We start from the raw sequence: 277204 nt of genomic DNA, 5'->3' as shown, positions 1-277204 counted from the left end.
CCAGGAGTTTCCTGACGCTTGAGCTGAGGACACCATTACCACACTGGCCTGTGATTAGATTACAGTGTTAGTAATGCCATTTGAGTCTCAAGTGTGGGAGCTAGAAAGTGGATTCCCTCTGGTTGCTGTGAGCTTCTATCTCCAAATTAACTGTCTCGTGTCCTTCAGTATGAGCTTCATGAGTAAGGGGGCCCTTTGCCCTGAAACAGATTCCACTTTCAGTAAGTCCGTGGAGACATTGCTACCTTTCCATCGGCAGGGTGTGCGAAGCTCCTGCTGATCAATAATAGCTTACGGGAAATACACAACCAGTAATCTCAAATTCTAGAAACAAAAAAACTGGAAAAAGTTCCTGTTTTCTTTTCCTTTTCGATAAATCTTTTGATACGGTTCAATGAAATGTAAAATGTTAACCACATTTTTGATAAAAAGCAAATTATGCATAAAAGGGCACTTAATGGAATAAGATAACATTTTTAACTGAATATTCATCTGACTATAAAGATATTCATCATGGAATAGCATCACGGGCCTTAGTACTGTTTTCTCACAGCAATGCAGTGTTTTCTCCAGCTAATCTATTTTTTACCTAAAGCCTATAGACATGAATGTTTGTTCCTTTGCAAATTCTAAATTTCCCTGCCGGCTCAATGTGTACCCCAAATCAAGACTGCACAGAGTTAAGTGGATAGAAGGAGGATACAAAGATCCTTTACAAAACACAAAGTACAGCTTTTAGCTTTATCACAGGGGCAGTCACACTACTTCCTAAGTTCTAGTTTATTAGTTTGCAACGTAAACAAGATTATGTCATTCATGACTTATGATGTTCAAGGACTCTATATTTTAAAGAGATTTTATAACATCTGTGAACATAAATTTTTAAGTTTTGCTAATATTCCATTTTTGTTTTTTTATGAGGCTAACCTTTGAATCTCTATCTAAAGCATAGTTGTTACTGTTTTTAGTCATGCTACATTTTATGTTTACAAATATAGATTCATTTAATTGAAATTTTATTTTTGTTTTTATTGTGTTTCACCAATTGAAACGTTTTATAACAACTCTATTCAAAGGCCGGAATGTTTTTTTTTTTTTTCTTTTTAAAATTAGCAAAAGAGACACATTGTGTACGAGATTACATTTGGGTCATTACTTCCTGTAATACATAGCTTAGACTGGCAGCAGATAACGTCAACCTTACTTTTGTTGCACAACGGGATCCGTGCACGTCTGTATTCTTGTGAGAAAATCTGCTGACGTTTGATTGACACATTGTATTTGCTCATGCTAATGCACAAAGACTTGTATGCATTATGTTTGGCATTATGTTTGGCTTCACATTGCCAAGAGAGGAGGAGAAAAATTGAATTTGAGGTATTCAAAACACACACACATACGCGCACACACAAATGGCAACTTGAGGAATCGATTTGAAGTCATTCAGATTTATCCTCCTCTATTTGGCTGCCAGTAATCTCGTGCTGTGTCTCTGTGCAATGTTGAAGATAAGAAAGCCTGTCATCCCTGTTATGTTCTGTGTTTTTGAGCACAGTTCCACGCTCCACCAAAACATCACGGGGTGGATTTTTACCCATCTCAGTTCCTCCGTCCAGCTTTCTCTGGTCTTGTAATGAACATGCTGACAGTCCAATTAGCATGAAGTCTTTTTTGGTGGTACACTCCAGCGACATGCCTCTGCAGCTGTCCCGCTGTGATAGCACACTGCACCCCATTTAAGGATCACAGCACAGGCACTGAAACACGTACAGCCCTATGAAGGTAAACAGGATGCTCCGCTTTCTGGACTTTGTGATGTCTGGGTATTTCTTGCAACTTTTAAACTTTCTTCAATGCAAGTTAAAAAGATGGGTTAAAACATGTAAACATTTGCTTTAATGTGAGGAATACTTGTTTAATATGCAGAGCAGGTGCATCTCAGTAGATTGGAATATAGAAAAGTGGATTTATTTATTCCTTTAATTCATTAAACAAAATTAAACTCTTGTAATATACATTTCACAAAAAAAGTGGTGCATTTCAATTTTGTTTCTGTTATTTTGATGATTACAGCTTACATTTAAACTGAATTTAAATTTCTAAGCGAATCAGATTACATAGCATCAATAAAAATGCATTTTAAATTCTGAGATGTTGATCTATTGAAAGCTCTGCCTATGTTCTGCTCAGTAAAGGCACTCAATACTTGGTCAGGATTCCTGTTGTCTCTTGTCCTCCTTTTGGCAGTGCTTGATAAATTCTGTACAGGGTTTAGTTCAGATCCAAGGCAAATACAGTATGATCATTAAAACAGATATTGGTACTTTGGTTATGTGGCCAGGTACCTCATCCTAATGGGAAAGATCCATAAAGCTCTATAAAGAGGCACAGACACCAGCATGACTCTTTATATCACCACTGACTGTGGGCACTTCACATTGGACCTTAAACAGATCTGGTTTTATGCCGTGTCTGGGACCTTGGAATGCAGTTACTTTAATTTAAAAAGAGAATCTTGGACTTTTGAGCAACAGTCCAGCCTGTTTTCTGCTTGGCCCTGAAAGGACACTTCTGACATCTCTTGTTCTGTAGTGGGCTGTCACCAGGAGTCTTGTAGTCCATTAACACAGACACAAACTCTTGTCTCTTGAAGTTCTGAGTCCAGTCTGAACCTCCCCCAAACTCTCGATTGGGCTTTGCTTTACCGTCTTCTCAAGGCTATACTTATTCCTGTTGCTTGTGCACTTTTTTCTACCAGGATATTTTCCTTCTACTCAACTTTCCATTAAAATGCTAGGACATACCAGTCTGTGAACATCCATATTCTTCTGCAATGAAATTTGGTGGCTTACATTTTCTTGTGGAGGGCGTCAATGACCGTCTGTCGCCTTGACAACTCTCCTAGCATATTTAGCTTTAAGCCACAATCATCAAAATTAAGAAACATAATTTCTTTAAACATTATGTGAGTTTTACTTTTTGAACTGAATCACTGAAATAAACTAAATTATTTACAGTAAAATTGATTATTTTTTGTGCAATCATTAAGATGGAGTTTTCAGACATTGGTTAATGTTTTTTTTTTTAACACATACTTTCCAACGTCTGTCAGTCCAGAGTGCATTTATGGACTGAAATTAATTTCCTGAACACTTATCCTCTCTTCTCCTAACCACTGGTTATGAAATCTTTGCACTATTTTCTGCTGAACTCTACTTCACATCAAGCTCTGAAAAAAAGTCTTCTTATTGCTATAAATGATTTATGTTACAGGAGCTAGAGGAATTTAAGCCACCACATTTTGGTCGAATAATTGGAAGTAAGTCTTCACAACAAGAGCCTTGTAAGTGGACCATCTTTTAGGTCTGCACCTGAGTAATTATGCTGCAGGTGAGGCAAGTAAGGAAAATCGGTCTCGTTTTAATTGAGTCCCTCTGAGTAAACGGGGAGAAGTTCACCCATCACTCAAACACATGGCTCCTATTTTTAAACACACACACACAACCACAATGGAGAGGCCTCTGCTTAATAGGCTCCCATGGGTCATAATGTTATTGTTGATTTCCATGCAGAAGACGCAAGGACTAACATAATCAAATTTGTGTGCAAACATGCACAGACAGACTCTGCACGCACGCATGAATGAATGCATGAATGCTGCCTGCAGAAGGATCTCTCTCTCTCTCTCTCACACACACACACACACATGCACACGCCCACATATTTCACACCTATAAACATTCACAACATCCAGACACTCAACCACATTCTTTTACTGCTTGTTTGAAATGCTTCTGTACACCTGAATATGAACCCAATTCTCTGTCAATGAGAGTGCAAATACTTCAGTTCTGTTTGAATTATTTAAAAAGTGCTTCTTTCCAAACTGTCCCACTTGTGGTACTTTGAACGGTTTGCTTTTACTAAGGCAATGCATTTCTTATGGACATAAAATGATTAATTACAGGTTTTACTTTCTTTATTCTGACCACTCACTTTGTGGATAAAAAGACCCTAATAGATTTTAAAAACAAGAGTGCTTCACCTTCAATTTATGCTAAATTTTACTTTTCATGTTTTATGTAGTCATGTACACGATTCTTGTAGAGTTTTTTTTTGATACTGTTGAGGTTGTTGCATTGGGAACACCATTGTCCAGTTAAACATCATCAAGGCAAAGGAAGCTATGAAGAAAGGTCATAAAAGTGTAATCTAACGTGGGCCATAAATGAACCGGTGCAAATGCTCCTCACATCCCTCCTAATGTGAAAAGTTCAGTCTGCATTTAAAGGAAGCGTCACTGATTTTACAGATAAAGGTAAAAGCTAAACCAAACACAAAAAATTGAACTTCAATTTTACTTGATTTCATAAAAGTAAAATATATTCATCAACACTGGTAATATTGAAAGCCCATCAGACCTTTTAATTTCATTTAATAATGTTGCATGCTAAGCCTGAGAGCTCTCTAATCACTGGAAGGAAAGAGTAAGTGTGTCATTTGCAGCTACTTTCTGGCTTTCTTTGTTCTTGAAAGGTCACTTGTGGTCACTGGAGGATTTTAAAGGTCAGTGCTCAAAAAGACAATGCTACTCAGTGACACTTTAGCAGAGTTTGATTTAACTCCTGTCGAGTGTTACTTCTAAATTCCAATTTAATTATTTTGGTGAAGGATATTCAAATCTAAAGTCAAAAGAAAATACAAAAAGCAGGACAAAAGTATTTTTTTCTATTTGTTAAATGGGGAGTGCACTTACCCAGAGATTATTATTTTTTATTTTAGTTTTGGCATGTTGGTATAATCCGTTTGACGGTGAATAATTTATGAGATTTCACTCTCTCAGTGGTTTAAAGATTACAGTACTACAAACTGTAAAAAAGGAAATATTCTGCTGCTGGTACCCTGCCTTGGTGGGTACTAATGAGCTACAGAGCTGGTACGTTTTGATTTAAAGTAAACCTTGAATCATTATTTTTTTTTTTTGACCTTTTGAAAAATGTGGTAAAATATGGATGGAAGCAGATTGTCTGTTCTGCAATTAAAATATGGGAAACATTTTAAAAAATGAGTTGAGCTTTTGTTTTATTCTTATTTCCAGTTTTGTACAAACAAGATGTTCATGAAACATTTGATTTTGTAAGTATTTTACAGAATTGAAAGTAGTGTTTATTAATACTAGCTGTCCTTATGAAACAAGCAGATAGTTGAATGCATTAAACCAATTAAACAATAAAGTTGTTCAAATCAATATGTGGTGTATTGACACCTCAGAGGCTCTACAGTAACGTAGTCTGATTTAAATACCAAAATGTAAGGAAAGCAGCAGACAACTTGTTATGACTTGCAGCTGCCAGACCAAATTGTGAAATTCCTAACAGAGTTAAGTGAAAGTGCACAGAATGTAATGTTGGATAAATAGTCTGGGCAGCAGAACCATTAGCTAACCATACTACTGCTTCTGCCTGTTTGTCCCCTGGATAACAGGATGGATTTTTCACAGCTGCGGAAAAGACAAGCAGCATGTACATCTCGAAGTAAAACACTGCCGGGTTTTTTGTTTCACACCATCTCCACGGAAACCTTTCTGAATTCAGCTGCATTTCTCAGGTCGCCAGTGAGATCTGTATGCTGAGGCCAGCATGAATAGCAAACGTAGAACTGGAATCAGTAATGAAGGTGGTGGAAACTGCCATCCGTCGATCACTGCACAGGATTGGTTACTAGCATAGAGAATGAACACAGTCTAGTGACCAAGGAGCCTCTGTGATTTGATTTTCAAGTCGTCCTGCTGTTTTGGTGCCACGAGACGGGTTGGAAGCTGCTCCAAGTGCTGTTTGAATTCTTACATCTAAATAAAATCTGTGCTTAACATCCTCCAAACAAGAGGTTGATTCATTATATGTATTTTACCATCTGTGACATGGAAATTAATATTATAAGATATTAGAAGGATTGTTTCACCTTGACCTCTGACCACCACTAGCAGACAAGGCAGGTGAAGCGTCTTGAGCAGGAGCTGACTGCAGGACAAAGTAGTACCAACGTCACCACCCTGGTCCCGTACACATCCACTGTAGGCAATGGACAAGTGGCTGATTTTAAAAATGAAGACATAAGTTACTGATTTTCTGCCATCATTTACTGGAGAATAGAGTTGGAACATGGGGAAATGAGAAATAAGCTCATTAATATGCACTTTTCTTGGTTTTCTTGTCAAACGCACATTATGCTGTAAAATCAACCTTTAAATGTGCATTTTAACACCATCTTTCAAATTGCCTAAAAGGTCAAACAGTGCAAAATTTAAAATGGACTGATGGGAAGTAAAAAAAATTATTAGAGTACAACCTTAAAAATGAATAGTGTTTCTCATCAGATTAAACATCATATTAAAAGAGGCTCTTGTTAAATTTAATTCCTGATTTAAACAAATGTCTGTAGAGGTAACCACAAGTACTTGCAGAATATTTTGACCACATTCTTTAAATTCTCCTCCGACCTCTCTCCAATTTGCATGTCCCTCCGACCGAAAGAAAATCTGGTGATCATTTTTCTCCGCTCAAACTGTTTTTGCAGGCATCGGGAGGGTAATAAAACACTTCTAAGGCTTGCCTGCGGTCTTGTCATTAGTATTCATCTCGCTGAAAGATTGAAAGGAGTTTGTTCTGGACAATAAAATTACCCCTCGACTTTTCTTTTATTTTGCGCCTGGAGGAAGGTACTTTGGAACACCTTTTGATTTAGAGGGCAGCTATGAACACTTCCAGCTACTGCACACGTACAAGGTATCAGGTCAGGATTGTTTTTGGGAAAGAAGCAGCAAATTTGATCCTAAATAGTTGATGCTCTAACACTGCAGTACCACTTACTATAAAATACAAATTTTTCTGCCCCTGTATGTCATGTTTCAAATATTTAGCAATGCCTTTCATAATATTGTTTCAAGATGCCACCTTAAATAGACATTAACAACTTTTATTTGAGACAAGCATTAGTGTTTGTATTAATTAAAATCTTCACTTGCAGGAAACACTGCACCTGTTTCATTTAATGTTAGTGAGAAACATTGCTTGATTTTCATTTTTATTATGCATTCAGGAGACAACAGCTTCCTAAATTTTAAAGTCATGACTACGTCCTTTGAACAAATTGCTTCTGGACATCCAATACTTATGAAGTACATAAATTATTGGAAGTACAACCTTACTTCCAATAAGGCATGCTTGTCAGATTAAAAATACCTCTTGAATTTAACCTTTAACCAGGTATTAAACATGCTTGTCATAAAGGTCATATTTCTTTAGAAATAAATTAGAAATATTTTTAATGGGTCTGATGTAATATTATAATCTTAGATTTTGTGTTCATATTAGTTATGAACACAAAATCTAAGTGGAAAATCATCATAATTACACAGAAATAAAGGCTTGAAAACATCAGTGTGTAGTAATCTATTTAATGTGTTTCACTGAGTTACTGAAATAAATGAACTTTTCAATAATATTCTTGTTTATTGAGGTGCACCTGCACATGGATGTCAATTTTGAGTCTTGCTTGAGATTGTCAGGTTACATTTGGTCAATACTTTGACTAAACCATTCATAAATAAATACGCTTTGGTCTAAACCAATCCATTAGATCACCAGCTGTATGTGTAAGTTGTTTTTTTTTTTCAAGGATTACCTGGTGTTCATCCATCTTTCTATCAACTTTGACTAGCTTTCTTGCACTGGCTGAAGACAAACAGTCTTTACATGATGATATGCAGAGCTGTTTTTCCACACAGCACATAATGCTTTCCAGTTTGATCAAATACTTCAGCAACTTTCTTCAGTATGTTGCTGTGTCAGTCTGTGTGTAATGTTCGACATAATGTGTTTGAGATTTTGGAATTGGGTTTTCAACTTTTCGGCTATGTTCTAATTCATTGAAAAAGTCTCCTCAGTGAAGTTGCTTCTAATGTGATGAAAAGTGGAAACGTTCAGAGTGTATGAATACTTTTGTAAGAAACTGTATTTAGTCTCATTTTCTCCAGCTTGTCTACTGATTGTAAAAGAAAAAAAAAAACTAAATTAAATATTTTTATTTCTCCCTCACTGCCTATTTGTGTAAATTGGATTTAGTGTACAAACTGAGTTGATTCTCTCTTCTAAATATGATGTTTTTTGGGGTTTTCTTTTTTTACAAATCAGACAGAATGATGTGTTGATTAGGTAATTACGAAATTACACAGTAAATCAAGTTCTTTCTGACAAATTTTAGCCATTTTCTCTTTTGCAATGCCAGCTTTGCAGAAGACGGAAATTGCCAAATTTCATGCTTATTTCACCATATGGCAGTTCAAAACTAAACATCACATTCCCACTGTAAGACGAGCTCAAGCTGTGGGAGAGACAGGATGTGCTGCAGGTCTGCTTGGTGTCAAATCTAAAGCTGTGCCTTCCTTATCACCATGCATCCTAACTAATGCACATTTTAAGTTTTGAGTAAAGTTTGAGGGAGGTTTTGAACCTCCCCTTCTGTCTGTGTCATCAAATGTAACGATATGATGATTTCTCGAGAATCATCAGATACTCTGACGTTCTAATTGCACGTCTGAACTTTTCGCAAAAAAAATGAAACCTTGCTGTTAGTATCGGTGCTGCTGCTTCTCTTGTTTCAACTCACGTTCTCTGAGGAGGAAATTAAAGTCTGCAGAAGCCTGTGCAAACCAATCAGGGCAGAACTGAACACCATAGCTGATAACTGCATAATGGACACACGCAAGCTACACGCGCACAAACACAAAAGGAAGGCTTACCCCATTGGCAGCTGCTTAGATCTGGGCCAGGCGAGGCCTTGGAGGTGGAGTGAAGCAGGAAAGATGGTGCGACAGCAGATCGTAAATGTGGAGGGACCTCAGGGGTGATGTCAATGGGTAGTTGTGTGTAATAGAATAAAGAGAGATGGAAAAAAGAGACCTCACAGGGTGTAAAAAGAAGATGAACTTTATGGAGCCCCTTCAGCTAATAAACAAACCCACATTAGAAGTTTCTTTTAGCAGATGTCGCATTCTAGAAACTAATTCAGTGACTATAAAGAGAACCTCCTAACACGAGGTCGTGACCTTCTAATTTTTGCATCTAAAATTTGTTGATAATGCATAATTGCTGATTCCATTTCGAAACGCAAACATTTTGTATCGATGACATTGGTTTCCATATGCATGCAAATATACACAACTGAAATCATATATTTATGTACACTACATAAGAAGACATTTTTTTCTTTGCCCAAATTTTTCTCATTTGCTAATTGACAGGAAAAAAAATACATATAAATATGTAAATATACACATATCTACATATGTGTATACATGTTTTACATCCTATGTTACATTTGTTGTTAAAACAAGTTCTAAAGTATGCCTCCAGTTTACTCAAATGTTGTGCAATTACAAAGCAATTACATATTTATGAAGGCCTTCCCTAATTGTTTGAAGGCTTGTTAAATATAATGAGTGCAAACCTCTGAATTTGTGGAAAGTAAACGTCTAAAAATATCTTTCTGCTTATTCTGCTTATTAAAAGTCTATTTTCGGACTTTTGAAAAACAGACTGGTATAAAATAAGGATAGTGTTCCCTGATTCATTGAGGAGGAAAAAATGCTGCAATTGTTTATACTGTGTATGCAAATCCCTGGTTTCAGCTGTAATTGTATCTCCTAATGCTAAATCTGAGTTTGCTGCACATTTTCACCAGCTTGGGAGTTTTGAAATGCTAAATTGCTCGCAGCCATGAGGAGGCTTGTAGCTTTAGGGCTACAAATGTTCTCACACGATGCTGGAGCATGTCTGGTTTGCTTACAGCATCGGAAATGTGCAACAGAAGTTAAACATTAGATGTTTGCTTTGAGTTTAGCAGAAGGCCCTGCTCCGTCCCACAGTGATGACACATCTTTAATAAATATTTATAGAGGGCACTAGGGGATATTAAAAAACATGACATGCTAAGGTGGATTTTATTCCCAAGCAGATAGAGATCTGTGTAGAGTTAGGAAATGAGGTGATAGGATGGAGGTAAGGCAGCCATTTGTTTGGTGATGGCAGACCAACAGATGACTTTTACAAGGACAAGTTTGACAGACATGTCTTTCAAAGTCTACGTGTAGGTAGTGCTAAGCAACCAACATGCAACAGTGCTAAGGGTAATTCAAGGATAATCACATTTTACTGAAGGTAAGGGAAAATATCCAGAGGAGTACAGACTCACGATGTATGTATGTATGTATGTATGTATGTATGTATGTGTGTATGCGTGTATGTGTGTATGTGTGTATGTGTGTATGCGTGTGTGTGTGTGTGTGTGTGTGTGTGCGTGTGTGTGCGTGCGTGTGTGGGTGTGTGTGTGTGTGTGTGTGTGCGTGTGTGTGAAGGTGTGTGTGTGTGTGTGAAGGTGTGTGTGTTTATGTACGGACAGTGTCCAGCAAAAGTGTTCATGCACCTTAAAACATGTTTTTAGACATCACTTTACAACCACAAATGTCAATGCAATACCCAGTGCAATTAATTGCTTTCCAAAGTCAACTAATACTTGAATTAAGTCTTTGCATAATTATCATCTCAGTTAAAAGCCAACTGATTTGGAAGGCCTAGAAGATTTGTTGGAGAAGATTAGCACACAGAATTAAGCCTAAGATAGACATCAGACTACACATGAAGAAAGTTGTGAATTTTGAAGCAGTGTTGGGTTATAAAACAATATCCCAAGCTTTGAACATGTCACTGAGCACACCATCCATCATCTGCAAAAGGAAGGATGATGGCACAACTGCAAACCTGTAAAGACATGGCTGTCCGCTTTAATGGACAGACTGGACAAGAAAAGCTTTCATCAGTGATGCAGTGATGTGGTCCTTTGTAACTATTGAGGATCTGCAGAAATCCACAGTTTAGTGGGAGACATGATATCTTTTCCTGTAGCAGGATATACTACAGAACTTTAGCTTCTAAATGAGAAAATAGCCCCTGTTCTTTTGCCACAGAAGATATATTTACCACTGAATATTTTTGCTAAATGTTATTTAACAACATTTCCTATTAAAGGGGAAAGTGCTGTTCTGTGTCCTTTATTTTAAACAGCCTATGATAAGGAGACAGATGGACTAACCATTAAGCTGCATCGCCTTGCCTTATATTTTCTAAATACTTTGTCTAATCTATTTTCTGTTGTAGCAACTATTTATGTTTACATCCTAAGATGGGAAAAAATATGTCATACAAACACGTAATACAGATTAAATATACAAGTAAATAACTTATGTTAAATAAATAATGGATAATAATACAGCAAAAGAAAGCTACATAAATTTAGCAGCAGATGATATAATCAACCAGTGAGCTTTTTACCATTAGGTTTTTAATTTTGACAACTTTCAGGGTAAAATTCCATTCAACATTTGAATATTTTTAAAAGCTAAATCGAAAGGCATATTTCTGCATAAGTCAAGCTTTTAAATTGAAAACTATGCATATGTTACTTTCTGACCACTAACACTTATCTGCTATGGTAAAAACATTATGCAAATATATTCAGTGTTTTTAAGAGTATTTATGCTTTTAATGTGCTTTTAGGTTACAGTGTCTGCTAAACACGGTTGGCAGTTCAATGTGGGACCCCTTCATCTGCAAACAGGGAAAATGTTGACGCAGCAATATAAGATCTCAACTGCACTAACACAGCAAACCCGATGTCAAACCACATCTTCAGCTAGACACTAAATGTGCAGAGCGGAGCGGAGTGTACCTTTAATGATGTGCATGATTCAGAGTTTTACCCGGGCATCTACCTTCCATCAGCAGCCAAGACTCAGAACACTCTGCTCCTATTAAAGGGGAAAGTGCTGTTCTGTGTCCTTTATTTTGAAATCAGTGCACAAGTGTTGTCTGCACTTTCTGTAATTGGACTAAGAGTAAGTTTAATTACCGATTAAAAAGTGTGAGATAAAACTAGTTAATGTATCGACGATGTTCCTGTTAAGCATTTCATTTTACAGAAATTGATGAATTTAATGCTCATCTTGTATTTCCTCAACTGAAGGGTTAAGGCAAGAACACCTGTAATCCTTTCAGTCTGTTCCACTGACTTTTATTTTGGTGCACCAGATTAAAAGGGGGTCGAATACTTTTACACACAGGATGTCTTTCAGATTTTTCGGAACAAAACATAGATTTTAGCATTCCAGGTAAATTTTTGAGTAACCTACAGAAATTGGTATGAACAGAAAAACATGAAACGGCATGGGTTAATAGAAAATATCCCCTAATGTGCTTCTAATTTTCCTATTTCCCTTGAGTTCAGTCCATAATGTCTCACCGCTTGAAGCAGCTTTGGTTTCAGAGACTTTATGGTGATGCGTGGTGTTGAATAGCACTTATTATGACCCTGCAGGGTTCATTAAAATTAAGATGCAGCTCTGATTATGTTCAACATCTGCTTCATATTAGAAGATTTGCTCCGAGGTCACAAATCCCTGGGGATATGATCTCCCCCGATGCAAAGAAGACATTGGGCCATCAGAGATGGATTAATTAAGGCCTTTGCTCCACAACATGCAGGCTTAAATAACACCTAATTTTCATAATTGAGGATTTTAATATTCCGCCTGCAGTTTAGTACTGACAGGTGATGCATGCTTGTTTAAGGGAAGAGTCTCCTGATTCCCTCAGGGCTTTCCCTATAGTAGTGCCATTTTTCTTATTTATTTATTTACTTTATTTCTAGTACCCTTTACCAGAGTGGTATAAATGCATAGGTATCAAACTAGTTCACGTTTATCTACAGCTCATGGTATGACACTTATCTCTAAAGATATCTTCATCTTTTACTCAAAGACATCTTTTGATTTCCTCCAAGAAATGTGTTCAATGTGGAGGATCACATGTAAAAGCTCTTAGTAATCTGTGTGAGAAGCTGACTGACAGAACCAGCAGTTAAGTACTTTATCAGAGATCTTCTGAGGGGTGTTTCCCTCATTGATAGTTTCTCACATGTAGTGGACATCTCCTCCTTGCCATTAATCAAAGCATATCAGAGAAACGTCTCTGAAGTTTGGGGACGTTAAATACAAGTCATCCATCACATTACGGTAGGCCTTCATAAGGGAGAGATGTGGACATTTTTCTTGTCAGATGTGCGTATGATCTATATGCAAAGTCAGGTTCTTCTCACACGTGATTATTTTGGGAAGGTTTCCCAGCAATAGAGCAGCAGATGAAAGGCTGAGGGCAGAATGCATGAAAGGTTTCTGCAGAATCAAGAGCATATGGGTAGAAGAAAGAAAAACAAAAAGGTAGAGAATAGAAAAGAGACAGAAGGGAAATCAGGTAATGTGAAGACAGGGTTACTCAGAGATAACGACTGATACATTATTGTAGTGACTAAATTTGGCTTATGGGCTAAGAAGGAATCAGTCTAAGTCCTGAGTGACAAGCAAAGGAGAGTATTATTAACAACCAGTGAGAGGAAACCTGACGTGTTTTAAATGGCCTTCTAATGCTGCTCATTCGTCTGTGTGTCTTTGCGTGTACTTGGGCAAATAACCAAACTGTAATCATCTAACCTAAATTCAAAACAAATTTTATTTCTCTGTTATTTCTGCTTATTAGTCTGTTTCTTCTAGCTGGGCTCTTAAAATGAACAGTTCAGCATTGGTTCCTATGGCAGCCATTGAGTGAGACACTGGCAACATCCAGAACAGGTTGCCAGTTCATCACATTGAAACAGAGAGGTGGATTGGACAAACAACAAACGGCACACACACACGCACACGCCTACGCACACACACACCCACACACACACACACACAGTCACATCCAAGGACAAATTAAAAAGGTCAATTAACATACATTTTCAGGCTCTGAGAGGAAGCCAAAGCACCCAGAGAGAAGCCACACATGCATCAAGAGTACATGCAAACTCTGTGCAGAGACCCTGGACTGGATATGAACTCAGTACCCTTTTGTTGCAAGAAAGTGGACACACCTTTGTGTCAACACAAATATATAACATACTCTTACTGCTGCTATTTAAAACAGAAAAACAACAATGATTGTGCTACTGTTGCTAAAGTATTATTTTGGTTTCTATTGTTACAATAATGTTTTTCTTAGGACCACTCACCAAATTGTGTTAAAAAGTTTAAAAGTGCTTACTGCTACTTTCAGAGTAGCACAAGGAAACCAAACTGAAATGAATCAGCTGGGCTTTCTGTTCATGTAGCCAGTTTACAATTGACATGCTGTGTGAAGGTTTGCCAACTATAGTTTTTAGTTGCTTTACTTCATGGTTGCCACAGCAACCTGTTTCCGTGGTGATGAGAGTTATTTTCTTATCACCACAGTTGCACTTATTTTGTTTCTTGTGGCAACATAAATGTTTAAGCAGCTGCTTTCAGTTTCCTGACTTGCAGTGCACAGCAGAAGGCCTAAAATGAAACGTTGCTGTTGTTTTGAAACTGTAGCATTTGAAATCCCCCAGATGTTCATGAGTTCAAGATTACTGCACATATCTATATAAGACATAATTTAGGGTTAGGGTTATTATTAGTGCTGTCAATCGATTAAAAAGTCGTAATAATATTTGTCACACTTTAGCACTCTGATTAATAATGGCTCATTATTATGCTTACTGTAGGTCTGACCCCTAAGCCTGACCATGCTTGATAAGTCAAATGGTTTTTAGATGTTTGTTTTTGCACAGACCCTTCACATTCAATGAGGCGCTCCTTGCTCATCTTTTCAATCATGTTTGCAACTCTGCATTGATGACTCCAGTACAGATTGTGCTTGTGGACGGTGCTGCTTTGAACTAAGTGACCCTCTGTGGGAGAGAGGCTTCCAGGTCTTTAAGATGCTGTGATTAATCTGAATTATCTTATAATTAACACATTAAACTTTTTTAACCTGCTAATGCTGACAGCCCTACTTTTTCCACACAAAAATACTCCTTAAAGTTTGGGTATGGAACTTTTATAAAAAATAAATATATGCTTTTTTCCATATTTATAACTGTATAGTATGAGACAGATCATCTGTGATATTGAGCTCCTTCGCCTTCATCCATTACTCCCAGTACTAACTGCAGAATTACACAGCTCGTCAGAAACAACTAATCAAAGTCAGGAGGAGGGGTCTTGGAGGTGTCAATCATCCTTGTGTAAGTGCTGCAGCTCCTGTCCATGAGCAGAGGCAGTCATGAATAGCTAGCATGACCACTGATGATGATGGCAGAAAAACAGTTTTCCTGGAACAGTAAGTTGTTTCTCTGTCATTAGCACATTTAGCAGCGTGTTCAAAAGGGGTATGAAGACGTTGAACTTATTTAATCATAGAACTCCATGCTGTAGATCACGACATAAATAATCTTCCCATTTCCTCTTTCTTTCTAAATATAAAAAAGTTCCTAAGCCAGATGTAAACTATCGTAGTTATCAAAAAAAAAGGTAATTTTAATTTTTGTTAGGCTGTATGAGAAAGATATTATTAGTTATTAATCATAAGTGTGGTGTGTGAGAACCTTAGATTCTATAAAACATAAAATTTTCAAGTCTAAAAGTGAACTTAATGCCTCTAAATGAGAACTAAGGATTTGGAATAGTGAGAACGCTGATGTGGAAAAACTTAGGAAGTGAGGTGGGAAAACTCAAGTTGACTATTTTGTCTATTTAGCATCAAGCTGTGGCCTCATAAGGAGAGACATACATGCTAGACACAGATAATGAGTGAAGTATTCAGACACTTTGTAAAAAAACCCTCACAGTCACTCATCAACACAGCTGTCAAAAAATAACAATGCCAGCTTATGCAGGAGAACCAGACACGCACACAGTTGTGTTGGTGAAAAACACTACAAACTAAATGTGTGGTACAGACTCGACTCAATAAATCAAGATATTTTTGAATAGTTGATCCATTTCAAAAACTCAATTCACAAACTGAAACACATTATAAAGATCACTGTTTAAAAGCTTTATTTTCTGCTAATTATAATAATTTCCTCAGAAAGCAAACACTTGCACCCCCATCCCTACTGCGTTGCTGTCTTTTTCTGTGATTTTTTTCCTGTTGCTACAGTTGATGTTTCACCATGTTTCAGTCATGTTGTAAGGTTTACCTGCTTTAGCTATGAGTAACACCATGTTCATTTACAGTGCTAAAAGTATGAACTATTCTCTGTTGCGACTAAAATTGATTTAGCCTCCTGTAAAGAAAAGAAAAAACAGAAAAACTCACAGGGCAACCAACCTTGTGGCAGTCGGGCGTCTGCAGATGAACTCCCTAAAAATCCCAGCTTTTATTCTTTATTTTTATTATTATTTATGTTGCTTGACTCAGACTCTGTCTCCTCTCTCACCGTAGCTATCTAGACTTTGGCATGGGCTTGGTGAAGTTGACTAAATGTTTGCAGATTTTTAACAGTGTTTTTATTTCCTCATACTATACAGCTATGGCATCCACAGGGCAAACATGTATGAAAAGCCCTGGTTTAAATGGTTCCATTGAAAGTAATTGGTAACTGATGTAATTCAGCTATGACAAAATGCATAACTAATCACTGGTGTTTTTAAACGTCGCTGATGAATGTTTACTACAAATTCTTCTGAATATTCATTTTCATTTCTGTAGATATGTTCTGCTGCCATGAAGAACTAATCCACTGGCTCCAGTTAAAAATATGATTGATTGATTGATTGATGGATGGATTGATTAAATATTCTATCAAGACTTGCTTGCATAACTACCCACACTTACAACTTTGAGTTAAAAGGTCATATTCTTGGCAAGCACCCTGCAACTATTGAAAATTTTTCACATTTTCTAATTATTCAATTAACCTAACATAAATAAAAAATAATAATAAAATGAAACCTAATATAACACATTATGTTTTTTGTCATTTTAAAGAATTGACCATTTTATGATTGGCTGAACTCAAGCTGGCTATCTTTAATGTAAGGAGTATGTTTTTTTTTTCTCTTTTCTGTATTGCTTTGCTATCCATGTTCATCTTGCTCCCCCTCTCTTTCTTTAAATGCTGACAGTGCCACTAAGGTTTATCATCTGGATTGCCTTTAAAAGCTCCTTACATATCCTGGAAAATGATTTAGTACTTATAAATCTGTAAGTGAAAGTGTGAGGATATGTCTAAGTCTGCAAAGTGACTAATACAGGGTTAAGAGGGTCATTAGTGAAAAGTGATTTTGACACCTCATCAGCAAAAGAAATGTTGCCTTGTTCATTGCTCTTTATCTATGTCTCCTCTTCACTTCTTCATTCACACCGTTGCTTCCATTATGTTGAATAGATTCTCAAAATCGGGGTTATTTTTACACTCTGTGTGGAAGATCATAGTGTTGGGAAGCAAAACGGGAGAGAACACAGTAAAAAATATGATTTTCTCTTCTGTTGAACACGAGAGGAGGAAAAAAAAAACTTGTATGTTTTTGCATGACTAAAGAATTCATATTTTGTTTCTGTTGTGTGATTTTAAGCATTTTTTTCACTCCAGCTGAAGGAAAATACATAGTTAATGTATTTTAGTTAACTCATAATTTTTCTCCTTGTTCTTTAATTTACTAATTTAATATAATTGTGTTGCTTTAAAACAAAGTTGAACTCATTTCTGCTATTGCTACCTAAGTAGAAAATACAACTGTTGTAATGCTGTCTAATTATTTATTTTTCTGGGATAATCACCTGGTGAATTTTTTCAGTGGTTCATATTACAGAATATTATATGTATTCAATTTTGACTTTCATAACAGAGTGAAATATAAAGTGAGTCACTTTCTTTATTTCATTAAAAGGACTTCTATCTGTACGAACGTTGAAACAAAATATTTTAGATGTTTTTAAAAACAACCCTGATCTGTAGCAAATGAGGCAGACTGGGCTTCCCACAGAGCACTTTTAAAGCACTTTGGATGGTGCCAGTTTGCTAAATCTCCAAAGGTAGTGCACTCGAAAAACATGTCACCTGACTTTTTGCTCTCATTGGATGATTTGCTATATAAATCTTCATTTTATGGATTCAGATTTGAGCCGAAGACTTTCTCCACTTTCGTTGTGTTTGGCCATTAGTGTTGCTGGATTTGATGTAACATCATCACTCTTTGGCAACTTTCAGCTGTGATCTCGGCTCCTTTACGATTATTTTTTTCTCTCTTACATTCAACTTAAGAAACAACTTTTTTTTTTCTATTTTTTTTTTTTTATCATGTTTGATTTTTAAGCTTTTTCTTGGTGCATTTTATTGCTTCCACCGTGGCATGTTTCCTTCATGGTGAACTGTTGACTTTTTTCCACATTAACCTTTTGCGGGGCTTAACAGAAGTAAAAAGCACAACTTGAAAGTGTCTTGTCTTCTGCATGCTGGCGAGGCAACATAAAGCAGGATTTGATTTGGCTGAACTGTTGCTGTAATTGATGGCTGTAAACTAAAGTGCGATTTCACAGGAGCTCCAGGGTGTTTTCTGGCACTGAAATGCACATTATCAGTGTCAGTGTGTAAGTAATGTTAGTCAGCGGTATAAAGTTTTAAGGTCACTCAGTTCTGTAATGCTGCTTTGAAGACGTCGCCGTTTTTAACAGTTTTTGAAAGAGAACATTTGGTCCTCTTTGAAAGTGAGCTTGTTATTAAAGCAGAAAATTAACAATTTGCTTGAATGTCTTCACAGAAAACACTACAAAATCAGGTGTTATTGGCAGGGGGGAAAAGTAGACACAAAGCTCTACTGGGACCTTATTTCTCCAAACCTACTTTTCCTTTTAGAGTCCTACTGAAATTTTCAGTACTAAAAATGTTATGGCCTCTTTTGGCAACAGTTAAGTACATGTTGATGCAACTGAAGATAAATTATATATTTTTTCAATCAAAGAAAACTGATTGAAAAAAGCTACAAGACTATTATGTACAGTCATGAACATTTTTGTTCATGAACATTTTTGTTCCTCCTCAAAAAAAATCAAATTATCCAGCCCTCTTTCTTGCTGCTTTGTTCTCCTTTTCCTCGATGTTCTCTTTCTTAAAAAAATAAAAGAACAAAATTCAATGAGCTATAATTTTCATCCATTCATTCTTTTGAATGTGCTGCTCAGTTGACATTTTGCTTCTACAGATGAAATCAGAAGCTGCTCTATATTTTTGTCCATCTACCCACCTTCCCCAGCTTGTTAAAATCTGTCTCCATTTGTCCAAGTCGTCCCCCCCCCCATCATTTAAGAGGCTAAGGCAGAACGCAAACATAATCTGAACAGTAATCAAAGACATCAACCCATTCAGTTCATTTTTATTACTTTTTTAAATGCAACATTAGTTTGTTGTGGAAAAAAGTGGCCATGTAATGTTACTTTGACCTCACTCTGAAGCTGGAACTGAACATGCTGGTTTTTCTTGAGATCAACAACAAAAACCGTTTGATTCATCACTTCATCTGAAGAAGAAGGCCCAGCATTGGTGGAAAAAGAGACACGAGGACTGCCTCTTTTGAAGCTACAAAATGCTTCCGTCAGCTTACAAGTAAGCACTGAAAACAATGAACATAATTTTTTTTACCGTATTTACATATGCTTAAACATGTAAGCTTGTTGCTTGTTAAGAAATATTTATAATTATGCAGAAATTGAGTTGCATTCAGGGTGGATTTTAATGATAAAGTCTTTAACATTTATCCAATATTAATTGCTGTCATGATGTAAATGTGACTAAAAACAACAAAAATAAATGTGGCATGATGTTTGAAAAGACACAATGTTAGGTCAGATTAATAAAATAATTTTTTAAAGATTTTTTTCTATTGATGTATTTCCATACATTCCTACTTATTTAATATTAGTACTTTTTAGCCACCACATTGTGAGCTCACTCCCTTGAATGAAAACTTAATGAGCAAACAGGTTGTAGTGGAACAGATTAAATCTTTTATTAATTGAATAAATGCACATATGCACATTTATGTATGAATTTTAGTTATGTTATTGGTTCTATATTAACAGTTTATTGTTATTTAAAATGGTTGCTTATTATTATTATGCCTTTTTAAGAAAAACTAAAGCAAAACTTTAAATAACATATAACTATAGCTGATCAAATTCATCTGAAAAATAACTGATATTTAGATTTAGGAGACTATTACATGGTTTGATGACCATAGCAAAAAAAAAAAAGTATTTGGGTTAAAAGGAAACAATATTTTATTAATCAATCAATGGAAATAATTCACAACAAAGAAAACTATGAGGCAAAATAAATCAGCAAATTGTTAGTGAAGGGTAGTCATGTATGCGTGTATGGATATTGTGCTAAAGCATCTTATGATGTTCTGCTCAAAACCAACCAATGGGGAGAGACAAGCGCTCTCTCAGCCAAAAGAAAAGGTACGTAACACTTTTATAGATGCAGAGACAGGCCCATGTGACCCAACCTGTCTGAAGGTCTGCTTTCCATTTCTGCAGCATAGATCTAGATAAGACATATGCTAATACATTGGACCCAACTGCCACGAGGCAAAAACACTGAGACGCGTCTTTAATCGAGTAAATGTGCTTCTTTACATAGTCTTCCACTTTGAATTTATTTTTCATTCAATTTATTCAAATAAAAACACATCCAAAAGTGGGATTTGTCTCACGACTACTTTCAGCTCACATTTGGGTTGTCACTGACTTGTCAAGTTACATTTAAAGTGAGTTTTGTGGAGAACGTTTGAAGATTAGATTATTGTAATTGAGATTCTACATTTCTCACTGTGTGGATGTGTTTGTCTCATATCTATTCTGGATTCACCTGATCTCTTACCCACCAACAGTTAGAAATTGGTACCTGCCTTCCAACAATCCTTCATAGTAATAAGTAGGTGTTGAAAAATGGATGGGTGAATAGATATTTAGGCACACATTTGGCAGTAAAAAAAAAAAAAAAAAAAACTTAAGAAAATATTTATGGAGTTGATTCAGTTACACATACATCTGTGAGAGAAAGTTGACAGATGACACCATGTTAAAGAACAATTACTTTTGCTCATGCAGCCAGTCTGAACTCAATTCATGCCTGAGCTTAATTTCATCTGACTGAGGGCATATACAGCAAGAAAGCAGAGTATTATTACTAGGTGTCTTTCTGGCAGGAAATGACACATTCATCCTTAAAACTTTTTGTAATTAGGCTTGTTTCACTGTCGACAAGTTTAATGAGACCAAAATAATACAAAAGCAGTGCTGGAAAGGAACAGCAAAAACAAAGCCGTCTTCACATCACAGCTTGCTAAACCATGGCTTGATTTGATCCCTGTAAAAGTATTTTTATTTTAATATTACTGATTATGATTGTTGCTATCAGCCTGAAAATAATCAAACTTCAGAGAGGAAACAAGACTTTTGAATTTCTTTAAGTTATTTGTCAGATGTTTCTTTAAGGCTGGTCTTTCTGCACAAATTAACTTCCATGTTCACTACTGTACTGAAAGCAAGTTCTAAATGTTATTGGTGATAACTTTTAATTGGAAGTGGTTGTTTTCAAATGATGGATCTGTTAAAGGGCCTGTTGATTCAACCCAGATTCCTCTGTCATTTAAAGCAGCAATTGCAGGTGCAATAGTCTGTGAAAAAGCTAAAGTTACCTTTTTCAAACGGATAAACATCTAAAGCACAACAACATATCCACCAACAAGTGAATATGTTATGTTATGCAAAGTTTAATTTATTTGTGAATGGATTTACCTTGTCATAATCCAACACTCTAGTTTTGCTCCTTCTTTCCAAACGATTTCAAGCTCAGTCAAATTGGATTAAGTACATCAGCGAAAGAGAGAGTTTAAAGTTTTGCCACAGATTCTCAATCTGATTTAACCATCTAAACTTTGACTGGACCATTGATTTGAAAAAGCTTTTCTCCTGTATAACTACCCCTTTCAATCTAAGAGTCCACTAATTCAGAGACTTTCAGAAGCACATGGCAAACATTGTGTGAAACAATGCATTAATCACTAAACAATATGTTGCACATTGAATTCAGCAGCCAAGACTATATGACCTTCCAATCCATATTTAAACTCCCTGAACACAACTTGCATACCAACTAGATGAATAATTAAATACCATACTTCATAAATTACCTCAACCCACTCGACACGTCTCTGCCTCTGCTGCTACGACACTTTATGCTGAGCAGACAACATTGTCACCAATCGAAAGCTGAGTCTCCACAGACTTCAACAATACGTGTCACACTGCTCTACAACAAAGAATCAGGAAGATGGAAGCCAGGGAATAACAACAGAAAGCGTTTCGATAAACAACACAAAATTTCTCTTTCCTTTGCTGCTTTGCCATGAAAAATGTTTTTGTCGATAAACAACACTTTTCTGTCGTGGGTGTACAATTTTTGAGCAGACAACAAAAGTTGTGTGGATGTGTGTGTGAATGGGTGAATGACTGAGTGTAGTGTAAAGCGCTTTGGGGCCCTCTGGATTTGATGAAGTTCTGGCCATTTGCCCTTTAAATGCTTAGTGTCAAGGTTGTTGTATTGCTATAAGGTGATCCTCTGCCAGTCTTAAGTCTTTTCCAGCTACTAAGAGATTCTCTTCTGGCAATGGTCTGTATTTGGTGTCCGAGTGAGAGGATGTTAAACCCGAATGACTGTGACGTAGACATGGACCAAGATGTACTGTTGTAACCAACAGGGCACCACTAAGTTTTGGTGAACTACTGCAGAATTAAACAAATTTACACCAAAATGACACAATTTGGATGGTAACAGAAGGTGTGTGTGGGGGCATGGTAAAGGACATTATGTATTTTCCAGGCATAGTGCCACTTTATAGCACAATCAAAGAAGCGTGCTAGCTTTAGTGAAGTGCATATCAAAAACAACTTGAAAGAAATTTGACTTCACATCACGGCCGTATCCAATGGCTTGAAATTAGCCTCTGTCTCTTTAAAAATTCCTGACCTTTCTGACACTCCTCCTTCAGCAAGTCATCACAATACTCCTCCATGCTGTTTGCTAATTGCTGTTGCTGAGAGAGAGTTCAAAAAAAGACAATTTTACATAATAACCACCCTTTAAGAATCAATTCATACAACTTACCTAAAAAATAAAAGTTTAATTTGGGTTTAGTTACACTTTAGCTATGTACCATTTGGGTTAGACTGTCATAAAATGTGGAAAAGTTTAAAGGGTATGAATGCTTTCTCAAGGTACCGTATGTAAAGCAGTTATAAATTGCTACAGAACGTCTAAGATTTGACATGGCCTGTTTCCATTTAATTTAGAGACTGTCTGTGGTGCTAGCAACTAACGTTGGTTGAAATTTAGCGGAAATTGATTTATTATGCTGTACAAATACACAGCATAGATGAATGATAAAGAGGATTCCGAGTGCATATTTTCCCAACGGGGATTCACTTCTGTCACTGACATATTAATCATTTCAGGGGGAAGAGTGACAGCCTGCGTGTTCCATGAATTAATAAACGCATTGCTGTACAGCAAAACTTTCCGATTAAACTAAATAAGGTCATAACTCAGCCACCTTTTTTGAAAGAAGCTGTGCATGCTCTGTGCACAAATTAAACATACACACACAGACTGACACACATCCACAAAAAAGATTTTTACAGTACTGTGGCTTTTCATGTGTGTGGTAAGAAAATAGCTTAGAGTTAATACTTATTATTCAGAAACAGTCGGGTGGTGTTGAGCACAGTGGTAAGCCCATTCTTTAATAAACAGCACACTGCTGAGTTAAGTCATATCACAGTAACTGTTTATGTAGTGTGTCTTTCAGTGCATGAACTCAATGCACAAAGGCATATGGGAACAACAGAATTAATGTTTTTGGTACCTAAAGTGAAATGAAGACATTTCATCTCATTGTCTTATTAGGCTGAAACTATTGATAGGTTTTTATCAAAGTCTTTATTGATGCATGGTGACTTCAGTCTATGTAATAAATTTTGAACTTTATCAACTTTTCTTAGAATAAGAGTGAAATGAAATACTCAAAATGATCTATTTTAAAATACTAAAAAACTGAAATGCATAAAAAAGGTGTAATTCTATTACAATAAAATTATGTTTAGTGCAAATATAAAAAATTTTCAGTTCAGGTTGGGATGTTAATCTTTTACTAAAAGTTGTCTCTTTAAGCACACATGGAGCATACTGTCCACGTTAGCAAGTCAAGTCAGTATAATCCAGCTATTACATCTAGAGTCTGTTAAAGGAGAAGAGTTTTTCTTATTAAAATGTATATTTAAAACTGAATATTGATGGAGATCTTCTGATATAAGCCTCTACAATTTGTTTAAGATAGGATAATTGCAAAAACCTCACAGTCTTCAGTACTTTGGTTGTAGTGACCAATCAAGATCCACAAAAGGGTCATTTAGGTGTTTATTTTTAAAAACTGTTGGGTAAATTGTATTATTGGTATTATCAAATTATTTGTTGTTCATGTAGTCTTATAGTTATATCTTTATAATGCTTTACTTATATGCTTTTACTTCATTTTAATTTTAGTATAAAGAATATTTCTGTGTATTGAATAACTTTGATTCCTTCCTGAGAGAAAGCAGTGACAACCGCTTCCAGCAGAGTTTGCGGCCCGGCCGGAAACTCTGCTCTCCTTGACCTGTTAGATAGCAACAAAGCCGTCACCGTGAAGACATACAACTTGTTCTGCTCGACGCCATGCCTGGAACAGAAGAATCTAGTGTGTAGATAACATGTGTCTAGATAGTGATTGTCATTAGCGCTGCAACTATGTGATGATTTGTTTTCCCCGCCCTTTGAGAGTTGCAGCGCTCAATGTGATAGGGATCCTAAATGCAATAAAAGAGAGGAGCAGGCATATGTGATTTCAGAGCGGTAGGAGATTGTAACTGAAAGCACATCTCTGTCCGTTCTCCTCGCGAGTACAAAGAATCCATCTCTCTTGTCTTTCTTGTGTTTAATTAATTTTGTCTTTGATAGGTGTTTGAACCTGACAAAAACTTTCCCTAATAAAACTAAATTTTCTCAATACTTTCAGGATGTATTTCATAGTAAAGTGTGGGGGAAAACTGTGATCATTAATTAATATATTTAAAAAAAAAAAAAACAACATAATGTTTGATAATTTTACCTCAATCATCTTTCTTGTTTTCTTCAGGTGAGAAAAATATTGTTTAATAAATATTCAAAAGTTGTGAACATTAAATGCACATTGTCTGGGTGATATGATGATTTCTGGACAGTTTGCAAAAGACATGGGTCATACTGGGGTGACTGGATTAATACTGGTGGGTTACCGGTTCAAACATTTCCTCTATCCTTTTCACTCATCATGTCCTTGGATGAGACACCTTATCTACAAGGAAGCTCCCCTCCATCCATTGAGTGTGTGCGTGAATGGATGTAAAGCCCTTTGTATAGATTAGATAAAGCACTGTAACAAGTACAGGTCACTTACCATAATATGTATCATAATGTGATCATTGAAAAGTTCTGTCTGAGAAAAAGTATGTAGCCTTGAACCCCTTCATTTCATGCTTTTCCTTAGTCTAGAAGATATAAAAAAATATTTTAAGTAGGACATAACTGTTAACCCACAACAGAAGTGTGCATGTGTGTGTGTGTGTGTTTGTGTGTAACTTTTACTCTACAAGTCGAGGTGAGCCTGTTTTACTGTAAATAAGCATTAAAAGATCAATAGGTTCTTTGAATTGCATGTACTGAAGTACAGCATTCACAGGATGACATAAAAACAGAAAGTATGGATTCAACAAAAGAGTCTCACAATTTTTAACACAACATTCAACAGTAGTTTCTTAGCAACACCATGGCAGCAGCACAAAAACTGGACTCCTGCTTTTTCACTCACAAGCAGCGTGGCTCTTTACAGAGACAGCAGTGTTTAGTCAGCCGCCAGAGATGATGCCACTTACGAATCCCTTCAGGTCTGCAACATCTGGCTTTTATTGACCTATGTCCTGACGCACTGGCAGAAACCTGTGCCATAACATCTGTTTAAAGGTGACCCTGACCCCTGTGTAGCACCTTGGTGTAGACTTGTACCTTGCTCTCGACATAGATCATTACCTCTGGCCAAACCAGAGGGGGTAACGTGAGCGAACACTGACACACGAGGAGTTAGAGCTCTGCTCAAAACAACAGCTTCATTCTGACCTTTAGTGTAACCTCTGAAAAACTTTTTGTGCCATTTTATTCTTACAGCAGTAAGAATAAAATGTCCGTCATTAGGTTCACCTATTGTTTCAATGCAAGTTTTTGGCACCATATAGAATAATAGCATCTTTTTTTTTCTTTTTTTTTTCCAAATAAACTTTCACGTAGATAAAATTTGTTAAAATATGCTAATGATTTAGAGGAATACTGTTATGAGAGCTCTGATGACACAGAGGCCAACTCCTCTCAACCCTAAATAGTTTGAATGGTTAACTTATAATTATGGTTTTGTTTGACAAACCACAGTCATTTGGCCAGCCTTCTGCTGCTGTTTATCAGGAAGCTTTTTACCGGGCAACCTCTTGAGACCATGCCTTCCCTCTACAGCTACATCATCCATCTCATCTTCAGTAAATCCTAGGTCTGCTAAAAGGTTCCCACCTCGAGGGCACAGGACGCAGCTTTGCCAGCTGCCCAAAGTAACGTCACAGTTTTTAATTTTCATTTAGAGATACAATCTAGTGGGAAATCCGCTTGAATCTAATACCTGTGCCACATTATCTTGTTTGCATTTCATTAGCATACATTGCTTTAAATAAATATTGCTAATGTTTTTCCTATTTCAAAATTGAATATGTAGCTTATATACTTTGATCTCCACTCCACGTTTTTCATACAGAAGAGTTACCCACCTCTGCAAACTGAAGGCTTAGAGTGGCTCTAAGGGCAGTAAAATCGGACTATTCACCTTAGTTAAATAAGCACTTGGTGGGACTTATAAAGCTTTGAATTGTAATTCCAGTCAGATAGTTCATTCAGTTTGGGGTAGAAAAAAATAAACATAGGTGTTACAAAAAAAAGTAAGTTGCTCAGTAGAGCACAGGATACAATCTCAGAGAGATTGTATTTATATGCTATCAATTCAAGGTTTAATTGTCATACATTCAACAATTCTGCAAATAATAACTACTAGACTTGCGATGTATTCAACATGAGAGTATTTTGATGAAACCCAAAGTTTCGGTGTGGATGAGGGCATAACCAGAAACAAATGAAGATGGGAAAAAAAAAAAAACCTTCTGCGTATATTGAAGATAAAATAAAGTATGAGGTAAAGCAAGCCAAGTGTGTAAGGGTTTTGGTTTCAGAGCGATAAAATAACAACATCAGTGTTTCACTCCAAGACAACAGATGACCATTTACAGCTTCGCAAATATAGAGACAGAATGCCTGAGTGGAAAACACTGATGCTTCCAAGAGATACTATTGAATCAGAGCAAGTATTTTGGTGAGAATGTAAATTTCAAACACAAAATAACTACTTGTTGAGTACACGCAGAGAGCACATTAAATCCACCCACCAAAGAAAGTGTGTCACTGCAGCCTGCTTATTCTGAATATTCAGTGAGTAATCAGCAGATAAGAATGTGGCCTAATGCTTGCAGCATCCACCATTTAAAGCTGTCCTACTCATAAAAGGAAGCAAGTAATTACAGCTGATTGCTCATAAAGCACTAGAACATAACTCATATCACAGTAAATTACTTTTAGTTTGAGGGAAATAAAGGTTTAACTAGCTAAACAAAGAATCATATTGTTTGTAACTCATGATTTTACAGGGAAGAGAGATGATCAAAAAGTGACTGTCTGGTCAAGGGTAGAAGACAACATGCTTTCCAAAAGTGTTTACAACATATTTTAACATGTTGTCATTTCACAACTACAATCCTCAACGTATCATATTCTGGAAATGAAAGGCACCCACAAAGTTGTGCATAGACGCAAAGAGCAAGAAAAACAGTGTATGACTTACAATTTTATTTTATTTATTTTACAAGTTCAGTTAGTATTTAGCCCACTGAGTCAATAATATGTGGAGCCACATTTTGGCTAAATGACACCTGCACGACCTTTGGGGTTATGTTCTGCAAGCAGTACAAATCTAGAAAATAAAATATTTATCCATTCTACATTTCATAAAAGCATAACCTTATTCAGATTGGATGGTGTTTATGACAAAAGTTTTTTGAACTTTTGCCCCAGATTCTGAATTGGACTAAAGTCTCAACTATAAGGGAGCCATTCTGATACATGGTTGTATCTTTATAGTTTTTGCTGCTGATAAAACTGAGGAGAAATCTTCCATGTTGCCATCAATATATGTCAATTTGTAGAGTTTGTTCAGCAAACCATAATGATTGTAATAAGATGTTTGTAGCACAGGCTTTCAGAGTAGATGCTGAGCGCGGGTAGGGTCTGTGTCTCTTTTTAACTGCCCTGTCTTCAGATACGGCCATGAAAAAAAAAACAAAATGCAAAGAAAATGAAATCTCCTCTGATGGACTGTAATACCGTCGCAACAACTTAATGAGGCAGCACCATTTTCAACCTCTTCGCCACTTCCACACCGCCACATTCCTGGACACACACACACCCATATATATGAAGCACACACAATTCACCGCCACTGTGCATCATTTGGAGCTTTGCCCTAAAATGCGGGCTAGAATGGACAGACTCGAGGCCTTTTATATGCCCCATTAGCTGTGCTGCACATATAAATTAGCAGAATCACGGCAACCATGGCAGCGTGCTGCCAAAGGCAGACTTATGCTTTGCAGTCCTCCATAAAGCTCACATTCCACCACGATAGACTGAAACACTGATGTCTCGCATAAAACAAGCTGCTTTGGACAGCCGCGCGGTGATGGCTTGGCACTGTTATGGCGCTGTTATGACTTTAGCTGTGCTATTAGTTGAGTTCTGAGTCGGACATGAAACACAGCTGTGCTGTTTTAGTCTGCAAGCTTTAATGGATGTGTTCTGCCACATAAAATGAGCAATGGAAAACTTCTGCCACTGTTTGTTAACTTTTCAGAGTTGTCTTATTCAGTTTAACCAGGCGATTGCTGTTTAACTAGTTGGAACCCCAAATGTTTCCGTTCTTTAAACTTGCTGTTGTTGTCTGTGCGGTTTCTAATGAATGTGGAAAGAAAGCGGGAGAAATAACCATCATGGTTTTTGATGAGGAATGATGAAATGCCAGATGTAAGATTACACCCAGTTACACAAGCTGGGGGTGCAGAACCCAGCTCAAGTTAACTCCAAAGATGGATGGATGAAACACAAGGCGTAAGTTGGGCTGCTGCAGAAGCTGGTAGGAGAAGTAATCCCCTGGTTACATGCCTACATCGCTAACAATCAGGTGACTGAATTACAAAGCACCCTTCATGCACCAGACAGTCCTGAAGAATATTACTGCAACCTGGTTCTAATGTGTGGATGCATTTATTCACTTATGAGAAGTTACTGTCAATACTAGTTATTGTAAATCTACATTAAAATCTAAATTGCAGGTCCAGCACACTTCAAAAAATTTTTAACGAGAGCACAGGAGGTTTAGATTTAGATTATTTTTCTGCAGAGTCTATATTGTATAAGACTGCAGATAAGGATCATTCCAAGCAATCTGGTTTATTGGTGACTCTCACACTTTCTAAAAGTAGAATGGGAGACAGATCTTTTAAGTATCAAATCAGCTCCCAGTGTAATTTCTATGTCTACTTTTTCCAGCTGCAACCTGAGTGATATTTTTATGTATAATTTAGAATAATTTATGTATAATTTGTGTGGTGTGTTACAAATATGCACAAATCTTTATCTACATTCTGCTAATGTTGAAAAAATATAATTTTGCAGTTGCAGCGTTTCCGTTAAATAAGAAATTGAATGAAAATTATACGTGACTAAACTTAATCACATGATAAGTCATTAAACATTATGGAAGTGATGAATGTAAACAATTACATGACATATATTCATAACTCAGCCATATTGCTAGAAACTTTTTACCAATCAGCCATCAGAGGAGATGTCGGCGTCTTGTTCAGGTATTGGAGCATCAAACCTCTTATACTTGGGAATATGTATGCAGCCTTTTGGGGAAATTGTAGTTGGCGATTATACAGATTCTGTGTCATTAGACTTATAGCTAGTAGTTCTGTCTCATTAGACTTTATGAACTGTGTGAGGCTGCCAGAGTTCTGGTGGAGCCGTCTGCATTCTCTAAACCCTCCCACCCAAAACACTCCATCATCCTTCCACATCATCCTGTTGTTGTCTTTGTTGTTTCTGCCAGTAGTAACATCCAGCATGTGATTCATGTGAAAAAAGTGATTCCGCTGCAGTTTTTCAAAATACATCTTTTTCAATACAACAGAAAAACCACCTCACAGCACAACATTTTTTTTAAAATTGAAAAACAGGATTTTTTTTTTGTTTCTAAGTTGGCAACTTGTTTAGGCAAATATGTTTTCATAAATTCAGTTTGCACAATGTTATGGTTAAAGGAAACACAATTTTTGTGTTTCTGGTGGATTTCTTAAGGATTTTTTATTGAACCAAGAAGCTTGAAAAAAACCCATTTTCATTGACATTTGAAATAACTTAATTGCATGAATAATGTGCTTAATATGCAGCGAGTGCTACAAAACATCAACAAGGCTGGAAATATGAGTATTAAACAGAATGTCATAAAGTCAGATGCATAAGGCTATTACTAAGACACAATGGCAATAGCTTTGGACATATAATGTTGTAAAATACTTATTAGAATATAATGAAAGAAGTTTTTCTTTTAGAAAAAAGAAAAACAAATTCTTTCTAAAAGACGTTTCTAGAAAAACAAAAACAAATAAAGGGGTATAGTTTATCCCTTTTGTTAAAGAGGAATGGAGAAATGTATTTTTGTATTTGTATGCTTTGTATTTATGTATTTATTTTGTAATATAGCTATATTTTCAGATAAAATTTGCATTAAAGACAGCCAATCTTATTTTTTTTGGTCCAACTTAGTTAGTTTGGCACGTATAAATATAAAGTCTTTCCGGGAAATTTGTATTATGTCTAAAACATATCAAATCCCCATGTTAGAGGATGCAGCTGGGATTTTTGAACCCGGCGTTCTGTCTTCTTTGAGCTGATAGGCACCGCTGCTGGGGATCTTTACAATGCAGACAAAAACACAGATGGTGTTCTAGGACTGAGAAATCAGCACGCCTCTTCTACTGGAAGGAGAAGAATCATGCAACATACTTTTCATCTCTTTGTTGATGTTCCAACCATCACGGTGTGCAATTCTGCCAAACTGAAGGAGGGACAAGATCAGGATGTTTCCTGACAACATCTATAAAACAAATCACCGATAATGATGATTATCATTACTATATTAGTAGTACCACCATTTCATGTCTTTATATTCAGAGATTTTGTTTGTAATTTGAATTCTTGGCATGTACCAATCAGGTGTGGAATTAGGCAACGTGAAAAAACAATGGGTTATCTCTGTTCTGTGGTCTGTGAAATATACTAGACAGCAAGTAGAAACTGTGTTAGAAGCAATAAAAATTGGTCAAACAAAAGGAAAGTTTTACACATTTGACAAGGGCCAAATTGTGACGACCAATCAACTGAGTCAGACATTTCCAAGCTGCAGCTTCTGAGGGCTTTTTCCTGTCTGCAGTGCTTAGTGTCTATGAAAAGCGGTCCAAAGGAAGGTGTTGACTTGGCTTCTAAATCATCCAGATTTCAATTCAATGCAGCATCTGCTGGATGTGCTCTGCAAACAAATCCAATCCATGGAGGCCCCTCCTGGACTGAAGGGATCTGCCGCTTGGTGCCAGATCCCACAGCTCACCTTCCCACTGGTAGAGTCCATGTCTCAGTGATTCAGGGCCGTTACACCAGCATAAGTTTGACCAACACACTATGATTCAGGAAGTTACATGTTACACCTGACTGGTCTATAATCTAAAATAGACCAGAATAAAATAATTTCTCAAACCTCATGATTAAACTATTCATAGTTTTGCTCACATCAACACCACTGATGAGAGCTGTTTATAATTGTAGGATTCAGAAATTATGAGCGACGTTATCATGTCCTTTTACAATCTGTTGCAATTCGTAAAACATGACATTCTAGTCTTTCCCTCTATTATTGCATTTTTAATTTGAAGCAGAAAACGACCACAGAAAAATACTTAAATTCACAATTAATGAGCTCTCAGTTGTCTAAAAGAAAGAGAATATGCCTAATAGCAGGTGAATTAAATTAGAATTATATGTCTTTTGATCTGTGTAGCAGTGGCGTATAAGGCATATAGAAATATATCAACTAGAATGTTTTTAGAATCCATTTCTTCAGGACATTCTTCACAGATGAAGGGACTGCTCTGAAGATATGACTCCTTTAATATGAACACGTTACTGTTTCTGTCTGAATTTTACTGGTGCTGCTCTGCAGGAAACTATTTGTGTTCATGTAAAAATGAAGATATCAGAATAACCGACTCAGATGAATCTCATGAACAAAGAAAAATGGCAAATAATGAATGGAGCATTTCAGATTATTTAAAAAAATAATGCAGGAGGAGAAACCAATTTTGTTAAAATGCTATTTCCTTGTTTAAAATTTTTTATGAAAGGCTTGCCTGCACAAAGGCATGCCTGATGAAAATTGAGTGGAATTGCGTAAAAAGGCAGTGGAAAGACTAATGGCACACTGCTCAAAATATATTAAAAAAAAAGCACCATAAAAGGAACTGGTCTAAACATTGTTTTAGCTTCTTAAAGTAAAAAAAAAAGAAGTTCTTTCAGACTAAAGTTAATATACATCAAGGTGTTTTTTCCCTCTTGCTGATGGCATCTTGGAGAGCAAACAGCTCACAGTGCATATGGAGCTATATATGGGTGAGAATGAGGACACACATGGTCAGCAAATTTACCAGACATCAAAGTCAGTATGCATCCCTTCTGTCAGCCTCCAAAGGGAACGTACCAGCAAGGTAAATGGGGATTATGGTATACTGGATTCTGTAGTAGAGGGAGAGGAGAGGACAAAAAGCAAGAAAAAAACCCCCAACAAGTTGAGTTAAATCCACCTAATGTAGCAAAAGAAGCATTAGAATAATAATTTGACTAAATATATGCATGAACAGAAAAGTGGCTCTGACAGAAGAAGCTGAGGATAGGAAGAGTAGATCATCTTCGCATATGGATTTGCATATGGAGCGGCTGCTCCCTTCACCAGTGATCCGGCTCTCTCTGAACAGGTGTGAGGCAGGAGGCTTTGGGACGATCAGCAAGAGACGGTGAGTTAGAGTTGTGTGCATTGCCACCAATCATCTCAAGCTCCATGTTCAACAGCCCTAAACACCAGAGATAAACTATCAGATGTATGTTATTTCTCAAGGAGAACCATCTGCATACTTGTGTCTTTGCCCCATTCTAATGAAATTCTGCTTTTGGTCTCATAAAATTAAATGGAAGGGAAGGAAAGATGCTGTAGTGGGTGTAGAGTCAACAACAGTGACTTTAAATCTGCAGTAATTAAAATCCCACTTAAAACTTTTCAAATATTGTCAATGTACAGCCACAATTAAAATTTTACATAACAGGACAATACAAAAGTGTTGTCCTGTTATAGTTGTGAATAGCTGTGAAGCATAAGAAGATTATTCATAGTTTTGTAAAAAAAAAAAAAAAAAAGTTGGGCTATGTCTCTAGCAGCTCTCCACACCTACAGACAAAAGACCTTCCCCATTCTTCTTCACAAAATAGTTCAAGTTCAGGCAGATTGGATAAAGAGCATATGTGAACATCAAAGTTCATGTTTTTGGGATGGGGATGTTGTGTTCATAGTGAAACAGGGTGATTAGTTTTATTATTCACATTTAAATGAATGTTAATTATTACTCTTCTGAACTTTCAGAAAGACCTTTTCATTTGTTGTTGTACATTTATTGATAGAACATCTTAAATTTAAATAAAAAGCTCACAAACTAACAATAACTGTGAATTAAAATCTTTCTTTAGAGCTACTATTACTTTAAATTTAGTCGCCATGAGACTTAAGGTGGACACATTCTTAACCATATTTAATCAGAAACACAATTGTTACAGAATTTAATGTAATGATTCATAAAAATATTTTGGCTAGTGTTTACTGATTAAAGTCATTTGTGAGATTCATTGCTCGAACTATCTAAGAATTGGTTCATAACATGAAATCTTCAGTCCATTAAGGCAGGTTTTCCTCAGGAAAAAAAAATTTGTTCAGGCAGGTTATGCAGCCGGCAGTTGCTTAAATGGGTGGGTTAAAATCATTTATGCAAAATAGTTTTTCCATGGAAACCATTTCTTTTTCTGCAGTCTTTCTTGGGCCGCCTGTGCCAGTTCAAGAAACCAGCTCAATTGATTGAGAGGTAATTGAGTTTTTCACTGACCCCCTCCCTTTCCATCAGTGGAGGAATCATACTTCAGCTGCAAAACTGCAACCCTCTCCAGGCTACATTTATTCCTGACAGATGGGCTGATTGCAGCTGCTTTCTTCAATCTAACATGACATCTTATTGCTATTACCTAATTCTCCCCCTGCCATCATCTTTTGACTTCCTGAAAATGCTGGATGGCTCTTCCTTCTGTCTTTCAAGCTTGGGTGCATCATCCCTTTCTCACTCTCTCCATACCTGCTTTTATGTGCTTCATCCTTCCCAAAATGTATGCACATTCTTCACTCTCTTCATGCACGTGAGTGTGAGGATGCAAAGGGTGTGTCCCTCTGCCACTATCAGAGAAAGTCACCTCAAATCAACAAAGTGAATCTGATCAAGAGTAATGGATTTAAAGTGTTTACTTCATTGCAACATTTTAATCTGGTATTAAACATTTTCTAATATCGAACTCTAAAGGAATGGTGCCAAAATGCAAGTTTAATTTTTCTCTATTATATCAAGCATTGAATAGAAATGTTCTTCTGAACTAAAGAATCTATGAATTTGTTCCTTTTTTCAATTTGACTATGAAAATTAATTAAACTCAAACTTCAGTGATAGTCTTCTTTATTAACAGGGAACTATGTGAAAGTGTTCTCACACTTTTCCATGGAAACCATTTCTTTTTCTGCAGTCTTTCTTGGGCCGCCTGTGCCAGTTCAAGGAAACCCAAGGACAATTTAGAGGCACCAATTAATCTGACAGTCATGTTTATTGCAGCTTGGGAGGAAGCCGGAGAGAACATACAGAGAAACCCTGGGGGATTCAAACCCGGGATCTTCTTGCTGCAAGGCAACAGGGCTACATAATTTTATACAGTTTGGTTTGTATTGTAAATGAAAACAAGTGTACGCTTATTTTCACTGTTAATCTAAAAGAGTCATTAAAGACTCTTTTCAGCCTCGCTGACCTTTGTTCTTGTCCTGTACACGTTTAATTTCCTGAGACCATTTAAGTACCTTTATATCCTGCTTGTTTCAGGTAAAGCTGTTTTCACAGGAGTGTTATTGTGTAGACAGTCAACAAATATGGGAAGACACTCCCAAGTCGTCTAAAGACTGCACATGGTAAACTGAACGCCAACACATCGGGGCCACAGAGCCCAGGCATGCAGTTGAAACACAACATGAATTATTCCTCTGAATAAAAAATATGAGCACGCTTCTGTGCATGTGTTGGTGTTTTTGCTGGCGTGTTCCTGGGGATAGCGTGTGTGTCTGTCTGTGTGTGCACGCATGCAGGACTCCTCATGAGGACAATTCCAATGTTTCCAAAGTATAAATAGCTGCAGTGCACCATCACAGCTTCTTTCCTTTATCAATAAAACCTACAAGAACTTTAAGTGGTAAATTGTGACTTTAACAAAAGTTATCAAAAAGACTAATAAAAATGTGTTCAATGACAGCAAGGTGACAGAATTACTGAAGAATCACTGAATAATTTTATTAACATTGTGGTAATCTTAAACAAATACATGGTGCCAGCATACAGGGACGAGTAGAGTGATAGGTGCTCACATGTCCCCATTTCAAAACAGGAAACCACCAAAAAAAGAAAGAAAAAAGAAAAGAAATCCTAAATGAAATATATTCCTGAGATGCAAAAGAAACAAAACTGATACAAATCATAACAGCACATCACTACATGCGATTGTGTCACACGTGATCAATGCGGCAATATAGAAACGGGGCTGATTGATGTCTGCATTGATATTTCAGGAGGAACAAAGAGCTGGACTGAAGGTAAACTGTACAGCAAAGGCATGTGGAGAGCAGAGAGGGCCTGGAAACTGTGTCAAAACAAAATCCTGAATTATTTAAAACAAGAGTCAAAACAGCAGATTCTTACCCAGAACAGATATCATTTTCCCCATCAACGTTTAGTGACTTGATAACATTTTTCATTAATATCAACATTCAATATGCTGCTTACGAGTCAAATCTACATAAGACTGAGGACTTTGAGGAAGAGAATGTAATTGGGTTTGCTCCAGTAACAGTGCAATATTTTTAAAGGGATAGTTCAGATTTTCATGTGTTGTTCTGTGAAATTATTATTAGTGCTAGTTCCCCTACCTGCAGCAGACAGACGTCTGTCTTCTGGTGTTCTGCTAAAAGTTAAGTTAAAATTAAAACTTAAACTTTTAACAGATTAGACTAATTTATTAGACCTCACACTGAACATGCTCTTGTCTGTTGGACACACATATTATTTTAGCAATTAGTAATGATTACACCAATATAATGTCAGTGTCGCAACAGACACTGACAAAATAGAGACAATACTGTGAAATTGCATCTAATTAGTATGCACTGATAAAGGACTGTATCTTATTAATATGAACGAAATGTAAATTTTGGGTGATCTTAAATAGCTAAAACATGCTGTGGGACTAAATGTTGTCCTTCCTTCCATTGGTCTGAAAACTTATTTGCTTCCATTAAGACTGCCAACGACGTCTATCTGGTACAGGTATGGGAGCTATCACTGATAGTAACATCCACAAACATCTCTTCAAAAAAGCCAAATTACCCTTTAAAAACACATTAGCTTTTATCCAACGTATAAAAGAAGCAAGTAGGCAGGAAGCGGATACAGATAAATAATAAAGAGCTAGCTCATTTATCATGACGTCCAGTTTTTCAGGCTGTTTTCTTCACAAAACACAATTCTGCATCTGCTCTTTAATAGAAAGTAACTTGTTCTTTTCTGGTGTATTTTACAAACCCACACAGAAACAGACAAACATTATTCTGCTCCAGGTTTGATTATTTGACAGATAATTCTCAACTGCTAGATAAAATAATGCTGGGATAACTCATCTAATTCTTTAACTTCAGGCAAACAGCTTTTTTGTACCTGTCTGTAAATCTGTGCAGGCTATAGACCACATGACCTGTAGCAAAAGAGGTAAAAAGGGTGTTTTTTGCAAATTTGCACTGGTGTGTAGATGTCCCAGCCAACGTGAAAATTGCTCATACAATTGCGAGCAATTTCCTGCCAAAATTGCAGCCAGGATTGTGCTGCTTAATCTGCATAAATGCACAACCTCACCCGCACCAAGCACACCTTCAGCAGAAGAAAACAGGGTTGCTATAAAGGAAATTGGAGAACCAAAAATGAAAAAAATAGCCTGCCACTTAAAGAACATGGCATTGCAATCGTACAAGTTTGTGATTTTAATAATGGAGTTTTAAACCCATAAAATTGCTTACCAAACCAATATAAAATGGGTAATTAGTTTTTTTTAAAGCTTAGTTTCTTCAACTAACATTAAACATGAAAAAATGAAGCAGAAATTAAAAAAAGGAACAGCTACAATTGGGTCTGCATAATAAAGGAGTGAACGGTGTCATGAGCTAAGCTGTTAGAAAAATAATAAAAAAAACCCATCAAAACAAAATTGAACAAGATTTAAGTTTGGTCTATTGATTATAAAAAGCCATTGCAATAAATCAACTCAATACTTTCATTTCAAACCAAATATTTACAGTTGGTTTCTAAGGAAAAAAACCCCCCCACACACACATTTTAACATTTACTAAGAAATATCCATCAAATTGTAAAGGCCAGAGTGCATAATTCAGTAAATGGCACCTTTTCTTTTCCAATGCCAACACCAACTCATCACTGCAGACCTTTTGTTAAATATCATGTCCTAACTTTTCTCATTTCTAAGATGGGTACACAGATGAAATGCAAGAGAAAATTTATTATATCTAAATAATTTCTTCTGCAAAAAATGGCAGATAACCGCAAGAGCTTTTTAAATCAAAGTTAAATTTGTTAATAGTGTGGTGAAAGTTGAAGTGCACAAACTCATAAAACAACAAAATTGTGGTAATTAACAAGACCTAAAAAAAATATTTATCCCTACATACACTGTGACAAGAAAATATTATGCTGATATTGATTTAAGGATTTCTCACATGTGATTCTCTCCAGTTATGAAGTCCAACATTGTCGTACAGAGCAAGACAGTTTGCCATTCAACCATGTTTGCATAAAGTTGTTAACTGGCCATGAAACTGGAGACAGCAGGGCCTACTTTTTTATTGCCCTTGATAATAATTTGTTTCATCCAAGTAGATTACTGCTGTTGGTTTTTATCACACTTTTACAGGAGACTAAGTCAGCCAAATTCCTTTAAAACAATACAAAAACAGAATGGATGGATGAAAAGAAATAGTATCCCCATAACATTATACCAGCAGCAGTCGGAACTGTTGATGCAAGGCAGAATAGGTCTATGGTTTTCATGTTGTTTGATGCAATTCTGATCCGACCATCCCAATATTGCAATTGAAATTGAGATTCGCTGGACCAGGCAATCCAATCTCCCATTGTCCAATTTTGGTGAAGCTGTGATTTCTAGCCTCAGTTTTGAGCTCTTAGCTGACAGGAGTGGCACCTAGTGTGGGATTCTGCTGCTGTAGTTCATCTGTTCAAAGTTTGAAGCTCAACATGTTGAGTGTTCAGAGATATCATTCTGCATTCCTTTATTGGGATGGGTGGTTATTTGGGCAACTTTTGCCTTTCTACTATAGCAAATTAGTCTGTCCATTCATTTCTAAGCACTGATATCAACGAGATCTTTCAGCACACAAATGATACTATTTGCAAGTCCTTTTCAAAATATTCAGCAAGTTGAGTATGACAATCTCTGTAGATCAACAATTTCTATAATACTTAGACCAGCCTGTCTGACACCAGCAACCAACCCACGTTCAAACTAATTAAAGTTTTCTTACTCATTTTGATGCAAGTTTTGTACTTCAAAAAGACGTCTTCACAACGTAAAGACATCTAAGTGTTTAAAAGTGTTGCCATGTGATATATGTGGTGTTTGTGTTAACTAAATAAACAAGTATGCCTAATAAAGTGGTCCATGAGTATCATTATTCTTTGCCACCAACATAAAGGTAATATTTTAGCTGATTCCTCTAGAAAAATGTGGTAGTTTTAATTTTGGGCAATGGGTATATAGGCAATTATATATTTTCTTTTCTTATTATGTATAAATAGCCTTTTTAACATCAATTTGTGCCAATATTTATATGACGTATCATTAAACTTGATTGTTATTGTAATATTTTATTCTTCAGACCTCCAGGACCAAAACAAGTTAAGTTTAATGTACTTTTGTTGTGATTCTCTGGTCAATAACTTTAGTTTAAATAAATTAAAAGTTAAAACAAGAACAAAAATCATGCTAATGTGTAGTACCAAAGTGTTGTTCTTACACATTATGTACATGCTTTGCACAAAAACAAAACATAATTTTTTAAAAGTCTTCTTATAAATGAAATTAATAGTGGCAAATATACATTTGAAGGAATACATGAGTCAGCAATTTTTTTTTTACAGTCAACCACATTTTAGCAGACACAATATATAACAGGGAGTGGGATACAGTTTAAACCAACAATATTAGATTTTTTTAATATAAAAAAAAATACTTAGCTTACATTTTCAAATAGATGCACTTTCATCTTTCCGTTACCTTTTAGATTAAAAGAACCGTTCCCAAGGCAATTTAGTTGTTGGCAAAGGAACACAGGAACTCATTCTGTCAAATTTTGTGCTTTTCTGTTTGCCTCCAGTTTTTACATTTTGGAAATGGGACCCAAGCAGATCTATTAGCCAGCACTCTCAACATTTCTCTCCAATTTCATTTTTTTTACTTTAAGACCTCATGGAACGGCACTGTGACTGACTAAATGGGAAATAAAAAGACTGACTAATGCAGTTTAAGTTTGCTCTTCAAAAACTGGTGAAACATAGCTTGTACAGTGGCAGTCCAAACTTCATTATCAGTTACCTACTAAGAACTGATAATGTTCTTCAGTTTTCCATAAGGATAAATTTGAAGGATATGAGCAAAAGAACGCTTGTTTTAGAGGATAAGCTACAAGGCCAGCTGACCTCACTGACAGAATGAGGAAGCAAGTAATGGGCGTGCATGACGATGGAGGCGTTACTACTTTTTCCTGCAACACATTGTCTCCTATATTACAGGATTTATTATTTACAAGTGAAAGGCTGCTGTCTTTTTGTTTTTGATCAACTTTATAGTACAATCTTTGAATCCAATGGGACGAACTAGCAAACTAGTAGTAGCCATCTTTAAACCAAAAGACAAAATGTTTGATCACCAAAACTTCTACTCTGAAGATGTGAATATTTGAATTGAAACCTGTTATGAAACGATTGGGGCATCAATTGTTTGAGGTATAACAACACCTCAAACAATTGATATGATCCTTTTAACACCAAGACACACTGCTACGCTTTTATTTTGCTATTACAGAAACTTTAAATTGTTCACTGTATATTTCATGAGGCCTTTTAAGCTGCAAAATGACTTTATTATGATATGAGCAGAAAGTAAATTATTAAAATGTGAAAAGTTAGAAAGAATTTCAGTACAATTTTTACAGATTTTGAGACGTGGAGATTTCTTTCTGTACATCTGAACCATTAATGTAAAACACAGACTACTGTAAGCTGTCCCGATAGGGTTTAAAATGTTTCACTAAACCGCTGTCTGCATGGTGCAGGGATGTACAGAGTAAAGTACACTGGGACAGCAGATTTAGCAAATAGCCTCATCTACTCTTTCAAATATTTTTGGTGGGTCTTTGCTCTAAACAACACTGCACTAACCTTTATTACTCCTACCCTAATAGTGAAAATCATATTATACACTTATCTGACGGACCTTGCAACAGTGTTACACAAAACCTTTGTCTTATCTTACAAGGGTCCACTGCTTAATTACAAGATTATTCAGAGGGGATGGAGAGGTTGGGAGCAGTGGTTCATCTAAAAGTATCATAATCAGTGTGATAGACACGTATAAGGCGTAAACAGCACAGATCATTCAAATAAAAAAAAGGATGCAATGTCTAATTAAAAGCTGTGAACTGAGCAATGAAATGAGCTACATATAGTATTTACATTGCTACTGACAGGCGACACATGAAGGCATTGAAAGAAGTTCGATGGCGTCTGTATTTTTAGGCACCGTGTTGACGTGAGATATGTGAGGGGGGCATGAGATACAACGTGTGGCAGCGTGTCTGCTTGGTGGGAAACAGGAAAAAGGGTGAACAAGAGGTCATAAGCAGCCATGGCAGAGATATAGATTTCCAGGAGTTCGTGTCACTAGACGAGCAAAGACGTGAGAATGAGTAGAGCTTCAGGAGCAGCATCAAACTGCATGAGGAAGATTAAAAAAAAAAAAAATCTCCCACAAAGGAAAAAAACCCCAAAAAAACAAAAACGGTAAAAAATGTAATACGGGAAATTGCTGAACCAGAGGACATAATAATAATAAAAAGCTCGGGGAACATCTCTGCCTGCGGGCTGTGTTGACTCAAAGGGGGCAGTGGCCACAGGTGAAGACGAAAGTGGGGGAGAGAGAGAGACTATAAGAAACAGAGGGACTAAAAGAAAAGGTAGAGAGCAGCACAGCTCCCTAGGCAGTCTAAATGAAGTATTCCTTCTTTTCCTCTGCGTGTGCGTGGTTGCCTTCAGCGTTGATGATGGCTGTGTCGGCATCAGGCGCGTCGTCCGCTCCTTTGGCTTCGTTCGTCAAGTATGTTCCTGCAGAAGTCGGGGAAAAAAACAAACCCATCTCAAGGAAAACAAATACTGGGCAGCCCTGCGTGGCGTTGGCTGCCTGGGGCAGACAGCACATCTGAAGACAACATCAGTGATGCTACATTATTCATAGACAGAGTGATGAGAAGCTGGGATAGTGTGGTGAATGTGAGTAAAGCCTTCTGCAGACACAACCCAAAAGCATCAACAAACACGCAGGCCATTGTCAGACTGACGGGACTTAAAATACAGCGATGCTGTGCTCAGGGCCAAACGTTTTAGCATTGCTGCTGACAAATTCTGACCATCACCTTTACATTTTAGATAAGTACTCTCCCTGTGATTTCTTTTAGTCGAGTTTGTGCATGTGCTCCGAATGAAATTCATTTTTTGGGTGAAGTTGCAAAAATATGAAATTATTTGCATTTGTTGCAATAAAAAATTTACTTAGATGAAAAAAAAAAACTACACTACTCTTAAAATTATTACAATAAAACTAATTGATGCAATATAAAAGTATTGCAATTGATTTATTTGTTATGCATTATTATGTTTAATTGTTGGCTCAATTTTGGATTAATATAATTTGGGATTAATTAATACTAATTAGTAATAACATATAGACCATCTACATGTTATTACCCCTTTTTAAGCTTATTGTTATTCATTGACACACACAGACATGTCGACTTAGAGTGCCTAGTAAATGTACTAATGTTCACTATTTACTAATCTGGTAATCTCTGAAGAATGTTGGTTGTTCTGGAATACATTTATTTGGATCAGTGGTTGCAACTGTAGTAGGAATCTGTTTTATAACCGGAAGGTTGCCAGTTCAACCCCCCACTTTGTCTGTTTCAGTCGTTGTGTCCTTTGACAAGACACTTCAACCACCTTACTTGCTGGTGGTGGTCAGAGGGCCTGCTGGCAGCCTCGCCTCTGTCAGACCGCCCCAGGGCAGCTGTGGCTACAGTGTAGTAGCTTCCCACCATCTGAGTGTGAATGTGTGAATGACTCAATGTAGTCTAAAGTGATTTGACTAACCATTTAAGAGTTTCCGATAGGAAAAATCCATGACACACTTTTAAGATTTTCATTTTTTTTAAAGTTTTGAAAAACCATATATCATTTTACGTCCATTTCAGTATTTTATCTTTTGCATAAATTCACAATTAAATATAAAACTTTCGGCATTCAATTACAAGGCGACTAAATGTGGAAACATTCAGCTCAAATCAAAGTCATATACATAACATTTCCCAAGTGTGCAAAACACGTTCTATCCTAATCCAGCGGTAACTTTGAAAAGAAAGAAGAGCTGCAGTCTAATATTTGACAAGTAGAGCATGCGCCACTGATTCAGTGGGCCTTGAGGCCTTGCCCGTTGTGGTTTTACCTTTATGCCTGGCCAGGTATCTTCCCAGAACAATGATTAAACACAAGGTGACAAAGACCACTACAGCCACCACTCCTCCAATCAAGGCATGGTCGGTGCCGTGCTGCCCCAGCGCATTGGGATCTGAGGAGACAGGGGAGAAAGAAACAAAGAGAGACAATCGAGGTGTTGGTTAGTGAGGTGAAGGAGAGAGCACAGGGGAACAACAAAAGACAGACAGCACAAACCAGAGAGCAAAGAGAAGAAAGAAGATTATTTCCAGTTTGTTCCTGCCTTAACGGTTGTTCCTAGCTGCTGTCATTCCTTCCCTCTTACACTTCATGCATTCAGAGCAGAGAGCCTGTGAAAACTCTCCGAGAATAATAAAACAGAGAAGACGAGAGATGGACATCACACTGACACGAGAAGAATAGGACTGCGATGACAGTCATCTGGCAAAATGAATAAAAAAAAGAAAATGTATAAGGGACTTGGTTTAAAGATGTAAATTATTTAGCACCTCCCCTACTGAGTTGCAGGGGCACTCAGCCAATCAGGGCAACAGCAGAGAAAAAAAATGTTATACAGTAAATAAATCATTACACAAAAAAGTAGGGAAGATCAATCTTTTCTTCAGTTCTTGGAGAGAGGGAATTAATGCTAGGGAAAAGAATTAGATGTCAGAGAGTTAATACAGGTCCCCAGCTGCTGGAAAGCAGCAGAATGATAGAAAAAAACTAAAGTTATAAAAAAAGGAATAATCTTCCTGCTTTGCCCAGTGCAAAAACCCATAAATGTTTTTTTTTTTCTGTTTCTTAACAAAAGGTTACTCACATTATCATTTCTGGCTGCTTTTTACACAAAATCTAGTTTCTTCCATCCTTTTATAAGCCTGGATCTGGGAGAGCATCCAGTGTTGATGTGGAGAAGCAGACGACGCAACTTGGAGCTTTCAGCCTCTAAACTCAGGATTTTGTTTTTCAGTCATGATTAAAACCTAACGACCATAGAGGAATGTATAAAATTGAAAGGTTTCCTTTCTGTTTAGCTCAGCTCTTTCTTCACCATGACAGATTGGAGCGGTCTCTGAATAACTACAGAGGAAGTCCCAACTTGTCTATACATCTCCCGAGACATCCTAAAATCAGAAATACTTGCACTGTCCCATGATCCTGAAGGAGCACTTAAGTATCAATACTGGATCTAGAGGAGCAGTCTCTCATCCCTGGCAATGTCGCGCTTACAAAAAAAGAAAGAACAGTAGATACACAGTCATGACTGGAATGGTCAGGACAAAAACCACACCTCTCCTCCTGAACGTGAGATTTGACAGTCTGCTGGGGCCGCGGTCTAACATCCAAGAGCATGTTTTTCCAGGAAGGAAAACTGATCCATTGAGGGATGAGAAACACACTCTTCTGTCACATTTCTAAATAAAAAAAAAAAAAAAAGATTTTGTTTTTTAAAGGTATGAAATTTGACACTAACAGCTTTAGAGAAAGATATCTTCTTTATAAACCTTTGGAAAAAAATAATGTGACAGGGACAGCTGTTCTGCGGTGAGACTGTATTATTTGTTTTGATCCATAACACCTAAAAGATTACAGTGACATTCACTAAGCTGCTCTTTGCAGGAGTAATGGCGTCCTTTAAATACCCCGGAGATTTTGCATGTGTTCCTGAAAGTGCATGATACTTTATGGCAGCTAAAACGTGGCATTGCCTGACCAGAAAATAGCAGATACACAGAGAGAGGACTTATCCACACAGCACACGTCGTATGTTGACTATTTCTCTTCAGTATTCCACTTTTCATTCTGTCTGCCCATGAGGCCAAATTGAACAGCTGGCTTGCTCTCGCTTCATAAGTCTCCACGGTCTGAGTGACCAGGCCGTCACACTTCGCCGCCTCCGAGTGGACAAACACAAAGTCATACAGGCCGACACACACGCTCATAGACACGGACGTGAGCAGCATAGCTTCACTGTGCTGCGGTTCTTCTTGGTTGGTGGAGCAGAGAGTAGAGGAATTTTCCCCTGGCAGGACCCAGCAGGATGAGGACAGAGGCGTTTAGTTACCCACGCAGTTTTGTCTTTTATTCTCTTTCTGTCAGGCTTCTCCCTGTATTTTTAACCATTAAACACACACTCCCTTGACTGCTGATCCTCTGGCCGACTGTTGGATCCCCAGATATTCTTTAAGAAGTGAAAGGCTTTTGTTTCTTACATTAGGTCGCCTGATCATTGTATGTAATGCAGTTGATGCTTTGATTATTTTCAGAAATATAGGAATGTTATACTAGATTTTTATTGTTGTAAATGTGGTCTATTCCACATATTTTCTCATCTGCATACAAATCAGTGATTGTTCATTCTCATGGGCTTGAAGCGCTGCCAAATGAATCACACTCATGAATTTCTTGGAGACTTTTTGAAGAGTTCTTCACAAACGTGAATAAGTTGTGTAAAAACTTCAGCAGCTCCGCAGGAGGTCGCTCTGTCTGATAAAACGCTTTAAGGGATAGCACTTGAATAAGTTTCAACTTTAGCAGAAGGCAAGAAACTTGGGTGGGGGGGGAAAGATGATGAAATATGGGAAACAACTGAACAGCTTTCTCCTTTGGAGGGCCGGTCTCAGCCAGAATGTGACCTACTAATGTATCGTCAGGTTCATTTCACATTAAATTGTGAGTTTTTTTCAATACCTCTCGAAAAACTCCACAACATAATCTTGAAATTATTGAACTGCACAATGAGGCTCTCTCACCACGGCATTGCACTATTTGAGACGGCATTGAGTTTTATTTTTACAAGTTAAAGATTTAAAATTGCAAAATGGTGATTTTTAAAACCACATGATCAGTAGTATAATGATGGTTAGAGTTAGGATTAAACCACGTTTTCCTTTACTTCCGTTCTCGTTTCCAGCATTAAAATGACCCCACCACCTCAGCTTTGCCGCAATGATACATGTTCATCCAACTTGCCAAATGCATAATTGGCAAGCAGGATTTACTGCAAGTCCCCTTAAAATGACCTTTGTGGTTTCACTGAAATTCTGATGGTAACTGTGATACGGAATAAACTGCAGTTGAAATATTTGGCCTACCAACACTAAACAAACCGGGAGAGAGAGCGAATACTGACTCATAACTTAAAACCAAGTCAAGACATCCAAATATTTTGTGGGAGTCTAAATCAGTGCTCTGGATATCACCTCTTTTCAGATATACTTCAACAAATCATTAAAAAAAGGTTATGTTAATAAAAAAGTTAAACAGGTGAATTTCAATAAGACAGACCATATTTATTTTTTATTGTCATATTTTTAACTTCTGTGCTTTATGTACAATTTAGCATATGCTGTCAATATTATGTTTTATTATTTTACATTAATGTTGGGGTTGGGGTTTTGCTTACAGCCCAGGTCATTTCTGGTAAGCTTCATAGCACTGAACTGCATACATACATCACGGTAAAACATTAGCATCTGGGTATAATTTATAACTTTAACAGAATCCAAGGCTCCAACAAGCAATTTTTTCTCGACAACCATGGGTCCACATCCTCTGTACGAAGCAAAACATAGAACAAGGAGCTGGTTTTTACCAGGCTAACTTATGTCTGGTTTGAAAAACACACAAAAATGCTGTTAAACAAGCACTGGTTGAGGAACTGTGTCTTTATTCAGTTTGGAAACCAAAACGGATGGACAAGAAGACAAAGCATTCTTATTTGAGCCAAGAAGGAGGATGATAGAAAGGATCTTCCATACACAGTTATACATTTTGCAGGCCCACAAAGACATTATTATTTAATAAGGGCATATACATCCTTCTCTGTATGATTTAATATGAGAGCGTGGCAGAGCAAACTCTTCTTTTAATATTTATAGAACCCTCCTTGTCGCATAGCTGTGTGAGTCTGGATTGTTTAATAAATTAAAAGGGTTAAAGTTTTCTATAAACCACTGCTGGGTCAAATGGGACCAAAGGTGCTCCTGTTAAATTATCACAATAATTCTTCACATTCACAGAAGAAAATGCCGAACTGCTTTAGTGTGTTTAAGGAAAGTGATGGCTTGAACTTGAATTGAGATTTTACAATGAGATTAATAATGAATATTATTTGTTCATTTTAAAGTAATGAAAATGAATCTATCCACTAGGTAGTCAGCTATTTTTTTTCTTTTTTAATTTATTGTTGATTAAAACATAATCCACATAGGATTTTCTCAACCTTATCTGAGGGGACTGAGCGTATTTTCTATGCAGTGTGTGACTGTTCAAACCTTAAGGTAGAAAATTATTTGCATTTTGCAAAAATTAAAATTTATTTCGTCAAATGATTAAGACCACTGTAGCATTGCTTACAATAAACCACTTTTATTAATAATGAGTATTTATATCAGATTACAGTTCAAACTGTAGGAAGTTAAAGCTTTAGTAAAGAAAAAGACTGAAATCAAAAGTACAGCAGACGCCCAATTTCCTACAGTTGGTCTCAAAGTCATGTTCATCAAAGCTCTCGTCAATCTATTTTGGTGCTGTGCCATTCAATGATTTATAAACTGACAGAAGTATTTTAAAGTCTATTTTCTGAGCTACAGGGAGCCAGTGGAAGGACTTTAAAGCTGGGGTGATGTGCTCTGTCTCCCTGGTTTTAGTGCAGCAGTATTCTGGATCAGCTGCAGCTGTGTGATTGCCTTATTAGGCAGCCCTGTGAACACACTAACACAGTAATCAATGTGACTAAAGACAACTGCATGCATGGATTTCTCTAGATCTTGCTGGGGCGTTCGTCCTTTAATCCTGGAAATGTTCTTCAGATGACAGAAGGCTGACTTTGTACACCTAAAGCATCAGGGAGTCCTTCTTAAATGGCCAGGATACTCTAAATCAAACACGTCTAATACCAAACACTTCTTTCAGTAGGAACCTTCCATACATCACAGGAGATGTTTGCCATCGAGTAAAGTCACAAGATCTCCTGTGATTTCAATGACTCCAACCTCTAGCCCTATCTTTCATCTGCACTCATCTTTTATATGAACAGTGGGGAGTTATCAGACACTGCACTCATTAATCCATCATATTAGTATGTTTTACACAAAGCACATCTTTGTCACTTCATCTCTCTTCCCATCATTAGCTTTACATTTACTTAATATTAAAATTCCTTCCCTGCAGGCACCCTTTCTTATCTCTGGTGATGTTTTTTTTTTTACATTCTCCGTTTTAGATGCAGCAATATGAAGGAATGGCTTTTGGTTGCTCCCATCAATAAAGCAGCACTTGTGCCCTTGTGTCTATGGTGTGAGTCAGTCATACTTTAAAGGTGTCTTTTAACAGGATGTTATAAATTTGCTGTGGGGGAACTGTGATTGTTTCTTTCCTCTGAATATGTGAAAAAGAAAAAAAAATATCTTAATCTTTTCTGCTAATATGAAACCCTTGATGTTTTTATGAGATGATCATTCCTGGAAATCCTTAGAAAAAAGATCTGAGGAGGATTAAACCAGAACTTCACTGATTTAATCATGTCAAATTGTGGAACACCTACGGCAGCCCCAAATTGTTTGATAATTGTTAAAAAATAAAATGTTCTTGTATTTATCTGCGTGCTGTTCAACACAGTAGCTTTGAAACTTTCAAACAAATACTTGATCTGGCAACTAAAATAATAATACGTATATATTCTGCCATGACTTATTTTTTTAGGAAGCTGCAGTAGCTCTAATAAATATGTAGCGTCAGAAGCATCTGCACCTAAATTATCACTGAATCGTTTTTGTTTTTTCTTCAGTTATTTAGTACAATAGTGAAACTTGTCAGTAGTACATATCAATGATTAATTTTCGGTTATTCTGATTATGGATTTCTTTGTACCCCAGTCAGTGGACCGTGTTGTGTAATGCCAGTAACTCCAAAAAACAATGCAATTTTCCTATGAACCTAAAACTTAAGTGGGCTCAGGAATGGTGCAGTATGTGTTGCAACATTATAAAAAGGTCTGTATGTTATTATTATTTACTATAGAATGAAACAGTGATGGTCTTTTTTTTAATGTAAGGTTGTGTGAAGTTTTTATGAGCAGTCAGTGCTGTGTCTGCTATCAGAGCACTTCCATTTTGAAAGGGTGGGACTGAATGGCTTTCTGAGGTAACGGGCTACTCAAAACAGAACAGAACAGAACACAGACGGTAAAATAATAAATATTTTACCATCTATCTGTTATAAACCAATAGCAGTCAGAGAAAATGTTATAGTATTGATTTTCTTTCCCTTAACTTCTTCAGTTAAGCCTCAGACTGGCTTTTGTATTGATGCTATATTTTTTCAACCAGAAGGTGTAAGTTGTTTGATCGTCAGATATTCGCAGCTAAGAATGTGGGATGTCTGCAGCTCCTCTGGACGGACCTGAGGCTCTCGGGTGTAACTCTGAATAACGTTCACCTGACCTCGTCAATTTATGTGAACTGCTAAGCCTTGGTAGTGTTGCAGACTGTAGTGTAACTGTAGCCACAAACATTTAGCATGCTGTCACCATTAGGTTCCATACTGCTTTTATATGTTAGCAGCTCATTTAGCTCTATTTAGTTAAATGTCCAGCAAGTTTGATTAAAATGTAATTGCAGTGTGGTATTACATGCTAAGGCAGTCAAGTGGTTTGTTTGGCATTTCTCTGAAATCACACCAAAAATGGAAAAATGGGTAGGATATCTTTTTAAGGTCAACATTTACCAGTGTACCTAGAGAGAGAAAAGTGAAGAAATATGCAACAAATTTAACAGGAAATCAAAGCACAGTTATCTGCTCTTTATAAAAATATAATTTTTGAGAAGAGGATATATTAAATGAGTATTTCACAGTTAAATGTGGCACTCATAATTTATTCAGTGATTTTAAAGTTAAAGAGAAAACCAGAACAGATCGCTCTGAAAGATGCCTTATACTTATTTTGCAGCAGTCTAAAATATTATATTATCATTTACAGAGAAAGGCTGAAAGGGGTGGCTAGAAGTACATGTAAAACACCAAGAGATGCTTTAAAGGCAAGACTCAGTTTACGAGAGAGAGGCGTAAAAGAGGCAGCATTTCCAAAACCCTTGTGCATTATTGCTCTCTGTGTCAGAGTGGATTAATTAGATCCAAAGAACAAATTACCTCAGCTAATCATTCAATAAACCCTGCATTTGGACACTGGATTGAATATTTAACGTCTTCTTCTTTGTTTTCTTTTTGGAGAAAAAAAGGATTTGTGGTAAGCAGAGTAAGTCCTGCATCATAAATAATGATAGACTTACTAAATCTAAAGAATCTATTAAAACAACTTGATGTCTATGAATACATAATTTCTCAATAAACAGCAATAAAATACAATATAGTAACAGAGGATGACGGTTCTAAGACAGTGCTTTTCCTATTTTTATAACATTATGGGACTTTTGCTAAAATTACATATTAACTATTCTAGTAATTCATTGTTACAAAAGTAGTGACATAAATTTAGCCATTTTTATGACTAAAAATGACTTGTGCACACATTGCACAGTGGTGAAAGACCAAAGAAAAATATAGGATTCAATTGAACTGATCTTACTAGAAGCAATCCTAAGTAAATGTTCTAATTGTGTATTTTAGTCTAACTGGCTCATATCAGGTGGTTAATTTGCTGAAGGATGGGCTGTGCTATCTAGCCTACATTCTGATGCTTAACTCACCTGAGGCTCTCGCCTCTCAGCATGCCAACTTTACTTTTGAAAAAGCATTACCTGAAATAGCGACAATAATGACAGTAACAGAAGTGCTCTTTATGTTTTCACACAATTACTTTCAAACTGCAGACTTTCTATGCTGTAAACAAAAGAACCGTGAAGGACACTGGTATAGTGGACAAGCAGGTAAGGGAAGGGAGAGCGCCAAACAACTGCTCTGTGCATTCGGCAGAAACTCCACTTACTCCAAACCTGTCTCTGGAATCTTATTGAAGATACTTCAGACTACAACCATTTTGTAGTGGACATTTTTTTTTTATAGTTTTGAAGCTGCGACTTAAGCAATTCTTCTACAGCTAATTGGTGTAAATACTCTATACCGTTACCAGTCCTTACCTAGTTTGTAACACTTGTGCCATGCATGACTAGACAGAAGATTTATAATGTAGTTTATTTAATAAAATAGCAATGTGTACTCTAGACTTGTCATAAAGAAAAGGTATACTAAAACGATTTCTGTTGTAACATGGTGCTGTAGAGAAAATAAAATTAACTTCAACCTTCAAGGAAGGGCAAGGGGTGCCGTAGGGGTAGTGGGGAGATAATATGATGGTAGGAGAAACAGGGTCAGAGCTGCAATAACTTCAGGCTGACTTTATTGCTGCTGCTCTTCAGATATTTCTATCAAACACTATGCTGCAACTGAAGCGGCTGTATGGCTCACGGAAAAGAACCCTACAGCTGGTTTTGAAGAAATATTTTATCTTCAACAGTCTCACAGGGAAAGAACATAAGTGAAGCATGACAAAGAGGTCCATGCACGTGAAATAAGCTATTGTGTCTTTATGAATCCTCCAAAATGTGTCCTTTGCAACTGAAATTTAATTAAACCAAAGGTTGTGAGTAATTCATAAAACTAGCCTTAGCTTCTAATGATTTTGCCTTTTCGACTCAACACTTTACTACAAGTGTTGCTGTAACTCTTCCCCAGAGCGAGCTAAAGTGACAGGTCATCAATAAGCCGGCCAACAATAAGTGAAAGAACCTTTGCATTACGTTTTAATTTCTCCTGTGGTTCATGGTTTTTATGTCTAAAGAGCAGAGAAACAGGAAAGAATGAATGGTCAGCACTGTTCAATATTTCACCGTTTCACTACTGAACACAACCACTAACCAGCTGCCCCAGATGCTTGCCCTCAAGGAAATATTTCCTTTGCTCATCACACAATCTAACCTTTGTGCTCCATTTTAAAACAGGATCAATAGCAATAGAATAAAGCTGTTAGAAAATCCCTCCAAGGAATGAAAATTGTCCCTTTCCTTATTGAGTTTTCACAAAAGGTTTGTTCTCATGTTCTCAATCTTAAAAAAGCTTTAAGGTAAATGTGAGGCTAAAGCTATAAAAATAAACCCAGGGAAACTTATTAATTTTTTTTTCATACCACAAGAGTAGATTTATGCTAAAATTCATACAGTTTATTCCTAAATTTGTATAAAAATAATATTGATAATAATAAATAATTTTTTAATAATTATTTTAGCCTCAAGTTTAAGCTCCTTTATTTATTTTTTTACATTTTGCTCAGTGTTTTGAGGCAGACCATCTAAGCTTGGCAGGTCATAACTTTAAAACCTGCCTTGTTTTGAGGTGTTACCATTTAAACGTCGCTTTCAGGATAGAATCCCCTGTAAAAGAAAGATGCTCAGGGGCTAATCTTAACTATTAAACCCTGACTGAACTCTTGGGGTTTATCCTCAGTCTAGCTTCAGTGTGTACTCACTCATTTCAACTTCAGTCGAAGAGGAACTCCTCCCAATGTTTAGTGCTTCGGATTACCCTTAGAGAAAGGCATGGTCCTGAGTAGATAACTCTGGCAGCCTACGTTTGCATTTCTATATTTTTAGCTTGAGCTCCTCTTGGGGAACAACTACTGGGCTCAGAAAACGTACTCTGCAAGGCTTTAGATGGGTATTATTTTAGATTTTTTTTCCTCCACAGGCCCAGACATTGGGGCATGAATAATAGCTACCTTCTCAGTAGTTGGTCCTTTTTCCACAGCAATAAAAGGCTACAGGGACTGAGGTTGGCCGCGCGAACACAGATCGTGGGAAGTGAATGGTAAATATTTTAAGCACAAGAGAAACCCTTGTGCATGATTCAACCTTTGAGCTTTAAGGTTGAAGCTAATTCACAAGCCACAAAGAAAGAATTTGGTAAATTTTAGAGAACTGCTGGTAGGGAAGAGAATGTGCATCTGTGTCTGTATGTAAGTGTGTGTTCATGGAAGGGAAGGTCTGATTATACTACATGGACCTGATACTTAGAGAAAGAGTTATTGTAGCTATTAAGGCTGGCCAGGCTATTGAAGCAGTGTGAGTCTTGGCCATACCTGCCAGCACCTCATTAATAAAATGAATCACATGCTGCAGCTATGCATCAGCCCTTGCAGTATCCAGCTCAGATGAAAAGAGGTGTATCTGTCAAACTGTTTACATTACAGTAGATCCACTCTAAGGGTCAAAAACAATTAGAATTTGTACAATAGGGTCTGATTTTGTAAAAGTCGGTTTTCCATTGGGGATAATGAATTCAGTGTTTAAAATGTGTGTAGTTTGACAAGAAAGTGGTCTCCATTAAATGGAACATATACATTTATAAGTTACACTGATATGATTAATTTTAGTTTAACTTGTGCATTTATTACATTCAGTTTTAAAGATATTAATAGAATCAGTTAAATTGGACTGTTTATATCTTAAAATAGTTTGTTTTACCCTTAAGGGAATACATCTTGATTATTTCAAAATTTACTTTTCGTAGGGCTTTAGGCTTATAGCCCAGAGGTGCAGAACTATGCTAAAGGTTAAATGAGGGGGATTAAAAGTGAGATAACCAAACTTGTTCTTTCTGTCCGCTCTTTAGCTTATGTCTTACTGTCAGTTCATGTCTTATTATATTCTTGAGCTCAAGTTAATAATTAAAGTTCATCTGCTTAGACATTTGTCTATGAACTTACATTTGGATCCTATTTTTATTTTTTTTACTATTAATGAATTACAATTTCAGTTTCTTAGCTTTTGAGTTATCTTTTTAAGTTCATTTTCATTGATTTACATAGCCCAAAATCTTAAAAAAATGTCTTTCTAAGAGACTTAACAGATGCCTTTTTCCTAAATGTCTATTTACAACAGTGAATATTTGGCATAAAAACACAAATCACCTAATATTTAAATCACAATTTTCCAACAATTTTGTGCTTTAGAAAATTTTTCTTTTTAACATTTGAGTATTGGATTAAGGCAAAAAAAAAATAATGAATACTTGTTTTGGAGCTATTGATGTCCCTCACATTTTCTGATGCAAAAATGCTTCATTCTTTGATTTGGGTCATCTTGTACTTTTTGTTGAAAGAGCAAGTCTGGCATAAATAGAGCATTAAAAAGAAAATGGAACTCCTAAAAGAGCTTCTCAGAATATGCTAATATTCTACATAAAGCCAATAGAGTTAGAGAATTAATGTGTATTTTCTCCGCACAGCCGGTTGACTTTATTAAGAAGACAAAACATCATGGGGGTTTGTATCGCTCCTCAGATGTTTGGTTTCATCCCAAGGCTGTGAAAATAAGTGGTAATAAATCAAGTAGACACATGAAGACAGATAGAGTGGTATCCTGTGACTGAAAATGCCGCATAGAATTCCGAAATGTAGATTCCCATAAGATACAACTGAAAAGCTCGACATTCCTTGTGTCCCTGAACTACCTAAACAGACATCAGAGAAGAAACCAAAGAACACCGGTGATGAACATCCAACATTGTGCTGGAAGCCAGTTATCAAACAAGATCTTCAGAGAGATGAAGGGTAGGCAGAGGAGACAACAGAGAAAGCTGCAACAAAGGAAAACGTAGAGAAAATGTGGAGGGGGACTCAAGCGTCCTGTGAGACTTACAAGATGGTAATTTACAGAAAGGAGTAAAATTATTCTGCAATTGTGGATCTGGAACAGTAAAAGTAAGGGCAGATTAATCTTAATAGTGGAAAGAAAAAAACCCCCGAACATCTGCAATAAAAAAAAAATCAGTTTAGGAACACGGAAAAAAAAATTGATTAAATGTCTTGAGAAAAAAAAGCTAAACATACATGATAGAAATACCTTGTGTAAAAATGTGTTTACATTTTCAGTTAAACGCATCTGTAAAACCCTTAAAAACCACAAGTAAGATAAAATTAGTTAGATTATTGTAATTATACCTCAGATGCAACTTTCCATTCATGTCAACATTTGGTTATGGCATTTGGCTAAAGGAGTGACATTCTCACTGCAGTTTTCAATTTCCTTTCCTGTTTTTTTGCTTAATACAATTTATGTGGGATGCAGCAATGCAAAAACATCCCAAATCCCAGCAATGTCTTACAACCTCTCTTAGGGAATGCATTGCAGGGCTTCCAGTAAGAATTTTGCTTTGGCACCCAAAATAACTCTTCTGGCTCTTTGAAATTTAGAACAGTTTTTAATACCGTTTAAATAAATTAAACTAATTTTAGTAATAATGGACTTCAGTCATATTAAACAAATCAGAATGTGCAATAAAAATTTAGGCTGCAATTCAAATGCACCTCACACATTATCAAAAGGAATCCTGCCACTTTATTTAGCAATGAGGGGGAAGGAACTGGAGAAGCAGAAGAAATTGCAAGAAGTGCATCATAGAGTTTATAATACCTTTATGCAATAATTGCAACACAAGGTTCCTTATGCTTGGTGTGATCAGCTCCCAGATATCGCTGAATACTATGTAAATTTTGTGCATATGATTTCTGCTTATTGTTCTTCCTGAGACATACACATAACACCATGCAAGATTAAAATCAAACAAAATATCACAGTTACTGTGCAGGAAGGTACGGCTCTGTGATTTCTACACAGACTCTTGTCATTGGCATCCACTAATGGTACTGATAAAATGATTAAAGTGCTAGAGGTATTGTTCCCACTACAAAGAGGATTAAAGTTACGATGCAGGTGCAGAAGCTATATTTACAGAGAAATTAAACAGGTTTTGAGGAAATACTGACAATCAAAGATATCACCAACGATGTTAGGATTGTGGAAGAATGGCTGGGAAAGCAGCTGTGAAAGCAAATACTATGACTGCAACATAACGATTGACTTTTTACTGGAATTCGTTTTTTCAGATTTGCCCTGTTCCAGCTGTACTCAAATCACCACAAAGGTCATGGATACTGTCTGAATCTGGTGTAAAGCAGGATTTAGAACCTCTTGATTTTCCAGGGAGAAACAATAGTATTCCACAAAATCTCACTTAAACTCTTGTTGCTTTGATGCTTCAGGGTCCAGAAGCACATCAGAGTTTGAAATACCAAATGGAAAGTCGGTGAACTTGGTGGATTTTATGTTCTTGTATCACCATTGGGAAAAAAAAAACAACAACTCACAACTTCTTTTAAACTCTAGAAAATTAAACATGTCAAAGGTTTAAGGCAACAACTTGAAGAGAAAAAATAAAAGATGCAAGCGTAAAGTAGAGAAGTAGCATGCTGAGGGGGTAGTGGTGATATGTGGGGTGTTACTGTACCTCTGCTGCCAGTGACTGTGGGGTCTGAGGCGTGGGTGCTTAACTGAACAGTAGGATCTGGAGGGATGGGATGTAGGGGGGGTGTGGTGGATGGAGGCAAGGTGGTGGGAGCGTCTGGTGAAGGGCACAGACAGACATACACAAAAATAATACAACAACAACAAATGAATTCACACAAAGAAGTGATGTTTGGGACAACGGGGACAGTTCAGCATTTGTGACGTCTCTTTGTCTGACTTACAGCTCGTAATAGTTAGACTATTTAAAATGTGACTCAAACTAGTCGCACATGTTTACTATTACATGTTTTATTGGTTATTTCAGGGACAAAGAGAACAAACATTCAATGGGAGTAAGTCAAAGTTGTGCAACTTGTAGCATACCCTGTGGTGATATTGGGAAATGTTTGTTCACCCGCTAAATAATTTTTTTGCATATGTGAGGCCAGTAAATTTCTGAACATAGATCTAGAAATGAATGTACAAATGTGAACAACTGAAAATGTGGAAGATAATTAAGTGTCCCACACAGGGCTTTGCAAAACCATTGACTCTTTTAAACGTTTTTGCATTTGATTACACCATTACTGCACTCCTCTATGCATTTGAATTTCATATAATATACGAACACAAACATCACATATTATTGTGAGGAATAAGTACCAGTCAAATTCCATTAACAAATGAAAGCAGTTATGTGAAACTTTGTGTTCATGGATCATAGAAAATCCAGTACAATCTTTATTTATTCTTTGACAAAATATAGTAAACTTCAAGTTGTAAAATACCTATGCAAGGCACTGTATGTACAATATAGAAAAGGTGGAACCTTTAGTATTTTAAGGGTTATGAAAAAAATAACCACAACTCAGATTCTTGGGAAAACTAAAACGTTACCACTTAAAACTTTTATCTCTGCTTCAGGGTGCTACAGCTTCATATGTGGTGTAATGTGCAGAGTGAATCACATGATCTGCAACTTGTTCCTAACAGGAGAAAATGGAAGTGTTACACTTACCCATGTTACAACCATCTCTGGTCTCCTTACTAAGCAAAACAAATGAACTCCATAAATAACTATTTTACTACAGGCCAAGGATATTTCCTGCCTGTTTATGTGAATGTTTATTTCACTGATCTATGTACTATTTTGGGTATATCATTGGTAGTTCTGCTCTTAATGTGGATTTATTGTTCTATGATGATACGTGTGTAATCTTTTGTACTAAAACGTTTGTGTAAATATTCTATGTAAAGATTTTTTGAACAGTCACAAAGGTTCGAAATATAAAAAGATAAAAGAGCAAAGTTTTAGTCAGAACCTTATCTGCAAGAACTCAGTAGGGTCTCCAAGCCTGTAGAAGAGCATATGTGCTGACTTGGCATTTGCACATTAAAAATACTTATGCAAAATCTCATTATTACAGCAAAAGATGCAGTGATGTAACTTTGCTTAGATCATCAAATCATCACAAGTGAACAATCTGGTTAATTTTAGTCAAAACCAATGATCTTTACTTTTCTACTTCTATTTGTTTACTCTGTTAGAAGTAACCCTAGCATCTACATTTATTTAAAGTGAAAAAGACAAAACATGTGCATGTGCATGTTCACTGCAAATTGTCTTTGCAGTCATTTTAAATAGTTTCTTTAAATGTGGGTCTCTCTTTGTAATAGCAATAGAACAGAAATAACCTTGAATTGAATCCACTAATGCTGTCTATGTCTCTGGAGACAGAAAGTTAAATTCCACCAAATGAAGACATTAATTTGACAAAAGATCTGTGCCAATTACACATTTTCAAGGGTGCTTTCAGAAGAGGTGAGCGGGTCATCATTATCGCGCTCTGTTTCAGATTTCATGCTAGGAAGTGTTTCTCGCTGTCAGTCGCTCAGGCCAAAGAGAAAAAGGGACTGAAACATTGTGTGACCAAGTTAATGAGGTTACACTACCACCTTGGCTTTAATGTTTATGTCACTCTGCATTTTATGGTGAACCAGAGGCTTTTAATTGGCTGTAGTCGTCTTTCTCAGGGCAAACCGTCCTCTGTGTCTTGGTGACATTTGATCGTGACTCACAGAGCAGCTAACTGCATGTCTGCAGGAAATGGGTAGGAGAGAAAACGTCTCCCCCTTGGAGCAGGACCATTAAAAAGGTATTTTTCAAGAATTATGGAGGCAGTTGTAAAAGGCTAAAAGGTGTGCTAATCACTAATGAAGGGTAGAAACAGGCTTGGTGCCATTTCAGGCGAAGAAGTAATGAATCTGAAGAGGCTTCTCTGACCCTGCTGTATCCAATAGCCTTTTTTGTCCGGCAGAATTTGTCAGTTTAATATCATCTGCGTCATTATGTGCATTGGTTGTTCTAGCTTTTAGCTTCAGCTGGCATTTAAAGGAATTGTTAGGCACAGACACATAACCATGGTGTGTGAAAAGCCCATTAATTAGGAGATGCAACATTTATTCTATTAGTCAAAAAATGAATAAAAGGGTTTGTGGAAGAAGTTGATGAATGGTAATTTGAAGTCTTGAAAAATAGTCAAACCAGTGATAATATTCATACCTAATTTGCATGTATTCGTTCATTTTTGTTAATGAGATAAGTTTCATTCAAATGTATTTCTCTTAATCTATCTGAAGTCTTTTTGTAAAAGCCACACTACATATTGCTTTATCATGAAGGATTTAAATATGAAAAAGGTGAAAAATATTAGATGGTATGTCTAATAAGCCAGGCTTGATCCTAATTTGTGGCTCTAAATGCATAAATAGGCCATTTAGCTAATTATGGCAGCAACAGACTTGTAATTAACGTTATTGCATTTGAAATGATCTGTAAAAAAATATCACACAGCATTTACAAGAAAAATGCTAATTTCTATATTTGCAATTAATTTGCTACATTAACAGTAGATTCAAATTATAGCTAGAAACATTGCCAATTACTTGTATGATATGATTTAGCTTTTTCTGCAGCAGCATTGACGGTGAGAAGCTAGATTTTCAAGCTGCATGACACCAACATGCTGTTCAATGGGCCATTGACATTAATAAAACTTCCTGGATGGAAACTGCAACATTGTTGTTTACTGATGAGGCTGTCTGCAGAAAGGTGTGGCACTCTATTACAGTTTCACAAAAGCAAGATGGAGGACGAGGGGAAGAGTGGGGAGCCCCGGCAGGTAGAGGAGTGAGGTGTACTGAAGTGGGAGTGGTGTCACCAGGTAGTCTGCACCTGGGTGACATGAAAACGAATGGTATGCAATGATCTGTTATAAATGCAAGATTGTTAGTGGGTTGTTGGACAAATTTAACGTGACAAAATTACAATTTTAGCATGAAATACAATACTATACGTTTGGATTCTATCGCAACAAATAATCACGTTTTATTGATTATTTAAAACCGCATCCATCCATTTTCTGTTCACTCTGGTCCCTAATGGGGTCAGGAGGGTTGCTGGTTTCTATCTCCAGCTACGTTCTGGGCGAGAGGCGGGGTCACCCTGGACAGGTCGCCAGTCTGTTGCAGTATTTAAAACTTAACCACTGAAAAGATGACTTCAGTTTACAATATAAATCGGTAAAACCTAAAAAAAAAATCAAAAGCATTTTCACCCTTATGGTCAAAATTTGGCCACATCCATTTGCAGTTGGGTCAGCGACTGGTTCACACTATCAAAATATGTGCAGACTGTCTCAGATTGGAAATTGTAGGTAAAATTGGTTAAAGAATCGTCTGATGTCTCTCTAACTTTAGTACTTTTGTTATTTGTTCAATGAGTTAATTCATTTAGGTCTTGCGAAATTTTCTTTTCAAGCTACAGCTCATTTTTTTCTGTTTGTTAAACTTTTTGGAGAGCTTTTTTAGAAAATGTGCTAACTTTAGTCATTCTGATAATGTCCTTTACGTGGGAAAATGTGATTTGATCAGCCCTGACCAGTGACCAGCTTTTATCCTCAGTCTTACCTTTTGCTCTTCCTTTCACAAGCTGAAAGCCTGTGAAATTGACATAATATATGTCAAGTTAGATAAGCATAACTCAACATATATTATGTTTTTCTTGTTTTTAATTCAGATAAATCTTTGAGATAAAGCAAATGTAACATCCTTGGATCAATATACCAACATTCATGTAATCTGTTATCGCTCTGCTAATAAACGTTTCTTTTTGCCAATCATTCCAAGCTGTCAAATGTCTCCAAAGCTCAGTTGTCACTGCTCTGCTTGTACTCTTTTGTATTTTTTATTATTTAATACCAGGAGACAAATGGCAGAGCAGGAACAGAAGGGAGAAAGAACTATCTGTTTTTCCTGACACTGAGTCGCTTTATCCTCCACCTCCTCTGGCGTTACTAGGAATTACTTATCATGATATTCTTGACAACGCAGCACTAAATTCTGCCTCCCTCACACATTTCCCTTTAGGTATGCGTGCGTGCCTGTGTGTGTGTGTGTGTGAGAGAGAGAGAGAGACAGAGAGAGAGAGAGACTGTGTGGAGGATCTGGGACAAAGGTTTATTTAAGGAAAAGCACTGGTGGCGTTTGTGGCACCTGAGGCCTATATTTTCCTTGTGAAGGATGGCACCCCTAATCACTTTTTGCAGTTATACACTATGCAGATCAGGAGGCATTATAATCCTGTTTATGCAACTCTTTTTCCACTATTCATATGGAGCATAAATGGAATCCAAGGAGTCATTTTGTAGGTTGTAGTATTTAACCTATTTGTTTTTGAGTAAGTTTAAGTAGCTCTACCTGATAAAGATAACTCTGTACCTTAATTTTTGTCTATTTCAACTCACCATACACATAGAGAACATATTCAGCACTGCTGGCCCCAAGATGGTTGCTGGCTTCACAGCGGTAGGTCCCGTTGTCTGTCTTGTTGAGTGAAGTAAAGGTGAGTTCCCTCCCCTCGACAATTATCCTGTCAAGGTCAGGAAGATCCCCACCGTCCTTCGTCCACATCACAGGATCCGGTCTGTTATTTGAGAAATTTTTTTTTTTTTGAAAAAGGTCAAACTCACTTCAAGAATGAAGAATATAATAAAGCATAGAAAACTAAAACAATGGAGAGCAGAAAACACTTACGATGGGTTTCCTCTGGAGAAACACTCCAGCTTTAAGTACTGGCCCTCCTGAGGGACAGTCGTTGATTTGATGATTTCCACACGAGGAGCATCTAGGATGGACAGGAAGAGTTTCAACTAATGGTAAGTAGTAATGGGACACATTAATATTTGTAAAACCATTCTCTCTTGCAATTATCCTACAGCTAACATTAGGATAAGGATTAGTGGACAAATGATCCTCCCTTCAAGACAAATTTATTTTATTTATTTTTAGATATCTCTAATTCTAAGAGAGGAACAATTCTAATATTTTTTTTATAAGAAATGGCACCTCATTTAGTACCAAGTTTTTCATGCAATAAACTCCAAATGCAAAGTTTATTATGCCTTTTTATGACTTGTGTATCATTACATCCTTCACACCAACAACACTGTGCAATCCTCATTACTGAACATGTTGCTGATGTTCAAAACAGCTAAATTTATGGAAAAAAAATGAATCATTATTAATTTAAAATGTTTCTATCACAGACTATATCTACATGTATCTATCTAAATTTAGCACACAATTTTGTGCTATCCTCTATTGCTATTTTCATTTTATTTTCACATTATGTCCAGATAATGCTCTTTTGTTTGCGCTTGATAGCGCAAACAAAAACACATGATAGCATGTGTTTTGGACATATACTCACAGTGGACCTCCAGCACTTCGGTGGCCTGCTGGGGTGCCTGTGCGAGTGCAACATGGTCTACTCTGCAGGTGTAGGCCACGCCGTCATCATTTCTGTCCACGTGTAGCTGCAGAGAACTCCGCACCGTAAAAGTCTTCCCACTCGCACTCACCTCTTTGGCACCTATGAAGAGAAAACAATGGGAGAATGTCACCCGAGCAAAAGTTAAAGTTTACGGCTAATTATCATTTGTCTTGTTTACATCCTTTCTGCACCTTCAGGACACCCAAGCATAACGGTGTTCTTATAAAAATTGTGGTATCATAAAGCTCAAGCAGATGGGAAAAGGAAAAAAAAAGTCTTACTGAACTTTGGTTTATGTATCTGCATCAACATGAACACTTACCGCTGTGAGGAACTGACAAAAAGGTCAACAGTTACCACTACACGAAAATATTCACAAGCATTTTGAGCTCATGTGGGTTCAAATATCAATGTTGTGTTGGGTCACTTTTTTTGGCTGCATACCCTACAACCAAAATACACATGAAAGGAAAAATGAATAGTGCTTTTTGACTACACAAACTCCTATTAACCACCTCTATTTGTGCATCCCACGGAATCAATCTGAGGTTAATCTCAAACTGTTTAATACCTCTTCTCAACTTTCTATTTCTGCACACTTGACTCCGTCAAGCCCAACAGGGTCAAAAACTCAAATGTTTGTCTTTCAGCAAACTACCACCTATTACAACTATTCATCTAATCAGCTCCTTGGCAGAGCAATCCTCACAACACCTGCTTCTAACGCTGTACAAAAACTGCTGATCCACATTTTTGTGTTCATTTGCGATGCAATCAAAAAGCTTCCTCCAGTCATTTGCATAATGTCCTCAAGTTTTGTTTGTTTATCAAGTAATCATTTCAACTTTCTACTTCATGTGACTCTAAAAATACAGCAGAATAGATAAACGTGTGATTAAAAAAGTTTAATGAGTTTGATTAGGTCATCCTGAAGTCCCTTCTATGTGACTTGGGGTCAGACATTTGTTTCCTAGAGACTATTGATTTTTGTTTCCATATCAAAATTTCTTCAAGCTTTATTTACTTCACAATAATTTATGTAGTTTAGTTGTTTTTTCTTTGTGGAAAATTTAAGTTCAGAACTTCTTAAACAGCCCCAGATCTATTTGATACTATTGCCATCAGTTTCAATCCATTTTAGGCCAGCAAAAGCATTTAAAAGCATTAAAGGGAGTTTTGAATTAGTTGAACACGAGCCATATAAAACTGTGTTTAGATATCAGCATTTTATGCATTAAGTACATCCTTAATATTTTTCAATTTATCAAAGTGTTGCTGAAGTTACTGTGACAGAATGATAAGTATGAGGGGAAAAAGAGATGTATTCAGAAAAGAAATGTGAAATTATTCAATCACGCTTTTTACCTTTATACCTAACTATATCAGGACAAAACAACAAAAGGTCCAGGAACTCAAAAGATTAAGCACTGTACATGTATCAAGCATAGGAAAATAAATGCAATTCAAAATGTCACATTCTGTAATTTAAATTAAGGTCAAATTGACATTTTAGTAGGGTTGAAACATGATCTAATGCAATTTACCAAGCAATAATGCCTTATCCAGTCACTGTCATCATACAGTTGACAAAAAAAAAAAGAAACATGTACCAGTTTTTTTTCACTGTCCAAAGTTAAATCAGGCCAAATTTCTCCTGTTTGAGTGAAGCTAGAATAATCAAAATTATTTCCATTTGCTAAATGTCACAATAACGAGAGAAAGACGAATTAATGTCTTCTAAATCAGAACTTGACATAGAGAAGTATACAGCCAAGAGGTTGTAAAGTGATGTAAAGATGGAGCAGGGAGTTTTGAATTGGAATTGAATTGGATTTAATCTGAAAATATGAACAAGTGCACGCTACAGGTCCCTCGCCTTTGCTCTCTGCAGCACTACAGCTGTCCCTCCACAGTTGAGAACGTAAACTGTTAGTTTTCATGTAACAGTAGGTTCCTTATCTGTCATTAGTACAGCTGCAGCACACTGGCAATATTCAGCTTGAATGGCAATACGCACCATGTAGTTGAAGGGTGCGGGCAATAAAATCTGTTGGGTTGCCAAAACGAGGCTGCATAAACACCAAGAAAGCCTTCACCACCTTAACCGTCCTGTTGTCCTCGGGTCAAAATGACCCGTCACTGTGTTAAAACTCCCCAAAGATCCACTAAATGTTATTTTAGGACAACAGGAGGGTTAACAAGTTTGTGTAATTGATTTGGGTTCTCAGAAGAAAGACAGAAACAGTGACACAATGACAAATTATTTGAAAGTACAGTGAGACTACCATAGTTGAATAGTAATGCTGAATTTGGCATCTGCTATAAAGAGCTATTTCACAGCTTTTCAAAGAATTTAGACTGAATTATGTCAAGTCCAGTTAAAAATAGAAAATATTTAGACCAATGATCTTACACCGTTTTACCAAATGGGCCAAAATCATCAAGCTAAAACAGAAAAATAATTTTATTTTAAAATATCTAAGATTTATTTTTGCAACTTTCAATAATTAAAGTAAATATTTGCTGCATGTGTTGTGCATTTCTTACAATGACCATGTGTTTGTGCCTTCTAAAGAGGCCATTTATGCTCTGTGTCCTTACACTGCTTAGCTGCTCCACTTTCCCAGCATCCCTCCTTACTGTCTATTCTACCTCTAAATTCTGCCAATCAACTTTTCTGTTGAGCCACTTCCACCAACTGAGGCTATAAGAATGGCTCCCCAAGAGATGAATGACTGACAGGTCTGCAGAGTTAGCAACATCCATTCAATCAACAACTGACAGTGAATATGGATGGATTTCTTTATAAAGACTAAACTGAAACATATTATTTTTTAACTCAATGAAGGTATCAGAGGAGCAAACAATTTCCATCCAGTTTTATTCGTAATACTTGCTCAATAGAAGCTGTTTCTGTCTTTTCGTCTTTCTGCCAGACTGACTTGACTTTATTTTTCTTGCCCAAATTCATATATTTTTAAAGCAACACGTCGAGCTTGTTTTTTTTTCCTGTTGCTTTTTGTTCCTCCATACTTGCAAGGAATCTCTTACATTTGTTTTCTGTGTGATGTTTCAAATTGACTGCCACAGCATGGTATGATTCAAAAAGACAAGCATAAAACTGACAAACTTTCGTCTTTTAAAACCATCAGCTGAAAAGATACATTTTTACGTAAGCTTAAGTGAGACATTATTATAGTACATATACCTACGTAAACTCAAACAGACAAACTGTGTGTACAAAGGTGTCTGCAGATATTAGTTTAATTGGTCTAAAAATACAATATCCTAACACATTTTTAACACAGCCAAGACTGAAAAGGCTCTGGCATGCCAATCAAAAAATGTCTGCATATATATATATATATATATATATATATATATATATATATATATATATATATATATATATATATATATATATATATATATATATATATATACAGCTCTGGAAAAATTAAGAGTCCGCTGCACTGAACAACATTGAAAACCTCCTGGTTATTCCACCAAATATTGATTCCTGAACTCTTTCTTAGTTATTGAAACATTAATATTGTTGTTTCTTAATGAATATGAACTCTTTGCGTTTTTGGAGGTCTGCATCTTTTTTATTATTTTGACCATTCTTCACTTTCTGCAAATAAATACTAAATGTTTGCTTGGAATTTGGGAGACATATTGTCAGTAGTTCATAGAATAAAAGAACAATGTTCATTTTACTCAAACAAACCTTTAAAGTGTAAGATCAGAGAAAATTTTTATTATTCTACTGCTAATGTTACCAGTGTAGCACTTTGGTCACTTTGTTGTGTGTAAGAGTGCAACACAAATAATGATTAATTGATAGAATAATAGTATTCTGTAGTTTTTGACCTTATTCCCATAAACAGACTAGATGCTGTGAAATGTACAGAAATGGCTCAGAAATGCTTGTTAAACGTTATCAGTGAAGACAGCTTGTTGCTGCATGTCAAATCTCTTATTAAAAAAAAGTTGAAGACAGAAAGTAAGTTCTTAAAATACTGCTTATTATCTGTAGGCCCAAGGAAATTAACATTTTCCAAGGCAAGGTAGAAAACTGGCTCTTGATCTACTGAATCCAATTATAATTTATTTTTTCAGGGGGAAATCATGAACCATTTGTCCTTGGAGCTAAAAAACACAGTACAGTTTAAACGCAGGCTTTAGATAACTTGCATAATGAGGAAGAAAGCAGGTTCTTCTCTATATAACACACTTTTTATCATATACGAAACTGAAAACCACCCTCAGCACAAAAAATATTTTTACCAAGAAAAAGTACTGCAGAGCTGTAACATAAATCTAACATAATTAAACTCTGAGACATAAACTATTAAATATGCTAAACACGTCTACAATAATCATCTTATTTTACATTATAAAATAAAATAAATAATAAGCACTATTTGGAAATGTCTTCTCATTTTTCAGTTTAAGCATCACTCAGTTTTCATTATTTTAAGTACTTTGAAAATCCATAAATAATTTTTTAACAGCTGCACAGATTTTCAAAAAATATCCACATGTAATACGTAACTAGTAATTTTGGAAAAATAAAGAAAATGTTAAAGTATTCTACAAAAAAAATAGAAAGGGGTATACAGTTCTGCAATATTCACCTGTGGTCTGACAGAAAAAGAGGTAATAGTTGGCAGGGACTGCGGCATGCTGATCTGTGGGTGGAAGCCCTGCACCACTAGTTTGAGCCAAGGCAAGCTTGGAGGATTAGGAATGGAAATGACAGGCGTAAAATGAGAGAATTTGACCCTTTTATTCCATTTCACAGGAGAGAAGGACAACCCAAGAATAGAAAATGGTCTGGAGGGGAGCAACAAAACAACAGAGACCGTGGCTGTCTCCCAGGGAGGGGGAGAAATCATTGACAACAAACGACCGTGCTGACTAATCCTGGCAGCAGGGGTCTGAAGGCTGACTCAACATACCCTTAACTGCATCTCAGCTGAGACTGGAAATCATTAGCTCAAGAAAAACCAATAGAAAGAAATACCTATCCATTTTTACAGATCAGACAAATTTTGCTCAGTCAAAGATAACTAGAGTCAATTAAAAAAAATATTGCAGCTTTTAAATAATGTTTTGATTTATAAGAGGACATGTAATTGCTCCCTGAACCTAATAACTGTTTGTGACTCCTTTGGGGGCACCAATTGTCTTACATAGGTCTTTTAGCAAGAAAGATATGCGAAGATGAGAAAGTAATAAGTGTTAATAAAACTAAAATTATTGAACCACTTAGTTACATAATTTCTCTGACTATATTGTAATAGTGAAATCTTACCCCACTTTGCTCCTACTTGCCAACTCATGTATAACATCAGTGAAGTAACTTTTACCCTCCTTACCATCTCATCCCTTTCATAAGTCACTTCAAGGCAGCAAACAGGCATAATCATGGACAACTCGAACATTTAAATAAGAAATATTTCAACTTTAAATAAGAAATGGACATTTAGGGTAGAGATAATCTAAATGTCCAAATGGATTATTTGTATGCAGAGCTTAAAGCCATATTGGTAATATACAAGTAACATGTATGTTGCAGTCTAAGCAGTTCTTCCTATTTTGCTATTTTAATATATTTGATATCCTGATATTGTGATGAAAATAAATTCAGATTCTCTGAGCAGACATACTTTAAACTGTCATATCTCACAAGTCATGAATCATCTGAAAAGGAGGAAACATGAGAATAACAGAAACAGGTTGCTTTGAGAAAAAATGCTCAGCCATTAAAAAAAAAATTAATATATCTTTAAAATAATTATAAATCAAATAATTGGATAGAAAAATGTGCACATGAGCACAAAATGGACAAAATGACAATGTATAGTGGCAAAGTGACCTGTTGCCTGCTGGAATCACCTTTCCTCATGCTGTTCTCTTCAGTCTTTATGAAAGCACTGTAAATGCCATTCTTCTATCTTTTCGTTCCCACTAGACCAGGAGTCTGCAACCTGTGGGTCCAGAGTCTCACGTGGCTCTGTGGGCCTTTCACAGTGGCTTCAAACAAGTCTTACCAAAAATAAATACAACAACAAAAATTAACAAAATCGGACCACAAATTATGTGTCAAGTAATCTGCATTTAAATTTGCCCTGAAATAAGAAATTAAACAGTTTACTTTCCCTAAAATGTTTTATACCTTTCACAGTTTTTTCATGGGTCACGTGGGTTTTGTGGTTTTAGACAAATTTTACTTAGAAGGTGTGAGAGCAAAAATGTCTCTTTGGACTGAAAATTTTGCTGAATCCTGCACTAAACCATATTCCTGGATTAGGTTTGAATTTAGCTAAAGATTCAGCGAGATTTTATTGCTTACTTAACTTGGAAATAGGAATTATATAAGTGTTAAAATTTCTTTCATTACATTTATTTCAATGAGACATTGTATGTACTGTATGCATGGATTTTAATAAACCAACTATGTAAGTTTTAGATTGGAATGAACCATTAATCTGTCTAGATTAATGTGACTTGCTTCTCAACAACAGTGGCAGCTGGGATTGCACCTCAAGAAGATATGGAGGATAATTACATTACATTCATTTTCTAATGAAAGTGCCCTAGCATGGATTTTTACTGTGATATTGCACTATTTAGCTAAACTGGAGTTTGTGGTAGATGCACATTTAATTTGAGATTATTCAGAACCAAAGTAAATAAGTACTGTTGTAAATCCACCACCCTTTTGTAGCAGTTCAGAGAGTCTGCTTTTCTAACAGATGACTAAGAGAAGTGAGTGCTGTTGGATGTTAGGAGAGTCTTTATCAGTGGCTAGCAGCCCTGTGTCATAATGTCCTCGCTGACATGACACTCCCCAAGCATTCACAGCTAAGACGTATCGGCTGTGGATTCATGAGGATGACTTTCCACTCCAAAAGGAGAGGGGCGGTCGGTCTTGGCGCGTTGGCATTTAAAATGGAGACAGGTGGCCCACCTCCACAATGTTTCCCGTAACGTGCATAGACAGTGTGCTGTTGAAGTCCTACCCCCATCTACTTCTGTGCTCAAGGCTATGCCAGTTAACCTGTTCGCACTTTATGGTGACAGAAAAAGAGATGAATCAGAAATACTTGTAAGAAGTCGTATTTACTCAAAGTTACATGCAATTAATACAACCAAAAAAAACACCTTAGGATGCCTTTGATGTTCTGGTTTATTATTTTTGCATCTGACTATAATAAGTTTTTCACATTACAAACATCACTTTGAAGATTTTTATTGGAATGTTATCTAATAGTGGATCAGAAAATAATGAAAGACTGCTAAGTTGAACGAAAACTATGCATAACTTACTCAAAAGGGTGCTAGGCATTTGTTTTCATCCCCATTTAGTCTAAAACTCCTGAATAAAAATGCATTCAACATCCCACAAAACTTGGTCAAGAAAGACACGATTGAAGGAGAGCCTTAAGAAGTATTATTTAGTTTTGCACAATCCAAATATAAAACTTCTAGTCACTGTGAATCATGATGATAGCAGCATAATGCTAGGAAGACTTTTCTCAAACATCTTTTGTCTGTAGGACATATTTATCAAGAGATTAAATGTTCGCTTATTGTATTTTGTCAAATTGACGCAGACTCTTAAAGATAAGATGGAAAATGTTATAGAATATAAATTTTTAAGTTTTACCACAGAATCTCAATTGAATTGGGGTTTTAACTTTGACCAGGCCATTTTTAGACATGATTATGCTTTGATCTAAATTAGGGGTGCCCAAATCCTCAAGATCAACTATTCTGCAACTTGTAGATTGCTCCCTTCTCTAACACGGCTGAATCAAATGGCTCATCAGAATCTTTAATCTCTGCAGAGGCCTTGTAGTGATTGATTCATTTGATTCAGATGTGTGAAAACAGAGACAGTAGATCTCGAGGACTGGATTTAAAAAAAAAATCTAAATCAGGGGTGTCAAACTCCAGTCCTCAAGGGCCGCTGTCCTGCAACTTTTAGATGTGCCTCTGCTGCACCACCTGAATAGAATAATTAGGTCATTAGCAAGGCTCTGGAGAACTGATCTACACAAGGAGGAGGTACTTAAGCCATTTCATTCCAGTGTTTTGTACCAGAGGTACATCTAAAAACTGCAGGACAGCGGCCCTTGAGGACTGGAGTTTGTCACCAGTGATCTAAATCATCCCACTGTAGAATGAAAATATATCACACTCCTGATGTTTTTCTGGTGAAATATTTCCAAAATCACATATCTTACTCTTCTTATGCCAGAACGCGCTATTTTGCTTTCTTCCATCATGTAAACTCGCAAACAAACTTCAAACATTCAAGTTTATGGCTGTGCAAAATGCAAAATGTAAAAAAGTTCCTTGGGTGAAAATACTCTCACAAGCAGCTGAATCCACTTAACATCAAAATAGGCCAAACAAATTTCAGTAAATCTGATATTGATCAACTGGGCATGCTTATTTGTGGTACACGTGTAACAGGATAGAAAGGGTGAACATGTATTTTTGTGACTGTATGTTTTATTCATGCCGCTGTGACTTGCAGGAGGCATCTTGAAATTACATCTTTAATGGTCATTGATCTGTTACGACCCAGGGAGCCGGGTAGTATAAATGTAATCCCAACACAGACTTTTTTAAATAGTGTTCAAACAAGGTTGTCAAATACCGCCAAACTGGCTGTATCTCACTTTTAACTAGAAAACTTCTTTAAATTCCCAAACCCGATTCTTATTTTTAGTTTTCGCAATGTCACTCATATTATCAACCATTTTCTTCCACGGACACTCCAGGAGCCTTCTCCTTTACACTTTCCTCAATTGGTCGTTCTGGGGTGAGTTTTAGAATAATGATGGCCTCCTTATTCTGCTCTTACCCACAGCTGTCCAGGGCAATTACCCATAAATGAAGAAATACGCAGCACTATTTCAAAAGCTTGCTCAGTCACCGTGTGACTTCTTCAGGCAGACTTGAGTGATAGCAGATTGAAAAGCCAGCAGACAACGACCTAAAATAGAGCGAGGTATGTCAGCAGTAATAGTTCCCTGTCCTTGACTAAAAAAGTTTGACAGTGTAAAGATGTGACTGCAAGTGAATTTGAATCAAACCCACGTTTTTCCTTCTAAGTCTCTTTGGAATAGATTTACAGGGCAACATGATGAAGTAATAACCTCTACAGTTTGGGTCAGAGAGTATGGTAATACTAGTCAGATAGCTAAGATCCTCTCCCTTATTTGAAATAAATATTCATTTCATCTCTGTCTTTTTTTGGTCTCCACGCGGCTCCCCCTGGTTCAGCGGTGTGTAAACAACTCCTACATGTGGTGATATTGGAGGAGGTCTCTCTGGGTTGTGGTGTGTAACTGAGATAGAAATATATCATTACTGGGTGGGGACTGAAGGGATCCGAGGGACAAAGAGAATGAGAAATAGGAATATTGGATTCCGTTTCACACACACACACACACACACGCACACACACGCACACAAGCTTATGTCGTTACATGCAGGCTGTCTGCTCCATCTGTCTGTTTTGCTCACGCAGACACTGAAAAAGGCACGTAAAAGCACACACACACACACACACACCCCCATACTTAGCATAGGGTGTCTGTTAACTGCATGGTGAATGGGTGATGGACTGCTTCAGTGGTTCTGCCGGTAATATAATCTTCCCCATTCCCCCAGATCCCACACCAATATGTCACAATTGTCATTTATTCCCGGCATGGTTGCCCCACAATCAGATGGGTTTTCACATTGTACACACACTGATCCAGTCAGGATGATGAACACTTCAAGGGCAACCCACGTATTCCCACACAAGCATGTATGCATACATACATTGAACAGCAACATGTGCAGAGTTTCAGGTTTACTTGTTTCTGTTTTTTTTTTATGTTTCTAGAGTAGGTGGGTGATGGGGGGTTTGCAACAAGCTGACAATAATCCACACCTCTTCCCATTGCTAGAAGGAGTCAGATAGGAACAGGAAGGTAATTTTGGTTTGACAAAGATGAACATTATGTGCAAATGTGTCTGTCAATCATAGTCCTGAGAAAAGATTTTTTTGTTTTGTTTTGCTGAAGTAAACAGGTCCTGAGCATGTCTGATAAATGTATCACACATAACAATGAGATGCTAATTTAAAACTTGCCTGAAAAGACATGGTATTATTCATGAGATCAATGCATTTTTCACCACAGAATTGAAAAGCCTTTTTTGTTTTGTCTTGTACACACTTTAGTTTTTGGGGCAAATGAATAGAGAACCATGACATGACTCGCTAGAACTGTATTTTTGAACTACTCCAGATTGATACTTTGCTTTAAAGTGTCTTAAAGTGATGCTGATTATTAGTTCTTCAAGCTTTTCAGATTATTTTCTTTGAGCTCTCACTGCTTAATATTTATTAACTTTCATATTTCGTCCTTTGCTATTTTTAGATGAATAGTAATCTGAACGATACTCAATATTAGAGGTGAGAAATTGCGGTTCCCAAAAGCCCACCTGAGCAAGTTTTGTTGTTGTTGAAGGCCGTCACTGGCTGAGATATATTCAATAATAAACTCCAAGTATGTTTTTTTTTTTTTATCAGTAGCTGGTAAGAGTAGTTATTGCAACTGAACTTTAAACTCTGATATACCAACTAAACTTTCTATTACTGCTACTGTAAATAATAGTAACAGTAACTGTTCTTGTATTTTTCTATGTTTATCTGACGATGTTGATCCCTCTAGACATCAATCTGTTCTCCACAAACAGAACCACTTTACCTTTGACTTTCATGAATAAATGCTTAAAAGTAGGGCTGAGTAATATTAGCAATTTGCCCTGGTACATTTTTAGACTGGTTACATTTATTGAATTACATTTTTTGAAAACAATGTACAACTAGGAGTAATTTTGCTGCACCATACTTTGTACTTCTGCTTGAGCGATGTTATTTTATAGTAATGCTACTCTCACTTCAATATGTTTTCTTGCTACTGTAAATTAGAAAAATGTGAAATTAGAACTCATTTTCAAGGCGTACATGGCAATGTAGCATCCCAAACAAAGAAACGCAAACATTCACCCTTAAAAGAAAGGTTATTTTTTAAAAGCCAATTTAGGTTTGAGTGTGGAATTAACACTTTATGCATGAATTAATGGACATCTAAAAGGCCAGATGTGGCCCAGGGACATAAAATGCCCATCTGTTCTAAAAATAACTGTAAACAGAGATTTCATTTCAAATAGACTCTTTAGACAATGTACTTGAGCCTAACAAGAAGTCATAATTTACTCTGATATATAAAGCTTAATTTATGGTAAAAATATCAAACATCACAGTTTGATGTATAGAAAACAGTGTTTTAATATTAATAAGTTAAATCTTAAGAGTCAATGAGCTGAAAAATCAGCATACAGTGAATGACCAGCTGGTGGATGAACCTCATTGGTCAAACATTAATTTTTCTAGAGTAAATTCTTTAGTCCCCAAACTACAGGCAGTATGGTGTCAAAATAATTATTTAGATTTTTAAGGAAGTCTTTGTTGTGTTAAATTTATGCATCTTACTTTATATTTAGAAAAAAAAAATACTTGATTTAATGTATGTTGTTTTAAATCAGAATGAAAATCTCTAGTCTGTCCACACGGAGCATGTTAGATTAACAAGTTTCTTTTGTTGTTGTTTTTCCTTTTAGAGATAGGTTGCCCTACACGACTCTGAATAACTCTGATAACAGATTTAATTATAATCTACCATGTAATTAAAAAGAGCGATAACACAGATATCTATTTAAAAGCGTGTGGAAGAACAGTATCGATTTCACCTAATCTCCTTGCTTATCTGGATCCTGGGAAACCCTTAATGCCTGATACCAGACTGAGCTGTCTGGACTGAGGCCAGAGTATAAAAGGTGTAATGGGATCTACCGGCAGATGTCTTTTCAGTGAATTAATGAGGGGCCAAACACTGACTGCATTGACTTCAACAGCAGATCTAGCAAAAATCTTACACTGACATTTGTTTCAGATTAGATTTTAAATGGTCATTTTTGCTGCACCTTTAGCAGGAACTTCTTTGAAAATAGAACAACATCACAACCAGCATGATTTTATATGTGCAAAAAGATTCCAATCTATGTTTTTCATCTATGTTACAATAGCTTAGTCTCCAAACTACACAATTGTCTAATTTAAGTTTTTAATGCAACCGATTCACATTACTTAATCAGCTAATTTTAAGGGTACAGTAGGATATTATTAGAACTGAATTCTTCAACAACCTATTTAATAAGAATACGACTACATCAGTGTATTTTATTTTAATGACTGGTGAAAAAAAAAATCGGATGCTGGTTTAGTTCTTATTTTTTATAGGACATTTCACAGTCTTCACAACTTTCAAGAACTATTTTGTAGCAGCAGAAAAGTGAAACAAAAAATAGTGTTATAATGCAAATTAACACAGAGAGAAAACAGCCAGAAGACTTTCATATGGAGTTTTCCTTCTAATGTTTTTAAGACGTATAATTGCCATTATACACCAGCAGACTGTTTGTGAAAGAGAAGTGCAGAGCAAGTGAGTGTTCACTGATTGAGCTAAATGATTAGCTGTTTATTTATCAATTAGCTTGGATACTAATAATTAATTATTAGGGGCATGTTGCTTATTGAGAGTGAATACTATTATTATTATTATTATTATTAAGACATGAATACCAGTTAAGATATCGCCAAACATCTACTCTACAGCTACAATAGTGCCATGTATTTAAATAAAGTACATGATACTCAGTTGCTGATTATTTCTTCATAGACAAAAGCCATCCTGCTCTCTTTCAGTGAGACTTCAATGACTGTCATAGAGCTGATCTCTTTGTGTCAATTCCATCAACAAGTCCTTTTCTAAGGCCATGGAGGTCAAGGCTGCCTATCATATCTGTCCTGTCTTATTTCTGGCGAGTCGATCACTTGCAAATAGCAGGCATTCCCACCAATATAATTAAGAGGCGGTTAGCTAGTGGTACCACTCGAAGAGTTCCTGGCCTGAAAATGGTGAATAAACACTGGCTGGGACCGCTCATTTGTTATGATGTCTGCTTCTATGGAAAAAGAGAATTAGCTTATTGGAAGAAAATTAAAATTTATTATGAACAAGATATATAGTTTAGGTTTTCTGAAAGTGTTCATAGCTACAGAAAAGTCCCATTGTGGCTTTCAAATGACTTTATTTGAGAAATCCTGCAATGGAACCGCCTTATTAACAAGATGGTTGTTTTTTTGCCATGCACACTTGTCAGTATAAAAGTGCCACTGACTAGTGTCTTTAAATGACTCAAAATTTCCTAACGCATGCCATTTTGGTATGCAAACACACGATTACTTGTGAATTTTACGGGTGCTACAAGGAACGTGCAGTGTGGAGTATACATACGTGTTGTCCTTTCTGAATTAAGGGAGAACAGCTTTGTCGCTGTGACTAACCTTCTGACATCAACACACACAACACTTCCAATATAATCACCTGAGGAGTCCGTCAAAGCAGCTACTATCAATAAAATTTCACATCCTCTAGAGATCACCTTAACTACAAATATCTGGAACAAGTTGGAAACTTCTGGTGGTAAATTAATTCATTTAAAAATGCATCAAATCCCAACTGGCTTATATTTTTCTGTACTGGGAGCTCTTTCCTCAGAAGTGCGCTACTGGGAGAAGCATTATTCACCCTTGGAGACTAAATAAGCCTGTTAAGAAAAGTGGTCACGCTGCTAATTGGTGTACTTTGTGTTGTTTGCATATGCTCGTTCTTCAGATGGGAAATACAAGGTATAACAAAGTAGAGAATGAACTCTTGTAATATGTTGCAAATATATAGTAATTAGTTCAACTGAAAAAGTATAAAACACCCCACATGTATCATATCTTTAATTAGGTGACAGATTGTTGTGTACTCTTTAATTACTGGAATATCTAATGGTCTTTTTAATGAGTGCACAGGATAAGGAGAATACCAAGCACTAACACATTTCGTTTTCACTTACGAGGTAAAATAATTTGCCAAAGTCATGCAAATAGGGGAAAGGTTCTAAAAATACTAAGATAAAAGCAAAATCGAGTTAGAGGGACAATTTTGTGTCAGATGTAAGTGTTAACACTGTCTAGGAAAGCAGAAAAAATAAACATGCTAATTTATTGAAAATAAAAATTATGCACGCTTTGGGAAGAAGAAAAAAATGCTTATCTGGTTCAATAATCCCCTGCATGAGAAAAGTAAAAATAAACCACATATCTGTGAAGCTTTTGAGCTCTGCATTTGAAATCCTTTTTATAAACCAAATTGTACAACAGTTAATTGAGCTTTAGGTTGTGCAGCACCTGGCTGCTTGTTATTCTCATTACTGAGTGGCAGTGATCCGGTGGGTTAGGCAAATATTTTGACAACATCTATTCATGCAATCAAGTAATTTAAAGGGTTGTTTATATTTACATTTTCAAATTTGTACTGATTTACAAAAAAAAAAAAAAGGGTTGATTTTACATTTCATGATTTGCATTAAATATACTTTCCTGTTCAACCAAATAACATCTATTAAGGTTCTGCCACTGTGCTGATGATCTGAGTGCCTTTCATCTGCAGGTTTCAGCTGATTCAGTGGAGAATCTGTTTCATTTTTTGCTGAAAAGCTTAATCTAATCATTTTATGCCCCAATCTTCCAAATGTATCACAGATGCCTTTCTGCTGTTTTGTTCAAAAAGTTGCAAGACTAACGACTGATCATGTTAAAAGGCATAGCTCACATTGTTACTTTAACAACTTTTTTTCTTTTCAGGCGCATTTTGGATAGACGCTAGCAACAGCTACGTTAACATTCTCACATAAAGTTGAGAAATATTTTTAAAAGAGTAGAAGGAAGAAAACAAACACAAGAGTGCAGTTGGCAGCAGCCAAAGCAGGATTGTGCTGAATTATCACACAAACTTGATCAGATGCATGTTTATAAGGCATTGTTAGTATATTGTTGTTTTAATACACAGCACTAAGACAGTTACAGAGTCCGCCTGCAGTTGTTTTTCTCACAACATATTGCTTGACCCTAAATAGTCACTTCAGTTTGAAAAGGCAGATTGTGATAAACATAAATGTCAGAATTTCAAGACTTGTTGATTCCCTAGCTATACATGAGGATGTTATCAACTCATTAAGTAATGCAGAAGAACCAAAGGATGAACCTAATGCAGTGATCTTAGGTCAGACGGTAAATGCTGAATCTGCTCCAGGATAAATAACTAATATGGAATAAAAACATATTAGTGATTTATATGTTCCAGCAGTTACATAATGCCAGTAATAAATTATAACGTGAAGTGTAAGTTTTTACATATGACTGCATTCCATATCAATCACAAAGTATATTATTGAATAGATCATGCACTGTATTTGCAACTGGTCAATAGATGGACGGAGTTGTACTACTTTCACAGTGGTCTGTGTTGCCTCCAAAGGGGAGGTAATTCACAAAGCTTCACAGACACAATTCATCTCCAAGCTTAGGTTGCTTGGCGACGAAAAAGTTGTTCTTATTTTCAGTTGCAGAATTTGGATGCAGGATGAAACTGTCAATCTGTCAGAGAAAAGCTCAGTAACTTTCACAGAAGAGGACGAGAAGGAAAAAGAGTTGAGCAGTAGCTGAGAGGGCAGAGTTTTATAATATTCTTAAAGTTTGGAGAGTCTAGGCTTAAGAGAGGACTACTTTTACTTCCACTGACTGAGTAAAGAGCAAACTGATGTCATTCTGGAGTGACACCAAAACTCACAAAAACAACCAACTTCAGACTGAAGAACAGAACTTTGAGAGCACATATAATCCAAGTCCACAAAATGTTTGCATGTGACCAAATCCCTCTGATTGGATGCATCAAGATATCTTCAAGGTGTCATTACATAGTTCTGTGAAAGTAATTTTACCTCCACCAGACTGCATGGATGCTATGCACTCAGCTTGGTGCAGAGCTGGGCTACTTTCCAGCTGAGCAGCAGAGAGATGAATAATTTTGGCAGCACCCAACAGGCCTTTTGTGGAAAGCAAAACTCTCATCGTTCTTCAAACGTCTAGAGCAGAAGTTGCTGTAAGTAGGTAGTGAACTTCCATTTGTTTGCAGGATACATGCATTTTCTGCAGTAAGAGGCATAATGTTATTGCAGAATGGTATTCTTCTGTCAGAGTGCAATTTAATTTATGTATTCTGTTGAGGTTTCATTTATTCTCATTTATGTACACATTCTCTTTGATTCATATATTCTGAATTAGAGTTTGTCCTTCCTGATTATGTAGGCAAAGATTTTCTCTGTGCTGCTCATGTTTCCTTTCCAATTAAACTAGTAATGGTTCTTATTTTAGATAACCTTCCTAAAAACTGAAGAGTTTATTAAGAGAGTAATATACTAACTTTTAATCGGTGCCAGGACTTCAATGTGTTAACTTTGATTAATTATTTAGAAACATCTTAATGTGTAAAAGATTTTAATGCAGTTAATTATATTTTTTCATTTTCACATGCCAAGCTTGTATTTGTTCCTGGTAGAGCCATAAATTTGATGTGGAAACATCTGTAAACAACAACGACGGACAATAAAGTTGCTTCTCTTGGCCGACTGGCGGTTCAATTTTGTTTCAGAAAATGATCTGATGGGACGTTGGAAAAGACTATTGCTGTGTTCATTATTCAAACCAAAAAATACCATGTCAATGCAAAACATGTTCCATCAAGAACAACCTCCCACTATTTTAATACTTTGTTTTTTAATAATTATCCACCATTTATATTACCGGTAAGCAGATTTGTGGAACCACATATCACTACAAAATCCATAGAAAAAATAAAAAATAAACCGCTAGAAGAAACTTCTCCTTGTGAAGTTACATGTGAACGTACTGGAACATCTCAGTAAATTAAATATTACTGAAAAGCTAATTTATTTAAGTAGGTCAATCAAAGAAGCAAAACTATAAACAATACTTTATGGGACCAATAAAAAGTTGATCAGTAGTCCAGTAGATACAGCAAGACTCACAAGGATGAAAAGACGCAGAAGGTCGTTGCTGAAGAAGCTAGTGATTGAGAATTTTAATTTGGAAGGTTGAGTGGAAGGAAAGACAAGCAAGCAACCCGGAGAGCAACTGTCTAGAAAACTGAGAAACAACATCCTTTGAAGAAAATGTTGGGAGAATTATAAGACTAAGAGGCTGCGGTCAGTGCTTCAAGGTCAAACACAAAGACGTACATACTTTTTAATAGACCAACAATTCAACTGTTTTTTATTTGTTTTTTTTAGAAGTCTTTTATAATGTTTCAACTTTTGGGGAAATTGAATTTTTATTTTTTCATTAGCTGTAAGCCATAGTCAAAATCAAAATAATCGGAAGAAATTGCTGGAAATACGTCACTCTGTGTAACAATAACTTATAGAAAGTAAGGTTACTCTTGGTAATACTAAAAATATTGAAATAAGTGAACACTCATTTATTGTTAGTGTTGTTGTTGAATAAAAACCACCAATTATCCGGTTGGGCTGTTGTCATTCAGCATCTGTGCAGCAATAGGCGTGATGCATTTAAATACAAATGCAGACATGAGGTACCTTTGACTTCCTTCTCATTCCTGAACCAGCGGAGGTCGGCAGCGGGCTTGCTTCCCTGAGTGATGCAGGTCAGAGTGATGTGATCCCCCTCCAGGGCTGGCTTTGTCAGGCCGTTGATCTCCGGCTTTTCTGGCACACCTGGATGATGGAATGGAAATCACAGCAATAGAAATAGTTCAGGCACCACAGTCTGTCATTATGCAGCAATAATTCTATTATGGCTGCTTGGGATTTTTTTTCAGTAGCTTACCCACATGCAGAGAGATTAAGGAGCACACTCCAGAGCTTCACCAAACAGTTCCAGGACACATCAGGCTTTTATTGGCATACAGTTAAGAGGTTTTGCTTATTATTTTTTTTACAAAAAAAATAAAAAATACTAACACCTCTCCATATAGCTTATTGCTTACTGTAATTATTTGTTTTATGTAAGTATACTTAGGAAAGTACACACACCTCTTTTTCACATTCTGTCGCATACCTAAAAATTCATGTATTTTTTTTGAGTTCATATGTGATTAACCAGCACAGATTTTCACATAATTGGTAAGTGAAAGGGAAATTCTAAGTGGTTTTCATTTTTGTTTTACAAAACAAAAAAACCAGGGGTACGTCTTTCGGTGTATGTCTGCATGAGCTTCGAACATTTAGAGACCAAAATGTTTTCCTGATCTTTGCAAAATAGCTCAAACACAGTAAGTCTGAGAATCAACGAAATAAATCATTTTAAACGCTAAGTAGTGTTTTAAAAACATTCACACGGCTACACTCCTGTACACTAATTGTAGCAGTAAGACTTTTTAATTGACATGCTATCACCGTGGTAACAGCCAGTGCCCAAAAGGCATCAATCAAGCCACAAATGTTAAGTTGAAAAGCTTGTTTTAGTTTGAATGTGAGTACATGTGGGTAAGCAAAAGCTCATGATCAGGTAAGAGGCCACAGGCTTGTACAGAAAATGTTAATTACTGGCCTTTCCTGTAATGAGTGTTTTAAGTGACTTGCATCTGCCCTTCCGTTGTCAGTGAGCAATAGGTTTGCCTCGGGCTGAATGACTGCAACGTCTGTCAGTCAATGCCATTGACTGACTCTTGCCTTGTTTGCCTAACCACCTCCACATTTAACTGTGCTAAGTTGTTGGCACAGTTACATGGACCTGATGATTACTGTTTGTGAATGCGTAAAAGCTGAATACATAATGTCAACAAAAGCTGCAGTATTCAGCAAGAACTGACTTTACTCATGTAATGAAACAATTGGAATCACATTTTATTTTGTAGGTTTTCGATGGCATTGTTCTGCAGTACAGAAAAACATTTTAATTCTAATTTATGTTTACTTTTGTGGATACGTTACTGTAGCTTGACAAAAATGACTCAGTTTATTTTTTCTCACCTGAATAGGAGCAGATTAAACACAATATCCATCTGATGTAGTCAAGTTCATTTTGTGCAAAAAAGGTTAAGGTCCTAATGGCAGAAGTTTCCCATTTAATTTCTCAGGGTTAGGGACATTGAAAATAAAACATTTGCCTTCGAATGTGTGGATGGATTCACAAATACTTTTCTAAGGCCCTCTATAATTTTGTTTTCAGTGACTAAAATTAAAGTCTGCATGGTATGAAATAAAATTTAATTTGAATGTTAAATGAAACTAACAGTTGTTTTTTTTTTTCATAACATCAGGAGTGAGTTGTTGTTTTTCAGCCAGGTTTAATTTTTTATCATTTGTTTTGAATGAGTCAGGCTTTAGTGTAATCTTCTATTCATGATTCTTGGTTAATAGTTATCTTTTAACGTTTTCAAATAGGCATCGGCTACTTTCCTATTTATTTTCTTCCCAGTTATTCACAATCCGGTACCTGATTATTTTAGAGCAATGTTGTTTTGTTGATGTTCTTTATCAAACCATAATTTTTTTTCCCCTATGAATCATTCAAACCTGAAAATGGGTGAATGATTCATAGGGCAGAAAAATGATGGTTGTGACAGTTATTAACCCGAGTTTATTCTACACGTAACTGTAAACATAGAAAAAGAACTATATCTAATGCACACATCCAAAATACTTCAAATATCAGCATTTTCTTTATGAACTATCACATAATCATGTTTGCGATATTGAGTGAGATGTGATAAATTGGAAAGGAATTCCATCCATCCATCCATCCGTTTTCTAACACCCTTGTCCCTAATGGGGTCAGGAGGGTTGCTGGTTTCTATCTCCAGCTACGTTCTGGGCGAGAGGCGGGTTCACCCTGGACAGGTCGCCAGTCTGTCGCAGGGCAACACAGAGACACACAGGACACACAACCATTCACACACACACTCACAACTAGGGAGAATTTAGAGAAACCAATTAACCTGACAGTCATGTTTCTGGACTGTGGGAGGAAGCTGGAGAACCCGGAGAGAACCCACCATGCACAGGGAGAACATGCAAACTCCATGCAGAAAGACCCCGGGCCGGGAATCGAACCCAGGACCTTCTTGCTGCAAAGCAATAGCTCTACCAACTGCGCCACAGTGCAGCCATTGGAAAGGAATTCATTACATGTAAATTTTCCTGTAAGTATGAATCTGATGATACAGTATTTTTAGTGGTTGATTATTCCACTGCTTTCATCTGTGTCATTATTACACGAGTAATTGTTTCCTTCCTCTAACAGAAAAACACATATTTGTATGTGTAGTCCAACAGATTTGAGTATGAAGCCGTTTGAATGTTTCCTCCAAATCATTTTTACTTGTGTTCATTGCCAGCACTGAGTGTCTTGATGTAGCAGCTGATAAAACCAGGCCATTCCCAGATCATTTTGTATAATTATTAAATCGGCGTCTTTGTTTCCTGGCGCGCTACATTAAGTATTGTTCAGCATTGCAAAAATAATTTCCCCCACATACTTATTGAGCGGTCGCCTTTAATGTCTCTAATTTTGAGAACGCTTGTTAACACAGAGAGCTAGCTAATGGTCCTGGAGTGCATGAGCACATCTATTAACATTAGCAAAAAACTAACTGGAAAGATAATAAGCCCAGAGGCAGGAAATGAAGCAATGTTTGTGTAAAGTGATGATCACAACACAAACATGTCTGAAAGGGAGGAGTGGTGTTAACAGTCTGTTTTTTTTTTCTTTTTCTTTTTTTTGTTTGGTTGTTTGTGTCCAGCTGCAGGCAAAAGCAACAAGCAGTTTTAACCATATTAAATCAAAACAAAGGCATTAGTGGAAACATTTTCTACAACGAAAGACAAAGACATCATGCAGCAATTGGTATAAAATGCTCTTACCTAAGACGGTGAGGTAAGCTTTGGCTGTTCTGACCGGCATGGTGAAGAGAGAGCAGGTGTACAGGCCCTCGTCACCCAGTGTGACGTCGCTGATGCTGATGGTCAACTCTGACGATGTGGCGCGCACCAGCTCAATCCGGTTGTCCCTTAAAGCTGCGTATATAGACACGAACAGGGAGGAAATAGAACAAGCTGATGTAAAATACACGTCTTAACAGAGCAACTGGGTGGAGGTTTTAGTGCATTCATGTTATTTGGTGAAAAGCAAACCTTGCTATTGGAGTACATAAAAACCCTGTTTTTATATCACTTCTATGGCAAGTTTGTCATTTTAACAACTCCATTACTCATTCACACAAGAACAAAATCTCTGCACAAAAAAGTTGTTGGTGGTGAAATGGTTTTCTTGCAACCAAATAAACCTCTTTTGATTTTAACCATACTTGGATAAAACTTAAAACCAGAGATGTACAAGAGAACTGGATGATTTTGGTCTGATTGGTTCTAATCAGTGATTGGCAGGTCAAACAAAGAAAATACGTGATGCCGTCCTCCCCTCCCCCCCACAATTAATTAATGTATCAAAATAAGAACACACAAAATTTATAAAAGCAATAACCAAAAGCATGAAATTAGATAAACTTTTCCTAAAACTCAGTACATTTTAAATAAAGATTGGGTATTTATGCTGTGATGTGTTCACTGTACAGTTTATACTTTTACTGCTGAAATTATTATTTATTGTATTTGAAATGTTTTTGGATTACCGTATTCTGTGATTCAGTGGGAACAGGCACTACAATTTCAGAAAGTAGTGACACCTTGAAAATTGGCAGGATTTGTCACTTTCATCTAAAGGCTACATTCAAAGCTCTGAAACCAAAACACATAAAAGGACAAATTTGTGCATTAAAAAAAAGACCCCTTGAATTTGTCAGTTGTGTGAACAATTTCTGTTCATCTTGTTTCTATGACCCTTGCTGAAGAGAGGATCCATTCATGGATTGTTTTTGCATGAACAAAGCATTTCCACAGAACCCATTTAATTTAAGCACCCAAGGATCCTTCGCTGTTAATGTTTTTTTGCATGTCAGTCTGCGTGTGTAGCTGTGTGTGTGTGTGTGTGTGTGTGTGTGACTGATACACTGACGGTATGTGCTGAGAACAAATCTATGCCTACGGGTGAAAATATATGTATTCCTAAGTAGACATCTCATTAGTCAATATTTGTTTACTTATTAGTATCTCTATTAGTTTCCACCAAACTGGTTATCAGTCTTCCTGAGGTCCAACTGATAAAACACAAAAATGTTAACACCAAGTAAGACCATTTTGAAAAACACAGCAAACATTTCAATACATTTGAGCAGCAGCCTTAAATGCTTGCAGCTTCCCTGAGTGTCCTCACATCAAGCCAAAAGCATCATAATTGTACTAAGTGCACAATTATGATGTATATACACCTCTTCCTAGCATTGGACCACAATGCAAATAAATATTTACATATATGGAACTTGAGCAAAACAAGTATCAATTTTTGGTGTTTTTTGGAATGGAACGGCTTCATTTAACTTATTGAAACCCTTTTAATCTTATTTTCATATTACACATGGCTGTTATAATAAGATGTGGCATGGTCAGAAAGACGATAAAACTTTGACTTTGATTTTGTGTGAGAATAAAACCCCCAATAAAACCAGACGGTTTGCTTTAAAACAGAATTGACTCTTATTTGCAGCATTATATCATATTAAGTACCATCAATACCACAAGTGTGTGAATTTTCGTCCAAGACCAATAATCTGCATACAATTTCTGAAAAGTAGGTGCAAGTTTACTGTTTAAATTAAAGCTTTTATGTGTCATTAGCAGGCTAAAAAGCAAAAGGCATCTTGAAGATGAAGACATAGACTGCCTCATTATGGAAATCTCAGAGAACTGTTGCTGCCCTCTGCACATTTACCACATCACAATATTCCTCTAATCACTCTCTTATTTCAAAAGCTCACAAGTTCATAAAGGTTATTCTTCTTGCCAAAACAAGCCAAGTATGAAAAGATGGGAAAAGAACACTTTAATTTAAATTTGGGGCACTGCAGTCAAAGAAAAAAAAAAAAAAAAACTGAAATGAGAAGAATTAATTTTGAGGCATAGCTTACTTGGATGATCTTCTCAAAAACATAGTTGCTCTATTTATTCACTCCCAGTTAAGAGTAAGAATCAGGCATTGTAGTGGTGGTTTTGTTGTAACATGTTTACTGCAGCGTTCACAGAGTGAACAAATATGGAGAAAAAAATAGCAAAAAGTCTGATGTCATCTCAGTCAGTCATGGGATGCTAAGAATTGCTTTGCTGCATCCAAGCCTATCCCCTACAGTAAATGGCAAAAGAGTTGGAATCAGTCTGACTAAACGACATCTGCTCACTCTCATTTATTACTGAATTTGTTCTGTCCCTTCTTGTTCCTCGCAACACTGGTTATCTCTACACGCCGTACACCGACTCTGAGCAGGCGTGACATGTTGATATACTGTAAGCACATGATATATCTTTAGGCTTTACACCTGTGACAGTCCATTTCTGCTTCTGTGCACGAATGAACACACACAGTCATCAAAGCAAGACCACAGAGTTAGTTTTAGTCAAATGCGCTGCCAGCTCACTTAATGAAGAAGCCCATCTTGAAAAGATGTGGTATGTATGTTCCATGTTGTATGCTGCTTGCGAAAGACAAAAATACAAGACTACTGAAGCTCACTCTGGTCACAAACGCTGTCTATCCTGCTTGAGTAGCACTTTTTCTGCTTCCTCCCACCCCAAGACCTAATTCTGTCTACTCCAGCGGCTTCACTAACCTGTGCAAGTTAAACAATGCTTCAATTCAACTGTTTTCTTATTTGCTTTGGGCAAGGAACTATGAGCAGCCAAATGTCAGAAAATACATTTACTGGCTCACTAGCTGTCTCAATGCAACCCTGCCTTCATCTTTCCCTCTCCTCAACACTTCTTTTAGAGAAGCAATTTATGAGACATCCAGAAACCGAGAAACACACAGAGTATTCAGTCCTGCTGGTCTACTGAAAATGAAAAATATAAACATGAACTCGGCGACTTGACAAGCTTGGATGACACTGCACTATGTAGTGTAACAACAGAATAATATAATAAGCTTATACGAGTCATAACCAGCATCCAAATGTCATGGCCAATTAAAAATACAATTGCTTATAAACTTGAGGACCATTGTCATTTAACACGGAATGAAGAATATGTCCTTAATAATCAGTGGGAAACTCTATTAGCATTGCAGCAATCAAACCATTCTAATAATCACTGACCATCTTTTAGTCTTATTCCAGTGGTGTTTTGATGAGTGGATGATGAGCTCCAAGACTTTTAGACCAGAAGGCCAACTCCACCTATATCATTAAATTCTTCCACTGATTTTTAAAATGAGATTCAAGTTCAGAAAATACCGACAGTGGACGTGGAAGGGGGTCCAAGAAGAACCACATCTTCCTGACAGAAAAGATGTGACAATAGAAATTATTTGCTTTCTGGGTAAACATAAATTCCCAATAGAATGTAGACAAAGACCACGACTTCTTTATCTAAACAGTGCTAAATAGACTAATGAGTCCAAAATTAGAATAGCAACAAAAATGTGAAACCACCTGTAATAAAAAAAATATCAAGCTGGATCAGAAGTGAACCTTGCAACATAAAAATGAAAAACGATACCATTAAATCCACCAGGGCCTGGCTGAATAAGAGTAAGAAATGGAAAGGCCTGGGCCGAGTCAAACCCCAGATCTAGATCTCAATGAGATCCTGTGGGATGACTTGAAACAGGCTTTACATGCAAGAAACCCCTCAAACATCTCACAGTAAAACTTTCCTTAGGCCATTTTCCTTAGAGACTGGCAAACAGCAACAAGTGTCTTACTGATGTTATTTCAACCAAAATGGGTCAGACCAGCAAATAGGTGATAGGCTGCCTATTTTAACAGTTTGCTTAGGTTTGGGGGTTGACAGACAGTTTTCTATATGCCAGTTAAGATTAAAGACATTTTATTATACATTAAAATAATAAGACCTGAAGACTCATGCTTTTAGCACATTGGGCTTTCATGTGAACACTGTAAGTAAAAGCAAACAGAGCCTTAGCAGCATAACCTCTGCTCCACACTCTGCAAAGTGAAAGGCTGGGTATTGACAGAGCAGCCAGAAAGGAGGGATGCATCCGTTGCTACTCATCAGCAACTGCAGCAGTCTGCCATCCATTACAAACCATTAGCACTAACAGTCTTCAGTGTTTTCATGAAGGATAGTGTGGTTGTCAACATCAAAGAATAGCACATTTGTATTTGACGGATTATTTACTGGATGTACAACCATATTTTCTGCTCAACGAGCTCCAGCTTTTGTCTCTTATAAAGATGGACAGAAAGTAAAGATGCATTTGTTAACATCAAAGTCTGATTTGTCTCTCCAACAAATGGTCAATACACCTTTGTAGATTCTGCTGCTTGGAAAGTACATAGATCTTGGTATTTGTATGTGTGAACAAGAAAGAGAGCCATATATTAAACATTTAAGTGCATAAACCTTATCAACTCAAAGCCCCTCAAGACTTGACAGGTATAAGTTTGCCAAAGTGGTGGCACTTTTCTTCCAAAGCCTGCGGATGCACAAAGATTTTCCATCTAATTACGAGTGCTGATGACTGCTGGCTCTGTTAAAGTTTCCCTGAATGCAGCCAACTCCGATCAGATAGCAGCGTGTAAACGACCGCGACACCAAAGCCACATGATGCTCTTTTCCCAAACAGAAACGGACAGAACAGAGAGGGCAAGTGTCAGCTACCTCTTTTTAAAATCTGCTGAGGGTGAGAACAGAGGCACAACGTTGAAAGGGGAAAACAACTGAGACTAAAGGAAGCTGCAAAGAGAGAAAGTCCGAGATGGCTCGTTTCCATTAAATTACAAGCGACATTTTTATTCCTAGGGAACATGTTCAGTGAACTGGCAGCCTCACTGATGCTTACTGTAATGATACAAACATGTTGTATAGGATGTTAATATGCAATCATTGCTGGGAAGTTAATGAAAACAAAGCATGAACAGTAATTAACGGTCTGTTTCCTCTGTGTACATCCAATATCCCAAATGTTGGTTTTGACTCAGGAAGATCCAGGAGTTCAGAATATTTTCAAGAAATGTTATAGTCTTCCTTATCTGTTAATTGCATTATTTCTTATCTTAAAAGAGATTTAATTAAATATATGTACTAAAACAATTGCTTTCTAATAATTTTTTTTTTCTTTACCACTTCAGTACATTTTGCCTCCTACATCTCACACATTATTTTAAATAATCTGATGGTCAATGGAGAGTGCATAAACCAGCACACAGTAGTACATGGAGACTTACAATCTGCTCTGCCTGTAAGCAATGAAACCATCTTAACAAATACAAAATATGATCTGTTTAAAATGTCTGAAAATTCTTAATGTGGGCGAATGTGGCTCTATGGTAGAGTAGTCATCTTGCAATCGGAAGCTTGTAGGTTTGATTCCAGCTTCCTCCTGCCACATGTCGATGTGCCTCTCGGCAAGGCACTTAACCCCAAATTGCCTACCGATCTGCGTATTGTTGTATAAATGTGTGTGTATTTGTGAGTGCGAATGGGTGAATGTGACTCTAGTGCAGTGCTTCTCAATTCCAGTCCTCACGCCCCCCTGCTCTGCATGTTTTAGATCAGGGGTGTCAAAGTCAAATGGACGGAGGGCCAAATAAAAAATTTAGCTACAAGCCGAGGGCCGGACTGATCGAATGTTCATTGAAATTTTTTTAAATGACGCATATAGTCTAGTGCAGCGGACCGGCCCAAGCCTACGTAAATTTCCTGCGGGGGGGGGGTGCGTGCGCGTTGTGAGGATCGAACGGGGGGGGGCGTGCATCTCGCATTTTTTCAGACGGGGTGCCGGCTTGCTGCGGTCTGCGGGCCGGTTCTAATAATAAATCAAGATCATCCCAGGGGCCGTAGAAAATCTTCTCGCGGGCCGGATGTGGCCCGCGGGCCTTGACTCTGACATATGTGTTTTAGATGTACCTCTATTCCAGAACAGCTGATTCTAATCATTGCATGAACATTAAGTGCTGCAGAAACCTGTTAATCACCCATAGATTCAAGTAGGGCAGGGGGACCTGAGGACCGGAATTGAGAAACGCTGGTTAGTGTAAAGCGCTTTGAGTGGTCAAAATGACTGGAAAAGCGCTATATAAGTTCAGTCCATTTAATGATGATTTGTAAAATAAAGAAGTAGGTTTACAGCAGTTCTTCTTGTTATAGGTTTCAATTGTGCAAACTTATTTGTGTTTTCTTTCTTATAAACAAATATGTTTATGTTGTTGTTACAATGTTTTTCTTCCGAACTTGTTGGTGTTATGAAATAGCAATATTTACACAGGTTTCAATGTGCGGAGGTTTACAATGTGTGGACCATCGATGCCTGTCATGTTTCCGAAGCGCTTGCTCATAATGTATGTCCATCTTTCATTATTTCTGCATGTCCATTGAGCTCAATAATTTAGAAGTCATGATTCAACCATATCAGGACAAACTACTTTGCTTCTGTCATCATTAGCTCATTTATTATTATTATTATTATTATTATTATTATTATTATTATTATTATTATTATTAATGGTGTTGCCATGTAAATCTGGCTTTACATCTGTAAGTCAATGCCAGACTCTAGTGTAGTTTTAGAGTTTTTCTTCCTATGTCAGTGAAATAAAAGAGCGTTGAACAATATTGTAATGAAGTATTACTAAAAATGATTACTTATTAAATTATCAATATGCAAGCTCAGCCTTTTTTAGCCCTTATTTCTTGTGACATGTCTAGACATTTAAATTGGATACTTATCAATCAGTCTTCTGCAAAACCTCTGTCCCAGTTATTCAAATATAGAAAAATGGTTCTAAGCATGTGTGTGTTGGGTGTTAATTACATTTCTACATCTGGCTTGCACAGACATGAATAACACATGCATCCCCAATGCAGTCTTGACTCCTTTTCTGTCTAACATATTTGCACACTTCCCTTCATTCTTTTATAATCTCTCTTTCTTTCCCCGTCTGCCCTTTCCTTTCCAGCTTTCTCCCATGTCGCTCCTCCCCATCCCTTCATCTATCTAGGGACAGCGTGTATTAGGACAGAACCTTGGCAGGTGTTTGCTCATTCAAGTGACACAGTTTTATAATGAGAAAAGTGCAAATTTCAAAATGTACATTCAGCTGTCTCTGTCTGGATGCAGACGCTCTCTTTTCCTTGTCAACAACCCAACTCGGCATTGAATTTGTCTGCGTGTGTTTGTAAGAGAGATAGAAGGAGAGCAAAGCAAACAGAAGCAATCCACACTGAATAGTTTCATATGCATTCTGTAGCTTGAGTGATTCCTCAACCTCCATTACCTGTTGTACGTCGCTGAGATAAAGCAGGCTGTGTGATATGTAAAATGTGCCATTCTCCATACGGTAATTGGCTTGCAGAGATTTTTTTTCCCTGTGACAGAGATGATTTTCTTTCATCAGTCTCTCCCTGCCATGTGGAGTTCAGTGGGACACCGTCACCAGCCCCACTTCATTAAGTCCTTGTGAGAAGCAGGTCACTGAGGAGACAGCTTTTGCCCATCAACTCAATAGTATTTTTTTAGCATTTTTTTTTTCTCCTCAGCTCAAGACTGCAGCAGGAGACCAGATGTCTACAAAGTAAAGAAAATTTGGGGGGGTGATGTGCAGTAGCCTGCAAAATGATTCATACTCCATTAACCTCTCATATTTGGCCCCAATACAGTCTTAAACTTTAATATATTTTATTCTGATATTGTGGGATAGATGAACATAAAATAATATATATGTGAGATGGAAGGAAAGTTACACATATCTTCTACAATAAATAAAAGTTCATATTTAGCAGGGTTGCGATTATATCTGTAAGTCTGTTTACCACTTCATCTACCGACTGTATTATTTCGGCCATTTTCCTTTGTAAAAGGATTCAAGTTAACACAGATTGGATGGAGAACATATGGAAACATCACTCTCCACTAATTGCCACTGATTCCTTTATGCCTGGACTTCCCCTGTTGGGATCAATAAAGTATTCGTCATCGTCGTCATCGTCAACTGGGTCAATCCACCACATAGGAATGTTTTTATCGAAACCATTTGTACTTTGTAGTGCAGCGTATTTAGCACCGTTCAACTGGAAGGTAAACCTCTGCGCCAGTTTACAGACGACTGCAGCCTCTAAAATTGTTTTCATCAGGATTGCCCTTCATTTAGGTTAAACCATCTGACTAGCTTCCCGATCCTTCCAGACAAAAACCACGCCACACCAAGATGTGGTTAGCAGCATGTTTCACAGTTGGGATGGTATATTTGGGGTGATGTGCCACACAAAGCTTTTGCACATATTCCTAAAAGGTTGTTTTTTTTTTGATCAGAAGACATTCTTCCACAAAAAGCTTCTTTTTAGCTCTGTACTCTCTTCCCATTGAGACAGATTAAGCCAGTGTCTAAAAGTAGGAAAGTATTCCTGTTTATCTAAGGAAGATCCCTGTGAGAGATAACTAGCTGTACTAAAGCATGCAGAACTAACCGGATCTGTTGCTTTATTTGAAGGCATAACCTCTTTCTTACTCTGACCTGCTTTGTAGTACAGACAGAGCTGACATGTGCCTGACACCAGATTTTCTGATTTACAAGATAAATCGCAAGCAACACATTCACAGACCTTTTCTTTTAGTAATTATAACGTCTGTTTGGATGAGCACAATGAAAACGCAAATAAGAAGATCTTGTGTTTTTTTTTTGTTTTTTTAATGAAAAACTAAATGTTTCATTCAGACAAAGACAATGCCCAAAGAGAAACGGCACAGAAACTATCTCAAGGTCAAAAAAAAAAAGTTTCTTCCATAGGTGATAAAAGCTTTTGCAAGCTCTCTCATAAAATGCATCTTTAATTCCTGTCCTTTATCCCACCAAGGCCCACATTTCGTCTCATTTTTCTTTTCTTTTTTTTTAACCACTCATGTTTTATGGTCCTTGTCTTGGAGAGAAGGGTCTTGTTGGGGATCTTTGGAGATTTACAGTCAAGTGTTTTTCTATCAGAGAGAACCCCACACCAATCCTCACACCGATAGGAAAGGGTGTTTCACCAAGGCACTATTCCAAGAAGGAGAAAAGAAAGTCAGTGGTCTAAAAACATTTTGCCCCCTGCTAAGATTATGTTTCGAGAGAAACTTCTGTTATCTGCTTAATAAGATAACAGTTATTAAGACAGTTTTTTTGTTATCTGCCAGTTTTTCCTTATTTTGGTATTTACTTTGGAAAACTTTTAAAGCCTGTCCTCTAAATTGCTCAGGCATGGATCCACTGAATGCATCGAAGCTTTCAAGGACTCATGGTGGAAAGCTGGAATGCTTGACATTCCATGTGCACACACGTATGTGGTGCACTTACAAACCTACACACATATATGCGCATGCTCACACAACCATAAACAGGCAGAAAATTGATTTAGACAGCTGAATATTTGACATCTGAGGACTTGAATGGTTTCATATTCAGCAGCTCAGGGGGCCAAAATTCGAGCAATTGGCCCTTAGCTGTTCACCCATAACACTAATCTTAATGTTTAAACAGATTCAATCAATCTGCAGATGGCATTGCATACTGGCAGAGACGACTGTAAGTGGAGCACAGAAGGCATTTTAGATTTTCTTTCAAAATCATTAACACATTATTGCTATTTTTAATTAAAATTTTTATTATACAGGAGAACCAGTTATTTTCATAGGATTCAAATAAAAAACCTAAAGTAACATAAACCTTAGTAAAGTAAAGCTTTGGGATCAGATCTTGTACTGCCACTGCGGTGTGAGTGCATTGAAAAAGCTACTTGGATGCATTCATTTTTGGATGCAATCCAAATGCACAATTTTTCAATATCTGTCTTAGAAAAGCTCAATATGTTCAGATAAAAGGTGAAAGTAGAGCTGATTGTGTGAATAAACTATTTTTACTAATTACTTGTATTTTTTTATTATTATTCTTTCCACTGTTTCCCTATGTTTGTCATAAAACAAACAATCACTTTGTGATTATAAATCATGACAACATTTCACTGTGCAATAGAAAATGTAATTGATATTTTTTTAAAGTATTAGTGCATAGTTATTTCTTCTCACAATGACTGCACTTTGATGTTAACATAAATAATAAAAGCACTATCTATTAAAAGAAATATTAGTTTTTACTACATCATGCTTTATTTCTTTGTATATGTTTAACCGAGGGATGGTAAAGTAAATCTAGGAAAAATACAATTAAACAGCAAGATTTTGGTAAACGCTGACATTGTTTGATGAAAGGATTGATTAAAAAATGTCCCTGTTTACTGGAATAAAACCAATCGTAGCAGATTCTCAACGTTTTCAACAGCTGAACCTCTTTGCCGATGTTCTGCATTCAACTACTCCATTTGTGGTCCGTTATATTTCCAGCTTTTTGGGATGCAGCAAAAAACTGTACCTACAAAAGCAGCAGAGCTCATTACTGCTTTATTTATTTAATCTGTAACCTCTCAAGGCAAAATAAGTTGTTTCAAAATGCAGCCCCTTAAATGGTAAATACACATGAACTAAGTTCCAACAAATGTTTGCTTGGTGTCTGGAGACAGCAAGCGAAGATGGTACAACCCCGCCAATCTCTTGAAGACAGAGGTGGACAGCTAACCGAGGCTGGAAAAAGGAAAAAAGAACAAGACAGACTGAAAATGAAAATACAGATGTCAGTGTTAAAAGAGTAATCATGTGAATAAATGGACAGCAAATTACTGTAGCTAAGCCGAATAAGTAATTTCAGTGTCACACCTCAGCTGGTGCTCAAACATGATGGGTCTACTAAATGGGTCTGTAAATTTAGCCTGAAAAGTAATTAAACATAGGCTCTTTCTAGTATAAGAATATCGAAGAAATTCTAATTATGCCTCATTGGAAAATTTCTCCATCCAGGAAATAAAGCTATTATCAAGTCCTGAATTACATGAAACCAAAAGAGCAATTTGTAACGAGATATTAGCCTCTTTTGAATCTTATAAAAGAGGGAATCCCTTTTGCCCAGTGCTCATCTCCCTCGGTCTGTCAAAGCCCAGCTTAAGTTCCTCAGCGCAGAGTGATGGAAAGGACAAAATTGGCTGCTTTTGGGACAATGACTTATTTGAAATTCAAACAACTCTCCACAGACAGCGCCTTTGAGAGGATGGGAGACAAGAGGAATCTCTTTCATCCGACTAAATGACTTGGAGGTGGGTATGAGCCCTGACATTAAACAACAACAGCCGTGAAACTGGCACACTCGGTAACGTAGACAGATGTGTGAGTTTGTGTTTGAAAAAACAATATGCTTATACTGATGCTTTATGGAGCACTATAACAGGGGTTGCATGTGTTTTTACTTTGCAATATGACACATGCACCCAGTACTTTAGAGTCAACAGATGGCTGAATCTTATGATAAACTCAATGAATTAAAATTGTCACCAAGAAAATTTTTTATTCTTATTTTTTTCACATTGCTGCATGTTTGACACAAATGATTCACAACGGGCACAACAGCAATAAACAACACCATACATCCATATACATAAAACAGTTGTGATCCTACTCTAAAGTGGTCTGCTGTTAAGGGATGTAATTATGTAATGAATCAGGTTTCTTCCATATGAGCCATTGTCCTGTACCTACATCCTGCGGGCAGTTTGGCTAGCTGTTCATTAAGTAGGTGTGGGAGTTCCTGTTCTATTGAAATGACCTTGCCTTGTGGCGTCGTTATTAAGTAGAGTGAGGTTGGCCGTGGGAAGACCTATTATTTCTGCAGCAGTGGTGGTCGCCTTTATGAGCTTGGTTTTAACAGAGAGCATGTGGAAAAACCACAGCAAGTTCTTCCAGTTTACTGATGTTCAATAGGCACTGATAAAATACAGGTGAACTGTCTTATGCAGACCAGTTCAGCACTAAGAGCTAAACAATAATTTCAAGATTGACTTCATGACACATTGCTTCCTGGAACAGTTTTTGTCTTAGTCTTTAGTTCTTAGTCTTAGTCACCAAGTCATTTGTGAGACACCCGAGTCTATTTTTACAAGTGTCTTCTGTCCTCCTGCGTATTGAAGAGGGTCCATTTGTGTAATATCATGTTCAGGAACAGCTTTTTAAGGCATTTTCAGTTTTTATATTTAAAAAATCCTTACATTTTGACACTGCACTGTGGAACTGTTATGAAATAACAATAATTTCTACTTCACCAATGAAGTTATTAACAGCTACCAGTAACACATCAAATGTTCATTTTTCTGACAAAAAATATTCCATGTTTGCTACACTGCAAAAGCAAAGAAACTTTTCAATTGCTACAGAGGAAAATATGCAGAAACTTGGTGAGTTTGGATGGTATTTTCGAGCAGCTTGGCCTAATCCCCCATCTTCTTCCTCCCAACAGACAGCAAAGAAAATTAATCTGAAATCTCATGTGCTCAACGGCGCTTGCAGCTGAGACTGCGTTCTCTTCCCACATTGCCTGTGGCACTTTTGAAAACATTCATAATCTCGATGCTCCCATCACCATGTGAACCATCTGAACTCACCACGATCAGAAAGAGAACCCCCCCCCCAAAGAACTTACACACACACACACGCACGCACGTGCATGCCTGCGCACACACACCCACACAGACGTAAATACATCACGATTCCGAAAAAAGGAGCATTACAGTTCTGGAATCTCAGTACTATCCCCTTTGCTATTCAGATAATACAAGAGTCCTTGGCAAGTTTTTCATTTTCAATCTCAGAGCTCAGCACTGGAAATGCCATGAAATAGACCCCCAAGCTCGACCCCTGGTGTGATATGGAATAACCTGCAGAGAACATCAACTGTTGAATTTGATGTTCAATGGAGCTTTTTAGTGCCGCTCTTTCTGAAAAGAGGCATGTAAGTGAAAATGTGAACCAAAATGCTTTCCAACTGCATGCGTTCGCTTCCAATATGCAAAAAATCCACACCAGCAATGACACAGTTGGACACAATTACAAAACATGAGGAATGGACACACACATGGAAGTGGACGAGGAAGCCCAGCGGGCTGCAGGATAAAGGAAGAAGGCAGCGTAAATCCCATATGTGCTTATAATCCAGACACTTATAAGAGAGTGTGATTCATACTCTATTACACTCAACTAATACAGCTGAGAGACGCACAGGGCACAATTATTTCAGCTGCTATGACCTGACAAAATAAGTGCCATGAATTCCATTTATGAGGACTTTACTAAGATGGTCTGAAAGGTCAAAAATAAACCCTTTTGACCTATTAGCCACTAAATTGCTGGTTGCTTCCAGTCACATCTGCACTTTGCTTGTGTGTCACTTTGAAGGGTATTTGTCAGGTAATGGAGCGAGCTTATTACTGAATTGTAGAGTTTTTTAGGATGTTATCTGGCAATTATTATACACAGTGTATCATCTGCGAATACACCTGGTAACAAGTATTGTTAAGCCAGTATTTGTGTTGGAAATGTCTCGGTCAGGATTTGTTTCGGTCCTTTTTTGTGATTTTGTTTGGGATGAATACTTTTCTAGAAATTATAGCATGTTTATGAGGGGGAAAAAACAACAACTTTTATTTGGAACCAAAAGATGAATTAAAAAAAACAAAGAAGAAATGAAAATGAAAATTCTCTACGTTTGAAAGAAGTCTACGAAATGTGCCTTTTTACTTAATTTCAGTTTTTACATTGTGTTGACCTCTTCTAATTTGGAAAGCAGCTCAATTCAAAATTTTGGAAATAGCAGGACCAACCGTTCCAACCAATTTAATGCCAAACACAAAATCTGTAGTTTAATAATTATAGCAACATATTTAACTGCTCAATGCACTGCTTGTCTGGTTTGGATTTTATTATTTAAGCTAGAATACATTACTGTTAGTGTGTGGGACGTCTTGATGATCCCATGTCTAATGACACTTTAAATTTCAGATAAGGATGTTTTTATTCAAACAAAAATAAAACATAGTTTTGTGAGTTCTGCTTTTAAAACACAGTCTTCCTTCAGACTGATTGAGGATGAAACATAAGAAATCTGATGGAAGCAATTAAAGCTGCTCTTGCTATCTTCACAGATGTGCTCCAATAAACAATTCCTACTTTGAGATAAAATGGGTCATGCACAAAAAAACAACAACACTGAACTCCCTACATTGCTCATGGCAGGTTAAAACCCCCTGCTGGTTTCTCTGCTCTGTGCGAACAAGTCAGAAACAGAAATGGTCATATCAGTTCTCACCCTCAACTGTTCTTCAGCTGGGTATTTCTGCATGCTTCAGTGTTTATCTCTCTCTCTCTCTCTTGTTCTATATCTCTATTGCTCTCTCTCTTTCTTTCATTCTCTCTCTCCATGTAAGATTTAAGGATACGCTATGGATAATAATAACAGCCTCATACCACCCATCACCAGATGAAGGGCTTTGCAGATTTTTAAAGGCATGTGTGTTTTTGTCTGGACTGTGATACCCCAGTTGTGAAAATAGAGAACGCACCAGCAAACACAAACATTATATCTCGTGCTTTGTTCCAGCGACAAGCACACATGAAAAAGACAGGATTATTTTTTCAGTTTATCTGCCAACACAAGCCTACATTAAAACAGGGAATACTCTGTGCCTCTCACGTGGGCGTCAATGTGTGTTGTGAGTCCTCAACTCACCTTTCTTGTCCCCAAAAAAAAGGGTCTGCTGTGCTGGGTTCGACCACTGGAGGGAGGTGTTGTCATTATACTCCACGCGGCAGGTCAGGTTTGCCGTTCCACCCTGTGTCACGGTGACATTTTGAACCAGAGGATACTGACCACTGATACCTGCAACACAACACAAGAAAGAGGAGATGAAGATGAATTGGGAAAGAGAGAGACTGAAGTAGATGAATGAAGGCTTAAGTTGAAGGGTTGCCTTGCTGGTAAAATGTATTTAATTAAGTTAAGGAACGATTCACACATGTGCATCCTCTATGCATCTTAAAGCTTAGAAATATCTACAGTGCCTTGGAGGAGAAATTCTTCCCCCAAAACCTTTCAAACCTTTCACTATTACAACCAGAAATTTCAATGTACTCTATTCGGATGTTATGTGAAAGGCTAAATAGTGTGTTATTGTGAGGTACAATATGAAAGAATACATATTTTTTACATTATTTTTACATAGCGGTCTGGAATTGTGTTGTGTGCATTTGCAATCAACCCCCTGAGTTCATTATTTGTGCAATCATCTTTAGCTGCAATTACAGCTGCTAGTCTCTCCCAGCTTTGCACATTTAGAGAGTGGAACTGTTGCCCATTATTATCTGCAAAAATAGCTCATGCTTACTCACAATGAATAGAAATCATGTGGAAATATCAACCTTCAAGTCTTGCCACAGATCAAGTAGATTTGGGTCTTGACTTTGACTGGGCCATTCCAACACATGGACATGCTTTGATCTGAACCATATCTTCGTTGCACTGTCTATGCATTCAGGGTCCATGTTCTATTGGAAGGTGAGCCATCATTCTAATCTAAACGGCTTTGCAGCCCAGAAGAGAACCCCCTCTTCCGTTAGCTAAATCCACCTTTACAATTACACTGATCACGTCTCCTGTCTCTGAGGAATAAAAGCATCTTAACAGGATACAGTTGCTACCACCATGTTTCCCCGTAGGGATGGAGTAATCATGGTGATGTGCAGGGTAAGTTTTCCACCTCACATAGCATTTAATATGCATTAAATGCAATCAGACTTTATAAGTGAATCACTTTAAACAAAAATTGTCGACCGAGTCTCTGAGCAGTCTACCCTTTTCCTTGATATTCATGATGTTTTTTCACTAATCTCCTAATATGTGAAGCCTGTGCAAAATAGATGCATTTATGCTGAGGTAAGAATAAAACTAGGTAATCTCTTTACCAATTAAGTTTCATCAGAAAGCTCTGGAATTTTTTTTTTTTGTATTTCTAAAAGAATAAATAATGCTGAACATAGATACTGCATATCACTTTTCTTCCACTTGAGAAATTATGTAAAAACGTGTGTGTGTCATTTGAGCGGAATGGTTGTGATGACGCAAAATGTAAGAAGAGTTCAAGGCATAAGAATGCTGCAGTTTATCTCTAGAACAGTCTAAAAAAGGTGGAAATATGGCATACATTTGCCTTGTTTGGCTTTGGCAATAAGAAAATAAATAATTAAAGGCTTAAGACCCTAATTACAAAGCAAACTCTCAGGGAGGCCGGTCAGTGATTATGGTGTGCTAAATTGGACCCAAATGTTGAACACACAGGGGGTGTTTAGCCAGAAGTATTGAAACCTTAGCTACAGTGAAAAGGACCAATTAAAAAGCTGTCCTCAGTGGACTAGAGCGGATGCTGGTGTGTGTTAATGCGTGCATCCAGTGAGCGAAAAGCTGCCGGCAAGTCAAATTATACATTTCATCCGTGACCTCAAAGCTGAACCAAATTCGTTTTCAGCACCACGGACAAGGCGCTGTTGTGACTGGCTGTCAGCGGTTACCTTCTAGTTGTCAGGACCCTGGACAGCTCACAGAGTCGTCAGAGTTTGTGTACTTTGGTACGGGTATACATTTGTGAGAGCGAGCCAGGCTGGGAAACAAGTGAACAGTAACAATCATAAATCTATCCCTGGTGCCATCCGCAGAGGTACAATGTTAAAAATTGTGAGAATGAAGGTTTTCAGGGGAAAGAAACTGAATGATGCACATGGAAAGAGAGATTTACTTTTGGAAGAAAAAAGAAGAACAAAACTTCCAAAAGAGGCAGTTTTAAACTGATAACGAATGTCCCTGTAAGAATCAGTATGATCTGCAATTTTTTTTCTGGTTTCTTCACAGAAGGTAATTTATTGCACAGGTGAGATAAACTAACCCTCAAACTGTGTTTGCCTTCTGGGTTAGTGGGTGAGTCAAACCCTATCATAGAAGCTGTGGGGGAGGACGAGCAAGGGGGAGAGACGAAGAGGTGAAAGAAAGGAAAGAGAGGGAGAGGTAAGTCGAGGAGCATGGGTCATTTCCAGTGTTGATTAAGGCCTCCCGAGGTTAATCATGCGTGTGAGAGATAGAGAGAGAAGAAGAGATAAATGGAGGAAAAATGGATCTCAGCTATAGGAGGAATATGTTTTATTCATAGAAGTTTTGTATGAAGCATTATCTGTCGATTTAAAATACTTCTGCATCTGCCTGCATGTTTCCTTCAAAACCTATCTTTAAATCACTTACCTTTTTTATATAATTTATCAGTCATGCACTGGGATAACGTAGTGATGGGTATGATGCATTTTAGCTTCTTTTTGCTGGCCTCAAATGAAGTTAGTAGTTAACCTCTGTACTGAATAACAACATTAAGTGAGATTTTGAATGCACAGAAAGCGTCTTGCAAAAATACCGGTGAAGCCCAGTGGACATGTAAGCATCTAAAATCAAACACCTGAAATCATGGAACAGTGGCCTGATTTGATCTGCTTTTTATTAACATATAACCTATAGGGATTCAGTTGGCACTGGAAAAATGTTGTGCATAATTTCAGATAAATGGTTCTTTACTCAAAATGTTCAGTTTTAAGTCAATCAATCAATTAAATTTTATTTGTATAGCACATTTCAGCAGCAAGGCATTTCAAATCTATTTATAACAAATATAAGAAATGAAAGAATGACTCGTCTTGTTCTCCCCACAGCAAACACCCTCACAATATTCCTATTTGGCTGCAAATGTTCCCATCTCTCCTGCTGCTGCTTCATCACCAGTGGCATTGAAGTTAGAAATGAGTCAACACTAAAAGGTACATATAAACTAAATTTTCAGCATTGTCAAACCTGGAACTGTGTGGGTTTGACTATATTGGCTGCAGAGATCTTAAAATATCCTGTCCAAATATTCAAATAATTGAAAATGTTTTTAACCTCTAATGTTAATGAAGAACCCTTAATACCCAACCCTAACCAAATTGACTATTTTGAATTTGCAGCCAAGTAAGGTGACCATTGTTATGAACTGAAATAAAATTTAATATTTAATCCTATGCTGTGTGATATTTTATAGTATTGTTGTCATGCTGCTTATGGAATATATTGGCAATATCACAGATAAGGAAAGGTTCTTCCTTGATAAGGAAATACACACAGGGATTGTTTACAATTACTAATGTTAAATCTGCCAGCTGCTAATGGAAGATGGTAAAGATAAGTTAATACACAAATCTTTTCATTGTTAAAAAAATATATTGGTAACACCCACAATACACTGACTGCTTTCCAACACACAAATTGTGACATCATTTTAATTATAAATATGAATAACAACAGCCACTCCTGGCAGGGAAGCTGGAATAAAATATTGTTAACTACAGAGTCAAAATTAGGAGCAGCATGTGAATAGTAGAAACCTGCCTACATTTTAATCTTCTTCAAGTGTACATAATTTAGTTTTTCTGTAAGAGTTTTCCACTGGTTCACCTGTAAAGTCAGATATTGTTGTTACAATATACCTGGCAGTATTTAAAAGAGGAGTTCTGGTCTGCTAAAAGATTCCTGAAAGCGTTTGACTACATTAATGTAATTAGTAAGAATCAAGAACAAAGTGCTTTGCTAAATCTTCTTTCAGTCCCTCTATCTACCTATTACCCACCTGTTGGCCTCTGGATGAAAAAAATATTTATTAATTAATTTGAATTTGTTCTTAAAATATTCAGCAGAAAAGGTCAAACTCTAGACAACAAATGTCAATTGCAACATTTAAATTGTGTAATGACTAGATAAATTCTTGATTTAACAGGAATCAGAAAAAAATCTTTCACTTTCTTTTGCTGGTTGATCTTCCTCTTTTTCTTTTGTCCCTTTACTATAGTGAAAAAGTGAAGCGATCCCTTGGTTTAGGCCTGTTTCTGTCTGTCTACACATCCAGAGGGACTTAAGGGGCCAAAGGGGCCACAATGATGGTTATATTAGAGCTTCACAGTGTTCAGTGCACCTAATTGGCCAGTAGAATAGGTTCTTCCATTCTCCCTTATGGCCACCCAGACCTGATTTAAATGTATCTCCTGAGGGAAGAAGGCAGCGGTTCTCTCCTGATTTCCATGTCTAAATTTAGGTTTTTCTCTCACTTCAACTCCACTCTTTCTCCTACTTTAAGTTTCCTGCCTTGACTTTTCCAGTTCATATCCATTCCAGTCAGTTCCCTCCTCTCTTATTCCGTTCTCCTGCTGTCTCGTTCCCTCCTCTGGTTGATCCCTGAAGGGTGGCATTTCCACTTTCTGTGTCGCTCATTTTCATATTCTCTCTGTCTCTTGGTGCTCCCCTGTCTTTCAAGTTTATCTTGATCCCTCCTCCTTTATTTTGCTGAATTGAACTCTATCTCACGCCAAGAGTGGGGTCAGTTTAATTGCCCTCCACCTTGACTGACAAGTCGAGGCTAAGCCGGGTCAACAACGCTCTCGTCTGAATGCCATTAGAAAGTAATGATATCACAAAATTAGCTGTGCTTTATTTAGCTGAGTTGAATGAAGTTCTAAAAGGTGCAAAGCGCTCACACTTTTGTTGGTTTAAGCCACGATCACACAGGTTGTTCAGTAGAGATATACAGAGAGCGAATTTGTGCACATTCAGACACCAACTACATTTTGGCAGAGCAAACAACCGAGCAAATAATAGTGATATGAATGCAAGATTTATCCTGGATGTATCTTGTCAACTTCCACTCATGACCTTTCAGGCAAGAGCAGCTGCTTCTACTAACCTTTCTTATTTAGGCATTCAAGACGCAGAGAACAGAGAGCGATGCACGCAGACAGACGGACAGCCTGCAGCTAGTGACCTTTATACCAGGACCGGAGCTCTACTGAGCTGCAGAGCTGTGATGTATGGCTGGGAATACCAGATTACAGAATGGATAGACGCAGACCAAAGGTTTGATTAGCCGAGTCACCTTTTAGGATGGCCAAGCATGACTGGTGATTGTGGACTAACAAAACTGCAAATTGAAATTTAAGGCTTATCAAAGCAAAGCAAAGCAAAGCTCAATTTTCAATTGTTATCATAACCCAGGTTGTGACAAATTTTACTAGCATTACAAAGGGTGTCTTATGTGAAATCAACTTTTAACAATTGAAAGTAACATAGTTACTTGATTGGGCTATAAAACACCACTATAGGTCTGAAAACATGTATAATACTGCACCTTTAAAGATACATAGCAAAGTCTTAAAGGGAAAATATTTTGTGTGTTTCAGTCATGCAATTGGGCCTCTGCCTCTTTATGAAGTTCCTGCTCTTTCCGAGACTCCACTTTCAACAACTCATCACATCAACATTTCTCTGTTAAGTGTTTACAAAAGTTTGTCGGAGCACTGGACCGAGAAATAATTCGAGTAATAAGCTCAGCGGAAGAGCCATTACAAGTTAAGGTCTTTTTAATATTTTTAAAATGTATTTCTACATTAAATAAAAAGGTAATGCAAACGGAGAATGGAATTTAATATAAGATCAAAAGTTTAATAAAGCAATACATTGGCTTTTTCATGAACTTGGGAAGAAAAAAAAGAGTCACGTGTCAAAACACTCCATGCTTTAGGCACCATCTTAGAGCAGCATCTCAGAATATAGAATCTGACTTCAAGTGGCTCTCTGTTAAAAATGCATCTTAGGGAGAGGATCTTAAATGGGATGCAGAGGATTACATAGAACATGACAGCTTTCCATGAACAGTTAGTGTCTATAAGGTTACACAGGTGGCTGCCCAGCTGGGGCACTGCAAGGTCCTCAGACTGACTGATTTGCAGCACGTCAGCCAGCGAGGCTGGCCTCGTGATTGGAGAGACAGTACAAGGTCAAGAGTTTGATCATCTCAAGAGCTGGTACGAATTCATCAACCAGGCATGTATCCTGTCATTTAGTCCTTGAGAGTTGAAAGAAACTCCTCAGCCACCTCACAGATCTCTGCATCCAAACATCAACCAAATACTGAAAATCATTAGAAATATGTATTTTAAAAAAATACAAAAAAATGTTTGTGTTTTTTTTTTTTTATTCCTTTTCAACACGTGAACACAAAAATGTTGTTAGTGAGTTCCTGGAACAGAAGTTTGCATCAGACAAGTGCATCATCTTTCCCTGCCCTGACTCTGAGTCTCTTCCTCCCACTGAGACAATTTTCTCACAAACACCCTCTTTTTGTCTCAGGAACATGTTGTGTGCACAGCGCTGCTTTTGCTACGACCTTTATCCAGTAGGAAATTATATCTCATGTTTCAATGAGAAAAAGGTAATTATCAGTGTAAAAAATAAATAAATAACTGATTTAAAAAATAAAAAATAAAAAAACTAATGTCAGACATGAAATTTAACATTTCACATTTTGGAAGGGATTTACTGTCTCATTTAGTAGTGAAGATCACCATTAATTAATTTACAGTCAAATAAGAGCACTTTAAGTTAACCTCTTTGTTAAGGTTAACCTTATTTTTAGATTGTCAAACTTCTTTCATACAAGATTCGAACACTGCAATGTGGCTAACATACAGTTTTTTTTACCAACAGGTTCCAAAAGGCTGAACTGCTGGAAGTGAAGAGGACAAAACAAGCTCAAGAGTGAATTTGCCTTCAGACCAAAGCGACAATGAAAGAGAGACTGAAGAAATTTTCAATTCTGACACTGGAAAAGATAACGAGTGTGCAGAAGAACAAAGAAAATAGCGATCAATAACTTTTCCTGGTAGGCTCCTGTATTTTTGTCCATGTTAAAGGCACTGTTCAGAAAAAGCATTTATGGTTTCTGTATGTTACTGGTATATTTCAATAAAAGTAAAAAAAAACAAAAAAACATTTTTTAATTATCTGTTTAAGAAAAGTTTGTAAAAACATTGACTTTGATATTATTTTCTGACTTATGGAGTGAAAAGAGACTTTTCAATAAAGTATATTATTTTATACTTAGTTTACAGACCATAAAAATATGTCAAATCTATAGACAGAGTACAGAAAAGTCATATCTACTTTAATTTAATTAAATAATAAAAGTATGAACAATATCTCAAGCAATGTGTTGAAGCTTAAAGGTGCCAATGTTATTCTTTTTATCTGCTCTGTCATTATTCATCATCAAACATGGTAGAGGAAAAAAAAAACAGTTGTTAAGTTAGTGGTTTCTACATATAAATATGGAATGGAGAGGTGCCAAATATAAAAAAAATTAATAAGGAGAAAATTGTAATGCAATCAGCAATATAGAGCATGAATACATACTATAAAGAAAGCTGAAGAAATTCAATCTGTTCTTATTTTTTTGTTCTCTCCTCTGCTTGAGCTGCATATTATTTCTCTGTGTATTAGTGTGAGGAGTTGCGTTTGCGTGTAAGTATGCATTTCCAAGCCAAACCTGCTCTTTTGACAGTGATAAGATTCCCACAGTGAGTAAATTGAATGCAACCCCTGCTGAGGGCGGAGCTAGATTTGTATGAAGTGCTGGCGAACAACCACCTCAGGACAGTTGCATCTGATCTGGAGATATGAAAATAATTATCCATCACCTGAGAGGCTGGCTATGGCAGCGCTGTTGTCATTTACATACGGTAATTAGGCCAGGCAGCTGTTGGTGCCACCATCACAAACCTGATGTCCAAGTCAGCCCAGAATCAGGAAAGAGAAATATTACCTAGTTTCACTGCTGTTAGCACTTAAAAACAAAAAACAAATCAGGCTTCTTGTTGAGAATTGATAGCTGTTAGTGGCTTTTTTTATTTTGGCAATGCTTTTTTAGTTTTGAAATTATTTGTTTTGCAGCATGTGAAGGTGTTAATGTAATAAACACTTGGTGAGATCCAAGTATGACACCTTCAAGAACCACACAACAGTTTCTCTTTGCCATTACAAACTCAATTCTTTCTACCTTTTCTAACTTTTGCCCAATAATCTTTCCTTAACCCTTTTTTATATATCAGGTTTCATAAAAGCCCACAAACTAATTTCAATTTGGTGACCAGTCACACTCCCTGATACATGTAATTTGCCCAGTGTTCTTGCCCTTTATTCAGCCACATTTATATAAAGGCTAGCGATATAGAGCTCTATCACTTCTCTGCATGTTAGCAGCCTGAGTTCAAGCTTTCTCAGTTCAAAATGGCAAGGGATCTCACTATCTTTTCAAAGTCAAGGTCAGACATCTCGGTTTTATTATAGAGGTAAACCTGCCCTTGATAAATACTTCATACAGGGCTTCCTGGAGAAAAAAGTGAGCAGAAGAAGCTGAAAGAAATGGCAAGTTAGGTGAAAATAAAAGTACATTTGGAGGAAAATGAAATCAAAGCAGAAAAAAAAATAAAGGCAATTCCAGTTTGTGGACATGGGAAATGTATCAGCCATATGCAAGTAGGTAAAATGAAACTCAAACATTTTGAAACATGTACTCAAAATTATATAAATAAATGTTTCATAGATACTTGTTGGTTTGGTAAGTGGATCCATGCTTGTTGTATGTGTTTTTCTGACACTAATCTAGAGAGAAATGCGTTTGACTCGATTTTTATATACAGTAGATACATTTTTAAAAGTCACATGAAGGGATTCATTTTTAAAGCTTTCATATGGAATGAGAGCTTGATGATCGCAGGCAAGGGTTACATTCATAAGGGAAATCAGACTAATCACCGCTGCCACCACAAACTCCCAAAGTCCCCTCATCAACATGATACTTTGTGATTTTCTAATGTGTCCTGATGTGTTGACAGATACTGTTCATTTGAGAGGGATCTGGGGAAATGCTCTTTGCCCCAGGCGTGAGTCTGTTGCAAGATTCAGTGGGCAGAAAATGCTAGTTTTAAAAACAGCTTTTATCATTTGGCTCATGTCAAACTGACTTTACTGCACTTCTTTTCTACGGTGATTCAGAGACAGAGATCACGACGTAAGGGTTGACAATGTAGATATCGTTTCAAAGTTGAGCTTAGATCAGTCTAATAAAAGATGAATACATCTGAATAAATAATTTGAGAAACCTCAAGTAACTTGGTGAGGACTGCAAGAAATAGGAGTGTAGACTGTCATTTGAAATGAAAATATATTCCTTTATACATATTTTGGAGGATGTTGTTAAAAAAAAAACATTCTGCTTGCAAATCTTGCGAATGTTAATAAGTCATTGGATTGTTGCAGAAGTTTGAAAATAAAAAAGTAGTTAAACTCTTGCTTTTTGTTATTTAAAATACACTCACTTCCATTACAGACTACATCTGCTATTTCAAGGAGATTTACAAAGGGATAAATATTAAAGTAATTTTTGCATTATATAATTCAACTTTGATGAAGAAAAACCTTCAAATCAGTCCTAGTTGGCCTCAAGAAAGAAAAGTAGGGTTTGTTTAGCATATTTGAAAAATCCATAAGAATTGCTCAACCACATTCAGACGTTGACAGATATCTTTATGTAGATTCCTACTTCAAGACCAGTACAATTGACACACATGTCATTAACAGAATTACTCAAATGATTAAGTAATTCATTTAACTCTGCTAACTTCTGCAAGGTTAGCAGAGTTAGAAAAGAGAGTGTACAGAGCTGGTGGACGTCTTTGCAACAATGTGTGGCATCTCACCTTGCAGACAAAGCAGATGGAATGGTTGTAGATTTCAGGAGAAACAGAAATATGCCTAACATTGTATCCATTATAGAAGAAAACGTAGAGGTGATGGAGACTTAAGAAAGATGAACATGCTAATAAAGTAGACTGGACGCTGTCCAAGAGCTTCTAGGGCTGATTAGGACAAAGAAGGATGTTTCATAAAAAATGGTTAACCTTGAACAAATGTTGCTAGGACATTTAGACAACACGGTGTCTTCAGTAAAACACATCAGTACAGAAAATCCTTCCTGCCATCATTGAAAGAATGGCAGGAAATGCCAAATTTTCATCTGGCATTTAGAAGTTATCAGAGAAAGTAGGTTAACTGACTTGAGCTGAATGGATCTAGTGTAGTTTAGAGCAAGGAGTTGTCCGCCTGAAGACACTTAGCAATATGGATCAGATTTCAATATAAGAGGAAACACTGCCAAAAAATGTATGGAACAAAATATGCAAGTTATCACAAGAGGTAGAAAAAACAAAAACTTGCTCCAGTGCTTGATGAAAAAAAACAACAACAAAAAAAACAAAAACAGAACAGAGTATTCTAAGGCAATAAAGGCACAAAAGGAGGAGACAAAATAAGTTGTTTTTGTACTCTAAAGATAAATAAATAAAGGCAAAAACAACAAGGTGCACTCTGAATGACAGAAAATATGAAAATGGAAATGTAAAAAAAAAAAAAAAAAAATCAACCTCAAAACCCAGATATGGACCAACTACAAAAACTCGAGTTTAAATGTGTACTTTCTGTTCACTGTGACTGTATTTTATTCTTATGCCAACAATAAGAATATTTCTATAAATGAATAGATTCATTTAGTTATATTTCTCTAAGTGAAATATAACTACGCACAATTTGCTGAATAATAATAATAAAAAAAGATTACTAATGCTACCAGAAGAATCTCTGTTTTTTCATTCTAGTTTTTATATTTTTTTATCCTTCTTAAAATTGTATACAAATATTTCATCCATTTTTGAGGTCATCATTGCCAATAACTTTTGACACACTAGTCCTGGGTAAAAACTATATAAGGGGATATAATTCCAGCAAAGGACAAAGAGCGAGTTACAGATGTTAATGCTCATATTAATCAAGCTAAAATTTGAAAAGAGGGAGAGGATGAAAGGGAAAACGAAAATGCTGCAGAAGCTATCATGGCAGGTCAAAAAGAAGATAGTGATCTAAGCAGAAGTCAAAATGCATGATCTTCCAAGAACATTTCTGATACAGTCTTCAGCTAATCCATCTATTTCAGTCTGTTTTTATTTAGATAACACAAAGATGGACACACTCTTGATGGATGAATCTCTTTTTTTTAAGTTTTATCTATGAAGACTGAGATAGTTGCTGTATGCAAGAACAGATACAATGTATCAAACGTCTTGCCCTTTCATAGTATATCTCATAAAAGGTTACTTTCTTCCCAGAAACCTTCCAGCACTTTATCAGCAGTGTTTTAGTGAATCTAGCACAGCAAATGTCTAGTCTAGCTCCAGATAGAAATAAAATGCAGGACTGAAAAACCCATTACAAGCCGTTTCACGTATAATATAGGTTCCGAAACTCAAATAAATCCATCTCTTCACATTACAGGTTGTTTTATAAAAAGTCTTGTTCTGCTAAATGAGCTAAACTGCATGTGTGGCTTAACCTTAGCCAGACAAAAAGCAGAGGAAGGAGACAGTGATTTCATGATTGCTGCAATTTTCTATTTCTCACAAAGGTGCACAGTGAGTGACTGGTGTCTATTCAACCGCAGCTCAAAGGTTGCAGCTAGTAGATATCTAGAACATAACAATAACAAAAAATTTTAGGATAGAGGAACATTTATCCTGGTAAATGCATCTCTCCTCACTGAACATCAGTTCTGTTAATTTAGTAGGCAAGGCATATTTTATTTACACTTTCTTTGTTGATTATTCTATCATGGAGAGAATAATTGGTGAACAAATAAAAAAAAAAATCTAAATAGATATCAACCAGATACTTTGTACTTTCTTCTGGCTCTTTGTTGGGACTATGTGCACTCACCATGCACATTTCATATCTAATAGATCCATAACCTGACAAATAGTAATTAGTGGGGATATAATAATCATCCATCTGCTAAGAGGAAATGGTATATGATTTTGACTTGAGAAGAATCAAGTTCTGGTAAAAATTTAGAATGTGAATTTGTTATATTTTTTTAAGAAATAGGGAAGGTTTCCTAATCACCAGACTTGTTACTCCATGTAGAATAATACAGTCAAGGTTATTTCAATGCATTCAGTTTTTTGTGTTTAACTATAAAGTCATCCTAAAAGTAAAAAAGCATCGCAAACTTCCCTCTAAACTAATTGAATTCAGTTCCTCCATCATTGCAGCATCAGAACTCATTGGCTCATTAATGTGAATCGATTTTGCTCAAACTTGGTCCGTAGTACCAACAGTAATGCATGGTTTAGACATTTTCTGCTTCGCAATAATTGAATTAAATATGCACAGAATTAGCAGGCTGGAACATATATCAAGGCAGTTGATCCAGATATGTTAAAATATGTAAAACAGAGTACAAGCAGTCCCCAACGGGATTATAAATACTGGACTGCACAGCATTTATTTTAAAGCAACCTGTTGAATATGGGTTTATTTGTCATAAGCAAGGATATTGTGGCCTTGCCGTCTTTTGTAATGGTGTATGAAATTAATAAAGCTGCTTTGCATTTTGTATATTGTGCCCTACCCAGTTTTATTTTGGTAGTCACCCTCCTTGAATATAATACCAGGTTTTACTGCTCTGCCTAGTCCTCTGATTATCTCCACTGTTTTCAAACACAATTCATCAGCCCCTGTGTGCATTTACGATCATGCACTCCCTTCTTCCTCTGCCTGTTCCACCCCCTCTTGCCTTAATTTACCTTGCCAACTTTATTGGAGCTGTTAAACAGGCCAGTTTTCCCCTTTTTCTGCCTAAGATCATAAGAAATCTAACATAGGGTATAGAGCTGGGTATAGTTAGAACCAGAAGGTTATCTGGTTCTAACTATTGTTAAGCACTTAATCATTGTATACTAGAAAGAGATACAACAGATTTGGGCTTTGTTTTAAATCTCTGATATTCTATTAAAAGATCAGAAGAATCTCTGTGGAGTCATCTCATCTGGTAAGGGTTGCCATTAAAGAGTTAAGGGACTCAACAGTGAATGTGATATTACAGTGCAACACATTCAGCTGGATGTTGATGGCTTGAGAGGGAGCTTGAATGAATTAAACATTCAGACACAGCAGGAAAATGAGAAGACTGTGTAGTGACGTGGTGAGAGGAAAATGATGTTCATGTTTTAACTACGATTGCTACTGATGAGGACACGGGGGAAGGAGGATAAAGAGAAATTATAATGGAAGGAACCACCTACATTTGGGAATAACGAATAATCCAAATTTTACCACAACTTATAAATGTTTAAGAGGAAAACTTTGAATTGAAATTCTTGTAATTCCAAACTGAACGGCAGCACCAACTGGATAAATAAATCCCTTAAAACATAAACGACAAAACTGGGTGGCAGAAAAACCATGAATTTATGGAAAAAAAAAAATTAAACACTTCAATAAAAGTATTTTGGCATCTGCTTCAGATGTAAAGCCTCATGTTTAAGGAGACTCACAGCTACAACAAAAGAAAGGCGCACAGGCTCCTACCATAAAAAAAACAACATCTGCATATAGTTTAACTTTCTTAGCGCTATCTGAAGGGCTAATCGTACTGTCTCCTTAAATATTCAGTGGAAAAAAAAATCTTGCGAAGTTATAAACGCTAAACTATGACTACATGTTTCATTTGGTAGTCTTTGCTGGTTCAAAGATCACTGCTTTACAGTGCCCACCTTCTCAATGCATGTAAGATGTTGCCGTCAACAAAACGGGACATTTTATTTGTGCAGAAACTAAAAACGGCTTAAAGCGCAAATTCATTTTAAATCTATAGTACCAAGCATTGGCGATTATTTAAACTGGTAAGGATTTTGTCCCTAATCAAAGAAAGTACAACAAATTATATAACTTGATTGAAGTTCCAACTATACAACACAAATTCTCATTGGATTGCATAAAAAATGACTGTACTTATTTTTTAATTCTTTGCTCTTTGGTGACAGTCAACTCTATGAATGAATACAACCACAGTCTGACTCTACAATCTTGAGATCAGGACTCTGTGGGAACGATATGATGCTGGGTATCTTCTTCTTTCTGTTGCTCTCTGTGGTAAATTTATGTTAAGCCAGTATCTTCAGTTCGAAAGAACATCAATCTGTTTGCAGCAGTGCATATTCCTAAGTTCGAATACCTTATTTCAAAAAAATATTTTTAGTTATATTTGCACCAAAGCATCTGACAATGCTTATTAAAATAAGAGCCAGTTCTACATGCTGGTAGCATTGCTGGAAAAAGATCACAGTGTGATCTGATATAAGGGTTATATAGTTGTAACATTTCTATGAAAGTTGTTCAATCCCAAGTAGCACTGATTAAGAGGATTTGCATTGTGGATATTTGTCTCTTTCCATATAGTCTCAGAGTAAAGTTACATGATATTATAAAGACTTATCTGAAAATTAACAATGGCTTAATGGGGAAACTTGGAGTTGGATTTCTGATAAATTATTGGCAGTGTTTTAATTAAATAGATTCTGATTCAACATCGATTCAGTTGAAAAAAAAAATAAAAAATACACTCAGAAACTCTGCCAGGCAAAACAACTGTAATCTTAAAACTAATGATCATTTTGTGAGTGCCAAAATGACAATTAAAACCCCGAAACTCTGCCAAGAGTCGCTTTAGAAGATATAAGTTTATTTTTCTTAAGAAGAAAAAAAAATCAACAGCAGAGGATTTGAGCAGCAGTCACGACTCACCTCGAACTTTGCCTTTTGAAGCCATCACTGCATTCCCCAAGTAGGAGACGAGGGGTTGGATGAACAGCAAGAGAGGCAGAAGTCAGAAAAAAGGAAAAGAAAAAGACAGAAGACAGAGCAACAGATTAGATAAGTGTAGGGAGAGCAGAGTGTGGGTATCTGTGACACATATTTAGAAGCAACTCTACGTTGATCTTGAACGCTAGTTAAAAGTGTGAAAATCACTGGATTACTCAACCCTTAAAGAGAACATCCTGAATTAGCTCAAATGCAAATTGAAACTTTATAGTGTGACACCTTTTAATTAGTGGTGTCGCATCATGTGGATTGGGAAAGGAACCATGTTGCCTTCAGATAAGTTTCAAAGTCTTGTAAGGATACATGCAAATAGAATCCTTCATGCTTATTAGTAAGGGCTGTGATTCTTTTCTTGTTCAAACCACAGGCTACAGATAAAAGATGGGTCTGTGGATATATACCTCTTTTTCAATGTATTTTCTGGGGGGATTGTATGCAAAGAACAACAGAAAGTAGAACATAATTGGACTCTTAAGGAAAATAAAAATAGCGGTAATGTTTTCTTTGAAATAAAACATTAAACAAGTGTATTTGTGTGCAACCCCATGAGACGATACCCAATATACCAACTCTCACTCCAATCACAGCTGGAAGTCTTAAGATGTACATACATTTCTCTACCGCCATTCCACACAAAGAGAAACATTTTACTCATTTTTTCTTATGAAATGTATGACGTATATACAGCATATATACATAACTGCATTTGTAGACAAAAATGTTCAAGTCTTGCCACCAATTTGTTGCAGGAATAAGGTCAGGACTTTGAGTGTGGCGGCAGAGGTTCATGAAGTTTATGTTGCAACAGGTGGGTTGTCAGTTCATTCCCCCTGTCCCCCGTGAGTTGCTTCACCGGCCTTGCCTGCTGCTGGTGGTGAGAGTTCCCAGTGCCACAAATTGCACGGCAGTCCCTCCATATGTCAGTATGCCCCAGAGCAGCCGTGTCTACATTGTAGGTTATCCCCGTTAGTGTGTGAATGTGTTCTTTATTAACTTAACTCCATCTTGTGTGATTCTTGACCATCATGATGCTGCTCATTTTCTCCTGTTGTCCAAAGAAATCTCTGAGGTCTTCACCAAACAGCGTTAACCAAGACTGAATTGCAGGTAGTTGTGATCACATTTCAGTAAGTGACCACACAGCTTCTGAATGAAATTGGTGAGATAAGATTTTATAAGGGGTATCCGAGTAAATGGGGCTGGATACAAATGCGCACCATAGTTTATACGTAAACTGAAAAACCCCGGTATTACAGTGCGAAAGAAAACACTGTAATCAGTATGAAGAACAGAAACAGAGAATATGCCACAATGTGGGAGTATTTTATAAGCAGCTTAGTGGAAAAAAATTATATGAGCCAACAAGGCCATGTTAAAAAAAAACCCAAAAAATTGCAGCACCAAAAAATCACTTCTGAGACACCCTGCCAGTTAAACCAGAGAGGGTAAACCAAACAAAAGTCATAGATTGTCCACTGGTGTGCATATGTATGCCTCTGCATTTGCAAGTACATCCCTGGAGAATGACTCTTATGCTTCACATGCACTGCTTTGCCAAATTGATGGATCTATTGGAAATCCTCCAGTGAGCCTGAAAACATGTACGGCTCTAAAAGACAGCAGCTGAAGAACAGAAAAAGCTAGAAGAACAAGAAGAATCTCATGGCAGGTAGCATGTTTCAGTTTATTTAGATTACTTCTTGCTTCCTTCCTTTCTTTTGATTACTAATTTATAAACAGTTCTCCTGGTAAACAACTAATTTAATATAATATATCAAGATTGTTGTAAGGAAAATAAGTAAAAACTAGTACTAAACACAAGAGCTTCAAGCTGTTGGCAGCTAGAAGCAGAAGCTGACCACTTTGACTCTCTCATATGTAGATATGTCTTTGTTTATATGTGAGTACGATTAGGTCCTGATAGCCAATTTCTAGTGCCAGATGGGGATGATTATATTTTGTTAGTACTGTTTCACTTCTTGAATGAGATTGAGAATGAGATGAAGACTTTTTTTTTTCTTGCAATTTGTAGTGAATATTAAATGTAATTTGCATGAATGTTGGTCTATAGCTTCTCTGGTGATACATAATGGGGGGGTGGGGCAGAAGATTGAGAATCACAGCAAAGACAATCTGATTTATCTGGAAAAGAAAGGTGTATTGGTTTTCTTTCGCATACAGAAAACAAATATACTTCAGAGATTTCCACTGATATTTTCACAGCTTGCTGTTATGTCACTGGTTCAGAAGGAGAGAGCCCAACAGAGAAAAAGGGCAGTGGATGTCACATTTCTGCCAGTAATGCTTTCTACACGAGACTGATGGCTATGTGAAACATTCCCTCAGCCTGTCTGACCTCGGCCTATAGCTGCCTTTCATCCTAGTTGTCAAGGTGTGAGCTCCATGGCACAACAGTGCCTCTATGATCTCTAAACCACTGAGACAAAGATGGAACAAACTTATAGATTTTTTTTTTTTTTTTTAACCACTGTTTCCTCATACCAACAGCCAAACACATAAACCACTATAAGGAGGGAGTCAGAAGACAAACAGCAATACAAAGTGAAAAATATATATTTACATACTGGCCATCGTATCTGACTTATCCTCTAGAGTCTCTGCACATGTGGCTTATCTTGGAGTATTACAGTTTCTAGGCAACCAACACAACAGTTCTGTAAGTCAGGCTGAAATTGCGTAAAACACTTTTCATTCAGCTCTCTTCTTCCCCTATTTTAAATTGCAAAAAGCAGAGTATTTCTGATTGATTACACAATGTCCAGTTCCCCGGAGATAAAAAAGAGAGCACAAATAGGATCAGAAGTGCCTCTCTACTACAGCCAACATATATTGAGATATGTACGCCTTTACTGAGAAGTTTTAGACTTTCATATTGTGCAATGATATCTCATAATATTAAAATGCCAAACGTGAGGTATTTCTTGAGAAATGCTCTCAAACTGTGGTGTAAGGGTGTATCGACACCTGACACATTTGGTCCACTTTAAATGGACCAGAGTTCGTTTCCCCAGTTAGTCTGGAGCTATTCTGCAGGTGTCAATAGACTCACAGCAAAGACTCTAGTGAATCCTGGTGCGAGCCAGACTAAGACCAATGTTTTGAGGTAATCTCGGGCAGCTTAAGAACAAATTATGCTGAAATTTGCTTCTGGTATGAATTCAGACTGGCCTCGATCCAAACTAAACTCAGGAAATGTACGTCTGTTTGGACTTCACCAGCTACTATTGCTGGTCATTATAGTACAAGGAAGGCCTTCAGTGATGCTAACGCTACTGGAAATACTGAAATCGTACTTGGTCCACCGTTTTCTGCTTAGCCATCTATATTCTACATATTTCCATCTGCTTCAGTCTCATACAAATTAAGCTATAAGGATAGAACAGCATGAAGTATCACATGCATTTTCAACTAGATAAGAAAAACTGATTTAAAGTATTACATCTTTGCAGTGTATGAGTGCTTTGAATGAAATGTTATATGTTTAAAACTGAAGTGAAATGAGAGCCACATGTTAAGATATTGTCTATTTCTCATTGGTCGGTAACATCTAAGTGTATATGAGATTTCATACTAATGTAATATGCTTCAAAGCTAGCTCTAACAAATATTCAGATTTTACAGGTGTCTGATTTCAGCTGGTTTTCCAATTATTTAACTTTCATCATTGTTTCATATAAAGAAACTTGTGTTCTGTTGCTTCTTTTATGCAAAATGTGGAGCCTCTCCTTGCAATGAATAATAACTGAACCCATTTGAAACTATTTTATATGTTTTGGCTTGATAAATATTTGCAATGACAATGATGTGCTTAACCACTTCTTGAAGAATTGCCTGAGTCTGTCTCAGAGCTATTGATCCAAGCTACGTGTAAACAGCCGCATTTTACCTGAGAGGATGAAAAGACGGTGCTGAAACAGAGAAGCACCGAGTTGCAAGCAGGTTCTTCCCTATCTCTAACCATCAGCAGGGAGCCGTCATAAATAAACTGTGTGGTAGTTCATACAGAAGCCACCTACTGTGGCCCCCACGCACGCACGCACACACCCAGACACACACACACACAGCCGTGATCACAGCACTCCCTTAAGGTAGAAATCTCCTGGGAGAACGTGTGTTCTATTGCAACATCCTTCCTGTTTTTGTCCTTCTTCAGCCCGTTCTGTTCTTGCCCCCTCTCTCTTCAACTTGTGCTCACTCAGGAGTTTGTCTCTCCTCCCTTTTCATATTCACTCTGCCTCCTTATTAACTGTTTCCTTATCTAAATCTCACTCTCCCCTTCTGCGTTTTCAATGCCTTCAGGCTACTTTCTCTTGCAGAGGCAGATATATTTAGAGTCTGACAGGCAGAGAAAAGCCTATGGAGATCGATGTGTGCAGCGTGCCTCTCTGGGCTGTCACATGACATGATGGAGAGTTTAGCTTATCTTTAGTATAGCAGCAGCTGTTTTTTCCGTATGTCTGAAGTTCTCTTGGCCCTTGGAGTTAGACCAATATGCTACCGGTGAGCAGATTGCTGTAAAACCTCAGCATACTTCCTGTCACCTTGACTTAGCTGGACATCAATTCACACACAGACGTTTAAAAGATATATCCCATGGCCTGTTAATAGCGAGATCTATGCATCTGTGATTCTTTCGATTTGCAGACAACCATGACTGTGAAAAATAACAACAATATACTCCTCGGATTCATTTGATCAAAAAAAGTAATATATTAAATTTGGATTTGATTTAGCAGCAAATTCATTCTTATTTTGTTTAGCCAGGCTTTTGCTAAGGGCTCCAATTAATCTTTGGATAATAAAGGAGGTGGTAAACAGTGTTAATAGATGGAATCAAACTTGCTTAACTCGGCTTATTGCCACCATATTGCCTGCTTTATTGGATCAGTCTGACACACCCTTGTTTACTCACATTACAGGAAGACACACATCTGTTTGTTTGGCCGTTTAATCTAGCATATTTGATTTCACCTCCTTAACATGATTACACATGAATAACGTGTCTGTAGCAGAATCATCTGCTTCCATATACTGAGCTAGATGCAAACATGTGGACACAAGGACACAACCACAAGGTAATGGTATCTACAGGGAGAGTTTAACGCTCTTTTTCTCAGACTAGAAACCCAAACAAATGCTATTATTCCTTTAGTCTAAAACAGTGGTTCCCAAAGAGTGCGGCGCGCCCCCTATGGGGGCCGCAGTGCCATTGCAGGGGAAGCGGTATGGCTGAATAAAAAAAAATAATAAGAAGAAAATAAGTTAGACAAAAGTGTTTCACTGTAAAGATGCTTTGCAGTGTGTTTTATTGCAACCTGAAGTGTGAATTAAACTTCAAACTTCAGTTTGAAAACAAAATATGTGTATAGGTTTATGTCTGGTTGAATGATGTTTGCGCCCAGTTGATTTATTTTTTTTTCTTATTGAGTTATTGTAACCCATAGGGGGGGGGGGGGGGGCAGAAAATCTTTGGGAACCACTGGTCTAAAAACATGTGAGTGGATTTAGACAATTTAGACAAATTTCAGCTGCAATCTAAAGAGTGTCAATGTTCCAGACTGACTCCATATTCCAAGAAGTCTACGGTTTGCATGTATAACAGAGGTTGATGTCCTCTGCATGAATTTAGCTGAGGGAATGGGATGAGGTTCACCTCTAGGAAAACAGCAATGTATGTTGTTGATTCGGTGGCTAAATGTCCCCTTCTGTCTCATTAGTCCACAGAAAACGTCCTCCGGGACGATAGATGGCATATTTGCCCAATCTCTTTCCCGTAATTAAATCATAAACACAGAACAATGTTTCCAGTTCTTCTGTGAGTGGTTCATATGTTCTTGATCTAATTTTGGTGGACTGACCATTCATGGAAAGGCTTACCAATAGTCCATGTTCTCCCTATTTGAAGATAATGGGTCTCTCATTGCTTCTCTGGTGACGAAAAAGGTTTTGTAACCTTTTCCAAACTGACGGCTCTCATCAATTTTCATGTCTGAACTTTTTAAATCAGTTCATGATGTGTTCCATTTTGAGATCTTTTCACTTGATTAACAGGTTCAGTTAAAGTTGTATTTGATTCTGTGGGTGTGGCAGCAATTAGGTCTGAGCAAGATTAAACAGCTAAAAAAAAAATTTAAAAAGTTTCTCATAGGTAATAAAAATGTTACATAGAGAGTAATAATTTAGTTTATCTATATCCGGCTTTGTTTTGGGCAGTTCTAAATTACTAACTAGAGAAGAAAACACGATATATCAGTTCATACGAGTTCCTCTGTTGGTCTTTGATCCTAAAACTGGGAGGAAAATGGTAATGTCCCTTACAAAAAAAGATGTTTTACCATCGACAAAATATGGACTTAGTATATTAGGGGGATGGTTCAATGACAGTGGCCTGGAAATTTTAATGTCAAGACATTTCCTTTTCCAGCTCTTCTGTCACTTGACTTCACAGCTGTTCCTTAAGAAAGGTCACTACATGCACAGCTACACAAAAAAAACAAGAGTAGGCAGTTTTGTAAAACTGCACCTATTCTTGCTCATTTACATGCACAGAGCACACACATATACAGCCTGTGCATAGTACAAGTGCAGCCCATCACAAAGTTGGTTTTATTCACAAATGAATACCTAAAGTATCTAATTTCACACATACTGTATATACTGAATCAAAATCAGCTGCCACTGTGCAGTATGCAGAGCAGAGAAACTTCAACTTATCTTGTCACCTGGTTTGAGTGGTTAAATACAGTATATCTTTTTAAATAGTCAGGGCACTGTTGGTAAAAATAGAATGCTTTGAGAAATATATGTTTAGTGTCCTGAGAGATTAAGCATATAATTTCTTTAATTCAAAGTTTTGAAAATACATGTAACTGAATTCAGATTTTTAAGAGTTTAGAAAGCATTTTTATAGGCATGTTCCAATGCAATGTGCTATGCCAAGTCAATAGTAGAAACTTTTATCAACAAATTAATGTTCATGTGGCCATTATAGTGTTGCTGACCATCTATTTTATTTTTATTGCTTAGACTTCCAGGTATTTATACTAATTTAAATATGTATTTATGGGTGGTGACAGGGCGGACCAGCAGCTGCGCTCCATTTACCGCAAATTGGGATTTATAAAGGACAGGTGCGCAGCCACATGCGTGCACACAGCTTTATACATCCAGATTTTTTTGTGCGGTGCACTTTTCTGAATTTTTCCGTACGCCAAGTTTTAGTGTGAAAACTGCACACTCTTTAATGCATGAGGCCCCAGACGTGTGGTGCACCACAAGCAGATTTGCTTTGTACGTAATTTTTGTGCCCAGCATCTTCTCCATCACAGCATCTCTTTCACAAAGCAAATAGTTTTAATGACTTGTCAGAGCAAAACTGCTCATCAAGTGCCGTGGTGATTGACCGGTTTGTACTCTGGCATGTCAGATCTGACCTTTCTCCAAACACACAGTAGCCAGGTGAGTCCTCATCTCCACCAGTGAACTGGCAAGAGGCAGGCTACATGCAGGACATGTCGACTGTTCATCACAAGGCAACACAGGACACATGCGCACACACACACGCACGCACACACACACACACACACACACCCACACACACACACGCACACACGCGCGCTTACACCAAGAGACTATTTAGAGATTGCAAACATGCTTGTTTGTGGACTTTGGGAGGAGTACACAGAGTGATCCACACACTTATAGTCTTTAAAATTATGTACAGTACAAAGTTGTAGCTATCTTGTCGGAGTAAAAATCATTTGTGCTTTTTCATAAAAGGTTGTCCTATTTTGTTTTGCATTATATGCCCCCTAAAAGTACTTAATTTAAATCCTGGTAATTCATCAGTGCAGAAAAAATGACCATTTGTTTGTCTGCAGATCAAGAAGCAAGTATCCCTCGGCAAACGTGTTGTGAATTAGATAAAACCAGGCTTCAGTGTGTTGTATGTTAATGAATTGTTCCTTCATTTTAACTTTATCACCCAATATGCTAAAGCTGTACAGCATATTGGACCTTATTATGGGCTTAATAAGGTCAGATAGTAAAACACTGGAAAAACTTTATCTGATCTCAGTAAGCATTAGAATCCAAAACCACCATTTAAATGTCACATCCTGTCAGTGAATACCTGCTGATCCTGTTGACCACTTTACGACCACTACTCCCCCATCGATAAAACGGCTCCATCTGCCTGTATAATCCACCAATTCACAAACCTCATATCATCTCCGATTGTTGTCTCAAATATGACAGTGAGTTCTCTGCACAGTGACCAAGGTACATCTGAGTACATCTGTGGTGTGACTGTAAAAAATGCATTATGATGCTCTGACTCCACAATCTGATTGCAAAGGTTTAATACTTTTGAGATAAAATGTACCAAAACCTCAGGAGAAAGTCTCCTAAAATATTGCTAAATCAGTGCCATGGAGATTTGAAGCAGTCACAAAAGTTAGGTAAGGTGTTTTTTGCATTTTGCCAAGGTGTCATCATTGAATGAGCATAGGAAGATTTATTTTTATGCATCATAATACAGAAGGGGAGGTAACACAGGAAAAAAGAATGAAAAACAGATCACAGAGAAGGTCATCTAGAAAAAAAATGCACTCGGACTGCAAAAACAAATAAAGTTAGGTCTATGCCGGTGCATGCACACCCAGAAAGAAAGTACATAAACTTCTTCTATTCTAAACTTTAAAGAAATCCCCCCTGGCCACAAGGAGCACATTTCAATTTCCACATAACACCAGAAGGGTATCTAAAACATGAATCTTCCCAACAAGAGAACTCAAATAAATATTGCTATTGGGTGATGGACACACTAGAATATATACGCATACTTTGAAGCAGACACACATAAACAAAATGCATACTGTCAAGCAGGTACTGCTGTTGGATGATGGACAGTCCAGGTACAGCCTATAACTCAGCACAAGCCTTTTTGTTTCCTTCGGTTCTTCAAATGAATACTTAGGAAGTAAAAGTTATAGTGTGATCGATGCCTGGGGGGTAACAAATGCCTTTCCCCAGACAAATCTTCAAGAGGATACGCACGTCCTGCCACCAACCTGTAATCTCTACAATTTTTTTCTGTTAGAGGCGACAGGAGATTTCCAGGAAAAAATTCCAAACATTACTATTTTTTTTTTTTACTCTTCAGAGGTCAAATCCCCATAAGATGAAGAGGTGTGTGGGTGTAACGCTTCCCTCAGCATCAAGTGCTTTCTCAAATTCAAACATACGGATTGTCCAATATTTCCAGGGGATTTTCCATTTTGCGGATTCATTCTTCCTGTTACAGAGCATGTTGAGGAAGGGAGGCTTTTATCCTTGGTAAAGAGGAACACATAGCATCTAGAAAATGCCTCTTCCCCTTGATAGTGAGACTTTGATCAAAAATGTGTCATAGCATTTTGCTTGAGCTGAATTATTCAAAGGTCAGTGAACAAAGCCGTGTTTGTGCTGGGCTGCCTTACAAAGGGTAGAATGATGGTAAATTGGCAAAGTGTTCACTGTGTCTCTGTGGGGAGCTGACCGCTGAGCCTCCCCCTCAAGGGACCATTTGGCATCAAACAGTGCAAGCTCCCTGTGATTGTTGCTGCTTCAGTCACGGCTAGGCTGTTACTTTCAAACCATCACCTTTACAACCCTTTCTGTTTAGAGCATTATGTTGCTGCAGCTTTCAAGTACATAAAAAGATAAGACTACTAATTGAAAATGTCTGGTGTAGTTGGGTTATTCCCCAAACTGACACTGGATGTATGTACAAACATATTGATATCCCTAGGAAATTTCACTTTGCAACCACAAGTGGGAGAAAGTTAGTATGTCAAATTTAATCATAAATAAATACTTGAAAGTCTGTGGTGCATTTGTATTCAGCCCCCCGTCCCTTTCTAATAACTCCAAAATAAAATGTATTGCATTCAAACGTCTTTGTAGGTCAAACAGAAAATAAAGTCCACTTGTATTTAATTCAATCTCAGTATCAACACTGGTGCTCCCTAAATTTGCAGGGGGTTAGAAGATATTCTGTTAATATGCTGGGCTTGCAGCTCACCTATGGAAGAAGGTGCTGTGGTTTGATGAAACAAAAACTGAACTGTGCTCAACAGATGAAGTGAAATATGTGGTGGAAGACTAAAACTATATATAACCCCACTGACATCTCCTTCATAGTGAAACATGGTGTTGGCAGCACTATGCTCAGTGGAGACTTTGTTCAGCAGCTTATCAGATTGGATGAAAATACGGATGGTAACCCTTAACAACAACCTGGAACAGGCAGTGAAAGACTTGAGACAAGAGTAGGAATTCACTTTCTAACAAGATAGACACTGTTAAAATACAACATAGCTGTTCAAAGCAACACATATTTATTTATTTCAATTTTGACTGTGTCATTACAGTACAAATTCGATCCAAAATCTTTGGCAAAACTTGACAGTTGCTGTTCAATCAGTTCTCATCCAGTTTGACTGGGCTTTGAGATCTTTTGCAAAAAAGAAAGAGCAAAATCCTGTGCAGAAATGGTTTAGAAATTCTCCAAATATGTGCGGCTACAATTTGTAGCCAAATGGTTCTACAAAAGATTGACTCAAATAGCAAATAAGACATCTATGCCACACAATTTTTTTTTATCTTAAAAAGCCTGTAGGTTCCTAAATAATGAAGCCATAAGCTTGACGCTCTCCGTCTTTCCTATTCGGTCCACTTGACGACGAAACAACAAAAAAATAAATAAGTAAATAAAAACAGACTGGATCCTCTTGATAAAGTTAAACGGTTTACTTCAGAAATAAAAACAGAACAAATGTTATTTTTCCACAAAATAGTAAAGAGTAAACAAGAGAGAGAAGTCAACAAACCGCGTGGCTCCACTCCAACTGTCCAACTAACTCTCCATAGCCACACCCTAAAGTCCTTCACTGCAATTAGATATGCAAATTTAAAGAAAGCCAATATGACTAATTCGTATGCATTGGAGATTTAACCAGTAATCATTTTTATCCAAATATAAACATAATTTATCCTAAAGGTCTGAATGAACAAAACTGAATTTAGGTTTCTACAAAGCCTGTTAATCATCATTCGGTTTCTTTCCGAATGATGAATTTGAAAGCATTCACAATTATTATTATTCTTTAGGAATTCAAGTCCAACATCCTATATTTCTTGCATCATTGTTCATCAAGAGATCTCTACTCTAATTATTTGAAGTATCCACTTAGCTAAAACTTGTTCTGATTTCTCTGTGAGGAGGCCAGTGGAGAGGATAAGAACAAGCTACAGACCGGGGGAGGAAAGTAAAGAGATATCAGGGAAGAAGTAGGAGAAAATTGTTAACCTTGAGGGTTTGTGTAACTTGTGTACTGTATGCATAACAGCCTTCATTACACTCGAGCAGCTTCCATTATTCATGCCGTGTTTCTTAAGAAAAACTCAAGTAGGTGTTTGAGTGTGGGGGTTGTGGATTCATATTTATAAAAAATGCAACCACCACATATACACAAAAGTATTGCCAAGAAAGACAGGCAGGGATGTGCAGCAGAGCTTGTGGGCAACGTAGCATGCAGGTTTACAACAGGACTTTGCCTCAAAGTAAATGCTGCCTTTGATGTAGAAACGCACAAAGCAAACCTGGATGGGAATGATCCATCTTGCAAAGGACACAAAACTTGTATGTTAAGTTCTTTGAAAGAGTATTTATATCATTTGATTCCACCCCCCTGGCCCCCAAAGTACCACCGCAGGCAGAGTATTTTATTGATATTTTAGTGAATAATTGTTTTAACTGGAAAAAAGGGATGCGTGGCTTTCTGCAATTTTCACAAACATAAATCTCAAAAAGTGTTGCATGCATTTTTATTCAGCTCCTGTGATTCAGTATATTGCAAAAGCTTCCTTCACTTCGACTACAACAAAATGTATTTTGAGGAATGTCTCGATCTGTCATCTATCCAGGGACTGAAATTTTTGCCCACTCTTCTTTGCATAATAGCTCAAGCTCAGCCAAATTAGATTAAGAGCATCTCCATAGATTCTCAATTAAAGCCAGCTCTTTTGCAGGCTGTAGCAGGTTCTTTTCCAGATGTAACTTGTATTTAGTTCCATCTATCTTCGATAAACTCAAATCAGTTTCCATGTCCCCACTGAAGAACAGCATTTTTTGCCAATACGTTGCAAACCTTGTGTGTGTGATTTTTCTCATTTCCTTTGAAAATATATTAAACCAAAAAACAAAATTGAAATTGTTGTTCCTTAGTTTAAAAATTTCGACAAATGTCCTTTACTTGTCAAGATCTTGGCTGTCCAGTTTTTCTGGGGTTTGTAGTTTTGTTAATTTGTTCTCATGTGTTCTAGAAAACAAATGAACAAACAAGATCAACCTTGTTTTTGTTTTTCTTTAGTTGAATCTATTCTTAGTAATTTTAGTTTTCTTTTTTTTTTCCTTGTGCTTAGTTATTCTTAATTCCATTAGAATTATGTTTTGCTTATTTGTAACTCCTCCTTACTCCTGTGTGAAATTTGTCTCTCTCCCTCCCTCAGCCTGCTTGCCTGGCCCCCTCGCTCACCTGCATGAGCCCCCTGTTCCTCATCAGTAATCAAATCTTCTGTTTTAAAATCTCCACTCACTCACTGGCTACTGAATTCACCTGTTACACCCTGATATCTTCCTGCAGCAAGTTTGTGTTTAGTTTTTCTCCCTTTCCCGGTGTTCTCCATATTTCTGTAAATTTGGTTTAATTATTTCTTGGTTAAAAAAAATCTTAAATTTGACATCTGTATTTAGGCCCAATCAACCCACTGACGTCAGTGAATAATACTCATTATTAAAACAAGGCAATTTGCTTCAAATCATGATGTTTCTTTTGTGGTTCTAAAGACATTTAGTTTAGCTGAGCAGAAGCATTTACTTAAGTAACTTTTTTGAAAAAAAAAAAAGTTTTAGCTGTGATTTTAATAAACTATAATCTTCCTTTTACTTTTATTATTCCAAAGTAAAGCTCCTCTTACTTGAGTAAAATTTATGGATGGGTTGTAAGGGTTCCTGTGTTAGTGTACAAAGGGTTTAGGAGAGAAATTTTGTTAAACTATTTCAATGGAGATGATGCGTAAGTATGCTGATAACGCAAATATATGACAAGAATGAATTATACATCTGAAAGTTAGTGCTTATGGCCTATTTAATCTAAACTAGTTCTTGACTGCTAGAGCTGAAATTCCAGCTTAAGCATACAAGCAAACTTGTTCTTCTGCATTCGAAAGTCACTGTGCACCTGTTCAGCTTTTTAAAATATTTTTATTTCATATCTGTTCTTTAACTTTTCATTCATCTTTAAAATATTAAAAGATATAACCCTGATTTTTGCTTTACTAGCAAAATTCACTACTATTTATTTAGGGACTAATCTGTGAGTAGCCTCCTTTACATGAATCAGTCAGGCAAAAATTATGTAAGACATGAATAATTCTTAATGTTAGTTCTGAATATTTATTCTGTCAAACAAAAGGAGGAAAACGCTGTATTCAATTACCAAAGACAAATTTGAGCTCATCTGGGTCATTCCGAGCAAACTGAAATGAAAATAATTCCTATTCAACTCTTACCATCGAGTGAAGCAAATACACATAAACAGTGAGCTGTTTGCTTTTTTGTGCCCCAAATTCAAATTCAAATTGACCTCAACAGGCTCTTATTATTGCTGTACGCCTCTGTAAGCATGAGTGTGATGAGCAAAGAATGGTGATTTATTTTCTGGAGGACAAAAGAAAGGAGCAATCATATCACAACTAAAAAAACAAAACAAAACAAAAAGATCGCTCTCTTTAACTGTTATACTCCCCACCAGGCTTCCTGTTGAGCTTAGCTTTCACCCTTTCTTCCCTCCCTTCTCCCTTCCTGTCTTTCTCAGCTTTTGCAAAGGTGTAAATTGGACACAGATAATTTAACATTACTATCCTGGGAGCAAGTGCCATCTGGTAAATGTCCGCCCCCGACATCAAGTGCATTGCACAAGCATCCAAACGTCAGAGTTTTGAGTGAGGACTTGGTTCTTTACACTTTATCAACACTTTTAGTTTGTCTTTATTTACATGGAAACTTAAGTAATGTTTACCAAATGCATCATTACTGAAACTAAAAAGCATTTTAATTTTATCAGTTAAAAACTAACAATAATTTTTGTTTCTTTTTTCCTGTAGCGCTAGACACTTAACTGTCATTTTTATTACTTGTTATGAGGCTCTTACTGTATGATAACCTTTACCTGAAATTGCTTGGATTTGGTGGTATCAGTTTTTACACAAAACTGTAAAACCAAATGTAGAGCATTATTTATTCACTTTTATTTAAAACCGAATGATAACAGGTATTAATACTGCTGCTCAATGATATATTTATCACAGGTGATGTATTTAACATTTATGTTATTTTGAAACGTACTGTATATAGGGACCTGTGTTTCTTTTAGCTGAAGATATTTTAAAGATTTGTGAATTACATCCTGGTTCAGTCACCAGAAGCATGAGGATACATGAAATCTTATTCACAGCACTTGTAAGTTATTCATTTAAATATTTTTTTGTATATAAAATCTATTTACGTGGTTAAAGGAACAATCATAGAAAAAGAGCCCATAAATTTTGCAGCAGTTTTCACATAACCGTGCTTATTAAGCGGAATGCAATCCCTTTTGCATGTTGAATTTTTTTTCAGAATAGTACTAGTAGCCTAACAAGCTAATAATAGCTAGTAATTAGTGAAGTTAGCTGCTTTGCAATTATGCTGGTTGAAGTTTGCCAATTGTACTTTTAAAGCTGTGTTGCCTTAATTCATGGGTCCCCAAAGTCGGTCCTCCTACATGTTTTAGTTCTCTCCCTGGTTTAACGCATCTGGATCAAATGATGGCTCTTTAGAAGACCTAAGAAAAACACTGACATGCTGAAAAGGTTGTTGGTACTACCTGGGAGAGAAGTAAAATGTGCAGGATGCCGGCCCTCGAGGACCGACTTTGGACAACCCTGCCTTAATAAGACTAATAGGTGGTGTGATTTTACTTTCCACACCATGACTGTCCTTGACAAATTTGTCTTTGCCATAAGCTTTCAGCTAACTGGTAATCTGCACAGGTGGGGTTGGGAGCTTTATAAGTCTATGCTTTAAACACTCTGTGCTCCCTTCAGGTCTTTTTTCTTAAATGTCCTCTAAAAGTCTTATGAACTGTACAAATGAAAAACTGGAACAGTTATAAAACTGGCACATTTCAAAATCCTTGTGAATCTTGATATTTGTAGTAGGTCTATGCCAACCTGTTATCCATTTATGTGGTTTTTGCATGTTTTCTCCTCGATCCTGATGGATCTTATACATAAATACAATGCAATGAGCGCATTCCCTGAGATTCCTAACAAAAACCCAGTAATTGGCTGGAGCTTGTTAGGATCCACACATGTAATGAGACAAAATGCCTGCATACATTTTTGAAAAGTGTTAATGGTGTGCTCTTTCCTGCAACACAGACAGCTGATTAGCAGTTGCCATTTTGTCTTGGCTGTGTTCAAAATGAGCTCAGCAACATTACAATCTCAAAGATGCTCTCTTCGCCCAGCTAATGGTCAGAACACAATGGCTACTCAACCACTTGATGGATCATTGAAGGATTATGTGTTATTTGGCATTGTGCCTTTATGGTCACTTCACTTGTGTGGGAGAGTGAAGGGGCGTGCATTTGCTTATGAATGTGTGTGAAACAGGGAGGCAAAGGCACTCCTTATTCTGTGGCTGTGGACTCCCACAGACCTTTTAATGCAAGCAGTACTGCCAAGGACTCGCAATGTCATATCCATCAGAGCCGATTTTCTGTCAGGGCCAGACAAAGGTGTTGACATCTCAACACCACACAGTGAGTGAGGAGACCATTGAAACGTCAGTTACCTGACACACACCCATGCTCTCGTAGATGGGCGGTAGCCGGTGATTGTCAGTTGGTAACTCAGGAAAAAGGCCACTGCATATATGAAGCTGAGGAGGAGCACTCCACTGAGACTCGATGAATACGTTTTTCTTTATCCGCTCAAGCGAGTGTTCAGTCGGTACAATCACACCTGTCAGCTGTGGAAAATCAGAGCTCATCAAAATTATTTATGTCAACCTACTGAATGTGTAAAATGAATTTTCAAAACTCCAAAGGTGCGTTGCAGGAAAATCTGAAAAAAAGTTCTACTTATCAGATGATATTACAAACACAACCCTAAAATCAGCAAAAAGTAGGGTACAATGAAGTAAGAAAGAAAGAAAGTTGGGTTTCCATACGACATGGAAAACACTTCTCAAATTCTAGTCCTATACAACTTTATGAAATATGAATCTGGAATTTATGTTTGGTTTTGAAAAAGATGCATAGAAAGTAATTAGCAATCTGACTTCAACCATATTCTGGTTTCAAAGAAAATTTCTGAATCATGACATATATTCAGTTTTACTGGCACCATGTGGAGATTGGCCATCTAGACAGAGAAACATTCTCTCTTTGTACTCCCTTTTACAGAAAGAAGTCTCACTGCTGCAATCCAAAGTGGCTGCCAGACAGATTGAGCTCCTTGACTGATTCTTAAAAGGGACAGCTGTCAAGGTGAGAGGATATGAAAGCCTCAACTGTACAAATCCAAAGCCTTTTTTCCAAGTGGTCAAAAATGGAAGCGGGTATTGCTGAGTATTTAGTTGTCATCAAGGGCAAAGATTAACACATCAGTCTGGTCTGCTTAAATTGAAGGACATTTTCTTCTTTTTGCCATCCACAACTCATACCAGTAATGGATAAAATAAACTGTCAGGGTATAATGGATTCATCAAGAAGTACAACCTGGAACAAACTGTATAACTATAGTAAGATAGGTTATAATAACTGAGACTCTAAATATATAAAAACTAGTGACTAGGCCTATAAACTGTACTTAAAAAAAAAAGTGTGGTTAAGGCTCAGAGGCTCATCTGGAAACAGAACATGAAAATACAATAGTAAAGCAAATCCTGTTAGAATTATACAAGAAATATAAGCTGCAGAATACATTGACCTGCAAACGTTATATAACGATTAATGTGTGCAATATCAAAATTGCAAAAGACTGCTTAGATGCAATAATTTGTAGGTTATGATGTTTCAGAGGCCATGCACTTAAACTATGCTTGTATTTATGCTTAGATCAAGTATAGATCTTAGAGATCAGAAAGACTAGCATAGGCATCACAATGATCATAAACAAGTGGGATTGAGTGATCTGCAACCATTAGACAGGCAAGGCTGAGTTAGGTGATCATGCAGAGATGGAATGGTGGCTATACTGAACATAGCATATTGTACATTGAGATGCCATGGAGGAGGATAAAAAGAAACCTCACAGAAGACCTGCTAAAGAATAATGTCCATAGGGTTAGGATTGCGTTTGGAAAAAGTTGATCATGGATTGCTCCTTTTCAACATTCTCAAAATTGAGCAGATATAGATCCCAAAGGAACTTCTTGTCCTCAAACCAGGTGAAGAAACCAGAGCGCTATACCAAAAGCAAGTTCAAATGCATAACTAATGAGAAGGGAGACTTGTCGTCAACCTGTATCTACTTGATAAAGATCACTTTAACAAGTCTGGCAAAACATCTGGCAGTATATGACCCCGTGCCACAGATCACTCACGCAAAGGGAACACCCATAGACTTCAAAAGACTCCTGAAAAATGTTGTAGTCTAAGCTTGGCATTTAGTCAACTGACAACAGCAGCAGGTGATTGACTAGAACATCTCTGTGTTGACCTTTCAATAATCTCTCCACAAGTTGTTTAACTCATTAACTGCTCTCCACTAAAGGTGGGTTGTGTTGTTTTTTTGATATAACTAATTGTTCTTGAAATGTTATTGTGGTAAATAATTAAAAAATCTTCCTGGAAATAGTTGTGCGTTAGTTATGTCACTGCTTGACATTTAGGAGTTTTGCTTAGTTAAAGACTGACCTGCATGAATCAGCAGTGCTTTCGAATTACATTGTTCATCACATAAAGGAATTTATATGTTTAAGAATCCCACGCTAGTCTATATTTTGTCAAAAGTAACAGTCTCTCAGTGAGGCAATTTGTCTCACTGTGGCCTAAATAAGACATTATAAAACTCTAACAAGAATACCAGTATTTTAATTAACACATCCTAGCAGAATGCCTTCCTTTGAAAGGTAGACCTGACAATAAGGTTTTGACAATATTACCACACCGCTGTACTCTCTGCCTTACATGAGTTTCAAAAACATTTTTTTATTTTTTTACTATTGTGGTCACTGCGCCTCTGTTTGGCCTCTACATGAAACTACAAAGCTTTGTTATCAAATCTCTGAAAACCTTTCCAACAACTCACTGTTCACCATTTGCTAAAAATGAGATTATAGCTCGTCAAGCTGACATTTATTGGACAGAACAGAGCTCTGTTTGAAACATGACTATCTTATTGGACTTCTTCAGTGCCTGACTCAAATACACCAACTTCCTAGCTGTTATTCAACCTATATTTGTCTTCAATTTAATAGAGCAGCTTCTTTTACTGTCGAATGTTGGGGCAAGTCATCCCTCCACAAAAGTGCCTTCAAGGCAATCTCTGTCTTTCACTGCAAAATGAAATGAATGTCACCAAGACATATATTCTTCTATTCCTCTTGATTCGTGGACAAAGACAATTTTTTAGCCACATCTTGCAAAGCTTCTTTATTTAGCTTTAGTTTCTTTCTAGTTTTTAGAACATTTCTTCAACAATGTTTTTTGAGTGTAACACAATTAATGTGCTCCTTCATTCCAGAAGTCATTACTCCTGACCAGGAAACTTGGGTCCCATGTCAAAAAAATAAAATTGCTCCTCCCCCCCAGCTGCTGTTACAATTTCTTGAGTGTATCTGACCCAACAAAAGCATCACAATTTTAAAGGCTTGCAACAGCCTTGCTTTTTTTTTTTGGTTCAATACTGATACTAGCACAATATTTACTGCTTATAAATTTTACATGAAACACTCTGCATACAGTATGCAAATAAGTTGCTTAAATTTTTTCCATTAGTTTTAGCTCACTGAAATGTCTCTCCCCATGAGCAACAATCACAGGCAACGTGCAAATTATAGATGAAGCAATCCAGACTTCTCAAAAATTGCTATGTTGTTGCATTTTATTCAAGCTGCAGTACATAACTTTAATAAAAAATATGTTTTCTCCATCTTTGTTAAAGCTGGCACCATGTCGTGACAGTTTGTTATGAGACAGATAATCTGTGAAAACAATCAATCTCCTCCCTGAACTACTATTACTGGCTGAAGTAATGCAACATTCTGGCCAAAAACAACCAATCAGAACCAGGAGGAGGGTCTTAGTGCTGTCAATCAACCTCATTCACTCACTGCTAAATGTGCTAATGGTGGAGAAACAATTTATCGTTATTGCTAGCAACAGCATAACACAGAGCAAGGGGAGGGAGGGAGCAGCCACACGAGATTGTGATTGACAGTACTGACACTCTCCTACCTCTGATTGGTTGTTTCTAGATAGCACTGGGAGAAAGCAGATGAAATAATTTTTTCAGATTATTTCTATACTATTCTGTCACAACATAATGGCAGTTTTAACAAATATGCACAAAAAATATATTTTTTAAGAAAAGTTACATAGTAAAAGTTAATTTCAACTAGGAGTGGACGGGTCAGGAGGGACGTGAGTTAGAGCTGCTGCTGACTGACTCATCTGTTAAGTGTGGTAAGAGGTACAGGTACAAGTTAAATACATGAATGTGTTGGTAATTTTTGTCCTCAGTATATTAGATGCTAGTGAAATGGAGGCAAACAGTAGTCTGAAGCTAAGCTAATTATGTTAAATGGTTGATAATCTCCCCACCTCTCTGAGAAATACTGGGTTATAAATTGACACGCTTGTCTTTTTCTCTCTCTATTTCTCTATTTTTTTGAAAACTTGACTTTATTATTTTTCTTAGTAGCATAGTAACCGCCACAGTCATTCTTGTTTTCCACTGACTCCTGCTGAACACCGTCACCGTCAAGTGCGCCAAGCAGGAAAGAACCATTTCATGCAGATCCAGAGGCGTCCAGGGCAAATATGGATGTGTGCATTTTGGTCTGGGAGGGGCAACATTTGATTTTTACTACTAAAAACTATTTTAGAAAACACAATATGAGTAATTTTGTAGATGACAGGGCCCCATTTGTTTTTATTTCCATGAAAAAGATAAAAAATAAATAAATAAATTGCGGAGGGCGCCCTGTCAGTCAGGGGCCCTTGGAATCGTCATAACTTTTCCCCCTTATATGGCGCCCCTGCTCCTGACCTCCTTCTGATACGTGAGCTGCAAGACTTGGCTACGTTTAAGAGAAAAGGGAACACAGTCTTTGTCTCCTAAAATAAAAATACATGCAGACAAAAGAATAAAATCAAGCCGAAGTTACTTCCCTTGTAAAAAAAAAAAAAGTCACCAGTACTGAACACCTAACCTATTTCCTTTGAAGGAAAAATACTAAGACTCTGTGTTGACATTTACTATACTGTTGTCCTCAACGAAGGACACCCAGAGGCCAAGATCAAATATCTTTTCTTGTTTTAATGGGTAGTAGTAACCTCTTACATCAGCACACCTCCACTTAGATCCATCAGCACACTTCCACTTAGACCTGCCTGTTAGTCTCAGTTGGTTGCTCTTTCCTCCCAAAGGAAAAACACCATAAAACAGGAGAAACCTTTAGGGGCAATACAACCATGCATGTGCATCCATGCATGCTAAACACACACACAAATACAGACAGACATCGAGAGAGAGAGGCTCAAGAAACTATTTTTGTCTGAGTAACAGCAGGGTGACTCAGGTGAGTATTTCATTCAATACCATAATGCAAAATAAAAATAAAAAATAAAAAATAATGGTTAAGAAGAAAATATGCCAACTGTGAGATCGGAAAGTTTTGCTAAAACTGCCTGCAAACCTGTTCACTGAACAGAATGTCATCCAACCCAAGTGACCTCAAATCCTTGTCAGAGTTGTTTTTTTTGGTTGTTAGTGAATCCAAACATTTAAATGTTTAAAGTCATGCACAGAAAGTAAAAATGTTATTTGCATATCTCATTTTGAATGTCTTTGAGAATTGTGGTTGACACAAAACCCTAAGAAAATCAAATATATATAACGAATAATAATGATCAAACAACAGTATGGGTTGTTACAAACAGTCCATTTCATATCTGTGGCACAACATGCCCAGTTCCAGTTTGTCTTCAGCATGTATTGTAACTGCTATGGAAAATCCTGCTTCTGAGTTGTATTGATTTGAAGGTTCCAGTCCACTGTTTATTCGAATGCACCACCGGGTGCTTGTGTGGAAATGTGTCTGTTTTTGCTGTGGTGAATGCGCGCGTGTGTGTGTGTTTGGGGGTGGGGGTGTGTGGCCTCGGCATCGATCCCCCACTTTGTTCCAATTATCAGTAAGGTTATAGAGCCTAATACTGCTATTCACGCAAGCATTAGAGCAACACAGGCAAGCACATCTTAAAATGGGAAGGTTGGGAAAATAGATGGTGCAGAGAGGAGGAAGGAGTGAAAAAAGAAGAGCTCTGAGAAAGCAAAACACAATATGATGCAATAAAAAACTTTCAGGGTGTTTTATTCTTTTTTTTTTTTTTACACACCTGGTGTTGGTTTGAGGACACATCCCTGAACAGCTTGTATGCAGTGGATTCCCCATTGCAACATTTTGGTCTAGTCCGGTAAAACAGAAGAAACACTGTGTATTTGTATGTAAGGGTTTACATAACCTGTCATTATGGTGAACGTCTCTCTTTCTGTATTCAGTTGGGAAAATAAGTATTTAATACATCAATGTTTAGAGTTATCAATATCTGAAGACAATTTACGTTGAAAAAGGGTGGAGTATCAAATGTAAGCAATGTATTTGGCTAGTGTTCATACAAGATGTCCCCAAATTCTTGTTAAAAACTAAGCTATTTTTCAACTAATGAAAAGCATTTCAGAAATGTGCCAATTCTTTAATTTCTTGTGCTATTCCACATTACATATGTGGTAACTGAAGGACTTGTTTTTGACTTCTTTGTATGTGTGTATTATTTAGGTTGATACCCAAGTAATGGCCATGGTGTGAATTTCATGTAAATTTTCCCCTCTGTATCTCTGTTATGGTTAATTTATGTCCTATTAAATGGAAATGCCTTGTTGTTATGTTCATAACAAAGCAAGTCCTTTAATTTTGACATGGATGTGCTTTCAAACATTTCCAAATGTTTTCCGAGTTCACTGATACATTTAGAGTCTTTTTCTTAGATGATCCACTATCCTTACATGACCTTAATGAATGGTGGTACTTGTAATTTTGGCATCAGACTTTTTAATTAAAATGTGATGTTTTGAGGTTACAGTGCTCTCTCTAGATTTGAGCTCAAACTGTAATCCTAAAATGATTTATGGCTCACAACAACCCAACACTTCTGTTTTTTTGCCCCAAGACATTAGTCATTAATGCTTTTGAGCATGTACACTTGCTGACTGGCTTTTTTCTCTGGGTTGCCAATGGACACCCACGGTGTGAATTAAAAGATTTAGTGTTGTTACCAATTGATTTTCTCCTTGCACGCAGTCCCGCCTGCATGGTTTCTGTGTGCATGGGAGTGTGTTGAGTGTGCAGCTCCACAGCAATCAAGTGTAACCCATAAACCTCTTGCTGCAAGTCAACAATGCTGACACATTGCGCAGATATTGATCACATCAAGTTTAGAACAACATGCTGTACCACAGAGACTTTGAAATAGTCTTAGACCAAATCGTGATGGATTGGGGTTTAACAGCAAAGAAAAAGTGCAACCTAAAGAAGAACGGATAGCAACAGCCAAAAACAGGAGAGGAGTTTGATGCAAGGGAAAAGAAAATTAAATGAATTTGTGTTAACATGGGTGTGTGTGGGGGTGTGCGTGTGTATGTGTGTGTGAGTGTGCATGAAAACTTCTCTTGCGGTTAAAGCCGCATTGTTTGATTCCACTGATTCCACAGCAAGAGCCGCCAGGGACTTGTTGCCAAGGTTCAGCCAATTGAATTAGGGATTTGCAGTTCCCTCCTCTGTCCAACCCTCCTGACCATTTCCTGTTTCTCGCGATCCCCGAGGACCCTTTCTCTCCATTCAGCTGCAGACTGTAATTGTATTTAGGATGCTCGCGCAGAGCCCAGCGGAGTACATGTGACGAGGAGAGGGAGAGAGTCAAAGACTGATAGAAACAGAGTTGAAAAGATTCCTAAACATGGCCAGGGGAATAAAAATGAAGTGAAATAATGCAGAAAATATCTTTAGAAATAGAAGCTTGTATAAGCAAGGGAGAGGAAACTGTTCGTGGCTGTTGGGAAAGAGACCCACAGACGTTATACCCATCCAAATGAAATACAAGGTCATTTCCCTCATTAGATTTCCAAGCCTGGGCCAGCTAGAAACAGCTAGGTTTAAGTGCTGCCCATACTGTATGGTGGGAATCTAATAGAATATAATACCCAAAGACATTACGGCAAAGAAAAAATATTTTTTCTTCCTCTTCAACAAAATGTAAAAGCGGTAATATATTTGATGGTTATCATTAAGCTCAAAATACATAATGTGTAAAAATCAGAAGTTGCCAACCACATTCTTAGATTCACACCTCAATTATAACAGCTATCCTAAATGACTGATTTAGCCAAATTCATAAACAAACTGCTTTCTGTTTGTCTGGGAAATCATGTTTACATAATAGGTGTTAATAAATTCATCTGCAAATTAATTCATCACATTAGCTTAGGTATTAGTCTGGGTTTAAATGACAATACATTTCCTGTATTAACATAACCACAGGTGTAGCACACTGGGAGCCTTGGCATTAAAAAAGGTTTCTGTATGTTCTGTATGTGAAATATCACCTGCTCCAAAGACCTTTTGCTTGGGGACCCCCTGATGTTTTTCCCCTCTTAACCTTCCATTTGTGGTTTCTGTGCATAAAGACCCAAGACACAATACTATGAAGACCTTAACCATTTTGTACAGTGTTTATAAAAGGACTCTCATTGAGTGTTCTTCCTTGGTTAAATAAAGGTGAAATGAAAAACCTAAAATTAGAACTTAAACTCAGTTTGTATGTTATTGTAGGTGCCTCTTCTACGTTGCATTAGACTGGTATCACATATGACTCAGTAGGTCACAATAAGCAAAATAAAGCTTAAAGTGGCTAAGATTTTGCTGAGGAATTGTGATGATCACGCTTCCTAATTTCACTAATTTCTCCTACTACATTAAATTTATACGTTATTTAAAATTATTCCTCCCATTAACTTTGAACTGTCTCTCCTTTTTTTAAATGAGCAGAAGGCTTTTATGTTTAAATGCTGATGACATCATCTCATTCCTGGACGGTGCAATCAGCTGACAAAATGTTGCCAGTAATATTTTGCCCTCCTTTTATTTAAGATTCAGCTTAATATATCTTTCGGTTTAATGTTCATAAAGCAATTTGTACTCTCCTTTTTATCGCCTAGATATTAAAGTGCTTATCTGTTCAGCTGTATTTCCTACACTAAGTCGTTAATGACCTACTGCCATCACCTCTCTGTACTCAATATTTCCTTCCTACAGAAAGTTCTTCAGGGACAAAGGTTCCAAGTCAAAGTTTACTTATGCACACAAATGTAAATTTCTTTGCAGCAGAAAGCAAATTTCACCACCCAAACTCACCAAAATTTATGAAAACATAGAACAGAAATGTCACCAAAGAGGAACACAGCCTAAAATATAAGTCATGTTCAGCTGTAACATGTCAGCTGAACGATTGTAACTGTTCTGCTTTATGACCCTGATGGTTACTCATATTAAGACTGATTCTGCTGGAATTTCTTCATGTTAAGAGGGAGTCATTTTTACATTACTTGCTCATGAGGAGATTTTGTGGTAGTGATAATAACTTGGTAAAATCAACTCCCTACCCTCGTCATGGGCTTGTACCAACTAAGGAACTGCTGTTAAGTCAAAGGCTTGGAGTCAGCTGGGCTTCTTCACATAATGCTTTTTTACCCATTGATATAAACTGAGTTTAACTTTACTGTGTTATAGCTACGATTAAATTGGAAAGTATGCAATTGAATTTGAATATGTCTAGATTTCTGAACATGTATTGAAGCTGTTTGACTCAAAGTGTCTTGAGATAACTTTTGCTGTGAAGAATAAGTATGTAGATATACTGAATTAATGGACATTATCAAGATTTACACCATATTTCACTTTGCCAAAAGTGTACATGAAAATACATGATCAGGTCATCTAAATCACCAATAACTATGACCACAAGAAAGTAAATACTGATACATATGTGGGTCACAAATCCATACAAGTCAAATTTACATTGAAACAAAACTGAAGTGCCACATTTTCTGAACATCGGGTAAATCTGATCAACTGTATACTGCTGGTTTCTTGTTTTTGACATAATTTGTGTAGCCCAGTGATAAACTGAGGCTATGGTAGTTCCTATTTGTTAAGGTTAATTTTACATAGTTCAAAATAAGATACAAGTATATTAAAAGTAAATTACTGTTTACTCAAACATACATTGGTGAATAACTAAGTGTTTAGTATTCTTCTTTCTGAAAGAAATACATTGGTATTTTCCTTCACCTTAATAGTTGAATAATATAAAGGTCACTATTGAGTAATTATCTTATTTGATGATTAAAACTATTGTTTGTTAGTGAGCTATTGTGTAAATATTGTAACTGAAAGAAGCAGTGTGACGTAAGCTGCACTGCGCATTCTCTGATCTCACCATTTTCATTGGCAGTGGGGACAGTTTGTCCGGTGCGGGATGGGGATTGGTGGAGAGGAGGAGGAGGCGGGAGCAGAAGGGAGAGTGGTAAGGGTGGAGAACGGAGGCGGACGAGGAGAGAGAAAAAACAATAACAAAAAGAGGAATAAATAAGAAGGAAAAAAGACAGACGAAAAGGAGAGACAACAGGACGAGAGCGCACGGAAGTCGGGGCCTGCCTTATGTGCTGCCTTATGTGAAAAGTATATGTGGTTTTCTGTTTTTTTGTTTTGTTTTCCTAAATCTTAAAAGTGTTTACAGCTTACAGTTCAATTGGTGATTAACAGTGAGGTTTCCCTGTCACCATAGTTAATAAAGTGAAGCTGAGTAATTTTGCCTGAATTTCTATTTCTCTGGGTCATATTTGTTACAAACCAGGTCAGTGGTATTACCTACATAAAGGTGTACCTTATTGATGGCGAACCCAAGCACCCACCATTTTAGTTTTTCTCATAGAGTGGTTTAAGGTGCTACATAAAGAACATGTCTCCATGGTGTTAAAATCACTCCATGATGAGTCTGGGCACCTGGGAGTGGAGAAAACTGTCGGACTCATCCGTGACAGGTTCTATTGGCCCAAGATGGGAGCTGAGGTTGAGCAATATGTAAGAAACTGTGGAAGATGCGTCACTCGTAAAGCACTTCCACAGCGAGCTGCTCCCTTAAAACAGATAACTAGTCAAGGCCCTCTTGACCTTGTGTGCATTGATTTTTTGTCACTTGAGTCGGACTCACAGGGATTTTCCAACATCCTAGTAGTGACAGATCATTTTACGCGATATGCCCAAGCTTTCCCAGCTAAGGACCAAACAGCTGCCACGGTGGCAAAGATCCTTTGTGAGCGTTACTTTGTCCATTATGGACTCCCAGTAAGAATACATTCGGACCAAGGGAGGGATTTTGAAAGCAGACTGATCCGAGATCTCTTGAAGATGCTTGGGATTCGTAAGTCAAGAACGTCTCCCTATCATCCGCAAGGAGATCCACAGCCCGAAAGATTCAACCGTACACTTCTGTCAATGCTCGGAACCCTTGATCCAAAGCAAAAAAACAAGTGGAGTCAAAAGATAAGTCAGTTGGTTCACGCCTACAACTGCACTCAAAATGAGGCAACAGGGTACTCGCCCTACTTGTTAATGTTTGGACGAGAGGCCCGGCTACCTATAGACATATGTTTCAGTGTGTCGGATGAAAGTCAAAAGTCTGTCTCCTATCATCAGTATGTCACCAAACTGAAGAAAGATCTCGAGAGAGCTTATGACTTGGCGACAGAGACAGCTGACAAGAGTCATAAACGGAACAAAGCAGCACACGATAAGCATGTGAAAGAACAAGTTCTGGAAAAAGGGGACAGAGTTCTACTGAAAAACTTTGGTGTTACAGGAAAACAAAAGCTGAAAGCCAAATGGAGACCCATACCCTATTTTATTGTGGAGAAATTGCCCAATCTCCCCGTTTACAAGATTAAACCTGAACGAGGTGGGGGTGCAGAGAAGACGGTTCATCGGAATCACTTGTTGCCTATTGGATACCTTGTGAGACTTCCATTAGATGACAGTGGCACAGAACCACCAGAAAGATGCAGAACAAGAGCGCAACAAAAGGTGGGCGGACTCCTAAAGTCTTTCAACAATGAAGAGGAAATGTACCCAGAATCAGAGTACGAGGAAGTATTCTTACCCAAGCCACAGGGTGTCGATTTGGATGGACTACTGACTCATCCAGAGTTGTCCAACAGAATATCTGGGCTCACTATCAGTGAAAGTGATAAAACAAGATCAGTCCAGGATTTGGGAGAACTGGAGGCAGTTTCTAGTACCTATTCAGACGTTACTGCTATTCCTGATCCAACCCTTGATTCAGTGGAGGAAACAGACCTCTATCCACCACAGATTCCTGCTAAAAGATCACAGAGAGTTGCCCGACCTGTAGTTCGGTTGAGCTACGATGAACTCGGAAAGCCTTCTGACCAGCCGGTGACAGTCTTCAGCCATGGAGTGTTGGTGGGAAGTGGAATCTACCAAGTCCCTAGAAGCCAGTTTTGCCATACCTTCTGGTGCCACCCCATGGCCATGTGTGAAACATGTTCTAGGCCGAGTTTTTATCAAAACTGTCCTCTGTTAGTTGTCTCTCGTCAATTTTGATGGGGACATCAAAACCTTCTAGAAGGGGGAAGATGTAGCCCAGTGATAAACTGAGGCTATGGTAGTTCCTATTTGTTAAGGTTAATTTTACATAGTTCAAAATAAGATACAAGTATATTAAAAGTAAATTACTGTTTACTCAAACATACATTGGTGAATAACTAAGTGTTTAGTATTCTTCTTTCTGAAAGAAATACATTGGTATTTTCCTTCACCTTAATAGTTGAATAATATAAAGGTCACTATTGAGTAATTATCTTATTTGATGATTAAAACTATTGTTTGTTAGTGAGCTATTGTGTAAATATTGTAACTGAAAGAAGCAGTGTGACGTAAGCTGCACTGCGCATTCTCTGATCTCACCATTTTCATTGGCAGTGGGGACAGTTTGTCCGGTGCGGGATGGGGATTGGTGGAGAGGAGGAGGAGGCGGGAGCAGAAGGGAGAGTGGTAAGGGTGGAGAACGGAGGCGGACGAGGAGAGAGAAAAAACAATAACAAAAAGAGGAATAAATAAGAAGGAAAAAAGACAGACGAAAAGGAGAGACAACAGGACGAGAGCGCACGGAAGTCGGAAGAAGTTGAAGGAGTTCAGTTGGCGCTGGAGGGACGAGCCAAGAGGGGACCGGAGCAAGTGGTTGCGACGGACTTCGGGCTAAGCTAAGTGGGCTAACGCTTTAGCGCCACGGTCCTGCGGCAGCCGTTGAGCCGCTGCGGAGTTGAGAGGAGGGAGGCATTTCAGCGTTTCCTATGTTTTCCCCGAATTGCACCGCTCTCAAATTGTTTCTTTCCTTCGTCCTCCCTCTGGGATTTCAACGTCTGCTCCTCATTGGTCACAGGCCTGCAACGTTGGGTTTTCCCGGGTTTTTTCCCATTTCTCCACCACCATTTGGAGGTCGTGAGTAGAACTGACTGTTCAGGACGATATACTAGCTTGGACATTGCTTGTGAACATTAAGTGTTTAGTGGGCCTGCCTTATGTGCTGCCTTATGTGAAAAGTATATGTGGTTTTCTGTTTTTTTGTTTTGTTTTCCTAAATCTTAAAAGTGTTTACAGCTTACAGTTCAATTGGTGATTAACAGTGAGGTTTCCCTGTCACCATAGTTAATAAAGTGAAGCTGAGTAATTTTGCCTGAATTTCTATTTCTCTGGGTCATATTTGTTACAAACCAGGTCAGTGGTATTACCTACATAAAGGTGTACCTTATTGATGGCGAACCCAAGCACCCACCATTTTAGTTTTTCTCATAGAGTGGTTTAAGGTGCTACATTTGAATTTGATTAATCCAGGCCATTAATCTGAAAGCTTTTTGATTGGAGGATGTTGCTTCGCTTTAATTCACCATGTCACTGTAGATGTCACACGGGAGTTCAAATCCAATTTTAAACACTAAGATCCAGAAAATCTAGAAGTCTGTATTAAACGGTATGTCTTCACAGTTAGTTTGTCCTTAAAAAATAGTAACACACTCTCATTGTCAAAGATTTAACCTTCTTTGTTCATTTTATTCAATGACAATGTCCCATTCAGAAAACCTAGACTATCTAAAACCCTCTATGACGTTGCCTACTGGCTCCCATCCAACAGAACCATAAAGATATCTTTGAAGGTGTCCAACAGTTTTGTATGACATGTGTTGGTCAGGGGCTCCCCTTCTGTTGCACTGCTTGGATCAAAGAAGGATGCTGCTCCACCCATCTGCGTCACGTTTAATTTCTCACATGCTCAACAGGCCTTGCCTGCATGGATGGTGAGGGTGTGACACACATGTCTGCACATACACACAGGGAAGAAGCAGCGGGAGATTTATAACATGGCATGGGATGACAGAGAGTTGATTCAGGTACACTGATGCATTACAGAGAGCAGAATCAGACATCAACGCTGGGACACAGCAACCAAATCAGAAAGCATATGGGATTAATGCCCTTCCCCTCCTCTAATGCTACTGTTTCTTCTTCATCCACTAAAGATGAGAGCCCTCCTTGGTCTTGCTTTGATGACCAGGTGCTAGCCAGGTGGTGTAGAATGACAGGAGGCTGCTCTGTGTGTGTGTTTGTCTGATTGTATGTATGTGTGCTGCTGTGATAGAGGAAAATCCATCCGCGCAGTAATGAGAGAGGTGCCAACTGCTCTCCCATCTGGCACTGAGAAAACTTTCTTTTTCCCTCCCCCTTCCTTCATTTCTCACCCATACATTTCCTGTCATCTGTTCATTTGCCTGTACTTTACCATCATCCATTTTGATGGTTAAAAAAATATTATCACCAGATTAATCACATACTTTCTGCCACGGTCATTAGAGCTGGAAAATTGAAGTTGATTTTAACATAGGTACACTGGGGTACTTAAAATTCAACTAGGAACAAAAAGCTCATAAATAACCTTTACCTGTGACTTCATTCATAAATTTAGCAGAAACATTTCAGACCAAACAAGAAGCAGCATTCCTTTAAGAATATGGTTCATAAATGCAATAAATATTATCAGCCAATGTAAATATTAAGGTAAATAGATTATAACAGAATTTAACATTTTGAATCAATCAACAAATCAATAATTTCTCAAGCCATTAGAATTTTTGGCAACATAAAAAATGTCTTTTGTATAATGGAGGATTTTGCTTTTAGAGAACTGCATCTCTGAAGCCAAGTAAAAGTTGGCTTGTGTGAGGAAAGGCATTGCTGTGATGCAGATGCCACTGGGATTAAAGCACATTTGTCAAAATCTTCTGCAAATATAACCAAGCACCTTACCAAATAAATGAAGAAACTTTTCGCTAATTTGGTTTTTAATTTCTTTAAGTACTTTTTGCTTACCACATACATCACTGACCTATTTTTATCCACCCCTATATTTAAGGGATGAATCGCATAAAACTAAATGACAACAAAAGGAATAAATAAACCAAATTATAGAACAGAGTAACTTAGATATAAAACTAAGTACACATGTAGCATGTTTTGAGCCAACTTTTTTAGAAACTCAAATATTTTAGTACTTAATAAGTCACTCCTAACCATAAGTTGCACTGTTAAAAAATCCAGTGACACATTGTGTTCAGTATCTGTTTAACAAGCTCTTCTCATTTAATGCATAAGTCAAAAATGTCATCATAAAGAGGAAAAAAAACACAAGTCACATCTGATTATAAGTTCCAGAACTAGCCAAACTATGAAAAAAACTGAATTCTTGTGCAGAAAATACGACAATGTCACAAAGGCTTTTCTTGCCTTAAACCAAACTTTAACAATGTCTGCATTGCACATTTAGAATCCTACATGGGCCTGCACTTTACAGTTGCCATTAAAACATTATCCTAATATTCAGTGATGATTTAAAGGAGCATATCACAAACCTATTGTTATCACAATGTCGGTGTGTGCAATATTCATATCGGAAAAGACTGCTAAGAGTGCAATAATTGTTGGCTAATACATTTCAGGTATTGGGTGCTTGCATTTTATGCTAATGTAGTACTTATCCAGGTAGGCAATCTGACACCAGTTGCTCACACTGGACACTAGTGACATTACTTAAAATGCAAAGGGTCACAGGGTCATGGAAGCACAGATAAGAGAGTAAAGAAGAAAATAGATATAAATAGCAGCTAATATCGTTATCACAATACTTAATAATATTGTTGCCATCGCAGGATTTTCTAATATTTTGCAGCCCAAACAAGAATAATTCTCAAATACAGAAAAAAATATACCTGTAACATTCAGGAAAAGAATGCATATCAATTGTCAACAATATGACAGGAGTCCAGTATTAGTTACAAAGCTATTTAAGTAATTTGTTGAAAATTCTTGATAGTTTCCCATATTGTAACATATATCGCAAGGTTAGGAAAAGAATCACAAAGTAAATTTTTTCCAGTATCGTGCGGCCCTACAACTATTGTGACTACATACCATTCAGACAAGCATTATTTACTCCTTACATTGAGTAACCTCCCTCTTGTGCTATTTAATCCCCTCCCAGATTAACATGTATGCACACTGACGCACAAGGAAAGGCAGAGAAGCCCAAAACTGAACACACACACAGGTTTACGACACACATTAATTGACTTTCCAGCTCCTTTCCAGGCATTTTGAGTGACAGGGGCTGCCGTGGGAGAGTGATAATGATGAGGCAGCTGGCAAATGGGCTGATGGGTAATGAGGGACCCAGTTTTGGCAGCCGATAGTTAGATGCTGAATTAAACACCATCTACTGTGTGCTAAACATGCTATATACGTTCAATATGCTATTTTCAGGGTGACAATGATGCTATATTTAAATATGGGTAATTAAACTACTTTATCTGCCACGTGTCACAGCAGTTTATTCTATCAAACGTTCAACAGGTTTCAATTTCAACAGTGTTTCATTCGTTCAATGGATGTTTTCACTGCACCACATTAGCTTTCCTTTCTGACCACTCTCAAATAAAGGCAACTAGAGTTGATAAAAGCTTAACAAAACAAAGGTTTCTCTTTTCCCTAATCTGAAAATATGTGTCACTATTTACCAATTTGTTTCAGACATGAAGCCTAAATGTAATTATTACATAAAAGAGATTTGTGTTTTTCTTGAAGGAGTGACAGTATTTGTCTCCAGGCTTATTATATCACCACTTGTCCTTTGGTGCTTATTTATAATTAGTCTTTTTTTTTTTTCAATGTTCACTTACTTTTTTTAATATATAACATCAACTCATGCAATAGCAATGTAGCATTATCTCAACATAGAGAACTGAGCAAAAATAAAAACAAAGGTTAATAAATTAAAATTAGAAACACATTGGATTCATCAGAAGAGCTCTGTAAATGCATGCTTTTAGTTTTGGTCAATGAATTTTGCAAAAGCAAAAATGTCCTTTTTTTAGGCCAATTGAATAGAATGGAGGAATAATCAGCAAATCACTGTTTATTTTATCAAATGTCACAGCTCAATTTTTTGGTGATGCTCAGAAAAATTAGGGCTTGTACATAAGCAACCGAGTCAAATTACCATGAAATACATAGAAATGCGGCAAAGTGTCCAAGCCCTTTTACACATTTTACAATTTAGATCAATACTGCTGGAAAAAAATGCACTTTAGAAGTGGCTCTATATTTACAGCTTAGCTTTTACTTCAAACTAGTCCCATCGAAAATAAAACAAGTTATTTAAGCTGGCAGCAACAGGACTAAAATTTAATTTCTGACATTGGACCAACTGTTATCGAGGCATGTTGGAAGATCTTATGAGAACCCGCCAGGGGTATTTCTTCACACCTGGGGTAGTGAAAGAGATAAAGGAAGGTAGTTGTTCTTGCCTTGGGTGCTTAGAGACAGTGACAGACATTGTCCATTTGGGATGCTATTAGAATGATGTAGTACTGAGCTTTCTGCTTACAATGGGATGCTATATGCTCTCTGTTTACTATAGGCCATAACATGTATTTACTACAACCAGCATCCATGGGCTGACACGTAAAAGCTTTTTACTAACCTCTAACTCCAAACTAACTAAATGCTGTAACTCAATGCCATACTTCTATTTTACTCTATAAATGCTGCCTGAGCTACTGCTTTTCCTTTCAGGCATCGGAATGGGTGACATATTTTGCTTTTAGGTCTGTGGTTTTAATTGCTTGTGCTCTGCCATCTTAGAACACTCGTGGGTTCGTTTTCAGCAGGATCAGAAGCCTTCGACTGTAATTTGTTTCTTTGTTCATTTAAACGCCTGTGGGCCCAACCTATTTGCACTTGCACACAGCATAAGTAGGAAAAAAATTGCTAAGGTACACCAAGCAAACATTTTTGTGTTTATTTATATCTATAACTACTGGGTATAAAAGAAGAGGAAAAGAAGATTCTCGATTATAGTTCAAAAATATGTGTGTGTGTGTGTGTGTGTGGGGGGGGGGGGGGGGGGGGGCCTTATATTTGATACATTGTAAGGAGAATTTTCCTAACACATGCTAGGTTGTAAGGACCCACTACTCCTTGTGGGACCAAAACCCGGTAGACATTTTCCTGGTCCTCTCTTTTGTTTTTATTCATTAGGAAGTGGAACTGGAAGATTTTTTATTTTTTTTTTATTTTTATTTTTCCCCACCAGGTTTTTTTTTTTTTTTGTGGGCTCTAGTGTCCCTTATATTACAGTAGGCTGACAGGAAAGGGGGAAGGAGAGGGGGGAAGACATGCGGCAAATGTCGCCTGGTCCGGGAATCGAACCCGCGACGGCCGAGTCGAGGACTCAAGGCCTCCAAACGTGGGTCACGCTATCCCCTACGCCACCACAGCACGCCCAAACTGGAAGATTTTGATCAGCCCTGACAACATGACACAAATTAAAAAATCGGATCCTTTTCACCATTCTTACAGGGCGAAGTGACAACACCTAGCTGTTACCAAGAAAAGAAGACTTACTGATCACACAATATAATAAATACGCCTTACATAGCCTTATTTAACAATTACTAAGTAGTTAATTAACCTTGAAAACAAGAATAATTAAGGGCAATTTATACTTAATAAGCTATAAATGAACTCATTTATTAATGCTTTACCCATTTGGTCAACATTTTATGTAGATACTCTGTTGTGTTTGTTGTCTATGTTGTACTGCTGATTGCACAATGTTTTATCCATTCATATGCTTGTCAGACATCAAATTACTGTGACTGACCAAGACATATGCTTTGTTGACCCGAAAATGTCAATATATAACTATTGTTTTGTATTCCACAGCTGGGTTTTGGTCTGATCTCCACAGGTGAGAAGAAACTTGCGGCCATTCAGGGTTTTGTGTACATTAATAAAAACTTAATCAATCATAGTCTTCACTTTAGAATGGATCAAAAATGACTTAACTACTAGCAATAGCCTTACTCATGCCAAAGTGTATTTATTTGAGCATTTGCAAACATATGCATGTAGCATATAGAATAGTTAATTCCTGAGTTATTAAGCATGCATAATGTCTTAATTTCTAGTTTCATTCAGCAATGAAGTGAGGATTTAGATCAGACAGTTCTGATCACTGAACCTTTTCTTGAGACATTTGTGAAAAATAAAAAAATAATATTTCCTCACTATATTCTTGAATAAATGACACTATCTTCATTACAGCATTTCAAAAAGACATTGCAGAAAATGTTCAGGAAAAATTACAATTTATTCCAGGGAAAAGTCAGCAAATAGAAAGTATGCTACTTTCTCCAAGCCTCTGTCCTCGACAGGCTCAACGAGGAATGCAAAGACGTAGCAGCTTATGGTGTGAACATAAAGTATTTCACATGAAGATTGTGAGTATTGCTTAACCGCTTGGAGTTTGCAGATTTAAATGAATTGATGGATTAAATACAACATGGAAAAATAGCAACAATAGCTGAAAAAACTGCAGTAAAGAGAGAGGACTCCACAGAAGCTCTAAACTCCTCAAATCCCAATTGATATGCTAAGTTTAATACATGAGGCTGACTAAAAGAAATCAGACAGACTAAACATCTTCAAGAAAAAAAAAATATATGTATATATATATACACATATTATTAACAGAATAGAGAATTAGCATCAGATATTTCCTTATCTTACACATATAAAGAAGTGATATATTGATCCCTTGGGACCAAATGTCCTCTGTGACCAATATCCCTGACATGAGGTTAGAACATGCTTTCTTCAAGTTGTGGAAAAATTGGGTGCAAAACTGTGAAGTAAAAACTAGCAGACATCTGTTGACAGGAAATTGTGAGCTTACCTGTTGATGAAACAACAGCAGTCAGGAAACAATCAGTCCAGCAGAGAGTGGAAATGAGAGACACAAGAAGAAAGGAAGAATTTAGTGAGAGAAGCGGCAACTTAAGAAATGTCAGAAATAATTAAACATCATGTTTTACCAAACCGAACCACATCACACAGGCCACCGAGTCATGAAAACATTCCTTTAATTAGTCAAATCATTGTTTTGTTATCCTGTTGAAATAGGAAAAGGATGCAGAATCTTTTCTTTCCAAACGTGCTATGAACTGTTCTTTTGATATGTGAACCATGGCTTAGCTTTACACATGTAATAGTCAACATGAAATTGTCTGGGTGACTTCATTGCATTAACAACTCAGAGCACTTCAGGGAGTTAATGTGCTGAAGAATCTGGGGGTAAAAAAATCCTGCAATATTACATTGTAGGAAAAGCTAATCAACATGGGGTTACTGACTTAACAATTATGATGCTTTTTTAATTTCTCATGTCAGGTGAATTGGAATGTATATGCAATTAAGTATCTAGAATGGCATAAAAATAAATGAACTTGCAACATTACCAACTTTTCTATTTTACTTGTTCACCTACGGTACTCTGTTTTGAAATGTTATCAATTAGATATGATTCATCATTTTTGCTCAGTCAGAAGCTTCCCAAGGTAAAATATAGAACATTTTAGATCTGCAGTGCCTCACTGAAAATGGTCACTTTGTTTCTTGGCCCTGAAACCAATTTATCACCAGGGGAACGATGGATAAAGCTAAGTTTGCTCTCAGCGATGGACCTGGCTTTGAAGGGACATGACGAAGAGCTGTAAATGATATAAAGCTCTTCTCTCTCATTCAGGTCACATTCAGGGATTCTCAATGGAGCCTAGAGAGAAAAAAAGGAAAGAGAAAAACAATCCCCCGAGGATACCAAGTATGTGTGGGTGGGAGGGGATGTGTGGGGTTGGCTCAATGTTAGGACTCCAAACTGTGTTGACACCCCAGTCTTGATTAGTTGCTTTCAGTGACTGGAGTGAAATGTACTGGGAACAACTGTTGTGTTTAAGTCCATTAGTTTTTGAAATATAACACATCTTAAATGAATTATGTTGCGTAAATGACTCGCTGATCTCCCCTGGATTCTAGAAGAGACCGGGTGATAATCCACTCCGCCTTTTCCCTTTCTTCATACTCTTTTCCTTTGTTTACACTAAGCTGTGCCCCCAAAGGAAGGATGAAAAGGTTTTAGAGGAGGGTTGCTGAGTCTGATGTCACATACACAAACCTATACACATAGACTGCCCATGCACATTTATCAAAAAGTGTAATAGTGAATACTATTAAGGTTTAGACAAATAAATTTTTTACTGAAATGTGACTTAATTAAATGATTTAAATGAAGGTTTCACCTTCCTAGGAGTACATCTCAGCTTGTCCCTGTTTTTTTTTTCCTACAATGCTTTTTACTTGCTTTTTTCTATGCCCTGCAAATATCTACATACCACTTGATTTTACATTTGATTACATATTATATGATGGACCAACATATAGTTGAAGGATTTTACATTTTTCAAATGAAACTTTGCACATCTGGCATATATTTGCAATTACACCCATTTAGTTTGAAAATAACATTGTGTACAACCAATTACCTTTAAAAAAGATTTAATCTGTCATTGTGTATGTAGGATCAACCTCAGTTACTACAAAGGTGAATTTATTTTCAACTCCCTTGATTCTAATGCCTTTAGGAACCAATAGAGTTGTAAAAACTACATCCAGCTTATGAGAGAAGATGATATACGACCCTGATGTCACAAAAATGAGATGAGATGAGATAAGATTTTGGGGAAAGTTCAGAATCTCCATATTTTGTTTACATAAACAGAGTAAAGGTTCCACAAATCACACAGTTTCAAAGAATTACCAACTGAACCAATATATAGTTTTGACAAGTCTGACAGGGTTTAAATCTTAAATCCCTCTCTTTCATATCTGTGACTTATAGGAATCATATGCATGTACTTTACAGGCTGTACTTAATTTCAGCCACTGAGTCACACAAACTTTACTTTGATGAGAAATGCTGCAGCATCTAATTTTGTATTCAGCACCCATTACTCTAATACTCCTAAATAAAATCCAGTGCAACCAATTAACTTCAGAATCGCCTAAGTAGAAAATAAAGCCTATCTGTGTTCATCTATAATTCCAAATGCATTTTTTTTTTTACATTTTGTACTAAAAAAATATCGACATTTTTGAGTGCAGGCAGTGGATGTTACTGCTTAAATCTGCCAGGGATCAAGAGCAGTTAGCTACCAACTCTACTAATTGAAATGGACTGCACTTGTAAGAAAACAAACAAAAACAAAGGCCAACAACTAAAAAATAGTTGACGTGGAACCTTTTCTGTCCATGTGTATTCATGCTGTCATATGTCTGTTCTTGTTTCATCAGACAGGGTGGAGAAGACATACAGCCTGCCCAAAGCAGAACAAAGAAAAACCGTCCTCATTAAGAACCGTCGCTAGGTTGAACCGCAGGGGGACAGCCACGAATGTAGCACTCTTTGCTGAAACACGACTTTGAACCTGAGGCATTTTAATAGCTGTCAAAACTTGTAAGTCAACATCGACATCAAAAAGCGGCCTCTTGCACACTTGTACAACCTTTAGTAGTTAGCTTGCATTTTGCTTAAAGCACAATTTGTTTTGTAATAGTTGAGAAGTGCTTAAACAGCAGCAATAAAATGAGCTAATGTGAATCGACTTGCTTTCTTTCAACTTTACATTTCAGTTTATGAAACATTTGAAACAGTTGTGATTAGTATTATTTCGCAGCCTCTTCAAGTTATGTTTACTGGCACAGTGGAGCAGTTTAAGTCACTTGACACAATGAATATCTCAAGGGTGAGATTCAAATTCAATACAAAATCTTACTTTCAGTGATTACTGCAATCTCCAAAATTTTCAGACCAATAAATATAATTCTTAAGAATTCTGTACATTACTCTATTATTCTATATATTTTGTTTTATACATACTTGACAAACTGTCACTATGTCATGACAGTATGAAACAGATATGCTGCAAAAAAATAAAATAAAATATTAAAAATCAAGCTCTTCTGCCCACTCTGTGTGGTCCTATTGTCATCGGCAGAAATATACCACTCACTCGGAAACAGCCAATAGGAGCCAGGAGGCGGGTCTTAGCTCTGTTAATTACACTTGTGTGTGTACTGCTCACTCTGTCCCCCTTTCTCTCTGCTACGCTACAGCTAATTCCCCACAAGAGAGCTTGTTGTGAAAGCACAGGCTGGTTAGCAGGACCACTGATGACTAAGGGTTAACAGTTTTTCTATAACGGTAAGCTGTTTGCAAAGAAAATATTAGCAATCTTGATCAGGGCATACACAAGAGTGATTGATAAGACCTTCCTCTGTTTTTGACAGGAAGTGGTATATTTCTGCAAGTAGCAGTATATCCACAAAGCAGAGGAAAATGAAATTTAGTTTTTCAGAGATTATTTGTATAATTTTATATTGTGACAACATTTGACACTTTTATAAAATATTCAATATTTTTTACTCCATAGTAGTCTGTGAGAGGGGTATGTACTGTTCAATTTGAAGAAATTACTTGGAATATTATTTGTGTTAAACAAGTTAAACTGTTGTTTTTTTTATATATATATATGTTTCTAACAATCTTTATTTTACCAATAAACCCAGTTTGCTGTCTGAGTGAATAATTTTAGGTGAAACTAGAGGTTTAAAAAAAGGAGTTGTGGGCTCAATAAACTGGAGAGAACTAAACAAAGAACATTTTATGCATTAGACTAGAGATCTGCAAGAATGTGATTATGTTTTATTATCTGAAGAAAAGAAGAAATGATCAAATACTTCAGCTCAAAGTGATTTTCCATCTGTAAGTACCACTATAAGTATACATTATGATTAAATATGGCATAGAATTATTAATATTTAAGCAAACATTTTGTTCTAAGAATCCATTAAAAACACGTTCCAGCAGATAGAGAGAAGTCAGCTGAAATGAAAAGTACATTTTGCTGATCTCAGCTGTGTGCAAAGGAACTGATTTAATTAGTACTGCTTATGAGCAAAACTTTTATTCTAGCTAAAGTAGAAGTTTGCCATCTTCTTTTGTCACCAGTTTTCTTTTGCTCTATACATCGCATAAAAAAACAAGAAGTTAAAATGCTAAAATGTATTTATTCTATTCAAGAATAAAGAGCAGATGACAGCCCCACTGGATGGCAATCCAACTTTACAAAAACATAATGATGTCAGATAACTTGTTCAAATGTTACAAATATATTTTAACATGAAAAGCAGTATGAAATTTGGACAGATTAAACATTTTCACACTTTGATCTATTAGAAAATGTTTTCATAGTTAGGCAGGTCTCACATTGTGATGGAGCAGACAGTTCAGTGTCTTTGAAATACATTTGTACTCATGATCTGAATGGTGCAATAAAACAAAATTAAATATGCCATTCATTAAATAATGATTCCGTTAATGATGTTTTAAAACATCTGTTTCCTAATTAAGCCAAAAGTGGGAGTTGAGTTTTGAGTGTAATCAATAGCTTTCGAATTAGAAATCATCCAGGGAACAGCTGTTAGTCACTTAAAAGGAAAAGGGAATATAGCCACCAGATGTTTAAGTCCATGTGTGTGGATTTTTGGGGAGGGTTGTTTTTTTTTCGTTTTTTGTGCATGTGCATATTGCATCTAACTTTTATCTTTTGTTTGTCCGTGTGTTACTTAGATTTTCTGCAAATTATTTAGTGTGCTTGAAAGAATGAGGTAAAACTGATCTGTGCAAATAAGCAGGCTCCAGACTCAGAAAATAATAGCTTTGGCTGGACTGGACTGTTTAAAAGATGGAAAGAAACCTCTTGCAGAATGCCAATACATTGCCTATCCTACTTTGATGTTTATATAACAGTTGGCATTAATGAAGAGCAATGCTTAATCCACATCTGTGCTCAAAAACACAAATATCTAACATATGTCCAGAAATCTCCTTTGTGAAAACTTTTTGTTCGTTTCTCCAACACGAAACTGGCTGCTTCTTGTTATCAGCATTAGGTTCTCAGATAGCTGGGAGGCTAACTGGTCTCGCTCTGAGTCTCACCTTAGAAGGTGAACTTGATCTAGAAGTCTACTTGATCATTCCTTCCATCTAATTGGTTGAACTTAATCCCATGCATCAAAATCCTAATCCAGACCAAAAACCACAGCAGAAATGAAAAGCTACAATCTTAGATCCTATTTATCCAACAGGTCAAATTGAAATTGTAATAAATGAGAAATCTCCTCAGTATCAAGTAGGTTAACATAGATGCCTTAATTAGATATTTAGTTATTCAATTGTATGTTAAAGGGAATAGCGAATCAGCCAATCACATGGTAATAACTCAGTACACTTCTAACGTAGACATGGTATGGTAGACATACTGTGTCTACCATACCATGTCTACGTTAAACATTAAAAGTGACTTTTAATGTTGCATGGTTGTACCTGCCAGCCAGGCTGGTCTGGGTTAGTAGAGAAACTGGATTTGCTCATGACAACCAGGATTTTTGTGAGAAGGAAATAAAAAAATCTACAATAAAAAATAGTTTGACTAAGAAAATATCCGTTGGATATTTAAATCTTGTCCAAATGGCGGTGAAACATCATTACCCAGCAGGTAGACCTGTTGTATGTATAGAACACTTAGTGACTGTGACTACAGATGCCTTCAACTTTATGTCAAATGCTGGAAGAGCAATCCCTTTATGTTCAGACTGTTGTCTCTTCAGGAAAAGAGCATAGACAGTGAATTCATGAGTATTTTCTGTCTCTTGGACTTGATTTTGGTGAACAGCTGGTGGCTCTAAGTTTTCTTTATTCATAATTGCACTGATTAAGGGGCACCAGTATCTAAGCTCAGCTACAGAGAATCCATTTAATTGAAGATCTGTTGTTGTGCATTAAAATCTGATAAGTGAAATGGCACGGTATATATTCCAGTTTTCAACAAAGGCAATCTGTGCAGAATACACAGTTGTGTGGCTCCCAAACTGGCAAGCACACATGGCAATATTAGAAATCTTAAAGATGACAAAACTAATTGAAAAATTTTACATGGCTTCCCCTTTGTTTTTCCTCTAGCTTGAGTCTTTTAATTTTCCCTTATTTAAGTACTTATTATGGTTTATGGTTTAAATGAGTCAATTAATCCAATGATTCATGCCCTAATGTTTGCCAACATCAAATGCAGCATCACTACCTCTCAATATCGCCAATGTTAACATTTGAAGTTGTAATACAGCAGCTATCTAGTTCCATCAGGAGTTAGCGCAATCATAAATTCATAATTGGTTAAAGATATTAAAGAAAACTGTGTTACATAACCCTTTTAGTTCAGGCATGCAGAACATGTTAATTTGCAGTAAATAAATAGAATAATAATTTCTTCCAGGCCTATACAATGCACATGAAAAACCAATGATCAACTGTGAATCAGTTGATCATGTTTTCCTGCTTGAGGGAATGTGGATCTTGAAAGCAGATCAAACACACATGTTCTGACCATGTCCAGGTAGGACTGGCTTTAGGTGATCAATTTAATGTGCTTTTCTTTGCTTGTTTTCCACCATATGTGCTAAAAATAAAACGCAAAACAGAAAAAAAGATGAGGAGCTGCTGAATCCATCTGGGAGCCAGGAGGTCCTGCAAATTCCTCCGTACTGGTCTGTGCTCTCTCCCTCCCCTCCATCTCACTATGATATCTCTTCTCAGTTATGGACAGATAAAATCAGGACCTCTCTTAATATGTCAGTAGTATTGCTGTGCTGACTGGTCCCATTTATCGCTGAAGAAATTAATGATCTTGTTCTAACTGTTCTTGCAGTCCAACAAACCTTGTTCACATTATTTTTGAAACGTAACTGCAGTATTTAATTTATTTTTATTCATTCTCTGGGTTAGTCTAAGTATTTTGTTTTATGTTGTTCACTTTAAATTTCAAATGCAACCAAGCATAATTTTCTGTGCTCTATTTATTAATTACTGAGAACAGCTCCAGCAATTGTTTCCAAGACTCCTGAGTTTATATAGCATCTAGCTTCAAGTGCCACAACAATGCCACATATATTTCTTGTTGCATACATGCTGGAAAAACAGGAAAGCAAAACCGCACTTGCAGAGTGCAGAAATACAATCACGAGTCTTTTAAGTTTTTATTTGATTTGGTTACTGACAGTTTAAAAGTACAAAACTAAATGATTGTTGTTCTCTTTTATTCTAAACACTCAGCTAACCATGATTTGCTATAGGTGTTATAGTTTTCTTTGTGATTCCAAACAGAATACCAATTAATATCTGCAGCGCTGCCTCTGAATACAGGATTCAGTTGGTAAAATTGCATGTTTACACACACCAGGACTCCTCATCTTGTTTTTTTTTTTCTTTTCTTTTCTTTAAAAACAAATTTGACTATTAGTGTCAGTGTCAAGTCAATATTTCATCTTAGACTTACAATGTTATCTCAGCAGATTCCCAGGTCTGAATGTTTTGGTTGTTTGTTTAAAAAATAAACCTGTGGCATGGCCCAACTAAAATAACAGAATAGAGTTATCCACTTGAATTTCTCACAGGGGGGAAATTCAAGTGTACAAGGGAGAAGTTAAATTTAAGTGGAAGTATGCACATTCACATAAAATTCAAAATATACAACAAATAAAAATAATAAAAGATAGTACAATCAGGGCTAATGTAGAGCATAAGAAACAAAATGGTGCAGTTTTTAAAAACGTCAAACTCATATTAAGAGAACTGTGAGTATATTAGGATTTTTTTATGTATTTTTTCGCAAAGAGCTGGAGACTTTAATTTGGTGTCTACATGCTTCTGGGATGTGTTACTATAGACAAGGTAGTCTAAAAACTAAACATCTATTTTTTATTAATGTTGACAGCAAAACCATAAATACAATGTTTATTTTATTGCACACTTTTAATAAGGAATATTTATTTAGGAATACATTTCAGTATAATTTTTAATCAAACAAAGACATTAAAATACTGTTATTGAAAGAGATGGACCAAAAACAAAAATCCAGTGACAACGTCAAGCACAATCGTTCTGCATACTCGAGCAACTGAGAAACATCCAGTTTTTGAGAAGCACCCTTTTCCTCTCTTTGTAAGTGAGAAAAACAGACCCAGAAAGAGCTGTGTTGCTCTCTGTTGTCACCACAGCCTCCCTGGCATGTGGCAGTGTTGATGTGACAGTGTGTCTGAGCTAGCATGAAGTTGTGTGCCGCTTCTACAGGGTGAGTCAGCGGGAGCCTAATGAAAGAACAAAGGGGAGACCAGTGTAGTTCACAACTCAAGCTGAAAAGTCACCATGACCCGCTTTCCCTTTAGCTCTGTGCACAGTTCATGTACAAACTGGGTAAAGAAAGCAGGAAGATGAAACAGCCCTGGCAGGACTCCATTATCGGCTCCCATTTTCTTCCCATCTTTCTTGTCTTTTGGAGCCAATTCTTCCAACTGAGTTCTCTGTAGTAATGTGCTTTCACCCATATCCTCACTTTCTCAGTGTAACATTAGTGCTGTTCCCTCTCTATTTGCTGCTTCCACGGTTCCTCTGGGCTTTCACCCCACCCTGTCAGACAAGACAAGCAGCTCAGTGCCTCCTCTGTTCAATATTTCTCCACTGGTGGGAAGATGTTTTATTTACTGTGACCGGGACACCTGCAGTGACTCCCTCAGAATAGTGAGGCACGGCTCGACACAGTAGCTGAGGTTATGGGGTTACAGCTGGGATTTCAAAATTTAAAAAAGGTAAAGACTCTTTCTGTGATGTTCATAAATACATTAGACATATTTTTTGATAGGGTTAGGTACTTTGCAGAAATCTGCAACCGGAAACCACAAACACTGCAACCTAGGTTTATCTTACTAACAAAAGAAGTTTTGGTTAAGTAGACATGGCCGTTTTTCAGTAATTGGCAGTTAACAAAAGCAAATAAAGTTTTTATTTTGTTAACACAATCAATGGCAACAAAATAACCACTGATATAAGCTGTTAATAGGGTGGACTACACAATTTTTACAAGACAAGAGGCAAAAATAATAATAATTTTGTCATATCTACATAAGTGAAGAGTGAAATGGAGTGGAAACAGTTTCATAAAGACAAGACAGGCTCTGAACAGATTACAGTAAAGAAAAAAAGGTGAAAAGATAGGTGAAAGATAGCAGTAAGGGCAGAATCTTTCTTCCACAGGATTATCTACTATGCAAGTGACCTTTTTCTTAGACACCTCATGATGATTTTACTCCTGTCAGGCTCTATTTGTGAAAAATTCACACAGAAGAAGACGTAATCCAAATGTCCAAATACTTTTCCTTCATACTTTTTTACATAAGTAAATAGTATGAAAACGTCTGATTTTGTAGATATGAATAAATATGTTTAATCTATATCCTGATCTTGTGCTCTACTCTTAATTGTAACATTAACAATAGATTTCAGACTGCTGTTTTAGCATTCACAGTCTAAGATTTGGTCTTAATGGGGTTGATAAAACATTAGCTGTTATGTCAAATACTAAAAAATTCACACTCTTCTAAAACACGATAAAAGGATTAATAGTGTGGCAAACAAGAGTTGTCTTAACTGTAGTTTTCAATTAATCGTCTTCTTTTCTTCATTGGAGATGGGCAATATTTATGGCCACCTGTGGGCTCAGTTATAATCAGCAACAAAATCAGATGGCGATTCGTTGCTTAGCATGCTCCCCTCATAAATGCCCCCTTTTACAGAGCAGATAAACAGTGAATCGAGCTCCGACGTGCAACTAGGCTGCTAATGAGATTAAAGCGGAGAGCTGTTTCAACCGTCTACGTGTGATATTTCAAAGAGCTAGCCACATGTCACAAATTAGCTAGTGACATGCCTCAAATTAGCCTTTGTTCTGTACTGAACCACACTGACTTGGAGTAATTGGGAGACTATGGTGTAGGACAAGCGAACTGATGAGTGTGAGGCTCATACTAAGTGTGCAAGAAAAAGGGAGAAACGAAGTTCAGATTATTTTAGCAACTTGGCAAAGAAGTCTTTAGTCCTGTGAAGGCAAAATAGTGTTAAGCACAAGCTAAAATAATTTGAAAAAAAATTAGCTTTTGTTATTTTTTTACTTTGGCATTGGGTTTTTTTTTTACTCACACCTAAGAAAGTAGCACAATTTTTTTTAACAGCTTCACAATCAATTTATGATGAAAACAGTTAAATGAGTGTGACAAAAGTGTAAATCTATGGGGCAGCTATGAATGCAAGTCTTTTACATATCATGACCACAAGAGAACCAAGATTGTGATTAGGAAAATATCAGCCAAAATAAAGGTGTCATTCAGTGTGAAGATAAAACAACCAACATTTTCTGGTGCATGAATGTCTTGCAGAAATTAAACTGCATTTTTTGTTCTCTGCATTGCCTTTCCTTTGTTAGTGTGTTCTCCCACTTGTGTTCAGCCTCTGATGTGTTGAACAAAGTAGTCATGACAAAAACAAAGAGCAAACATTGAGGGAAGAGTGATTTGGTGCACTGCTGCTTAAAAAATAAAGTCAGAGCCTACGCTGCATAGAAATTTTGAAATGTGAAGCAAATATTAATTACTTATAGGGGAAGTGTTATGTAAAATCCACTTTTAAGCTTTATATTATGTTATTCTCTGATCAAAAACATACCTCGAGAGACACTTTGATTCTTTAAAGCATGTTTGAGGGTCCCTTTACACTTGTTCATTCAAAGTGAGGCCTCTCTACCTAAATCTCTGCTTTAGAGCTGAAGTCCCAAGCTGAGCTTCTGCCCCATAGAGGACCCTCACCCTTCACATCTCCAACACAGCTGAACCAGACTAGAGGCAACAGTAATTAGCAAATCTTATATATGAACTACTTCTTAGTCCAACACTCCTAAGATCAGTTTTAAATGGCATCTTGGAGGAGAATTGTTGTTCATAGCATGATGAAGGTGAGAACTGGAAAGAGGACGAGCTTCTTGAAGCTGAAGTAGGTAACTTTTAGTAAATCAGATTTTTGACATACTTGTTAAAACCATCAACATGTTCTGACTGACAAAAAAACGTGAGCTTGTTTGTTTCCTTTGTGTAGTCCTACTGCCATCTGAAGAAATACACCACTCCCAGTCAAGAACAACCAATCTGACCCAGGTGGAAGGTTTTAGCACCGGCAATCTTGACCAGTATGTAACGCTGCTCAATATTGCCATTTCACTGTATAATGACAATTGCTAATAGTGGAAAAAACAATTAATTGTTACAGAAAAACAGTTTCCTCGCCGTCATTGGTGGCCATTCTTGCTCGTTTCACAATATTTTGAGCTTGGACAGCTTCAAGAGAGTTTCAATGACTGTCTCTGTTCAACTGTAAAGTTAACTTTTTCCCTCATAATTGTTGACATATATATGCATTAAAATGTAATTTTATTGGCTAAATGTGTTTTACCTTTTGAATTCATTTAGCCACATACATTTTTGTTGATACTCTATTCTATAAAGATGCACCTTGACAGATTGTAAACCATTGTCAGTATGTGTGACACATGGCAAGGATTTACAAGAAAAACAGTGCCAACCGATATTGTATTGTCTAGAGCGACATGAATAAGACATGCTTCTGTTTTCATATCACACAGAAAAGAAAGATGTGACACACCAAGACCACTCTCTGAGAACAGAAGGTAAAACCATGAGAAATGCGGACCTTGCACCAGCAGGCTGACAGCAACAGACAGGTTTTGGTGGCAGGGAAATCTGCGCAATCAAAAAGGCTTTGAAAGACCTGCTGCCCCACTGACTGTGTTTTTATCAAAACACGAAGGCTCAAATGGACAGCAAACCAACAGAGAACATGGATCACAACTCGATACCCGGCTACTTCTCATTCTGTGTACAACTGACCTCTGCCATACATGGTGCACCACTGCAAAAAAAAAAAAAAAAAAGGGAAAAAACATACAAACAAAACAAAAACATTTTCCTAGAAACTTGTCATGCTCCTAACAGCTGCCACAGCTGTGAAAGTCAAAAGCCATATGGATGTTTTCAACTGACCTCGTTATACTCTGTCTACTTATGCATGGCAAAAATGAACAGCACATATTAGCACCCACTGGGATGGAAACAAAGGCAATGCAGTCATTTTGCAAGATGTCTCAAAATCTTCTTTTCAAAAAGAATAAACATATTTAACTAGAGGTTACATTAATATCTTGGATGAAAACTTGTACATTCCACTTCAGTTACAAACCGTTGTGGTTTTGAACCCATCCTTCAAAAGACCCAAACCAGCTAAGCAACAGCAGCAAAATTCAGTTCTGCTCCAGGTTTAAAATAGAAGAAAAATCACGCCCGGCCTCTTAAAGAAAAGCCTCATTTAAACCTGCCCAGCATTTGGACAGGCATAATTTTGCCATCAACGTGGCAGAGAGGAAAATGTCTACATTGAAAGCACAAGTCATAATGACATATGATGTCTTGCTGTTCTTCCGCTGTATTCATGTGATCTCCTGCTATCCTGTACAATTGCTTTGATTGTTGTTCTCCCCAACTGCACAAAATGCAACAAAACCCCAGAAGGTTTAAGGAAATTGGCAAAAGAAATTCTGGTAAATGTAAAAATTCTACAAAGCCAGGTTATTACTATTAAGAAGGCAGAAAAACCTTTTTTTATGATTCTGAAGAAAAGGACAGAGTTTTAAGATTCCTTCTAAAAATGACATTAAATCACCTTCTGAGATGAAGTCAGACTAAACTTTTCAGGTAAGATTAACAGAATTACTTCTATTCACTGGCCACATTGATCTCATGTACCTTTTGTTAATCTGCCTAAAAACTTTGGGATTAAGATTAGGGCTTTCTGTTAGACACTGCCGCATGAACTTTGCTGTCTTTAAATCTCTTTGTAACTCGTGTGTCTGCTTGCTTAAGGTAATTGTTCATTTGGAAAAAAACAACAACAAAAAAACCCCTTTGTATTCATGATTTAACTTTCAAGTTGATTTGGTGTAGTGTTTATTAGATTGCACTCACATTTGCAACAATGGTCACTAAGGCCAAAAACATCCATTTCAGTTTCTGCAAACCACAGAATGTCTCTCTCTACTAATCACATGCTTTGTCCCCGAGTACATTAGCAAACTGAATATTTTTCTGAGTAGACTTTCAGCCAATGTTGGTTCGGAAAGTGAAGTGTGTTCCTGGTTTTTCATAAAATTCTTACCCATTTCAGCCAGAATTTTCATGAGGTCTGTTGCTTTTGCTCTGGAGTGAATTTGTACCGTTTGAAGGAAACAGGTTCATCTTTACAATACGAAGCCATTTTGTTCCTGAACAAAATGGCTGGAAATTCCTGTGATATTTATATTGGCTTGTAATTCTTTGAACAAAATAACGCGGCATCTTCAGAAATCTGAAAAGTGCACCCCAAAGCTGGACGAGGCTTAAGGTTCACAGATACACCTGGTATCTTGCCCGATTTTGTTTCAAACTGTCACCCGAGCAAGTTGTATGTTTAAGGTGGGTTTTTAAAATGCATGCACAAGTTTCTCTCCAGTTAATACAAAGTTATGACTCAATCTATGAGAATCTTCTTGTAAACCCCTTGACATGATTATGTGAGCTTTTACTTAAAGAGTTGGTAATCTATTTTATTGTCCATTGATGGCTAAATTGGAGAAAGTAAAAAAAACATTCTGTCAAAATTTCTACATTAAGCAACCAGAAATGTATTTCTTAATCCAAAATAGGGGATGCAGTCCAGTTTACTGTCGGATAGTGAAGAAAGACAGGGTATCTTTCTTTTTATACAGTGTGTGTAAATGTTTCACTGTTCACCACTAACAACACAAAGTACAGGTCTGTATTTGTGGCATTTTCTCACTTGAACCTAGTGGCTGAGGGATCCAAATGCTCTTATTCATTTGTGACTGAATTCCACTTCCGAAACAGAAGTGGACAGAGTCGAGGTTGCCTGTTTTTGAGAGGCGTTTCAAAAGAGCTGCGGGTGGGAAGAGGGAGTCTGGGAGAGGACGGACGGGGGCACAAAACTCCTAATGCACTTCCTTTTAAATAAGCTGCACATTAAGCTTTCATAGGATTCCTACTGCTGTTCTTCTCAGGCAAACCAGCCTGCCCAACAACACGCACAGAGGAGCACACCACTACTCAGACACATGCAGAACTAAACGTCATGTATTTTTTTCAGAAATACATTTGCATAATGAAAGTAAGGTTTTTACAATTTTATCTCATCTTCTTCATCAATTTATGTCCAACTGTTCAGAATGCAGGATAAGGCAGTAATGATACGACTCGGGGTCAAGTAAGTGGACAGAATCACCTTAGATGGGCTCCCCGCCAAAGGCATTCTGTAACTAGTAGAAAGTTAATTAATATTTATAAATTAGACAGTGATGTATGTAATATTAAATCTCTACAACTGTCCAATGACAAATCGATGATGGTTTAAAAGTTCATTAAATAGTGGTCACATAAATTTGAGATTTAATTGTTTCAAGATGGTAGAAAACCACATTGATCTTAAACAGGCTTTGACTAGCCTTAACTTCAGCCTTTGGCACCAACTAATATGGATGCTAAATGGAAAAGCCAGCAGAGTTTTATTGTTTTTCACTCCAGGTAAAATATTAATTGTGTATAACCCATATGGCTCCAGGTTCTCTCTTAATACAACCTCGGCTACATTTTAAAGTCATGAGCTGCAATGATTTTCGCTGGTCTACTAATTCAATAAAAAATAAAAAATAAAAAAAATGACCTAGAATAAAACATGCATATTGCACATCTATCAAATCTTTGACTGCTCCACTGAGATTCCAGCCTAAGAAAAGAGAAGATAACACTTACCACAGCCACACTTGCACTTAGTAAGACTTGACTAATGGATTATTTTTCAAATTCACTTCTTGCAATGTGTCCTTGATTTATTAGAAAATTCTATGGCAATTTTTGTCTTCACTCAGTGAATTGCAAGTATTATCCACTCACAGAACCAATTGACATTATTTTTTTCTTTGACAAAGAGTAATCCTTTAAAGGTTTTTATTATTTTATTTACGTTTTCACAGCCGTCTTGTTTCAAGATTAAATGCTTGTATTATTTTTTTTCCTAAGTATTGGATACTCATTTTTCAGACTGTTTTTCTCATCCAGACATTCTGTGAATTGAGGTCAGTCAGGGGAGTAAAATACAAAAAGCACAGAAAGAGAAGATTTTTCATTTTATTTTATTTTAGTTTTTAGTTTTCAATTGTTTACAAAGACTGAAATAACATAGTGGCTTGATTCCTTTCTTTTCAGTGGGGCATTTTCAGGGTCACAGGTTCAGTCGGCTGAGTTTTCAGAATTCATAACTGCTTTATGAGAAGACCAAAGAAACCCTGGAGATTTTGAAGTATTGATTCAGGGACAAGTTAAAGAGAGCACTAGCACATATACACACACTCATGTGCGCGCATGCTTTTGAATCTTATTCTGTTGTCAATAATTTTATAGAGCTATGGCACAGAATTGATTTTCTGAGCCATTTGAACACAGAAAAGATGGACATCACTGCTTTTATATATGTATGTGTATGTATATTATTGAAAAAATCAAATGAGATGCTTAAAATCAAGAGGATATCAAATAAACAATAAATCCATCCTGAAATAATATATTATCATTTCACTGTTGGATAAAAAAAAATAACAGAATAGATTAAGAATAAAAGTCTCCCACATTTTCCACATTCTCTGACTAAAAGAAAGAACCTAAAACATCTGATTGTCATCTGAAGATTTTTGTATTTGTGTAACAAGGCACCAGTTTAACTCTATTTTATGAGCCAATTTATTTTCACAAATTTATAAGAGAATTTGTTGGTACAGACAGGCAATGCACTTGAGACCAAATTCTCACGGCAGACAGGGTCCAAAAGAGGGCAAATCCTGTATGTCTAGACAAAGAGATTGTGTCCCAAATACACCGCTGCCACTGGAGCGAGATGCACCGGAACGTAACACGCCTCTCGCTGCCGCACACTAAGTCCTTTTACTCCTGTTTTATTTATGCTCCTCCTGCATGAGGAGAAACACGTGAATAGGGGCAACTGTCTGTGTCTTGTGGAGGTCTTTGCATCTGTCCATTAGCCTATGTGCACTGTGACTTTATTTGAAGTGCCTTGAACTACAGTGCAGGCTTAAGTGCTAAAAAGACTCAGCCTTAAAAAGTAATGAGCAATAAACTGTAGGAGTGTGCCGATGAATTCATCTCACGAGAAGATGAGAGATGAGATTTTACCTGTTTTTGGAAAACAGAATACAGCATTTTGTTTTCACAAGGAGAACAAAGGTTTCACAGATTACAAACTGTTTTTTGAAAAATACTTAGCTGGTGTAGAAGATTTCAGTTCTTATTTGACTAGTGCATAAGTTGCATTTGTTTTATCTTTATATTTTTAAAAAAAGGATTAACTTTGTGTTTTTGCAATAAGAATAAATATGTCAAGGGCATGCTGTGGTGGCGTAGGGGATAGCACGACCCACATTTGGAGGCCTTCAGTCCTCGACGCGGCGGTCACGGGTTCGATTCCCGGACCTGGCCGACGTTTGTCTTTCCCCTTCTCCTTCCCCCTTTCCTGTCAGTCTACTTTCAAATAAGGGACACTAGAGCCCACAAAAGATCCCCTGGCTGGGACAAAAAAAAAAAAAAAAAAAAAGAATAAATATGTTACAAATCCAAAACATTGCTAATGAAGAATCCACCAACAGTCTAGAATAAGGAGATCTGTGCTTGATCACTCTCAATATTAGTGTGAGATTTTCAAGTAGATGTGCAAAATGTAACTCATCTAGATTTTGTAAGATCCAGAGACAATTCATATCCCTTAAAATCTGCCAAATAGCCTTTCAGTTTAGAGGGCAAGAAAAGGCAACAGGAGCAGACTGGGTGACAAGGAGAGTTCAGCCAAGAGTGGAAGAAAAGAAAATGTAAATAATGAGACAATAATTACTGGAGGGGTAGGAACAGGTAAGTCTATTCAAATGAATGCACTGCAGCTGTCCAGGAAACTTCTCAAAATAAATAACTGAGCTACATGGAATAAATACAGAGGAAAATAGTAGGATCAGCCAAACTAGCAAAACACAAAAACAATCAAGTGCAAGGACAATTAGGAAAATACTATAATCTTAAAATGACTCAATACAAACAAGGAGAAAACAAAACTATACACCTAATTTCCAAAGCCAAAAGATCAAGACATGAATCCCAGTGTTTTCATCCTGATCAACTGTTAAAATTGAAAGAAAATAAAACGTGGCTTTTCTTTGTTCTCTATATTTGTCAAAATGTCAAACCATCATTACCCATTGCAAGTAGTCCTATACAAACTCTTTCATCAAAAGTGATTGAATTATATTTGCTCACATTCAATTTTGGCATCACTGTTCTAATTTGATCAAATTTACATAAACTGTTAGACAAAAGAGTTGTTCATAAATTTGTGTGTAGATATGTCACACAAAGAATTAACAACCTACATTAAGTAGGAAGAAACCAAAATTCTGGTAAAGAATCAAGAGAAAAAAAAAAAGAACAAAGACAGAAAAAATCGCAAAGGACTGAGTTTGAGAAAGAGTGATGTGGAGGGAGTCCGAGAAGCAGAGAGCAACGGAGAAAGAGAATGAGCAAGCAAGTGGAGGAGCGAGTGAGGGGTCCCTACTGAGCGGTGGCTGTTGAGTGAATTTATTTGAGCTGTGGCCTCTCAAGTGAATCCCCTGAATGAGAGCAAATAGACAGCAGGCACAGAGAGGTGGCCTTGCCTTACAGCAGCTGGTGAATGTTAGAGAGAAGGATGGTAACAATAAAAGAGATCTAACAGGTTCATGGACAGTGGAGATTTACTCAAAAACAATACGGCTAAATGTAAAACCGCAAATGCTTTCATAAAAAGACAATGCACAGGAATCATTAAAAAGCCCATTAGAGAGTGAGTGGACAGAAAAATATGCTTTACTTTCTGCTGTGCTTATGTTTTGTGGGCAATGCCAGACTGTTTAACTGTAATAGCAGCCTTGTATCAAGACACGGCCTTCATACAAATAGAACATATTAACAGAAAAAAACTCCCTCTTGTCATTTGCAGGGAAGTGTATATTGAAGACACAATGGCTTCACTGTTACAGAGAGTTCAGGTTTTTGATTCGTCTCTACTGATTCCTCCGTGAGAGTAAGACACAAACACTCAAGTGATATTTCCTAAACCATCAACTTGCAATAGCAAGACACCATTAGTGTTAGCACCTTTAATAAACAATGTGTTTTCAGAACAATAATAACAATAATGTGCCAATCACAGTAGGACCGACTCACCCCATCACATGAAATGCATCTGAACACTGTAATTACCAACAATAATGACCCTGAGAGCTGAGGGGTTATCGGTAACCAGGCAAGAGGAATATAATAAATTGAAGCAACCTTGCTCTAATGACTAGGAAGTAAGTGGCCCTGCTTTAGTCTAAGAAGTCACAAAGCTTTTTCTCAATGCTGGGTATGCTAACCTGTCAGGCTCCAAACTCCTGAGGTCAGATGTAGTCTTCTCTATTAGGACAGTTATATCAGTGCTGACACCATCAGTTCTGAGGCACCAGTTCAGTTCTGGTCATAGAATTACCCCTTTAGTCTTATCTCAAAAGTCCAATGACTGGATGATATTGACAAACTGTTGCTAAAGCCAAAGACACTATCAAAAGGTAAATGCCTTGACTTATTTGTAAAAAAGTAAAACACACACCAGTGTTGCCTTCCTTCACATGTCGTAGGTCTATCTGGTAGAGAATGTTACTGGTTTGAGTCTACCTAAAGATCAGGGACACTTTTTTGTGCTTGTGTCGATGCATAACTTTGAGAAGGAGCAGAGAGATGCTGCATGTGGCGTATCCCAAATTTTGATCAGGTCCCTTCTTATTTAATATCTTCCTGCTCCCCATCTGGCCAAGATTATCTTCCAAATGACTCCTCATTTAGTATCACTAAAACTCTTCTATTTCAGTCTGATTTAGGATATGTAATGTTGATGTGCATTTTTTTTCCATTTCAGTCTCAGTATCATTTGTAATTTTTTATGAAAAACTTCACATTACTATTGTTTAAGAGTACTAACCTAGATGGTGTGAATTTAGCTACAATCAGACACAAACATTTCTGTCAAAAAGATGCTAAATTAATTAGAGGTTACTCACGAAAGTCCAAACAAAATATAGTAATGAAAACGACTGAATTAGAAACAATTGTATAAGGTCTGTTGGTGCCAGATAGAAGCAAATATGCTTTTGAAGCAGTATTTGATTTATTTTAGTGAATCTCATTATCATTTAATTCACCTCACATACTTTCTAATGCTAAATAACTGGCTGGCACAGTACATTATTGTTAAAAAAAAACAGTGTGAAAACATAGAAAAAGCACTGCAAGGTACAACAGGAGGAAAGATCCATGCTTTCAGGAGCCCTGTCTGTTCTTTACCTGGGTTCTTCAAAGCACAGTCCAAAAGCTTTCATGTGTGAGAGTTTATTTTTGACATTTTTAAAATCACTCCCTGTGTTTTTGCTCTTACCCCTTTTGCTTCCCCACCTCCCCCCAACCTGGAGGTGCCTCTGTGTCCTTGCTTTTTCTCTGTACAGGGACGTGCTCTGCACAAGGTGACTGTCCTTGCCTCTGTGACTGTGTGACTCGTGCAGACAAGTGACGTTTTCCTGCCTGCGTTTGACTGGTGAAGAAGACTGTTTGTGAGTAGCCATGGCCTTATTTTCACTTCTGCTCTCTCTGTCTGGGTTTCTGACTCCTTTTATCTGTCTACCTGCCTGCCAAGATTTCAACTTCCCTTCCAAAAAGAAGAAGAAAAAAACCCCTTAAGCTGAAATGGTGAAGACACATATGGAACGCCCACAAGTCCTCATTCTTTCACTCTTAAAAACTGCATGCTTCAAAATAAATGCTATACAAAAAAGGACTTTTGTGACACTAGCTTGTACGTCATTGGAATCTGCCTAAGTTGTGTCCATGTGTGCATGTTTGTAAGCGGCCGTCTGACGGATGACTGCTGGGTGACACCATGCTGACAAAGAAAAGAAATCCAATAAATATGTTATCTGTCAAGAGTACAGCACACAAAGCTGGCTCAGTGTATGTGTGAGCATATTTGTGTACACACAACGGGGTTTATGTCAACGTGAGTCTGGTCCTGTGTCAGCTGGCACAGACAACCATGGCATTAGGATTTTCAGATTTAGCTAATCTCAGAGAAGTCATTCTTTCTAGTTACCACTTAAGCAAAACAGCAGTAAAGCGGCGCTCAGGTGCTACCTTTTGAGACAAAAAGCATTTACAGAATGTGCACAACAAGGGAAGACAAAATGAACAAAGTGATTGTATAGTGAGGTGATAAAGTATTTGCCCTCTTACAAAGCATTGCTGAGTTTCTCTTTTATGACACCTAAAAATGTTAATTATTAAATACATTTGAATATCAGATAAAAGGTAAATGAGTATAAATGAAATAGTGAAAAAAAAACCAACAACATAGGCCTGTACTGTCAGACCTCTAGAATCAATCTATCTGGTAAATGAAACAGTTCATACAACATGAAGAAAGCTAAAGGATTTCAAGAGTATTTCAAGTTTTCGCACAGGAAGTAAATAAAAAATACTGTAGTCTCCATATGCGTTAAACAATAAGAAAAAGAGTGGTCCAACTTTGCAACTAAAGGATTGTTTGGATGGAATATTCTTTGATCTGATAAGATGAATGCAGAGTTTGGAAGATGAGCACATACTGTATGCAGCAGAACGAATGCAGCATTTGAGGAAAACAAAACATTAAAACAGTCAAACGCTACAGTGGAAGTGTCATAGTTTGATACTGCATGTTACTTTAGGACCAAAATGACTTTCCCATATTACACAGAACCATGAGTTCTGTTCTCTCTCTCTCTCATATAATCCTGACAAAAAAATCTTGCCTTATTTTCTATAATAAATGAAACCATAATATAAAAGTCACTTTTTTGTACTCTGATTACCTTGATGACATAAAATATTTTAGTGTGACAAAAAAAGATATTGAAGATCTAAGCAGGCAATTACATTTTCACAGCACTGTACAACTCCATGAGTGCGTGTGTGTGCATGTGTGTTTGCTACTTTCTTGTTCAAAGGCGGAGCAAACCTTGACTGGTGGATGGTGCCTTGTGCAGCAATCTCATCCATCTTCGTCAGAGTCATTCTCCCAGACAGCTGTTTCACAATTCAACACTCACACAAGACTCTGCTCACGCACCTGATCTCCCAACTCACCGACACATTGGGATAGGAAAAATATACAACACACAAAGAGGCGTAGAACAGCTATTTGTTCCACAGTGCAACAGACCCAGTAATCCAACAGTCTTCCTGACCTTGCAGTCACTGTGCCAGAGTGCGATAATCCAGCCTGTTGCACTCTGTTGATCAGGAAGCCAAACTGAATGTTGCTGTCGTCATTTAACAACACAATTTATGTTTATTTCTGATGGTGCCTATATCATCACCCAGAAGGTGAGGCTATTAGTGACAAAAATACAGTGTTACCTACACACACTCAGTCTTTCTGTCTGTTTTTGTTATGCGTCTGCGTGACCAGACAATTTTGTTTTTCTTTTTAATTTTCTTAAACTCCTGCACCATAATAACGTATTTTTGAGACACTGTGATCGTCATTGTTTGGTAAGTAAATATGAAAAGATTCCAGCAGAAAATAAAGGTAATTCAGAAAAAAGAATGAAATCGAGATAAACGTTTGCATAGCCAAGTGTCCTAATCTCCACGGAGACGAGGGAGAAAGAGAATGGGGAAGCAAACATGGTGTGTAACATTCGCTGGATAGAGATTAGAGGGTTGAATAAAGAAAGTGAAGAATGAATAAAGAGAGTCAGTGGATTAAGACCCAGCAGCCTGACAGACGAACCGAGATTAGCCTGCACTTAAAGGTCGAACAGCTTTACAGGAACAGAGGGGAGAATCCACAAAGGGGAAAATGAGACAGGGAAAATAATCTGGGGAGTTTTCTTTTACTGTAAGCGTCATGAAAAATCATAATGAAAACACGTTAGAGGTCTTAAATATTCTAAATTTAAGGATAAAGCCTGTTCTGGGTGAATAACAACTTTCAGTTTTTTCACCTTTTCTTTCCCCTCACCATGTACTTTAAGTAGTTCAGGACACTGAGCCAACAGCCTCACTGACCGTCTCTTTCTTGGGTTATATTGCCAAACAGATAACAGAATGCTGTAATTGCAAAAAATAAAAAATAAAGAAAAATAAAGGAAAAAAAAGGGCAAATGCATCTCTATAAAATTGCTGATGAGCTTTCTCTTTGAGCAGACAGAAAATCTTGCTTCCTCAAGGGACTAAAGGCCACTCTGCTACACAGACTGCTTGAGTTGGTGATACAGACAGCTTGGTGTGTCATCTTTAATGCTAATCATTTAAGTCTTTAAAAGGTCTTCCTGATCAAGGGTTATCAGTTTGCTAATTATTTTACTGTTTTTGAGTGTCATCTTGAACCATTCCTGATATTTGTTGGCAAATTTCAGCTTTTTATTTTTTAACTACCTTATTGAAGCAAAAATCTAAATTCCAATGAACTCACTTGTATACTTTCTAATACAGCTACATTTGTGGATAGTATTCAGAGGAAATGTGTGACCTGAGTAGCAAGCAGAACTGTTGTGTGTGTGTGTTTGTGTGCGCGTGTGTGTGTGTGTGTTTAAAAGCAAACCAAATCTATTTAAAAACACAGACGGCAAATATTTCTGGAAGGGAAACCCATGCCTCTAAGACTTTTTTATTCCTTTTTGACTCAGTTTGGTTGAAAATTTACGCTTTCATCAGCATAAGACACAAAGAGAGAAATATCTAATGAGTTGAGAGTATCACAAACACGTCTGTTCATGGATGTTTCGGCACTGATAACATGCTTCACATAGCTACTTTAATGGCACACTGCCACTGAGGAGCCATTTTCTTACAGCGTATTGAAATGATGAATGGGACCATTGTGCCTATATTGGTTGGAACAAATGTCTTGTCCTCTCTGTAGAACTCTGTCCTTTACAATTGTTTTTATCTGTCAAGGAAAATGCCATAGGTGTCGGTAGTCACTAGGTTTACATATGTGGTGAGTTTAATATGCCAAGTATGTGTTACTATGAAACATGGTGCTGCTTGTATAGAGGAACAAACAAACAAATATATATATATCCTTGTCTATCATTGCCATTTCACATCTTTTTTGACCATTTAAATGCTTTTTAATAATGATTTTATTTTTTTGGAGAAACAGTAAAAGATGGTAGGAATTCCATTTACATCTAGAGACAGAAGACTTGCTGTACCACATCACTGCAAAACTATTTCAAAGTTATGGTCACTGTAATACAATGTAGCTTCTATAGAAATGGAAAGGTCAATGGACATATGGTGTGCGGGGCAAAAAAAAAAAAAAAAAAAACTTTCAGCTGTGTCTAATGCTCAGTGAACAATTGCTGGGAGTATGGTGGAATAGAGGTGGTTTATCTCCAACTCTTTGTTCATTTGAAAGGTACATTGTAAGCAGTTGCTGTACTGGATCAGCCTGCAGATGAAAACACTGAGCCGACAGTGTTACTGAACACCTCTTTTGTCACAGTAACATGTTTGAAATCATCAAACAAGCTGTAATATTTAATAAAAAGCAAGTAAAAACTTAAAAAAGTATATTAATTTAAAAGTAAAGCTGCGGTAATTCTTGTCCTCATCAGGTTCCTTACTCAAGGAAAGTAAGATATTGAAGTACAGAAGGAGCTGGATGGGACAATGAGGAACAAAGAGTGTTTTGTGGTCTCTGGGGAGACAGGCTCAGCAGATTCAACACAAATTGGTTCGAAATGACGGTCCCCGCACACTTTGTCTGCTCAATGTAAACGCCACCAGAGCTGGAATACAACAGGGGAGGGTTGAACAGGGTCAGGTGCTCCAGAGCAAAAAAAGGCTTTACTTAAACCTGATCTTGCAAAGGTTTGCGTGTACAAAAACAGATTGAGAACATACGCAAGCCTGATCCACAAAAAGCTTACAAATAGGTCTGCATTGATGAAATCACAAGAATACCAGGTGCAATAAATTTAGCCTGTCTGTTTCCATGAATACGGAAAACATAAGCTGATCATTAGAAAGTGCAATATACTGGGAAAAGAATATGCAAATGTGATAACCTGCAATACTATTTATTAAAACAGAAGCAGAAGATGGGAGCCGATTTTTCCCTCTGTGGGACAATAAAGGGTATTTCTATTCTATTTTTGCACCTGTGTTCAGCATGTTTCAAAAGCAGGTGCAAACTCCATCAATTGAAACACAACCACTTCTTGAACATATATATACATATATATATATATACATATATATATATATATATATATATATGTGCTCATACAATTTAGCATTACATATTTAGAGTCTGAGTATATAAGGCCCTATTTGCATAAGTATATTTTGATTTGCGTGCAAAATAAATTAATAAATATAAACATTTCACTCATTGAACAGAAGGTTAATTTTCATAATACAGTACAGCTGAGCATTTCAAATTATAAACTGCAACATAAATGCATTGGGTTGATGCAAAAAGTAGAAGGTGTTGCAAAAAAGTGTTTTGGTTCAGAGAAAGTGGGAGATAGAAAGACAGAGTGAGAAAGAGAGAATTATGCCTTACGCAAGATGAGAGGAACACATTTTCTGCCCTGAGGATAGATGGGAAAGAGGATATAGGAGAATAAAACTGAAAATCGGTTGAAGTGCAGCACTTTGAGGAGTGCTGAGCATAGATAATTATACATTATATATGCTAAAGGAAAAAATATTGAGTATGCACTTAGATAGCTATTGAAGAGTGTGAGAAAAGGACATCAAAAGCTTACATATTGGACGCAGAGAGAGCCATTCATGTTAAGAGCCCCTTTCCCACCACCCGTAAAATGAATTTGTAGCTGCCATTGTGCTCTGTAATGCATTGCAATTAGTGAATGATACATATGGCTGTGACAGACAACTTATCCCTGTGACAAATCAGTCTTTTTGGCCATTGCATTAGAACACACTTCCGCATATACACATTTACAGTATATGCACACACACCCCCACTCACAAATGGATGCCGGCTGAAACGTAGGACACACACAACAGGGAGCCCTTTGGTGGATCTAATTGAAGAGATAAGACATTATCCATTTATATCCCTGCCAATTTCAGCCCGTAGCCAAAATTAATGCCTGGGAATTCAGAGGTTACAACAACCTCCACACACAGCAAAGCTGTTCCCTTGGAAACAACAGCTAGCCAGTCCATAACAACTAGCCTAATAGACTCTCTCTTTCCTCCTCTTCAGCTTTTTTCTTTTAAATTAAACATTTTCTCTATAAAATAATCAGGAACATTTTCAATGTTTCTCTTGATAAACTTGTCATCTCTGCCTGGCTTTTTAAAGGGAAAAAAAATGCTCAATTAATTTAGTTTTGGGAAATAGTCAAGGGAGGGCAAGACATGTTTTATTTTAGCTTTATGTTTCCAACACCTTGCAGGAGTGAAGGAAGAAAATTATATGGGAAATCTCCCCATTAGTCTTGAATAAGTTCCTCTTTACAATTGCTTTTCTCATTGAACTGAGAATAACATATGAATTTGAATTTGAGTACATCTTGAATATGGCTTGATGCTCCAAGTGTGTACCTTTGACCCCAAAACAGGCTGCTGCCAAGTAGGTAAGATGTCAAATCATATATAACGTTGTGTACTGGTTATAAGATAATCTGTAGTGTTGGTGTAAATTAGTTAATAGCCTTGATGAGCTATTAACTAATTTTGTTGTAAAATGTTATTTTTTAGCTAGTTGCCATAGAATTATTTCCACTTAAAGCTGCTGTGTGTAACTTATTAAAGAAATGTGTTTTTCACATATTTCTTAAAACTGTCAGCATGTTGTGACAGTATGTTACGAGGCAGATAATCTGTAGAAAGATCCTCCCGGACCTATTATTGTGATCTGAAGAAATGCACCACTTCTGACCAAAAACAACCAATCAGAGCCAGGAGGAAGGTCTTATCGTCAACCAGCCTCATGCAGTCGCTGTTCAATGTGCTAATGGCGGAGTAACAATTTACCATTATAGGAAAAACAATTCTCTGCTTATATCAACCCCTTGATGGTTCTGGTAGTTAATTATTTTTCAGAAACAAAAAATGACTTGTTTCTGAAAAATGAAACAAATCATTGTTTCATTTTTTGTTTGTTTGTTTCTTGACTAACTGAATTGTGTTAACGACTCTGATTTTCTACTAGAATACAGAAAAAGTTTTAAAACAAGCTTGAAAATTTGGTTTGTGTCTAACAGTAATTCCAGGGTGTTAAAGCTCTCCACGTTGTGCCATGGCACAAGCCATTTGACAGGCACAGTTACCAACCCACCGCAACCCGGATCAGGATTAAGCAAGTCTAAAAAATAGTTGAATGCATGGATGGATTTATTCATAAAGACAGGCATGATTTAAAGGTCTCTCAGTTTTCTCTAATTTGAAGGACGGCTTAAAAAAAAAAATCTGCTTAAAGAAAAAAATATGTATAAACTATGTAAACGCAAAATAAAACCAACTACGGGTTGTAATTTAGAAGATTAAGACATTTCATCATTCTTCCAAATAGTTTATTTTGGTCTAATGACAGAAAAGCTGGTAAGCTCTCATCCTATAGGGCTGCTTGCTTTATTGCAGCCTTTATAAATGGCAAATGAAGCTGCTCTTAAAAATTATACAGTTTTTCCTTCAGGCACAGTAATTTCAACCCAGCATTGCTACTGCAGAAGTGATATATATATATATATATATATATATATATATATATGCATGCATGTATATATATTATTTTTATTATTTTTTCCTACCAATGGAGCATCAGAAAACACAAGAAGACGTGTCGGCTGACAGCAAGCAACCCACTCAGTTCAAATGTATTCAACTTTTTGTTTGGAACTGAAGGCAAATGCCAAGTTTGGAAGAAACATTCACACAGCATAGGAAGCACAGTTACTGTAGGTTTTGTTAAATCAACGAAGGCAAACAAGAATTCAGCCTCTTAAAATATTTAACTTGTTATTTACTTGCAGTACATTGCAAAGGTTTATTCATTTCATTACCTTTTCTACATGCCACAACAAATTTCTGTGGATTTTACTGGTATTTTGATGATAGATAAAATGCCCTGCTGCGTGGTTTGCACTTTCTTGGATGATAATGAGACTATTTTATGCCAATCATGTCCTTAAGAAGGGATTTTTTTTTTTTAACTGCCAGGTTTTGACAGCGGTGATATGCTGGCACAGCCATATAGTGGCATACAAAGACTGAAAAGAAGTTGCAAGTACTTTACTCATCACCAGATTTATGTTATCACAATAAATATCACAAAACAGCATGGTAAAATTTAGAGTTCATATCACCCACCTCGCGATTGTTGAGTTCTGAAGGCAACAGCTTGCACTGGATTTTTATTACAATATATGTAGAGTAATTTTTAAATCCGTGAATGCTTTTCCTTCCACTTTGCAGTTATGAGCTTGTTTGTTTGGGTCTGTTTCATGAAATCCCAATAAATACTTTGAGCTTTGTGATTTAAAAGTGCCAAAATGTTCTAGTGGGTAGAAAACCTCTGCAGGGAAACCTAACTGTTTTTATGTGCCAAAGCAGTTAAATAAAATAGTGAGCAGGAATAAAACTTGATGACAGTTTGTTTTAACTGAGACTAATTATTCCAGAGCAAAAACCCCGATCAACGGTACATTTAGCAACTGTGGTTCCCAAATGTTTGGTGGGGTAAATTCAAGTTTACCCAAGCAATCACACTGACCTGTAATGAGGGCAAAATGGCATAAAAATCCATCACCATCATAGCAAATTCTATGATTACTATTGATACTGCTCATCAGGGATCTCATTGCCTCCCTGAGAATGATTGGCTCTGTCTGGCAGGGAGGTCCACATATGTGGACTCATAGATTCATGTTAGATTGTGTGTGCGGTTTGCGTGCGAAGATGCGCGTGGGTGGGGCGTGCGTACGTGTGTGTGTATAGAGTGAGGGAGTTGATAGGATTGGGAAGTGTTGGTGAGGTTGTCTTGTGATTAATACTCCTATTTGCTGCTGTCTCTCCTCCCTCAGCATAGTTTAGGCCCAAGGTTAGTTAGAAATGACTGTGTGTTTCCATAGGAATATTGGAACCGGCATATACACTGGCACAGTAGTGGAAGAAAAAAAAAATCCATGAGCCCAGGACTGCATTTTTAAGCACCCTGACACTAGATTTGCAGTGTCATAAAAGGTTAAGTGATTGTAGTCAGCATTGGGAAGAACTTCACCCCTCTTGCCAAAAATTTAACTGCCAATCTTCACATGCATTTAAATAGCTAAATAAGGATTGTATTTTTTTATTATTATTGTTAAACCTTACAATCTCTTTCCATCCAATTATTTTCTCTATTAGTTTAAGGTGGAATTGAGACATATTTGACCCGCTGAGGCTTATTACTGACAATCATGGTAAATGGACTGAACAGTTTTCCAGTCATACTGGGTTACACAAAGAACACACACTAGAACCACATTCACTCTCACAAATGTGTAGCAAATTATTCACCATCACATATATCAGTGGGCAAGTTGGGATTGAGCTCAGGAGAAGCTGAAATCAAACCCACAACCCTCATATTGCAAGACACCTACTCCACCCACTGAGCCACAGCCAAATCAACCAGGTCAAAACTAATCTCTTCACAGTTTTCCAGTCAGTATTAAACTCAAGGGGAGCAGAGATAAAAACAGATCTCTGATTATAAGACAGGATATTTAGTTGGACCCTATTACAACATCAGTTGCTTTGTCCTTCATAATTACTGCAACAACTTCAAAAGCCCAATCTGTCTCCCAGGACAACTTAAGTATTGCATTATCAATTCTGCCTTGGCTTGAAAATAAGACAGTAATGGCTCTGTTGCTTTGTTCCACTGAGAGCTACTTACCAAGGTAGTGTAAAAATCTACTAAATTTGTCCTGTTCTAACTGTAAATGTTCTGTCAAGTTTTTGTTGGCAAGCCAAAGTGTTTTCCTTTACTAATTGCTATTGTGGTACACATTAAATTTTATTTTATTCCCTGTTTTCTGTGTGGTTTACTCGGTTGTATCAGTTTGATTTGACAAATAATGTGCAAATAGATCAAGATATGAGCATGTTGCATATGCTTTTACATCGCTTGGATGTAAACACACCTCAATTAAATCTTATTAAATCTGTGGAAGTAGTTTTCAGATATAAGACATGCTGTGTGTTAGAAACATAAATGACAAGAAAGCAAACCTAATTTTCTATGAATTTACTAACAGTGAAATCACAGTTGTTAGCAAGAGCCTTAAAGACTCTACGAAACAGTTTAACAACCACAAAGCATATTCTTTAGTATACTCATAAAAGAACGGATACAAATCTCACTACAGCACCCAGCAAAATGTTGCTGCTTTCATTAATTACTCCGCAATTAAGTTGCCTATCATCATCCGTCATCTGTCACAGGCAGATTTTTTTATTTCAGCACATTATCATGTAAATGAATGACTCTTCAATCAATTAACACACTGATCCTTCTCAGTTAGTGCTTTAGATAATCAGGGATAATAAGGATTATTAAAAAGCACAATACACAACTGTCATATTTGAAAGCAGCAACACTTTAATTTCCTCTCGGGAATTTCCAACTTTTAAAGTGATTAATATTACAATTAAAGTAATATTGTTTTATCCCCTCAACTATTTGTTTATTATTGTGAGCGCACTGTAAAATTAAACTCGACTCATAATAATTAGTACCTTTCCACTGACAAAAACAATCAAACTCAGCAGATACTCCAGACTCCAGTGCTGTGTTCCAATTTGAATAAAAATGCATTTTTCCAAGAGTCTTAAAAAGCATTTATCTCACTTTTTCCCTGCACTTTTCTAACCTCTACCCCAGTCTCCCATATCTCAATATTTCTGCCTGATGACAGCTTGATTATGCAGAAACAGTTTGAACGACAAGGGCATGGGAATAAATTGATATTAATAACTGTGATTTGCCTGGCAGCATCTTCCCCAGCTATTTTCACATTTTGTTTATATTTGGGATGTCATTCAGAAAAATGAACACTTGCTGGTTTGAAAAGAAAGGGGAATTTGAGGATGAAACTGTCGTTTTGCATAATAATCACAGATTTAATCTAAAAACTAGTGCCCCCGTTATTTCTACCTTCGATTGCACTAACTCACCACTTCAGGTAATCCTAGCACGGTTTACCATGGGTCAATTTCACACCTAAAAACACACTATAAGCCTGTATCAAACAGTAAGATTAATAATAAAACATGAAATTATGCTAACAAAGCCAGGACAAAGCCACACCAGGAAAGGCTTAAACACTGAGGCAGACAGTAGCTTTAGGCACGGCAGGCAATTAAGAAAATAAATTAGTTTAACAGCATGCTGCATTTCTAATGCTTTTTACAGCGTTTTTAAGAAGTAGGTTGTTATTGTGGCAACACTTTGCTTGGTGGTAGAGCAGGAGCACCATATGCAGAGGTTACAGTCCTCAATGCGGCTGTCTATGGTTCGATACCCAGGTCATTTACTGCATGTCTTCCCCTTCTCTCCCTTTCTGTCCAGCTACTAATGAATAAAGACCTCTAGAGCCACAGAAAATGTAAAAAAAAAAAAGAAGAAGTAGTAAGTTAAAATCTGTCTGAAATATAAGGACACAGTTACAGACAGAACGAGCATAAAAGTATGGCAAGAAAGCCACACATATGGGAAACTATTTGCACTTGCCCAAACGTACTGTACGAACAGCAGAACACAAATGACTAGATAGGATGATAAATACAGTGAGAACAGAGGCTTCATTAATCTTTGAGGAGATGAGGTGTAGTAATTAACGTTGCTGACACACAGCAGACTCCCACAGGGAGTTTCTCGGCGTTAGAGAAGGGAACAGCAAGCGTTTCTAGCCAAGCCCAGCATCCTCTTAGTGGGGTGCAGAGGTGAACCCATACATGACAGCATGGCTGATGCATCACCTCAGCTTCACCCTTCTCAACCTCCCACTCACAGGATGGCTACATGACTTTTTTTAAACACTTAATAACCTCTTCTCCTTTGATTTTATCCTTGTGAACTTTGGACTTCTTCATACTGAAAACATCTACGAAGGAATCTGGAGTTTTAATCTTGACAATAAGTCATCTTAATAAACATGATTTTAAAGAAGGTAAATATTTGTGCAAGGCAGATATGGCCAAAAAACCTAAAACCGAGTCTGACTGAAAAACAGAACAGGCTCTGTACACATTATAAAGTCACATGATTACTTTACTTGTTCTGATCACAATTTAAGAAACAAAAAAAACCCAGTATTTTTCTATTGTGGAATCTGATATTTCTGTCATTTTTTTCAAATTGAGCTTGACTGCTTTCTTTCCTAATTCTTTTTGTCTATACAAGCTACTAAGAGAAACCTGTTTTTGCAGTATGCTGTGAAGTGAAATATGCACGATTTCACCTCAGTCAGAAGCAAATCTGTAAAATACAACAAAACAAATTGAATCTAAACTCAAAGCATACCTACTCTTTAATAGTTGACCAATTTTAAATAAAACCCCTAAACATCAACAGTTTTATTGCTCAGCTAATTTGCTCTGTTAAAAATTAGACATTTTTTTGCTTTTTACAAAATCAATTTGTTGACAGTTCACTTGTTTTTTCCCCCTGTGCAAGGTTATGAATTTAGAGAGATTCTGAGGGTGTTTGTGACCAACAAAATTTGATTTTCACTAATTGAACAAGTGTGACTCTGTAGCTATGGACTGGATTAATGCACACTGTGCCACACAGCAGCAAAAGTCCCCGCTGGAGTCCACTCAAACAGAAGAAATAATCTGCATGTTTTTACTTGCACTGCTGAGTGTTGATTGTCAAATGCTTTACTTGAGTTATTCAGTACTGTTTGTTTGCACTGAAAGATGTTCCTTCTGTTCCTGGTTTATCACAGGGGGGGAAAAAACAAAAACATGGCTCCCTGAAGGTGTACAGCCACAGGAAAAATGTTGAATAACTGCTTCCACATCTCACTGGCTGTATATTGAAGTACATGAATTCAGAGTAATAGCACATTCGTGTTTACGTAATTTGACAAAGCCTCAGATACAGATACAGATACATATTCAACTTGGATCTTATTTTCTAAGCTTTTGGCATGCGGATGATTGATTGGGTTCATTATTGCCCCAAGATCTGGAGAAAATTATTAGTACCAATATCTCCTCTCACCTAGACTACATGAGATTAGACAGTCATCTGAATGATGGCTGTAGTCTATCCTAAAAGCTGCTGTTAAAGATGCCACTAGAGAAATCAATATTTTCTAAGAGAAATTGATAAAAGAAGGTCTATGTATAAGCTAACGCCTTGGCAAAAATCTTTTATCCCTTTCTCTCAACATGATATTTGAATAATACAAACAATTTGAAAAGGTACATCAAATAGAAACTGCAACTTGTTTAGGAGATTAAAATTAGGAAGACATCTGCCATGCTAGCCCCCAACCCCTCTATGAAAAAAATAATAATAATAAAAAATAAACTTTAGTAGGACACTACTGCCAGATGTGTTGGCAAAGCCACATCAACCCAAAACATTTAGGAAAGATTCAATTGTTCTCCAAAAATGTGTCTCTTTAAGGAACTGAAATGTCTTTTAAATAATTTTTTGTTACAGATTTATTAAGTTAAATCAATGATTAGTCAATTAACATAAATAAATTTGGAATGGCTCTCCTAAAATCTCGAAGACTGACAATTAATATTATCTCTCTGACACTTTCTCTGCTTTGTATTATTACTGGCGACTATCCAATTTGACCACGAAGACTGAGAGGAACTCAAAATATTGGAGAACATGGGGAATCACGGATATTTTTAAAACAGGATTTGTCGTCTGACATCCCACTAAACATGTCACAAATTCCCCGCCCCAAGTCACTGGCTTCATGCTCAGAGAAATCCAATCTATCATAATTACATGGATGTCTGCCTATATTGATCACATGTTAGTCAGGCAAGACTGACACCAAGCAGCAAAATTAAAACAGATGTGTGAGCGCCGGCCGTGTGCTTAGGGACTTCCAATTCACTCTTGCCGAGCAGCTCATGGATCTACCACCCTTTAAATGTCATTTTGATAGATCTCTTTCCAACTCTTTCCATCTCTTGCACTTTTGCACACAAATCTTGATTCACAGAGGCTTATAGCCAGTCAGGGTGCAGAGGTAGACCAAACAGTTATGGTACAGAGGGGTTTCCCCCTTTTAATGTTGAACCTCAACAGAATTTGTCCTAAATTATATCTACAAGTGTTGTTCTATGGAAACCTTAATAGCAGGAACTTAAAACAAACAAGGTTTGCACTAGCCTTTATGAATTGATATACCAGCCACTCATATAAAAACAAAGCAAATGTCTTACTATGATTGTACAATATTGGAATTCGATTTTAGTCTAGTTTTGAAATGGAGATGAATTAAAAACATTTCACAACATTTCACTTTCACAACCCGGCTGCACTATTGCATGTGTGCTGCAGGATCACCAAAAAAATTAATAGGAAGAACTTATTAAATTTTGATGACAGGTGTATTATTGGGCAAAGTACAAGAGGCATTGAGTGTCATTCTTGAAAATCCATTTCCACCTGTTTGAAGAATGCTTCTCAACTGATTATTCATTTTCCTCTCCCTCTCTTTTTTTTTTTTACTATCTAATTCAGTCCAATCAATATTTGTATTATTAGGTCTGCACAACCATTTTTTATTTTTTTTTTAATTTGCCAAAAACAATAACGTTCACATAATAATTAGCAGATATTTTGCTGTAATTGGTAGCTTTTACTGTAAAGGATAACTCAGCCATAATTTGTTGGAAAGTTGGCACTCCGAGAAGCCTAGAAGTCAAATGCAAAGACATTTTTAGAATTACTTTGTGGTGTCTCTTGATGTTAATGAAAAGGGGGCGAGAGACTACAACTGCACTGGGACATGAGTAATGAAAAGTTAGTGAAATCTTTCATCACACAAAATTAATATGGGATGATATTTAGAAAAGATTTGCAACTTTAATGTTAAGTTGTAGTAATCCCTAATATTTGTCTATACAAGCTACTAACATTTCAGGCTGCAATTATTTTTGACAGGACCAAGATAAAGAACCCCAGGTGTTGGCATGCTTGATAACAACTTATGAAGAAACCAATGTTTTCTCGCCTCCAGATCTCTCTGCAGCTTTGTGATAGGAAAATCACAGCATGTGGATGTTAGGTTGATTTTGTGGGCAATTAAGGTCAACTAGATAAAAGACATATAGTTCCCATTTGATGGATTGTTTAAATGGATAGTTTATAGCAAAACGTTCTGCAGTTGTGGCTGGAAATGAGAAAAGGAGCTCCATGAACTAGGCAAAAAGATGTTGGTTCTTACCACTTTTGAATCACTTGTGATTTGTTTCTTCTAGTCTTTGTGTATCCTTAGACACAGTTACCAGTTGCACTTAATATGTTAACAACCATGTGTTTGTCCTGCACTTTTGGCAAATAAGAATTGATAGGGTAACAGTGATAATGAAGGTAATATAAAAAGTATGTAAAATAGTCATTAGTAAACACTTGCAAGCGCTAAATAATAAATACTATTTTACAGTTTTTTAATAAGTCTGAGTAGAAATTGGTCATCTGTAGTTTAAAATCTATACCAACTCTGTACTAACCTTTACTGCAGTTCTTTGAAATTTTATACTTGTGAAATCTGAGTTTTATTTGTAAAGATATGCAAAAAATATACATGGCATTATTGTAGTTTTTATTATGCATTTGAACCACTGTAGAACAGCCTTCCAAATGGAAACTCTACTATGTTTATGAAAAACAAATAACAGCATTGGGGAATCTTTGCTTCAACAAAATATTGCTAAAATCAAATATTATATATCGCAAAGTGTTGTGAACTAAATGTCATTATCTTCCTAATAAACACCTTTTTATTTTTATAGACAGAGTCAGATTAGGTATGTCCTTCAGTGAGTGGCTGGGAAATGGAAAATGGTATGAATACCATGGTGACTGTAATTCCCACTGTCACATTGTCCTTTTCTTCATCATATAATCCATCATCTGTCTGAAAATGTGTTTACTTTTGGTCCCACGCTCATGCCATCACACAAATCTCTGTAGCGAGTCTTGACAATAGGAAGAATAGTTTTTTTTTCTGACTTTAATTCCTTTGCTTCCAAAATTTCAACTTATATTGACACTCTTTCATCATGGCTTCTACCTAATTTCTCTTGCAGAGGTGTCAGAGCAACTATCACTCTCCTAGGAACAGCTGAAACCCAAATGGTCCCTAATGAAGGAAAATGGTCATACAGTAACAAAGAAGAAGAAGAAAAAGAGAAATGAAATGGCTGGAGAGAATGTGTAGATGAGTCTGAAGTGAATATGAAAGAGAAGATGAGACAGAAGTGAGGGATGGAGAAGAGTGGAAAGGATGGGAATTGCTATAAGCTTTGGAGAAATGTGCTGTAATTGATATAGCAGAGACAAATAAAAACAGACAGCATGATTGAGAGAAGGTGATGAGGAGACACTGAGATGCCGGGAAACATAATAGCCATATTGTGACTAAATGATACAGAAAGTTACAAAAGGCCGCAAAATGTAAATTTTTTCCTGAGCGAATATTATAAACATTAGTTGAAGATACTGAATCTTCCCTTGCAAAAATATTCATGTCTCTTGAACTTTAAACATTTTGTCATGTGACAGTACAACTGCAAATTTGGATATCATGTGACAGACACACACAAAGTGATGTAAAACAATGATGTAGATGTTTTTTTCCCTTTTTAAAAAAATTTTTTACAAAAAAAATGTAAAGGTGTGATGTGAAATTGCATTCAGTCCCCGTAAATCTATAGTTTGTAGAATCGCCTTTTGATTCAGTCAAAGTGTCTGTCACTGTGTTTTGCTGTATGTCTGTTAGGGCTGCACAATTTATTACAAATATATCATCACAATATCAGTATGAGAAATATCTATTTCGCAAAGGACTGCTTGGAGTGCAAGAAATTTGGGGAATTTTTGATTGGGGGTTCTGACACCATACTTCCAATAAAATACATTAAAGCATGTAGTCAGGTGGCCTATAACTACAAGCTTATGGTTGCTCGGCTTTCATCACAGCAGCAGATTGATGATTTGAATACACTATGTGTATTCAAATTTACATTTTGCGGCCTTTTGTAACACACTACACATGCCAGCCAAAGCGCATATATGACTGCAATCCTCATCCTGTGCATGTGCACACATGCAATGGAGAATAAATTGGGTCAGTTAATATGTCTGTTTACTAAATGTCATTCTCAGACAGCAAGAGAGCCTGAACAGCAAAAAGAGACAAGACAAAGAGGGTAGGGAGAAGTGAATGCAAGTACAACTTGTCCCTGTCCATCTTACAACTCTGGGTGAACAGCAAATCATTTAGCATGAAAGTCACACACATACCTAGTCAAGGAAAAAAGGGTAGTGAATGAGAGGCTATTTTTGAAATTGCCACTTTGTGGGAGCATGTGCTGCACATTTTTGCAACTAGATCCAATGAACAAATAGAAATGCTATAAAACAAAAAGCCCAGAAGGAAGGACTAAACCTGCCAGGCGTTCACAGCTGTACAGAAATGAACGCATGTATATGTTTCACCATCAGAATGAAATCTGAATGTCTGAATGACACAAAATCTTGCTGTTTAGGTGTGCAGCCTTTGACACGGATGATGGAAAAGGTGAGAGAGTGAACACAAAAGACCTAGCGGAAAATGGGCCCTTGACAAATTCAATTTGCAAGGGCTCAAGCCGGTGCATGCAGACAGGCCTGCATTAGTATTACTCATATGATAGAGCAGCCCATCCATCATAAACATACAAGAGAAAATCGAGGGGAGGATGTGAGAGTAGAGAGTTAGGGGGGAGTTAAACAAGAAGAAAGGTGAGGACAAGCTATTGAAATACCATCTAACGACAGCCAAAAGCTGAATTTATATACACTCTCACTCAAAAATGTAGCGTTTGTGTATAAACAAGCCAACGTTGGCTTGATGATACAAGGCCATTACAGAACCACAATTTTAAAACTGAGATTAAATTAAACACAGATGGGATTTTACAAGGTGATTTCTGAAGGCGTTTGGTTGCACAGGATTTTATTTAGGGCTATAAGAGCAACAGGTGTCCACATTTTTTATTTGGTCAATTTATTTTTTAGGTTATTGTTTGTAAAACATTTTGAAAACATTATTTCATTTTCATTACACTTCACCAGTACAACAAAGTAATGCTTTGTGTTGATCTGTATTATAAACATCCTTATAAAGTACAGCAAAATTTGTGGTTGTAGTTTAATTACTTCTCTTTCATTCACCACTTTCATTCATACGGTATATTACTAAATAGGATGAATTTAATGGAAAATTTTATATGCTCCTCACCGCTCTTTTCTTTTAGATTATCTGAATGGACTTATCATACGATAGGTCAGCTGCTATCACATAGACCTCTACCGTGTCATCTAACAGCAGGGGAGAGGTCCTTGATGCTTGAGACAAATCCAAGTGTTATTTCCCAGAACCAGAACTTATCAAGATCAAAGCTGTCCTCTTTAACATCAAACACACAACCCCTTTTCTTAACAAAAGGCAAATGGCAAGACCATCTGTGGTGAAAATCCTTGTGCATAACAATCCAGATATAGTTCAATCAAGCCTCTCTTCCTTATGTTGGGAAACAGCCACAAACAATCACAAGCTGTATTTTCAAGATCTGCTGACCAGGACATATATAAGGCAACCAGTATCAAATGTTAACAGCTAGAGCAGACTGGACAGATTTCCTTCATTCTGTATTTTTGTTCTTACCTTGCAAGGTTTTAACAAATAGCTTACTTCTTCTCATCCAGTTGTCCACAACATGACTTCGGCCTTAACTTGGGCACCGTTTACTGGTTTTAATGAAATCGGAACATTTTTGTTGAAATCCAGCCACTTAGAAAGTGGCACATTGCAGGCTGAAGTAACTGAAATCGGATTTGCCTTTATACGACCTGTATCTGATCTTTTTTATGTCAGTCTGAACAACACAGATCAGATTTTTACAAATGCGACACGGGCCACTTGGATGTGTGGTCCTAAATCAGTTATGCATCTGATGCTTTTAAATGTAACCAGTGTCTGCATGGCCAGCTTGCATTCGATGATATGTATCAAATTATTAATGTGCTTGTTACTTTTATAACCAGCTGTAAAAGTTGAATTTTTTGAGAACACATCCTGAGGAGTTTTGAAGTACTCTGCAGTTGATCTCGCCCAAACAGTGGTGCAGTGCTGACAAAATGTGGAACTTTCCCCCAATAAACATCTGAAAATACTAGCAGTTCCCAGACAGTGGTCACTTGTAAACAAAACTTTAGGGGCTACATTACTGTAGATATTTCTGAAAAAAAGGAAACCTAATCATCCTATCAGCTTAAATTGTTCTTGCATCATGAAATGGATAGAACAGAGATTTTAGTAGGGGAGACCAGTCTTCCTATGGAGTCTTGTGAGAGCTGAGAAAAGTCTATATATGTTTAAGATAAGAGAGAGAAATATCCCACACATTACAGAGTTGGAGTACAAAAAATGGTTTTTATAAAAATAAACAGGAGTATATACTTGCTCTTTTCAAAATTGTGCCAACCAAATGTCAAACCACATATCATAAAGCTGTCCCAGATGACCTTTAAAGGACTAGGATATTTAAAAGTTTTGCCAAGTTGTGCTACAAATATAATATCCCCCCTCCTGAGCATCCTGTTTACAATATATAGTTCTACAAGGACAACGTCTGCAAGTTTCTGCTATTCTGGGAGTCATATCACTGCCTAATACAATTCCAACTAGAAACAAAAATCTTACTTCACATTCCCCAATAGAGAAATTTCTACTTAATACTAAGCAGGGACAAATGGAAAGTAATGAAAGGCAGCATTTCCTTTCCATCTGAGGCCATGGAGGCTTAATAAATGGTTAGGCTTGATTGGATGGGCTCTGGCTTCTGCTTTTGTAAACATCACATAATTATGTAATGTCTTTCTGTACAAATAACAAAGGCCCTGAAAAGGGTCAAACAACTGAGACCAGAAGAGGCTGAATGTAAACAGAACAGTCTACCTCTGTTGGCCTAACTCTATCTAAACCCATCAGTGGCAAATACAAACAATTTTCAGCACTCTATCTTCTTACGACCTGTGTCTACTCATGCTGTTCTTGCTCTTGCTGAGCCAAAATAATTAATTTAAAAAGTCTTGGGATGTGCTGTGGTGGCGCAGGGGTTAAGCACAGCCCATATAAGGAGGCCTTGGTCCTCGACGTGGCCGTCGCGGGTGCGATTCCCGGCCTGGCGACCTTTGCCGCATGTCTTCCCCCTTCTCTCATTGCCCACTTTCCTGTCAATTAACTATCAAAGGCCACTAGAGCCACTAAAACCTTAAAAAAAAAAAAAGTATTTAAAAAGTCTTAATTTTCACAAGGTTGTAAATGAAAAAGTTAAAAGAAATGTTTATTTGAAATTCGAACATGTTAGAGCCCCTTTTTTACCATGTGATTATTATAATTTTTTATTTTTTTTTGGTTTGTTCATTGTCTCTTCATTTTTATCTCCATGGCAACATATTTAAGTCTCTGTCAACACCTAGTTCACCTTCAATCTATTTTGTATTTACGTTGAATATTCATAGTGTCTCGCAAAGTTTTCTAAGCCCAACACAAATCTAAAAACAAGTGGTGAATAATTGTGAAGTGTAACAACAGTTATGTTTCTATTATATTCACAAATCGGATTTTAAAAATATGGTAATCATTTATATTCAGCCTCCTTTTGTCCAACACCCCAAACCAATTGCCAGTAAACCAATTGCCTTCATTAGTCAGTTACCAAAAATAAAAAGAGTCCAACTGTGTGTAATTTAACCTCAGAAAAAAACCTGGTAGCATTCTGTGAAGGCCTCTGAGTTTTTGATAAAGAACATTAGCACACTGTTCAATCCATCACATGTCAATGGAAATAGTAACAAATACAAACCTATCATTACATGACTGTCCACCAAAATTGACAAGCTAGGCAAGGATGACAATAATCAAAAAGGTGCCCAAAGGATCATGGGAACTCTGGAAGAGATGTAGTGAGTCATAGCTTCTCAGAAATATGAGCTTCATAAAAGAGTGACAAGAGGAAAGTCATCTAAAAAAAAGTCCTAAGAAGTCCCATTTGAAGTTTACTAGACTGGCTGAGTGGGGAAGGCGCAGGGGAGGAGGGCTCTGTAAGATGGTCGTTTGCCTGGAGACTGCAGATCCAAGAAGAAGCTTTGTGGGAACAGCCGCCGCTTTTTGAGAGCAAGCGTCTACACTGGAAAAAATGTTCGTCTTTACATGAACAAAGATGACTAATTAATACTTTTAAGGTCTCACATTGAAACATCTTGTTTTAACGTAACATAAAAAAATAATAGGGTGTGCTGTGGTGGCGTAGGGGGTAGCGCGACCCACATTTGGAGGCCTTCAGTCCTCGACACGGTGGTCGCGGGTTCGATTCCCGGACCCGGCCGACGTTTGCCGCATGTCTTCCCCCCTCACTCTCCCCCTTCTTGTCAGACTACTTTCAAATAAGGGACACTAGAGCCCACAAAAGACCCCCTGGAGGGGAGGAAAAAAAAAAATAATAGATACGCTTTTGCAAGGCTTTTGTAATATGTTGTTTACTTCTGAATCATCTCTTTTTCACTAACTCATACATATGTTTGCAATCTGTTCAGAAGAACATAACAAAAAAAAAGAAAAACATTTTCTCAAATTGTGTTCTAGTAAAGAACTTGCCTTTGGGAATTCTTAAGTTAGCACTTTTTGTGCTGATATACAGAGAAAGCGAAGCACGGATAACATCTGTGTGAGTATTGTTCTTTCCTCTGTTTTCTTGTAGAGCTATGAAATTCACACAGAGAGACAAGACAATGAATGGATGTCACAATGTGAGGGTCACCCTCAAAGTTCAAAAACCATCACTTTGTTTCTAAACTAGGCTTCAAATGACTCCTGATAGAAATCTCTAATGTAATCAACCTTTTCGCCTCAATCTAAACTCTACACTCTTCATGTAGGGCAATTTGGACTCAGGTGGGGCAGAGGACAGCAAGAATCGCCCGGACTCACCCAGTGATTCAGGGGACAGCAGAACAAAATCAATGTTTGAGCTTGTATGCACAAAGCACAGCCTCGAGATTGCCGGCTTGCTACAACTGTGCTAATGGCAGAGAAACAACTTAATGTTAGAGGAAAACTGTTTATCTGCTAACCTTGGTTGCAATGTTCACTGGTTTCTGATTCAAGGCAGTCTCTGCTCTGGGGAAGAAACTGTAGCATAGCAGAGAGCAACAGGAGGTGTGAGCAGTGCATACACATGAATAATTGACAGCACTAAGACACGCCTCCTGGCTCTAATTGGATGTTTCTGACCAGGAGTGAAGTATTTCTGTAGAAAGCAGTAGGACCACATGGAAGAGGCAGTGAGGATTGACTTGTTCCTATTTAATTTGTTTTATATTATATTGTTAGGGCATAGTGACAGTTTCAACAAATATCTAAACATTTTTATTTAAAAAAAATACCAGCAGCTTTAAAGAGTCTCTGAAAAATCATTAGGCCAAACTAAAAGTAATACATTTGACTTGCATAAAGCCAGGGGCTCATAGGATAACATGTCATAAAGATATTATACAGTAAAGTAAAAACAGATATAGGACCTGTTGATGTTATATATCTCATACTGCAAAGCAACAATCCAATTCTTTTGTTCAGTGTAATTTGAGATCTTATCCTGTTTTCCAGTGATACTGAAATGTCTGCTGAACATGTATGTTTCAAAAGAGATAACGCAAAACGATGTGAAGGAATTATTTGTGCAAGTAATAACCGTGCTGCCGTTTCTTGCTGCTATGACTGCGTGCCAGTCAGCCTCCAGAATGATCTAATATAGAAGTTGGACGCTGAATTTGTGGCGTTTCTCAACCCTATATTTAACAGCAACATAGCCAAGACCCCAGACCACAGTTTCCACCCACTCCATCTTTTTTTTTTTTTTTTTTTTTTTTTTTAACATTTACCAGAAAACCCTACTTTTATCTCCAGCTATTCATCTGGGACACATATGGGGACCATTCTGGGAAAAATGAGGAGGGGAACAGGCTGTGGACTCCTGCATGTCTTCCCGTGACACAACATTTTTATCTACAGGCAGAAAGTAGAAGTGACAGGATATTCAAAAAAATAAAGCCAGAGAAACATTTTTAAAATGACCAACCAACAGAATAAAACATGAAGCTGATCACACTCAACTATAGGTCCTTTGATTTTCAGGTTAAGATTAATGATGATTGACACTGTAAGCTTTTATACATTTTTTATAGCAATACTTATTTATTATTCCTATTTATAAAGATAATTGAAATGTTTACATGTAAATATTGAAATAATCTCTGAGAGGATTCAGACCCATTTTTACAAAATGGAAACTTGTAGGGGTGCAGGGGCAGCGGCAGGAGTGTGAATTCCTAAGCCACGACTCAAAACAAACTTTCACTGCAATTACAACAGTCTTTAAGAGTAAACAAGGGGATTGTTAACTTTTATAAGCCAATTGTCTCAGATTTTTAGTGCAAAAAAATAAATAAAAAGAAAAACATGTTTCAATTTCCTTCCACTTCAAAAATAGGTAGTACTCTGAGCTTGAAAAAAAAAAAGAAATCAAGGAGTACAGTTTAGCAAGGCACTGTATTCCAACCTAATGCTCTAAAGTCATGAACTTTGTGATTTAAAAGAAGCCCACGGTTACCAATCATTCCTCCCTATCAATTTGTGTTACTGGCTTGTCACCACTTACAATAGGGCATAGGTAAAACCACTTAAGCCAAAATAGCTACAAGATGCATGGCTTGCTGAAAAGCCTGTCTATGGTATGTGGATGGATGAGTCATTGTTGGGAGAGAAGGAATCACTTCTGTGGCATTTTCAACAGATAAAAGCTCAAACTGCTGCACCACCGTGAGATGTGTCATGATTCAGAAGTGGACACATAAACTGAGTTTGTATTGACTGTTTCAGCAACAAGCACTGCAATGTGGGTTTCTGCAATCTGCAATTGCTTGTTGTCTCTTGTAGTTTGAGGTCAACCCAAAGCTTACAGTGACAAACATGTTCAAGAGCAATAAACACATTTTCTTCACCTCTTTGCTTGCTTTTCTGAAACACATGTACAGAATGGTATCTTTATACTTGTAATTTACTTTTCTAAGACTGATATAACTTCATCTGTAAACCCAAGGATTCAATCACAGGGAATCAAAGGAGGCATGTGAAAAGAAGAAGAATAGGACCATTAAATGCGTATTTGTGAAATGTGTGGAACCATCACAGCCCCTTTTGATTTACATACTGATTGAAGAGTGGCCCACTACACTTAATGAGCTTGTTTCAATTTGCACACTGACATACAAGATTACTCTTAAGTAAAATTTCCATTTCATTAAAGCTGAGTGAGTTTGAGTATGTTCGTCACTTTTGGCTTGACTGAGTACAAGCTGAAATTATTTTTCAACAGCTATGAAACAGTAAAGGCCAAATTTTGATGAGGTTATGCAAAACATTTTTTTTAAGCAAGTGGCATCTTTAAATTTCAGCTTCATTTTGGTATTGTAAATGTGCTGTTTGTTTGTTTTTTTTTTGTTTGTTTTTTATTGTGGGGCCTAGATGAGCCAACTGCTCCATGGGCGTGGGTCTTTGCAAAAGCCTGGGGGTTCTGTGGGTTTGGGCAGTAACTATGGGTTTTGTCTGTAAGTGTGTGTGTGTGTGTGTGTGTGTGTGTGTGTGCTCCCAATCTGAACCAGTATCTAAAGTGATGTGACAGCCCTTGTTAAAAGAGACTAGGCTTTTTCTGACCTAAAGATTGTTAACACCCCAAAGTGTGACAATATTCACAAAAAAGAGGAAGTGCCACACATAATCACATTTTAGTGAGTTTTGTTTTTAAAGAGCAAATGTTTACCTTGTATCGACCAATCTGTGTAAACTGGAGTCAAATCAGCCCAAAGTTAGGATAAATGTTTCTCTGCTATTAGACTAAAAAATATGGGCCGAGTAGGAAGACGTCCTACAGCCTCAGGCGAGCTGAATGCATCCAACAATTGTCAATGAATTACCTTAGAAAAGTACTTATACCCTTGAAGTTTTCCACATGTAATCACACTACAACCATAAATTTCATTGTATTTTTTCATGATTTAATGTAATAAAATAACAATGAGTAAGTAATACATGCTTTTTAATGTTTGTCACAAAAACAATATGAAAAGTGTGGCATTCATATGTATTCATCACCCATTGGCCTAATATCACTAAATGCCGTTTAGTGCAAATCCCATCAGAAGTCACTCAGTTAGCAAATATGACCTATGTATTCATGTGCATGTGCTTAAATGACCGAGTCAAAATCTAAAACTACACCCAATTGGGAATCTGTTAAAAGACTTGAATAACGATGTTCTAGACATTCTGAATACAATCTATGTGAGTCTAAGCAATTTTCAAATAGCTGGCAGAAATTACAATCTTAAAATACAAATGGTGGTAGAGAAGAAAGGTGAAATTGCAGTAAAAAGTGGACTCTAAATGTGAAACAATTTGAGTACAAGTAAAATTACTGAACAAGTCAAATATTGCACAAATGAATCACAAGCATTCCAAAACCAAAAATCCCACTATTCACCATGGCACCATCTTGAAAATAACCCCTATTTTTAGCTTGTTTATTCACAATTTGGCAGTAATTTTTTATAGCTTTTGAGCCTTTTGTCTGTTCTGTTTTATGATGAGCCAAACCAGTAGTTAATATCTCCAGAAACCACTTAAAGAGAGAAGAAAACAGAAGGGTGGTCTATGCTGCAGCAGCAGACATGTAAACCAGATGAGTATCACTCTGCTAATGCAAACCAGATGCATGACTGTTGGTACATTTTGGGCTCGGAGCACTCCAGCCTTGCTATGGATTGTGGAACCGCCTGCCTTGTGATCCAACAAAAGCATCTTATGCCAGGATAAAATTTGACTTTTGCTGAAGGTTCACATGTTACTTTTTCTGTAGTCTTCTGCTGGGACACTTCGTCCCCTTAGATTTTACCAGACAGCAGGAACAGTGTTCACGTAATAGAATGATTGTGAAAAAAATAAAAAATAGAAGTGGATGGAAAGGTTTGGCGTCTTTAAACCAACAGCATCACTAAGACAAAATGTTGTCGTTTCATTAAAATTATAAGCGAAGGCGGCAAATACAAACTAAAATGAAATGCAAAACAAAGTACACAAGAATGTGAAAAACTAAACATGCAAAGTTATGATGGCCAAGATCTATTTTTACAAAAGATTTAAGTCCATTTACAGAGATCTGTTACCCAGTTAAAGAATAAAAATGCAAGACTTGAGTATGCACAGGATTTTGTGTTTTTCTGGATTTTTTCACCACTGAGGTGCAACATAAAGTCAGAAGGCTATCAGAAATGTAGCAAGATATTTGAAAGGAAATACTCCTCTGTGACATTTCAAGACATTCTTGCTGATCCTAAATTTCCAATATGAGACAATAAATAATATTTCTGTTATATTTATATAAACCAAAAAGCTTTTTGATTCCTTCAACAGTACTTGATTAAAATACGCCTTTACATTGCATTCACCTGTCCAGAAAAGCATAAAAGCATCAAAGAGCAAATGTTACTGTCTTTGCACAATAGTTTCTAAAGGTTCAACTTCACTTTTATCATAAAATGTACATTATGCAAGGGGTTTTTTTCTATGTAAATTGGTATTCCATGCTTGAAAAGCACCTTTCATTGCATCGAAATTGAAAAATATGTTCAGGTCAAACACTTGGGCATTTTCACATGTGCACCAACTTTAATTAACACCATAACATCCCCTGAAAGAGCTTGCACCACAGAGGTGTAGCTCCTGGGGAAAGCCAGTGGTTTGGTGAAGAAACAGAAGAATAAATGGAGCAGCGGATTGCTTATTTTTTGCTATTGGGATGATAAAATTGGCTGTAAGAGAAATGCAAGAAGAGTCTCTGAGGACGGACACAGGTTTATTTGCTGCTGTGATGTCAACGTTTGTGTTTTAAAATATGATTTAAAGGTTTCCGCCTGTGAAACCGTGTTCACAGAATCAAAATAGGCTCCCCTATTATTTGGTAAGAATCCATTTTCAAGGGCTCCAGAATAGATCTGCTCATGGTGGTAGACCTTCGAAATCATTCTGACAATAATGAACAGAGTTGATTTTATGTTTTTCTTGTTGGCAATGAGAGATGAAATACTGCATAGCTTTTCATTTTAGTTTCAGATAAAACCCTTAGAGGTTCTGGGGAACATGAAGCCTGCGGGGATTTGTAGTCAAGCCTAAGTGAGAATCTGTGCTTAATGCACAAGTAACTGATGTGAAAACAACTCACAAATCCATAGCACTTCACAGAAGAGGATTCACCACACATCAGACTCACCTGCAACAGAGGTAAAAGGCACATTATGAACATAAGAGACTAACAGTGCATTCAAAACAAATTGAACAATTATAGGCTCATCAGTTTCACCTCTATCTCCCTAAAAGTCAAACTTTAAGGGAGATAAGTCAACTGACTTACAATCTTTTAAGTTCTTCTTTTTATTTTTACCTGTATACTGAAATAGTTTTGCATTTTCTTCCCATTCGGTATAAAGCAGTTAGGTAGCATATTATTTGGAGAACAGAAATGAACTATTAACTATCATCCAAGTGAAATGTTACTATTCAATCCTAATTAGTCATTAATGAACACTCACTGGTTAGTTAGTCACTCACTCAATTTTACAAGTAATAGGCCATTAATTTTTCTTGCAATAGCCAACTAACAAATTTAAAGAAAAATAAAACTTATAAAAATTCAGATTTTTCCTAGTCACAGAAAGTTAATTTCCAGAGATGAAATATAAATAAAGCATTGTAGATATTAAAATGTATAACCACCTTTAACATATTATATATGACATGTAGCAGGGATTATTACAGGATTTTGACTGTCCATCACTGAGGCTCGCTTTTATTTCACTATAAAATGGGGTAATTCAAACGTGCCGTCCTCGTGGTGAGACGACATCTAAAAAGATGATTTGTACCAACTTCCCATGTCAAAACAGCAGGTGACATAAATCTGTGAATCTTATACTTAAACTGTCAATTTAGCATTTGTTGTCAGCTGTTTTATGCTCATAAAAGCTCTTAGAATTGGTTCTCCATGTTCTCTGACAAAAAAAAAAAACATTTTTGGGACTTATTAGATTTAATTTATGTCTATGGCGCAGTACAAAATTGCTTATAGCTTTTACCACAGTACAACTAAAATGGAAGGATACAGAAAAGTCTCTGCTGCTTTGAAGGGAGCATAGAGATTGTGGTAGAACTAAATGCTGGTTCCCTCTCTATGTCCCTCAGACAGAACAAAGTTTTGAGAATGGGGGGATGTTGGTGGCACTTTCTCATCATCACCATCAAGATTTTACTATGTAGTATTATAAATACAAGGAACTGCATTGATGGGATATTTGGTATTCCAGACAGCATGTACTCTGGCTATTTCTGTCAATGGTATATCTAACTGTTTGTCATTGCTGTCTTTAACGCCAACACCTGACACTGATCTCACAGACCAAAGCTCATAAAGAGAGCTGGATGTCAGCAAACAGCACATGTGCACCATTGCTAAAAAAAACAAAAAAACAATACGACTGCAATTCAAATATTGTACCGGTGACTAAATAAAAAAATTTAAAAAATCACTTCATCTTCTACCACACACTGCTCACTTAGAGATGTGATTGAAAAGTGAAACTTAAGACACCACCTACTATATGATTAAATTGGCAAATGCTTAATTGTCTTAAGAGTACCGTATTTTCCAGACTATAGAGGGCACATCACTATAAATCATACATACAAATTAAAGAAAAAAAAACAAAAAAAACTGGAAACGTACATATAAAAGCCACACCAGGTTTTTCACAAAGACGCAGCCCTCTTCTTCTGCCTTGTGAAAAACCGACAGCTAAGTCTGCTGTTTAGGACGCAGCCCTCCGTCTCCAAAGTAGACGGACACAAACCTCCGTCTCCAACATCGAACCATGTTGGAGACGGAGCCGCAAATATCAATATAAAAAAAAAAAAAAAAAAAGAGTGATACAGTTTTGGAAACATGTGAAACTCAATGCAAATAGGATTTTGTATAATTTTTTTGTACAAAAAAAGCGGCTCCATTTCCCTCCTGAACTGCCAGATTGACAGACCTCAACTTAAAAGCTGCATCATATGAACTTCTTCGTATGGTTTCCCCTTTATGAGTTTGAAGAAATTTTTCTGTCGTGTCTGCTGCTAGCAGGAGCTTGTTCTAAATGAAAAGTTCCACTTTCTCCTTTGATTTCCAATTTTGACTTCCAATGATTCACTTCCTGCTGAAGAGACCTGTGGCGATTGAAGAAAAATCCACAGAAAAGCCAAACAGGGGCTTTAAGCCGCATGGTTCTAAGCGGCATATAGTCTGAAAAATACACTCTTAATGCCACACTGAAATTTCCACATGGTAAATTGATCGATCCTTAATGTACAATCAATAAATAAAATCAGATGGCAGGATAAAATTACAAAAAAAAAAAACATTTACCCATGTCTTTGATATTCAATATTGCAAAGTTTACTCTCTTCTTGGTTGACTAGGAACAGACTGAAGAGTCTTGGTTGATCACACAGGTTGATGCAACCCTATGCATCAACCAATATAATGAAGTTGTTATAGTAAAAAAAAAAAAAAAAAAAAAAAACAGCTTCAACAAATTCAAACTTCAAGAATGGTTTCTTGTCAGAGGGTAAATTCTTCATATCCACCAACATACTCTTGTATCCCACAAATTAAAATTATTAAAACATTGAAATAAACAAAAAAAAAAAGGGCCTCTGGCTATGACTTGCTCTTGACTTTTCCCCATGATGTGGACATCAATTAGACTCATTTACTCAGATAGCAACTTTACAGAACATCATTTTCAATATGCCAAAGTATTTCTTTAAGTCTCATAGAAGTGCACTATGTAGCCCAGTATATGTTCGTTCACATACAACAGAAATATATTCTTGGATTGAAACACCATAAGAGCTTCATGATGTGTTTCCATACTGAATATACTGATCAAGGTTTTGGAGGGGGGAGAGAGTGTGTTTATTCTAAAAGATGAGATACACATCTGTGTCTTTGTGTAGATGAGTTTCAAAGAACTAGCGCAAGTGGGTGGATGGAAATCTGGCATTTTATGAAATGAATTGTGGTTTAGTGTCAGCTGCCAACAGCTCCAAATTATATAAAAAAGGGTTGTTGTTTTTTCCTTTAAAAGAAAAAGTTCATTGTTTTCTGACAGCATTTACCCTCTGTTGATCACTGATTATGCACTGTGTAAATGAAATAAGAAAAAAATGCTAATTTCAATTTTAAGGAGACTCTTTTAGCTTACATAAAATAGCAGCTGTGACTCTGTATTGAAATGAGGACAGACTGGACAGAGAATTAAAGTGGGTGGGTAATACGCAGTGGTCTCAAGTCAAAAAAGCACAGTGGAGCTTGATCTCCTCCGATCCGATGATTGCAAAGCTAATGAGCCACAAAGAAAAACCTACAAAACCTTGCTTTTACTTTTGTTCCAAACAGGAGCTTTCACATTAACTTGGGTCATTGACATATAACCTAACATTAGCCACTCAAACTCACCTCAGTGAACAAAGCGATCTTTGGTCACTGGGAAATAGTTGCTCTCCCCTACAGTAAACACATTAATCCCTCTCTGGACTGTCTTTACGTAACCATGAGCAAACACCCTGGTCACAGCTCACCCTGCTGGCAACGCTGCTGTGCAACAACTCGGCTCCATCTGAGTGTGTCTGAAAAAGCGCATCACGCGGCGTGCAGCTGCACCGTTATGTACAAAGACACTCTAGTGTGTTTAATGGATGTTTTCCCAATCAAGACACATCTGGAGCAAGTGCTGACAAGGTGAAAGCAAGCATGCATCTGTGCATATGTGAGAGGTACACACACTCTCCATGTGATGCATCTCTGTAAGCAGGTCAACAGGAAGTGTGTGTGTAGAGATGTGGTCCGTTCTGAAGCAGCTGAACCGTCGATGGTTAAAAGTAAGACCGGTACCTTTTAAGTCTGTGATCATTATTCTGCATGTACCTCACGCAGAAGGGTGAATTTTACTCATGTTTGCCCAAATTAAAAACATTAATCCTCTCAAGACATTAATTTATAACAGTGTTAAATGTAGCATGTTGCACTATTAATGCTGTCATGAAAACTTTATGAAACTGTCCAGACAGGCCAAAAAAAAAAAAGGAGACCGAAATATCCACAGTGTTTTTGTGGGAGGTTAACCTCAAAGTAGCCTTGTGACTGCTTCTAGTCCCCAAGGTGATTACAGAATAAAGCCACAGACTGAGGGGAAAAAAGTGCTTGTATAAGTGATAAATGAGGGGAGAAAAAAAATTGCTGAAATGGTATTCCTTTTTCTAAATTCTTAACATGCCAGCTTATATATCACTACAACCATCCCTGTCAAATAATTTGTACCTATTGTTTTAAATAATTTTATTCTCATAAAACATTTGGGTATTCTTAACCGATCCACTGGTAACCGATCCAATGATAGTCGCAAAGGGAGAAGGCAGAGGAACTTGATTTTATTTTTTTTATTTTTTTACTGATTCTCTGTTCAATATTTTATTGTCACAATATAGGGACAGTTTTGACAAATATTATCCACTGTTGCTAAACTGGCATGCAGTGTATTTAGTCTAGTTTAACTGATTTTACTTTCAGATGGTAAGAGTTACATAACCCATAAAGTAAAACAATCAGTAACAACAGTTTTGTTAACATTGTGTACCAATATTTAGCAGTTTTCCCCACAGAATAGTGCACTTACTTTTTCTCTGTTTGTAATCAGACTCAAAGAAACTGAAGCCATTATTAAATTTAAACCAAAGATGAGATAGTGAGAAAAATGTTTTGTGTTTGACTAAGACAAGAAACCAAGAAATACGCCTGACAGTTAACAAATATGTGAGAATTGTGTGGAACATAGTTTTTGTTGCAAAGACTCTCTGATCTATTTGTGTACAAAGCAGCGTCCACACTTTTTATCTTCAAGATTCCCCAAAACTGATTTAAAGGAGGCAAAAAGTAGTAGGTATATTCACAGCTGCAAATGGATTTACAATTGATGTACCGGTAAGTGTAGTTATGTGCATGTTCAGTTTGAAGCAGAATTTCTAAAGTAGTATTTAAATCACTCATTATAATTGTTTTTTTTTTCATGTTTACTTAGTTTGGCTCCCAAAAACATTCCACACTGATAAATAGTGGGTATGCTGAGGTCATGGTCAGCAGTCAGGGCCTGAAACATTTCCTGAGTGGGTCAGTTGAAGGCTAACAACACCAGACATTCTCCCACAAACATCAAAACAGGAACTAATTAGGTCTTTGGCTTCCACATCCAAGACTGAAAGTCTATCACTGGTATCCCCCCCTAGTAGTTTTACTGGAACTGGACAGAAAAAAAAAAACTAACTAGCATCTGCAGAAATAAAGGGGGATCTAATGCATTAGAAAGGAATTAAAAAGCACTAATGGATTCAAAGAAACTGTTCAAGGATATCTAAAATTGCCCACAAATTATATTACAGATGATATTAACCTTAATCAGTTAGACAAAAAAACAAAAGAAATTAGCAAAAAAATAATAATAAAGATATTGCCAAATTTGACTTAATCATTTATTTAAACAAAAATGCAAAAAAAGATATATTAATTGTTGGTGGTGATAATAATTATGGATACATAAGTCCCATGAGTGAAGTTAAATATGAACTATAATTATTTAATAACTAATGTTTATTTCTATCTTGTTACTACTTGTATACGTCTTTTGGGATGGAGTGGAGAGGGAGTTGGCTTTGTGGTTATTTTGAACAATGCAACAGCGGATTATGGAGTGCTTAATTGAGTAGCAATGACTGCACTTTTCCACTTTCCATGGTGCCAAAAAGATGGAGAAATAGATATTGACTTTGAAAGAAACATTGTAATTAATGGTTCTTAGCAATACCAGCAATGGTAATATTGCACATCGATACTGGCCCACAAGTTCCATGTATGCGCATTCCAAAGAAAAATTATCTGACAATTATTTATTGCTGTTTTGATTTTGCTACTTCGACAGATGCTAGAATACTTATATACATTAGGAAACCGGTAAGAAGGCTTAATGATACATGTTACATTTACAAAGGCATCAATTAATCCCAGAAGAAGGATATTTTATGCTGACATTCCCTCTTAGAATATTCTAGCTACTAATTTATAACAGCAGTACAACAAAATACCAATGTATTTCACTTTAATTTGTGTACTAAAATACTAATGAAGAATTGAACCTGTTAAGCATAACGTATGTCATGAATTACAAACTTTCACTAAATTTTTTCACTCACTTTTTGCCTCCTATCGTAGAAATAATTTAAAGCTGCTTTTTGTCATTTTAATGGATACATTTACAGAGGAATAAGTTGCGCATAGACTTATTCATGGTGGAAGTATTATTTGCTCTTCAGATTGAGTTTCTTTTTCTCAAATCTTTGTCACAGCTCAGACCTTCAATTTGGTGCTACATTAATTAGCATGTGTCACTTGCCGACTCAGGAAAGTTTCAGGACACTTTTAATCGTTTCACTTTTCAGATGCAGCTGCATGAGAGGCACTCCATGCCAAAAATAAATGCGAGGTCTGAAAATGAATGCATTCAGTCTCTGGATTGCATCACTGCTGCACTGAATTAACACAGCTCCAATTACCAGCGTCGTGCGTACACAAACACAGAAACACTCTCTATCCCTCTTGAAAGGCTCTGTCTCAAACACACGTGTACACAGCTATAGACATTTAGGGAGTGCTGGGTTACTGATAACAGCCCTAATATATTTCTAATGAGACACCTGCCAGGCTGTAGAGTTGTTAATTCACTTGTATATTCAGTTGAACAGCTTGACTCTCTTCTGCTCAGCAGGGGACATGGACACCTACAGCGAGTAGGGAAGGTTAGAGGAAATCTGTGGAATTTTTACCTGTCAGATTGGAATAGAGATTAAAATAATAATAATAATAATAATAATAATAATAATAATAATAATAATAATAATAATAATAATAATAATTAGGCCGAATAAAAAAATGTTTGCATTTGCGTATGTTGAGTAGTGCATTAACCCCAATAGGATATTACATTAAAAGATATTAATCCAGACCCCTTAAAGCTGCAGCCTGTAACTTCTGTAAAAAAATATATATATATATGTAACTTTTTTTTTACAAAAGTTACATATTTGTTGAAACAGTTACTATATTGTGACTGTATGGTATAAGACAGATAAGCTGTGAAAAGAAATCTAACTCCTCTGCCTTCTCCCAGAGCAGTGCTGTCTAGAAATAACCGATCAGAGCCTCTACCCTCCTTGCTCTACGCCACACTGCAGCTAGCACAACCTGTTATGAATACTCAGGCTAATTAGCACTGCCACCAATAACAACAAATAAATGTTTTTTTGTGCAACGGTAAGTTGTTTCTCCACCATTAGCACATTTAGCAGCGAGTACATGAGATTGATTGACAGTACTAAGACTCTCCTCCAGGCTGATTGGTTGCTTTTATTTGGGTCAACTTCGGAGCAGTGCATTTCTTCAGACAGCAATAATAGCTCAGCGATTAGGTGGAGGAGATCGATCTTTTCACAGATTATCCGTCTCCTACCATGCTGTCACAACATAGCAAGAGACTCAGCAAATATGTAAAAAATAAAAATAACTACACAAATACCTACATTTAGGGTCACAGTTTAGGTCAGACAGGAAAGAGTCAAGTACACTGCTGTGAGAACAAATGAATGCACAGTCAAGGTAAACATTTTGTTTCATTTTCATATTTTTTTGGCTAACAGAAATCTTTTAAAACATGTGCCTAATTATTTAAATTGCCTCTAAAATTATTTTTGTTTTACAAAATGTAGTTTAATATACAATTTATGTTTTATCAATGAAATTGTCCACAAACTGCATAATATTAGACAAAAGGTAATTTGTCGCAGCATTCGTTTCATAGATCACATAGGTCAAAAAGTCTTTAGTGTGGGAATTTTTATTTTATTAATTTTTTAGCTTTATTTGAGACTGGATGGCTTTTTGGTTCCAATTTTTTTCAAGCTTCATATTTTTACATTTTGTTAATTATTTGGTGATGACATTATCCTTAATCAGAATAAATTATTAAGATTGTGGTTAGATAATAAACTAAAAAGTCGGTTTCATAAAATCTTTTTGTCAACTTCAATATTTAATACGTAGATACTCTAAAGGGATAAGCTCATCACTACTGCTCTGGTTTTATTTTTCAAAAATATATTTGAGAAATTCTCTTGTCTAGCACATCCAATAGATAATAATGAATAATTTCACCACTTTTTAAAAAGAGGATACATTATAGGAGGAGACTAGAAAAAGCTGGAGAATTTCAACACTGCCTGAAGTATTTCAGTATAGACCTGTGACAACTGAGCCAGAATCCCATCTGACAATAAAATCCAGTGTGCATGCAAATATTCCACCAAGACGTTCTTTGCATATACTACAAAGCTCTTATAGGCATCCTTTTTATGATGCAATGTCACTGTTCACGTGAATTATGCATACCAGTGGAGAGTAAGTAAAACATGCAGGTGTTTGCTATGGCTGTGCTGCAGTCATGTTTCAGAGGGCTGTTTACTTAGAATGCATCTGATGGCACATTTCAGCAGTTTCATGTAAGAAACTGTAGAGTTCACTTTCCTGTGACAGTGGTGACATAGAGCAGATGGCAAAATGTAACAAAGAAGGGCCATAGTGTGCTTTTTGTCTTAAACCATGCAGGCTGTGTTTGAACTCAGCGACTCTGGTGTTGGGAGCCACCAGTTGCTCAGATGGTGACTGAAATTCAAGAATCTTCAGGTTGATTTGTCTAAACATTGATCTGCCATGCCAATGCTCATGACACATACTTTTCTTGTCTGTGAATCCATCGTAGCACCTTACAGGAAAATCAATATTAACAATACTTTTTTTGGTGTAACATTTTTTCTTTTTTTTTTTTACTGTGTAAGAAAGGTGTTAGCGCCACTACCACTGTGCTTGGCAAGTTTTCTGGGGGAAACCCTGAATCAGTTAAATGTTTGATTTAACAGGTACTTAATACTAAAATATTAATTATAGCTCTCAAAGAGAAATCTATATCTTCCATAGTTTTTATTGGCAAGTCACAGCTTTACAAAAATTTGACAAAGCCATTAGTTGAAAATTTAGAGTGAACTCTATTTGCGGTTTTAAGACATGGATTTATACTATGCCTTGTACTTGTGCTTCTTGCTGAGGTAACATATTCAAAAGCAGATCATATAATGAGAAAAAAACATTTCCTGTCCTTCTTGACATGGATACTGAAACCTCACCAACCTTTCAATTTCCACACAGCTGACACTGGTTGGATAATTCACCATAAAATAATATTGCATTTACCAAAAACAAAACAAACAAGCTGCTTTTGTTTTTGTTTTCCTCTCCATATCACAGTACTACATATTTTGGACTCATCTGCACTCACAGTTGTGAGTGAAATATTTTAAATGCAACCGGTCTATTATTGTCTGTGTCTACGGCAGAGACAAGGAAGGTAAACGCAAAAAGAGCAAAGGTGTGAGGCATGTTGCTGTACCCAGGTGAGGGAGGGGAGGTGGGAGGTGACTGCAGGTTGCTAAAGAATTGATGAGGACAGAATGAGCATGCTTCAGCTAAGACGTTTCCTGCTGCGGTACATGTCCTCCGTGATGACTTTCTGTCATCAATATCATTACATCCTGCTGAGTTGAGCTGACAAAGGTATCCGAGTGTATTTGTCCTCTGCTTACTGTGTCAACTTGGAGCGTTTGGATTTGAGAAAGAATATGTGCTCATTAGAATTTTGTGAGAAGTATACTTTAATGGTTTAAATATGACAGGACCGCCATTCATATTCATTCTACTAAAGTTGTGTTTGAACTACAAGAGTTGGCTTAAGATGAAGTTGAACATTAATTTGACAGCTAAAATTCTCCTCATATAACAAATATGTATACTGGTGTTTGGGCTGGTATTGCAGACACTAAATAGACCAAAACAATATAAAGTCAAGACACCTTTGAAAGGAAGTGCAAAGCTCCTCAGCCAGCTTTCAAATTAAGCTTTTCTTGAATTACCCCCCTAACAATTGTCAAGAGTGTCTGCAGTAGCTCTATGGGGAAGCAAATTATATTTTTGTGGTCGACTGAAGGACAGCTCCTCCAAAACAACACCACAGTGCTGTCAAGTCACAGAATACTTGTCAGGACCAAGATGCTTTAGGCTGGAAACTGATGAATCAAACTAAAATCTAATATATCAAAGGGAAACTCAATCACAGTAGGAGAATAAAGGCTACTGAGGATCTTCAGCAGCAAACATTTGTAAAGGAGAGATAGTATTTCACCAAAAGTTAAGGTGTCCTAGGATATATAATATAAAGCGGTATTACTGGCTTAGTGATGCAGCTGCTAGTTTAACCCCGGGATTTCAGTGCAGCAGAACTGGTTCAGTCCTTACCAGGGGGTATCACCATGGAAACCCATTGTAGAAACCTAACTTACTCCGAAAGTGGTGAGGTAATAAGGCACAAAATTAACAAAAGCATAAATGCAGCTAACATCCAATATGTTTTTTAAGATAGATCTTAGTGCATAGATCTATCTTTAAAAAACAAAAAAGTTGAGTGCTGGAGTGTCATCTGTCTTCAGTATCTCTGGAATTTTATGAAAAACAAACTGGAAATACTTCTGTCTGCAAGTGTTTTCTATAAAAGAGCAGACAGGCTAAATAAATCATTCAGTTTCAACCACTTAAAAAGCTGATAATTAAAAAAACATGTTGGTATAAAAACTGGTAAAAGGATTTTGTGTTTTACGTTGCCTCTTCTGGAAGTGTAAAAACTCTCATATTAACTTCAGAAACCGTTCTTTTCATCTTTACTTTTCATGCGTGTTTTACTTACTTACTTTACTTACAGTTACCCAATATGATATTGACTGTTAGTGTCATTCAGGGATATAACAGAGATATTCTTGACACATTTATCCCACCTCACGGCTGGGATATTTATTAATCCCACTGGGTTTGCTAAAGGATATGTTATGAATATGCAAAGTGTGAATGTATGACATTTGAATATAGTATCCTATTAAATATTCGGATTCACATCCTTTGCAACTTCAAAATTGCCAACCCTGATATTACAATAATGAATGTGATTTGATACATTGTGAAGCTCTTTTTTTAACTCCCTGCTTTCTTAGCATCACTGTTACATTAATCACATTAACCCAGTTCTATGTCAATACCCATCATGAAACCCTGCTTTCTTATTTAAACCAATAACAGGATTGGTCAGGAAGAGGTTAGATACATAACCTAAAATGGGACTTTAAGTAAGAATAATTCTTAAAAGGGGAGAGAGAACTTTTTTTGTTTGCTCAATTCATCTTTTTTCTTTTCCATTCCACTCTTATCCACATTGTTTGTTGCTTTTGACATTTTTAACTTTCTATTTTTAAATAAATGCAGAGGTACTGCTACAGACACAGTGATATTCACCTCTGCCACAGGGGACTTTTTATTGTTTTATATCCATTTTATTTTTTTTATTACGTTAGCAGACTAATATGTATCCTTTATAAGAGCAAACTTTCCAAGGTAAAACTACCTAAGCTTTTTATCAATGCTTTCAATGTTCACCCTTAATTATAACACAATATTTTCATCTAAATGTCAATACATACATTAGAAAAAAAAACAAAAAAAAACATTTAACTTTTTAAAAAAGGTGGTTGTGAGAGAGGGGGTAAACATGTGGCAAGAGGACTTGAACCCGTAACAGCTGTGAGCCGTAACTGCACCACTCCACAGTTAATGTTTTACAAGCAATTACCAGTCATGTCTGCACTTTCTCCTTTTTTTTATTAAAAGTTAAATTACTTTGGAAGACAACGTTTGGCCCTGTCGTGTAAAACCACAATGTTTTTTCCACTGATGTAATATATTCTTCCAGTGGTGATATATATATATTTTTTTAAAATACTTCAGTTGATATTTAATAGAATGAAAAAACTGAAATGATTCAGCACAACTGCATGGACTTAAAGCTGAATCAACTATAATAAAGCATAATATACAAATAACTCTTTTTATACAACACCAGTAAGACCTTTTAGAGATCTTAAAATATTCACTCTCAAAATGTCAAAAATAAGAGTTTGAATCTGTAAAAGAATGCTATACAGTACAGCTTTTAAAATGTCAACTACTGATTGTGCTACATGTTCATGCTAATTCAAGACAGATAAACAGCTTATGGGATAAAATACATAAAAAAAAAAAAACTTTAATTTGACATCAGCAGGGTTTGGAATGGCCTTTAAAATGCCAGTCTTCAGATAAATAACATAAAAAAACAGTTATAATGAAGCAGCCACCAAATACTGATATGCCAAATGTACAGAACCAGCTGGTAAACAGTAGAATGAACTCGTCCCACCTCATGGTTAACTGGTTTTGTCTCTGTGAACGATCCACTAATGGTTTCACTGATGGACTGGAATATTCAAATAGTAAGTGGTGTTTTGTTTTGCAAGGGGAACATCCATGTCAGCATCTTACAATGCAAATGTTACTGGTTAACCAAGACTGTGGGTCAATTTCCCCTCTGCAGATTTGAACCTAAATCAAACCCAAACACTGACATTTTTTCCCAGCCCCAGTATTGAGGGCAGGAGGAATATAACATATAAGTTATCTCTTGCTGTCTGTGTAATATATATTTTTTAATTATCATTATTTATTCTATATTTTTTTAGGTGTCCAGTAATAAGCTATGATTGCAGCTGTGCTGTAAATCTTCCATTTTTTACCTGTAAACAAATCCTTCGCAGCTATATAGTTAAATATTCCACATCAGGCTAATTCCCTTTGTAAGCATTTTAATAAAGCCTGGTGATAAATAATGAGAAAAAGCTTCAAATTTCACATATAATTAAATTTTAGATGCACAAATAAATTCACCACATATTAAAACTGGCTTGTTTCACATTGTTTTGCCACATTTAATTAATAGAAAATAATGAGGTTTATTTTTTTAGAGCCAATCAGAGCCAATCAACGAACATTTTCTTTTAAAAGACATAATCAAAATTATGTACCCTATTTTTGGCTTAAATAAAAACACACAAATTTGGGACATCTGTTATTAAGATTCTTAGTTGTTTGGTTTTTTTTAAAGCTGATTATTTTAAAACACCCTATTTGCATTCATTGTAATTCTGATCTCTGCTTTTACTTCTTGAACTGTTGGGAAATCATAAAAAAACTATAGCAGTTAACTCATTTGGTACAAAACCACCAAACCTACTAAAATGTGAAATGGTGAAGGGGAAAAAAATGACCAGTGTGCTTTAATGGAGCATGCATATACTTACAGCAATGTAGCTAATATAAACCAAAGTAAACATGTACCAAAGAACTTAATAGCAATCTTTCCCTCTGCCCAAATTAAATCAAGCTTTTAGAAATGCAGCAAACATGACCCACTTCTCACACTGCATCCTGTGCAGCTGCCATCTCAGTCATAATCGTCCAGTGAGCGCAGGGCACTACTAAGAAACTTAAGTCTTTAATTAGGCATGTCTCCATTGGCAAATTATCATCATACATTAACTACACTGACCTATTCACCTGATCAAATGATTTAAAAAATAAGTAAATCTGGTATCGATATAAAATTGTCAGTTTGTCAGTTAAAACGTTGCTCCAAAAGTCAGCACGGTTCACCTGGAAAACCAAAATGAATGTCTGAGACCAAGTGGAGGAGCAGCTGCATTTTTGTAAATATACTGTGAATGGTTTGCTGATGAAAGTAGTTACAGAAAATTAGCCCAGCAGCCACTATAAATCTTCTGGCTTTTTCTTCAACAAATAGAGGAAGTCTCACTTTCCATTCCTCATTTGCATATGAAAACATCACCTTCACTTTTTCCACATTTTCATTTGGCACAAACCAAATTAAAATTCAGTAAATGAGAGGAGGGGGATCTTTTGAGTTGATGTGATGTGTAGCTCAGTTTGTGTCAACATCTGCCTGTGAATTTGTAAGCAAAACCGCACTTGGTGTCTGAGATGGACCAGCCTTTTCAAACGTCTGAGAAACTTTCTGCTGATTACAAAGCTATTAGCAATGGCAAATAGCGTCTGACCATAATGCTTTAGCATCGCAGATGATCCCTGTGAACTCAGGAATATGATTCATCACTTCAGTGAGTAACACGATACAACAGTAAATGAGGATAGGAAAGCATAATGGACTGCAGACAGCATTGCTGATCTATCTGTTTGATGAATATTTGGCTTTTTGGGAGTAAACAATCATGCCTCAGATGTTTGCTGAGGCAGAATGGAGGAATAGACTAACTTCTGTATGGCATTCACAAAGACCCCAACTTAATGGAAGTTTGAATTACCATTTAAATAGGATTTCTTTAGGGGGAGGGGGCGGGGTGTCATACAGAAAGATAAATTACATTGTAAACAATGTCAAAACAGTTTAATGACACATATGAAATGAAAGTACACACCCCGTGCTTTCTTAGCTACTGAGTGATATAAAGAGTGGACTGAATAAAAAATGAGGGAGCCCGAGGAAAAAGGAGAGAAAAAAGCAGCTCCGTCGACTTGTTTTGTCTTCGACTGGGACTGCACTTTTAATTGACTTGAATAAAAAACTCAATTACAGCATTCTGGCCACCGGAGGGAGAGAAAGCAAGTGACAGAGAGCGAGTGGAGGATGAGAGGGGAAAGAAGGAAACAGCAAAGGGGAGTGAATGAAACACAAGAGAGGAGTGAAGGAGTTATTGGGTCAGAATGGCACCTCAGGGGGAGTCAGGGCACCAGACAAGCTTTGTCTACAGGCAAGTCTGTCTATGGGAATCACACCTCCTTGAAAGGTGGGAGAAAATAGACTAGAAGAGAGAAAGAGGGGAGAGTGTGTTATCACTCTCTCTAAGGGTTTTATGCATTTATTGTCATCTGGCTTTAGCTATTCTGCTCAGGCTGACTGGGATACTGATTGAAGGAAAGGGGCATCAAATCAAATGAAATCAGCAAGTAGATTTAGCTTTCCTGATTTAGCTTCTGTGGAAGCTGACAGGAGTCGTAGCAGAAAAGAATTCAAGTGCCAAACATGAGTAGATAAGGAGGTAACACAACAAATCATGAGCATGATGCAAGGAGAAAAAGGCTCTTTGTAGCAGAAACATCCTTAGGACCACACAGTGATACTGTCAGGCTGATAAAACCTGCCTATTGGCAGATTGGTATTTCTGTTGAACACATGCATTTCCACATCTTTCCATGTAAAGGTACGTAGCAGCCGTGGGAGTTGTGGTGATAGTGATGGTGGGGGACTGGAGGGCTGGGTTGTCGTTGAAGTCTTCTTGGTATCTTGAACAACAGGTTCTTTGTTAGCCTACAGCAGTCAATGCAATGTTTGCGGACAGTGTGCCAATATTTCCGCTGAGTGTGTGCGCACGGACAGCAAGCTGTTGTTCCCATGCTTGTGTGTTATTGATTAGTCATCTCTGTGGGCAATAGGAGCTGTTATCAGGCCTGACATGGAGACAGACGGGGGTGGATGATGCATGGGATGGGAAAACTGCTCAGACGCAAAGATAATGGAGCTACACGCGCATACACACACCGCTTCACACACGCGAGCACACTGTAAGGATGGACGGGCAGACACCGTCACATGCTCCCACAGATTCTTGCACACAGAATAGACCTATTACACAACCGAGCGCAAACGTATTGGCAGCAATAGATTTGTTTTCAGCACCGCGGACAGCACTCTAAATCTTGAGCGATGCCAGTACACAGTGCATATCGCTAATGATTATCTATGGCGCCGCCCGCAACTATAATCAGCCATTACTCAAGGAAGTTAAGTGTACACGTCCTCAAATATCACGACAAATTTCCGAAGTGGAAGTAGACACAAAAGAATGAGTGCATACTGTGAGTGCTTCTTATGACCATGGTGCCTACAGCCAGGCTCCCAGTACTCACCTATAAGAAAAAGACAAAGAGAAAGAGAAGGAGACGGGGATTAGGGTCAAGCAGTTGATCAAGAACAGTTCAAATCAGCTGAATTCAATTCAGTTCAATTCATTTCTCTTCAACTCATTTGGAGTTCATTAAACTCTTATTTTTTATTTGCAAACAATGAGATTTTAAAGCACTTCAGCAGACAACTAGGTTGTGGTTAGATCCAGCTCCTAACTTTTATCAGGAATTAATTTTACATACAAATATAAGTGCATACATTAAAAGAAAATCTCCCTTTTTCCTTTTAAGTACTTCACACCATAATTTTTACCAGATGAACATATTTTGCCTGCATAATTCTAAAAAAAAGAGTTATAAGAGACTTAAAACCCTTACATTTACTGAATATATTTTACCTACGTATTACATTGCATAAATCTGTACATTGTGTTTTAAAATAAGGATACACATTACAATGTGCAATCAAGTAAGTGACTTCAGCTTAAGACAGTTTTTTAAAATCAAACTAACATTCTGGTCACATAGCCAATTTGGTTAACATTTGAGAAAATTAAAAAATGTTCTAGTTAAAATGGCTTTTCCTCACAGGAGTTCTCAGGTTCAGATCAGATATTGTTACAGCCGATGTCGGGGGTTTATTTATTATGTATCAAAAAGTAGAATTCCTATTAAAAACATACGTGTACAACTTATTTTTCATCTTCATTTTATTAATTAACCATATTAATTTTCTATAAATTGTTATTTTATTATACATCATCTAAAAACTATTGTCCCACTTATTTCCTTGCACATGCAAATCCTTCCGTCAGGGTTTAATTGGTCTCAGTGTTGAGTGAGTTGTGGACAAGGCTAGCTGTGGGACGGGTTGTCCACCAGATGCCAACCATGAGCACAGCCAACCATGAGCACACAGGGAATAGAATGTCATGGCCTGCAATTTACAATCCTTTCCCCCTCCACAGGGACAGGTAAGCTTAAGTCAACCATGAAAATACATGAGGTCAACATTCCCACCATATCCTCTGCTCACTCTCATCAAACAGACAGGGTCAGGCAGGGCCAGATCCATCGAATTTGATCCTTAGCAGAGATTTTCAGAGAATTTTAAAAAGGAAATTTCAGCACAGTTCATCTGTCGATCTGAAACTTTGTTATAGTTTCATTTTTTTTTAAAGAATAAAATAAAACCATATATATTTAAAGATTTGGTTTAGTGCAGATCAATGTTTAATGTTTAATGCTTGTTAAACATTACAGTGCATTTCCTGGTGACTTTTTTTTAAATATAAAAGTCAGAGACTATTTTAACAATTTAATAAAAATATTTTCTTATGTCTAAGCAAAAATCTTGAATATTTCAAGCTCATCAATTTCAGCACTTTTATAAATATTTTTATGAAGCAGTTAGAGGTACTTATAATAATAATAATAATAAAAAAACTAAACTAAACAATTAACTCATACTGCTGAATTAATAGTGATTTCACTGAATTTTAACCCCATTTTTCAAGTTATATTGAATATTGAAAGTGTTTAAAAGTAGATAGAGCAACATTTACCGAACTGCACTGACAAGCACATTGTAAGACTGATAGAAATTGGGAGCTAACATTCCTCCTGATGCTACCAACAGTTGCAAACTCTACATCCTGATGCTGTGATGTGTATCTATGTCAAAAATTAAACATCAGTGGAAGAAGTGGTGGACATTATTGACACCCACTGCATTGTACATCCATTTGGTCACTAAATGTCAAAGATACTGGAGAGAGAATTTACATCATCACTCAAAATATTTATTATACTTCAGATGTTTTAAAAAAGAAACAACCTAAATTAAAGATTAATATGGTCATAAGAAAGAGTTAAATCTTTTTCTTTTCAGAGGTGGGTTAAGAAAATGTTTAAGACATTGCAGCATTTCATATTGGGTGATGAGTCACAGTTACACCAGTTTGGTGAAGTTTTCCTACTCTGAAAGCAACATTTTCTTCAGAGACATAACACATCAACTGGTTTGCATTTTTAATGACAAAGGAGTTGGTCTACACTTGACTTGGACTCACACTGGCCTAATTTAGTGAAACATAAGAGGAGAGAGGACTGCTTTATACCTTCATGGTGGAACAAGCCTCTATGCTAAAATTTGATGGGTTTTAATTCACTGTTCAGACCACAGTGAATGACAGCTTTTCATCAAGTCCAAACTCAGGTTGGCATTCAGATCAAACAGCACATCAATCCAGACCATTTAAAGCATGTGCTTTAAATCATTTAACACAATATATAGAAACCATGTAATATGATAGCATTTGATAATATGTGCATGTACTGTAACAAATCTCCAAAAGTGAAAATGTTCAATAAGTGAACTTCTCCCTCTAAAGGAGCTGCAACAGAAAGCACGTCATGTTGGCTGCGATCTGTCTGCTTGTATTTTGTGAGCCGCTCAGCTGAAGCTCTGCGCTCCCTGAGAGAGACAGCTGTTTGATAAAGGCCTGACTGCAGCATGGCATTGTTCATTAATAACTACAACTACAAAGCAACAAACTTTGTTTATCAAGCAGAAAAATAGGCTCCCACAGTAGATTCTGTTCAAACAGTTATTTGGGACTGCAAAGAGAAAATATTCTGATATGAATGATCAACCAGAGCCTCATCACTGAGCTAGCATTGGCCGGCTTTGTACAAATCAGAACACCATCCACAACATCCAACAGAACAAAATATAATTCAGTATAAAAGCATTTTGAACATCATTAACTACTGGTGGGCAGTTAAGAGCACATTTCTAAAACTGTTGTTGATCATATTGTACTGAACATGTGAAATTCACATCCATATGTAGAGAATTTTTATCTCTACATAGGGGCTGTGGACCTTTTAAAAAAAAAAAAAGTTGTAAAATAAAAACTAATCTGATACCTATCCTATGTTGTGGTATCACACTAAAGGTATAAAATGCAGTTTTACACATTGAGTTATTTCTTAGTATTTGCAAGTCTTCCCTCAGCTGTTTTGATATTAGTGTGTCTTCTTGTACTTTAGTTCTGTTTATTTATTTAGTTTTTTCTAATCAGCAAAGTGAGGCACTTTCATTTGTTGAAGCTGGAAAATCTATTAAGTTGGTGAAGTTGAAGGTTGTATTTGGTTTCTAATTCCCTACATTTTCCTGTAGAAATTACAGCTGCTTACGATACATTTATTTTGCTTATAAGTTGTAAGCATATTTAAGCAAGAGGATTTGTTTATCGCTGCTTGTTCTGGATTCTTAAACCTACCCAGAACTTAGATTTGGATCTTTTGGACATAAAGTGTAAGAAAAGCTTGAGTACTAGGAAGCTAGCATTAAATACAGCTTAAAATTATGCAATATTTCAAAATATAAGAGCAAGTTTAATTATAAAAAAGTGTTTGCTTAAAAAAGTCTGCTTCCAAACAAACTCTGTTCCCCTTTTGGGTCCTAGAACAGGAAATGTACGTCTTTCTGAGCCACCGTTGCTCATGAATGTGTTCATGCATCCAAACATTATATGATTGTCTCTCCAGTTGTTAAGCATAAAAAAAGAGAGAACAATTACTATTTTTAACAAAATATCAAAACAGAAAAAAGTTTGGATGCTTCTATCCATTCATCCATCTATTTTCCATACCCAGTTCAACCTTTTAACTTAAGATTGAAAACAAAGGGTAAGATAGAGACAAATAAGCCACAGCCAAAATTATGTAAGCGTCTATTTTTATTGCTGGAAACAATCCTAATACAATTAACAGTCAAAATCTCCTAGCAATAGACATATCCATCAGAGCGTGAATTCATCTGATTACATAACCACATGCATGTGCACTCACACATCCTGAATTTTGATCATAGTAAATTAAGACAATAATTACTTTTAATGACGAGAAAGCTGAAGGAAGAAATTGCATAACTCTGTTTTCAATGAAGCTGCCAAATCAATAGGGAGCCTGTTCTTGCCATCGCTAGTCTGTGTTTTCCTCTTCAGTAGTCATGTTTTTGAGCGAGGAAAGGTATGACTCTCTGGGAGCCATTCACTGCAGGGATGTCAGCTCTGATAGTGTGTTGGAGAACGGAGGAATAAGGGAAAATGATCAAATGAACAGACATTAAATACCCTGCCCTTTGTATTCCTCTGTGAGACGGCTCATGTTTTGCCATCTTTCTACTATGTTCATGCCCTCTTCTCCTCCTTAATGAGGCAAAGCCACATCAATAAGAGCTGATTAAAGAAACTGAGTGACAGCTGAGGAAAAAGATTTAAAAACTAATAAAATTCATTCTGCACTAAGAACCCAGATGCAAGAGGGCAGCGGGTCACAAGCTAAGTCACCTCTATGGACAGTAAACATGATGCCTACGCAGTCTGCGTATCAATAACCCTGAACCCTGACCGTTACACCAATACTGAAGCTGACCTCCTGCCCTCCGACAGCATGGATGCTAATGGGACAGACTGTGTTAGTCAGAAAGCATTATGAGGGGCATCAGGGTCAAAAATATTCACCAACTTTGTGTGTCTTCTTTAATCTCACAGGTGGTGACATCTAAGAGTTTAAAAATACCTCAAAGCAAAGAGCTGCTATCACTGCAGAAGGTTAAAGTAAATGGTTGCTTCATATGCTGGTTCTTTAAGGGATAGTTATTTTTTTTCAATCAAGTGGGGGCTGTACAAAATTACTAATGGTAACAGTTACTTACCATTAGTAACTAACTAATGGTAAGTAACTGTTACCATTAGTTAGTTGGTAACTAACTAGTTTTCTAGTTAGTTCTAGTAGTTTTCTATAGCAGTTTTCTGATATAGAAACCTTTAGTTTTCTATAGCAGAAGTAAGTCTGTAGTTTTCTATAGCAGTTTTCTGCTATAGAAAACTACCACAGTTTTCTATAGCAGAAAACTGTGGTAATGCACTGAATTTGTGGTAAATTGAATCCCTAAAAGCCTGGAGGTTAACAGCTAGTTACCTGATTCTAACAACTCAAACTGAAAATGATACAATGCTATATTTAAAGATGTTAATAATCACATTTTTCACAAAGCACAGTTAAGTTTGCTCAGACAAAGATCATGCATGTTGCTTTAAGAAAGCTACATTAATTGAAGCTCAAACCGCCCAATCAACTGGGTGGTTGATTGCCTTAAGTCTCAATAGACAAACGACAGACTGTTGAGTTGGGCCTGATGAGATCGACTGATACAACACTTAGCATCAACCAAAGTTATGCTAACTTTGGTTAGCATGGTAACATCGAGGTTGTTCAGTTAAGAACATTGCAAAAAACCTAAAAGATGGTCCCTTACATAAATTGGCACTGTTAATATCTGCTCAGACAGCACCATATACCACTGATATACCTTTTTTACATTACAAAATTAGTCAGCTGTAATACGAGCAATAGACTTAACAGTGTGTTGTAAAAGTTTAGACGACTGTCAACAAATACAGTTTTGATTGCGAGAATTAACTAAATCGGGGTGATTAGCTGTTACCACTGACATCTCTACTGTTCTAAAAATGTTCAATTTATCTGAACCTTTCCTCTAAAATTTATCACCTTTTGTTTATGGGTTGGTGGTATTTGGTTTTTTCTCTCTGCCTCTTTTTCGGTCTGAAATATTCCTCAGGATTTAATAATTTAGAATATCATATTGTCCTTTGCTTTTACTCCCCAAACTTAATTCTTTCCAACTAATAAAAATTCTGTTAGTATGTTTGTATGGGATGAGATGAAAATGATTTTATGGAGAGGAAGAAAAATGGCAATGCAAGAGAGGGAGTGGGTGATAAAAAAAAATGACAGAGGATAGAAAATCGATGGTAGATGAAATATATCAGAGCTCCTGGAGCAAGGTCAAGAGGATATGATCTTTCACAACACGTAGTTGTGCCTCACTGAGCCAGAGGGAGCAGGAGAGACGGAGCAAGTGCAGGGAAAAGATGAGAGGAAATATTAGGAAGAAGGAGCCACAAAGACAGAGAAACAAGGATATGGGCCAAGACAGACAAACAACTTTTTATGTGTGAAGTCACTGTGTATTTATCAAATACAACATCCAACTGAAAGCATGAGCTGACCATAAGAGCAAAAATACTGTAACCATCACTGTTACTTTATGTCCACATCAGTGGACAAGAGGTTTGCTGATGCAGGCAAAAATTGTGTCTGGTACAAAATGTGGAAATTTATCTTCCTTCAGTCATGCTTCTTCCCACGCTAACTAATTCAACAGCTAAAAGGGGCCAGATCAGCAGGCCATGTCTCCACCCTGGGTCTTAGTTCCATATGCGCCAACCATTACAGTTCTACTCTCACCTCCTACAGAGAAAAGGACCAGATAACATCTGTCTACAGCTGCCTCCCAGAAAACACTCTGCCAATTAAAGGCCATTAGCAGTTCAGGCTTGGTGGGCTGTATGCAGGTCAGCTTTCTTGCATGTGCTTATTCTCTAGACTACCAGTATCTTTTTAATGATATGTAGAAACATAATCCACACATTCATCCAAATAGCACCATGCATAAGCACACAGATTTAGTACATCCCTGTAACCTTTGCTTTCCTTCTTCACAAACCTACTTGGCCCCACCTTCACATGTAACATTCATTAGTTGCCCTAGTCTCCGTCATACAATTTTAATTCATAATATGGACAGAAGTAGGTCACCCGACAACCATGTCACATCTGCTCCAATCAAGGCTGCACCTCTTTTTACCCTCTCTGCTGAAGAAAGCGTCTAAGTCAAAAACAGCAGGAGGTGGAACCACGCCTAAAATAATGACATCTACTGGTAATTGGCTCCTCACTGAATTCTATTATTATACACAGAACCTTTCCCAAAGGTTCATGAGACAAGACAATTCACAATATTCTGTCCATGACAAAGAGGATACACACATTTTGCAATTATGGAAAACTAAGCATTTATACTATTTTTTTTGTAAATTGAGAGCGCAAAGGCTTCACAATTTGCAAATTGTGCTTTAACAAATCTGCAGCCACAGTAGAAATATTTTCACAACCATGGCCAGCCAGCCTCCTGAGCACTCTATATCAGCAAACTTTGTTACACAACAGTGCAACTCTTGAGCTACTTCCTTTCCTAAAAGTCGCAAGAAGACAGGAACTGGATATCTCCTTGTACAAAAAAGTTCAATTTGACAAGTAGAGTGCCATTATGGGATTGAGAAATTGTCTCATAACATTGCTAATGGCTATCGAGCATAAGTTAGTCATTTTAAGCTCTCCAAACCTTTTTAGAATTACTTGGGTTTCAATCATATACAAGGAAATAATTCCCCTTGTAATGATGACATGCGGCATCAAGACTATGCTTTAAAAATTGGGGGTTGCTATTAGAGGTTAGCGTCTGTTGTCATGTCAAACAGACATGACATAGTGTTAAGTATAATGCACACATTTAAGCCTCTTCTTTAACCGTTTCTGCCCCAGTCAAATTCATCTCCATTAACAGCACTTCCTTGTTTTTCGTACCCACTTCAAGGGTGGTACAAGCAGTGTATTGCACACAAGCAATTTTATTGACGACAGACTGCACTTGTTGATTGGCCCTGTGATTTACGTCACAGAACACTCCAAACAACGTTTAGCAGTGGAGCAGCGGACATGCATTCTGCTATCAAAACGCAGTATAGTATGGAAGAGTGCAATTATGAGTTTAGTCATGAGCAGAGCCAAAACACGCGCAGCAACATTTGGAGCAGAATGACCGTGATTTAGTAGCCCTGCAAGCAGCATGTTTCTCTGAAGAACGGGCAGCAATGACGAAGCCGGAACTGCGTACTTCTGGTTAGTGTTCTGCTGGAGTTGTAGCTTTTGCCATTGGAAATACATTATAATTTGGCATGATGTGCATTTTGTTCTCCATCCATCCATCCATTTGCTGAACACCCTTCGTCCCTAATGGGGTCGGGAGGGTTGCTGGTGCCAATCTCCAGCTGCGTCCCGGGCGAGAGGCGGGGTACACCCTGGACAGGTTGCCAGTCTGTCGCAGCATTTTGTTCTTTGCTTGGAATTTTATTTTAATATTTATTTTAATAAAGTTCTTGCTAAATATTGCATGTTACATTTTTTGACAGCATTACCTAAATCCAAAAGGTTTTGCATGTATAACAAAACAAGCTTGTGTGAACTGTTTTCATTCGGTTTGGGCTACCAATAAATTTCTATAAGACACAATGAGATATCTGGGTTTATTTGAGTCAATCAAAACCACATGCTTTAGGTTCTCCATTACTGAGAGTTTCTCATACAATGATCAGAGAGTCCATCGCAGCTCCTACTCGCTTGCGACCTGCTCACTTTTCTGCCCCATATTTACACCCACAATAGTGAGGAATAGACCTTAACGGAACTGGTGACTGGGGCAGAAAGAAACCAGACATTATCTGGGGACAGTCAGACTGGACAGTGAAGAAGCAGCTTTTCTGAGCCACAACAATAGATTAGACTTACGTGCCCAGTGGAAGTCAAATACGGACAGTAACTAGTACACAATTTGGGAGGCAGATTGACTTTGATGAAAAATATCGTAGTGTTTCAGTACATTGTGCCATAAGGTCTTGTAAGAGTATAAGAGTATCTAAATTCCAGTTTGTGGGCAGTTTTTTCAAACTGAAAGTTATAATCAACCTTTATTGCAGCATATGACAAACAATACCCAGGACCATCACCTATGGAGTCGATTAGACCTTTATGTTCTGAAAATGTTATTGAATCATTTCCTTTTAACGTTATCAAGTCCTTACTACATTAAATCCCATCTACATATTCTGCACAAGCATGCTTCAAATACGAATATGATAAATAATGCACATTAACTGCAAGCTAATAGTTTATACTGCATTGCTTTGACATTTGCAATTATTTGCTCTCCCAAGCTTGCTTCTGCCTTCCAGTTTTAGAGGAAACCACAAATACACAGACATAAAAGTAGTCTGTGCACACATATTTTATTATATATATATATATATATATATATATATATATATATGATGTGTGTGTGAAAGAGACGGTGGCCTCAGGACCATTGAGAGCTGAAAAGTGAAGTGAGACAAAGGGGCTAGATGAACAGCAGACTCTCTTAGGGTGACCCAGGTGTCAGCTGGCCTCCTGTTGTGTTAGCTGTGCCTCATCACTGACCCAGGGGAGGCAGAAACGTCTGCTGCCCTCAAAGTGCCCTGCATGGCCGTATGTCTATCCACCAACTGACAAAATCGATTACCCAGAGCAACGATGGATCCATATAACCGCCTGTAATCATTTCAATGACATTGTTTGATTTACCAGAACAAGCACTATGCATACTATGCAATATCCATTCATCCATTATCTAACCATGCTTATCCTCGCAGGGTCACAAGGAGGGCCGATGCCTATCTCCAGTTGTAGTCGGGCGAGAGGCAAGTTACATTATGGACAGGTCGCTTGTCCATCGAAGGGCGACACAGAGAGAGACGGGACAGACAACTATACACACACAGTCACTCTTAAAGAGGAGGAAACCCGAGAGACTCAGAGAATGCATAAAGAGAACATGCAAAGTCCATGCAGAAAGACCCCTGGCAGGGATTCAAACTCAGGACTTTCTTGTTGTATGTCAACAGTGCTACCACTGTGCAGCCCACTCAATAAAACATATTCGTCCTAGAAGGAATCAGTATGCTGTTCAATGTATTCTCCATAAATATCCCTGTGGGGAGTAGGGTCTGAAGCCATTGAGCTTTGAACACATTCAACACTGTAGACAAGATGCAGGTTTTCAAATCCCCATGTCTAACAAGAGCCACTTGCTCTGTTTCCACACTGCTTGCAGCTAATAATTTGTAACCACAGCTTAACACGCTGCAGTGACTTCAGCATGGCTATATACACTGACTTTCAAACTGTCAAAAGGGAATTGTCAATGTTCATGCCTTTGCTCCCAACGAGTGAAATCAAGAATAAAAAAAAAGAGCCACCCCTTTGCTCCAAATGAATATTCTCAAATGGGGATAGGGTGGGTTTGGTTGTTGTGTGTGGGCAAGGCTCAGGGCTAATGGGCTCACAGAAACACAACACATTATAATGACCATGTCTTCAAACAAAGAGGAATATTCTACAATCAAGAGACAACCATTTTAACTATTTACTTCTACCTGAAAAGAACACCAACAAAAAAGAGTCAAATGAATAATTTCTACCACCTTTCCTTAGTTGGTGTAGTTTATCAACTTATTTAAAAGCAAATAGCCCTCTGTTTTCTAACAACACTATAGACCTTGATCAAGAGAAGAGGAAAGGAGAGGAGAGGACGGAGAAGGATGGATGCTCTCCGACAACCTCTGTCGCCTCCGCTTATTGTTGGGAGAATATTTATCCATGCCTCAGTGACCAACAAGAAAACACTGGAAGTATTTCTATATTCAACTTTCTCCCTCTCTTTTGATCATTTTTTTTCTTTCATGCACCCAGTCCATTTGATGTCTGCATAGTAGGGAGCATGTCATGCAAAAAAATAAAAAATAAAATTAAAAAAAATAGACAGCTGCCCAATCTAAAACAGTAAACAGCTTTTATTCCTGCCCCTGAATCCTAGGACATTTGGGAAATGTGTCCAAAATGACTAGATTTATCATCCCAGAGCAATCATATAGTTTAATTAAGAAAACAAAAGCTGCTACACATAACAGCTGTAAAGACATGACTTCTATCAGGAAGTCAATACCTACCTGATAGTCTACGAAGTGCCTGTGTCAGTGTATGCTCTCACAAGGGAGTATGAACATATATAAACAACTCAATGTTTTAGAGACTTGCTTTACTTTTTCCATTAAGAGACTCCACACTGCAGCCTCAGAAACCAAATATTGTGCTAATATACTATACCATTTTGGGTTTGGGTTATTCATAATTAGGAGACTTTGTAGAGATTAATACAATACAACTGTTATTTTTTTTAATTAAGTTTGCCATCAGTTTTCTTTCAATGTAAAGATTAAAAGTCTATGAAAAAAATCTTTCATTTTTGTTTTTAAATCACGAATGAGTTTTGGCTTAAGAATGAAATTACTTTTTAATTGAATTATGGATCCATATATAAAGGGCAGACAATATTCAAAAGGGTTCATTTAAAAAGTAATCTTATAATAAAAAAAAACTCTATTATTCATCTGAGAGAAAAAATATGTTCCATATAAAAGGCATATAATGTATGCCCTTTATATATTGTATATATAAAGGGCATACAATATTCAAAAAGGTTCATTTACAAAGTAGTCTTATAATAAAAAAAACTATTACTCATCTGAGCGAAAAAATATGTTCCATTAAATGTACCTATTGAACCCTTGTTATGCAACAAGAAGGCAAACATACCAATACCAATTCTTATATTAATATATTCTGCCTCACTTGAATGTAGCAATTTTTAAATGAAAATGTGCAAAAAAGCACATTTTTATTTTATCCTTCTTGGCCCTCCTGGTTGAATGAATTACTGAAAATCTAAATCTTCCTAGATATTAAAAATACTGGGTCAACTTCAGTTTAAACTTTTTTTGTAAGTATTGGGTCTGTGACATCATGGATAAATACCGTGTTTACATTTTAAAATAAGATTGAAAATAATTATTGTGCTTTGTTTAACTAAGACTCCCTATTTAACGTAACTGGTGTACAACATACTCTTTTTGTTAATAGCTTTCAAGAAGTTTTGCTTGTTTGAAACTATGTATTGATAATTGTGTAGCCAAGAAATTGATGTATTCTGCAAATCTTTATACTTAATGACATTTTTATCTGCAGAAATACCACAGAATGATATAATTTTCTCTATTGCTGATCTTGTGTTGAAAACGTTGCTCACAAGCAAAATGGTAATCACAAATGTCTGGATTTGTATTTTTATTTGAATATTAAGTTCTTTACCGTTTACTGCAGTGTTCTTTTCATTTACAGACTGTTCGTTAAAATGTCATGTATCACAAAACGTCACAGCCTGGTATTGGCAGCCTGGTCCACTGCACCCTCACTGTCTTGTCAAACACCATAGTGTTCATTTCAATGAGATGTGTCCAAATTAGCATTCATGCATGTCTGCCTTAACTTACAGGGGACGTGGCATCACTGACTGAGACAACTTACACACATTAACTGGAAATTTAAACATTGATCAACTGATGTGAGGCGTAGGTGACATTTTGATGAGTCAGCTAGCTTCCTCTCCAAGAATTGCATTGACAAATATCACAGTTAAATCTGCTGGAAATTATAGTGTCATGTAATTGACAAAATTCTGCCATAAATAAGAACAATCAAATCCCTTAGCAGTCCGGTCTTTGTTGATTTTCTAGTAGTGACACAGCAACATGGTAAAGGAATGAGGACGGATGGAGACTTCCTGTGCTGCATTGGCACTGAGACCTGGAGTAAAAAGTTGCAGAATTCAAGAACCCAATTATGCTGAAAACACAACCTCACCTAGAGAACAAACACACAAACATAAACCCAAGAGTAACACAATGCCTTCCAACATTCTAAATTTCCACTCTCGGTTAAAAAGTTCCTTCTCTACAAATATTATACTATCATTTTCTCTGAACAATGTGATCAGCTGCTGTATTTGTTTCATTTTAAATAAACAACATTTTTCTTTGCTACATTATGCTCTTCAAAGTTGCCAAAAATATATTTGTCACTTAAAACAACTAATGCCAAGTCAAATGAATCAAACTTTTTAAAATTATGCCAACTTGATTATTGAAACTCTCAATTGAAATTCATGAGCAGTCTTCTCTAAGCCTGCATTGTACTCAACCTCATAAAATTGTCTGCAAGTTACACATTAGTATTCTTCATGCAAACTAGTCTATTTAGGAAAGCAAGTGAGTTGGAAACAAAAATTAATGGGTAAAAAGTGACCACATGAATACAATGAATTTCAATTACCTCCTATCGCTGTTTAAGACAAGACATTAGCCTTAGACACACCAGCTTGGCAAGAGAACCAATGAGTAAGGAACCAATGAGTATCATATGTATGCAAAATATACATACATAAGAAGAGCATGTATGGAAGTGATGGTGTGGTGAATGTTTTAATTAAATTAAATGCTCAATGTCCACACAACTTCAATGTTCACGTAAGAAAAAATCATGCACAACTTATAGTTAACCAGAAAAAAAAAAAAAAAAAAAAAAACAGTAAAGATTTAAATGCACTCATTTTCAAGGGCATCATGTTAATCTATACATCTTGTGTTTAATTACTTTTGTTACCGTAGGTGGGAGTGGGCGATTTGACTACATTAGATCATGAATAATTATAAATGTCGATAGTCTACTAAACCACAGAGATTGTGGTATACGTACAGTAGCTTTGACAGATTCATCATTTTTTGTCTGTTTTATAGGGAAAACAAACACACTATGTAAATATGTAAAAAAAAAAAAAAAACTAAATTTAGATAGATATATATACTTTGTATAAATGCTTCAGTTACTCAATTGCAATCATACAATTGAAACAGAATACAGGATATTCTATATGAACATGAAATAGAATATTCTCAGTCCATGTCAAATATGAATCAGTGCAAAACTTACTGTCATCATCAAAGGTGTAAAATGTTTCACTAAGGCCATTTCCCTATGTAAATATGCAACAGCAGTTATAGTTAAAACCCTTCTGCCCCTGTGTGTTCTTCTCCTCTATGACTCAGTCTGTTTGTGTTGTGATCAAACACAAAGACCTTTTCCTTTCCATTTACAACATAACCAGAGCAACGCTGCTCTTCAATTCCAGCAGCAATGAGGGCTTAGCATGTCATGATGGCTCGCAGTGCCAGGAGCAGAGAAACAGTAAAACTTCTAGCTTGCAAAAGGGAAGTGCACTTCAAACCAGTTTCCATTAGTCACATAGCAACAGCAGCAATCATTACCAGCGCTTCCAAAAGCATTTGTTAAAACAGGGTTCTGTTGTAAGAAATGACAAAATCTCTTACCATTTGGCAAGAACACTTATGTTATGCTTTCACTTGACATTTCCATACCATTCTGCAACAACCGTGATTAAATGCCTTTGAATTTTTACAGCATTTTAGGCATTCATAGGAAGCAACTTGTGCTAAACACGTGCAAAAAAAAAGCAAATTGAAGGCAGAGCTCCCTTGACATGACAATGTCTCATTTTAAACAAGCTGTGGAGATGTACAGTGTCTACTCCGTCAATCTGTCAACCTGCCTCGTGTCCTGCTGCATGTTAACATGCAAGTCCCTATCCATTGAGCATTAACATGCAGGGCCAGCAGCTAGGTGGGCCTGAGCGGAGCCCAAGGCAGGTGGCAGATAGTCAATGTGCACTGTCCTAAATCATTCATGTTGCTGAGTTGAAGGGATTGTGTGTGTCTGTGTGTTAAGTGCAAAAAGAAAGAAGCATCTTTTATCGATGTTGCAATAAAAAAAAAAAAAAAAACAGGACAAGTCAGAGGAACTATAAAATCATATTCCTTTGCCTTTGCGATCACACACACACACATATAATTCATTGCTCTGTTTGCTATTGCCACATGGAGCATATAAAAAGACAAGGAAATGTGGGGAAATAAAAGGAAGTGATGAAGCTGGATGATGAGTGAAAAGTGAGTGGGTGTTGATTGAATTGGAAAGAAGTGAGGAAAGGGGAGAAAGGTGAAACTGACATTCTTGAGAAGGGGCAGGCTGTGCAGGTTTTGTTAACAAATTAGTATGCATGGCTGGTACCACACAATGACCTCGGGCAAGGAACTGACATGCCGTAGACACTCGGCTGAAACTAACACTAACACCACAAATTATTACCTTTTCATTATGGAAATTAGCCCTTCCTTCTCATTCATCCCACTCTGTTTCTGCCTCGCTGTTCTCACCAGCTCTTTTTCTATTCCTCATCTCTCCCCACTTGCTCTCGTGTATTGGAGGAAGAATGGTGTTGACTCTGAAAAGCAATTACCTGTCATTTACCTGTCTCTCTCTCCCGCTGATAATAAATTTCAAGTGAAAGGTGAAATAATTATCTTTTCACTCACCAAATCAAAGCCATGGGCGGGGTTAGCCTCTAGGACAATATGTGGCACGCCACACGGGATTAAAACGATTCCTTGTAACACATGTAGAGCCCTGCAAAAGTATTCATATCCCCTGAACATTTTTACAATTTCTTGTTAAAACCACAATACTCAATGTATTTTATTAGAACTTCATGTGCTAGACCACAACAAATTAGTACATAATTGTGAAGTTTCTTAGGAAACCTGGCCCGGCTCACCAACAAATCAATACCATGCCGAGAGTGAAGGATGGTGGTGGCAGCATAATCCTATGGGGATATTTGTATAAAAGTCTAAATCTTTTTTCCCCACATTCAAATAATGAAGTATTTGAGTGTAGAACTTTGATGAAAGAAATTATTTGAAATAATTTGGAATAAGGCCATAATATAAAATGGGTAAAAGTAAGATCAGAAGTTTATGTTAACATTAGACTGTCAGATGGACTATAAAAAGCAAAAGCTTAATGGTTAGACATTCTGCCTGAGCAAGGTTGAAACAAAGTTATGATCTTCATGAGTGATTTACTGGATGTGTATAAACTCTGTGCATTCTTGGTAAAAAGATAAAATAAAGAGTAAAAGATTCACGCCTTACAAGATTAATAGCAAAATAAATTAAATATATTAGGAGGAAAGGGACTAGATCATAAAAATTTCATGTCAGATGAAGTACCAGCCACTTGATGCTTCTCCTTCTTGAGCTTTCACTGGAACAAGTTATCAGCAGAAGGAAACAAAAAAAGCTTAAAATGAAAATTGTTGCATATGTATGGATAATCAACCACTCTGCACAGCTATGACTAATAAATGAGAAAAGAAAGGAGAGGAAAGAGTTGACAATAAAAGCACAAGCAAAGTGAGGTACTGAAAACAAAAATGATGAAAACTGCATGTTAAGGTTTTCGAGACGTACTTGAGAAACATATTTCTCACTGATCTTCTGCTTGGTTTAATGTGAAAGTGCGTATTATTTACTGATAACCCCAAACATGATACTGATGTAGATATATAGTCACACTGAAAACCTGCATTTAGTAGGTTAAAACAAACCCCAGGGATCATCATGCATCTATACTTAACCGGCCTGCTTGGATGTAGCTGAGAAATAATTATGTGGTGCAGCATCAAGTTTCATATTAGTGTGTTTCTTTTTAAGAAAAGGACAGTCGAAAATCTCAAAATGAGATGAAGAAAATTGTATAAATGGCCATTTGTTATATTTAAGTACAAAAGATAGAACTATGCATTGCTTTCATGATAGAGAAAAAAAATAGATTAGCCATGATGATATTAGGACATGTCAAAATGTCTCAATTTAATACACCATGCTGATTTATGCAGTAGAAAAAAGTAGCAGGTAAGACACTGTCATGACAAATGAAAGAATTTGTTCTCACTTGTCATTTGCTTTATAGAAAATAAAACAATAGAGACTGCAGAAAATAAGCAGCCTCTTAAAAAATTTTAAGAATCATATAAATAATATCCTCAATATCCTTCAAGCATTCTCACTGTAAAGCCAAACTTGTTGTTCTTATTTTAACTTGTCTCGCTTTTAACCAGTTTTAAAGTCCTCTTTTTGGACCAAAACCATAATCTAGCTAGATTTAGCGTGAAATTGCTTTACTAAAAAAAACATTACTCACAATACTGTTCATATCCAAAGATATCTTCAGAACATGACAAACATAAAATTTACTCATAGAATCACAACAGCACCAATCAAAATATATATATATATATATATATATATATATATATATATATATATATGTATATATATATAAAAACACGCATATATAAAGAGGATGTTGTTTAGCAAAAACATTTTTTGACGTCTTTTGACGTCAAAGAAAGAAGAAAGAAAGAAAAGAAAACCTACACCAGTGTTAATACAAACCGAGATAGTCGGATACACCAACAGATAGAAACACTAAACAGATCTGTCAACACCTGAACACAATTGCTGTGTTTTGTTTTTATCTTTTGAGAATGAATTGTGAGAAATTAACTGGAGACAATTTCAATACTGATTTACACATCCAGCTCATATTAAAGGTATACATCTTTACTTTAAACAACAGTCAGTCTGTGTCACACATTGAAAACATATTCCGTCTTTTCTTCACATTATGTCAACCAGAGCATAGTTAGCAGGCATCAACCTCATTAAAACAGCACACACACCACCTTGTCTGACAGAACCTTATTTGTTTTGTAGGAGTGTGGCTTTATCTAATAATGTGTTTGTCAAAAAGCTTTGTTTTGTTGGAACGGAAAACACACTGCTCAAACTCTATTTTTTTTTCTGCCTCACTCATGGCCTACTTTTTTTTTTTTTTTTTTACGAGCAAAAGTGCATATTATGCAAATGCACTCTAATGCTAATGATTGAAGGCAGCAGCCTTATTTGCATATGGCAACTCTCTCAGCAAGTCAAAGAGCACAACATGCTGACCCTGGTCAGGTTGCCTAGGGAACAACCCCTCACACTCCACTAACGTTCACAAAGTAAAAAAAAAAAAAAAAAAAAAAAAAAAGAAGAAAAAGATCTGAGAACCGCAACTGAACTTGCTTTATTCTTGAGTTTGACATGCTGCACTAATGCCCATTTCAGGGTTCACAAATGTGTCTGACATATCATGTGAAGTTTGTCTTTTGCCTATATGAGCATCAGTTAGCATACATGGTCTTATGCTACTTCAGGCACAGTTTGACACTGGTAATGGACTGCTTTGGAGTCTCTCACAGCCACTTAACTCTGCTTTTGCAGTAGAAATGGTTGGATTACTGACAACAATGGTCATTTTTTAAGTCAATTTCACAACAGAATGGTAGAGAATTATTTTAAGCTTCTTTTATTTTTAGTACAACCTAAATAAAGACATTTTCCCATGTGCTAACACTCATTTTCGTTTTCTAAGCAACACACACAGTAAACCAATTTGCAACACAATCAAACAGAGCAGCATGCAACAAACAATGATACATGAAAGCATGGCTCACCAGGCAGCACTGTTTAAATGTGTGTGCCTTGCTTCCAGCACAATGCGAAAAATGCTATCCGTTTTCCTGAACAGTACAATAGCTGACAGGGATGGATATGTTGGATTCAAGCCGCTTAAGGATTATGTGAATGGCTCTTCTCTGCATGTGATAAGCCAATAAGACTTTTTCTTGGACAGCAAATTTCAGCTGATAGAAGTTGAATCTCAGGAATTCATTTTTTTTATTCAGAGATTTTGGTGAGTATGTTAAAAGCAAAACTTCCAAATACTTGCTAGAAAGAAGATAAAAAAAAAAAAACTGACAGTGAAGCAAGATGAGAGACAGGAAGGTAGAAGTCAATTGAGTGGATGGGATTACCTGAGAGGTTGGTCTCCCTTGTGCTCACAATCAGAATCCAGACCAGGATTACCAACAGCAGTTATATATAGCTTTTTGTAAACAAGAATGAGATATTTATCCTGAAAGTAAACAACACTACAAGTTATGGTCTTTTTGTGCTTTGTTGGTTCATGAAGTCACAAAGCTGAGTTGGCAGCTCCGAGCCTCTTTGCCCATTATGTTTGTCTTTTTAATGCGTTTCTGTTTACCATCAAATCTTGTTAACCAATTTCACCAAATGAGAACAAATTACGTGACCACACAAGTTTAAAAAAAAATTTACTGACATTTTTGTACAAATACAGAGAGAAATGACTTGGTGAAAGGAATTTAATGATTCTCAGCTTGACTGGCCCTGACTCAATGTTCTGATCTTTTCTGATCAGTGAACGCACCTTACATAAGTGCTACCAGGTTGTGGTAACCACAACACTCAATGTAGTGCAATCTGTTACTGTAGGACAAACACTCAAGGTAGCTATTTTTGGTGTCACGGAGGTGTTTAAAACTGAAGTTAGAGAAAGCACAGAAACAAAGTAAAGTATTTAATAGATGTGCCCTAGAAAACGTTCTATTATATAGTAGGCTGTGTTGGCTTGCAAGACGCAGAGGAAACATTGGAGATGTTTCACTTTGGCAACCCCTGAATGAAAAAGTTAAAAGAGAAAAAGAAAAACTAAAACAGGTAGCCTGGTAAAAAAGAAAAAAAACAAACAGTCCCTTGTTCTGTGCTTTGCTTCATACAGAGGATCTGGACCCTCCGCTATTGAGAAACGATTGCTTACTGGAGGCGTGGACCCTGTTGAAATTTTAAATTTGACCCAATTGATAATGTTTGGCCATGTTCAACGCTATAAAGCTTACTGGAAATTTTGTGTACTGTAAACAACCACCAGAAAAGTGCTTAATCAAGAGATGGCTGTTGATGTTAATTCAATATGTGGCCAACATGGACTGAATGGCTCCATTCACTTCCTACACTGCCAAACTATGACCATAAGCAGATTACAATTCTAAAACAGCTCAGAAAATCGACATCCTCATTCACAACTCCTCCTTCTGTTTGCTGATTAGTCCGGTTGAAATTCGACCTGAGAAATTGATATCAATAGATAAAATCCCAGACAGCACACAGAGGAGAGGTGAGATTTGAACAGAATTGCATAGGAACACATCATCAGTACATCAGAACTTTTACTACATTTCCAGTATATATTTGTGATGTTTCAACCCCAAAAAGTTGCTTTATTAACTGTAGAGATAGAATTACTTCTTCTGCATGAGCCATCTGTTGATTAATGAGTATTGGAGCAGTATTGGAACTACTGCCCTACAACCTTTAGGGCAGTAGTTCTCGAGGACTATTTACTGCCCCCCTACGATTGGACAACTCTGTTCTAGTGTAGCAGTACGTGTTTCACAGGTGTTATATGCAGAAAAGCTTTAAATTGCTACTAAAATTCCCACTCTGATTTAGAATAGAAAAGTCTAACCTCACAGGGGGGAAATTTACTTGTTACAGCAGAACAGTAACAAAACGTATCCCATAGATGATGACCTTCTTGAATTAACTCTAAACCCTGACTTTAAGTTTTAACCCTAATGAGGACTGAACATGCATTTCCTCTAAACACTAGTTTACACTGGTGTGTATTTACACAAGAAATATAAATACACAAAAAAACTTAACATTTCTAGCCAGAGGGGTGCAGCCACTAAAAATTATGTTTACATCAATACCTGGTTGACCTCACTTGACACAATCAATACAGAGCTTGACTTGATTATGCATATAAATCTTTTTTTTTTAAATTCTCTTTCCTACATGGAAAGTATTTAAGCCTGAATCTAAATTCATTACATATCACTGACAGGTAAATGCCCACTCTTGTTCCAAATGTTTGGCACGAACTTCCACAACTGGTTATTCTGACTAGAGTCAATAAGAAGTGGCTGACACTCCTCCACAAAGTTTTCGTTGCCTTGTCCTGTCAAGTAGAGCATCCACTGTGCTGTTCCACTTCAACAAGATCTGTCAGAGTATATAGTCTCAGTGTCAATCTCCTGTTATTAAGCTCATTTTATATTCAAAAAAGTCTGCAAATTATTGGAGACAGAGAGATCTTTCTTTTTAGGGTTTTAAAGAAGCAACTGACAAAAAATATGAAACTTGACGGTGCTCTTTTAATATTCCCCTAAAATAGGAAACGGATTTTAAGAAAAGGAGATATTGTTTAAAAAGTCTAAATCCTTGGGATATATGCTAATTAGCATGGACTTAGTTGCTGTAGAAATAAATGTATATGTATAACCGACTAGGATAGTAAAATAGACTTTTCACATAACCGAAGTGCAAAGTTACCGAAACTTATTGCAGGAAACAAAGTGAAAATGATTGCATTGTCTACCATCTTAACTTTTCACATGTTCTCTTCTAAAACGTATATGTAAAATAGATATGTATTTGATAGTAAACTACTAGAGGGAAATAAAATAAAAAATTACATCACTGTAACACAGTGTTGGTCAAATATCTGTGTTGTGGAATTAAATACTTGTTCTTTGGTTGTGCACCTCTTCAATAGAAGCACAACCAAAGGATACAACCAAGAACATGCACCCAAACACACTGGAAAACATGCCCACTGACACCTAAAGAGACCCAGCACAACTACAGTTGAATCTGAACTCCTCAAGATCATCTATAAATGAAACATTTCTTTCTGGAGCCAAAACAACATGAATGTTTTATTCAGACGATGATGCTGTGACAATAATGCATATGAATATTGTATTTGATGTAGGCTTCTGCCCCATTTTTGCCCTCAAAACTAGCTTAATTCCTTGAAAAATATAGTGAACAATGTGCTGAAAACGCTTCAGAGACATTTTTATCTTTATTGATATGATAGAATAATGCAGAATTGTTGAACGCAAATCAATGAGGTGAAAACATCTGTTCCACCACTGCCCAAAGGGCTTCTTTAGCATCAAGACCAGGTGACTGCAATTTGACATGATGCATTATTCTAATCTAAATAGCCATCAGAAGATGGGTACACTTTGTCAAAAGGGGATGGGCAGCATTAGCAAGAACAGTATAATTGGGCCGTGCTGTTTAAATGATGCTCAACTGGCGCTAACTGGCTCAAAATGTGCCAAGAAAGTATCACTTGTGCTATTACACCATTCAGGGTGTGAACCTTGGATAAAGCTGAATGGATCCATCCTTCCATGTTGTGCAAACTAAATTTTGACTCCAACATCTGAACGTTGCAGGTGAAGTCAAGACTCATTGGACCAGAGAACTTTTTAAAATTCACAAACCGATGAAATAAACAAACATCCATGTTAAAATAAGCTTTTGCATGCTAGGTTTGTAAATGGTTAATGTTCAGAGTATTATGAAAACAATAAACAACTAAAATAACTATTGTATGTTAAAAATTAAAGGGAAGATCCACACTTTATTGTGAGTGAAGCTTAATGGGCTAAATGACTAGCAGCTGGGGAAGGGGACTAAATGGCAGACAGACACAAAGCAACAAGGGAGGACAAACACAGAAACCAAGAAATCAATCTAACTGCAACTATCACACGGAATAAAATTTAGATCAGACTAAGAGTAAAACATGACAAGGGCAACCAGATAAAAACAACTGAACTAACAGATGAAACAAACACAGATGATAGAAAATAACAAATCAATGCAGAAAAATAACAGAAGCAGAGTCCAAAAAACACAGGATATGACAAAATGCATATGTAGGTTAATATGAACTGTTTACAACCACTAAACTGTTAAATCCACACTGAAGATGTTGAAATCAGCTTTCATGTAGTTATCTAATAAAGTTCTAGTGAATGCAACCTTTTTACAATTAAAGTGGGCAGAGCAGAGGTTTGTTTGTTTTTTTTTAAAGTGAGTGTGACTCTGTATTGCCACATACCCAGACTTTCTGGGCTGTAAAGTACATCCATTTACATGTCACATTTCTAATTCAAGACTGCAGCATATGCACTTTTTCCATTCTTTAACAGCTAATGCTGGTTTATGAGTTTTCTTTCATTAGTGTGGCTTTTTAATTACTGCTCCCCCTCTTTTTATGGCCTTGTTTTTTTCTTCTCTTTATTTTTTTAATCAAAGTACTTCTTTGATAGTTTTATAAGTTGCACCACTGGTTGTGTGGTAAGCAGATTAATAGAAGAGAAATGTCATTAAAATGGTAATGTGTAGACTTGGGCGAGATGCTGAAAACAAGAATACTCAATTTGATTAACGATTCTCTAAACACACAAACACACACTACATTTATTTCACATGTACGAGAAAGTTCGTAAATTGAATTTTAGTTCTTCTAGCACTGCCAGTTTTTCACTTTTTTCCCTGCTTTCAGGGTCAGTTTTTAGACAATTTCAGTCAATTGAATGCAACCAAACTGCATGCCTCAAGCCCTTTTCCAATACTGAGAATTAAGCAGCGTTAAACAGACAACAATGCACTGAAAATTTTTCATTATTGCAAACGACAATAATTTAACCTTTCCCACACAAAGAGAAAATGCGGAATGTTAAAATCGTACATAAAAAGCATCAGTCAATTTATGAAATCAATATTCTTTTGACATCTTTTTGAATGTGTTATCTAACAAACAAAATCAAAAAGAGCTCAACAGATGAAACAACAAACTTACAAAGGACTCAAAACTAGAACAACTGGCTTGAAAATGGCTTTCTGCAGTGTTATTGTGGACGATTTTTTAATGAATCCCAAACCCGCCTCCTCTGTCATTTGTAACTCATGCTTTCCAACCACAAAGATTGAGAGTGGGTAAATGCAAGATACAGACAAAAATAGAACGGCCAATATAAGATGGGAGGGTTTTTTAAATAAAACATGAAAATTCCAGACGTCTGGCCTCCTTTTGGTTTTTTTGCACGTCATCCTTTATGCCACAAAATGATCAAATAAATCTTTCATGTTCTGTCTTACTTTAGCAAGAGTAACTAACAGTAGCGGGCTGAATATTTATTTTCGTCTGTGTTGAAAACTTTCAGACATGACTGTAGGTTTTCTCTAAGGTTTTGCAAACATTAAAGAAAGGAAATGTCAACCCCTAGCCGTTTGTGAGCTAAGAAAATTATTCTTACTTCTGTTTCCTGACAGGATTTTTTGTCTCTCTTTAAGCAATTTCAAAAATGCGCTTGTTTGCAAGAACGGGCACAGTCGCTACGTTGCTGATTAAAGTATGATGAAAAAAATCATGCCAGCTTTCTACAGTTGAAAAATTATGCATAATTTTCATCTTTACTCTACAAACACAATTTCTTTAACTCATGCAATTGCTTCTCACAAGGCCAAAGACTGAACTCCAACACATACACATGAGCCACTTTATTACATATATTAACCTTGATTCCAACTTGTAACCTGCAAGTGTCCCCAGAAAATGTGGCAAGAAATTATTATTTACTATTACACTACCACCCCCATCAGGCTGAACCTCTGACGCAAGTCAGGATGGATCCACACTTCCATATTGTTAACTTGTTTTCCTAAATACCCCTGCCATCAAAAAGGAATTTTCACAAACAATGAGTGGTGCATCCAATTATGGACATTCCCATTTTTGTCAAAAACAAACACATTTATTTCTTTGGTTTTAAAAACTAATGTATAGATAGTCTGCTCTTGGTGGAAACACTGCACACAATTTAACCTAAATAATGGAGTTTCTTTGTTATTGTAGCTCCTAATTATCTCAGAGAAAGTACATAACATTACCTAAATCTTCACGTCTCTCTTTCTGTAAGGGAAAACTAAAAACAGTGACCTACATATTTGTATGTGTGGAAATTATTACCGTACTTAACTTACTAAACAGTTGAGTAATAACTGAAAGTGGTAGATGAGAGTATCTTCAGGCCTCTCAGACCTATGGGTATCAAAACAATTTAGCACGACAATGCCTTCTTGAAATGGCTCTGTAGGGATATATTCTGGTCCCATGTCTGCACCAGTTACAGGAAAACATGCTGTAGGCAAAGCTCAAACACACTGTGGTGTGTTTGTTCAACCTACGTTTATCTAACATGCACTGAGGATGAGTATGCATAGAAGTCCACGGTTTGCATCAGTAAGCCTATTGACGCATGAGGGAAAAAAAAACAAAACAAGGAGATTTATGCAATACAAACACTTTACATAGCAGATTAAAATTAGGTCAAAAATGCATATTTCATGCATGTGTGCACACACATAGACACCTTTGGGCTAGGCTTCGGAAGACAGTTAAGGCATCTCAGCCAAATTGGTGTCAGGGGGAAGGTAGTCTCTGATCATTTAATAGGGCCTGGGCACTGACAGACAGCACTCGCTTCGTCAGGCTGTCCTGGGGCCAACACTGACCTCAGAGAGCCATTTTAATTCAGCCTGACTGCATGCTGAGAATCCGAGAAGAACAATAAATCCCCAGCCTCTGCCTATCTTTGTTTTGACCACTTAATTTCAGCTCCACATGGTTCCAACCTAAACATACTATATCCTAAAATACTCTACCAACCCTTAGAGGCCACATCCAGTCAATTAAATCAGAGTTTGGATTTTGCTGTACATTAAGCTTGGACATCTTGACAGTATCTTTCATTAGGTGAAAAGAGAGCATATACAAAAGTAAACAAAGACATAACGCAAGCCTGGTGCACTGTCATTTCTCCTCTTTGCACCACATTCTGCCATAGCTCAGGAGTAATGTTCTGTGACTTCAGGAAAGCAAAACAATCTAAGTCTGTGAACCAAAGCCATGCCTGTAGCATGAGAAAACTGGCATGTTTGAGCACTCTGTATGCACACATACACACAGCACAAAAACGCGTGTAATCGCCTGCACAGAAGAAACCAAATTAGCAGGGATAAGAGTTCAGAAAGCAATGCATCACCAGCAAACAAGCCTCTGCATGCCAAATGAGTTATGTGTGACCTTGGACAAAGGTCAGAGCATGCGAGTGTTTTTTGAGCATGATTAAATTTGACCTGATGTGACTGAGACACTGATATGGAGGGAGATCAGGAAAACATCACAAGCTGAGAGTGTATGCGGGAACTGATCATGTAGTTAATGTGTGTTCAAATAAATTTAAAAAATGATGGGATATAATCATGGATTCATTCATTTTTAGAACCAGTTCTTGTTAAGGGTGAGCTGACACAACTTTCCAGACAACATGGAGGAGCTGGCATTCAATTCATTGGCTTTTTGCATCCCGTCTGGTTGAGGTGACATTGTTCAACTCAGTTATTTTCTTCAAAATATAACACATAACTCCAAAAATCAAAAATGATATTAGCCTTTTGATGAGCTTATAGCCCTAAAATGCATCAAACCTAGCTTCCTATCATTGACCTACTTATAAGCGATCAGAACAGATTAAGTGTGAACCGTCTATTCTTATCCATCCCTGATTGAGTGGTGCATCTTCATATACAGTTGCACCTATAAAATATAAATGTTCTTCCACTACACGAATGAATGTAATTGTATTTTTATTAACACTGACACTGTTTCGGGTAAGCAATTCAATTAAGTTTAGAGTGAGCCGCACATCTTATTGCTGTTAATAAATGCATATGCATAAATCAACTTTTGGCTTGGTCCACCAGTCTTTATTCAATGTAGCTGCATGAGAAACCTTAATGTTCCCAATTAGAGATTAGTGATAGCCTCTCTATTTAGTTTTGGTGTTGCTCTTGAAAGCTGCGTGACAGAGCATTCAATTCCATACTTAGTTACATGTGGATATCCCATACACATGTATGTATATCTTTAGACATCTCTTTATATTGATATACACGTACATTTCTATATCTATATATAAATGAATGTTTCTGCTGATGTCAGTAATCTGCACTGACATCAGCAATGTATTGAAAATCAAACACCGTACAGCTTTCAAACGCTTCTGCCAAGACACGCTGGACGACAGCAGACATGATATAAAACCCAAACCAATCCAAATGACAATCTGACATACGGGCTGCTCATCTCCCGCTTTGCTAGATCAACACAGATTGGACTAATGTATCACCATAATCCTCACAACACTGAAACTCAAACTGCACCAAAGTAATCACTTGCCGGTGTGTGAAAACTTGTCACACTTTGATTTCCACTAACAGAGTCGCATTTGTCTTGGCTTGATTTGTACACAGAGAGAGAAGCTCACGGCAACCTGTTCCCAACCTTCTACAGATGGATTATGTGTGGAAATTGCACTAGGTGGTGGGAGTGGGAGGTGGGATGAGAGGCACAGCACTGAAGGATGACGTGGGTGTATTCATTACAGTAAACTGCAGAAGCAAGTTACTAATCAATGCTGAGGTGTGATTAATTTTTTGGAGGGGGGTTGTTTTGTTTTGGATTTTTGTGGCACCTATGCTATGTAGGTGTAAGCAAGCATGTGTTATAGCTCAAGAGCAAAGGGCCACTTAAGCAAGTGCATAATAGCTAGTTTTCTCTGTGGGTAGAAGAATAAACTTCAACTCACCAAACACACACACACACACACACATCATAGGGGCCCCTCGTTACTCATGCATGACCAGTCCATAATACACTTGTGTGCTTTCACTCACCGTTGGCAGGACAACAGAATTACTCAAAAAAGGATTTGGGGAGGGAGAATTTGCCAAGACTGCAGGAACAGCTAGAGCCCTTCCTACACAAAGGATAGAAGAAGAGCAACTCAACTTTCCTACTTTCTGATACTAACATCCACACAAGTGGAAGTGTTATCCTCTAATGTACATGGAATTTACAATTGAATGTTAAGCATTGGCACAACAACAAAAGAGAAGTAGAAATCATTCTAAATGGCTAACAGTTTTAAATGAAATTAAAAATGATGAGAAATTATTGCACCTGTAAGCTATAAACTTTAAGAGGAGTAGAAAATGCATGTGTGAATAGGGTGTGTATGTGTATGCAAATATCCCAGCCCTTGAGTAAGCATTGATCGGTCTGGCTTCCAACAAAGCAGATGTGAGTAGACAGCTAATGGAAGAGCTAGCCTCAATTAGCTCACTGACTGATGGAAAATGTGATTTCATTTAGTTGTCGCTACAAAGACTGTAAACAAGTCATGTTTCCCCTCTACAAGACAGAGCATAGGGAAACTGAAGTGTGGTGAGACAGTGAGGGAGATCCTTGTGGTTGTACCATAGACTCTGTAAGCTGAGTACATTTAATGTACTTATTTTGAGGTTAATTTATCATTTGTCACTTCTTACTTCCCAAGCTAAGGTTTCTTGTGTCAAGTCATATAAAGATTTTAAAACTTCTGTCATATTGCTACAACAATTTAAAATAATTTTCAAAAAATGCTAGAGAAAGTGGCAGACAGTTCCCCTCCATAATCTGCTGATGTGCACTGCTGGCCAGCAGGCCGAAAGGAGGATGTTCAACTGTTACCACACAACACAGCATTTCTTCCAACCACAGCAAGCAGTATATCAGTTCTTGCATCATATGCTTTCAAACATTTGTGATATGCATATATGAGCATCAGTTTGTCTAAAAATGTCAGCAATTGCTCCAATGATCCAGAATATAAATATGTCCTGCCGAATGTTGAGTGTGTGCTCTACTTGGTGCCAAGCCACCTCTGAACTCTAAAGGCCTGAGCACAGAAAATTAAAGGGGGCCTGTGGCATCTGGCATCAGCATTTTGGTTGTTTTTCCTCTGGGACATAGACCGTGCTTGTTCTGTCGCATCCTGCACATGCTTGATTGGTTTGGGAGTTTGGAAAGCTCAAAGGCCAGATCAATACTTGATGATTTTAGCAGCGCTCCCTTGGTTGTTTCTCGGGAGATTATTACAATATATAGAAGAGTAAAAGCAACGTCTACGGTGAATAAATGTCAAGAACCCAGTTCTCTGGCCAAACAACCCAGACTAATTTGTTGACTCAAATACAGAAATAACACCAAATATTTCCAACAATGTCTGTCTAATTTTAATCAGAGTAGCAGTGTGTTTAATTTTGGATCCCAGTCATTTATTCTTTTACTCAAGTTGAATACACTCAATTTAAGACTACTGCATTTTTTCTTGAAATTATACTTTTATTAAACATGACATTTTCATACTAATTTACTTAAATGATACAATATTGATTCAGCAATGTTAGACAAGTACTTTGTCTCCGCCAGTTAAGGCACTGAGCTCATTAACTTATTTTCAATACCAATGTTTTGATCACAACAGTTTCAGCAACACCATATTCTCACATTAAATTAGCCTAAGTGGCTGCATGCCGAGCCAGTAGGTTCAAAAAATGAAAGTATATTAGCCAAAATGTTTTACAGCTACTTGGATATGATAAAAAAAAAACTTTAAAAAAAAGAGATTTAAGGAAACGTTTCAAACATGCTTTGTATTGAACAAATTTCTTATTGAGATGCACTTTTAAATTTGTGGCTAAAATAAATTCATTTATTTTAAAGAATTATGATATAATAAGATAAAAGAGCAACATTCAAGATTTTGATTCTCTTGTCCTTACGAGCAACTCTTCTGCAATGTTTGGATGCATCACTGCTCATCCATACATGAATTCAATGGCTGGATTAACCTCTCAGCATGTACTGTTGTTCTGCAATCTGGTAATGAACCCCATGTTTGACTATGGTGTATTGGGGGAGGGATGCTTCCAAAACTTGCAAGACATTTGCTAGTGATGATCAAAGTTAGAGACTTCTTCCTTAAATAGTCACTAAATATTTACGCAATGAGTAGATGCAACATTGCACCATGTATGAGAGAGAAGTTGTTTTAAAAATAGGGTTTTACTGTTATTTCATTTATTGTTCTGTATGCTATTTACCAAGTTAGTTGACCTTTACTCAGCTGTAACATGTTGTAGCGATGTTAAAAACTCTTAATGTAAATTATTAATTTTAATTAAGAATAGGATGGATTAAATAATGTATGACTTTACAGATTATTTTCAAACTAGTTTATAGTTCATCATTTTACTGTCAGAATCAAGGTTAATTCCAGACAGATGTTGAATCTAAACATCACATCCACATTATTTTCACCTGTATTGGCTTGTTGAAATTTATAATCCAGTCTAGTATATGCAAAACGTACAGAAGCAGACACAGAAATGCTTAGCTAGGACATTATCTGAGCCCCCTCTGGCAGATGTTGCATATTAACTGTCATTTAGATGCACATAACCTTTATGCAGCTGAACTGCACTGATATGAAGCTGAAGTCTCATTTAATTTGGCGACACTGACAGGGGAGGAGAATATAAAGGACGTAGGGAATGAAACAAAAAGAACAAACCTACGAGTGTAACAGTTTCATCACTGGAGTCTGGCTGCATTCTGATGGAAATAGAGGGGCAGTATGTAGCTCTCTGAAGAGAGGAAATTATATGTCATGGTCTATAAAGCATGCCCTTCATATATTTTCAGTATCAGAGACGGTATCCTTTTTGGCTTAGATCATTGTTCAGGGAATGCGGAACACTTGTTGTGATGGTGTCGCATGCTTTAAGTAGAGATACACCGATCCGATATGAATATCTGTATGGATCCCAATAATAAAGAAAACTCAAGGGTATCGGTGGCATATCTATTGAGTCTAATTCTAGGCATTGTGCTCTGAGAGATGTCATGCTTTATTACTCTGAACTATTTGAAAGAAAGCTTGTTGCAGTTTATTTTTTGACCAAGGTAATCAACGTATTGTTTTTGTCAGTTTCAGATTCTTTATTCTTTGTTATTTTGGATATTATACTCCTAATTACACTGACTGAACAAATTAAAGTTGTGTTGTTTTTAAATGTTTGACCAAGCTTTTGTGGCTACTGGTATTTTTAAGTGTGCTGTACTTGTGCACAATTATCAAGTAACGTGTAATTCAGTACATCTCTGCCAGTGTTTAAAAAAAACAAAACTTTTGATAAATTACCTGAATTATTCCTATTTGATAAATGTCACAATAACAAGATAACAAATGTCAAATGTATGATGTCACTAAACTTCAGACAGATATGTAAAAAGCTGGAAGTGCCATTTTACTTAGTGTATATAAGATTCTGGGTTCAATTGTGTGTGGAGGTGTGAGGGTGTGTGTTTATACACACACAACTAATGCTTACATTTGACTTGTCTTCATACCCTTTTAGCAATTTACAGAAACTTTCCTGCACAATGCATCAACCTTTTGTACAAACCTTTAAGTACTTTCTGCTTAAAACAATCTCTATATGTCCCTCTATGCTTGAAGCACAGTCAGAGTGACTGGAAATGGTACATAACAGTAATTATGGTAGTAGAGGTTGACTTTGAATTTGGCAGCAGCTAATTTCTTCAAGTAAATGTGGCGTTTGATTATTCAACTGTAGTATGTTTAGTGAGAGGCAGAGAGTATATGAAGCCTTAAAACCGATGTGGATGAGAATGTGAGTGAGAGAAGAAGAGGCCATTTCAGCCATAATAAGTAAAGATGAACCAAGAAATCGGCTGGACAATTTGAAGCTTGATCTGGCCTGATAGCTGAAAGGCTTGTTGGAAACTCAACATTTTGATCAGTGTACAGACCGTGGGAACTCAACATGTACATTTTTTCTTTATGGGTGATTCAAATTCATTTCAGGATTGATGATGTATTTAAAATTAAGTCAGAGGAAGCATTTCCCATGGAAAATTGTAAATTGAAAAGCTGAGAGCATTTTGGAAATCTCAGAGTAGGGATTAAAATCTACAAGACAATACCTTAAAATGCTACTGTTTTAGTAACCTGCTGTTAGGCACGTTATTAAGTGATATGTCAATGATAGTTTAAGGTGTCAACTCTGAAATCACCGCCTTGTGTTAAAACTGTAAAAACCTGGTTTACGACAAAAGTTCTTACACATGTATGGTGTGACATTGGCTCTGTTACAGTTATAAAACAGCAATTTTGAATGTTGTTCTTACAGGGCTTGTATTATGAATTTTCCAGGCACATAGTGGAATTTTATAGACTAACTATATTACCTTCAGTTGTTATACGACAAAAGATATCTGCTTTCATAATTAAACGGATTGAAATTGGGCTTCTGTTATTTTAAAAACACCTGCTGCTTCAGGAAGTTGTCACATCACTCCTTTATTAACCTTTTAACAACATTTTTACCAAAGTTCCACTGACAAGTAGGTCGTACAATAAGTTAAGTAGATGCCCAATGTTCTACTAGGTGTTTGCTAATTGCTGCTGGCTAGTCTGAAGGATCTGGGTGGGGGCCAACGGGGGATGGATACCCTGTGAGGTGGAAGCTCAGTATCTTGGAAACTGCAGCTCTCAAGAGGACATGTACCTCAGTGCATCCAGGCGTTTTGCACTGTTGAATTGCTGCCAAATTAAAGGATTTTTCAAACATGCATAAAAGAATCAAGGCAACACTCCTGGTAAGATTATGATGAGGGGCTAACATTATAACATGATGTAAAACTCACACAAGTTGATTTTACATAATACCGCCTCTTCAAACTGTAAATGTCAAACAAAAAATCCCAATTTGGTAAAATAGAAGAGGCAGAGAAAAAGCTTTCAGAAGACTGGCCACAAAATTTCTGTTGGAGCCTCCTCAACAAAAAGAACCACAACCAGAAAGTTAAAAATAATAATCCCCTAAATGGCATCTCATTTAAATCTTCACTGTGCAAATCTCTGGCGTCCAGGGAAGTGCTGAAAAAGGCATTTCTGATTGGTAAACAGATTACCTTATTATTGATTATTATAAGGCTGTAAAAATATATATAGCCTTATATATTTTTTCTATAAGACTATATAAAAAAATTAAGGTTTTCCATTTTGAGTTTACATGCTCTCCTTAGGCACATGGGCATTTCTCCATGTGCACTGGCTTCTTCCCATGGGCCAAACAAAGTATGCAAGGTTAATCAGTGACTTTTAATTGAATTGAAAACTGTCCGTCTACACGGTTATTTGCCTCATGTGTCTCTTGGTTGTCCCTGTAGTAGTCGTACAACCTTACAGCACACACTGCCTTTCTAAAGATTGTCCCTTTCTAAAGTCACATTCTTGACAAACTGTAGCAAAGCTAAACAAAACTGTTTCACTTTTTGTTTTTTAAAGTCTGACAAGGACATCAACATACCAGCGTCTGAACGTCACTGCTTCTCTATGTGGTCACCGAATCTGTTTTGCCATTGGCATGCAGTTTCCACTGCATTGCAAAACTCACTGGTGCTTGTTAAAACACTTGTCATATCTGTGCAAGTTCAATGAATGGTGTCTGACAAGGGTGCTTGTCTGCCAATTGGGGATTTTTAACGAAGGAAGCACCCTGGCGAGATGAAAGCTCAGGGTGACACCGGAGATGGAGGTGTTAGAGGTAAGAAAGAAATGAAGCATCCAGGTAGAAGGAAAATGGAACAGTGGACTGGAAAGGCATGATAAAGACTAAGGCAGTCAAATGCAATGAGAAAATAAGAAACTGAAGAAATATTTATATTTGTGCACTTTAAAAAGAACCTTTTGTTTATATTATGACTTTTAGAACAACAAATCATCATTCACATTCAAATGGCTGCAAGTTCTTGGAGAAATTTAAAAAAGTGACGTCGACATAAAAAAAAAATATGTGCTGTGCCTTATGGTTGATGATAAGCATAGATTCTTTTCATCTATTCCATCTAAGCTGAAGATGACAGAAAGTTTGTAATGTTGCGCAGCTTCCCGTTTAGGCATGCATTGATAAATTAATATACTCAAAAAAGATAACTTCTTCCCTGGAACAAGAAACATATTGCACCTGTTCTGCAAATCTAAACTTCAGAAGACACATCTCATCCACCACAACGGTAAAACTAAAACAGAGCATTATTTCAACCACAGAAAATGGAAAACAAACTACAACCTGATTTTCATCATGGCCTCCATGTGCATTCAGCTGTGAAACAGATGCCCTGGGACCAGCTACAAAGTGCAACACACACACACACACGCACACGCGCACACACACACACACACACCCAAACAACAACAAAAACAGAATCATCTGCTCTCTTTCTTTTGAGATACAGTGGGATGTACAAGAATTCTTTAACAGTCTGTAACATTTTAAACTTCACCTCTCAAATCAGACCTGATACACCTTTGCAACAAAGCTACATCAGTGATTGTGAAAAAAATAAATAAATCAAGGTAGAACAGGGGAACTGCAGTTGATTCATTACTTTGAGTTAGCAATGAAGCTAGTCAATGGTCAGTTCACCTCTCTGAGAATTTGCACCCCCACTGTCACATGCATGCATTACCATTTCGTCTTTCTTTTTCCATTTTGTGCATGTTAGAAAGCCATCTTGCTCCCATGCACCTAAACCCTTAAGTTATATGCTGAAAAACCTTTGCATTCCATTCTTTTTCAGTGTATGCTTTGGCTGTAATTCCTGTTTGGGCTTCATTTAGTCTCATAAAATATGACAAATTATTTTCAACATTTTTAAAGGACTATGCTAATGTCTAGATAATAAAACTGGGTTTAATGGGTCAAACATATATTGATTTTTTTCATTTGATACAGTAGTACAGTTTACTTTTGTTATGCACACATTCCATTATGTGCAAACCCTTAAATTTAATTGGGATATTTTAGACATTTTCTCAATCATCCTCAGCATCTAGAGTCTACATAATAAAGATTCCCATGCTATTTTCTGAAAATTCTGGAAAAAGGAGTGAAAACAATTTATCAGCATTTATGCGCCATTTTATTGCATCCATGTTCAAGTGTGTGAAGAAAAAAAGAATAGACCTTTTAAAACACTGTCTCCTATCTCTGTGATTGCATCCACATAGCCTAAATACTTAAATGGTTCATCACGCTTCAGGATAATTGCAATTGTTAGATTGTGTGTGTGAGTCTGTGTTTGAGAACCAGAGTGAAGCTGTGTCAAAGCTCATTTCCTGGATATGTCATGCATGGCTGCTGTTCTTTTTTGTCCGTTTTCTTTTTTCTTTGTTCTCACTGGGGACCACTTCAATTAACTGCCATTCATCCTGGTACCCCCCCCTCCATATCCATCTAATTCTCTCATACCCTCACCTTCAACCCATTTATGACACACAGGCTTACAGATTGTTTTGCTGTAACCATCATCCCTGTCTCATCTCATCTTATCGCAGCGAGACTTTAAGAGAGAGGTGACACAGCGGTGGCCAGTAACATGCCATTCCGGATACTAAGCAAGCCACAGGAACAATATACACTTGTGCATATCTCATAAACAACTCATCACCTTTCCCTGGAGCAGACATGCCGGGAAAGGTACCGACGTGCAGACATGTCCGAATGACAAGTACTCCCTAGATATCCAAAGAACTGCCACTTCAAAGATTATGTCCTTAGTTTTTGCAAATCAAGGTACAGAGGGATAAAAACACCACCTGCCGTTCAAGCAATACTTCTGCTTGAAGATATGCCATTTTTAACAGCCTAATTCTCATACAAATTAGCAGGTCAATGTCCAAACTGGTTCAAGTTAACACAGCACTAGTGATTCATATTTTGAATCAAAAACATAATTTTTAAAAAGTTTCTCTCTTTGTTTCAAGAGTAAGGCATGGTTATGTTTTGCTTATCAAAACAGGGCGATTGTGATTTTTGGGTAGAGTACTCATCTTGTGATTGGAGGGTTGTAGGTCGACGTGCCCCTGGGCAAGGCACTTAACCCCAAGTTGCCTACCAATCAGTGTATTGGTGTGTAAATACACACCAATACACTGAGATACATGTTTGAGAGAACAAATTGGTGAATTTGACTCTAGTGTAAAGAGCTTTGAGTGGTCAAAATGATCGGAAAAAATTTGTATAGGTTCAGTCCATTTACCAACCCAAAATTACTTCAGTATTACTTCAGTCAGATATAAGTGAGCATTCAGTAAATCAAAGATGCTTTAAAAATAATAATACAATGTTGCAGAAACTGATAAGTAAGAAGTCATTTATCTTCGAAGATTTGGTGTTCATCTGAAGTGGTCATTGGGGGAGTGTCTCCTCCACTCTCTATCTTAGCAACTGAGTAGCAAGATAATGTAGCTCTGAGGGTGCTTCTTGGAGGATTAGCAGAGATTAGCATTAGCTGGACCATTTCATCTACATATCCATAAAAAAAAGCATTTGCATTTTGGCAAAGCCTTTGTGGAAATGTAGGCAGAGACTAAATTTTAAATGTGAGGTTAAACAAAGTCTTTGGAGGCATCCAGCTATGAATGTGTATAGTAAAGGAGACCTTGCATTTAGAAAGCATAGTAACAACTAAGTCTTAACTGGGGGTCCTCAGTTTCTGCAATTCAACTTTTTACTTTGATATAAAATGTAACCGTGTAAGTCAACACATTTCCAAATGGAAAAAAAAAATTCTATGTTCACCAGCCACACCACCAGCTCGGTCTGGTTTAATCTATATTTTTGCCATCATTAAGAGGCAAAATAGATAGATTTGCCAGTTCCAGGTATGCCATCAGATGATTGCATAATTAACTGTGGAGGCCAATAGAGTATAGTGAAGTCATTTTCATGAAAGTAGCTTTAGATGGTTGGGTTAACTTGTCCATTAGGACATAGGAAGATGGGTCATTGTGTTTATAAAAGAATACAGACTTGGTCAAGAACAAGGTTGTCACGTAAAACAATGCCCAAATGCAAGAAGGACACAATGCACTAACAAAATGTCTCCCACACCATAACAGCACCAGCAGCCTGAAATGTTGATAGCAGGCAGAATAGATCAATGCCTTTATGTTGTTTATTCCACATTCTAGCCCTGCCAGGTGAAATCAAGATTTGTAGGACCAGGAAAGGATTTTCACAATCTGTTGTCCTATTTTGCTGAGTCTGTGTAGCCTCGGTTTCCTATTATTAGCCCACATGACTGACACTTGGAATAGTTTTCTGCTGCTGTAGCCCATGTGTCTCATCCCTCGACAGGTTTCATGTTCTGAGATGGTTTTTATATCAAAAAGTTATTTGACCGACTCTTGCCTCACCACAAAATTGTATATTTGAACTTTGATATTAAGGCATTTTTACAAATATTGCTGCTCATTGGATATTTAATCCTGTTTGATCTTGGCACCATCAAACAGGCCAAATTCAAAGTAATTTAAATTCCTTTTCCTTCCCATTGTGATTGTCGTCTTAACCACATCCAGACATCTAAAGACTTTCTGTGTTAAAAAGTAATGTATCACTAATAAGGTGACTGATAAAGACAGATATATACATCTCAGGCTCAGTATTGTTTATCTATTTATTTAAGATTTTTTTTAATGTTTGCCTTTTATAAGTTTATAGTAGGTGATTAGATATTGTTAATAACGTCTTCCAATAACACTCAATTACCTAGTGATATTGTCAAATTTCCTGTCAACTTTAAACATTTAACTCAAAAAAACATTAGGCCTCTGCATGACTGACTTATAGTGGCCCTACCACTGGGCTTAGCAAGTTTTCTGGGGGAAACCCTGTATATGAGGTTTTTTTAGACCCCTTAGTTAGTGAAGTGATGGTGTGCATTTGATTTTGTAAATCTTTAAAGTTTTATTTAAGTTATTTTGGGACTTAAAACCTTTAACGGGAAACAGCATAGCCACAAGTACATTCAAATATACAGTAAAATTTTGTTCTGTTCATATTTTCAGGCTTAAGAGTCACCTATGATCTGTCTAGTGTCCTTGGCCAGGGGTCCATCCATCCATCCATCCATTTTCTAATCACCCTTCGTCCCTAATGGGGTCAGGAGGGTTGCTGGTTTCTATCTCCAGCTAATGTTCCGGGCGAGAGGCGGGGTTCACCCTGGACAGGTCGCCAGTCTGTCGCAGGGCAACACAGAAAACAGACAGGACACAACCGTTCACACACACACACTCACACCTAGGGAGAATTTAGAGAGACCAATTAACCTGACAGTCATGTTTTTGGACTGTGGGAGGAAGCCGGAGAACCCGGAGAGAACCCACCATGCACAGGGAGAACATGCAAACTCCATGCAGAAAGACTGGCCAGGGGTCGGCAACCCAAAATGTTGAAAGAGGCATATTGAACCAAAAAACAAATCTGTCTGGAGCCGCAAAAAATTAAAAGCCTTATTTAAGGCTTGTAATGAAGAAAACACAGGAACTGAGGATGTTTATATTAGCTATTTTAGCCTATTATCAAAACGACTAAGTGCGTACATTCATGACCCTTCATGATCAAATGTTTATTTTCACTGCTGTGAGCCCTGGAAGGAATGATGCACCACGTGACTATTCTGTTGTAGAATGGTGCTTTAAGTTTACCTCCCGTTACGATATGAACGTATTGTGTTTCATTGCATTGATAAAATTAAATAAACACAAAAAAGAAATCAGATTTTCGATGTAATTTTTATTATGAAGATTCGACAGGGAAGGATATTTTTCCTTTTGGAACTCGAAAAATCTGCTCCCAAATGCAGTTTGCATAACAACCTCGCTCCTCGTAAACAATCACGTTAAGTGTGTGATCAAAAAAACAACAAAACGGAACGTGCTTAATGCGCCCGTTATCTGGGTAACAAACGGAGTGCAATAAAACGCAAAGTGCAGTTATAAAATAAAACAACATCCTTTTGAAAAGGTAATGTATATAAAATTAAATTAATACAGTTTATGTTTGATTTCAGTGCAAATGCCAAGCAAGTCAGTACAATGGTAAAACATGGCAGCATCCTCTTCTCTTTTGACACACAATCAACGCAGCCATCCTCGGACCAGAGGATGTTAAATACAATAATATCGCTAAGTGTCATTCTAAATGTATACTGACAAAAATTACTAATCAATTTATAAAAACAACCACTTTGTTACTCTATATATGTGGCTAAGACAGGATTGTGTTCTTACTCGTTTAATGTGACTTCTGTTTACGGACATCACTCGACAGCTTCTCCACATCGGGCATGTAAGATGCAACTTTAATTTTAACGCAGCAGCTAATATAGCGCCTTCCCTGGGAATGTCTTTCCACATGACCGTATTTTTCAGACTATAAGCTGCTACTTTTTCCCCACACTTTGAACCATGTGGCTTATAGCCCGGTGTGCCTTATATATCTACATTTCCATTTCTCCGGTTTCTTTTTTTTTTCTTCTTTTTGCGCTCTATAGCCTGCAAAGTACAGTCTTTTATTATTTGACAACTTCTTGCTACAGAGCAAACATTCAGGTAATCCTTCCACATTGACAATGAATCCAAATGATTCGGTCCAAGAATTGTAGAATTTCTCCTCGGCTATTTTCCTCTTTTTCCCCCTTTGCTCTCCAGGGTCCACCACACACTCGTTGGTTTGCAGTGACGTGCGGTGAGGTTCATAGCTGGTGAGGCACTGACGTCATCAGAATCAGATTTGCAAATAGATGCATAGATTGACAGCAGTTTACAGGTTATGTTTCACTTCTGCATCCTTACACATACAAACTGTAGCTCACAAAACACACATTTCCTTAAAAAACTAAACAAAATAAATGTCAAAAGTCGGGATAAGCGAGAGGGAAAAAAATCACTATCTCTATTATAATCTACCGCTGCACTTGACTTGCTTCCCGAATCGTTTAGCCTAGCTCGCTGTCACTTACTCGGCAGTTGAGGAGAGAACAAGACGAACGTCTGGGATCTTGAGCGCCCCCTGCCATGAGGCAAGAGAACTGCCTGCCTCACCTCGAACCTGTTCTCTGCCGTTTATAATCGCTCATTACACGAAACACGTTACACAAACACAGTTGGTGACAAAAAGCACTGTACATTATATACATAAGCTAAATTATTGGAAATAAGTTCACATATTAAATTTGTTTAAACCATTTTATTGACGCCGTACAGCAACATGCTCTCTCCGCTTAGCAGCCAGCGCAGAGCCAGGGGTTGCGCAATCCAAGGTGAGGCAGAGCTCGCTGCTGCCTCACCGGCATCGCTTCCAAGCATTTGAATGGGAAAATAAGAAAATTCAGCGATTTTGAACAAATAAAAATCGAAATTGGTGAAGCTACATGAAAAATAAATATTTTTTAGTACAAACCACCGGATGAATATAACAATTTAAATTACTTTATGATTATATATTTTCTTTCTTTCCATGATGGCTGGTGAGGCACTGCCTCACCTGCCTCCCCTGACCGCACGTCACTGTTGGTTTGTTTACAAAAGCCACCCAACCAGCTGAAAGAAACGTGTGTCACAGAATATGACGTAAATTTATGTTGACGGAAATGTTGAAATTTTATATTTATTCTACACATTTTTATAGCATTGGAAAAAGTTAAGAATGTTTGTGTGATTTTTGTCCTCCTACAGAAACCAACGTATATTTTCCACCCGCTTCTTTTTCAATTTTCAAACATTTTTGAAAAAGCTCCAGGAAGCCACTAGGGCAGCGCTAAAGAGCCGGGTTGCCGACCCCCATCCTAGGTCAATAGATGACTCGATGTTAATGTCATGGTTGTTCTAATTACCTAATGTAATTGAACACATTTCAAAGTATTAGCTAGTGAGTCACATGAATGACCAGTGTCCTCTGTGTTATAAAGTTAGATCGGCTTGGAGAGATTTCTAAATCTTTTATACACGAGAATGATAGAGGTTGCTGTGCTTACTGGGATTGTCAATGCATAAGAAGACTTTTTTCATCTTTCCACTTTCAGACTTTTCTTTCTTTTTTGACCTCATGGCTTCATTTGTATCCCGATATGCACTGTTAGATCTTATAGAAACTTCACAAGCTATGTCTGAAGAATTTCATTACCCTTTTGTGTACTTTAGTTATGGACTCAGATATCTCAAGGACGTCTCATGGAAGTACAATGCAACTCAGCTCAACTGTGAGAGTCACGTCAAAGAGCCTGAATACTTGTAGAAATCAAACATTTTAGTGATATTTTTCCACAAATTGTGTATAGAAATGTGTTTCTATACACAAGAAATACCAAACATTATGGAGAACTGAGTGTATATTGATGAATTATTATTTCATAAGAGAAAAAGTATAAAAGTTTTTAAAAGCTGAAGAGTATGAAATCCTACACTACATTGAAATGTCAAAAACTAAAAATAAATGACTGCTGCCAAATGCCAGAAAGCACAGCCAAGGTTACAACTGAAATCCAATTCATCAAAACTAATCCAACTGAATTTACTTTCCAGGTGGACCTAAGATTAACTTTCAAAATTATAAAATGCCCTTGCAATGATGCTCTGAATAGAAATGTTAAAGGTATGGAGGCATAAAAACACAGCACAAGGCTTAAAAACCTGCACTCATAAGAAAAACTATTTCAAGGACTGCAAGAGTGCTTTCAGAAATTGAGAATCCTTATTATAAGGAAAGCTGACAGGGGTTACAAATTAGAATTTTGCAAAAATATTTATTGTCAAGCAGTATGAACTCCTGACTGTGAAGAAGACTGATAAACAGGGTGAATAAGATTTCTGAGGAATGCACACTGATGAGGGTGATAAAAACCTTAACTCAACTTTGTTTGCAATTTTTAATGATAAAAGACAAGGAGGGACAAGAGAAAAGTGCACAGAAAGGCTAACCAATTTTGCTTTCCAAAAATGCTTCTGCTCTACGTCTAACTTATCTTCTAGTTGTTTTTACAAAGGACAATGCCCGCTGTACCCATGCAGAGCAAAGTGAGAGAAAAGCAAATAGCTTTAAGATAGGAACTGAAATTGCCAGTAATTGGAGACCATTTAAAAACATAATAACTCTGTTTCCACAGCAGGAGATTAGGAACTGGGGAATCTTTTTGATTAGAACTGAAGATGAGTTAGCCATAAAACTAGTGAGCCAAGCCCTAGCCAGATTCACACAGAGTGTCTGTGTATGTATGTGTGTTTGTGTATGCATCTACTTGTGTTAAATCTCTCTGCCAGAATGGAAAAATGAATAATTCTGGATGTGGCAGGATTATTAAGGCCCATTGTTAATTCAGTGGGGACCAGATAAAAATATCTTATCACACTAATTTCCTCGTGAAACAGCAGGAACAAGCAAACAGGCTTGTAAAATTTCAGAGTGTCAATGCTAAACACCAACTTACAAAAAAATTCAAATGGAGCATGAAAATATGTATTAAAATCCAGCTGGAAACATGCCACGGCATCTGTAACAAAGATGTGCATGCAGTGGCAAATTGTCACCGTTCCACTGAGTAGCAATAGTGGAAGTAAGCTTAGGGGTGTGTTCTACTTAGGATTGGGGGAATAATGTGGTGTAGCATATAATGGATTTGCAATGTGGCAAACAGAGACAGATGGTGAAGAGAGATATGCGTTTGTGTGTGCTAAGAGTTTGTACATGCACAACCCATACACACACCTCAACACAGACACTATGAACAATTTGCGTAGAGAAGAAATCCCGTAGGCGCATTATGTGTACTACCCAAGCCAAGGGTCTCAGTTCATTTGGTTAACTGTTATAAATTGTCTTACTTGACTCCATCTTCCCTTCCTTCTACAACAGGCCTGGAGCAATCTCAACATCCAGTAAGTCCAGACTAGAAACTAGGAAGCAATTCTGTTTTTCTTTCTACAATAGACTTCGCCTGGGGGTTGAAATAAAAGGCGATACTGTACTACGAGTGCTAAGATAAAAAAAAAAGCTAATATAATAAATTAATTTAAAAGAAAATTAAGGGTTTTCAATAGTAAAACCACTTTTATTTATTTCAGCTATGTCTTTGCCTGAATTTAAATGTGTCACATACCTATCAATAAAGTCTTGGGTTTTTCAGCTAAATTGAGAAGGCATACTGAGTAAAATACTACATCTACACCTACAGCAGCTTTTCAAAAGCTCTAATCCTATTAATGGTCATGGATTTCTTTGACATTTTCTAATGTATTTTTGCCAAAAATCAAATACGTCAAGTCACATTATAGCTTAAACCAGGCACCATCATATGACATTAGACACATTTACATAAACATAAGTAATCAGAATAGATGGTTGATTGGGGGAAAAAAAAGTGTCATATAAGCAAGCCAATTGGAATATTCTGGTTGGATTATGCTCTCACCAAATGAAATTGTAATCCGAATGCGAAAGGAAGTTCATGCCAATTGTTAATTTGAATGGAGTGCTTTTGAACACTTGTTTTAATCATGTTATTTTAATTGTCACAAACTGACCAGACTCTGCATTGTGCAGCAGTGCTGTAGTTGTAGGAAACACAGGACTTTGAAGGACGTTTATTTCCTCCACCTCTCTCATCCTGTAATGCAGGAAGACCAACAGCAAGTGTTGTTTGCATGTAGCTTAATTAGGGAGTGCAGAAACATCTCAACCATTATTAGAACCTGCTGTGGGTTTATTCCGGCTGCTCAGAAGACAGAACAAACACATTACTGTGTTTAGATTTATGTTAAGCACAGACAGAAGTACAACAGTTGTTTTGTTTTTTTTTTAAGGAAAATTTTACAACTCTGCACATGTCAGTGCTTCTATTCTGAATAGAGCCTGGTGAATGTAAACATATGTCTTAATCATCTTAATTGTGTGCCAATGTAAAAGTTTAACTCAGATTTTTTTTTCAATTACATATATTACATTACAAAACACTAATTTGATCAAAGAATTTAGCCCATGTAAATATTGGTGCTCTCTAACAGGTTTACTAAGATTCAACTGGTTTTGGAACAATTTTTATTGAATAAATGCAAAGATTGTAAGGGTACCAATTGAGCATTTGGAATATGTTTTTCTAGACCTTGAGGGGGTCATTAACTATTTAGATTTGGAACAGAGTAGACTGCACACCATATGTGTGACAGAGTAGTCCTTCTAAAACAGAACTTTTCTATTTCTGACTGACAAAGGCAATATGGGTACAGGTTTGACATTTTAAACTTTCCTTATTTATATAAGTGGATAGCAAGGTTGCACCAGCTAGAATTACTAACACAGAGTGCCCTTTTGTGTTCCCTAAAAACTGTAGATTGCTGCCTGACGTCAAAGACTTCTTATAGGCTTCTAATATTTTCAGACCCTGTATGTTTCAAAATAGAGGCTGAAAACTCAAAAGGACAAAACAGAGCAACCTGGCTATAGTCTATTCAGCCTTCCTGTTTTCTTGCCCTCTTTTGCAGCCTCAAACGATCTCCAGACAGCTTGTCAAGAAAATGCCAATTGGTTTAAATATCTTCTTTAATTTCCATGTTTTTTCTAACTTAACTTTCAAAGATTCAATACCAATGATGTCAGTAACATGTTACTGACATCATTGATTACTTATTGAATGGGTTTTGTCGGAAGACTGCTCTACTTTCGCATGAGGACGGAGCCGGCGTCACGTCAATTATCCAGTTCCATAGAAAGAAATTATAGAAATTATCCAGTTCCACTGAGCACGTCCATTCCTCCCTCGCTTCATCCTCCCATCCTGGTGTGGAGCTCTGCAGCACAGCAGCGTGGGAAAGCTACTGATAGCAAGCGGCCTTGTGTGTGTGTGTGTGTGTGTGTGTGTGTGTCTCTGTGCACGTTTACAGAGCTACTGATTCCACAGGAGAAACAAGTTGTTCCCTCTTTCTTGCGTACTTGCAATTTCCCTCTCTCTTTTTGTCTCTCCCTCTTTGCATCTGTCCATTTTCATAGACACCACACGTGTCCTGCACCTTTCATAGATAACAGGTATGCAATTCTCAGTGCATACCTGTTATTTAAGAGCTGAACCATGCGACACTGAAGTGTCTCATTCAAAAAGTATGTCTGTATCAGCAAACACACATTGCCTTTATCGAACGTCACAAAAGATTAGAGAAGCCTATCTCACATTGTGCTGGTGGAAAACAGACATATGCCTAAGGTTTGGCAAGGCAATAAGGAAAACTACATTCACCCAGTAAAAAAAAAAACAAGCAAACAAAAAAAGCCATCAAAAATGTCTGCATTTACGATTAAAAAGAAAAGACAGGTAGTGACACAACAAGGCCAATTTGTTTCGTCCTCTGGACACTCAGTTTCTACAATTTTCAAAACAAAGATTGGTTGTTTTATGTGTGTTAATAAGGGCTTACAGAGTTTCAAATGGGTGAAATTTCACACCTGGGCTTTCCAGAATTAAGGTTCTGTGCCTAGAAACGATGTAATACCTTAAGTTTCCCACAGGTAGAAATTAATGAACCACACAAACACTTAATGAGTTACTGCACTCCCACATATACCTCAGTCTCAAGGTACACAACAATACCCAGTTTGATATACCTATTACAGTAAATAAACCGTTTTACTTTGAATTCAAGTCCACATCAATGAATTCTAGTTAAATAATTTTACTAAATTAGACATATTTAGAAATGGTGCTCATGCAAAAGAGTATAATAGCTTTCAAAGATCAAATTAAGTTGTGCAGAGGGGGGTACCCTCAAGCTGATGATTAGACAAGGGACAAGAAACTGACTTCAGGCAAATATGAGCAGAAACAACACATACACCCTTATGTGCACACAAACACAACCACACAGCCAATTAACACAAGCATGTGTCTTTGGGGAATTATGTTTCAATTAGCTTTAGCTTTCCTTTGAAAGCTAAAACATGTGAATACTTGTGTATTTGTGAATGCAATAAATCCTGTTTTTCAATTAGTGTAGTGCTATAACTCCGTATTTGTTACTCTACAACTGCAAGTTAAGCAGTTAAGAACCAAATCAATAATTTGGATGATATAAAGAGCTGTAACACTGCAATGAAGCAAAACCTAAATGTTATTCAACCTCAGTGCATGTAGATTTGTTGAAAACATGCTTTAAGCTAAAGTATAGAGGTGAGAGAAAGAATAAGATACATTTTAACAAAGGATCTGCTTCAATAAATGCCTTTACCTTTTTCTGCATTGTTGTAGGTGTTGTTTAAGACTGGATTAGACAATAATATTTCTTTTAATCATAATCCATAGATTCTCTACAGGGTTCCGGCCTCTGAATCTGGTCCAAATTATTGAATGGGTTTTGTTTCCTCTTAAAACTAAATTTATCCATGTTGCTTGTGTGTGTTTTTCCACCACAGTTTTCCAGTTCAACTTTTCATTATTATGCTTGTACAGGGCTCAGTGTCAACCGTCAGCTTCTTTTATAAAGATCTTTTATGGAGGGTGTGGATGACTGTCTGCTGGACAGCTGTCAAGTCTGCAGTCTTTTGCACGAGTCTGTAGGTCATAAAACATTTATGAGAAAGTTTTTTTTTCTGTGAAACTCAATTTGGTGATTTAATGAATAGAAAAATCAATGTCATTTTCTTATTCTTCTTCAACCTTTATTTAACCAGGTTAAAACTATTTGAGATCAAAGATCCATTTTATAAGTGTCCTATCATTAATCTAAATTAATAATAAAAACACTCTTACATTATAATTCTGTTGTGTGTAATGAATGTACATGATAAGCTTTACTTTTATATTGAATAACAAATTTACTTCTGAATAACAAATTTACTGAAAGTCTAATTTATCAAAATTCTATTTATAGAGATGGATCTTTCATGGCACATCTAATCTAATTTTGTGGAATTTGGATTAACAATTAAGTGTGACAAACACTGACAACAAAAGACAAAACATTCTGGATGTGAAAGGCTTTCTAAGAATTTACAAGATTTTCTCTGTGTATGCATCAATTTGCAAATCAACATTTTTGTTGTTTTTCTTGAGCAGCATGGTATTTGTTAATTAGCTTACAGTCAAAAAAATTTACTATAATGCAAAAAATAAACAGTCATTTATATGCTTTATATAGCAAATATTTGCCTGTGAACCATTGAAAAAAGATACAATTGATCTATCTGGGTTAACAAAACACCAACAAAATCATAAAACAGTTTCTCCCTCAGCTTTTGGCTAGTTTGTTCAACAGTCAGTATATTTCTTCTCCTTTTTACTGTAGCAACAAACACAATATGGTTCTGTGTACAAGAACATCTATGTACATTATACAGACACACATCATTTTGAATGAATTCATTTCTATCAAGCAGAGACGCAAAGTCCCCAAACAATAACAGAGCTGGGGCTAAGGACCACAGCAGGTAAAGTCACTGCTGTCCATATCTTTATTTCTGCTGGCAAAAAAATGATTGAACATGTACGGCCAAGTCTCCAAAGTCCAGCCTCAGGGAGCTGTATGAAAAGAAGCCTTGAGATGAAAAGGCGCATGCCATAAAAAGAATTTTGTCTGGGCAAGAGGCTGTTAAGACAAGAAACCTGGAAAATAAATTAGCTCCACTTAATAGGACATCAAATCAACCTACTTCCGATTATGAACTATTTCTAAGCATACAATACAGTGTTTATATAAGTATGGAATTACATCTTTTTTCAGTTTCTTTGCCCCCTCTATTGTAAATTCTAACAATTTTCCATCGCAGTGTTAAAGGAATACAGCCTTGTGTTTACAGAGAGCTTTAATCCAAACTTTGATTGTGTTTGTGTCTTTTTCTCAAAGAGTGTTTGAGATTAGTGACACATGGCTTGTCAAAGACTGGAGTTTAAGATTAGCCAGTCTAATCCTTTTGGAATTCAATACTAATGCAGACATCACATATGCATGCATCTGTGCACACAGCCACACTCGCACCACACATAGGGACATAACCAAATGTTTTGGCACCCTGGGTTGAATGCAAGTATAAAAGAATCCCAGGACGTAAACAGTGAAATACAAAACTATTATGTCTCAAGAAGCTTCCTCAGTTGAATGTACTAGTTCTGCACAACCTTTAGGTAAAAAGTAAAAAATAGTGCTAAGTGAACGTTTGACAATCCCATGCAATAATTAATCTTTCAGGTAACTTTTATCCAGGCCTTTTTGCTTTATCTACTTATTTGGATTAGGCACAATCCACTTACATGTGTCAAAATATACCAAGCAGTATACTATACTTTATCAGGTAGGCCTAATAGTTGTCTATATTGTTTTAAATAAAAGAAGCTAAGTAGATCATGAAACATATCTGAATATCCTCAGTTTTCCAGGTTTTTATATTCAGGAAGGATTAAAGGAAATCATTTTTGCTTGAAAATTTAATTTAGAAATCTCCCTCCCCATTATTTTCTTATGGAACTTGTGCAATGAGGCAACTGTCACTTGTCCTCATCCAGCCAAGTGACCTGTGTAATTCGTCCCTGTGACATTTAGAGCGTGTACACGTAGATGTGCACATACAGGTCAGCAATGCAACACAAAGGTTTGTTGCCAACTGCTTTCGAGGAAAACTCCTCTTTCACTGTTGTTCTTGAAATAACAACCTGGCAATATTTAACCAGTGAGAAATGTTCAGCATCCTCTCACAAAGAATATTTTCTTTTAGTTCAGGCTCCATCCAAAAAGTCATAACCTCCTAACAGGACTGTTTTCAGAATTGATATTTCTTTTAGTAAGATATATTCTCAGTTCCTGTAGTTAAACTGCAAGGAGGGAGAGAACACTACTCAAGAAAACTACCTAAATTCATAAATAGGTTCCTGAAGTGTAAACACACCTTATGGGATACAAATATCTTTTACAAGATGTGGTAGTAATTATTAGCCACACATAAAACTATTTACTGCAGAGTGGCACAGTTGGTTGCCTTGCAGCAAGGTCATGGGTTCGAGTCCCAGCCTGTGGTCTTTCTACATGGAGTTTGCATGTTTTGCATGCGTGGGTTCTCTCTAGGCACCCTGCAAGAATAAGCGTGTTGGATGGATGGACATCAAACTATTTATAGTCTGCAATGAACTTCCATGCTTGTCAGAGAAGAGCACATCACCTAAAACATTGCACACTGCTCTATATTTTACCTTCTACACATAGGTACATGTAAAAAGTGCCATTAGCTGTTATGTTAGTTGAGCTTGTGCATTTCTTTCACCTGCTGGGTGTCTACTAACGGTGTAAACATGCAGCCTGTTGATGCTGGTGAAGTAGAATCCACCTGTGGGCTTATGTTCTCACCTTTCTCTGTGGGAGGCCCATTTGATCTCTGCCTCTTGCTCTGGGCTGACTAAATAACACTGTGCCTTAAAAAATATAACACACACACTTGGTGCCAAAATAAAAAAGTAAAATTGACATTTATTCAACCTGAATCTTCTGCAAAAAGAAATATGCTTGACATGTTGTGTGATCGTAACCGGTAGGAAGCCATTAGCTCAAGGCACTAACAGTGTATTATTCTACAATAGGATGCCGTTTGGGATAAAATAACACTCTTTTCTTGAATTTTTGCCCGACAAGACAGTCATTTTAGTGATTTGTACACTTGACATCTGCAGGAAAAAAAAACATCATTCATTCTTGACCATGTATTTCTTTGAGAAGACATGTGGATGTGGATCAGTAAAAGTGAGCAATGGTCCTTTCAGTTCAAAAGAATAATTTATTTAACACTGATGCTATGCATTTGTTTTCAAACATAATAGTACAACCTGGGAACCTCAAGGTTATATATGAATCCTCAGCTACAAAAACGTGGTAGAATCATGTCTTCAGCAGCTATGTACGTTCATAGAGTCAGGATGACTCTTGATTTGATTCATTTACACAGATAATTTAGATTTGGAACTGTTCTCTTTGCTTTTCACAAAAAAAATGCAATAACTACCACTTTTTTTCTAGAGAAAAAAAGACACATTGGCTACTTTAATTACCAGTGAGGCATTTAACATGAAAGCAGAAGAAAATACAGAGGTATAAGAAGCTACATGCCAAGGCCCATCGAAATGTTTGCCGTTCCATCCAGTTTGCAAGAGACTTTAAGCAAACAACAGGAAGACTGAATGTCTTACAGCAGGGGTCTCAAACTCCAGTCCTCAAGGACCGCTGTCCTGCAGCTTTTAGATGTGCCTCTGCTGCACCACCTGTATAGAATAATTATGTCATTAGCAAGGCTCTGGAGAACTTATCTGCACATGGAGGAGGTAATTAAGCCATTTCATTCCAGTGTTTTGTAGCTGTGGCACATCTAAAAACTGCAGGACAGCGGCCCTCGAGGACTGGAGTTTGAGACCTGTGTTTTACAGTGAGCTTGCTTTGTTTAGGCTGCTGGTTGCTTTTAAATTCTGTCTATCATGGAGTATTCCAGGCAACACATGTACATTGACCCCATATGGATTTTGCTCAGGCTGGATCTGTACTTGATGGGTTTCACTGTTGGCTTTTTGTATGTTACTGCATTGGTTAATATAAAGCAGCCTGCACTTGGAAAAACTGGAAACCTATATAGACATTTGTTGTAAATGTTGAGAATATCAGTTAAAACTGTGATGCATCTAGAAGCATTAAGTGTCACTTTTTAACCCAGAATTGACCTGAATCAAATATTTACACAAAATTACAATGGGATGTTGTGTAAAACATAAAACGTCCCTTCTGGAGGCCATTTGTTTTCCATTGGTCTGACCTTTACAGCCCCCATATATAAACGTTGGCTAGCTGTGTTGTGGATTATGGGTAATTTCAGGGTTAATGTAACAGATATTTTAGCAATGCTAGCCTGTATAACATTGTTAATAGTAATTATGAAATGCTAAGGATGACTTTAAATGTCAACTCTATGATTAATTTAAATTTTAATATCAGAAGTATTTACTTGCCTTTGAGGGTAAATAAAGTTATCATTCTTTTCTATTCAAAATCCATTTTTTGCTGAAATTCTGTCAACATTTACATTCGATAAATACTTATTATCATCAAAATATGAAATACTGGTGTTAGACAACATTTTTATAATTCTAATAATAAATTTATTGCATTATTTTAACAACAGCAATGTATTAACTAATGCTTTTCTTCTTAAATAAAAGCAGATTGGGCTATTATAGACAGCTACAATAAGATTCTGCCTTGGGAAGTTACCCATGTTGCCCATATCAGAAACAACCACTGACTGAATAAAGCTAACTCCTTAGTCCATAATGCTTCATTTCAGTTTTTCAGATACATAAACGCTTAAAACATTCCCACAGCCTTGTTTTATAATTGAAGTTCTACCTTGTTAACCAAACGGTCTACACAGAGGAAAAGAGTCTGAACATATCATAATTGGGCATTTGGTAGCAAATCTGCCCAGCTGGACCAGCTACCTTGTGCATAAAGCAACAAGGATGCTATCATTTTTTTTTTCTTTTTAGAGCCATTCTGCTTTGACGAGAGGAGCATGTAAGCTCTGGATCCGACCACATTTCCCTCAAGCCTCCTCTCCCTCCTCCTTTCTGTTTTAACTTTTATAACACCTGGACTAACAAAAGACTGGCTTTGATCATGGGAAATCCCTTGGCAGAGTTGCAGTGAACCCACGGTGGAACTCCACCTGTGTAGGTCTGTGTGATGCACACTGAGCCAGATGATTCCCAGTACAGCAAAGCTTTGTGCTGAATGTGTAAGGTGCAGGACACATATGTGATGTCTATGAAAACGGACAGATGCAAAGAGAGAGGGACAAAAAGAGAGAGGGAAATTGCAAGTACGCAAGAAAGAGGGAACAACTTGTTTCTCCTGTGTAATCAGTAGCTCTGCAAACATGCACAGACACACACACACACAAGGCCGCTTGTTATCAGTAGCTTTCCCACGCTGCTGTGCTACAAAGCTCCACACCAGGATGGGAGGATGAAGCGAGGGAGGAATGGACGGAAGTACAGAGGGATGGAGGGTCAGCCTTCACCAGCTTAGTCTCACTGCAGGGATAAACACATCCCTCAGCGGGAGTTTGTATTTAGGCTAGCAATATCAGAGTTCAGAACGACTGACTGCCAAGCAGGCAAGGCGACAGAAAACAGACAGAGCAGCGGCGATAAACAAGCATCCGTAGAGCAAACAAGCAGTGCACATCCTTCGCTCTCTCACACACACACACCAAACACTCTAGTTGAGAAGATTGTGCATTCCTCCTCCACACCTCTGCTCCCACATTACACTCCTATCAACTCCTCTATTCTTTAACATTTCCCTACTTCTTTCTTCGTGTCTCTCTGCCTCCACCTCCCCTTGCTCACTGCTCAGCCCTGAGCTCTTACGTAAGAAGTCCATTTGCATAACAGGCTGTTTTCTCTGGCTACGGCATGGGCACACGAGAGACACTGGATAATATGTTAACAACTCGAGCTGTTGGTAAACAATGACCTCCATCACAACAGCTCACATTGGCGCTATATAGCAGTGCAGGTCTGTTCTACGACAGAGATTTAGTGCCTTTGGATCTCTGAACGCCAGCTGGCTCAAGGCCAAACGGGCTGAAACAGCTGTCATTTACAGAGTGCGAGGATAGGCCATGTCTTTTCCTTGATATACCTCATTCGGAAGGAGGCTGACCTACCTGCTGTGTTGAACCTGTGCAATAATAGGTCTTGCACCAAGAGATGACTGTTCAAATCAGGCAGCCTGGTATTATCCTCTTCAGGGTAAAGACAAGAGAGGCAGAGAGACCAGCGTGATTTTGTGTGTGTTATGTCTTCAATGCGGCCTCTTCAAACATAAGCTATATAAACAGAGTGCACATTTGAAGGAATGTACGCAATACATGCAGAAAATTATACACACCCACGCACTTCTAACAAGTGTGTAAAGAGAGTAAAAATGAGAAGACAGGCTTGTGAACATCAATAAATACTGCAGTGGAAGCTGTTAGATACACCCTAAGATACCTAATTACACACCAATTCATTAAGTCAAGAATGGCCTCAATCATGTCGGGTTATTAAAGAAAGGGCTGATCTTTTGTCTCATTTACACACAAACACACACGCCCACACACACACACACACACACTTCAAAGCGGCTACAACAAATGATCAAGAGAATCAAGCACCAATGATCTCTCATATGGAGCTTCCCTTTTCTCCCATACTGAACAGTGGTTGAAGTCAAGGCGATGATAATTATGCCTTTCATGTTACTAAATTCTTTATACAATGACTAAAATACTCAGCATATTGATATGATTTTGAAGTAAGCAGGACATAATCTTAGGATATCATAACCCGTCATGGTACTAGGATCCATCTACTTATCAGAAGTCAAGTTGTGAAGTTAACAAGTCCAAGATCGAAAATCAGACATCTTTCTCCTCATCCATATTATCCAGCTCATTTAGGCTGTTATGAAGCTTTAAAGTGTATTACACGTTTCAATTACTTGTTGCTTGCCAACTGCAGTTTTAAAACACGGTTACCTTAATAAGACTGGTGAAAGAGCCCTCTCTGTGTTTCTAGCAAATGGAAATAATTCACATTAGCAAAATGTACGGTACATGTCTTGTAAGCAAGAAAACAGTGTAGCAGACTTCTTTTTGGCCAGCTGACCAACAGCCTACAGAATATGTTGTGGGGAGGGAGAACTTGTGTTACTCTATGCTCCACATGACTAAAGAAAACTTTGATTACGCCGGCAATTTCTCTGGCATCTCATGAAAAGAACTTTAATTGTTTGGTGGTAAATTTGAAGCCATACCTCTCTATACCTCTTCATATTTAATCTTCATATTTGGATACCTTTGAGTGGCTAGAATCCTTTATATATAAAAAAAAAATTCTAACACTGTTTGGTACACCATATTCTGGAACTCTGTGCTCCTTCTTCAACACTTTCAGGCCACCCAGCACTAACTTAAGAATAAAATATGGACTGTTTTAAGACATAGCAGTGAAAAATGTAAGTTTGTGTCCACAAACTTGTAATTTATTATCCTATCAACCATTTATAGAGAAACGACATATATTTCTGTGAAGAGCTAACGATAGCATACACACTTTTTCATTCACATCCTTCTGTCTCTATTTAATCTAATCAATCACCATTTTAGTGTGACAATAAAAGGCATTGAGCCATTTCACGAACAGCTATGCAAAGTTAATAAGTTAATTGTGTGGATCAGTAACAGTGACCTTGTCCCCCCTGATTTCATGCCCTAGCCCTTCCCTCACCCCTCCTGTTTACAGTTGGATCACCTGCTGTTCTAAAATCTGAGAGCTGTTTATAGGAAGATTTATTGAAACCAGGATATGGGAGTTCAGAATGTCACTCACAATATCAGCAAATCCTTCTTAAATCCCTTTCGATCTTTAAGTCTTATATGCTCTCAGACACAGTAAACAGTAGCACAGCATGTTTAATAAGAGCTAAGTGATGCTCAGTCTGAGGCATATTTATATTATCAGTCCTGCTGGATAGATTGAAAAGGGGGCAGTCTCATTGAACTGTCTGAGTTTAGTCTGTGTGTTAGTTTGCTGTCAGAGCTTCCCAAGAAGAAAATACCATAAATCTCACTCATGAATAAGAATATATTTCAAAGGTAGCTTCTTCCCTAATCCAGGAACCCAAGCAGATAAGAGCGCGTAAAAAGGCTTCCAGTGACTCCGGGGCTGATCTAAGAGGAGCAAGTGAAAAACACCCGCGGCGTTGGATTTCATTGTGAGGTGTGTCTGTTTTCATTACCAGCTTGCACACAGGACACAACAGGATACCGTAGGCGCACAAAACGCCCTGTCCGGCACGTCAGTTTCCAGGGGTTCTGTTCATTCAATTATGCACGCATCAACATCCCGAATATGAACGGACTTCAAAACGTGACGGGACGTAAGCTGTCCTCTGGCTGTGCTGCATCTCTAACGTCTACAGACAACACGCACAGACACATGTGTGTGTTTTCAAATAGAAAAAGAAGAGAGAAAAAAAAACACAGTGTGTTCGTGTGCACGCGCCCGTGCACGCGCGTGTAAGATAAAGAAAGAAGGCTCATCACCGGTCTGCCAGGACCCGCGTGTGCAGCGTGTTTTGCCCCCTCTTCATCTTCCTATCACAGTTGGCCAGAAAACATTCACACGCACACATGAAAACCTGATGCGCACATGCACTCCACGCACTCCCCACGCGTCCCAGACTCACCTTTCAGTAGAATCCCATAAATAGTGTAGAGAGTGAAAATCAAATGACTCTTGAGGTTCATCCTGCCTGCTTCTTTGTTGCTCCTGTCTTCCGCGCTAATTTCTCCACTCCGTCTCCCTCCTGGACCTCAAAGCGAGACCGGACGGCTTCCTCAGCTTATCCAGGTGAACCTGCAGGAGCGTGGCTTTCGTGTGTGTCTGGGAAACGGCGTTAACACAGCCCAGTCTACAATCCCTAGGCTGTTTTGCTTGCGATGTAAAATCTCGCTCCTCTAAAATTATTTTTTTTTTTAAAGCACTAATGTGGATGTTGTCGGGGATGCACTACTGATGAGTGCGCTCAGTAAGAGGAACTCTGGAATAATTTTTTAAAAAGATCAGCGTTAGACCGCAAGCGCTGATAAGAATGCTCCACTGGTAGCAGGATAAACGTTACCGTTCCCGTACATTTGTCTGCACTGGTCTTGGTCTTCCGTGGCGCACGGTCCACAGTGCTTGGAGCACGAGTGGATTGTTTGAGTTCCGCCCAAACTCCTTTGACTGACATGAAAAATAAACCAATGGTGATGGGGATTAGGCAGGAGTGGGTGGAGGGTAGGTGGAAATGGAGGAGCGGCTCAAATCAGACGCTGTAAAAGATGTCACTTTGCAAACAAAAATAAAAACTTAAAAAAAAGAAACAATTTTGAGTTACACAATAAAATAGATGAATTAAGTTTCTTTGATTTTGGGGAATAAAATGCCACGAGTCCACGTCTCTACTGAATTCGAATATCGATTCAGGTGTAAACAATCACGTAATTATCTGTATGAAATCTAAAAATACTTACGGTCAACTACAAAAAAAACAAATTCATAGGAAACTTTAATTTTTACAAACAAAACCTTCCACTACATGTCCTTTTGTCAGTACTTTATCAAATAACTTCTCATTCATAGAAAAAGGCGGATAATCTTTTACAGTGTTCTCACCCTTTACAATGGGATCAGAATTCAAAACAGAAAGCATGCAGATATGCTTCCAGGTGTGAGCGCGCACTAAACCATAATGTGTTATTGAGTTTGTTTCTCTGTTTCGCATTTAAATGTTTTTGACAAATTTTGAGGGAAAAAATAATTATTAACTTCTAAAATCTTATATAGACCTAGATCAATTCCCCATTATTTCTTTTTAATGAACATGATTCTAGTCCCTGCTTTGGCCAGTTGTTGGAAATTTCAATCACTGATCAAACCCAAATAAACCTGAGCAAATTAATGCTGCAGACATCCTAATAGCTTTAAATAGCATATTGATGAATGACAGCTTAGTTTCCTTTGAGTATATCTCAAAAAGGATTTTAAATCACCTCTCTTTAAAGCAGGCACAAAACATCACTAATGCAAAAAAAATTGATGCAATGTGGGTATGAAATGTAAAGAGCACAACCAAAACTGCATGTAGAGACATATTCAAAATACTTAAACTTATTGTAAAAACTTAACAGTATTGTTAACTGTAATTTCATCTACAGTTGCAAGAACCCTACTAGAAATAAATTTAGATTATTCTAAATAATCTAGATTAAATTTTATTTATTGTATTTTATGGATTACTTTAGAAAGTGGTGCTGCAAACTCTGGAGTTATTAGTTTCCGCAGTGTTAGTTTTTAGCTGTAGATTGTTAATCCACTTTTCTCCTCTTTTTTCTGTAAGTTTTTTTAAAATGAATTCCCTTGTGACCAATTACCTTCGAAACACAAAAATAACGTTTATCTTTTTCTCTATAAGAACGGCTGCAACAATCATACAGAAAACAGACTTTAGACATTTTGATGCTGGATCAACAGAAATAAATGGGCTGCATTAACTTCCAGCCCTCCATCTACATTGGGTGACATCGGTGCTACGTCGTCTGAAACCCAGCAATACTTGTAGTATAACTCGGGCAAGTAGCTCAAGTAAATTGGACTCATTTTGGGTTAGAGTTGTCAGATTTTGGACAGCCATCTTTTAGATAGCGACCAAAATAATGTGATTGCAGATAAAAGCAGATGAAATGAGTTTCCTCTGCTGGTTGTCTAGGCTCTCCCTTAGAGATAGGATGAAAAGTTTAGGGAGTGAGAGGAGAGCAATTCAACATTTTAATTTTTAATATAAAAAGTCCACAAACAACATCAAAGTTTATAGATAGTAAAGAAGAGAATCAAAGTTTGGATGGGGTGAGAACATGAACAAACAGACAGCAGAATCTATATAGTGTATCCGGAATATATGAATATAACTAAAACTGACTTCTCATGAGGTAATGTTGGTGGTAAGGGGAAGACAAACAGAAAGCAAATCAGACTACAATACATGAAAGTATGGTACTACAGAACAAGACGAGATTAATGTTGTTTGTCTCTCCCAGAGCACTTTTCCTTCACCTTGATGGAAAACATCATGACACAAAGAAAAGGTATGAAGGAGAATTTATGAAGTCAGAACAAACAATGACACTGGTGCACAAAACCTCTAATGGCACATAGACAACACAACACAGAGATAGATTCTGCCACTGTGGCTTTGTTGTGATGAAGCTCTTATATTCTGAGTAGGAGCTGCTCCGAAAAACACCTAGACACTTTGCCCTGTGCTTTCCTGCGAGATTATTTTATACAGGCTATAATATACATCCTTGTGAAAATATTAAATCACTGCTAGACCTTGTAATAAAATAAACATAGCATGATGTAATAGCATAATGAAATGTTTAATTCTCAACTACCAAGTTTGGAGCTTTTAAATATTAGTTCATATGTATTTTTTAGATTTGTTAGATTCATGCAAATCTCATTTAGCTAAATCTGGCATGGAGTGGGTTGTAGAAATAATCTTCTAACAAGTTCCACAAGTGCTTTCTAAAACAATGTGAATTTGCGCCAATTATTGGCCAGTCGAAGCATATGAACAATCAGGAGTACGTATATCTGGTTGATGGAAGTAATCGTCAATACCAAACACCACCTCTTTTATTTTATGAATTTATTAGCTACGCCACAAAATCTGTGTCACATAAATGAACAAAAGGGGGTTAACAATAAATATGTATATGAAATATTTATACTTGCCAAACAGATGCCTAGTCATATTTTAGAAAGGTGAAATGGAAATCCTTGTCTTCAAATTAAGCGTGCAACCCAGAACAATATTGTTCAGAACTGCACAGGTCAAAAAGATACAATTTCTTGGACATGTACAATGGCTCTGATCCAAAGCTTGAAGTAAATCTTCACAATGGATGGGAAATGTGCAACAGCCATAATGATGAAAAACCCCTTGCTCAAAAACAGCAGTTTGAAAATGCTTCCTACTATAGAAGATAGAAGTAGGCTTCTTTATATGATCCATTCTGTCAAATGAGCAGGTAATTGTGCTATTTATTGGTGTCTGTTTATATGAACTGGGATATGAGCATATCCTACATGTGTATCCAAACTGATATCCCTACCCTGAGATTTTACATGCTTTACACATGCCTAGTGAATAAATACCAATCACTTTGTACTATGAAGTACCTATTTTTCATTTAGCTTAACCAGTTCTGATTAGTTTTTCTTCAGTTTTTCATAATCGCTGAATTTTCGCATTTTCCCATTTAAATGCTCAGAAGTGAAGCTGGTGAGGCAGCAGCGAGCTGAGCCTCACCTTCGATTGTGCAACCTCTGGCTTACTGCATTGGCTAATATGGCTAAGAAACATTTAATGTATGAACTGATTTTCCATAATTTAGCTTATGTTTATAATGTACAGTGTTTTTTGTCACCAACTGTGTGTGTAAAGTGTTTCGTGTGCTGAGGAGCGATCAGAAACGACAGAACAGAATCGAGGTGAGGCAGGCAGTTCTCTTGCCTCATGGCAGGGGGCGCTCATGATCCCAGACTTTGTGACTCCACCACTGTAGAGTAAGAAACAGTAACAGCGAGCTAGCCATACAGTAAAGTAAAGTGCAGCGATGTATTTATAGTTTTCTTCTCTTATTAATAATCGCAGAATAAACATTAAGCCTAAAAACCATACTACTGCAACAGACTGAATGGTCTGCTCTCTGTGTGGGAAATATTTGAGAGGGTTTTTTTTTTGTGGCGTTGTCAGTTGCTATGGCAACGAGCCTGCGCATAGCTGCGCTGATATAGAGAGCGAGAAAGACGTTGCTTTGAGTTGTACTTCAACGGGTTTTCCCTTTGCTGTGGAGCACAGCACGAAATTAATAATGTCTACATGTCCAAGTTTGATTGAGTTAACAGAATTATTATACGGCGGCAGCGCGGCTATGCATATAGCCGCATGCTATGCAGCGCGCATTTTGCCCTCCAGGATTGTCCGCATGCGCGAAATTTCATTATAGACAATAACTTGAAAGTGGTCTATATTTGTAAATATGATTATGAGTAAGTCAGCGCCTCACCAACTATGAACCTCATCGCACGTCACTGATACCAATGCAATAAGTCATAGATAACCTGAATGTTTTCACACTGAAATGCATTTTGGGACACCAATTATCTTCTTTAACTTAATTAAGCATATTCATGTTTGCTCTTTTATAAGACTGAAAGATATAATGAAGCACATTTCTTCAGCAATTAACAGCTTTGATTTGAATTGTTTCTGTATAATTTTAGGAATGTCCTAGAGTTAAACTAGACCCATTGATTTACAGTCAGTTAACAGACTGTAAAGCTGCTCAGTAAAAGCAGGTGCCAGGCACTCACTACAGTATCCGTCTAGTCTTTAATTGTATTTAAAATGCAGAGCCCATCAGAGAAAAAAGAAATAAATGACTAGTTTGATGTATTCTGGTTGTTATCATAGATAAAAACAGCTAAAGTGCCTCTAAAAACAGAAAGGGAAGAAAGTTTCAAACAGACTTTTATTTTTAAAACTGCCAACTTTAGTAACATTTTGTGCATTGAACCATTTGGTTACACGACCTTTGTCATTTTATCAGGGGAATATGGTAGAAGAGAAAGAGCTTACAAAACTGCAACAGAGAAGTTTACTAATGTACATATAAATGAATGTCAAGCATCAGAAAACTAATCTCTCAGGAAATATCAGAAGCTCAGTAATCAGAGGCCCTACGCAACAGTAAGAATTAATAAAGTGTTTTTTAAAATGTGATTTGCTGTGACTGAGAAACAACTTATGCTATTGAATGAATCTTTTATGTAATAATTTGACAATTATATATCGTTTCACAGTATTTTTAGTCTCTTATATTATGTGTCTATGATGTAGGCACAGGGTTTTTCTTTAAATTGAACCTTATCAGTGATTATCCACCTATTTACAAATTCAGCCTATACATTATTCATAAAATTACATTTTTCATGTTGCCTACCTTAAAGTTGCCTACTTGAGCTAATAATTGATACAAGCTCCAGTTCACACACACTGCTTTACAGTGAAAACATCTTGCGTCAAACACAAAGGAAACACAGAGTCACCCACAGTATTTTGCTCCTGAAATTTAAACACCTCGCTCGACACATATGACAGGTATATTTTAATTAAGTCATCATTTTACAGCCAAATATATCTCAACCTTCAGCTGAAAGATGTCATCAATTTTTTTTTAACTCTAGAACAATACTGAGCAAAACTGCAAAGGGGGAAATTCTGTTATGTTACAAGCATTCTTGGCAAATGTTTCCCAGGTGATCCAAGCCAGTGGCGTGTTTTCAGATGCATGCACCCGCACTCTCTCAATTAAAGGTACCAGTAGCCACAAACAACCCCATCAAGAGTAATGGGAAATTATTCATATGCAGTCAAGATCTATACCTGAATTTCTCCTGGGACAACAAAGGATTCTATTCTATTTTCTTCTATGATGTATTGCATTTCCACCTTAAATCTCCCACAGTTCGGTTACAGCCACAATATAGCAAAGCCTCTGGCACATTCATAAAGTCAATCTGTGATTCACAAAATAAATGAATCAAGGAGATCAATAATCAAATATGACATACAATCATGCCCCTGAATTTTTGTAAAATTCAGGGGCAAGTGAAAATTATTTTGCTCTGCACAAACTAAAGATTTTCCAACAAAGCTGGATTTTGTTTTCTACATTACAACGCCAGCAGTAACATAAATTTGGGTTCATATTCTGCCATACATTTGATAAATGAGATAAATGTTCAAAAATGCTTTGCATAAGTTGATAAGAGAAATTATAGGAATACAGTTGACATGTCTTGGCATGCTGATCTTATTTTTGCTTAGTCTGTAAGAGTTGCACAGCCTTGAGCAGCACACCTTGTAATGGCTCATTTCACACTCTCAAATTGGTGTGTGCCTTCACTGGAGGCATAGCAAGGAACCAGGGGGGTCATCTTTAAAAAGTGCTTGGATCCAGGAGAGAGGCCAGTCAGTGAACTGATAGAAACGGCACATTCGAATTTCCGCCTCACCTGGGATTTTCTCAGCGCTCCAGATGGCAGATAGACCCATCTTCCTCTCACTCCCTGTCACACAAACACACACGCACACACAACCATTAATGCACATCCAACTCTCAGAGTTGCAAGAAACCACCACCTGTTCCTGGCCGAGTCCATTGTTCACTGGTCTTCCTAATGTGGTCTGACACATGTTGCCAAGCTGAGGGCCCAGCACTTTGGCTCAGATGGAACAAGGCGGAGCACAACATAAATCACAACACATTTTATACCCAAATTTTCTTTTATCCCTGTGCCCCTGTATGGGTTCACCTAACAATTCACAAAAACAAAAGGGGAAAAATATGGATCAAAAGAAACAGTGATCCATTAAGAAGAAAAAATAAAAAGTGTTTTCTATTTTAGCTAGAAATGGGGATCATGCAAATACACATAACCTGTAAAATACTCTGTTTGTTCAGAGTTATAATAACATTCAGAAAAGTAAAAATGCTTGTACAGTACATGTTAGGCAGTTGCCAGTTGCCTCTAAGCTTATTGATTAGAACAATGACTCAAACACACACAGAAAATATCATTCTGTTTGTAGGTAATAAGTAATGTTTTGCTGAATAACAGGTCTAAAAGTTAGGTCTTGTTTCTTCTTGCATGTCTATGAAGATGTGTTTAGACATCCAGGTGGCACAGTGCATCTTGGGGTTTATTCTCTAAACATTTATTTAAAATATGTTTTAGTTATTCAAAGACCCTCCTCGATTGTAGCGAGTGTAAAAGAAGAAATGACTACCTCCTTGTATGAAAGACATACTCACTGCCTGATGCATCTTCAAACCTGAAGAAGAACAGTCTCTTTGCAGCTTCCAGTGAATCTACAGGTGTAGACAGGTGTAGATGGACCTAAAACAAGTAAGAACATCTCACACAACGATCACTGATTTAAAGATAGGACACAAGGCACTTTCTTGTGATGCTAACTTTTCCTGGTGACCAGGGTCTGGTGACAGCAAAATAGAAACTCTCAGAAACTCTTCAAAAAGTGCTGCCCACCTATGTGCCAACAGGTAAAGTGAATTGAACCACTCATTGTAGAAAAGCACACAGATGCACACAAGAATTTCAAAGAAGCAGTGCTTTAAAAAAAAAAAAAGCATTTGATGCCTTATAGTTTTATTCTCTTTTGGCTTTTTGTCACACTTGAATGTTTCAGGCAACTGATCAAATTTCAAATTAAGAAAAGAGAACCACAGTAAGTACAAAATGCCTTCCTGAAATTATTTCACTTGTTAGGGTTGAAGATTTCCAATTAAACCCGGTTTCAAAAATCAGTTCCCCACAAAACCTAATAACTGCTTTACTCGGAGTGAGTTCTTAACATCAGTGTGGATGATTTTTTCCCCCCACTCTTCAATTTTATTTTATTTTAGCCACAGTGAAATGTTTTTGAGTATGACCAGCCTGATTAAAGTCATGTCACAACACCTCCATCAGTTTGAACTTTGACCAAGTTCACAATTAGCACATTGAAATGCTTTTAATAAGTGTTATCAAAGAGCACTTGAACTTAAGGTGATGAAATTACAGCCAGATATTCACTTTTAGGATTTTCTGGTAGAAAACGAAAGTCATGGCTCCATCATGAATTTTGTGGATGTTCTGAAGCAGCCCAAGACCATCACACTAGTTTAGCAGATCATCCTGCAAATGACAACAAACTCATACAAGCCCTTTTTCTGAAGGAATTTTTAACACAACCAGCTGTTAAACTTTAGAATAGATTTGTAGATGGAATTTCATGGAAAAGTATAATTAAAGAAATCTCCTATATGTAGAATCGACAGACACACATGTGCTACCGATTTCTTTGCCATACAAAGAAACCTGGAATGGAGTAGTGGAACGGAGTGGCAATGTAATCACAATGCACTGTAAGCTATGTAATGTGTTTTGAGGCAGTTGACCAAAAGCCCGGACGATTTTTAAATTCAACCCCGGACATTTTTTTAGGTCTGAAAAGTAGGACATGTCCGGGAAAAAGAGGACGTCTGGTCACCCTATACTACACTGCTGAATAACTAAGGCGACACGTAATTTCATCATATTAATTTTACTGTAGCTCTGTTACTCTTACGTTTCTCCTCTTCTTGTTTTGTATTTGATCTTTTCTTGCGCAAGAGAAAATGTGGAACGTTTTGAGATGATCGTTTTTGAAGATAATTGCGTTACAAAACTCACCCCACTCATCTGAGCAGACTGCGACTGAGAGTGCAGTGAGGGTAGAGGGAAAAACAGGAACAACCCACTCATGAGGGGATCAAACCAATGTATCATTATTACCTATACGTTTTTAAAATAATAGTGACTTTTTTTTCTGGATGCTTTTTATGGCACCCTATCCACTTTATTTCTGGAAGAGGTATTGTGGAAACAATAGTGGATATTAAAGTTTTTTCACCGGTTAATTTATAGTTTCATCCTAATCTATAGTAGTCATGGTAGATGTTATATCTTTCTTTTCGGTTATTGTACAGTGTTAAGTGAAAATAGTAGATGGACATGCCGTCTACTATCAGAGACCTGCTCCTTACAGAGGAGCGCTCACGTCTTTTAAAAACATGCAGCAATAAGGAAGAGAGAAACGTGTGGGGCAGTGAAAGCCACTGCAACTACATGAAGGTGTGATGTGAATTTTATTTGTTGTTTGAATTAAACAAAACAAAGAAAATAATAATAAAAATAATAAAGTTAATGTATAGCTATTGATTTACAACCTTTGACTGATTTTGACTTGATTATCAAAATCCAAAAGGTTGCACATTTAAAAAAAATAAGGTGCCAGAAAGTTTTATATTTATGCGTTTCAAAATAATAAGCTCATCTGAGTCTTTATGATTAGGTTTGGGCCTAGCAATGAATTTCTATACGACAAAATTAAATATCTGGGTTTATTTGAATCCATCAGAACCAGAACCTAGAATTCTCCATTGTTGAGTGACGCCGTGAGCATTAGTGGAGAGTTGACCACAGCTAATTTATATTAAATTACTTCTCAGGCATTCTTTTTGAAGAACATACATTCCAGCAGTTTTTTTTTTGTGACCTCTGTAAGTTGGGTTTGGGTTTGGCCAGAAATAGGTCTGAACCAGCTCTTTAGTTGTCCACACAAATGCCCTACCGCTAAGTTGCAAAACCAAAACTGGAAGAAAAGATCTGAGCATTAGAGGCAAATACAGACAGGGAATGGCCACACTAAAATCTTCAGCTCCAGCTAAGACAGCAAACCAAGAGGAAGGAATTGTGTCAACAATACAAAGTGCCAGCAACTGAAGTATGAGGTTGGCGTCCCTTACAGACACCTGAGTGTTTTTCTCCCACTGTGTCAGCGGTATAAATGACCTTTCCTCTAGATTTTGGCAACCATGAAGTACTACAAATACCAGAGCTATTGCAGCCTGCCACACCACAAGGGAAGACTGTCTGCCAAATACAACCAGATCCAAAGCTCAGCAGCAGTGTTGAGATTAGAGTGGCATACCGATTGTTTCAGTACCACTCACTCGGAAAGTGTTCCTAGACCCAACTCTGCATACTAAGACGGTAGGGACGGAGCTTTTGTTAATGAGAATGGCACCATTCCACATCAATTCAGAGGTGTAAAAAGCTGTACTGATGCATTGTCTGGATGCTATTCATTCTCACAGTTGGAATCTTAAAAATGAATATTCATATGTATATGTATACCTCTGCTTGTATAGTCTTTACCAGGGATCTTCAACATTTTTCAGCCTGGAAATTGTAAAACATTACTGTGCACTTATGTGGTGCCATTTGTAAAGTTACACAGTGAAAAATTAACAGAAATAATTTGGTTTATTTAGACAGTCATAGAGAAAAAATTGTGTTCATATTTTAAAGTCATAATTTCCCCATGTTACTTGTGAATGTACACTGAATCCTCTTGATAAAGTTCAACTGCTTATTCCTAAAGTAAAAACAATACAGATGTAACTTATCCACAAAACAATAAAGAGTAAAAGTGTAATACCAATGAGGTCAAAAAACTATGTAGCTTCACTCCAACTGCCTGACTCACTCATATCTAGCCACATGGTAAAAACGACTTCACTATCTAATAAGCAATTGCATATGCAAATGTATGAGAGGGCCTTAGCATAGTTCTGTTCCACGAAGCCACAACCCAGCACGAGAGTCGCTTACTGTACAATTCTGGACATTTGCTCTGTCTATTCCCTGAGACAAGCACACAGGCTTATATTATGATTCATATGATGCAATAAGGGGACAGTGTCCGTTTGTTTTTA

The 277204-nt window shown here is 37.0% G+C and overlaps 1 protein-coding gene across 5 annotated transcripts; it reads right to left on the bottom strand.

Moving 5' to 3' along the window:
- Nucleotides 1-35960: 35960 nt before the first annotated feature.
- Nucleotides 35961-266970, bottom strand: cadm2a (cell adhesion molecule 2a). 5 transcript variants are annotated; one of them, XM_044139743.1, is made up of 11 exons: nt 266458-266970; nt 113291-113317; nt 98438-98587; nt 83601-83753; nt 80313-80450; nt 62604-62765; nt 61928-62018; nt 61639-61817; nt 56835-56948; nt 43540-43662; nt 35961-42146 (listed from the first exon to the last, which is right to left on the bottom strand). In XM_044139743.1, exons 1-11 carry the CDS (start codon nt 266516-266518, stop codon nt 42028-42030), a joined length of 1317 nt encoding a protein of 438 aa, XP_043995678.1. In that variant the 5' UTR covers nt 266519-266970; the 3' UTR covers nt 35961-42027. The 5 variants fall into 5 exon arrangements, with proteins under 5 accessions (XP_043995678.1, XP_043995680.1, XP_043995679.1 ...); XM_044139745.1 differs by lacking the exon at nt 56835-56948; XM_044139744.1 differs by lacking the exon at nt 113291-113317.
- Nucleotides 266971-277204: the final 10234 nt, after the last annotated feature.

This window comes from Gambusia affinis, linkage group LG15 (genome assembly GCF_019740435.1).
Source record: "Gambusia affinis linkage group LG15, SWU_Gaff_1.0, whole genome shotgun sequence".
Classification (NCBI taxonomy): Eukaryota; Metazoa; Chordata; class Actinopteri; order Cyprinodontiformes; family Poeciliidae; genus Gambusia; species Gambusia affinis.
This window is presented reverse-complemented; position numbering and strand designations above follow the sequence as displayed.

Bases quoted from the DNA above. Each gene is read 5' to 3' on its own strand.
- cadm2a (XM_044139743.1), bottom strand. From the start codon at position 266,518: ATGAACCTCAAGAGTCATTTGATTTTCACTCTCTACACTATTTATGGG. The intron at 62,019-62,603 runs GTGAGTATATGT...TGTCCATCCTAG, and splicing joins CGAAGTGCTGGAGGTCCACT to ATGCTCCTCGTGTGGAAATC. The intron at 61,818-61,927 runs GTAAGTGTTTTC...CTCAAATAACAG, and splicing joins TTCTCCAGAGGAAACCCATC to ACCGGATCCTGTGATGTGGA.